At 43.8% G+C, this 278,121-nt stretch overlaps 3 protein-coding genes across 5 annotated transcripts; 1 reads left to right on the top strand and 2 right to left on the bottom strand.

Annotated features, from left to right (window-relative positions):
- Positions 1-21,810: 21,810 nt before the first annotated feature.
- On the bottom strand, positions 21,811-61,722 carry LOC311237553 (synaptic vesicle 2-related protein-like). Of its 3 annotated transcripts, none has more exons than XM_084325499.1 (17): positions 61,632-61,722; positions 59,475-59,620; positions 55,714-55,799; positions 55,305-55,403; positions 53,847-53,918; positions 41,370-41,494; positions 39,910-39,936; positions 39,026-39,089; positions 37,787-37,912; positions 37,362-37,490; positions 36,505-36,578; positions 33,360-33,436; positions 31,214-31,318; positions 30,453-30,564; positions 28,526-28,607; positions 23,051-23,140; positions 21,811-22,348 (listed from the first exon to the last, which is right to left on the bottom strand). In XM_084325499.1, the coding sequence occupies exons 1-17, from the start codon at positions 61,691-61,693 to the stop codon at positions 22,097-22,099; spliced, it is 1,728 nt and encodes a 575-aa protein (XP_084181625.1). In that variant the 5' UTR covers positions 61,694-61,722; the 3' UTR covers positions 21,811-22,096. The 3 variants fall into 3 exon arrangements, with proteins under 3 accessions (XP_084181625.1, XP_084181627.1, XP_084181626.1); XM_084325501.1 differs by having other exon boundaries at positions 28,526-28,602; XM_084325500.1 differs by lacking the exon at positions 39,910-39,936.
- A 34,473-nt stretch (positions 61,723-96,195) lies between these two features.
- LOC311236664 (unconventional myosin-Ih-like) lies at positions 96,196-224,969 on the top strand. The gene is made up of 32 exons (XM_084324374.1): positions 96,196-96,274; positions 165,181-165,342; positions 166,246-166,361; positions 169,158-169,356; positions 169,699-169,779; positions 171,697-171,876; positions 172,610-172,708; positions 173,848-173,961; positions 177,962-178,033; positions 178,833-178,952; positions 180,244-180,311; positions 180,499-180,604; positions 181,422-181,502; positions 182,259-182,350; positions 185,928-186,022; positions 190,342-190,388; positions 202,493-202,573; positions 203,218-203,323; positions 203,809-203,926; positions 204,280-204,393; positions 206,575-206,651; positions 208,514-208,582; positions 209,183-209,267; positions 210,520-210,682; positions 211,340-211,423; positions 211,508-211,601; positions 212,780-212,835; positions 221,162-221,297; positions 222,292-222,362; positions 223,095-223,192; positions 223,285-223,384; positions 224,723-224,969. The coding sequence occupies exons 1-32, from the start codon at positions 96,257-96,259 to the stop codon at positions 224,747-224,749; spliced, it is 3,129 nt and encodes a 1,042-aa protein (XP_084180500.1). The 5' UTR covers positions 96,196-96,256; the 3' UTR covers positions 224,750-224,969.
- A 3,019-nt stretch (positions 224,970-227,988) lies between these two features.
- On the bottom strand, positions 227,989-255,538 carry LOC311237495 (BTB/POZ domain-containing adapter for CUL3-mediated RhoA degradation protein 3-like). Its single transcript, XM_084325416.1, has 7 exons — positions 255,250-255,538; positions 252,984-253,197; positions 251,743-251,912; positions 236,209-236,295; positions 235,664-235,716; positions 233,433-233,628; positions 227,989-232,804 (listed from the first exon to the last, which is right to left on the bottom strand). Exons 1-7 carry the CDS (start codon positions 255,250-255,252, stop codon positions 232,586-232,588), a joined length of 942 nt encoding a protein of 313 aa, XP_084181542.1. The 5' UTR covers positions 255,253-255,538; the 3' UTR covers positions 227,989-232,585.
- Positions 255,539-278,121: the final 22,583 nt, after the last annotated feature.

Here is a 278,121-nt window from a genome sequence, read left to right as displayed (position 1 = left end):
AAGGAGCACTCGAACCACCTTGAGGAGCACTCTGGAACTACCACTCTTCGCGGGTCGATGTAGAGTACGTCAGCTCCCGAGTCGATCGGTGGAGCAGGGTTCCGTTTGTTGCACTCGTGCAGTGCTTCGAGGTGAGTGCCCTTACACTTGCCACACTTCTTCTTAAGGCGGCAGCGGAAGCAGCAGCGGTTGGCTTTAATCCAGACTTACTTCGGCGGTGGTCAGTTTGTTGAATGCGTCGCACTATGACAGCCAGTGTTCGCTGTCGCAGTATTGACATGCGACCTTCCACTTCCCCTTGGAAGGGGTGTGTGACTCTTCTGCCGCAACACACTCGGCTTGGTGCATCACTGTGATGGGCCTGCCTTGGTCTTTAGCCTTCCTCTGTCCCTCTATGAGGTTCGAGCCACCCCGTGCAAAGGTGTCGATCCGTAGGCTGCTAACCTCTCTGGCGAGGAAGTCGGCAAGATCCAGCAGTGACTGCTCTGGGGCATTCGGGTCACGGTGGTCTCGTTGCCGCCAAAACCGTTCTTGGCAGAATGGGGAGAGCTTCTCTAGAATGCGTTCCACGTTTGAGTTGGCGTACAGCTTATACATCCCCTTCTCCCGTTGGGACCCGAACATCCCCACTAGGGACTGTACTTTGACTGATAGGTCATCCAGGGCCCGGTTGTCTTTAGCCGGGGGGAGATGTTCGATCTTGCGTATCTCCTGGATGACATAATCCCACGTACGTCCATAACGTCCGTCAAGGGCAGCTAGGGCGTCAGAGTAGGGAGTGGGTGAATTGGAGTATGCCAGCACAATGTTGTGCGCTCTAGTTACCTTGAGATGTTTAAGAAGGATGGCGTACTTGTATCTCTCGTCCTGTACTCCCGACATGATTGTCTCTAGGCACATACGCAAATCGGTATATTGTGCTGGGTCTTCTCTGATGAAGTCCAGAAACCTGGAGGCGTTCCCTTTCAGCCATGGCGGCTATCGTGGCGATTAGGGCTTCCGCTAGCATCCTGTCGGACCCGCTTGGGGATGACGCTGATGACCTTGTTCCGGGGCTGCCCGGGCTGGGCGGCGACCTGGTCTTCTTACGTGCCCCAAGATCCTCGTCGGGGGCACGGTACTCTGTGGGTCTAGTCAAGTCATGCCTCGCTTGTCCTCCCCTGTAAGCTAGAGTCGGTAGATCTACAGCGTAGCCCTCCAGGTACGGAGGCTGACTCTGGCGCATAGGGCGTTCTAATGGGGAGATCTGGTTGGGAGTGTCCGCCGCTAGCCATATTATCACTGATATTATCCGGCTCGAAGGACCAATTGTAGCTAAGGGGCTACACAACCCTGACTGTATTTAAATAATGAGATTGACAAATACTTAATGATTAATTAACCAATTCTAAATGTACACAAAATGGCGGACACTATTAAATGGGAGGGGACAGGGGTACAAATCAAATTACAAACTCAGCAAGACCGAAGGCTTCTCAGTTACAGTGGGTGACAATATTGTCACAAGGAAAGATGAAATTACATACCTGGGTTCCATCCTAGAGGCAAATCTTTCATGTGACAAAATGGCATCCAGTGTAATAAAAAAAGTCAACCAACGAACTAGATTCTTGTACTGGATGTTAGGCTTGGGCGGTATAATTTTTTTCATACCGTCATACCTTGCTGACATAATACCCCGGTATACGACAGTATGACTTTAATTTTCATCAGTGGGGGGGGGGGGGGGGGGGGGGGGGGGGGGGGGGGGCGGCTAACAATATACTCGTTATCTCCATACATAACGCTCGCTTATATTGAAACACGTTGAGATTAAGGCCATTCTTTCAACCTGAAAGTGCACTTTCTTCAACCTCGAAGTAAACAAATCACAGAACGGTAGCCACTGCCGGCACCATCCAGGTATCAACATGAACTAACGGTAGCTAGTTAGCCACCATCCAGGTATCAACGTGAGCTAACGGTAGCTAGTTAGCCACCATCCAGGTATCAACGTGAGCTAGCGGTAGCTAGTTAGCCACCATCCAGGTATCAACGTGAGCTAACGGTAGCTAGTTAGCCACCATCCAGGTATCAACGTGAGCTAACGGCAGTTAGTTAGCCACCATCCAGGTATCAACGTGAGTTAACCCCCTGAGGTCTAGAGTTTCTAGCTCCACCTTCTCAGAATATTCTCTTTTTTTTTGTTACATAATGTAAAATTACAGATTCATACCTTCAAAATAAGCCATCAATTGTCAAATTTGAGACGATAGTTTTCAATCAATGTCCTATCAAACATTCTGGTACAGTCATTACCAATTTGCAGCAGGAGCCTCTGAAGAGAATTCAGTGAATTCAGCTAATGATAAGGGAACTACACTCCTTCCCAGAATGCAATGTGATGTCAATGTCAATGACTACTTCACACCATGAAACAAAGGCCCATCAGGGAACAATTACGGCTGAATGGGGGTATAGTGTGACTGATCAATACAGGCAACACACACTTTGATTTGATGCCATGCATACACACACTAGATAGACAGAGGTTTAGATAGATATATAATAGTAATATAATAGAAAGAGAGAGAAAGAAAGAAAGAAAGAAAGAAAGAAAGAAAGAAAGAAAGAAAGAAAGAAAGAAAGAAAGAAAGAAAGAAAGAAAGAAAGAAAGAAAGAAAGAAAGAAAGAAAGAAACAGAGAGAGACATTTATAATAATAATTATTATTATTAAATTAAGGATGTCCCGATCCGATCACGTGATCGGCGTCGATCACGTGCTTTTCAGAGGCTCGGGGATCAGGAAAAAATAATAATAAAAATCGGCAGTCAAAAAAAGAAAAATTTTATTCAACAAACATGACCATGTCCACGTCTTAAACTCATACGGAGGCCTTAGTTTTGGTTTTAAATTACATATAATATATCATCATTCATGTATTTATTGTCACACAGAGCAGAATAATTGTCCACAACAAACACATTCCCCTTTAATTTACACCGCTGCAACAAACACACTCCCTTTAATTTAGACTGGCTACACGCTCCACATCACAACAACAGACTCAAGGAAGCATGCCACGAGCTAACGCTAACACTAACGCTAACGCTACTCTCTGCTATGTTGTGGAGACTCAGGGAAGCATGCCACGAGCTAACGCTAACGCTACTCTCTGCTATGTTGTGGAGACTCAGTGAAGCATGCCGCGAGCTAACACTAACACTAACGCTAACGCTACTCTCTGCTATGTTGTGGAGACTCAGTGAAGCATGCCGCGAGCTAACACGGTTAATATCCACTGACTTGAGCAGCTAGACTTAATGTCAGAGGTTTGGAACTAAGCATTTTAAAATAGAAAGTCAAGCCAGTTGCAATGTTTGCAAGGAGGACAGGCTGGAGGCGAAGTTTTCAGACTAACTTTTCACCTGGAGGATAACGTGACTGAGGATTATCGTCTGCGTTTCAGACCAGAATGGACCATTACGTAAGTCGAACACTGAATGTATACTAATGTGCAAACATATATTGAAACTTTTAATATTTCTCATATGAAGCAGAAGCACATTTCTCAGGGTGAATGTAATAACAAAAGCCCCAGGCTTGCAAACCGAAAGTCACGAAAGGGGCTACAGAGGGGCTTGTCTCGCTCCGCCAGTTTCTGACAAAAATGCGTCAAAATTGATTACTAATGTGAAAGATCGGATCGGAAACGATCGGATCGATAGATATTTAAAATCACATGATCGGGATCGGATCGGAAGCAAAAAAAGGCGATTGGGACATCCCTATATTAAATAGAATCATTTTCTATAGGCTTGCCGTGGTAGTCAGTGATACTGAGAGAGAGAGAGAGAGAGAGAGAGAGAGAGAGAGAGAGAGAGAGAGAGAGAGAGAGAGAGAGAGAGAGAGAGAGAGAGAGAGAGAGAGAGAGAGAGAGAGAGAGAGAAAGAAAGAAAGAAAGAAAGAAAGAAAGAAAGAAAGAAAGAAAGAAAGAAAGAAAGAAAGAAAGAAAGAAAGAAAGAAAGAAAGAAAGAAAGAAAGAAAGAAAGAAGAGATAGAGGGAGAGGGAGAGGGGGGGAGAGAGGGATATAGAGGAAGAGAAAGAAAGAGGGAGATACAGAGGAGAGATGGAGGGAGAGAGAGGGAGATATAGGTATGTAATTTCATCTTCCCTTGTGACAATATTGTCACCCACTGTACAAGACTGTACAAGAAATTCCTTCTGTAATGCACTGATTTCTTTTGATTTCTCTGTTTGAGAGAGAGAGAGAGAGAGTGTGTGTGTGTGTGTGTGTGTGCAGGGGAGTAGCTGGGGGGGGGTTAGGATGATTCCAAGGGCCCAGCAAATGCCCCACATTTTTTTTATAGATTGGGGGCCCCACATTTTTTAATAGATTGGGGGCCCACAAATTGATTCTTTCATGGGGCCCAGAATCTCCAGCTACGCCCCTGTGAGCGCACCTTTCTACTCTAGAGAGCTGTCATCACCGTGATGCGCGCTTGAATGAACTGCGAGATAACTCATAACTCGTACACACACGCACTCTGTCTCTGCCATACAGTAGTTTGTTGTTTAGCGCGACGTGGGTATATACACGGGCGAGGATGAAAAGCATAAGACTACTTTTAATACATAAATTAACGTTCCGTCGGGTCCCGTGTATTCTCGAGAATGATAATAATAATAATAATAATAATGCAGGACCTCTTCAGATTATATTATCAACGACAGACAGTGAGAAACACAACCCCCCCCCCCCCTCTCGCGCTGAAGAATATGCATATTAGATCACTCAGTGATTAACACCTATGCGCTGTTTGTGTGTGCGCACGTCCATGTATGTGCGTTTCGTGACGCGATGTAGTTCTTATCGCAAATGGAGATTATTACAAGCATACCATCTAGCAAGAATTAAACGTATTTACAAGTCGTATTAGGTTTAGCAAGTTGGGGGACGTATACCTTACATGTCAAAGCACTAGAAATGGCCATTTTTCTATTTTTATCGATTTCTGAAAAGATGTCCTTTATTGAGCATTTAAGAGGGATTCTAATTCTTTTGTCGTCCGCCGACGGGTTCAAAGCTCCAGCGTGACCCCTAAGGGTTAACGGTAGCTAGTTAGCCACCATCCAGGTATCATCATGAGCTAACGGTAGCTAGTTAGCCACCATCCAGGTATCAACGTGAGCCAGTTGCATTAGGATTAAAAAATGTCAACACTCACTCACCCCGTTTTATATTACATTCCCAAAGAAGTGCCTCCGTCTCTCGTCTCGTTGTGCTGGATGAAGTTACATACAGTATACAGGTTAGTGTGACGCTAAGACCTCTGTGTTCTCCTCACGTGACTCACAATAGCCAATCAATCATTAGGAAACTGCCCTCTGCTGGCCGTGCTGTGTGTGTGCACTACAACCAATGCAGTCCCCGTCGAAACTCTGTTTCAGTGTAAATAGAAACTGAAACCAAACTGTGATTTTGACGGTATTGATTTTCCATACCGTCTGTATTTCTAAATACCGTGGTATACCGTAATACCGTCATACCACCCAAGCCTAGTCAGCCTATACGATGTATAACTGTTGAATGCAACTACAGTTCAATAGATTAAATTAGTTTAAGATATTGAACTGTAGTTACATTAAACAGGTCGTTATTCAATAGATTAAATTAGTTTAAGAATAAAAGAAAATCTAAAAAAAGAATTTATAAATAAGAGAATCTCAAATACATTATTTTATTTAAGTGTATAGTTAAAAAAATTTTTTTTTACAGTTTTTGTATTTTTCTGACATGGGAGCTCAACAATAAATGACAATCAGAAATGTCAAGTTGCATGTTGTTATTCCCAACCAGCTTAGTTCTGTTGCATTTCCAATTTATTTATTTAAATTATAAATTTATCAGGGATCGATAAAGGAATCGATAAAGAATCGGATCGATAAGCAGAATCAATAATGGAATCGTATCAATTCCCATCCCTACACCACCCTAATGCATGCATGCCCCACCCTAATGGACACACCACTCTATAGGGTTGTCACAATACAAACATTTTTTGTTTCGATACTATACCAATATGAATTTCGATACTTTGATACTTTTCCTCAAAATCAGGGAAACACTCTCAGATGTCATTATTGTTCTTTATTTTAAAACACAACAATGAACAATGACAAGAATAAATAAATTAAATTAAAAGCAATGGCATTCAAAATGCTGGGGAACTTTTTTTGCACTCAAAACAGTTGCTGTACAAGGTTTCTGAACCCAGCTTTCTCAACTGTATATATATTGGAACTTGGTCCATACAGATGAACTCTGTGACTGCCCTGTTGATCCTTTTATCATCTTTGGACTAATTTGTGAACTTAATATGCTGCTAAAAAAAACGGAGGTTAGGTTGCTTCTGAGTGGGGGGAGTCACTCTGAGCCAAATGCAGCAGACTTCTGTAGTTAAAAAAGATTCAAGGGGTAGAAAAAGTATGGTTGTATTATTACGTTAATCAATAAAGATCCTCACTGCGATTGCCAATGGTTATGATAACTAACTAATCGCAGTGAGGATCTTTATTGATTAACGTTAGCTAGCTAGCACATTTTGCATAGAATAAACTCGGCTAACGTTAGCTTATATAGCTAGCGAACTAAAATTATAGTTAAAGCTAGCTAGCTAACGTTAATCAATAAAGATCCTCACTGCGATTGCCGATGGTTGTGATAACTAACGTTACGTGCTACAGTAGCTCCTATCAGTACTGTAGTCATGCCATTGATGCCAACATTCGTTGGACGAGCTATGCTAGCTCTCGTGACTAGTTTGTTGTTCTTCATTCCAGAAGGTTGCTTCCGGTAAACTAGCACAACGTCACCACTGACAGCAGCGCTGTGCTCCAATAGGAAGGCATTCGCATGCATAAATGAATAAATTAAAAAATACAGTTTTTTTCCAAACGCAGTATAGTATCATTTCGTACACTCTAGTACCGCGGTACTATACTAATACCGGTATACCGTGCAACCCTACACGAGTGTGACATTACCATCCTTAACACTTTCCGTGCCAGCAGGGGGTGTCCTAGATACCCTGTTGAGTGCCAACGCTCTATTCAATGACAGAGCGATCACATTTGTGAACGCATAAACTATATCTTAAATTATGGCTATGTGTCTAATACGCCCATCGCTTATCAATGACTTGTTTGCAGTTAACATTGTCGAAACGGATATATTTTTTCTGTTCATTTCCGTTTTATACCATTTTGAAAAACGCTCGTTTTTTTTAACTTTCAGAACAACAAAAGATTCTGCAGGAATCACGCTTTACTGTAATACACAAAACACATTGTCATTTTCCGGCTATTTATGAATCGTTTTCAAATAAACGCTAGATTATCGATAGTATATGTGTACTTATGCACACTATAGAAGCGGGCTGAAAAATCGATTATCTTATTTCCTGATCAGCACACACACACTCACAGCCACACACACACATATGGGACACGTTGATATATAGGTGAAAACAGCTCTGATTATCCCAAGACTGGTCAAATAGATTCCTTACCTCAGATCAGATGTTCTCCAAAAAGATTATTCCAATTCCTGATCGCCATTCCAAATATCGATCGCGTTTATTGATCCAACGCTGGGTACTGGAAATACCGATTCCACACTGTTCTGAGGGTCGGCAATGACTGCAGTAGGCTCGGATTACATGCCTGACAAGTAAAATGTGGAATCCGGACTCTTTTTTCCCCATCCATTTCATTCAGTCCAATCCAATGGGGTGCAATACCATCCAGAGAGATGATAGGGGGCGGTATTTTCCCTGTTCGAGCTCAGACAGATCCCCACTGGTAACGTGAGGTAGGGGTGGACGGTATAAACGGTATACGGTATAAACGGTATGAATTTGCTCTACGGTATGGATTTTGACTATACCGTGTAACCGGTAGGGCAGCTCTAAAATAGCAATGGCGTCATGTAACCACAGCGCGACTATTTCACTCGCATTTGCCCCTAAAAATAGATAGAATTAGTATAATAGATATGTGCGAACTGGAAAAAGTTATTTAGGAGGCTTCGCGCAGAGGGCGTGCCAGCCCCTACCGCACGCATGTAAACACGGGTCTAGTAGTCTAGTGGGATGCGACACGGGAGGACGGCGGCGTCTCCCTGAACTAACGTTAGCTTAGCTACCGTTACAAAATGACCCAGTCAACTATTCACTTTTAGTTTATTAATACATGATGAGGCATTGTCTAACCGAACGGTATCTAGTCGGCCAGCTACCGATAGCTCCTGACATCAACAAACGCTCCACAAAGTCTAGTAGACTAGAGACGTGTATGCTACCTGTTAGCTCACGTTAGCGCAAGTTAGTTCACCGTTCAAAACGAAATGTCCCATTGAACTAAATAATTCACTGAGGCGTTGTATTAACGTTATATATCCGGCTAGCAGTAGCTACAGATCTGCTCCTGATATCAATGTCTTATAACACTGATTCGATGCGTATTCGAGCTGAGGGCTTGCTGAGCACACCAATAGGGTCCAGGTGCAGCGCCGGAGAATCCTGGCCGTAGCTCTGCTCGAGGCTACTCGAGTATAGGTCCAGGTGCAGCTCCGGAGAATCCTGGCCGTAGCTGGAGGCTACTAGAGTACACACAGACAGTGGAGCTTGTTGCGTGGTGGCGATGTCTCGCAGATAATACAAGTACAAGTCTAATTATATAATATATATATTTTATAAAAAAAAAGGAAATTATATAAAATTAAATAAATTTTTTTTTTATCAAAATGATGATACCGTGATATATACCGTTACCGTCTATGCTTCAAATTATACCGTGATATACATTTTAGACCATACCGTCCACCCCTAACGTGAGGCTAGATTGATGAAAAATGAATGGAAATCGATAATTAAAAAAATAACGATAAAAAATTTGATTTCTCGTCGGTTGGCACTCAGCGGTTGGCATGAACTAACGAGATTTCTCGTCGTTGGCACTGAAAGTGTTAAGAGTCCCTTGTGGCCTAACACTTCAAAATTGGTGTTCCCCAGAGCCGAGGTTGGTACTTGGTCAGTATTGGTTGATTGATTGATTGATTGATTGAAAACTTTATTAACAGATTGCAGAATGGGTACTGTAACTGAGGGGTACAATTCCCTGACTGTATTACTAGATATGATACTTACTACCACTACCTTTGTACTTAATATTCGGCCACCCAGTACTCGGCATAAATATATTATGATGAACACTGTCACGTAGATGAAACGGATCCAACACAAATGTACGAATTAGAAATAGGTCTTTATTTCTACACAGCGATGGTGTGTAGAGCAAGCACTTAATCAAATCAATCACATTTATGAATGGGAATTAGTATGCACTTTTATGGCAAGAGTATTCGTCGGTATATCAATAGAGAATGTCCAATCTCTGAAGGCGCAGGTGGTACATATACGACCTGGAATAGTTTAAGGAATAACAGCAATGATACTTTAATGATTATAGACTGGATACACTAGGGGGGGGTTAATCCGGTCGCTTGTAAGCCGACAGGAGTAGGAAGGGGGGGGGTAGAATCCGGCTGCCTCATCCGGCCAAGGGTATCCCAGGTGAACCCACTGTAGTGCCGTTCAATGCGCCGGCGATCCTTGGACCACAGATGAAAGCAGGTGGACTCTTTGTGGGCCGGCGTCCTCCGGTCCACGGAGGAGAGACGTGAAGCGACCTCGTCTTGCAGAGCGTCTCCTCACCTTGCGTCCTCTCCAGGGGGGGGGGGTTCCAACACACGGCAGTGTCGGGGGTCTTTATCCATGGAATAATCAACGTATACAAAGCATAATCCGTGCCGGGGAAGGCGGGCTGTCGTCGGTAGAATAATCCGGTATACAGGTCCACTCGCTCGTCGGCTCTGGGGCTCCTCGGGTGCAGCTTCACGTGGGGTCAACCACCCTGGATAAGCAGCCAGTTCTCTGCCCGAAACGATGGGGTGCTGACTACGGTAGTATTCTCACCGCACGAAGCACTATATTAACAGACTATTATTAGCTTAATAGACTACGTCCAACTCGACGATATAGTGCCAAATATGACTATTCAAATATTAATATACACGATGTCTCAATACCGATGGTAAGCCGAACTTGGCCTTACTCCCACACGTGGCGTCGCGGGGAGGCTTTACGTCTGTGACTCTATTGGAGGGTAAGAAACTGGACTGAAAAGGAAGTCCTACTTTAGTAGCGCAGTATATATACGCACTATGAACAAATAGTCCCATTAGTGGTGCGGTAGCCAGATTCCTACGCGGAACTAGGACTTGTTCGTACATGTTGAGCGGTACGTTTGAACTGGGTCTGAGGGGTATGGCAGCCTGGCACCAAGGTCTCGACCAATAGTAGAATGGAGACTATTATAGGATGTTCAGTAGGCTAGAATGGATATTCAATGCATATTGTACAAGGAATATACAAGGGATATCAGGGAATATTAGAGAATATACAAATACAATTAAATATATATATATAAATAAATATATATATTCGGTTTAATCTGGCCCTTCACAACAGGTACAATACAGTACAGCTCAATACACACAATTGTTAAGGGGATGCAGACCAGAGAAAGACTTTCGTCTTGTTTACATCAGGGTCCCCCATCCCCCACCCAAGGCAGGGGTTTGTACTTGGTAACTGCCATCCTGCTCCCATACTGAGTGCATGAAGCAGTAGCCTCCAATAATTCAGTGCAGCATAGGGGCCTATAAACTTAATAATCAATTATTGATCAGATAGGGCTGAGGGATATGGAAGAAAAAAAATCACAATATTCATAACTTGTTTTTGTATATATACATTTTATCTGATACATGCGCCTTAGGTATGATAAATTATATGTTAGGTAGCCTAATCCAATCCATGTTCATATTAGACTGCAGGGTAACAGTGCGATAAAACTAAACTGAAACAGTAACTTGCTTTTAATTTAGACAACAGAATTGTGCATCATTCACCAGACACAATATCAAGAAAAAAACACGATACGTAAACACAGACAGGTGTGGAATGAAGAGACAGTTCGCATCCAGCCTGCTTATTGACAGGCATCCAGGATGACCCTGAGGACCAGAGGACAGTGGTAGTGAATATTAATGAGGGTTAGTTACTGTACTTGTATGTCTCTAGGGAGAGGAACACAAGCAGCCACACCAGTGTTGTTCAGAGAATGGAATGAGACCCAAGATGGGTCCAAAGATTATTCTGAATAAAACAAACCGTTAATGATATGGGGCGACAGCATTCACTCTAATGCTTCTAGCTATGTAATAGCAGGCCCAAGTAAAATGCTCAAATAAGTTGTACGTTTTGTTAGTTCATTTGATCTCTTAACAAAATCAGGGCTAGGCTATTGTCAGTCAATTTGATTAGGCTATGATTCTTGGGGTCACATTCTGATTTAAAAATCACGATTCATCACAATTATCTGGGCAATTTGAGATATAAGATTAGATTGTTATTAACCTTTGTGTTACAAGGCTTGTATTGTGTAATCTTGGCGAATCTGTAGGATTTAGCGAGAGGAGTATTTATAGTTTTATGGTGACCATATAACAAAATGAAAACTGGAGAAAATAAATATTGTATTTTCTAATCTTAGAAGACAGAATCTTGATTTTCATTCCCTACCCAGTTTAAATTGTATCATACTATGGTATTATTTAAGTACAAAAGTAGTATCATGGCGATACATGACTTGCACCATGGCAGTACTATGGTAAATTACTTATTATACAATGGCTGGTACTGTGGTAAAAAACTTAAATTAATCCTCTTTTCTATTTGGTGGTCATTCTGATCTGTGAAGTTACATAGCCAATCAAGTTCTAAAAGAAAAGGGCACGTTATTACAGTATCTATGACCAGGTAGTGAATGATGTAACCTGTGGGGCTACCATGCTTCATGAACATGTTCCAATAGTATGACATCATTGCTGTAGTACTGTAGCAGTCTGCTGTTTTGGGCGCCTGCCTGTGTTTGCATCGGTGTGTTTGTGTGCCAGAGAGTCAGAGAGAGCTATAGAGAGAGAGCGAGAGGGTGGGAGGATTTACCAACCGCCTGTCTCCCCTTCGCCTCATATTTTATAATCCAAGGATGAATTAAGATAATGCATGAAGGTCTTATTGTGGACACACAGAGCTAGAGGGAGGTGTTGGTTGTATAAACATGCTCAGTGTGCCGGTGGCGCTCTCTGCTGGACATCTCTGTTCAGTAGTGATGATCTCATCTGTTATGAAGGGCTGCTGCTGCCTGACACGGTGTAGAAACTTGAATCATTACAACACCTGCAGCTCAGCTAATTCAGCACATCACCACCAACATCACCGTTCTGCCTCCAGCAACTACATCACGCACCGCCTCCTCAGCTCCTTTCAAGCTCGCAGGCTAAAGAAAAATCATCCACGCGTTCCTTCATTTATGAGTAGAAAAGGCACAGCGGCGACAGGGAGACAAATAAACTTCTCAAACTCAGCATTATCCTTTCTTTCCGCCCAAGGCACTCCATTAAAGGAACATGCCAACATTATGGGAAATGCTCTTATCTTCTTCTCCAGAGTCAGTCAAGAAGATATACCAATTTCCTCTCTGTGCATAGTAGAAAGCTAGCCGGCTGCAAGCTAGCCTATAGCTTAGCACAAATGAATGGAAGCGGATACGGACCACTAGCGTAGCTGTTGGCCAAATACACATCTTCTGGAGTTTTAAGGTAGGCTAGTGGTCCGTATCTGCTTCCTTTCATTTGTGCTAAGCTAGGCTAGCTAACAGAGAGGAGATTGGTATCTATCTTCCTATCTAACTCTGGAGAAGGCGGTAAACAACACATTCCCCATAATGTTGGCATGTTCCTGCAGATGATACATACTTTGAAGCTTGAATTATATAAAAAAATTAAAAAAAATACAGCCGGCCCGATGCACAGCACAGAAGTGTTTTGTTACTGCAGATGAACACTTTGTTCTACTACTGGCTCTAATCCCACCGCCTGGGGTTTTGTTTACAAGCTCAGCTGATATGAGACCAACGAAAACCCACTGCACAGATTTATTGATTGATTGATTGAAAACTTTATTAACAGATTGCAGAATGGGTACAATACAGTACGGCTCAATACACACAATTGTTAAGGGGATGCAGACCAGAGAAAGACTTTCGTCTTGTTTACATCAGGGTACCCCATTTTCAATTAATCAGGTCTTACAGCTATTCTAATAACTCTGTTTCTACTATTCCTGGCTTGAGAATATAATACACGTGATCTGATCAATGACACTGACAAAATGTAAATTGAGGCGTAATAGTGAACCTTTTGGCTTTCCACAGACATCTGCCTGTCAAGCGTCCTCCTGTAGTCTAAACAGCAGCCAGGCCTGGTTGGATATTATGGGACACACTACGGCACTCAGGCGCATCCTCGGCGTTTCCTTCCGCGACGGTGCCTACAGTACACACCCCAGCCTGGATGTACACTTACCTCCCCCGCGGTGTTGGTGTTGGTGCTGGCCGATGATGCTGCACTGGGGGTGGGGGAGCGCTGCAGGGTGACCAGGGCCATGGCGGAGAGCAGTATCTATCTCCGGGAGAAGCTGCGCCGAGATTGTCCCCCTGTCACCGGGGAGAAAACAGCCACAGTCAGGTAGGAGAAGCGCATTAAACAGCACCTGACTCCTCCGGCATCCTCATGTTCGGTTCCGCTTCGTTCCCCGAAAATGTCAAGAGTAAAGAAGTTAGGTTTGAAATTTCCTCCATATTGTAATTTGCCATGGTATCGCGCGCAGCAGACAAACAGAACCCCGGTGCAGGTTGCATGCGGGGCACAGGATGACAGCGGCTCAGACTGCGAGCTCTGATTGGCTGGCCCAGTTTCCGTGTGCGCTATCATTGGGCCAATGTCGTCAAGGTGACTGTGGCTAGACTTGGCATCCCCCCATACAATGCAATACTATACTAATATTGATCAAATAATAATCAGTGGTGTAGTGGACCTAGTGGTAATGACTACTGTTTAAGGCAGGTAGGATTCTGTGATCTACATCCAACAACCACTATGTATTTCAATGGTATTCATCTGATAGGTGGTCTAAATGCCCCAGAAAACGATATGCCATAGGCCTACCTGTGTTAGTGTATATCCTTGAATACACCAGTGATAATACTCTTTTTAATTTAATTATTCAACACAATAATATGACATTAAAGGGGCACTTCACACAAAAAAACATGCCGATTTATTTTGCACACAATCTTACACACATCCCAAAACAGTTTTGCACACATTCATTTAGTTATAGAGGGTCAATTAATCTGAATATGGCCATCAGTGATGTCATCGGGGGCACGAGCTGTAATTACACAAGGATCCAATGTCCCCGATGACATCACTGCTGGCCATATTCAAACTAATTTACGCTCAATAACTGTCAAACTAAATGCATGTGTGCAAAACTTTTTAAAGTTTTTGGATGTGGGTGAGATTATGTGCAAAAATAAATCAGCATTATTTTTGGTGAGGTGCCCCTATATAATAAAATTTGCACTTGGCACTAATGGTAATGCACCCAGGACAATTACAAAATTAAGTTTCACTATGCTATTACCTTTATCCTATCAATGTATATGGCATACATACACACAGTATCATTTACAGGTAATTATTCTAGGCCTATACATTTGATTTAAATTATGTTTACTGCTCTCCGTCTCTTGAAGGGGGAACTTCCTGCATCTCACTCTTCTCATTGTGTGTCAGGGGGCATCTTCTACTTAGTGCATCTTTTTTATCTTTCCTCGAGGCCTAGGAAGGAGAACATGAGAGGCCATGTCATCACAGAAGACTGCCTGTATACCAACTTGGAAGTGGGAAGTTTGTACTATAGGGAATTTCTCTTTGGCTAGATGTAGATGTTTGGTTTCCCATGCAGCGCGGCGGACCAGAGTTCTGATCCAGGTGGGTTACAGTGGTGCTGTGACTTGGATGAGTTTCCCTGCAGTGGGAGGTCAAATGGGGTGAGAGTAGCTCTGCCTGAAATGTACTGCAGTAAGTCTGATATCTCCCTTGGCCAGAGGGAATTCCCCTAACCGGCTAACCGGTAGGTAGATGTTTGGGGGAGGCAGGTTTGAATCCAGGTGAGTTACACCAGTTAATGCTCTGGTTCATCCTCATCCTCTAAATACCTGTCTGATGATGACACCATCATCATTATCATCATCATCATCTAATACCTTTCTGATTATGACGCCATCATCGACATCCTCCAATACCGGTCTGGTGATGACACCACCATCCTCATCCTCTAATACCTGTCTGATGATATCATCATCATCCTCTAATATCTGTCTGATTATGACACCATCATCCTCATCCTCTAATATCTGTCTGATTATGACACCATCATCCTCATCCTCCAATACCTGGCTGGTGATGACACCAGCATCCTCTTACCTGTCTGGTGATGACACCATCATCCTCTAATACCTGTCTGGTTTTAACTTTGGCCGATGCTGATAACCTAATTCATGCATTTGTCTCATCACGTTTAGATTACTGTAATGTGCTTTTTTCAGGCCTACCTAACTCAAGCGTAAAAAATCTTCAACTTGTGCAAAATGCGGCTGCACGGATACTAACTAAAACTAGAAAATGTTATCATATCACACCAATTTTGTCCTCCCTACACTGGCTTCCCACGCAGGACAGATCTGACTTTAAAGTGCTGCTCCTCACATATAATATATCCGATCTCATTCTATGATACTCGCCCGCTCGTGCTCTTTGTTCACAATATGCGGGGCTCCTATTGATTCCTAGGGTAAAAAATAAATCCGCTGGTCAGAGCCCATGCTCCCTACCTGTGGAATAAATTACCTGCTGTTGTCAGGGGCGCCTGCTCTGTCGAAGTTTTTAAATCTTCGCTTTAGACCCATCTTTTCTCTCTCTCTTTCAGCCTACCCTGATCTCAACTGGTCGGGGATAGACCCTTAGTCTAATCTGGTTAGTTCAGTTAGGATGTCTGTTTATTGCTCTCATGTCTGCCTATTTCAGACATGGGAGATTTTCTAACTGTCTCTCTGAGTGTTAGTGTGTCAATATACAGATTGCAGTGACTGTTCTACCTCATAGTGGATATGAGCACCACTGGTGCATGTCGTCAGCTTGTGACTGCAACTTGTTCCTGTTTGCGGACGACTCAGCCCTGCTGGTCTCTGACAAGAACAAGTTACAGGTTGAAAAAGCCCTCTGCTCGGAACTAGGCAAAATCTGCACATGGCTCGCCGACAACAAACTATCATTACACATGGGCAAAACAGAGTCCATACTCTTCGGTTCAAATAACAAACTCAGCAAGACCGACGGCTTCTCGGTTACAGTGGATGACAATATTGTCACAAGGAAAGATGAAATTACCTACCTAGGTTCCATCCTAGAGGCTAATCTTTCCTGTGACAAAATGGCATCCAATGTAATAAAAAAAGTCAACCAACCAACTCGATTCTTGTACCGGATCTCCTCTCTGGTAAACAAGAATACCCTGAAGCCTCTGGCAGGAGCACTCATTCAAGGGTACTACGACTATGCTTGCACCTCATGGTACCAAAGCACCTCAAAGGCACTAAAAAACAAATTACAAACATCTCAAAACAAGCTAGTCAGACTACTGCTTGACCTGACTCCTAGAACCCACCTCACCCCGGCCCACTTTGACAACCTAGAATGGCTTAGAGTAGACGACAGAGTACAGCAACTTGCAATGGGCCTGGTCTACAAGACCAAGGTACCCATGTACATGTCAAAATACTTCCCAAAGGTCAGTGAATACCACGATCACAACACCAGAGGGAGCTCCACAAATCATGTTAAACCCAGATTCGGCTCAAACAAGGGACTAAACACGTTTCGCAATTATGCCACATCAATGTGGAACGCCCTACCCAAAGCTGTAAAGGAATGTGAATCACTACCCACTTTCAAAAACACTCTCAAAGAACACCTACGGGAGACTGCAATTCGAAACTGGCCCCTACAAATGTCTTAACCCAGTTGTACAGTAAATTACCAAGTATGGCTTTGTCAGTATTCCAATGTACAGTGTCGTCCCCCCCCTACCCCAACCCCCCCTCCAATGTACAGCCCCCACCCACCCAACCCCACCCCACCAACCTCCTCCAATGTACAGTTTCTACGTCAAATGTATATACACTCTTTTTCTGGACACTTTTTGTATCACAAACAGTACTGTATTTGCAAATCTGATATGTCATAAATGTATAGATGTAGCAGTACTGTCTATCTGTCATGTATGTCATATATGTTATGATGAATTGAAAATGGGGGACCCTGATGTAAACAAGACGAAAGTCTTTCTCTGGTCTGCATCCCCTTAACAATTGTATGTATTGAGCTGTACTGTACTGTACCCATTCTGCAATCTGTTAATAAACTTTTCAATCAATCAATCAATCAATCAATCAATGGTGCCATGGATCCTCTTCATGCTGTCTTCTGTCCAACCTACAACGTCTAACCATGCCCGTGGTTCTCCTGCCCCCTTCCCTGTGCTGTCCTTGATGTGGCTAACAGCGCAGACTGCAGTGGCTAGTCATCCTCAAACCGGTTCTGACTACCACAGGTGCGATGAATCCACCCTACGTCACCCTTAAAGGAACACGCCAACTTTTTGGGAAATTTCCTGGAGTTAGACAAGCAGATACATACCCTTTTCTTCTCTGTGCATGCATTAGGCTTAGGGAACAGCCGCACCGTGAGCCTAGCTTAGCGTCATTCACTGGAAGTAGGTGTGCCAGTGTAGCCTAGTTTCCAACAGTCACGAAATACACTCAAACGTTCCTGTAAACATGTTGTGACTTGTGTATTTACCACGTGGAGAAAATAACATTTAAATAAAAACACCCCTAGTGCCGACCTTATTGAAGGATTGTCTTTTACTTTATTTGGCAGGACTAGTTTAAAAGCTTATAAAATGATTTGTGCATAATCAAAAACAGATTCTGGTTTAATTATATTTAGAAGTAATTGCATCCAGGCAGCACCCACACACAGTGCTGTTACGTCCCACAGCCGCAACATTTAAGATAAGATATTCCTTTATCGATTCCCTTGGGGAAATTCAGGCATCATAGCAGCATGGGGGAGGGGAGGTACAGATAGTAAAAACAAGCAGTGTAAACAATATAACAAATCAATATAATTAACTAACTGAAATATACAGTATTCACATAAGGTAGTATTATTGTCCTTTTAGGTTCCTAGTAGTTGTAGTTGTAGTTGGATGTTTGGCAGCAGTCCCTGCCCACTGTTGTGGAGCCTGATGGCCGCTGGTATGAAGGACTGGCCGTGGCGGTTAGTTGAGTGTCAGGGGGTATGAGTCTGTGACTGAACGTGCTTCTCATCTTGACTAGCTCGTCGTAGATGGGGTGAGAGGGATTCTCCAGGATAGCAGCCAGCTTCCTTCTCATCCCCCTCCCCTCTCTGCCACCACCTCTAGTCTGACCAGCTCGACTCCCACCACGGAGCTAGCCTTCCTCACCAGCTTGTTCAGTTTGTTGGTGTCCCTCGAGTTGATGTAGCCCCCCCGCGTCTATGCTTTTACCAACGCGTTTGTGTTTCCGGGTTCCCGTTTTGCGCTCTGATTGGCCACTGACCTACGCTAGTACTCCCTCCTCGCTATGAGCGTAGCAGACGCAGGACGCTGAAATGCAAATGCGTATCACAGTACTGCCTCCAGGAACAGCTGTTTCCGCGTGACTTTATGTGCGCTAAAGTTCTGGTAAGTTTAAAGTGCTTAGAAATGCCGGTAAATGCCGGTTCATTCATGCTTTGAGGCACGCTTCCTGACAATTTATAATATTGTATTTTATAGGGATGTCCGATATTATCGGCCGACCGATATTATCGGCCGATATCGGCAGTAAAATGTGATATCGGAAAATATCGGTATCGGTTTAAAAAAAGAAAAAAACAATAACAATATTTGTTATATATATATCCAGTGAAATTATTAGTTACCTGAAATTATTCCGTTTTTTGGGGTGGGAAACCCTGCATATATCGGTATCGGTTGATATCGGTATCGGAAATTAAGAGTTGGACAATATCGGAATATCGGTATTGGTAAAAAAGCCAATATCGAGCATCCCTAGTATTTTATAATAAACATTTATGACAGCTTGTATAGCTCAACTGGTTAGTCCCCTGCCTGTGGACCATATGGTCCCCGGTTTGAATCTCTTGGATACTTATTTCTTTTCTGTAACGTTAATTAATTTATCCACTCTGGTTGATAAGATAAGATATTCCTTTATTGATCCCCTTGGGGTAATTCAGGCATCATAGCAGCATGGGGGGGTACACAGGTAGTGAAAACACAAGCAGTGTAAACAAATAAGTCAATAGAATTGACTATCTAACCAACTGAAATATACAGTATTCACAGTATCACAGTATTCACATAAGGTGCAGTATGCATAAGGTGGTGTTATTGTCCTTTTTGGGACACCAGAGTGGATAGATTATTTAACGTTACGAAAAAAAAAGTAAGCAAGAGATTTGAACCGGGGAAAATATTGTCCACAGGCAGGGAACTAACCAGTTGAGCTATACAAGCTGTCATGAATTCTAACTGACTAATCCATCATTTACACTTTTCAAGTGCCAATTGCGGTCGTCGGCCATTATTTGGCATTAATAAATCAGATATCATGCATGTGTGCTTTTGTGTGTGCGCTCTCGCGCTGACTCGTTAAGCCTTTCCCTACGCATATTCATTTCTGGAGCATTTCTTTATCCACTCTGGCGTGATGGTGTATTGTACTCGCAAATCGCTTCCTGTTGAATGAATCGGTTGAGTGCAGCGCCGACTCTCTACTTACGAGGGGGGCGTACTAGCGTAGGTCAGTGGCCAATCAGAGCGCAAACCGGGAACCCGGAAACACGAACGCGTTGGTAAAAGCATAGACGCAGCCCCCCCAGCATGCCACAGCATAGAAGAGGACACTGGCCACTACAGACTGGTAGAATGACTGCAGCAGTCTATTGCAAACATTGAAGGACCAGAGTCTCCTCAGGAAGAACAGCCTGCTCTGTGTTGTCCGACCAGTCCAGTTTATTGTTCAGGTGTACCCCAAGGAACTTATATGACTCGACCACCTCCACCTCCTCCCCTCGGATGGTGATGGGAATCGGGGTGGAAAAAGATTAAAATGTTGCAAGATGAGTACTGTCCACGGTGCTGAAGATAATGTCCCGGTGTTGCACACTGCTGCTGTTTGATGTGTAGTACTGTCCACGGTGCTGAAGATAATGTTGTGTTGCATACTGCTGCTGTTTTATGTGTAGTACTGTCCATAGTGCTGAAGATAATGTCCCCGGTGTTGCATACTGCTGCTGTTTGATGTGTAGTACTGTCCATGGTGCTGATGCAACTGTCATGATGTCACTGTTTTAGTGACTTTGTTTTGCACTAATAACTGACTTATGCCTCTGTTTGTGTATGAATTGTAAGGCGAATCCGTTGTTGCATTAAAATGTCCTTAAAAAATTACTTTGATTGTTGCCAATAAAAACCAAATGCCCTGCCAGTTACATTCCTCTGGTGCCGGGTCTGAGGAAAAGCCTAATTTAAAAGGCGAGGCGTTCTGAAGCAGGGATCAAACTCTTTTCATCACCATCCCAAAACGATCAACTAAAATATTTGAATCGTCCCGATGTACATGACCAAAATATACATGCATTTATTTTTACATTATCAAGACTTAATTTTTTTTTTTATATAAATACCATCTGTAATCATAATTCCGATACTCAATACAGATAAAGAGAAAAAAAACAGACCAATGCATTAGGCCCAATGGGAGAAAAAATAAGTGTATAACCCATGCCTTCCAAAATAGCAAAGTTTAAATATCCAAATAGTTTGGGCCAGTCCTACTGTAAGTTAGTTCGACTGTGTGCTTGTTGACCAAATTTCCAATAGTGTTGGAGCCAAGAGTGTTTGTTGACAGACTCAGTTACCAGCTAAACAGCCTATAAGTGATCAAACACAATAACAATGTTGCTTGTCCATCTCCATCACAGGACTCTCTCTCGCTTTCATCCAGAGTGCAGATGAGCGCTCCCCCCGCCGCACTGATTCACTCTCAAAAACTCAGCTACAAGGACTGTATGCTTAAACGTTCATAATACCAATACTTTGTTTTCAAGTGTTGTGTGTGAAAGGACAACGTAAGTAAACTTGATGCATACTGTGGGAGCTTACCTGCATTGCATAGCCTGCTCTTATGATCGACCAGTAAAGTGACAAAATGTGTGATAAAGCAGAGATTCAGATCCACCAACATTATCTCTATCTTAGCTTGATGGATCGAAGCACAGACATACACATACAAATGCAGCAACATTATGTTACTAACATTGTTAGAAGCCCATATGAATAATTAATGGCTGTTCCCTGTTGGTAAAATTATTGCTACATTAGCTTTCAGAATCCTGAAATCTATTATCAGGCTATCTACACCATTAGCAAATGCAACTCTTATAACTATCAAATCAATCGCTTACAGTAGCAGATTCAGATCGTCATCAGCTGCCTCACCTCTCACTGCTGTTGTCCACAGGTCCACGGTTCAACATTGATCTACTGCTGGCAAACTTGAACTGATATCATGTATATGAGCATCAGAGATAAAGAAAAGTGAGCAAATAACTTAAATTTAAATATCAGTTTTTAATGCAGTATGACCACCTTGTTAAGTTGTGCTGAACATCAGCAGACCACAGGCTCAGCAACAATACAAGGCTCTTATTGTCCCTGAAGGGTCCCGAATCTGAGTTCCAAAGTCAATGTCTTACAGCCCTGGGCCGATGGAACTCATTTCTTGCCCTGTTGAAATCCTCTCCATTCAGGTTGAGAAGGTGAAAAGTCTTATTTAAAAAAAGGTGAGGAGTTCTGAAGTCCTCTCCATTCAGGTTGAGAAGGTTCCTGTTAAACTGTAATCCATTACTCCCCAACGCTTTGTCCAATCATGTACCTGGAGACCCAGCTTCTTGGTCTCCATGGTTACTGGATCCATAGTTGGTGGGTGAAGAAGGTACAGTCCCGTTAAACTTCTGGCTGGTCGTCCTGGTCGCCTCCTGCTGTCCCGTCATGTGGTTAGACTCCTGCAGGCCTCTGCCTGCCGTCTCGATGGGCAGAGCCAGGGCAGCCACGGCCGCCAACAGGCAGCAGCCAATGTACACAGACAGAGTCAGGTAGACTGACTTCCTGAGCAGCACCTAGAGCCATGACATCACAATGTGAAGATATTTTCCTGTGTGAGTATTAGGGCTATCCCCTTATAGTCGATTAATCGGTCATTTGGTCTTAGTCAACCAAGATTTTGTTAGTTGATTAGTAGGGGTGTAACGATCGATTTGAATATGATAGAATCGATTATAATCTAAATTAATCAGGGGAATTTTTTATTTTTTTTGTGTGTGTATTGTTTTTGTTGACCTATAGTCCATTCATGCTGAGTGAATCAGTTCCCCCAGCCACATTTGTGTATTCAAATTATTTGGGGAATTAACTGATCGAAAATGTATCGAAAATGTATCGAATTGAATCGAAGTCAAATGAAGAGATTTCATGATGCATTGAATCGTTGCCTGAATAATCGTAATCGAATCGAATCGTTGTGAGGTTGAATCGTTACACCCCTATTGATTAGTCAATTGAGTTATTTCCTGAAAATTGATGAGCACATCTCTGGTAAGCACTATATTTAAAATGATCAGCACATTTCTGGTAAGTGCTATATTTAAAATGATCAGCACATTTCTGGTAAGTGCTAGATTTTAAATGATAAGCACATCTCTGGTAAACACTGGATTTAAAATGATCAGTACATTTCTGGTAAGTGCTAAATTTAACATGATAAGCACATAGCTGGTAAGCACTAGATTTTAAATGACGAACTAGCTTTTCCTCCAGCCTACCTGTGCCACGAAGGGGGTCAGCAGAGCTCCCACTCTGGCCATCCCACTGCTGGTCCCCATGCCCAGGGCTCTGGTCTCTGTAGGAAAGACCTAGACAATGAAAGAACACAGCATGTTTAGTTGTTGTTGTTTGTTTAGGGATATCTTTGGATGACACCCACTCACTCACTCACCATTACTAACTGACTGTTAACCACTCTGCCCCTAGTGGCAGCTCACAGGCATAGTACTTTGCCTCAGACCAGTTCAATCTATGGTATGGAAGAATGCTTCAAATCAATGATACTACGTGTCCTTGTTTAGGGCAGCAGTTCTCAACCTAGGGGACGGGACCCACAAAATTATTTTTAGGTGGGTCACAGAAAAATGGACAGTCCTCCTATTTGTTCCTTTTATTAAAAAGGGGCACTTCATCGAAAAACAATGCTGATATATATTTAGCATACAATCTTACACAAAAAATACAATTTAATTTGACAGTTAATGAGTTTAAATCTGTGTGTCGAGTACAATTACATTTAAATGAAATGTAGATAAAAACAAAATACAGAAAGGAGGGACTGCTCATTTTTTCTTTTTTTTATGTGTGTTTTTCTTTGGTGAGATACTACTTTAATTAAAGGGTGAGTTCAGAATGTTGGACACCTAGCCCTATGTCCTACTTATCAAGGATGTTTACGATGATGGAGTCCTTTCTGAGCACATGCTGTTCCTCGTACTGGACACCCGCAGCTCTGGTTAGTTAGCCACACAGTAATGCAAAGTCAATGGGGCCAACTGCAAGCCTTGAAATAAACACTGAAATCTAGGGGTGGGAATCACCAGTTTCATCATGATACGATATCGATATCGATTCTTTGGACAACGATACGATATTTGCCTATATCACAAAGTCTGCCACGATACGATTAGATTCAGGTGCCTGCGATCGATATGAGACGATATTATATGCCAATTTAACACAATCAGTAACATTTAGATCAACTCAAAAAAGGCAATGGAAATATCATTTGACATTTACATTTTTGAGCTCTTCCAGACATTTAAATGAAAAACAATCTATTGTTTTTAATACAAATAGACCTCCTGTTCACTGTAAAGTGCCACGGTTTGATATATTGAGCTTTAAACTTTAAGTAAACAATTTTGGAACTCACAACATGCAACCTAAAACCCCTTCCTCTCCCAAACCGTTCCTACAATTGTTTTATGTTGCATGATGATCATGAATACATTTATGATGTATTGTATTCTTTATATTTAAATATCAACATTATCTGTCCATCCTCAGTACATTTACTATCAATATAATATACTCCTGACTTCATCTGGTCTTTCCAAATGCACACACACAGAAAGGGAGAATGCCCCTTCCCCAGTCCCCACTAATGGACCTCTGCTGTTCTCTCTATGGCTCTGATCAGGGTTAGCTTAGTAACGTACCGTTAATTTCGGTTTTTAACGCGACGTGGGCATAAAGGAATGGCGAGAATGCAAAGCATGTTAGATGCATTTGACCCGTTGCGGGAAAAAACAGCATTGACTTATTTCGGGTCGCAAAATAGGCACACTCTGTAGTCCTGCTCTGCTGTAATGTCTACATGGCATTTCACAGTATCGCAATATGAACCGATCTTTTTACGTTGCATCGATCCTATTGATCATTGATAATAGATCGATATATCGATCTGGATCGATGTATCACCCCACCCCTACGAAATCTACCCCACAATGCACCCAAAGTAGGTTTCAGCATTAATTTAGGGCCTGTAGGCTACAGACTGGGCCGACGGGCCGTGGTCCCATTGACCTTGCATTACATAGCGAAGGTACGACCATTTTTAAATCAAAATGATGCTGAGAAGCTAATTCGTGCCTTTATATCTAGCCGGCTAGACTACTGTAATGCACTCTTCACTGGTCCCAAGAAAACCACTGAAAGACTCCAGCTCATTCAAAACTCTGCAGCTAGAATGTTAACCAAAACCAAAAGAAGAGAACACATTAGTCCTGTCCTAGCTACTCTACACTGGCTTCCTGTAACTTTCAGAATTGACTTCAAGGTCCTCCTCCTCACATACAAAGCTCTAAATGGACAGGGACCCAGCTACATTGCTAACTCTTGCATGAACTACACACCAGCCAGAACACTGCGATCATTAGATGCAGGTCCATTCGGTCACTAGAAACAGTCATAAGAAGATCAGTGATGCAGCCTGTCAATTAAGCCCCAAAATTGTGGAACACATTACCCATAAATATCAGTGAAGCCAACATGCTAGACATTCTTAAAAGGCAGCTTTATTAAACCAGTTTTTATCAAAGCATTTGATTAATCTTATGCCTTTATCACTGCACTTAAATTACTTGCACTACAAATTTATCTTGCAGTATTTTATACTGCGTATACTATGTTTATTATTTAATACATTTTTATTTGATGTTATTTTAATTTATCCCTGCACCCCACTAGCTGAGGCTGGCCAATTACGGATTCCCACAGACGGGCGGGAAGTCCGGGACCGTGAGCAGGGGGGTGTGAAAGATTTTACAGACCAAGTTTTAGAAAGAGAGGGCACAGAAAGGTCCTTATTGCTGTTTAGGGAACAGGAATTTCAGAACAGCACAGGCCCCAAAATGTTGTGTTATTAACTCATTCAGCGCCGGAGCTTAATCCACGAGATGTAAGTCAATGGGAGGACTGCGAGATTTGCGAGTGCTTAAAATATATCTTAAATTATAGCTATGGGTCTAATACACCCGTCGATTATCAGTGAGTTGCTTTTAGTCAACATGTACAAAACAGATTGTTTTTTCATCTGTACATTTCAGTTTTATACCGTTTTGAATATGAATATAGTCTGGGTGCTTTTGAGTAATTCCAGAGAAAGACGCGATAATAGCGTTTTAGTGGAATACACTAAACACGTTCTAATTCTTCGCCTGATTATCAAATCTTCCTGAAATCAACGCTAGATCATCATTATTATCCTTCCTCGTGCAAGCATGCAATGTGGTTTAGACCGGCGCCCCCCTGCTGCCACCAACCAGCCACACATACACACACAGAGACAGCGTCGATCGGGGTAGAAATAAATATCAGATCAACGATCAAATTTATATATAGTGTTCTTACCTTGTATCTGATGTAATGCAAAAGAAATAATCCAATTATCTGATCGCCATTCCAAATACTGCTCGTGGAGGTCTGTACCACATTACCGACCGTTTCACAATGACGGGCGGGCGGGGTTACTGTTCCAATGCATCGTTGTTAAGGCATACCTCGCCTGAGTATTTAAACCCCGCCCGCACGGCTCGGATCATCCCAGAAAAGAAACTACACCATTCCCAGTGGAGTGCAATACCCGCTGGAAGGCGTAGGCGGCGGTATTTGCCCTTTTGCGAGCTCAGACCCATTCCCAATGATAACATCAGGCTGGATGGATGAAAATTAGGGATGCTCGATATTGGCTTTTTTACCGATACCGATATACCGATATTGTCCAACTCTTAATTTCCGATACCGATATCAACCGATACCGATATATGCAGGGTTTCCCCCCCAAAAAAATTGAATAATTGCAGGTAATTAACATTACTTATTACATGGCATTTTTAACATTAGCCGAAATGCTTGATTGTGATTGGTCAATAGCGCTCGTCAGAGGTCCGTTATTACTCGATAACGGACCTCTGCCGAGCAATAATGACCGCTGTGCGCAGCTGGACCAATCAAGCCCACTACACACACTGTATCAGTGCTGCTCAGCATATGCACAGCTGCACTCAGTCATCAGTGCAATCAGACCACAGACCTGCCGGCTGCCGATAATAATAATCACTTTATTTGGGCTGACAGAGCCACAGAACAACTGCGTCTGCATTTGATCTCGTCTTGTCGATGGTGTAAAATGAATTAGGTATATTGTTAGTAAGTTAGCCATGTAATAAGCGGGATAATGTATAGCCTATACTCGTCATTGTCGCAAAATAATTGACCTTCACTGACGTTCGGCTGCGCCTCGGTGTTCTAAACTCTGTGTCGGTCAATTATTTTGCGACAATGACCTCGTAGCTATACATTATCCCTTACATATCTCTTGTTGTGGAATTAACACAACATTATGCATACTTTTGACAATAAATAAAATCAGAATTTGTTCTTACTTGCTTGCCTGGGTAAATAAAGGTTATAGAAATGTAAAAAATTAAATAAAATAAAAATAAAATAGAAAACCGATACAGATATTTTCCGATATCACATTTTAATGCCGATATCGGCCGATAATATCGGTAGGCCGATAATATCGGACATCCCTAATGAAAATGAATGGATATCGCTAATAAAAATAAATAACGATTAAAACCCGACTATACTCGTGATTGGCGCTCAAGCGATGGCGGGTTAACCCGACTATCATCGTGACTGGCGCTGAATGAGTTGAAGTTGTCAACATCACTATTGACAACAATACAACTGACAGTTATTAAAATGTTATTTTATTGTTCATGATTCTGTAACGAGATTACAATAATTCAAGAAGCCTATTGGAACGTTAGGTTCTGATATGATGTAGTTTTTTTTGTTTCATGCTGCTATTTTTATTTGTGCTATGCATTGCTCTTGCTGCTTGTTTTATTATGTTATTATTGTGTAAAGCACTTTGAACTGCAATCCTTGTCTGAAAGGTGCTATAGTTTTCAAGTTTCAAGTTTGTTTATTATGTCACAACAAAATACAGAATACTTTATATGAAATGCTTATTTCTGAAAGAGCCCCTGAGAGTGCTACATACAGTAAAAAAGAAAGTAAGTAAAAAAATTTGTTATTAAGAAGTAAGTAAAAGTATGTAAAGTCAATATACATATATACAATATACAACACAAGAGTAAAATTAGCAACAGTGAGGTACAATGCAGAAATGAGATGTGGTACAAAACTTAGGGTAGGGTGCAAATGAGGTATGGATGTAGTGCAAATCTTTTTAATAATAGATAAATATAAAGTGTGTTAAAGTGTCTAAACTAAAGTGAGTAAAGTGAGTGGTAGGTGAGTGTTTGTTTAAAGTGAGATTGTACATGTGGATGTGTGTGCAGTGTGTGTAGATGGCGCCATCTTGTGTAGATGATGGGTTGTTACAGTATAGTGTCATTGTCATTGAGCATCCTGCCGGGATAGAAGCTCCTTTCGGAGTCTCTCTGTACTGGCCATGAGACTCCGGTAATGCTTGCCTGACCCATTTATTATTATTATTATCGTTATTATTAGTTTTATGGCTAACTAGCAACATCATTGGTAAGTAGGTAATAGGGCAATGGCTTAAAAATCCTGAATTTGCACTTTAGGAGAGAGACAAGAGTAACATGAAGGTTCTGATGGACCAGTAAGGGCCTCGACTCTACAGACCCTTTTACCTGAGAAGATTGGACCATGGCTGATCTAAGCAGATAGTTTTAATGTGCAACCCATACCTCTGGTGTGTAAACGAACACAACCTGGTACCCTCCTGAGATGAAGGCTCTGGCGATGAAGATGAAGACTGTAAGAGCTATCCTGTACACAGAGAGAGAAAGAAAAAAGTGAGTCAAACAACAATATACAGAAGCATTTTTATATTGTGTAAAGTCAAGTGTTATATAACTTAGGGAAGCCACTAAGACCCTGGAGCGTTTGTATATTGTGTAAAGTGTTGTATAAGCAGTGGTGCAGTGGTGGTCCCACGCGGTACCACGCCGTCCCAGCAGTTTTCTGAGCAGAAGTACGTGCACGGATGTGCACGCGCGCGCACACAAAAATGCGTTCACAACTTTCACTCGACTCGCCACGCCGTGCGCCAAGTACCGGCACTTATCTATCACCTAGACTTTGCATAATAATAGGATACCAATAACATAACAAAGAACGAGAAGTGCAAAACCAAAATACAAGCCCTGTGGGGGTTTGCTTGATCTGTGGAGCTCTCACTATGTGACAAATGGTCCCGACTGGAAGAATGAGGCATTAAGTTGTGCTTCAGAAGGAAACTGTCCTTCTGTAAACTAAGTTACATTGTTAATTTAGTTTGTATTTACTTTTCTAGTTTAAGTTAATTCAATTAAAGAAATTGTAACTACAATTACACTTAAAACATTGTTTGTTTTTCAACCATATCTGTTGACAATATAATTTCTTTATATATTGAAGGCTACATCCTGCTACCTTTTTCAGCTTCTCTATTTCAAGGCAATATTTACAAAAACTAAACTAAAACTAGTAATTTCCTATACAAACATGTTTCCTACTATTTATGCATAATAATCATCTGTTCTGTGCACACGCAAGGGAACATGTATGCGCGTGCGCGGGAGCGCGCGTGCACGTGGCATCCAGGCAGTTCTGATATTACGACTGAACCCCTGTGTATAAGGGAAGCCACTAAAGCACCACTAAGACCCTGGAGGGTTTTTATATTGTGTAAAGTGTTATTTAAGGTTAGCCACTAAAACACCACTAAGACCCTGGAGGGTTTTTATATTGTGTAAAGTGTTGTTTAAGGTTAGCCACTAAAACACCACTAAGGCACCGAAACCCTGGAGGGTTTTTCAGGACTTTTCCTGATTTTGGTTTATTTTATTTGATGTATTTTTCTGATTTGTATTCATAAATGTAAAAACAAATCACCTATGCGGTCTTTTCATACTATATATTCTTGTTGCTCTAAAGCAGTGGTTCTCAACGTGGGTTCGGGGGACCCCCAGGGGTCCCTAGAATGGGGGCATTCAATAGAAGTTAGTATAAAGAGAGTGACTATTTTGATCCATTTCTTTCTTTCTTACTTTCTCCACTGTTACATCATGTATAACCTCAGCTACAGTACAATTCTGGACATAATCATATCTAACAAACACTCGAAGAACATACTCAGTAGAGTGCAGACCACCACCAAGGCCTAACAATCTCCTCACTTTGTTGTTACTGTAAAAAGAGCTGCTGATATTGCCATATGATGGCTCTAGTCTAGAGGCTGTGTGTGTGTGATCCCTCTACAGGTCATGAATATTCACAGCATATTTTGTGACTGTACAAGTAACAGGTCAGGAGACACGCTTTACAACTTATGCCTCTCATTCACCCATTCACTCACATGCCAATGGCGGAAGCAACCATGCAAGGCGCCAACCTGCTCATCAGGAGCAGTTATGGGTTAAGTGTCTTGCTCAAGGACACTTTGACACGCTTCCGGAAGGATCCGTAATCGAACCGGGAACCTTCTGATTACACAGACGACCACTCCACCTACTGAGCCACTGTCGCCCCCAAATGTGCAATGTCATGAATGTGCACCAAATGAAGAAGGTTGTGAACCACTGCTCCACATCTTTCCAGTGAGGGATAATAGACGAATAGACGGGTCCTTACCTGCCGATACATGCATACAGAGGCAGAAGACTGAGCGAGAACATGAAGAAGCACAACGCCATGGTCTGCTTTCTGCCGAGACGATCGATCACCCAGAGGGTTATAAAGAGTCCTACAGTTATAGGAGAGGGAGAAAACACACACCAATACAACAGGGTAAAATTTACAGAATAACACAGGCTTCCATTCTGATAGAGGGAGTGTTATCTGACCCTACATCAACAGGGAAGTCTCCCAACTAATACTGGTATCAGATATCATCAGCATGATGCAACACAAACGTACACATAATTCAATACCAAAATACAAAGCCCAGGGGCAATGTTCAATAATTTTTTGTCTTTTTCACAGATGGAATGTTGTTTGATCTTAAAATGGAGGAAAATGGATTTAGTCTAAATCATACTGACCACAAACTTCTGGCACGGTATAAGCCAGGGACACCCAAACCTTTTGACACGAGGGCCAAGGGTTGACATGTTGGCTGTGAGCCAAATAATGTGACTTGATCTTTTTATAAATGTAACATGTAAATAACTATCTCAGGTCTAATGTCAGCATGGTTGTACCTTGTTCAGTAAAAGTACTGGATCAGATCAGGACAGGTTGGTATGTAGAGTTAGTACTCAGAATTGTACATCAATTAGAAAGTGGCACTGGCACATTTCTTGATGATAAATACACTGTGCTGTATACTGGCATTGAGTTTCTGCTGGTTGTCGCCAGCTGGCTTGAAGAAATACAATCAGGCAGCTTTTCACCTGGGAATTCAGCCAGCGTGGTCCACAGTAGATCTTTGTAGTCAGCTAACGTCAAGTATTTACACTCCAGACTACAGCTTGGCTCAATCTTGGCACCTTGGGTCACTATAAGGAACAGACAAGGTCACAGTTAGCCCAAAGACACAAGTATTCTTACAGAGAGGATGGAGAACTGTTTGGCATACATGGCACAGATTCCATCTCCTATTCTAACCCTCAAGTGGTGAAGTTCCTCTTGTGATTGATTGATTGATTGATTGATTGATTGAAAAGTTTATTAACAGATTGCAGAATGGGTACAGTACAGTACAGCTCAATACATACAATTGTTAAGAGGATGCAGACCTGAGAAAGACTTTCGTCTTGTTTCCATCAGGGTCCCCCATTTTCAATTCATCATATGACACACATGACATACAGATAGACAGTACTGCTACATCTATACATTTATGACATACCAGATTTTCAAATACAGTACTGTTTGTGATACTAAAAAAATCCAGAAGAAGAGTATATACATTTGACATAGACACTGTGCATTGGGGGAGGTTGGGTAGGTGGGGTGGGGCTGTACATTGGAGGTGCGGGGGGGGGGGGGGGGGGGGGGTTGGGTAGGGGGGGGACACACACACTGTACATTGGAATACTGACATACATTTGACATGGAAACTGTACATTGGAGGAGGTTGGGTAGGTGGGGTGGGGTTGGGTGCGGCTGTACGTTGGAATACTGACAAAGCCATGCTTTGTCTTTATTGTACAACTGGGTTAGGACATTTGTAGGGGCCAGTTTTGAATTGCAGTCTCCCGTAGGTGTTCTTTGAGAGTGTTTTTGAAGGTGGGTAGTGATTTACATTCCTTTACAGCTTTGGGTAGGGCGTTCCACATTGTTGTGGCATAATTGCGAAACGTGTTTAGTCCCTTGTTTGAGCCGAATCTGGGTTTTACATGATTTGTGGAGCTCCCTCTGGTGTTGTGATCGTGGTATTCACTGACCTTTGGGAAGTATTTTGACATGTACATGGGTACCTTGGTCGTGTAGTGTATCTTGTAGACCAGGCCCATTGCAAGTTGCTGTACTCTGTTGTCTACTCTAAGCCATCCTAGGTTGGCAAAGTGTGCAGGGGTGAGGTGGGTTCTAGGAGTCAGGTCAAGTAGTAGTCTGACTAGTTTGTTTTGAGATGTTTGTAATTTGGTTTTTAGTGCCTTTGAGGTGCTTTGGTACCATGAGGTGCAAGCATAGTCGTAGTACCCTTGAATGAGTGCTCCTGCCAGAGTCTTCAGGGTATTCTTGTTTACCAGGGAGGAGATCCGGTACAAGAATCGAGTTCGTTGATTGACTTTTTTTATTACATTGGATGCCATTTTGTCACAGGAAAGATTAGCCTCTAGGATGGAACCCAGGTAGGTAATTTGATCTTTCCTTGTGACAATATTGTCACCCACTGTAACTGAGAAGCCGTCTGTTTTGCTGAGTTTGTTATTTGAACCGAAGAGAATGGACTCTGTTTTGCCCATGTGTAATGATAGTTTGTTGTCGGCGAGCCATATGCAGATTTTGCCTAGTTCCGAGCTGAGGGCTTTTTCAACCTGTAACTTGTTCTTGTCAGAGACCAGCAGGGCTGAGTCGTCCGCAAACAGGAACAAGTTGCAGTCACAAGCTGACGACATGTCATTTGCATTGTGATGGCGAGTGTCCTTGTAAATCGAAGTCAAAGTAAAGGTATACCTTGAACTTTTTATTTTAGGTGCATATCTTTCTCCAGACACACTCAAGATATATTTCCTTCTGGTGCCATTAAATGACATGTTAGCATAATTCTTCTTCTTCATTGAAACCCAGGGGCAAAGCTAGCCACAAATAATCAACAAAAACTCAAAATGCCAAAGTATTCCCTTACAAGTATCCAACTTCTCACACCATGTTATGACTAATTAATTAATATGAAAAACACCACCAGGTACAGACACAGATGTCTGTCTACACACAGATATGTACTTTTATTCCTCACACTATGCACATCATTACATTGTACAGCAGGGTCAAGCTTGCTGTTCTGGTTCAAGTGTGTCTCACAATAAAGGTCCTGCCTATAGCAGTATCAAACATCACAGTTAAATACAATCAGAAGGAGCTCTAACTCACCGCCGCAGGCATCTCCAGCCTGGAACAGCTCAGTGGTCAGCAGCACCAGGCCATAGTAGGTGAAGGCATTGGCGAACCTGGTGATAATTAGGGATGTTATTATTCATTTGCACCACTAGGTGTCAGTATGGTAGGTTCTGATAACTAGAGCAAGAACAAGTAAGAACGACCATCTTGGATGTGTCTCTACTTTTCGTAGCTCCATTTCTGCAGACCCCTCTCTGATTGGTTGAGCCCATTTCTGCAGACCCCTCTCTGATTGGCCGAGCGCGCGCATGCGCATGAGCCGCGACAAGCTCCTCTAGCCAGGAGTCGAAACTCCGTTAAGCTCCAGAGAGAGAGGCTGAAAACCCACAGTTCTTGCCCGACGGATGGGAGCCGAATCCCGGATCCGAGTTTTCTGATGAATATCCCCAAAACATGGAGGTCGCAAACGCAATTTATACGCATGGAAGTATTGATTACGCCATAACGAATCATTTAAAAAATATACCGTTAACTGGAATATGTTGTGTGTGCCTTTACACATATGTTGGATTATGTAATTGGTTTGTCATTAAAAACCAATAATAATCGCTCGCGGCTCGCATCGCCGGCTTCACTGACCAGAGCTCTCTCATTCAAAGTTTTAATTGCAGCCTGGAACATACATGTTTCGGAACCAATGTGTAACTAGACAGTTACAATATAACATTTATATTAATTAACCCAGTTAATGCCTTAAGAGAAAGAGTCTGGTGGTCAATTGCTACGGAAATGTTGTGTCTTACTAATAATAACTAATTCCTTGGTCAATAGAAGTCTCTGTGATACTTTCTGAATATGATTTGGGAACATCAAATGGGCAGGCCGCGAAATAACATAACGTTACAATGTACAGTTTCTGACAGCTGGCTGTGTTGTGAAATGTGCATAACGTTATGAATAAACCGTGAAGTCACGCGAAATAACGTTATACGCGAATCTGGTAGCGTGTAGCTTTATGCCAAGCAAGCAGTGCAAAAATTTACCGTAGTGGGATGCAGTAATGCGCCTTTCATTTTCGCGGAAATAGGCTGTCTATTGCCATTCTCTTTGACAAACTCTAACCTTAACCAGCTCCTTAACAACGCCTAAACTTAACCGTTCTAACCTTAACCAACTCCGAAACAATGCCTAACCTTAACCTTAACCTTAACCATGCCTAACCTTAACCATAGAAATTATATTGCCATTCTCTTTGACAAACTCTAACCTTAACCAGCTCCTTAACAGCGCCTAAACTTAACCGTTCTAACCTTAACCAACTCCGAAACAATGCCTAACCTTAATCGGCGAAAGAATACACGTTAAAAAAAAATCACGTTAAAAAATATTTTCGATGGGATTCGAACTCGCCAGCAAACAAGCCATAGGATCCACAGCCATGTGTCCTTGCCAATTGAGCTATTTGTTGGATACTGAATAAGGGGCGGTGACTTATATATATTGAGCTCCGCTCGTGTCGCATGCGCGGGCACCTCGCGCGAGCACGCCGGCGCACGCACGCACCTGAGCGAGCACGCCGCCGCCGGTGCACGCACGGTAGCATTTGTCTGAAAAGAAGGGCGCTTTACCGCACTAGCGTGCGGTGACGAATGCGGAAGCATTTTTGCACTGCTTGCTTGGCATTAACGTACAGGCAATCTGGTAGTACATTTCTTTTTATCTTCTGTTCTTGATATGATAACATTACATCCGCCTTTTACCGCGTGACGAGCTAAACCAATCAGAGAGGGGCTTCGCTCAACCAATCAGAGAGGGGTCTGCAGAAATGGAGCTCAACCAATCAGAGAGGGGTCTGCAGAAATGGAGCTACGAAAAGTAGAGACGCATCTTGCGTTACCTGCATGAATGCGTGTATACCAAACCAAGCCGCATTTCTCGGAGACGCTCTCTGATTGGCACTGACTGACGCTCTCTGATTGGCCACTGACGCGTTTGCCCAATCCGTGACGAGCTGTGTCTTTGCCTATTTCCATGCTAAAACGGCCTGCAAACTACCTGGCGTTCTATCGCCATGCTCTAAGTCTTAGACAAACTCTAACCATAACCAACTTCGAAAAAAAGAGCGCCTAAGCTTAACCGTCGAAAGAACTTGCCGTCACGCTCTAAGACAAACTCTAACCTTAACCAACTTCGAAGAGTGCCTAAGCTTAACCAGTGTAGAAACAGGCGTCGGCCAATCAGAGAGCGTCTCCGAGAAATGCGGCTTGGTTTGGTATTCACGCTGCATGAATAGCGTCTATACTTTCCGTAGCCGCATTTCTGGCAGACGTTTCTGGTCATGTGACATGTGCGCCCAATAGCGTGACGAGCTGTGTCTTTGCCCATTTCCACGTCAAACAGCCTGCAAACTACCTGGCGTTCTATCGCCATGCTCTAAGACAAACTCTAACCTTAACCAACTTCGAAAGAGTGCCTAAGCTTAACCGTCGAAAGAACTTGCCTAACCTTAACCAACTTCGAAGATTGCCTAAGCTTAACCAGTGTAGAAACTGGCGTCGGCCAATCAGAGAACGTCTGCCAGAAATGCAGCTACGGAAAGTATACAGGCGCATGAATAACATGTAACCTGATCTTCTGTATAAAATAAATGTTCTAGTGTTCATGATAAATGTACTAGTGTTCAAGGACTCAACTCATCATTGAACCACCGAACAAAACAGTAATGACATACAACACACAGCTGTAAAAAAAATACCTAGTGATCATAAGATCTGTATGATACAGAACCACAGCTGTAGACCTTTTAGAACCCTACAACATAAACATTCTAAATTGGCCCACGTTGACTTACTGTTGCGGCGTTTGCTAATACAACAGCTGACAGGAAATACACTAGGGCCCAAGCTGTTCCCCCGGCAACAGCATTATTCTGGTCTAAAGACGTTACCTGCATTGACTTTATCGCCATCATGTTGTTATTTTCGCTTTTCTTTGTATTTATTTTAATATCGTAATAATGTGTTAAGATGTTTAACCCAATTCCCACGAGGGAAGTATTAGAAATAATCACTGGCTACATATAGTACACATGCATAACTCAGATGCAGTAATTATTATGGTACTTTTTCAAATCAATCAATCAATAAATCAAAGCAAAGCCGAATGTATAGCAGCTAACCATATGAACCAGAGCAGCAAAGTGGTCCTGCGGTACTGAGCGGTGAACAGATCACTGATCCTTCCACGGTCCACCTGAACAAATACATCACAACAATACTGTTATTCACATCAAATATCATTATATAACATCTTCCTGAACAAATACATCACAACAATACTGTTATTCACATCAAATATCATTATATAACATATTCCTGAACAAATACATCACAACAATACTGTTATTCACATCAAACATCACTATATAACATCCTCCTGAACAACAACAATGTTATTCACACCAAACTACTGACAACATCACTATTGACAACAATACAACTGACAACATCCCTATGTTGAAGTCACCCTTTAATCATGCACTCACACCCTCAGCGGCTGAACACACAGCCCTCATACATTACAGACTCATATGTTTGTTCACACAGCCCTCATACAGACTCACCTGTTTGTTCACACAGCCCTCATACAGACTCACCTGTTTGTTCACACATCCCTCATACAGACTCACCTGTTTGTTCACACAGCCCTCATACAGACTCACCTGTTTGTTCACACAGCCCTCATACAGACTCACCTGTTTGTTGACACAGCCCTCATACAGACTCACCTGTTTGTTCACACATCCCTCATACAGACTCACCTGTTTGTTCACACAGCCCTCATACATACTCACCTGTTTGTTCACACATCCCTCATACAGACTCACCTGTTTGTTCACACAGCCCTCATACAGACTCACCTGTTTGTTCACACAGCCCTCATACAGACTCACCCGTTTGTTCACACAGCCCTCACACAGCCCTCATACAGACTCACCTGTTTATTCACACAGTCATTCCTCTCATACAGCCTCACCTGTTTCTGGGCTATCAGGGTTCCCTGGGGCAATGGCTTTCCATTGTCCGCAGCAATGCGGTTTAATGTTGCCAAAGCTCTGTCCCTGTTTCCTATCAGCACGTCAAAGCGAGCACTCTCAGGCAGCCACTGGGTTAGAATGAAGTAATACACATGGATATATCATCAGTTACTGTCAAGACTTTTATTTGCCATTTTCTTTTATATATGTATATATACAAATGATTTATTGTAACAGCTGACAGTCTCTCACAGGTACAAAATGTTTTGTGGCCCTTGGAATCATCCCAGACCATCAACAGCCATTTATAATTTATTATATTAGATTCATGTTACATTTATAAAATGTAAATGGGTGTCAATGGGATGGGATAAAAGCTAGTATTAGGATTAGTCTAAACTCATTTGATCAGGAATTTACTTACAAAACATAAGCACAGGAAGACCACCAGCGGTATGGTGGACAGGCCCAACAGCCAGCGCCAGCCCAGGGTGGGCATGACCCACATGGCCAAGAGGACCTCAGCAACCGTACCAATTGCCCAGAAGATCTGACAACACACACACCCCCCAGACCAAGTTTAGTCTTCAACACATCAAAGAAATACATGAAATGATTTCCATTTTGAACTCATTCTGGAGTCCTAATGCAAGGAAACAGACCATTGGCACTTATTCCAAAATCACATGCAAAGTATACGAAAATATTCAGGGCATTAAAGGAACACGCCAACATTATGGTAAATGTGCGTACCATCTTCTCCAGAGTCAGACAAGAAGATAGATACCAATTGTCTCTCTGTGCATTCAGTAGAAAGCTATCTGGCTGCAAGCTAGCTTAGCATAAATGAATGGAAGAGCATACGGACCACTAGCCTAGCTTAAAGCTAGCTGGTCTATATCCAGTTCCATTCCTTTGTGCTAGGCTAGGCTAGCTTGCAGCTGGATAGCTTTCTACGGAACACACAGAGAGGAAATTGATATCCATCTTTTTATCTGACTGCAGAAGACAGTAAGTGCATTTCCCATAATGTTGGCGTGTTCCTATAAGTAAAACTCATGGCATATACTAGAGTCAGTGTGGTTAGTAGGGATGCATTTGATGCTCCTGTTACACAGAGATTGAGATTGCAATCATGAAGATGGCCTTGGGAAAAACTAGTATCTAATTATTTTCTAAGTGTTTTAAAGAGCAGCTTTCTCCATACTGCTTCCATGCATCCCCCTCTCTATGTGCAGGGTCATTGTCTTATCTTATCTCTTTAGAGGCTGAAATCAACTGCAATTTTGAAATATTGAATAATCACTATGAGCTCAGATCGATAAATGTCAGAATGTCAATTATCTCATTCTGTGGAGACAAAGTATATTGTAATGAAACTTGAATTGCTTTAACAGAACATTGAGCATAGAACTACTGTACATACTGTACAGCATAGAACAACATACAAATAGAACCACATACAGCATAGAACCACATACAGCATAGAACCACATACAGCATAGAACCACATACTGCATACAACCACATCCAGCATAGAACCATGAAGACATGTGTTAGGCAGGGACTACAGATGAAAACTAGCTCATTAGCTAATTCTGGCACATTTACATTGATGTGGAAACTGAAGATATTGATTAATAGAAGCATAGAAGCACAGTACCTCAATCAGCATAATACAGGTGCCCCTGGTCTTAATGGGGAGGAATTCTGAGTACAGCGTCACCCTGAAACACAAGGAATGCTTGTCTTTACTCTGTTCTGGGGGAAATAGGTTATATAGATTGATTGATTTATTTTTATTTTTGTATCATGCAGACAAAGTGCCCAGCCCAAAAAGAAATACTGTTGCAGTGTTCCATTATTTCATTCATTAATACAATCTGCTACAACTCAAGTTTTTCATATCCATCCCGCTCACAAAAATCAACATAAATGAAGGACATTTTACTAAAAAAGTACATCCCTTACTTCCTTGTAGACAGGACAGTAAAACAAAAGATTTACCTCATTTTCATTTCATCCATTCATTTAATTTAGCCTACAGTACTGTAGCTCACACACCAAACAGAGTCTGTCCTCCTCTGGGGTGGCATTAAACCTGCTGGTCTCTAGGGCTAGTGGTAATGTTCCTGACCGTATCTGTGCACATAGGGATCTTTGTCTTTTGTTTAAATTATACTTCACATAAGGGTCTGCACTGTAACTATTCTTTATGAGACAATAAGTTCATCATCTTTGATTATACCATAAATCAACAGATACATCTCTTGTATTTTTCTTTATACATGAGAAACATTTGACTCCTAATCTCCTGAATATCACACAATAACCGGTTCTAGAAAATGAATGCTAAATCATTCACATAATATAAGAATTATTAGTAAATCCCTAAACATCAGACATCTTCACAAGTCTATTCCAAAGCCGAAGCATTTTACATTTATGTTTGGAGGTTCCCATCCCATATCTCCACTAATGGTCAAAACTGAAGTAAGATTTTTGAACTTCCAAAAAGGATTGAATGTGTGATGTACATTGTTTTACCTTAAATATTCAAGGAAACCCCAAATCCTAGAAGCATAGTCAGACACAGGACACACACATGAGCTGTGTATAAGTATGGTATCCCAGATGACCACATTGTTTAACTTGTGATATATTATGTGATGAGTTCTACTGTATCGGAAGGACCTGAGATATAGGCGATATATAAAATCAGAAAAAAAGCAGGGAAGGTTTTCATTGGAACTGAATGGGAGTTGTGTGGTGCCAAAGAAAATGTCAAGTGAAACGTAGGATTGTGGAAGCAGTTCTAGCAGTCTAGCCTAAAAATACACTTGCTTTCTTCAGAATTGGACCAGGGCTGTTGCTAAGCTGTCTTCACAGATTGAATTGTCCCCAGAGAAGACGTACTGTGTGCTACAATAACAGAATAAAGCCTCTTGAGGTCAGATGTAGGCTTACCAAACTGTTATGCCGAGGCTATATGTGGCATTAAATGGTAAACTGGTAAAGGTGACAGTAGCTGTGCTTACATGGACCCTAAAATTCCACTAACAATCCTAATAATAGCCTGATGAGAATAAACATGCCTCATGTAACCACCTCAATCAGAAGAGACTGGCCCGATCGTAAGGGATATTCAATCAGGATGAGCAGGTTTGACAGCAGGCTTGAAACAACAAGTTGTTGAAATGATGCACAGAACTATGAAAATGAACCCACGTGTTTGAGTTTCTGTGCTTCTGTCTTAACAAGCAGCAGAATAGGTGGAGAGTGCAGGAGGAGCCAAGTGTAGACATTTGAAATGTCCAATTTGAATGATTCGATTGGGTTGAGGAACTGAGACCACTACTATAGAATAAAGCTAATTTTGGTATAAAGACTCAAACAAACTCCCATTCATTGTCTTTGGAGCAGCTCCAGACTTTATACTTGATGACATCACTAGTTTGATACTTATTTATCTGGTTTCTGGCTTAGCCCATGTTCACCAATATTAACTGAACTTTCTTAGGCCATGAAAATAACATATTGGAATCTGGAGGCCTAATACAAGGAAACAGACCATTGGAACTTATTCAGAAATCACATGCAAAGTATACAAAATATGCAGGGCATTAAAGGAACACGCCAACATTATAGGAAATGCACTTACCATCTTCTCCAGAGTCAGAAAAGAAGATTGATATATATCTTCCTCTGTGTGTGTTCAGTAGAAAGCTATCTGACTGCAAGCTAGCTTAGCACTAATGATTGGAAGTGGCTACAGACCGCTAGCCTAGCTCAAAACTGTTTTTGGCCAACAGCTTGGCTAGTGGTCCTTATCCGCTTTCATTCATTTGATAACTAGCTTTCTACTGAACGCACAGAGAGGAAGTTGGTATATCTTCTTGTCTGACGAGAAGACAGTGAACACAGTTCCCACCATGTTGGTGTGTTCCTTTAAGATTCCATATCAGGGCAGTACAGTGTAGCAACAGTGGAAGAGGCGGAGAGCTTACGACTGAGGGACCCCTCCGATGCCAAAGCCAACCAGGCCTCGCAAGACCAGAATCCAGCCGTAGCCCGGAGCGAGGGCACTGAGCAGCCCGTAGTACAGAGTCCACAACATGCACACAGTCAGGCCCTGTTAATCACAACAACAACACACGTTAAACACTGAGGGAATGCTGTATGTATCATTGTATCTTAAAGGAATAGTTACTGCACATCTTAAAGCCCCAATCCCCCATACAGTTTGATCTGTTGTCTAGTGATTCATACTCCTATGTACCTGTTGTCTAGTGATTAAAACCTCTTATTACATGGCTTTTAACATTAGCCAAAATGCTTGATTGTGATTAGTCAATAGCGCTCCGTTGCCCCTAGCAGTGGTAAATTATTTCTCGATAATTCACCGCTGCTAGGGGCAATGCGCAATAATGACCGTTGCTAGGGGCAACAGAGCGCTATTGACCAATCACAATCAAGCATTTTGATCGCAGTCACGAAAGCTAAGCTTTACCATATGCACAGCTGCACTACATCAGGTGCAATCAAGTCCACACACCTGCCGATGACAGAGGAGCAACAGAACAACTGCATCTGCATTTGATCTCGTCTTGTCGATGGTGTAAAATTAATTACGTATATTGTTAGTAAGTTAGCCCTGTAATAAGCGGGATAATGTATAGCTATACTCGGTCATTGTCCCAAATAATTGACCATAATAAAGCATTACATCACACGCAGGATTGGGTTATGAGAATTAGACCATGCCTAGGGGTGGTTGTTAGATGTGGAAGCAGCTCGGAAGTGCATCCAACTGTTCTCAGTAAGACATCCAACAAACTAACACATCCAACTGTCTCTCAACTAAGACATCCAACAAACTAACACATCCAACTGTCTTTAACTAAGACATCCAACAAACTAACACATCCAACTGTCTTTCAACTAAGACATCCAACAAACTAACACATCCAACTTTTCTTTTTAACCTACTTTCTATAGAACTTCATTCTTAGATGCTTCTATAGAAAGTAGGTAAAACAAAAACAAAAAAAGTTTTCTTTGCCCAATAGGGGGAAAAAGAAGTTCTGTATCATGCTAGCTTCCGCTCAGCGTCATATTACATATATCTCCCTTCAGTGTATATGCACTTAATAAATTTCAAAATGCACCTTTACATACCAACATCCGTCTGACCACACCCCCATCTGCTACCTATATAAGCAGGGGTTGGGCCACACACTCATCTCCTTCTCAAATTTCACCACAAGGAAGTGCCTGTTATATACCTCACTTGACGTGGGAAAGAAAGTATTTATCTGAAGAAAGGAAAACAGAAGACAAGGAGATACGTTGACATTATATCTTTATTTTCTCTCTCACTATTTTCGAGAAAATACAGCGATATTGTCTTCGTCACTGGAGTGTCTGGAAGATGATGATCATTCTGACCTCCACCGGCTTTTTCGTATTAGGTGCTCGCGCCGCTGATATACTCCCCACCTGCAGTCCTCCTTGCTGCGGCTGGATAGGTATTGAACCTCCGGTCATACAGCTGGACTGTGGGAGGCACCGGCTGTTGTGAGAAGCTGTTTTGCTTGCAAGCACTAGTTGTCTGTTAGTGCTATGGGGGCTAGCTGACAATTTTACGAACGCCGGCCCCAGATTGGAGTCCTCTGCTCGGCTTCTTAAGCGGCGGACGGAGGATCTTGGTCTGACGCCCATGATGGTCAAACTAGTGGGCCGCGACCGAGACCTGGTTGAACCCGGGATTCTCTGGACAAGCGGATGCTTCTCTGTCCCGTGCAGGCCCCATCTTTCACGTGAGTGAGAGTACACCCTAACAAGGAAATGTGGGCATGGATCTTCGTTATCGGGAGATCCATGCTCAAGTCGGCTGCAGCCCGGATGGGAATTGTGCCGGCTCCGCTGTATGGTAAATCACTGTTGAAAACTGTGTTTGACATTTCTTTTTCTCTTCTCTCTTAAGGATGAGGAGGGTTTCAGACAGCGGCCTGTCTGAAGTGTGGCTTGTTATGTCGTTGTGTACAGTTCAGGTGATAGCTGCTTAGCTTGCATGCTAGTTTGTGGCCTACTGTTGTTAGCCAGTCAGCTGTTAGCTGTGGCGCTAGCTCGTTGTGTTCACTAGGCTAGGAAACGTTAGCTTGCTGCTATCAGTCGAGAGCAGCTGTTAGCTTAATGCTACACTGTTGAACGTTACTGTGACTATAACATGCCTTAAACACTCTGACTACGACGTCATCTTTGACAGAGGATGTTAGTCGACCCTACACCCGGGTGCCATGCCAGCGAGGACTTCGTCAACATGGAGAACGGCGGCTGGGTGGCGTAGCGGACATACCCTCGTCACCAACGCAGGAGATGCTGGGTTCGACTCTGTGTCCCGTTGACCAGTGTTGCAGTCCTCTCGGCCTGCGCTCAGGGTGAAGGTAGGAGTCCTGACCGGACTTTAAACACTTCTTCTTTTATTCCCTTCTAAATGTTTTGTAATAACGATGTTTCCAAAACATGTGTTGCTGCAATACATTGAGGATACGACGCGTGTAGTGTGTGAATTGTCACTGGTATAGCTTCTCTCTCCATAGAAAATCGGCGTTGTTTTTTACATGTGTAAAAATGAACTGGTTAGTTGTGATGAGAACATGTGTGTTCATGTAACGTTTGTAACGTGGGTGAACTCACAACTAAGAGGGTTAGTTAACCTGTGAAGCTATGCTTAGTGACATGTGATTGAGGAATGAATCTTTTTCTCAGCCTGTGATGACAATGAACAGCATGTTCACATATTAACAGGAGTACCTGTTCAACCTGGTCGTATCAAGGGTAAGGTAGGAGGGGTGACCCCCCCGGTTTCCCTGGGGCTTCCCCCCCTCCTCTCAGACATGTTTGTTTACAATATATTGTGTCACTGTGTTTGTGGGGATACGATGTAACCCTCAGCTTAAATTGCTGGGGTTATGCTTCCGCTTGAGAAACTATTCTTTTCCTGAAGAAAAGGTTGTTTGGTCACTTATCATGTGTGCTTAGCAAGGCCTGTGGCCAATACGTAATCAAGGACTTATGTCTCTATCGTAAAAACGGTGTTCCTCTGTAGTAAGAGTGTACTTTGCCATTTTTTGTTGTGATGAAGGGTTGTGTGTGTCAGTGTGATCTACAACTGGGTTAGGTTTGGCCCACAGAAGCACAGAAGAGTTTCCTGGTCCCACGCCCTGAAAAATTGGGCGTGTGCACCGCGAAAATTCCCCCGCCATAGAGTACGTCACTGAGCGAGTTGTTCAGGTTCCATGTTATGGATCTGTTTCAGGGAGTTGTCAGAGCTCCTCCTCACGAAGCTCCTCCTCAGGGAGAAGTGCCTTCTGTGAGTTCGGACTCTCCTTCCCAGTGAGGGAGCCTCCTCAGATTTTCAGAGCCTCCTCCTCAGATTGTCAAGGTGAGTAGAACTTCAAAAAGGAGTTCTGCTCTATTGTATGTGTATTCGATTCAATTCGATTATTGAGTGTGTATTGGTTCAGTGCCTCCTCCTCGGAGAGCCCTAACCTAAGTGTTACATAGCTCAATATTGCAATATTTCTTTTCAATCTATACAGCTCGCGTGGGAAGTCTCTCTGGGGATTCCCGTCTCCTCCCTGTGGCGAGGGTGGCGTGATGTAAAAATGAAAAAAAATTTACCCTCAGCCGCGTCACGTGGGATTCATGTCAGTCTGTGTTTCTTTCTTTTTTAATAAAAAGAGGAAAGAACATGAAGCATGACGGCTCCTTGTCGTTCTCCCAGGCGACTTGGAGGAACAATGTCTGGTGTCTTGTTAGACTATCCATTGATGTGTTTGGGTCTCGACGCGTACATAGTGCTGGCTCTGGGTGTTTCTGATAAGAATCACGCATGAGGCTGGTACGCCTTGGTTGCTCATTATTAAAACGGCGTTTTTATATGGCAACTGGGATGGAGGTTTTCTCTTCCGATCGCCCGTTACTAGGTCTCGACGAATTCTCGTTCATATCTGGGGGATGTTAACGGAATAGATCAAAACATAGGTAGAGGGGTCTCACGCCCTTGGGGTGGGCCACTGAGCGCGGTACGAATGGGACCGTCTGGGTGGCGCCCTCTTTTCATGTTTTAGATCGACACGCGTACCTACCCCCTCTCTTGGAGTGGGGATGTCGGCGTGGTTAGGGCACGGGACTGGTTCTGGTCACGCTGGTCCAGGTCAGTTAACCCGTTGTCCGCCGGGGACGCAGATCTGCTGTTCTGGTACCCTGAGGGACTTGTGCTTTTTTCGGGGGGAAAAATGCCGGGTCGGCCCGGGTGTCACAGGGTTGGGCGTTATGGAGACCCTTTGTTGGGTACATGTTGTACCCTGCGTTATCATAAAGGGGCGGGTTTTCCATTCCTTTCGCTCCTCTCTTACGCATGGCGAAGAGGGGGCTGTTGAGGTGGTCTTATGGACCTCCTCTGGCATCCCTGTGTGCTTCCCGGGCCGCTGGGCCCGGTCCGAAGTTGTGTTTCGTCGACTCGTAGGCCTGGAATAACCCCTTTTTGAAAACTGAAACACTTGTACTGCGGTATAGCCAGTGTATACCCGCAGGTGTGTTTGAGTTTTTTCTTGAGGGGTTATAGGAACAACCACCGCATGTGGTACCAAGAGGGTGGTTGATTCCCTGGTGTGTTGGAGCAGAGTCAACTCCCGGGTTACCCGGTTGAGTGTGCCCCTGCACGTTCATGACGTCTGCCAATCGTGGCAGCCTTCTCTGCCTCGGCCCCTCTGGGTCGGGGTTTTTTGGTGGAGGCTTTTGTCATGGTGCGCAACAATGCCAGCATACGCCCCTTCCGCCTTCAGTTGACCCCTTTTTGGCGCCTGTCTTGTCCACAGTGCTCCAGGTTCGGGTCAAATGCCTGCTGCCTGGATTGAGAGACCGACCCCTTCTGGTGGTCGTCTCCCCGGTGCGCTGCCTGCTCCCGCTGTAGTGTAGCCTCTTGAGTGCTTCGAGTTACAGCCATGCTGACTGCCTGAGTGTGCCAGGGTCAGTGTGCCAGGCGGCGTGCTAGTGGGGGGAAGGGCCCGCTCTTGGAGGGGCCTTGTCCGAATACGCTGGCGATGTGGGGGGCGGTGTCACTAGTGACCGCCTGGTGAGGTCTTGATGCTGTGGCGTCGTTGACCTCTCCGGGCCCCCTTTTTCCGGGGGATCCAGTCCCTTCAGTGGGTCTGGGTCTTCCTTCGCGCTCCGCTGCTACGGCCTTGCCACGGGGTTGAGTTTGCTCTTGACCCCGTGATTTTGGGGGCAGTAACGAGGTTTGTTCCTTCCGTTCGTTCCCTGGTGGCATGCGGGTTGTGCGTGTGCGTAGTCGTGGGGTCAAGCCACAGTCTGCTCACCCTCTGCGTTGAGTTGCTCGAGTTTCTCTTCGCACGGTCGGATCCGTCTCCCTCCCGTCCTCCAATAGGGAGGGTATCCTCCATTAGGGAGGGTCGGGGGGCTCGGTCCTCTCCGGTCTGATGGTTGTGGGGGGCCTCAGCGGGGTACATTTGTCGAGCTTTTAGCTCCCGCTCAGCTCCTGTTATGAAATATGACGCTGAGCGGAAGCTAGCATGATACAGAACGTAAGGTTATGAATATAACCAAGTTCTGTGAATGCTAGTGACGCTCAGCGTCTAGACACCACTGCGGCCCTTGATTTTTCATTGTGGTGAAATTTTTTGGGAAGGAGATGAGTGTGTGGCCCCACCCCTGCTTATATAGGTAGCAGATGGGGGTGTGGTCAGACGGATGTTGGTATGTAAAGGTGCATTTTGAAATGTATTCAGTGCATATACACTGAAGCAAGATATATGCAATATGACGCTGAGCGTCACTAGCATTCACAGAACTTGGTTATATTCATAACCTTACGTTTTCTTTGCCCTATAAGAGGGAATCTTTTTTTATAATTTTTTTTTTTTTAAACCTACTTTCTATAGAAGCAGCTGGGAGGTGCACTGTTTTAAGTGTTTTAAATTGATTGATTGCTAATTTTATTACTGTCCACCTTGTTTCCAACTGGTTAAGCTTGGCGACTCTTTCGAAGTCGCTCTCTTTCAAAGTTGGTTAAGGTTAGAGTTTGGAATCAGGGCTGGTGGTCTATCGCCCTGCTCTAAAGACAAACTCTAACCATAACCAACTTCGAAAGAGAGCGACTTCGAAAGAGTCGCCAAGCTTAACCAGTTGGAAACAAGGCGGACAGTAATAAAATTTGCAATTAATCAATCAATCAATTCAATAATCCACGCTTGCTCACTTAAAACAGCGCCCCTCCCAGCTGCTTCTATAGAAAGTAGTGAGAAAGTTTTCTTTGCCCTATAGGGGGAAAAAAACAAGTTTTCTTTGCCCTATAAGAGGGAATATATATATTTTTTAAACCTACTTTCTATAGAAATTATAGAAAATTCCTTTTGGAATCCAACCGGCCACAGGTAAGAGCGATTTGACGTCAATTTCAATCTGATCGGGCCTTGTTCTCATAGCCATCCACCCGCTCAGCGTATGATGTTGCAATAGCGAATGCTGTTATTGGTAATCAATAATCAGAAACGACTCCCCCCCCCCCTTTCATGCATTCATGGTGGACCATGATACCGATCATATGCATTTAGATTTTTAACTCTAGCTTGTGTAGGGCCGAAACGCCAATCGATTTAACGTTATTAGCTTAGCGCCCTATAACTTTGCAGGAATTACCCCAGAACATTACGGTATATAGTTCATATTCACGACGCTATAAAATGGGAACGTATTGATAAAAAAAAAAAATCTTTATGGCATATTGAAGGGAAGGTTTATACTGTCAATTGACAATGACAATGGACACATAGCAATAATATAAAATATAGATTTAGCTCTACAAACAACCTCACGCACAGTGAAAACTTGTAATGAAAAGCTGGCCTCATAGAGTGGGATTAGACGGCCCCAATGGCCCTGAATGTGTTAACTTGTTTTCAGTAACCCAATTAGAAACCAGCATTAACTCTTCTTGGAGCAACGTATTAACCAAGTTATCTTTGTCTGCAGAGACATACATTGTCGTGCCATCCGCATACATTTCCATGCATGCATTATTCAATACATAAGGTAAATCATTAACAAAAATTTAATAGAGCAAAGGACCAAGGCAACTTCCTTGGGGGACGCCACATTGAAGGGTAGAACCTCATATGTACTTGTTTAGAGATAAAAACTAATATGTACCTGTTGTCTAGTGATTACAAACTCATATGTACCTGTTGTCTAGTGATTAAAAACGAATATGTACCTGTTGTCTAGTGATTAAAACTCAGTATGTACCTGTTGTCTAGTGATTAAAAACTCATTATGTACCTGTTGTCTAGTGATAGAACCTCATATGTACTTGTTTAGAGATAAAAACTAATATGTACCTGTTGTCTAGTGATTAAAACTCATGCATCTGTTGTCTAGTGATTAAAACTCATATGTACCTGTTGTCTAGTGATACAAACTCATACTGTATGTACCTGTTGTCTAGATACAAACTCATTATGTACTGTACCTGTTGTCTAGTGAGAAAAACTCATTATGTACCCGTTAGCGATAGTCCTTGTATCAAGAGTTCAGTCAATCAACTAGAGAATGAAAACATGTCTCCATTATTATTTCTTAGTTTTGAAGTTTGGATCGTTGATTATTGGCCTTTAAAGAGTGAGATCTTTACAGAAAATGATTACTGTACAACTGCATTCAGTAGGTTGTATGCCACTCATCTCATCTATGTTTTAGTGTAAGTTGATCGGTCTCCCAAAAATGTAAGAAAATAAAATAAAATAAAAAAGGTCTCACCATAGTACAATGACAGATCACAACACTATTACACTGATCAGCAGATGGTGGCACTATAATAAAAAGGTCAAAATGTACAACTTTGAAAACCAATAACTTCTATACTGCAAGTCCAATCGACATGAGACTTCTTACACATACATATGATGTATCCTTATTCTACAACTTTGCCACTGAGACCCCACCCCCATATTAGATCTTCCACCATTGTGGGATTCTTTTTAACTTTTCCCTACATATCTAGGCTGTTTGTTCAATTCTCACAATATTTGCTGTGTGACATCTAGGGATCAAGTGCATATCAAGCTGTTGGAATGGAGGGTTTCCTGTAGCCAGATGGGCCAGGAAACATTCATTGGTCATCACCCAGACTAGAATGGAGGGTTTCCTGTAGCCAGATGTGTCAGGAAACCCTCATTGGTCATCACCCATACTAGAATGGAGGGTTTCCTGTAGCCAGATGGGCCAGGAAACCCTCATTGGTCACCCAGTCTGGTTAGCACAAATGATGTGGTTGTTTATACTAGTATGTGTTAGATCAGTGGTTCCCAAAGTGGGGGGTCGCCAGATGATAAAAAAATCTAAAAAAATCTAAAAAAGAAAAATTGTGTGCAGTCAGGCCACTGAACTTAGCAGCAGGCCAGGCCAGTGTTTCTAGTTGCAGCGGTGTGATAGTTAGATAACCTAGGTAGGGAACAACCAGGAGATCACTGCAACTCACACAAATTGGAGAACTATCTCTCTCTCTCTTGCTCACACACACACACACAAAGGGAGCCGCATGTGATTGGTGGAGGCGGGACCCTTACAAAAAACAAAAAATCCATCAAAATCAGTGTTGTTGCTAATCATTGGCACATGCTAGCCTGTAATAATCCCCCCCAGAAAAATCTACTTTGCATTTGATATATTGCAAATATATGCCATCACACACACACTGGTATTTAAAGGGTTAGAATTATTAAATGAATATGTGGTGTTATGATCAGGGCTGAAGTTGAATAAAAGATTTATGAAAGAAAAAGTGGTATTTCAACATATAGTAATATTTGTATGGCGTTTTTGAAGAGGACAATTTAGTCCCTTATGGTAAGAGTGAGTATTTTTTTCAATCTGACATTACAAAAAAACTGAAAATCCATCAAAATCAGTGTTGGGTAGCACTTTATAATAACACCCTGTTATAATACATTTATAAGGTATTTGTAGATAATGAACTAATCATGAACAAACCATTTATATACATTCATAAATGATTATTAAATCATTTATAACTATATTTGTATACCATTTACAAAGTATTTATAACGCATTAGTGGATAATGAACTAATCATGAACAAACCATTTATATACATTCATAAATGATTATTAAATCATTTATAACTATATTTGTATAACATTTACAGATTAGTTCTACATTATTTATAACTCATTATCAACATTGTTTTTACTTGATTTGTTCATCATTAAATAATGTTGTTTAATGTGTAGTAACACATTTGTAGATGCTTTGAAAATAGATATGAAAAAACGACTAGTGTATCTCCATTTATTTTTCATGTTCAACAAATGATTTGTTAAGACATTCATAAAACATCTATAAATCATTTGCAGATGCTATCGTGGGGGCCAATCTAAAGTGAAGCCTATTCATCATTAACAAGTGTCTAATACAGTTAATTATTTGTTTACTTTTTCATCACATGTTACAAATGTTGTAGGCAGCTTTCGGATACACCCTTCTTTGTGACATCAAACAGTGACAGAATTAGGACTAAAGATAAATGCAATTTTAACATGTGCATGACATCGGGGGGCACTAGGACCCAGGAGTACCCTGGCCAGGTAGAGTATCTAGAGAGGAAGTCTCACGTGAGCGAGACTTGACGTCACGTGTGTTGCCGTCTGTTTGAATGGAAGCACAAGTTATCCGTGCTGCGTCTATACTTTCGCTTTTAATAAGGTATGGGCAGGTTAAACACCTTTTTTGTTGGTAAATCTATTCCATCATTTCCGACCTACAAACAACTCTTATGTTGTGTAGACGTTCATGTAGATGTGGTGGCCGCTAACGTTACATGTGTTCCTAATGTGTGCTCAGTGATGATGACACGACACAAATAATTATTTCTCTTGTGTGTCGTGTCGAACAAATGTAACGTTAGCGGCCACCACATCTACACGAACGTCTACACAACATAGTAGGTCGGAAATGATGGAATAGATTTACCAACAAAAAAAGGTGTTTAACCTGCCCATACCTTATTAAAAGCGAAAGTATAGACGCAGCACGGATAACTTGTGCTAAGTGCTTCCATTCAAACAGACGGCAACAGTGCAACACACGTGACGTCAAGTCTCGCTCGCGTGAGACTTCCTCTCTAGATACTCTACCTGGCCAGGGTACTACTAGTGCCCCCCGATGTTGCACTATATGTCATGCACATGTATTTTATATGTTAATAAAATTGCATTTATCTTTAGTCCTAATTCTGTCACTGTTTGATGTCACAAAGAAGGGTGTATCCGAAAGCTGCCTACAACATTTGTAACGTGATGAAAAAGTAAACAAATAATTAACTGTATTAGACACTTGTTAATGATGAATAGGCTTCACTTTAGATTGGCCCCCACGATAGCATCTGCAAATGATTTATAAATGTTTTATGAATGTCTTAACAAATCATTTGTTGAACATGTAAAATAAATGGAGATACACTATAGTCGTTTTTTCATATCCATTTTTCAAAGCATCTACAAATGTGTTACTACACATTAAACAACATTATTTAATGATGAACAAATCAAGTACAAACAATGTTGATACTGAGTTATAAATAATGTAGAACTAATCTGTAAATGTTATACAAATATAGTTATAAATGATTTAATAATCATTTATGAATGTATATAAATGGTTTGTTCATGATTAGTTCATTATCCACTAATGCGTTATAAATACTTTGTAAATGGTATACAAATATAGTTATAAATGATTTAATAATCATTTATGAATGTATATAAATGGTTTGTTCATGATTAGTTCATTATCTACAAATACCTTATAAATGTATTATAACAGGGTGTTATTATAAAGTGCTACCCAGTGTGGTTGCTAATCATACATATGCTAGCCTGTTTTTTAACAATAATTTGTGATGCCATCACAAACACTGGCATTTAAAGGGTACAAATAAAATAATTCCTACACCAGAATGCAGGAAATGAAGTCTTTGTAACAAAAAAAATCCTGGTTACTGGTACAGATTCTCTCAATTCCTTGTAAGAATCATATTATGTGGATTTACTGCCATATGTTTTACTTTTTTGGGTAGACCATGTAAACATCTAGTACAATTTATATATCTCTTTTCCATAAGGGAATATTTCTCATTCTGAATTATTAGACAGTCAATATTTCTCCTCACCAGGCCCCCGTCACAGTGTGAAAAAGGTTTCTGTATTGGTACCTCAGTTAACTGAAAAATGCCATGTTAACATAACACGTTAGTATTTCCAATGAAGAATGCTAACAAGTTTGACTATACAGATTGTTATTTATGGTTAGCTCCTCTTGGAGGCATGACTTTGACTATACAGATTGTTATTTATGGTTAACTCCTCTTGGAGGCATGACTTTGACTATTGTGGCAAGTGGCAACCCCAAGCCACCACTGGGCTTGGTGATTGAAGGACGCTACGTAACGGCCCAATGGCTAGGCGCTGCCCATATTTGGGTGTCCGCTTCCAGACGCACCTGTCACTAGAAGACCATCAAGACCAACTAGCTAATCACGACGCGATGCGCATGTTGAGGAGGGTGAACAAAATAGGGCCCAAGGACACCCTCTCACTCTCTCATATCAGGGGCGAGGAGACAGACCGGTAAGTGGAAAAGCCGCCCGGCAGACAGTCTAAGTGGAAGTCAGAGAGAGAGTGAGGAGACCCATGAAATGTTTGTTTGATTAGAAAATAAAAGGAGAAGTATTATTTTGGGAAACACAACTCGTCTGTCTGTTTTATTCTGCCACCCCTACACCTAGAATTGCCACACTATACAGATTGTTATTTATGGTTAACTCCTCTTGGAGGCATGACTTTGACTATACAGATTGTTATTTATGGTTAACTCCTCTTGGAGGCATGACTTTGACTATACAGATTGTTATTTGTGACTTTGACCATAATGATTGTTATTTATGCAGAAACTTGTCACCAGGGCGCCTCTCTCCCCTGGAGAGAGAGAGCTTCTCTGTACTTCCCTGAAGTCTGAGTTGTATGTGTGATGTCACTAATAGGTTTAACCTATCATGGTCCAATATGTGGTAACTTGACACCTTTGGCTTCAGCTACACAGAAAGCTGAGTAGTTATTGACATGAATATAGAATATAAGCTGCCGATTTGAATTCCTTGTAAATACCAATGGGTGCTTATTGACAATTTGCATATTCATAAATCCTTAAAGAGGGTAAAGGTGTAGAGATGCTGCTAAGATATTTTCAGTCGTTTACTGAACAATGGAAATGGTGGGAAAACCATAATCATACACATTGTTATTCAACATAGAAAGATACATCTGGAGGAGATCTAATGTCAAGGCATTCCCTCAGATATAGTATCATGTGAAATACAAGACTGACCAGTTTTCTGCCGTACTTGTCGGAGACGCTCCCCCACATATAGGAGCTGCACATCATGCCTATAAACACCACCTGAGAGACAAAACCACAGAAGAATACTTAACGTTTCACATCTGACATAGAAACAACGTTGGATCCATGTTGAAGTGTCAATGTAACGTTAAATAACATTGAATCAATGATGAAATGTAGTCAGTAATGATTTGATTACTTTTCCAACATAAAAAGGCCATCAGTTGTCAACATTAATTCAATGTTGATTCAAAATAGAATTTTCAACTTCAACCAAAACGATTATTCTGATGAAATGTCAACGTTTAATCAATGTCACTTTGCTATGTGGGATGATACTGTACATTACTGGAACACATTATCCACAAACTGAAATATGATTAGGGGGACGACACAGAAAAGCAGGAATTAATCTGGAAAAGTATGAAAACAGGGATCTCTATTTAGAAATGTTAGAAGTTAACAGGTATCTCTATTTAGAAATTAACAGGGATCTCTATTTTGAAATGTTAGAAGTTAACAGGGATCTCCATTTAGAAATGTTGGAAGTTAACAGGGATCTCCATTTAAACATTTAGGAAGTTAACAGGGATCTCCATTTAGAAATGGATTTTATCTTGGGATTTTTGTTGATAACTCATTAACCTGGAACACCCATGTAGACAGCCTGTGTAGCAGACTACAACAACGACTACACTTTCTACGCCACCTTAGAGTTCATGGTGTAGATCAAAAATGTATGTTACTTTTTTACCAGTCTATTAGAGAGTCTCAAAGTAACCTGTCTGTACAACTAAAGTCCAAACTGGTCCGTCTGATGCAGACTGCATGGAAGATCATAGGAGTGAAAGGTCACCCATAGAATTGTCTCGGACCCCTCCCATGTTTTACATGCCGAGTATGAGCTACTGCCCTCTGGGAGGAGGTTTAGAGTTCCACACTCTAGACTAAACAGGTTTAAAAATTCCTTTATTCCGTTTTCAGTAAAACTTTTAAATAGTGCCAGATAAATGGCCAGCAATTATCGAATAATTGATATTTGGACGTAATATTATCGATATTCGATAATCGATATTTTGTCATACTATATATGTGGTGTTGCCAGACATCCTGCTGTGCAGGTACTTTTTTGTATATTTTATATTGTTTATCTTCTTTGTTTGGAGTCAGTTGCATCATGTCTGTATGTATGTGTTTGTGGCTGCAGTGTGGGTGTAAGCCCAAGACACATTTCCCAGCTGATGGGACAATAAAGTGACTCTTGACTTGAAATGTTGGAAGTTAACAGGGATTTCCATTTTTAAATAGTGTTGTTTGTGAGCCACAACCTGTGAAAGAGAATTGTGATAGAATATCGTATGACAAATAATGTGTGCATTTAATAGCAAACTGACATAATTGAATACCAAACTGTGATTTTATGTCTGCATGAACAGAGTGACTGACCGATGTGATGAGGGCCACTTGGTAGCTAGGAAGCCTCCACTCACAGTGTAGCTGAGGAGCCAGGACACTGAGAATCATCATCTCCATTGCATCCGCCATCTAGAGAGACACACAGATAGACATACAGGTAAGCAGGCAGGCAGACAGATTGATAGACAGACAGACAGACAGACAGACAGACAGACAGACAGACAGACAGACAGACAGACAGACAGACAGACAGACAGACAGACAGACAGACAGACAGACAGACAGACAGACAGACAGACAGACAGACAGACAGACAGACAGACAGACAGACATGCAGGCAAGCAGGCAGGCAGGGGGAGGGGCAGACAGACAGAGAAACAGACAGACTTAATTGGTCACATGATCAATTTACCAGAAGCACCTGAATGCACCATCTTACCCAGGCCAGCCCAGTGAGCATAGATAACTTCCACTGGAACCTTCCAAACCCAATGGCCTCCATAGCGTCCTCCACCGTATAGAAGTCTAGAGAGAAAGTCACATGTTGATAAGAAAAAACATCCAAACATGTCTAATTGATGCAAAAGATTTATTGATTTATTAATTGTATTAATTCTCGTCCTATTAGATCTAAGCGCAGCGTTTGACACGTTCGACCATGATATCCTAATAAATAGTCTAGAAAAGTTAGTTGGTCTTTCTGACTATGTATTAAACTGGTTCAGAACATAATCAAATCAAAGGGAGAAAATATTACGTCAGGCTTGGAGATCATTCTTCTGAGAAACATGACACCTACTTCGGAGTTCCACAGGGGAGCTGCCTTGGTCCATTATTATTCACACTATACATGCTGCCACTCAGAGACATCATTAGAAAACACAATATATGTGTTCATAGTTATGCAGATGACACACAATTGTACATCTCCGCTGAACCAAATTATCACACAGCTATTAACTCCATTTCCGCCTGTCTCTTAGTAATAAACAAATGGATGACGAACAACTACCTAAAATTAAATGAGGGCAAAACTGAAATCCTACTAGTCGGTCCTATAACAAAAAGAGAAATGTTACAGAGCAATATGGGGCAACTTACTCCTTGGATCAAACCAGAAGTTACAAGTCTTGGTGTTATAATAGACTCAGACCTAAGCTTTAAATCACACATCAACAAGGTGACAAAAAAATGTCCACCTTAGAAACATAGCTAAGGTACAGCCGTTTATAAATCAAAAAGACGCTGAAAAACTGATCCAAACCACAGAACGACTCCAACTCATTCAAAACTCGGCAGCTAGGCTACTAACTAGAACCAGGAGGAGAGACCACATCAGTCCAGTATTAGCTAACCTATACTGGCTTCCGGTAACATTTAGAATCGATTTCAAGGTCCTCCTCCTTATACAAGGCACTAAATGGAACAGGACCAAGCTACATTGCAAATTCTCTAGTCAACTATGTGCCTTCTATAGAACAGTGCGATCATCTACTACTGGTCTTTTGAAGGTTCCAAACCACAGCCTAAAGAGAATCGGGGATGCAGCCTTTGCAAACTATGCACCAAAGTTATAGAACACACTACCTATGGACATTAGGGAAGATAGATCTCTTAATATTTTAAAAAATAAGCTAAAAACGTACCTCTTCACGATAGCCTTCTAATACACTCTGCTGTTGATTGTACTGTAGCACTATTTTACTCTGTCCATTCTATTGCATACTTTTACTATCTATTCTATTCTACTATTTTATTGCACTGTATTATTTTACTCTGTCTATTACAGGTTCAAAACTGTCAGGTATTAAACTGTGTGGGTATCAAACAAGAGACTGTCAGGCTTTAAAACTGTGTAGGACCCAGGCCTAGAACTGCACCATGAGAGAGGGAACTGTGCCCTGAGAGGGAGGTTTGCCCTGGGTGGGAGGTTCAAAGTGTCAAAGTGGGTATAAAACAGGTGGGAAGACTGTCAAGTTTTAAACTGTGGATACCAAACAGAGAAGGCAAAGACGACTTTGAACTGTTGAACAGTAATCCAGAACTATTTTATTGCACTGTAAAAATTATTTTTTTATCTATTCTATTCTACTATTTTATTGCACTGCACTATTGCACTATTTTACTCTCTCTATTTTATTTTACTCTTTTTATTATTGTCTATTTAAAACTGAATCAAACCATAAACAAGGTGGCCTGTTGGGATGTTAGATCCTAATGTGAAAAACTGTGATTTTATATGTCTGCACTTTATGTTCTCATTTTATGCCTGTCTTTTTTCTGTTGTGAAGCACTTTGAGCTGCAGTTTCTGTATGAAAGGTGCTATACAAATAAAGTGTATTATTATTATTATTGAAAATGTATTCAAATAATGTGCTGCAAGCGATCGAAAACTGCAAAACAGAAAAGTGCAGCAAAGGGAACCGCTCCCGCCTACCTCCGGTCAATGGTCTCTAACTACACACCCTCAAGACCCCTACTCTCTGCATCTTCTGGCCGCCTCAGACCTACTCCTATCCAAGCTCCGGGAGGGTCATCAAAGAGAAGTCGCCTATTCTCAGTCCTTGCCCCACAATGGTGGAATGAACTACCCACCCCAGTTAGGACAGCCAAAACCCGTCCAATCTTTCGCCGTCGACTAAAGACGCACTTCTTCAACCATTATCTGAATTAAAAAGAAAAAAGAAAAAAATATCTAACCCTAACTAACCTTACTGTCATGCACTTCTCCTAATAAACTAACCTACACTGTAGCACTCAACACTTTGATAAACATTGTTACTCAGCTGATAGAGGTGCCCTTCCTGATGACTTGTCGTACAGAACTTGTAAGTCGCTTTGGATAAAAGCGTCAGCTAAATGACTAAATGTAAATGAGTAGGAAAATGGCCCTTTGACCAGCATCAGTTCCAAAACCTTTGACCAGCATCAGTTCCAAAACCTTTGACCAGCATCAGTTCCGAAACCTTTAAAAAATATATATATATATTCTATTTCTTTTTGGGCTTTCTGTATTTTTCACCCATCCTAATTTAGTCGTTATACCAATTCCCTTCCTGGTCGTTGTGTGCATTGCCCCACTGTCGGCTTGGGAAGGGTGTAGAACTACCTCCGATACATGTGGAGTCGCCAACCACTTCTTTTCACCTGACAGCGAGGCGTTTTACTCGGGGAACGTAACACGTGCGGAGGTTCCCGCTATTTCCCCCAGATCCCATCCCTGCTGAACAGGCGCCCAACCAGTAGGAGTCGCAGTTTACAACGACCAGGACACACAGAGTATATGTGGTGGTAGGCAAGTGCTCCGAAACCTTTGACCAGCATCAGTTCCAAAACTTGTTGACACATTAAGAAGTTGCAACAACAGTATAGGTACACAGTCTATACACTATTATCACAGTCAGACAGTAGGTACACAGTCTATACTCTATAATCACAGTCAGACAGTAGATACAGTCTACACTATTATCACAGTCAGACAGTAGATACAGTCTACACACTATTATCACAGTCAGACAGTAGATACAGTCTACACTATTATCACAGTCAGACAGTAGGTACACAGTCTACACACTATTATCACAGTCAGACAGTAGATACACAGTATATACTATATAATCATAGTCAGACAGTAGATACAGTCTAGACTCTATAATCACAGTCAGACAGTAGATACACAGTATATACTCTATAATCACAGTCAGACAGTAGGTGTGCTCCCCCACTTCCTTAGGGTCTTAGGGCCCATTCTAGGGATGTTCCGACACCGATACCAGTAGCGGTATCGGGTCCAATATTGTGCTTATGTACTCGTACTTGTAGAACTGCTCCTACCATTTAAATTTTGATTTTGAAATAACATTATCAATGTCCATCCATTCTTTGTTCCAGGGCCCAGTGCCCACCCTTGGCCCTCCTCGTCAAAAAGCTTGCGTGTACTAGAGCCTCGATATCAAGGTAGAAATGTAGAGAAACAGGGATACTCCCAGAATCAGGATTAGATACAATAACTGAAAAATTATTATAATTAAACAGGATTCTTAACGTTTTGAATAATCTGTCAAATGCTTTTGGTCCTTATGGATTTTCTTGTAGCCATACTAACTACCATAACTGAACAACTCTCATTACCAGCACTGAAGTTATTTCATATTAGCTTTCTCCAAATTCCCTGCAAAACTTGCTAACGATCCACAAACCTTGGGTCCTGTTAGCCTGTGGCGTGGGTGGGATGACGAGGTCAGGGGTCGTCCCGGGTGCTGTAGTGCAGATCTCATAGTCGGTCGCTTGGTCCTCATCGGCGAAGCCCAGAATGTCCCCTCCATCCCCTCTGAAGGTCACCACGCTGAGAACAATGCGTTATTATTATCATCAATCTGGTTTTACTGGGATCAATAGCAACTAGATGCACCAACATCTACTTTATCGTTGGCATTACTGAGTATTAAAGACAGAATTTCAAACTACACTCCTGCCGTTTCCCTTGACCAACTGATACCGGCATGCAGTGATGGGGAGTGGTTTCATTAAATGTCAATTAAACTAGTAGTTTACCTATATTTTGCAGTAGCTTGCTGGTAGGTCAACTACATTTTAAGATGTTAGTAGTGAAAGGAACAACCGAATGCAAACATGTAAACTTGGATTTTATGCTTTAATGTTAATTTAAACTATTCTTGTCTGACTCGCTTACTCTGACGGTAAGCACATTTCCCATGATGTTGGCGTGTTCCTTTAATAACATTTTGAGGTGGAGTTAACTACTAGAACTTACTCCTCTTGAGTGAAACCCCTCTGACCAACCCCACCCTCTCCCTGTCATTCAAGAGATGCACAGCTCCACTGTGATGCTAATGTATGGTTTAAAGAAAAAGTAGCAGTTCAAGTTTGAATTTAACATCTGCATAAAATCCAGTTTTACAAGTTTACATGTTTGCATTTTCTTCTGTCAATATTTTACCCCTGATATGGTTATTTGGTGTTGGTTCATGTCTGACTGGCAGACAGCTGTTAAAGTGAGGATTACACACACAGTGTGCACTTAGTTTTCTTGAGTGATATTTTTTTGCAATCGTGTCGCTTAATTTAGTGTTATTCTGTATGTTAAAATGTTGTATTACATTGCAGATATTATTATAAAGTAGTTTGAACTACTTTTACCTAAGTAGCTTTAGTTAACCAAACTATATTTCTCTTGGGAGTAGCTTTTCTGTAGTTCAGTGTGAAGTAATTGGTAGCTTGGAAAACTATGCCTTTCATTTCAGAGTAGCTTCCCCATCACCGATGACATTACAACTGGGTGCCCAGGGCACCTGTCTGCGGCAGCCCACTGCTCCTAAGTCGTTATGGTGGGTCAAATGCAGATTAATAACTTCCCCATGGGGATTGACAAAGTGTTGTATATCAGGGAAGTTCTCCTACACTGACACCCTGTTTTATCCTGATATAGGTCAGTTATCCGACACCATAGCCTATCTGTGCAAGGCAAATACACGGGACATACATTTTCAAAGCTTGTGATAAGATGAACCTGAGGGGAAATAAAAGGTAAAGTCAGGTAACTGGGTAAACCCCCAGTGTTGCAGAGTAGTTACCTACATGTAGCCTAGTTCAATTAGTAGTTTAATACACACCCTCAAGCTGGGTTTGCCTACCCTGGTAAATAAATCAAACACACACACACCCTTTACTCATTGTCACTTCAGTTGTACCTCTGTGTAAGATTCCAGACTCAGATAATGATAATAAAGTACTGTAGTTTTAGTTTAGTTGTAGTTTTAGGGTAGGCAAGATTTAGTTGAACTTATTTTCATTGTGAAGTAGCTAGTAGTTTAGTAAACTACAGTTTCAGAGTAGTTTCCACTAACACTGCAACCCACTGCAACAGGGGGACCCTGATGTAAACAAGAAGAAAGTCTTTCTCTGGTCTGCATCCCCTTAACAATTGTGTGTATTGAGCTGTACTGTATTGTACCCATTCTGCAATCTGTTAATAAAGTTTTCAATCAATCAATCAATCAATCAATCAATCAATCAATCAATCCTTTCACTCTTTTTGATAATAAAAAAATTCTTTGGCTGCTTAGAAATTAGCTGGTGAGATCCTGATGTTTAAACTCAAACAGCTCAATTACACAAATTACCAAAGAGACACATCCAGTCGCCCGGAATGGTCTCCATCTATTACCGTACGTCTGTCAACAGGTATCCCCTCCGTTACAAACAAATAGGTTACCGGTCAATCAATCAATCAATCCTCTTGAGCAACCAAACACCAAACAACACCAAATCCAGCCCACAGACAAACACATACAACCGTGACAGCTATCCAGATGAATAAGATGTATGTCCAGTACCTGATTGCAGGGTCTCTCCACTGCTTATAACCGACTGTGGTGTTTTTCCCCCAGTTATGCATGTCAGACTGAGTGAGGTCAGTCCTGGGGATTCAGAGTTGTAGGTTTGCCGAGTGGTTGAACCTGCTATGGTTGATTCCATCTCACATTACAGCCAGACACCCAATCAGAACAATAGCAGGGCGTATTAGGTGAGTACGTGGACAGGTAAACAAACACGACCAAAGAAGTAGCTACAGGGAGGCGTCGCACAAGCAGGATGCACCCAATAGAAATGATTTGACTTGAACTCAAGCAAACGAATCACGTGTGTTTACATTTTTGTTTCCTCCCCCGTGACGTGAGAGTACGGAGCCGCGGATTAATAGAGAGAAACGTAAATTCGTTCTCACGATTTAATTGTATAATGATGGCAGTGCACACTGCACAGGGCCCAGTCACTCATTCCAGTCACCACCTGTCCAGGTACTTGCCCTTGGTTGTAGATTGATTGATTGATTGATTGAAAAGTTTATTAACAGATTGCAGAATGGGTACAGTACAGTACAGCTCAATACATACAATTGTTAAGAGGATGCAGACCTGAGAAAGACTTTCGTCTTGTTTCCATCAGGGTCCCCCATTTTCAATTCATCATATGACACACATGACATACAGATAGACAGTACTGCTACATCTATCTCTAGCAGGAGCACTCATTCAAGGGTACTACGACTATGCTTGCACCTCATGGTACCAAAGCACCTCAAAGGCACTAAAAAACAAATTACAAACATCTCAAAACAAGCTAGTCAGACTACTACTTGACCTGACTCCTAGAACCCACCTCACCCCTGCCCACTTTGACAACCTAGGATGGCTTAGAGTAGACGACAGAGTACAGCAACTTGCAATGGGCCTGGTCTACAAGATACACTACGCGACCAAGGTACCCATGTACATGTCAAAATACTTCCCAAAGGTCAGTGAATACCACGATCACAACACCAGAGGGAGCTCCACAAATCATGTAAAACCCAGATTCGGCTCAAACAAGGGACTAAACACGTTTCGCAATTATGCCACATCAATGTGGAACGCCCTGCCTAAAGCTGTAAAGGAATGTGAATCACTACCCACCTTCAAAAACACTCTCAAAAAACACCTACGTGAGACTGCAATTCGAAACTGGCCCCTACAAATGTCCTAACCTAGTTGTACAGTAAATGACCAAGTAAGGCTTTGTCAACATTCCAATGTACAGTGTAAAATGTGTATGTGTCCCCTACCCAACCCCCCCCCCCCCCCCCCCCCACCTCCAATGTACAGCCCTCACCCAACCCACCCAACCCCACCCCACCAACCTCCTCCAATGTACAGTTTCTACGCCAAATGTATATACACTCCTTTTCTGGACACTTTTGTATCACAAACAGTACTGTATTTGCAAATCTGATATGTCATAAATGTATAGATGTAGCAGTACTGTCTATCTGTATGTCATGTATGTCATATATGTTATGATGAATTGAAAATGGGGGACCCTGGTGGAAACAAGACGAAAGTCTTTCTCTGGTCTGCATCCCCTTAACAATTGTATGTATTGAGATGTACTGTACTGTACCCATTCTGCAATCTGTTAATAAACTTTTCAATCAATCAATCAATACATTTATGACATACCAGATTTTAAAATACAGTACTGTTTGTGATACTAAAAAAATCCAGAGGAAGAGTATATACATTTGACATAGAAACTGTGCATTGGGGGAGGTTGGGTAGGTGGGGTGGGGCTGTACATTGGAGGTGGGGGGGGGGGACACTGTACATAGGAATACTGACATACATTTGACATGGAAACTGTACATTGGAGGAGGTTGTGTAGGTGGGGTGGGGTTGGGTGGGGCTGTACATTGGAATACTGACAAAGCCATGCTTGGTCTTTATTGTACAACTGGGTTAGGACATTTGTAGGGGCCAGTTTTGAATTGCAGTCTCCCGTAGGTGTTCTTTGAGAGTGTTTTTGAAGGTGGGTAGTGATTTACATTCCTTTACAGCTTTGGGTAGGGCGTTCCACATTGTTGTGGCATAATTGCGAAACGTGTTTAGTCCCTTGTTTGAGCCGAATCTGGGTTTTACATGATTTGTGGAGCTCCCTCTGGTGTTGTGATCGTGGTATTCACTGACCTTTGGGAAGTATTTTGTTTACATCAGGGTCCCCCATTTTCAATTCATCAGGACATATATGACATACATGACATACAGATAGTCAGTACTGCTACATCTATACATTTATGACATACCAGATTTGCAAATACAGTACTGTTTGTGATACAGAAGGAGTCAAGAACAGGGAGTATATACATTTGACGTAGAAACTGTACATTGGAGGAGGTTGGGTGGGGGGGGTTGGGTACATTGGGATATTGACAACCATACTGGGTAATTTACATTGGAGGTGGTTGGGGGGGGGCACACTGTATAAACAAGCAAAACTGTACATTGAGGGGGGGGGGGAGGAGACACTGTACAAACAAACAAAATTGTACATTGGACTATTGACAAAACCATACTAGGTAAATTACTGTACATTGGAGGGGGTTGGGTTAGGATATTTACAGGGGCCAGTGTTGAATTGCAGTCTCCCGTAGGTGTCCCTTGAGAGAGGTTTTGAAAGTGGGTAGTGATCCACATTCCTTTACAGCTTTGGGTAGGGCGTTCCACATTGATGTGGCATAATTGCGAAACGTGTTTAGTCCCTTATTTGAGCCGAATCTGGGTTTAACATGATTTGTGGAGCTCCCTCTGGTGTTGTGATCGTGGTATTCACTGACCTTTGGGAAGTATTTTGACATGTACATGGGTACCTTGGTCGCGTAGTGTATCTTGTAGACCAGGCCCATTGCAAGTTGCTGTACTCTGTCGATATATGTGGATATTGAGAGCTTTGGTGAACATTGGTGTTTTTAGAAGTTTCAAATGTTTCTTATAGATCTAATTTATTAAATCATCCTGCAAGAGGGAGGGGGGATTAACTGTCATTATTTCAGGAACTATATAGTACCACTTTACTATGGTTATATTCTTACTGCGCAAAAACAAAACAATAGTGATCAACGACGAATGTATGTCACTATCATTGCATCTCAATTAATAAATGATGGTTAGTTTACCTATTTATGATATCAGTCACCATGTGTTCTATATAGTAGAGGTTTATTAAAGAGATAATTGGCTTCATGGGGTTACATCATGGTACATTATTTTATTTTATAGAGGCACATTTTGCGCACCCACATATTCCACCCTATCCAGTCCACCGTGTGTGAAGATGCACACAACTCATTCAACAACACCATCCCATAAATTAAGAAGAGCTATGCGCCAGATGTACTAAGCTAATTCATGCATTAACCTGGGACATTTAATTACTCTGATATAATTAGCATTGTTTTAACTAGCCCTAATATGCCTTAATAACATGGAGTCAGGGCAGACGGTTTTGATTGAATTGATTGAAAACTTTATTAACAGATTGCAGAATGGGTACAATACAGTACAGCTCAATACACACAATTGTTAAGGGGATGCAGACCAGAGAAAGACTTTCGTCTTGTTTACATCAGGGTCCCCCATTTTCAATTCATCAGGACATATATGACATACATGACATACAGATAGTCAGTACTGCTACATCTATACATTTATGACATACCAGATTTGCAAATACAGTACTGTTTGTGATACAGAAGGAGTCAAGAAAAGGGAGTATATACATTTGACGTAGAAACTGTACATTGGAGGAGGTTGGGTGGGGGGGGTTGGGTACATTGGGATATTGACAACCATACTGGGTAATTTACATTGGAGGTGGTTGGGGGGGGGGGGGGCACACTGTATAAACAAGCAAAACTGTACATTGAGGGGGGGGGGGGGAGGAGACACTGTACAAACAAACAAAGTTGTACATTGGACTATTGACAAAACCATACTAGGTAAATTACTGTACATTGGAGGGGGTTGGGTTAGGATATTTACAGGGGCCAGTGTTGAATTGCAGTCTCCCGTAGGTGTCCCTTGAGAGAGGTTTTGAAAGTGGGTAGTGATCCACATTCCTTTACAGCTTTGGGTAGGGCGTTCCACATTGATGTGGCATAATTGCGAAACGTGTTTAGTCCCTTATTTGAGCCGAATCTGGGTTTAACATGATTTGTGGAGCTCCCTCTGGTGTTGTGATCGTGGTATTCACTGACCTTTGGGAAGTATTTTGACATGTACATGGGTACCTTGGTCGTGTAGTGTATCTTGTAGACCAGGCCCATTGCAAGTTGCTGTACTCTGTCGTCTACTCTAAGCCATCCTAGGTTGTCAAAGTGGGCAGGGGTGAGGTGGGTTCTAGGAGTAAGGTCAAGCAGTAGTCTGACCAGTTTGTTTTGAGATGTTTGTAATTTTGTTTTTAGCGCCTTTGAGGTGCTTTGGTACCATGAGGTGCAAGCATAGTCGTAGTACCCCTGAATGAGTGCTCCTGCCAGAGTCTTCAGGGTATTCTTGTTTACCAGAGAGGAGATCCGGTACAAGAATTGAGTTCGTTGGTTGACTTTTTTTTATTACATTGAATGCCATTTTGTCACAGGAGAGATTAGCCTCTAGGATGGAACCCAGGTAGGTAATTTCATCTTTCCTTGTGACAATATTGTCACCCACTGTAACTGAGAAGCCGTCGGTCTTGCTGAGTTTGTTATTTGAACCGAAGAGAATGGACTCTGTTTTGCCCATGTGTAATGATAGTTTGTTATCAGCGAGCCATATGCAGATTCTGCCTAGTTCCGAGCTGAGGGTTTTTTCAACCTGTAACTTGTTCTTGTCAGAGACCAGCAGGGCTGAGTCGTCCGCAAACAGGAACAAGTTGCAGTCACAAGCTGACGACATGTCATTTGCATAAATTAGGAACAGTAGCGGTCCTAGTATGCTTCCTTGTGGAACACCACAGCTCACTGTGAGGGGGGGGGATAGGGTACCGTTTACCTCCACCATCTGTTCCCTCCCCTCAAGGTAGGATTGCATCCAGCTCACTGATAGACTATCAAAACCAATTGCTTTTAGCTTGTCAATCAGAATGGAGTGATTGACCGTGTCAAAGGCCTTTTGTAGGTCCAGCATGACCATGCCGCAGTATTTGCCTGCGTCCACCTCTTGTTTGATGTGGTCATTCAAATAGAGAAGGCATGTGTCAGTGGAGTGGGATGTTCTGAAGCCAGATTGGAATTCGTAGATTAGATCTTTTTCCGCTAGGTACTTTTCGACCTGTTCGTAGACTATTTTTTCCATGACTTTCGAGATGGAGGTGAGAATAGAAACAGGGCGGTAGTTGCCTGGGTCTAATTTGCTGCCCTTTTTGTGCAGAGGGGTCACCCTCGCAATTTTGAAGTCCTTGGGGACGTGTCCCTGTTTTATGGAGAGGTTTATTATGTGTGTGATGATTGGGGTGATGGCGGCTGCTGAGTCTCTGAGGAATTTGGAGGGGATGTTGTCATGGCCAGTGGCCTTGTTAGGTTGGAGGGCGCTCAGTTTATTGAGTACCTCATCTGTTGTTACCATTTCCAGCTTGAAGTCGTCCTTGCGGACGCCTAGGTTTTTGTAGTAAGCTACTATGTGTTCTACCCCATAAAGCCCTGAGTGGGAGGGTAGTTTGTTTACCAGTGTTGTGGCTATGTTTGTGAAGAAAATGTTTAAGTAATTGGCTACATCCAGCTTGTCTGTGATGAGCGTGTTGTCCGTTTTTATGTTTATGTTTGAGAATCTGGTTTTAAGTTTTTTACTGCATCCTAGTTGATTATTGAGTAATTTCCAAAGTTCACGTGGTTTGTTTTTGTTTTCCTCAGTTTTGTCATTGATGAAATTCTTTTTTGCAGTTTTGATCATGGAGTTTACGTCGTTTCTTAGTCTGTTTCTTTCTAGTTTGAGTTCAGTCACGTGGGCTTGGGGTTCACTGCTCGTGCTTTTAGTAAGCTTTGACTGACTTTTACGAAACTCCGAGCATTTTTTGTCTCTGGTTTTCATAGCGGCCAGTATTTCGGAGTGCATCCACGGCTCAGCGCGATTTTTTACCCTGGTGGTTCTTAGGGGGGCCATGTCGTTTAGTATTGTTGAGAATTTGGTTTTGAAACCAAGCCATGTTTCTTCAACCAGTGTACCATTGAGTTCATCTGACCAGTCCAGACTCTCCAGTTCAAGGTTGAAGGCCTCGCTAGAGTAGGTTTTGAGGTCTCTAGATGTGACTGTTTTGTGGCAGCCAGCCTTTTGTTTTAGTTTTTTGCGGGTACAGAATATCATATAATGATCACTTAACCCGCATGCTATAACCCCTTTATTGGAGATCTTGGACTTGTCGGAGGTCAGAATGAGGTCAATGGTAGTCTGAGTTGATTCACATACACGTGTGGGTTGGGTGATTAGCTGGCTGAGGCCGTGCAGATCACAAAACCTACTGAATGACTTGAAGACGGGTGCATCTTTTCGTTGCATATCCGTGTTCCAGTCTCCAATAAGAATTTAGTCTACATCCTCAACTCCAGCTAAACACCCATCCAGTGTATCATAAAAGCCACTATGATCTGGCGGCCTGTAGACTGTGCCAACCAGTAGGGATTTCGCCCTTTCGAATAGGATTTCCACCCATACAGTTTCAATTGATTTATGATTCAGGTCATTTCTGTTGATGAATTTGGTGTCTTTGTGTATGTACATACAGACACCACCTCCATGTTTGTTCCTATCATTCCTGATTATTGAGTAGTTCTCAATCTCTATCTCTGGATCTTTTACAGAATCGTCAAGCTTAGTTTCTGAGAAGCACAGTATGTTTGCCTTACCATTTATGAATAATTGTTTGATTTCATCCAATTTGTTTTTTAAGCTGTTAATGTTAATGTGAAAAATGTTCAGTCCATTGGCGTTGGTTATTTCATTGATGTTGGCAGGTTCGAAGTATTGTTCGTTTGTGATCTGTTCCTCTGTGTGGGGCTGGGGGGCTTTGTTGTTGTGGGTGGGAAGGGGGGAGGGGGGGGAGGGTCCCGCGCCGTGCTGGAACAACAAAGAAGGGGGGAGGGGGGGGTCGGGTCCCGCGCCGTGCTGGAACAACAAAGGACTCGTTCCTGGATGTTTTCGTTGTTAGCTCTGCTAGCTAGCCGGCTATCGGGCGTCGAGATGTTTAAATCCCGCGTCGAGTTGGTCGTCATGGTTTCGACCCTCGGTTCACCTCCTCTCGTCTCTGCCTCACGTGTGCTCGTCTGCTGCAGCGTCATTGGGGGAGCGTCGCCGCCCGCGCTGTGGATGTAGCCACAGGTTGCGTTGTCGATGCTGTTGGTCGCGATTGGAACCTCCATCGCTTCTTGCGTTGCCAGACCAAGTCTTCTAGCCTGAGTTCTGGTCAAAACCGGGCCTGGGTTTAAATGAATGTCTCCCGAAAGTAGCAGAACCAGGATGATCATGGTCCTACGGTCCAATCTGCCAGTCGGGGGTACGTTTTTCCGTACCGGGCTCGCTGTTAGTAGCGTGTGTATAGCCGCTGTTCCGACGTCTATGTGTTTCTTTTCCGAGCCATTGAGAAGGTAGAAGTCACTGTGGGTCTCGTTAAATCCGTTTTCACTTCTCTCCACTTCTGTTTGATGTTGCTTCATTGATGAATTGAGGTATAAGTCCGTAATCCATATTAGCAGGAGTAGAAAATGTCCACAAAACCTTGTTGATTTGGTTGTTTGGAGAGAGCTCTCAGTAATGCGACTGCTCATGACTGCGCCGGACGGGTCATACGGGTTAGTACAAACTATGACTGTTGGTAACTTGGTATAAACTATTAAGTTGATCAGACTGAGGTTTTTCGACAAACTGTGTGCCACGTGACGTTACGCATGGTGGGCAGACTGTGTTCAATGTATGTTCAATTTGGTGAAGAATTTATGTCAGTTCGATTTTATAGGTTAGTCTTACAGTGAATGCAATTAGAAGCTAATTTCCATCAATGCATAAAATAATGTGGATGGATGCATGTGTCTGTCAAAGACTCCGGTATTCATAATAGACATTGGAATACGTTTCATAAGACTTTCAGACAATTTCCCTTAGGAGGACGGACACTAGGGGGTGCTGCGAGACAGTTAGACTGGTGGTCCGAAGAAAGACGGCAGGTGTACTGAAACACACGAAGAAGCGAGGTGCACGCCCCTTCCTGCGACGGCCGTGAACGGGATGAGGCGCGTGTGAAGGGGCTCTCCCGAGTGAGAAGCTAAAGGCTAACAACGTGGCCGAACAATAGTAGAATATTTGCGAGTTAGAACACCAGTATAGGCATCGAGGCGTCGGGTTAGAGGAACGACGGTCGCCAACCTACGGGAGAAGACTGCTGGAGTTGACGTATTATAAGTATAGGTCGGTAGCCGCACCGGCTACTAGTTAACACCAAGTATTGTGAGTTAGCCTTTGTAGCTTAGCTCGTCAAGTCCCGCAGGCTACAGCAAAGAGAAGGACATTTCGCCGGGGCGCTACTGGACGTCGCCTGCAGCTACGGAGACCACCAACTGACTGTCTGCAACACCTCTGGCGGGGGTGTACCAGGTGACGGTCGCTAGAGGCCATTTTGAATTCACCGTCAAATAAGCACAGACTTTATGAACCCGCGTGCTGGAGCCAGACACGGCTAGACTATTCATTGGGACTTGTGACATTGTATAAGTGCGACTTCAGTGCCGTGTCTGTGAACTGAAGTAATAACGTGCTGGTTAAAGGTACACCCCGCGCCGTTCCTCCCTGTTGGATTACAAAACCCTTTTATTTGTTCATGCTCGAGAGAGTGAAGGGGTCATACCGTTTGCGGCCACTACGTTCCCAAGCCACGACAGGGCGCTTCAACGTGGGGTTTTGTTATTTTGGTACAGCCGGCTTAGGTATAGTGACTTTTCCTTTTAAAGTGTGTGGGCCCCACTTAAGTTTGGTTTATTTCAATTGTGTTATGGTACCAGTGTTGTCAGAATGGAAAGTGTGTAGGGCGGCTAGGTGGTGTAGTGGGCAAGGCACTTGCCACCAACGCAGGAGACGCTGGGTTCGAGCCCAGCTCTCGGTGTTGCTACCAGCTTGGCTGGTCGTTCATACTAACACAATTGGCAGTGTTAGGGGTGGGAAAGCTGTTGGGGTGGGTCCTGGTCGTTGTAAACAGCGACTCCTACAGTTCGGTCGGGGCGCCTGCTCAGCGAGGAAAGGATCTAAGGGGGGTAGTGTGATCCTTCCACACGTTACACCCTCTCAGTGAGAGTCCGCGCTGCCAGGTGAAAAGAAGCGGTTGATTGGCTACACATGTGGTCTCGGTTGACTGAGTACGTTCTTCAGGATATCCATGATATATCCCACAGCCTCCACTCTCCCAGACCGACTGTAGGGGGTAGGTGCGCAGCGACCAGGAAGGGGATTGGGAATTGGCATAACGACTAACATTGGGATGGGAGAAAAATGGAGGATAAAGGAGGGGGGGGGGGGGGGGGGAAAGATAAAAAAATAAAAATAATGGAAAGTGTGTGCTGCGAGTGTTCACCCGTTCAGTAGCACAGTTGGGCAGAGTATTATTAGGGTGCCACCACAGGGCGAAGGTATATCAAGGACATACATTGCTACGCGTGCCACTACTGACGGGGCGCCTTTAAAGGGAACGTTCACCGTATATGCATTTTGAGTAACGTAGTGCTTTCTTTGCCTAAGTGACAGAGACGTTGTGTATGGAGAGAGCAGTACTGGGGACCATATGTTTCTGTGACTGTTGAGCATTGAGATTTAATTACAGTAAAGCTCTGCTGAGAACTGTATACCTGGTTTGCTGTGTCTATATTTATTTACAGAGAATTACTTGTCGCCCTTATTGCCAGTTGTCAATGTGTATGAAGGGGTTCCATGCTAACCTAATTTCTCAACAGCGGAGCAATAAGGTAACGGGTTGGGGAGACTATTGATCCCTACTTTCACCGGGTGTGAGGGGGTACGCCGCTTGTTAGACTGGACGCAGTTGTTCAGGGTTACAGGGTACTAATGAGTATTTGTTATTATAACATCCTGCATGACTAACGTACCTGTTCCTAGGTTAGTAAATCCTAAGGCCCTGCCTACTGCATTCCTACCCCTTACGTCTAACAGCGCGGCCACCACAGTTGGGGGTTCGGTGGGACTTAGCTCCTCGTGTCCCTGCTATCCGGTGTTCGTATAATCTCACCCTCACGAAGCGGAGGTTATCCACCCGAGTTCGGTGGGGAAAAGAGAGGGGAGAGCTGTCGGTTGAGGATTGGATCAGTGCGATGAAGTCTCACTTCCGGACTAGCAAAGTGCCAGCCGAAGACCAAGTGGAGGTCTTAAAACTACACCTGAAGGGCGAGGCCAAGCAGACGGTGAGGCTCATGTTTGAAGAGGCTCACCCGCAACCGGAAGCCATGTTCCAAGTACTAGAAGCGACCTATGGAGACAAAGCCCCAGTCATCGTCCGTCTGGGGGAGTTTTATGACCGCAAACAAGCAGCCGGTGAGACCGTTAGGCAACACGCTTACGACCTACAAGAGATGCTTTGGCGTCTGAAAAGGCGGGCGCCCGACCGGGTCCCGGACACCGCCACCTTACTGCAGGAGCAGTTTGTCCTAGGCTTAAGAGATGATTTGTTGCGACGAGAGATGAAACGATACTCGAGGGAGAAGGGGACGCAGACGTTTATCGAGCTGATGCTGGCCGCAATTGACTGGTCTGAGGAGGAAGAGGCCCTGTCCACCGCTAAGAGTTCTGCCAGGGGCGCGGTGTACGCCGCAGCAGCGGAGGACCACGGACCCTCCATTAGTGTACCAGCACTACAGGAATCCATTCGACAGCTGGTCGCTGGCCAGGAGCAGTTATTCCGGGCCTTGCAGCAAGAGAGGGGCTCGCCACAAGGAGGCTCCGCCGGACGCGGATGGCGAGGAGACTTGCCCCCTAGACCGCGTAGACTACCCCGCCGGAGCGAGGATGGGAGACTGATCTGTTACGCCTGTCAACAGCCGGGACATATTAGTCAGGAATGTCCACTCCAGACCAGCGGACCACGCCCAGCCCCTGCCATCGCGCCTGAACCACCGGGTCTACAGGGCCCGTCCACTCGAACATGAGGCGTGGTCGGCGCTGTAGTAGGCGGAGCAGCCAACCAGGCCACGGCGGGCCTAGAGCCCGAAGATATATATGGGGGTTGCTACACCCTAGATGTTCAAATAGACGGCGTCAAGACGTGCTGCCTCCTGGACACCGGGTCCGAAGTGACCACCATGACGGAAACACACTTCAAGCAGCAGTTTAAGAGAGAGAGACTGTCCTCCGCCACTTGGGTCACCCTGACGGCCGCTAACGGCCTAGAGATACCAGTGGTTGGTTGCCTCTTCGCAGACGTGGAATGTCTGGGGATGAAGTTCCCCGGAAAGTGTGTTCGTAGTGAGGGACGACCCCAACAGCAGCTCGGCGGGAAACACAGTCCCTGGCCTTCTGGGGATGAATATACTCAGTGGAGTATACGCCCTCTTCGCCGGAGTAGATGGGATACGCCAGACGGGCCACCACCGTTCCGACACCGGAAGCGCCGCCCTGCGCCGCGTCGTCGCTGCAGTCGCCCAAGAGGAGCAGGGTTGCAACGCCCTGGGAAAAATGGGATACGTGAAGCTGGCCGGCAGAGACCTGGTAGTCATTCCCCCACACAGTGAGGTGATCGTCCAAGGTCGCTGTGGGACATCGGCGAGGATACAACGCCCAGTGATGCTGGAGGGAACTCTGAGTGCCAACCTACCGCTCGGCCTACTGGTGGCCAATGTAGTGACCCACGCCATGAATGGGAGGGTACCCGTGCGGCTGTTAAACCCTACCGATACAGCTATCGTGCTCCTGCCCCAGTCCAGACTGGCGGAACTATACCGTCCTCGTCAAGTGCTACCTAAGGAGAGGGTGGTCGTGGAGGAAGTCGCCGGAGGATTGAGGGTGACGGCGATTGGCGCCGGAGACAACACGGGCCCCGAGACCTCAGACGGGAAGACCAGACGATTATCGGTACCCGTACAAGCGAACCTCCAGGACCTCAACCAGGGGCAAGTGAACCGACTGAACCAGGTATTGGAGAAACACAAGGCTGTGTTCTCCGTAGACAACGGAGATTATTGTTACACTACCACGATCACCCACTACATCCCCACTGGAGACACACCCCCCATCAAACAGAGGCACCGTAGGATACCTCCCCACATCTTCCAAGAGGTGAAACAACACGTGCAAGATCTGGTGGCTCAGGGCGTTCTGGTGGAGAGCTGTAGCCCATGGGCGTCACCGGCAGTGATAGTGATCAAGAAGGACGGCTCCGTGCGGTTCTGTTGCGACTACTGTCGACTGAACAATGCGATGCACCGAGATGCTTACCCTCTACCCCGAATAGAGGAGTCCCTAGACGCCCTCGGACAGGCTAAGGTCTTCTCGGTGCTCGACCTCACGGCCAGCTACTTCCAAGTGGTGGTGAAGGAGGAAGATCAGGAAAAGACTGCCGTCACTACGCCCTTCGGCCTTTACCAGTGGACCCGCATGCTATTCGGGCTGTGTAATGCGCCGGCGACGTTCCAGCGGTTGATGACCGCGGTTCTAGGAGACCTGGCCTTCGACGTTCTGTTGGTCTATCTGGATGACGTGTTGGTGTTCTCTAGCGACTTCAAAAGCCACTGCCAGAAGCTAGACCTGGTGTTCGGCCGCCTCCGCGAACCCGCCCTCAAGCTCAAGCCCCGAAAATGTTTCCTCCTCAAGACGGAGGTAAAGTTTCTGGGACACATTGTTTTTGCGGCCGGGGGTTCAAGTCGACACCGACAAAGTAAGGGCCCTGGAAGACTGGCACCACGTTCGGCGAAAGAGTTGAGACAAGTGATCGGATTCATGTCCTACTACCGGCCGTTTGTACCCCAGTTCACCCAGGTAGCACAACCACTACATGCCCATGCCCGAGCCCTTCCAGTGGACTCCGGGTTGCCAGGAGGCCTTCGACCGATTGCGGGGGTGTCTTATGGCGCCACCCGTGTTAGCGTACCCGGATCTCTGACTCCCCTTCGTGGTAACCACAGACGGAAGCTACCTGGGGTTGGGGGCCATGCTGAGTCAGAAACAGGAGGGCGTGGAGCGTGTCATCGCCTTCGCGAGTCGGGCCTACGAGGGTCTGAAAGGAATGACCGAAACTACAGCGCGCTCAAGCTGGAGCTTCTCGCCCTGAAGTGGGCAATCACTCCTGCTCTACTCCCAATTCACTGTGGTCACCGACCACAACCCTTTGCGGTACCTGGACACAGCCAAGCTGGGGGCGGTGAAGCAGCGCTGGGTCGCGCAGTTAGCCGAATATGACTTTGTAGTACATTACAAACCCGGCCGACTCAACCAAAATGCCGTTGCCTTGTCACGCATTCCGATGAGACAAGAACCAGAAGTAGTGGACATGGAAAACGACTTCCTAGCGATCACAGCGGAAGAAGTCCGTACTCGGCTGGGCCCAGAGGAACGGACCGATTCGCCGGAGGTCCCAGCGATCGTCGCAAGACAGACGGACGTGGTGGGCCCGAATGAGGGCTTCCTAGTGATCCCGGCGGAAGAAGTCCGTGCTCGCCTGGGCCCCGAGGAGCGGACCGATCCGTCTGGGGTTCCAGCGGTTGTCGCAAGGCAAATAGTGGCCCAGAAGGGAAACAGCGGATATAGCTGGGACGAGTTACGGCAACTCCAAGTAGAAGATCCCGAACTGGGACCAGTACGGCGGGCAGTGACAAGCGGGACCCCACTGACCAAAGCACTGTTGCAAGAAGTAAACCCATGCCTATGCAAGTTATATGGACAGTGGGAGCGTTTCCGTTTGCGCAACGAGGTACTGTTTCGGCGCGTTAGTGACCCCTGAGACGGGGAGGAGGTGCTGCAACTGGTGGTGCCGACGACACTGCGGCGACACATATACGAGACCCAACATGATCATGGGGGACACTTTGGCAAACGTGGGACCATAGACCTGATGAGGCGAAATTACAGGCCCCTATGACCTGCACCAACGTGACCGCGCCCATGGAAGTCCTAGCTATGGACTTTACTGTCCTGGAGATGTCGACGGGCGGCTACGAGAATGTCCTGGTGCTGACGGACATTTTCACCCGATTCACTATCGCCGTCCAGACCAAAGATCAGACCGCCAAGACCACCGCCGCCACGCTCATCCGACATTGGTTTGTGTACTATGGCTGTCCCGCTCGACTTCATGCCGACCAGGGTCGGAACTTTAAATCTAGTGTCATCAAAGAACTCTGTAGAATTTACGGGATTTCCAAGAGCCGTACCACTCCTTACCACCCCCAGGGGAACAGCCAATGCGAGCGATTTAACCGGACCATGCATGATATGTTACGTAGTTTACCCGCGGACAAGAAGAGGAACTGGAAGGAACACCTGCCCGAACTTGTACTTACGTACAACTGTCATGTTCATTCCTCGACGGGGTACGCCCCCTTCTACCTGCTCTTTGGGAGGGATGCAAGGATGCCCAGGGACGTACTGGGTAGCAAGGACGCCGTGGACGGAGATGTGGAGAATTTGGACAAGTGGGTCCAGGGACACCACAAGCGGCTGAAGGCCGCTGCAGAAGCCGCGGGAGCCACGGCTAAACATGCGTCTCACAGACACAAACGGATCTACGACAGAAAGTCCAGAGGCGCGCTTGTAAGGGCCGGAGACCGGGTTATGTTGAGGAACCATCGACCCAGAGGTCGGAATAAGAACCTACCCCTTATCTGGTGGTTGCACAGAACCAAGAAGGGATGCCTGTCTTCACAGTCCGGCCAGAGGGGGGGGGGTCCGGAGAAGACTGTCCATCGGGACCAACTCAAGCCTTGTACCTTTCCCAGTTCCGACAGGGAAGGGCGTGCCGGGTCCCCCGGAGGACTTATGAACATTCACAGAGCTCTTCCGAGTGTGACGAGGCACCCGTCATTTATCTCCCTCGGGAACCGTTCCCCCGAGTACGCACTCCACCTAGGTCCCCTCGTGTTGTTACTGGGGTCATGCCCAATGCTGGGGAAGGGGTGGGTTCGGACTCACGGGGTGAAGACGGAGTAGACAGGGGAGGGGAGGCCGATCCAGACGAATGGCCTGTAGTCCCAGAGGACGAGCCTGCTGCCGACGACCTGTCGGTGGGTACGGACGATTCAGACACAGGGTCTGAAGGGGGGGGGGGTCGGACCACTCTGGCCACAGAGGAGCACTAGGGGTTGTTTGCCCGCCAGGTATCCTCACGACTATGTACTAAAAAGTGTTCTGTGAACAGTGTTTGCATGCCTTAGCCAAGCGAGTGTCCGGCTCCGAGTAAGGTTGGAGTCGGAGTTAAATGTGTAAACAGGTGTTGACTGTAAGTGTATGTGATGTCTGATCGGATAACTCTGCTTTACGGGGGGTTGTGCGGCTTGCCTTGGGACTTGGCAAGTTTAAAGTGGGGGGAAATGTAGACACATGAATGTGTCTGTCAAAGACTCCGGTATTCATAATAGACATTGGAATACGTTTCATAAGACTTTCAGACAATTTCCCTTAGGAGGACGGACACTAGGGGGTGCTGCGAGACAGTCAGACTGGTGATCCGAAGAAAGACGGCAGGTGTACTAAAACACACAAAGAAGCGAGGTGCACGCCCCTTCCTGCGACGACCGTGAACGGGATGAGGCTTATGTGAAGGGGTGAGAAGCTAAAGGCTAACAACGTGGCCGAACAATAGTATATAGCGCAGAATATTTGCGAGTTAGAACACCAGTATAGGCATCGAGGCGTCGGGTTAGAGGAACGACAGTCGGCGACCTACGGGAGAAGACTGCTGGAGTTGACGTATTATAAGTATAGGTGGGGTGAACGTGCTTTTTAAACAAGGGCGGCCGCCTAGCCCCGGTTTTTGGTGGTTAGCTCGTTAGCTGGTGTGGTTTGAGTGTTTTCAAGATGATAAGGCGTGCAAAGCACGCTCATATGTATCTGTTCATTGTAAACAGCGCACGGCTAGCGGCGCAGCTTTCTGTCGCCTCATATATGCCTTCGTTTTACGTGAGGCTGGCTGGGGGGTGAGGATAATCCTCCCCTGGGGATGTTTTGTATCCCGGATAACACAGAGGGGGGCGATGCGGCTCAAAACGGGCGCGTCTTTCTTCATTTGGGATTCCTCCATTAGCGTCACGCTGGTACGTGGGAGTCTACTCCGTCGTTAGGGCAGCTATTTGGCTACATGTCGGTGTGGATGGACGGAACATTGAGATCGGGGCTTGTGTGGCAATTTGCACGCCCTCGCCCTTCAATCTCTGTTGGCAAGGCAGAAAAAGGGGGGATTCCCCATTCCCACACCGACCTTAGTGGGTGGGACTGGGGGTTCCCGGCCATTGAAAACGTCACAGGCTTTCGCGTTTTCTTATTGGCCCAAGAGATGTATCCGTGAGTTTGAGGTCTGCATGGCAGGCCGCTATGAACTTGAAAATGGGGGAACCTGATACAGTCAAGACTAACGTCTTTTCTGATCTGCATCCTCTTGACGGTTGTGTGTATTGGGCTGTGCTAGTCCATACTATGTTGTACCCTTCTGCAAAACTGTTAAGTGGGTTTTGTCCTTTCTCCGTTCATTTCACCCCTCCCTCCCCGCTCGACCGGGGGATGGGAGGGGGCCGTCGGCGGGGCTGCTTAATATCAGTCAGCTCCTCTACGCACCCCTGTGTAGTTCCCGGTCCTCCAGGCACAGGTCGGGCCTTGCCCTCGTTACCTGTTGACCTGTGTTAACCCTTTTTTAAGCCTGAAACGCCTTAAACTGCATTGTATAGCCTGTGTATACGCGCAGTTGTGTTTCCCGGTTTTTTAATGGGTTAAGGGAGCAACCCTTTTCTGTTGGGATGGTTGTCTCCCTGGTATGCCGGTAGCGGAGTCAACTCTCTGGTAGAGCCCGGGTTTGACCCCGGCTCCCCGAGGGTATGCCCCCGCATGTTGTGTCGAACTCTTTCTCTGAACCCCGACCCTGCGGGATTAATAAATTGGCGGGATCAAGGTTTGTGGCGAGGTCAGTTTACTGGCGGAGTCGGGGTCCTTGACCCTGATTCCGCGAGGTTCGTGGCCCCACGAGATTGTGACATTGTGCACGGCATGCCGAACCCCCTCCCCTCCCCCCTCACTTGGCGGGTGGGCCGCCGAGGTACTGTTTTTACAGTCAGACACTTTTAGGCGTGCCTGTGTAGTTCGTAGTCCTCCGGGCGCATGTCGAGCTCTGCTCTTGTTACCTGTCGGCCGGGATTTTCAGAGCCTCTTCGTCGGGGGGTCTTTGCGGCGTGCCAGGCGGAGAAGGGCCTTCACCTGTTGTAGGCCCTGTCCGATATGCTGGCGGTGTAGAGGGTGGCGTCACCAGTGAACGCCTGGAGAGCTCTAGATGCCACGGCATCGTTGACCTCACCAGGCCCCTTTTCTGGGGGTCCTGGCCCCTGGACTCGGTGGTAAGCCCGCCTTGTGTGGCCTGGGGCTGGGACCTCCTTTGCGCCCCGCTGCTACAGCTTCACCCGCGGGGTCGGGTTTTTTGAATCCCGACCCCTCGGAATACCTTGCGGGTAGCGTCGGGGTCTAACAACCCTGACCCCGCGAGGTGTGGGAGCAGTGACGCAGGCTTTTGTTTTCACGTACATTCTCTGATAGCGTGCAGGGTGCGCGGTCGGGTAGTCGCGGGCCCTTCTGTCCCGCGGTCTGCTCACCCTGTGCGTTTGTTGGGTGCTGTCCCCTCTTTCGCACAGTCTGTGTCCTGTCCCCCCCCCCCCCACCCCTCACACTTTTCTTTTAACAGGAAATGTCAAGTGGCCGACTGTCAGTGCGCGCATATATTGCTGTCAAATGGTGAATGTCTCGTGCTGACTAAATTGACAGAGTTCACTGAAGTCTAAACGTAGCGTGATTTGCCAAATCCAATGACTATCTCCGCCTCCCAATGCAGCCATACGCTAATCCAGCATCAAGCTCCTACCCACCTCATCAGCCAGTCGCGTTGCAGCAGCGGCACACCCCAAATGAATCTCGCATCGAAAAAGAAAAACGTGTTAACAGGTGAGGGAAATCTCTCTTACCTAGGCTTTCTCCACTGGTATTTAACCCTGGTTGACACAGTGAATGACAGCTGGTAATTGACATACGAGACCACTGTACAAGAACCGCAAAAAGATCAGAATGTTATATTTTTTTTACGCGCTATACTGTGGCATCCTCTCAGTGAAGAGATCACCGCAAACATGCTGCGCTATTTGAAGAGGATAAACACAGACTCAAAATTACCAACAGGGAACTGCATCCAGCAATACTACCCCTGAGTCTAAGGTAAGGACACATTTAAATCACAGAAGTGTAATGTTAGTCTATTGGAACTGTATACAGTTATCGACGCGTTCTAGTTATAGCTGCTTATTACATGGCGTTTTCACATTCGCCGAAATGCTTGCTTGTGATTGGTCAATAGCGCGCGTCAGAGGTCCGATATTACCTGATAACAGACCTCTGTGGAACAATAATGACCGCTGTGCGCAGCTGTTCGCAATCAAGCCCACTGACATCAGTGCAATCAGACACTGCCGGCTGCTGGGGAAGCTGCCAGCGATGACAGGGCGGAGCAACGAGCGGAGCCAGAACCAGTGTTGCGAGTCGATGTAAAATGAATTAGGTATATTGTTAGTAAGTTAGCCATGTAATAAGCGGGATAATGTATAGCTATACTCGATCATTGTCGCAAAATAATTGACCTTCACTGACGTTTTAAAACACCTCGCCGAGGCGGCTCGGTATTTTAAACTCTGTGTCGGTCAATTATTTTGCGACAATGACCTCGTACATTATACATTATCCCTTACTTATTGCTAGCTAACATTACTGACTAACGTATCAGACTGCCACTGATTAATCCATAGTTCACACTATTTTATTCTTATTTTTAATATTATTATATTGTTATTCCTATTTTAGTCCTATTGACCTAAATGTTTATTGTTGTTCAATGTGAGCGATACATAGTCTGCTCTGTAGTGCCGAATTTCCCTCAGGATTATTAAAGGATTTCTATTCGATTCTATACTAACACGTAATGTTACTACCATTGCGAGTTAATTGGCATAACGTTACATTTATCAAAACGAATGCGGAGAAATAGATGACAGGCTATAGGCAAACTTCACTTCAGCTACACAATGAATCCATATTCAGTGAGGAGGGCCCGCTGGAATTTAGCAGCAGTTATCAATATCGACCAGGAGGACAGCACGATCTAAGGGACATGTTTCATTACTAGTCAAGTGTCATTACTTTAGTTATCAAAGGTGGAATCTCTGGACGCAATGACATTATATAGTTTAAAGCTAAACTACGTTTTTCTTTCTTATTAGAAGAGGGATAACTTATTCAGTTAGATTTGATTTGATCTTTATTTATGTCTAACATTTTCAACCATAAACACACACATTTGTAATAACAAAAAAAACTAAAACGAAATAAAATACAAATACATTTAAATATATTTTCCTATGGAAGGAATAATCAACATGGCTCCAATTGGTTGACTATAACAGCACCGTGACCAAATATCCCTATACTAGCACCTTGTTAAACACTTTTTTTTTTATATATATATATATTTATTTTTAATCATAATTATTCTTGTGAAATCTTTCCACCTGGGAGTCTTTTGACTAAATCAATTTATTCTCCCCTTCTCTGAATGGTGTTCTATTTCATTCTGGCTTCCGCTCAGCGTCATTCTGCACTAACCTCACTTCGTGCCTAGCACTGAATAAAAAACTCCACAATGTACCTTTACATACCGACATCCGTCTGGCCACACCCCTATCCGCTTACCTTCATAAGCAGGTGTGTGGTCACCTACTCGCCTCCTTCTTCACTTTCACCACAAGGAAGTGCCTGTATACCAATCACTTGACGAGGTTGTTTAGTTGAAGAAAGTTGGAAAACAAAAGAACGGGAAGATACGTTGACATTATATCTTTATTTTCTCTCTCACTATTTTCGAGAAAATACAGCGATATTGTCTTCGTCACTGGAGTGTCTGGAAGATGATGATCATTCTGACCTCCACCGGCTTTTTCGTATTAGGGGCTCGCGTCGCTGATATACTCCCCAACTGCAGTCCTCCTGGCTGTGGCTGGATGGGTATTGGCCCTCCGGTCATACAGCTGGACTGTGGGAGGCACCAGCTGTTGTGAGAAATCGGTTGCTTCCGGGTGGGGTGAGTACTGTTTTGCTTGCAAGCGCTGGTTGTTTATGCTATGGGGGTTAGCTGACAATTTTACGAACGCCGACCCCGGACTGGGGTCCTCTGCTCGGCTTCTTAAGCGGCGGACGGAGGATCTTGGTCTGACGCCCATGATGGTCAACCTAGTAGGCCGCGACCGAGACCTGGTTAAAACCCGGGATTCTCTGGACGAGCGGATGCTTCTCTGTCCCGTGCAGGCCCCATCTTTCACATAAATGTGAAAGTACACCCTAACGAGGAAATGTGGGCATAGGATCTTCATTATCGGGAGTTCCATGCTCAAGTCGGCTGCAGCCCGGATGGGAAATTGTGCCGGCTCCGCTGTATGTCTGGTAAATCACTGTTGAAAACTGTGTTTGACATTTCTTTTTCGCTTCCCTCTTAGGATGGGGAGGGACTTGGACAGCGGCCTGTCTGAAGTGTGGCTTGTTATGTCGTTGTGTACAGTTCAGGTGATAGCTGCTTAGCTGGCGTGCTAGTTGTGGCCTACTGTGTTAGCCAGTCAGCTGTTAGCTGCGGCGCTAGCTCGTTGTGTTTACTAGGCTTACGTTAGCTTGTTGCTATCAGTCGGACGGCTGTTAGCTTAATGCTACACTGTTGAAACGTTACTGTGACTATAACATGCCTTAAACACTCTGACTACGACGTCATCTTTGACAGAGGATGTTAGTCGACCCTACACCCGGGTGCCAGTGCCAGCGAGGACTTCGTCAACATGGAGAACGGCGGCTGGGTGGCATAGCGGACATACCCTCGTCACCAATGCAGGAGATGCTGGGTTCGACTCAGTGTCCCGTTAACCAGTGTGGCAGTTCTCTCGGCCGGCGCTCAGGGTGAAGGTAGGAGTCCTGACCGGACTTTAAACACTTCTTCTTTTCTTCCCTTCTAAATGTTTTGTAATAACGATGTTTCCAAAACATGTGTTGCTGCAATACATTGAGGATACGACGCGTGTTGTGTGTGAATTGTCTTGTCACTGGTATAGCTTTTCTCTCTGTAGTAAATCGGCGTTGTTTTTTACATGTGTAAAAATGAACTGGTTTGGTTGTGATGAGAACATGTGTGTTCATGTAATGTTGTACCGTGGGTGGACTCACAACTAAGAGGGTTGGTTAACCTGTGAAGCTATGCTTAGTGACATGTGATTGAGGTATGAATCTTTTTCTCAAGGGTAAGATAGGAGGGGTGACCCCCCGGTTTCCCTGGGGCTTCCCCCCCCTCCTCTCAGACATGTTTGGTTACAATTAGTGCTGTCAGGCGATTAAAAAAATTAATCTAATTAATTACAGGATTTGTAATTAATTAATCTAATTAATCGCATTTTAATCGCATAACCATTTTATGCCTGATATTCTATATTCTATAATCATATTTCAAATTGCATGTGTCCGGATGGCAGAATTCAGTACTGTATCTACAAAATCATCGTCCATCTATTAATTTGCTTAGATTTTTCAGGTCTGGTCAATTTGAGCATGGTGTTATTCACAGTCAAAGATAAAAAAAAAAAAATTATTGATATTCTCATTTGGTTCATTACAATTTACTCAAAATAAAATTTTCATTCAATCAATCACCGCGCAGATTGATTGATTGAATGAAAATGTTATTAACAGATTGCAGAATGGGTACAATACAGTACGGCACACAATTGTTAAGGTGTGCAGACCAGAGAAAGACTTTCGTCTTGTTTACATCAGGGTCCCCCATTTTTTATTCATAATGAATTGTAAGTAAGGGTGCCACTTGCTCCGTGCAATCCATTCTTTGTGGATCTAGCCCACAGTATTTCTGACACTGGGAATACATTCCCTGAGATTCATAGATGTCACTAGAATCAGATACCAAGAACATGCAAATGGACCATATTAAAAAAAAAAAAAACGTCTGTAAATGTGTATTCTACATTCTTATGGAATGAATGATAAAAAAAAAAAAAAAAAAAAAAAAATTGTAATTAATTTTGAGTTAATTTTCATAACGCGATAATTTGCTGTGTAATTAATTAATCTAATTAACGCGATAAATTGACAGCCCTAGTTACAATATATTGTGTCACTGTGTTTGTGGGGATACGATGTAACCCTCAGCTTAAGTTGCTGGGGTTGTGCTTTCCGCTTGAGAAACAATTATTTTCCTAAAGAAAAGGTTGTTTGGTCACTTATCATGTGTGCTTAGCAAGGTCTGTGGCCATTACATAATCGAGGACTTCTGTCTTCTCTCGTTATGAAAAACGGCGTTCCTCTGTAGTAAGAGTACTTTTGCCATTTTTTATTGTGATGAAGGGTTGTGTGTGTCGTTGTGATCTACAACTGGGTTAGGTTTGGCCCACAGAAGCACGTGTGTAAGTCTGGACCGGGGCTCTTAAAGGGGCCCTCTCTGTGCTGTGTTTTTTCCTTAGTAAAACTCAGATAGCAGGTTAGCACATGAGCTATGTGAAGCTGTTAGATGCTTCATGTAGCATGCTATGACTGTGTCATGCTCTACTTTGTCATTACATCGTATCAGGGGTGAGGGGTCGTAAAGGGGTGAACTGGTAATCCTTTCCTCCCCTTTTCTGATTGGTCAGGGGTTAAAACCCCCTGTCCTTCAAGGTTCCTGTCACGTTGCTGTTCGGCACGTTACAGGGTGGGGGGGGGGGGTTTCCTGGTCCCACGCCCTGAAATATTGGGCGTGTGCATCGCGGAAATCTCCCCGCCATAGAGTACGGCACTGAGCGCGTCTCTATTGGTAAGACTTCCGTGGGTTGTTCAGGTCCATGTTATGGATCTGTTTCAGGGAGTTGTCAGAGCTCCTCCTCACGAAGCTCCTCCTCAGGGAGAAGTGCTTTTTGTGAGTTCGGACTCTTCTTCCCAGTGAGGGAGCCTCCTCAGAGTTTCAGAGCCTCCACCTCAGATTGTCAAGGTGAGTAGAACTTCAAAAAAGGAGTTCTGCTCTATTGTGTGTGTATTCGATTTAATTTGATTATTGAGTGTGTATTGGTTCAGTGCCTCCTCCTCGGAGAGCCCTAACCCAAGTGTTACATAGCTCAATGTTGCAATATTTCTTTTCAATCTATACAGCTTGCGTGGGAAGTCTCTCTGGGGATTCCCGTCTCCCTGTGGCGAGGGTGGCGGGATGTAAAAATGAAAAAAAAAAGTACCCTCAGCTGCGTCACGTGGGATTCATGTCAGTCTGTGTTTCTTTCTTTTTTAAATAAAAATAGGAAAGAACATGAAGCACGACGGCTCCTTGTCGTTCTCCCATGCGACTTGGAGGAACAATGTCTGGTGTCTTGTTAGACTATCCATTGATGTGTTTGGGTCTCGACGTGTACATAGTGCTGCCTCGGGGTGTTTCTGATAAGAATCACGCAGGAGGCTAGTACACCTTGGTTGCTCGTTATTAAAACAGCGTTTTTATAGGGCAACTGGGATGGAGTTGTCTCTTCCGAGCGCCAGTTTACTAGGTTGTCTCGACGAATTCTCGTTCATATCTGGGGGATGTTAACGGAATAGATCAGAACATAGGTAGAGGGGTCTCACGCCCTTGGGGTGGGCCACTGAGCACGGTACAAATGGGACCATCTGGGTGGCGCCCTCTTTTCATGTTTTAGATCGACACGCATACCTACCCCCTCTCCTGGAGTGGGCATGTCAGCGTGGTTAGGGCACGGGACTGGTTCTGGTCACGCTGGTCCAGGTCAGTTAACCCGTTGTCCGCCGGGGACGCAGATCTGCTGTTCTGGTACCCTGAGGGACTTGTGCTTTTTTCGGGGGGGAAAATGCCGGGTCGGCCCGGGTGTCACAGGGTTAGGCGTTATGGAGACCCTTTGTTGGGTACACGTTGTACCTGACACTATCATAAAGGGGCTGGTTCTCCTTTCTTCGCTCCTCTCTCACGCATGGCGAAGAGGGGGCTGTTGGGGTGGTCTTCTGGACCTCCTCTGGTAACCCTGTGTGCTTCCCGAGCCGCCGGGCCCGGTCCGAAGTAATGTTTCGTTGAAACCGTAGGCCTGGGATAACCCTTTTTGGAAACTGAAACACTTGTACTGCGGTATAGCTGGTGTATACCCGCAGGTGTGTTTTGGAGTTTTTTCTTGAGGGGTTATAGGAACAACCACCGTATGTGGTACCAAGAGGGTGGTTGATTCCCTGGTGTGTTGGAGCAGAGTCAACTCCCGGGTTACCCGGTTGAGTGTGCCCCTGCACGTTCATGACGTCTGCCAATCGTGTCAGCCTTCTCTGCCTCGACCCCTCTGGGTGGTTTTTTTTTTATGGAGGCTTTGTCATGGTGCGCAACAATGCCAGCATACGCACCTTCCGCCGGGGTGCTGTTTTCAGTTGACCCCTTTGGCGCCTGTCTCGTCCGCAGTTCTCCAGGCTCGGGTCTACAGCCTGCTGCCTGGTTTCCCCGGTGCGCTGCCTGCTTCCGTTATGGTTAACCTTTTGAGTGCTTCAAAGTTACGGCCATGCTGACTGCCTGTGTTGCAGGGTCAGTGTGCCAGGCGGCGTACTAATGGGGGGAAGGGCCCGCTCTTGGAGGGGCCCTGTCCGAATACGCTGGCGATGTGGGGGGCGGTGTCACTAAGTGACCGCCTGGTGAGGTCTTGATGCTTTCCAGGGGATCCAGTCCCTTCAGGGGGTCTGGGTCTTCCTTCGCGCTCCGCTGCTACGGCCTTGCCACGGGGTTGAGTTTGCTCTTGACTCCGTGATTTTTGGGGGCAGTAACGAGGGTTGTTCCTTCCGTTCGTTCCCTGGTGGCATGCGGGTTGTGCGTGTGCGTAGTCGTGGGGTCAAGCCACGGTCTGCTCACCCTATGCGTTGAGTTGCTTGAGTTCCTCTTCGCACAGTCGGATCCGTCTCCCTCCCGTCCTCCAATAGGGAGGGTATCCCTCCATTAGGGAGGGTCGGGGGGGCTCGGTCCTCTCCGGTCTGATGGTTGTGGGGGGCCTCAGCAGGGTACATTTGTCGAGCTTCTGGCTTCCGCTCAGCTCCTCTTGTGCAGAATGACGCTGAGCGGAAGCCAGAATGAAATAGAACGTAAGGTTATGTATATAACCAAGTTCTATGAATACTGGTGACGCTCAGCGTCAGGATGCCACTGCGGCCCTTGACCTCGCCTTGTGGTGAAAGTTTGGGAAGGAGGCGAGTAGGTGACCACACACCTGCTTATGAAGGTAAGCGGATAGGGGTGTGGCCAGACGGATGTCGGTATGTAAAGGTACATTGTGGAGTTTTTTATTCAGTGCTAGGCACGAAGTGAGGTTAGTGCAGAATGACGCTGAGCGTCACCAGTATTCATAGAACTTGGTTATATATATAACCTTACGTTTCTTATGGCAATAACAACTATAGACGACAAAACCAAAGTAAAGAAACGACATTTGATTTTTGGGACGGTTACATTCACTTTGGGACGGTTAAAATTGTATTTCGGGGCGGTTCTGGGACGGTGGTGAAAAAAGTTAGTCTGGAGCCCTGGGATGTGGGTGTGGCCGGACAGATGTAGGTGCATTGTTGCTGAAAGTTTTCAAATTCACAGTATGTGATGGGGAATATTTCCAATAGTAAGCAGAGCGCTCACCATTACTCATATAACTAGGGTTATCATTTTCAATTTAAATGAAAGTATACTGTGTCACGTTTTCCACGTATCCTTCTATTTTGTTCATCCTGTGAGGTGGGTCATGAAAAATATATATAAAAGAAAAAATGTGAGGACCAAGCAACAACCTCAGGTTCTCCCCTGAGAACAAGACCACAAATGTTGCACCCCTGTGCATGTCCTGATTGACTCTCATACCTACATTCACCATTGTCCGATATATACCATAATTTACATTGCAATCCCTATCACAATCCCACTTGCTCCATTATGAAGCAGGTGCACTGCACTTCGTGCTTCGTGGAGAAAGACTGGTCTGTGTGCTGGTGCTCTGTATATATGCACTTATCTCGTGCCAAAACATGGGAACGAACTGTATCTAGTGCGTACAAATTAATCAAAACGTGGTAACGGATTGTATCTCGTGTAGTAACCCAAAAAAAATATTATTATCAAAAGCATAATATATCTAAATACTATACATCTTGAGTACAACTTTTAACACACTAAGATGTAACTGATTTGAAAAAGATGTCATTTAATTCAATATCTTACTGTTTAAAGCATTCATTATATATTTTCATGCAATAATATGGCAACATTATAATATTGTAATCTTTCATTTTGTAGTGTGTCCTTGATGTAGTGGTCACTGCTGAACGGTAATGTCCTAAAGCTGTCAGTAGGTGGGGATCTTATTCCACAGCAGCTTACATTAGCATTAGGGTATTTCCACTGCAGACCCTTGTATTTCCAAACATTCAACCCTTCAAGAATAAAGGACCACACCAGTCTTTTCATAATGTGGGTTCCAAGTTGCCTCTTATTTTTTATCATAATCCTTTTTCTTCATAAACACCACATCAACTTATGAAGTCACTAGTAGGGGGGGGGGGACTAAAGCTTTTCAGGGAAATAAATGCACCTCAGATGTTAGCATGGTATGTTAGTCAGATGTCTTGACTTTCGTGGGTTTGTGTGGTGTTTACTTTCAAAAATTAGATTTAGGTTTGAGATCAAGGCAACAATGATTTGGAACCCAATGTCTAAAAGACTGGTATGGTCCTTTCAGACTTTAAACCCCTGCTTAATTTAATTTCCCCTTAAAGGGGCACTTAACCAAAAAAAGGTACACAAAACTAACAAACATATGTTTCCCCTTACCCAGAGTGCTATCTATCTATCCAAATAGTTTCAGTGTCATTTGCCTAGTTTTGGAGATACTTTGGAGTTTTTGTTTTTCTGTTTTTCTCTGTTTCCCTGCCTTATGTCAGTGACTTCGGGTTCCTGAGAAACGCTTCACAAATTAAATCATGACTCCGTAAAATAATCCACAGACCTTAATAATAAATAATAATAAATTGTATTTGTATTGCACTTTTCGTTCACTAGGATCCCAAAGTGCTACAGGGTTAAAACATTTAAATAATTATTAATAATAATAGAATAAAATACAGAATAAAAAAAATACATAGAACATAGTTAAAAACATAGTATAACAACAAAGACAACAGCACAAGAAAAAAATTAAATCACAAGAAAAAAAAGAAGAAAGCTAGCAATCAAAGGCCTTTTGAAATAGATAGGTTTTCAGGCCTGCGTTAAAAGAGGCAGGCTCTGTGGTGCCCTCAGCTGGATGGGGAGGCTGTTCCACAGGTGTGGTGCAGCCGAGCAGAAGGCTCGGTCACCCATGGTGCAGAGCCAGGTACTGGGGACCCGAAGGAGCAGGCTACCTGCAGATCTGAGGGTACGGGTGGAGGATTGTGGAGTGATGAGTTCCTGTAGGTAGAGGGGTGCGGGTCCGTTTATGCAGTTATGGTTGAGCAGCAGGATTTTGTAGTTGATCTGGGATGAGACGGGGAGCCAATGTAGTGAGTGGAGGATGGGGGTTATGTGCTCATGTTTACGGACTCTCATCAGCTTGCAGCTTTTGGATGCTCTTGCCAGGAATCCAGATGAAGAGTCCGTTACAGTAGTCCAGTCATGAGAAGACAAAGGCATGGACAAGCTTCTCTGCGTCTGACAGGGTTAAAGTGGGACGGAGTTTGGATATATTTTTTAGGTGATAGAATGAGGTCTTGCAGAGGTGTTTTATGTGGATGTTGAAGGTCAGGTGGGGGTCAAATCGAACCCCCAGATTTGTGACTGAGGGGGAGAGGGGGATTACCTGGCCGTCAAAGGTGAGATGGGATATGGGTGAAGACTGAACCTGGTGTGGGGAGCCAATGAGAAGTGCCTATGTGTTTTTGCTGTTTAGTTGGAGGACGTTGCTGTTCATCCATGCCTTTATCTCCTCAAGACAGGTGGTGAGGCATGACAGAGCTGCAGAGGGGTTTGGGGCCGTTTTTATGTAGAGTTGTGTGTCATCAGCATAACGGTGGAGCCTAAGCAAACTGAACCTAAGCAAAACAGAATTGCTTCACCTCCCGGTCAAATCCTCCCACCTGACCGACCTTTCCATCGCAGTCGAGAATTCAACTGTGACCGCGTCCCCCTCATTCAGAACGCAGCGGCCCGCCTGATCTCAAACCTACCGAAGTCAGCCCATGTCACCCCACTTCTCAGGGACCTGCACTGTCTCCCCATGGCCGCACAAATCTGCTTCAAGGCCCTCGACCTGGCATATCGTGCGGCGAAGGGAACGGCTCCCGCCTACCTCCGGTCAATGGTCTCTAACTACACACCCTCAAGACCCCTAGGCTCTGCATCTTCAGGCCGCCTCAGACCTACTCCTATCCGAGCTCCGGGAGGGTCATCAAAGAGAAGTCGCCTATTCTCGGTCCTTGCCCCACAATGGTGGAACGAACTTCCCACCACAGTTAGGACAGCCGAAACCCGTCCAATCTTTCGCCGTCGACTAAAGACGCACTTCTTCAATCATTATCTGAAATGAAAATTTAATAAAAAATAAATAAAAATACTCGTCTGACAGGGTTAAAGTGGGAAGGAGTTTGGATATATTTTTTTGGTGATAGAATGAGGTCTTGCAGAGGTATTTTATGTGGATGTTGAAGGTCAGGTGGGGGTCAAATCGAACCCCCAGATTTGTGACTGAGGGGGAGAGGGGGATTACCTGGCCATCAAAGGTGAGATGGGATATGGGTGAAGACTGAACCTGGTGTGGGGTGCCAATGAGAAGTGCCTCTGTGTTTTTGCTGTTTAGTTGGAGGAAGTTGCTGTTCATCCATGCCTTTATCTCAAGACAGGTGGTGAGGCATGACAGAGCTGCAGAGGGGTTTGGGGCCGTTTTTATGTAGAGTTGTGTGTCATCAGCATAACGGTGGAGCCTAAGCAAACTGAACCTAAGCAAAACAGAATTGCTTCACCTGCCGGCCAAATCCTCCCCCCTGACCGACCTTTCCATCACAGTCGAGAATTCAACTGTGACCGCGTCCCCCTCATTCAGAACGCAGCGGCCCGCCTGATCTCAAACCTACCCAAGTCAGCCCATGTCACCCCAATTCTCAGGGACCTGCACTGGCTCCCCATGGCCGCACAAATCTGCTTCAAGGCCCTCGACCTGGCATATCGTTCGGCAAAGGGAACGGCTCCCGCCTACCTCCGGTCAATGGTCTCTAACTACACACCTTCAAGACCCCTAGGCTCTGCAACTTCAGGCCACCTCAGACCTATTCCTATCCGAGCTCCGGGAGGGTCATCAAAGAGAAGTCGCCTATTCTCGGTCCTTGCCCCACAATGGTGGAACAAACTTCCCACCACAGTTAGGACAGCCGAAACCCGTCCAATCTTTCGCCGTTGACTAAAGACGCACTTCTTCAATCATTATCTGAAATGAAAATAAAATAAAAAATAAATAAAATACTCTAACCCTAACTAACCTTACTGTCATGCACTTGTCCTAATATACTAACCTACACTATAGCACTCAACACTTTGATGAACATTGTTACTCAGCTGATAGAGTTGTACCCTTCCTGCTGTCTTGTTGTACAAAACTTGTAAGTCGCTTTGGATAAAAGTGTCAGCTAAATGACAAAATGTAAATGTAGAGTCCTCTCTCGGCACAAGCCATGCTGTTCTTCAAAGGTTGTAAAACAAATACTTAAAAGGATGAGAACTTTGCTTTGGAAATTTTTTCCAGTAACGTTAATTCATTCTTTTCACCTGACAATGAGGAGTTTCACTGGGAGAGTGTAACACACACGGAGGTTCATGCTATCTCCCCTAGATCCCCTCCCTGCTGAACAGGTGCCCCAACCAAGTTCAAGTTTCAAGTTTCTTTATTAGTTGTCATACAGAAGTACAGAATACTTTTATACAAAATGCTTCTTTCTGTTACGCTCCAGACTGTGCTAGACAAAAATAGATAAGTATAAAATAAAATAAGTATAGCAAGTATAAAATAGAAGTCACGTACGTAGGCACAAGTGTTCAGTATGTACAATGTTCAATGCAGAGTAGAAGTAACTGAGTTACCATACAATATACTATACAATATACTAATATACAATATACTATATAGCAGAAATGGGGTGAGGTACAATTTAGGTACAATTTACAGTAAGGTGTAATGAGGTATGGGTTGTAGTGCAAATTCTTTACCAATCAATATAAAGTGTGTTTAGGTGTTGTAAAGTGGGTGCTGCAGTGAGTTGTTTGTTTAAAGTGAGTGTGTGCGTGTGGATGTGTGTGATGTGAGTGCATTTGATGGTTGTTACATAGTGTTATTGTTTGTTGAGCATCCTGATGGCCTGGGGATAGAAGCTTCTTCTGAGTCTTTCTGTGCTTGCCATGAGACTCCGGTATCGCTTGCCTGACCGCAGCAGTTCAAAGAGGCAGTTGTTTGGGTGGCTGGAGTCTTTGATAATTCTCTTAGCCTTACCCATGCACCGCTTGTTGTAAATGTTCTGGAGAGTGGGAAGCCCCCCTCCAATTGTGCATTCGGCTGAACGGGCCACTCTCTGTAGTCTGCTACGGTCTTGTGCAGTGCTATTACCAAACCAGGAGGTGATATTGCCAGTCAGGATGCTCTCTATTGTACATGAGTAGAAGTTCTTAAGGATCTTCTGACTGACTTGGAACTTCCTTAGGCGCCTGAGGAAGTAGAGGCGTTGTCGTGCCTTCTTCACAACACTGTCAATGTGTGTGGTCCATGTCAAGTCCTCGGATATGTGGACTCCGAGGTACTTAAAACTGTTCACTCTCTCAACCGGTGCCCCGTTGATGCTGAGGGGGCTGTAGTCCCTGACCCCCGACCTCCTAAAGTCCACAATCATCTCCTTTGTTTTGCTGACGTTCAGGGAGAGGCTGTTCTCTTGACACCATCCCGCTAGGACCTTGACCTCTTCCAGGTAGGCCCTCTCGTCGTTTTCAGAGATCAGGCCCACCACTACTGTGTCGTCAGCAAATTTGATGATTGTGTTGTTGTTCCGCTGTGCCACACAGTCATGTGTGTACAGGGAGTAGAGGAGGGGACTCAGAACACAGCCCTGGGGGGCCCTTATGTTGAGAGTGATGGATGAGGAGGTGCAGTTGCCTGCTCTCACCACCTGGGGTCTGCCCGTCAGGAAGTCCAAGACCCACTGGCAGAGGTCATAGTTCAAGCCCAGGTCCCTGAGCTTGGCTATGAGTTTGGAGCGGACTATGGTATTGAATGCTGAGCTGTAGTCGATGAACAGCATTCTCACATAGTTCCCCTGCCTCTTGTCCAGGTGTGATGCTGCTGTGTGCAGCACATGGGCTATGGCGTCCTCCGTGGACCTGTTGGGGCGGTATGCAAATTGCAGGGGGTCCAGGTTGATGGGGAGGAAGGAGCAGATGTAGCCCTTCACTAGCTTCTCAAAGCACTTCATGGCTATGGAGGTGAGAGCTACAGGGCGGTAGTCGTTGAGGCAAGCAGGCTTGGATTTTTTGGGTACAGGGATAATAGTGGACTTCTTCAGACAGGTGGGGATGACAGCCTGTTCCAAGGACAGGTTAAATATGTCAGTGAATACCGGGGCCAGTTGGTCGGCACAGACTTTTAGGACGCGGTCGGGGATGCCGTCCGGTCCTGCTGCCTTCCTGATATTCACTTTCTTAAAGGTCCTCCTCAGATCAGAAGTAGTCACTGTTGCAATGACCAGGACTCATACCCCATTGGCACACTGCCAATTGTGTTCGTAGGGAATTTAACCCCAGGTCTCTGCGGTGGAAGACAAGTGCTTAGACCTCTACACTACCCAGCCGCACCATTCGGCCACAACTCTCACTCATGCATGTTTCAACAATGGAGAGTCAGTCAGTCAATCATTTAGGGATAATTGTAAATATTGTAGGAGACGAGCAAGATCCCAGCAGAACCTTTAACAAACAAAAAACCCTCATTTTCTAATGAGAGAGAGAGAGAGAGAGAGAGAGAGAGAGAGAGAGAGAGAGAGAGAGAGAGAGAGAGAGAGAGAGAGAGAGAGAGAGAGAGAGAGAGAGAGAGAGAGAGAGAGAGAGAGAGAGAGAGAGAGAGAGAGAGAGAGAGAGAGAGAGAGAGAGAGAGAGAGGGGTTCAAATTCTAAAACACATTCAACTCCAACATATACAAAGCACAATCAGATAATGAAGTTCAAAAATACCGGTACAGTAGTAAATTATAAATAGACATAAATAATAAAAAAACCACACCACATTCTAGAACATATACTGTATGTGTGTGTTTGTGTACGTGTGTGTGTGTGTGTGTGTATATGTATGTGTGTATGTGTGTGTGTGCGCGTGTAGTAAGATGTATTTCCCTGAACCACGCCTACAGTGAGCAGATAAGAATATAACAAAGTGCAATGTTCTCACCCAATTTGTATTCTCTAATGAATAAGCCCCAAAAACTGTGCTGTATGCAATCAAATGAGGACCACGGTCTCAGAGGAAACAAACTTATTGAAGACAAGAAACATTTTGAAGGTCACAGACAGAAATCATCTCCAGCTCAATCATCAAGACTGATATGTGGAGACATGCAACACAGCCTCATCAGAAAACCTAAATAAAGTACTAATCAACCACAGGAAAAAAGGTACATAATGTACATTATGGTATAGCCATAAGTAATATATTTACATATTGTATCAGCAAAGGTCAACAAACGCTGCAACCAGGAGTTGGACCAACAATCATTGCAGTCGTGGGCGAGTGCTTTCACCACTCTTGATTATGATTGATGATTATAGTTAGAGAGTTAGTTTTAACATTTGCTTAACAGTTATGGTTAAGACATTAAGTTAGGTGTTGTAAACCACATGTGTTTCCACTGCTGTCACAGTGAAAGAGTGCGTTCATGAGGAAAAAAACCACTCACTCATTCTTACTATTGGTTAAGGTTAGGGTTCGATTCCCAGCAGGGGAACTTAAACGTTTTCTAAAAAAGGTAAACGTTTTGAATGTAATACGTACACATGTTACATTTTACAATACAATATATTACTTATAGACAATGATGAGTGGAGATCACAAGTTCATGTCCATGGGCCTGCAGGTGCCTTGTTCTAACATCTTGTCAGTCACCTACATGTAAATTGCATCACTTCCAAAGTGGACATTCATATGCATATAATTGAATGTCTTTGCATCAGGTGAGATGTCCTCATGTTCTGTTAGAACCACTGACCTACCGGTATATCTTGGTTAGATTGTTGTATGTTCTTGCACTGATAACCAACACAAATTCTGGTGTATCCCCACATTGGAGAATAAAGATATCCTGATTATGATAGGTATCATATGTAGGTCCTCAACGCCCCATCCCCTCTAAAATATCCTTCATCTAAAAATATCTTATGTATAGGACTAATATGTCTCTAGACAACTTGTTGTATGACCTAGAAAGAAGTAATGGGTCCATTTCACACCAGTCCAATAGTGCTGACTGTTTGTGTGGTGAATAGGATCTCACATCAGGGAATGGTCTGTTGCTGCTGGGCTGCAGGCAGCAGGGAATGAGGCTAACCTAAAAAACAGGAGAAACCAGGACACAGGACTGTGTGCAGAGGCTTTGCATCATGGAGCTGTTATACAGTATAAGGAACTGTCCTGTAATGTGGAGTCTCTCTCTCTCTCTCTCTCTCTCTCTCTCTCTCTCTCTCTCTCTCTCTCTCTCTCTCTCTCTCTCTCTCTCTCTCTCTCTCTCTCTCTCTCTCTCTCGATTATACAGTGTAAAGCAGCAGTGCATGTAGTAAGTGTGCTTGTGTGGTGTGATGTGATGTGTTTTGTATATGTTGGAGTTATAACAATAGCAATGTTTTAGCCCTGATCAGGAATCCCAGTCCTGTTCTCCTCTTATATTCTCTCTCTCTCTCTCTCTCTCTCTCTCTCTCTCTCTCTCTCTCTCTCTCTCTCTCTCTCTCTCTCTCTCTCTCTCTCTCTCTCTCTCTCTCTCTCTCTCTCTCTCTCTCTCTCTCTCTCAGCCCTGACCAATAATCCCAGTTCTGTTCTCTGCTGTCTTCTCATCACATCATCAGCCAGCTGGACCAGACTTGGACCGAACAGAACCGAACACAGCAGAACAGAACACAGCAGAACAAAACAGAACTCAGCCGAACCAAACAGAACGGAACTCAGCGGAACCGAACAGAACTCAGCAGAACAGAACTCAGCAGAACTGAACAGAACACAGCAGAACAGAACAGGACTCAGCAGAACCTAACACAGCAGAACGGAGGAACAGAGCAGAGTGGAACAAGACAGATCTGAATCACAGCAGCTCTATGCACACAGAATAACAAACATGTACAGAAACTCAAAGGTAGGTTCTATTATCTGTTATTTCAAATTTGAATACTAAAAACTCCAGTATATATATTTTTACAACTGAAGGTACTAGTCTGTGATCACAGCCAGTGTACGGGGACCACCATCCAATAGTAATTTGTAGGGATGCTCGATATTGGCTTTTTTTACCTATACCGATATTGTCCAACTCTTAATTTCCGATACCGATATCAACCGATATCACATTTGAATGCCGATATTGGCCGATAATATCGGTAGGCCGATAATATCGGACATCATTTATATAGAAATGTAAAAAAATAATAATAATAATTTTTTTTAAACCGATACCGATATTTTCCGATATCACATTTTAATGCCGATATCTGCCGATAATATCGGTAGGCCGATAATATCGGACATCCCTAGTAATTTGTCTTTAATGACTTGCCAGGTCAAATAAAGGTCAAATAAAAATAAACCATTAGAGATCAATGCATGACCAAATATGCACAGAAATACAAGAGCTTCATATAGAACACATGACTACATAGTACTGTAATTAGGAATTAATAGCAAATATGTTTATTTGTGTAGAATATTGAAAGGAGGATGTTTACCTTCACCAGAATACCATTTTATGAAGGAGATTCTGCTTTTACTTAAGTAAAGGAATTGTATTCAGGTGTATGGTGTAGTGTTTCTTAAATCTCAGTGGCAGTCAGAATGTTACTAAGCGGTCCCTGATCAAATTCATCTGGTGTAGAAATAGTGTAGAAGAGTGTAATATTGTTGCTTGCCGGTCTCCAGGACAAAAAGACAAACATTTGCCAGTCTGAAAGGGCAACAACACTGGTAGAGTACAACCACTGTGCGTCTGTGTTTTAGACTCTGGCTCTGTCTAAAAGCATTTATTTGCTCACATGAATTAAGTATCAGTGAAAGTTTAGTTGTTTTGGACGAACAGAAACTGTTCATTGTTATTTGGCATCAGTGGTCTGCCTCATTCTGTACCCCTCAGAGACAAGACTGTAACACCGGTCACATCATTTACCTCTTAACAGAGAAGGGGACACCAGCAACAGTGTTTTGGTTTTTGAGATATTGGTAGCAGATATGATTAGCATTTGTTAGAAATGCAAGTGGAGGTCAATGGGGTCTGAAGTATATCTCTGAATTTACTTTACTTTAACATGGCTAAGAAGTGTTGATAAATTGTACTTCCAATATCTCTAATAATAATAATAATAATAATAATAATAATAATAATAATAATAATAATAATAATAATAATAATAATAATAATAATGATAATAATATATAACCAGTATAAGTGCTTTTTACATTGACTGAAATTACTCTCAGGATGTAATGATGAGAAATGGCATTCTGTTAGTACAAGGTAGTAGGCTACATTTACATTTAAATTTAGCTGACGATTTTATCCAAAGTGACTTGCAAATTGTGTACAACAAGTTAGCAGGAGGGGTACACCTCTGGCGGCTAAGGGAAAGTGTAGTTGTTCGTCTAACAAGTGCATAGTAGTATTAGCATAGTAGGTAGTAGTATAGGCATAGATGCATAGTACATAGTAGATAGTAGTATAGACCTAGTAGCATAGTACATAATAGTAAAAGACAGTAAGAAGGTTATTATCTTTATTCTATTATTATTTTGTGTGTTTTTAGTGCAAGTGTAATGCACATACATTATACCTTTTTATATGATCAACTCTAGATAACTATTATTTCTTATTATAACTCTGGATAACAGTGTCAGCGTAATGTCTTCATTGTAGCCTAAATGATAAAGTGGACAGACAGAAAGGTGCATGGTGCCGTGGCAGGACTCTGTCTGATCATCACTTTATACAGACTCAGCAGGAACCATAAATGGGAGAATCATAGCCCTGACACTGTAATGGGCTTTTACTATGTAATGGTGACACTGGTGTAATGGGATTTTACAACGAGTAAATCAGAGAGCTGTGGGAGCAACTAGACTCACCGTGGCCCAAGCAAGGTGAACAGACTCACCGTGGCCCAAGCAAAGTGAACAGGCATGTTTGTGTAGATGGTACTGTGCATGTTTTAAGTGGCTGTAGATATTATTCCATCTTGTAAGAAAGCTGTAAAAATCGCAACCTCTCATTGGAATTACAACACACCTTGACTAGTGCACAGTAAATTTCGCAGAGTAAATTTTACTCAAACTGAGTAAAATTTGACTCAGTTTGAGTAAAATTGACTCAGTTTGAGTAAAATTTACTCTGCGAAATTTACTGTGCACTAGTCTGTGGACATGTCCTAAATATAACCATGACTAGTCTGTGGACATGTCCTAAATATAACCATGACTAGTCTGTGGACATGTCCTAAATATAACCATGACTAGAGTACATTTTACTCATTTTGAGTAACATTTTACTCAGTTTGAGTAAAATTTACTCTGCGAAATTTACTGTGTGGTGGTTGTATTTAGGACATGTCCACAGACTAGTCATGGTTATATTTAGGACATGTCCACAGACTAGTGGTGGTTGTATTTAGGAGTAGGACATGTCCATAGGCCAGTGGTGGTTATATTTGGTAGAATAAGGCTGCAAAGCCAAAACAACTTCATATTCACTGCTGCCTAGTTAGAATACCTACCTGTGGTCAGACGTCTATTAATCCTTTCCTGTTTTTTTGGGGGAATGTTTTCTCCGAATTCTATCTCGGCATTCTAGAACTCTCACACATATCATTAGAATGTTCAGTTCTCAATAGGTCTAATTTCACATGAACAACTGAAAGGCTTATTAGCAGACTATCAAATAAGAAAGCTGTGGGATCCCCATTCATTCTGCAGTGTCTCAGTTGTTATTGGTTTCTGGAAGGCAGCCACTGTCTTCAAGGTAGCTAACTGCTGTTCCACCCCATTCTGAGCTCTGCCAATCACAAGCAATGAAGTATGAGTAGATAGCTTCAGGCCCGGACTGGCCATCGGGACGTTCGGGACGAATCCCGATAGGCCGGAAGTAAAGTGGGCTGGTCCAAAAAAAAGTTAAAAATAATTATTTTAATTATTTTTGATAGGGGGGTTCGACTGGCCCATTTAGTCCACTCTGATCGGCCCACTTTGGTAGGGTAGGGCTGAAAAAGTTAGATGTAAAAATGAAAATTGCCACAGAAAGATGCTTAAAAATAGCCTACTAGCTCTTGCAGTGATTTCAGTCATCTCCCAGGCTACATGGTCTGTACGGCGGGCCGGTGTGGGCCAGTGTGAGTCGGTGTGTGGGCCACTAATGTGGGCCGGTATGTGGGCCGGTGTGTGGGCCAGTGTGTGGGCCGGTGTGTGGGCCACTAATGTGGGCCGGTGTGTGGGCCAGTGTGTGGGCCGGTGTGTGGGCCAGTGTGTAGGCCAGTGTGTAGGCCAGTGTGTGGGCCGGTGTGTGGGCCAGTGTGTGGGCCGGTGTGTGGGCCAGTGTGTGGGCCAGTGTGTGGGCCAGTGTGTGGGCCGGTGTGTGTGGGCCGGTGTGTGGGCCGGTGTGTGGGCCGGCAGTGGCACCGGCAGGATTAAATTCCATAGTACGCATGCTCGCTCACACAGAAACAGTCGACTGTCCGTCCAGATGATGTAGCCTACACAGCGCTCTACTACAGATTAGGGCTGTCCCCGACTAAGGATTTGGATGGTCGACTATGATTGGCCAAAATTTGCCAGTGTGTGGGCCGGTGTGTGGGCCGGTGTGTGGGCCGGTGTGTGGGCCGGTGTGTGGGCCGGTGTGTGGGCCGGTGTGTGGGCCGGTGTGTGGGCCAGTGTGTGGGCCGGTGTGTGGGCCAGTGTGTGGGCCGGTGTGTGGGCCAGTGTGTGGGCCGGTGTGTGTGGGCCGGTGTGTGGGCCGGTGTGTGGGCCGGCAGTGACGCCGGCAGGATTAAATTCCATAGTACGCATGCTCGCTCGCACAGAAACAGTCGACTGTCCGTCCAGATGATGTAGCCTACACAGCGCTCTACTACAGATTAGGGCTGTCCCCGACTAAGGATTTGGATGGTCGACTATGATTGGCCAAAATTTGCCGTTAGTCGACTATTGGTCGACAAAAAAAAATATATATATATATATATAATATATTTTTTTTCCTCATTCCATTTGGGCTGTGGGGGGTGCTTAATGTCTGAAAGAGTCGACTGAAGGCTTCTAGACCTATCTCAAACCCTGCCCCTTTTCTTGATCCTCCAATCACAGCTGTCGCTTACCTCGGACAAACTTTGTTTGTACGAGGAAGTCCGAGGTAAGCGACAGCTGTGATTGGAGGATCAAGAAAAGAGGGCAGGGTTTGAGATAGGTACATCTTGAACATTGAGCATTGAACAATGAACATTGAGTACCACAGAACACTGAACTATCCACACATAAGCACACATGAGCACACACACGACACGCACGCTGTGCACGCTCACACACTAGCAGCCACTTTAACACTTTAACATGAGCGGGCACACACTCATGCCGCACACACCCACACTTATTGCCAAAAGGAAAGGCCACTTTAAATTAGTATTAGCAACAGTAACAGTGTATTGCACTACCAAAGCTACCTAGCATGTCCTATATGCTCTGTAAATAACTATGTACAAATACCGAGATGTCACACCATGTTACCTGTTACCTGTTATTGCACAATGTTTTTTGTATTGGATTCTATTATATGTTGTACCACTGTATTGCACATCGTTGCGGGCAAGACCACCCGCATTTCATTGTATACTCGTATGCCGTGACAAATAAAACTCTTGACTTGACTTGACTTGATATTTGTCTAGTCTAGTGTGTTCATTAGATGGGTGTAAAACTCTTGACTTGACTTGACTTGACTTGATATTTGTCTAGTCTAGTGTGTTCATTAGATGGGTGAAATCCTCTTTCAGTGCCTCTGTGCCTGTTTTCTTAGGCAGTTAGCCTCTGGTATGCATGCCATTAGCGTTAGCCACGCTTCTAGGCCTCTTTTCTTTTTGGAAAGAATGATAAAAAAAAATAATAATAAAAAAGTATAAATATTATTATCATTATATATTTTTTTTATTCGACTAAGAGGTTGGCCAGTCGACTACGGCTCCTTTCGACCGATTAGTCAACTAATCGACTAATAGGGGTCAGCCCTACTACAGATACACTACCCAGAGCGCAACGACACACATACCGGTCGGTAGGTAACAAAAGTGTGTGTGTGCCCGCGGGCCGGAGCGACTCTGAACATCTCAGGCTGAATTTGTGTCCCCTAGCCTATCCGTGACATAGAACGAGAGAAACTCAATGCCATTTGGAGCATACCGTAGCGTAGCCTAATTCTCCTAATTCTCTGACACCATAGCCTATTCTCTGACAATATAAGCCTTCAGAGACGTTTTTTGTTGTCCTTTTAATGAAGGAATACTCTCCAAATCAGATAACACGGACGGTTGCTTCTGATTGATTGATTGATTGAAAACTTTATTAACAGATTGCAGAATGGGTACAATACAGTACAGCTCAATACACACAATTGTTAAGGGGATGCAGACCAGAGAAAGACTTTCGTCTTGTTTACATCAGGGTCCCCCATTTTCAATTCATCTGGACATATATGACATACATGACATACAGATAGTCAGTACTGCTACATCTATACATTTATGACATACCAGATTTGCAAATACAGTACTGTTTGTGATACAGAAGGAGTCAGGAAAAGGGAGTATATACATTTGACGTAGAAACTGTACATTGGAGGAGGTTGGGTGGGGGGGGGTTGGGTACACTGGGATATTGACAACCATACTGGGTAATCTACCTTGGAGGTGGTTGGGGGGGGGGGGGGGCACACTGTATATACAAGCAAAACTGTACATTGAGGGGGGGGGGGAGACACTGTACAAACAAACAAAATTGTACATTGGACTATTGACAAAACCATACTAGGTAAATGACTGTACATTGGAGGGGGTTGGGTTAGGATATTTACAGGGGCCAGTTTTGAATTGCAGTCTCCCGTAGGTGTCCCTTGAGAGAGGTTTTGAAAGTGGGTAGTGATCCACATTCCTTTACAGCTTTGGGTAGGGCGTTCCACATTGATGTGGCATAATTGCGAAACGTGTTTAGTCCCTTATTTGAGCCGAATCTGGGTTTAACATGATTTGTGGAGCTCCCTCTGGTGTTGTGATCGTGGTATTCACTGACCTTTGGGAAGTATTTTGACATGTACATGGGTACCTTCTACTGTGCGAGCTGCCTGCCATTGCTGTTTGAATGAAGATTTGCTTCTGTGTCGTCAAATGTTGTGCTTAGTGAACAACGTGAGGCTGCCTGGAGATATAGCTCTAAGGTGGAAGAGCTGATCAGCAGAGGGAAGCAGTAATCTAACAACTGTGAGCATTTCAATAGGCTATTTTTCCTTCTTTCAGATTTTTGATACACTGTTTCTCCATCAAGAAAGCTTTTTCATAATTCGGATGGCATTTTACTAACTTCAGTGTCAACCAAGAATGATATGCAATTCGAAATTGGCCCCTGTAAAAAAAAGAAATGGTGGAGCTGAAAAAGCTAGAATTAAAAAACTAAAATTGCTAGTAAAAGATGCAGAACAATATTTGAAAATTACAGACCTGTTTAGTAGAGGAAGGAACAAGTGACTTGCTGCGAAACATGCTGGTGATGTAGAGTAGGACAGTTTAATTGGGGGAGAGACAGAGAGAGTGACAGACAGACAGACAGACAGACAGACAGACAGACAGACAGACAGACAGACAGACAGACAGACAGACAGACAGACAGACAGACAGACAGACAGACAGACAGACAGACAGACAGACAGACAGACAGACACAGAGACAAAGACAGAAAGACACACACACAGAGAAAGAGAGAGAGAGCATGAGAGAGAGACACACAGAGAAAGAGAGAGAGACACACAGAGAGAGAGACACACACACACACACAGAGAGAGAGAGAGACACACACACACACACACACACACACACACACAGAGACACACATACACAGAGAGAGACATGCAGAGAGAGAGATACACAGAGAGAGAAAGACACACACAGAGAGAGACACACACACAGAGAGAGAGACACACACAGAGAGAGAGACACGCACAAAGAGAGGGAGAGAGACAGACACAGAGAGAGAGACACACACAGAGAGAGAGAGACAGAGAGAGAGACACACACACAGAGAGAGAGAGAGAGAGAGAGAGAGAGAGAGACCTGGAAAGCGAACAGGCTCTTGTAATGGGTGTCTGGGAGGAAGTGGGGTCTTTCGATGTTGATTAAACGGCAAGCAACTAATGTCATGAGTGCAAAATTAAAGGACAATAAATCTAATCTAACTGAAATTGTGTAGCACAGACCTTTCTATGGATCAAAACCTCAATATTATTATCGTGTAGTTAATACTTCATGTATCCTTAATCCCTAGGCTAATGAGGCACTAAGATGTTAGTAAAAAAAAGAAAACGTATGCCAATGACAGGAAGTAACGGTATATTATGTGTGTGTGTGTGTGTGTGTGTGTGTGTGTGTGTGTGTGTGTGTGTGTGTGTGTGTGTGTGTGTGTGTGTGTGTGTGTGTGTGTGTGTGTGTGTGTGTGTGTGTGTGTGTGTGTGTGTGTGTGTGTGTGTATGTGCACTGTGCACAAGTGCACATCTAGGGGCAGGGTGTAGATTTGGTCTCCCTGATGTTGACTCCTTAGCCACAGCCTTGGGTTGTTTAATACTGGACGAGTGTTTCATAACAGCCGCTGTGTGGGCCAGTTTCGGGGCTGGTGCGTGGGCTGGTGTGTCTGAATGTCCCGGGCTGAATTTGTGTCCCAGTCCGCCCCTGGATAGCTTCCAGACAGCCTAAATGCTGGGTAATGTGTGCCTCCTTCAGGGCAGTGAACCAGTACAGAGCAGTCTGCTAGGCAGTAAAATGATGCTGCAAGCCTCCTAAATAATACAGATAGCTTAATACAGAATCTGACAGTAACTATAATTGTTTGAAGCGATCTCTTTTATTTGGCTGCCTGGGAGGGTTGCAGTGTCATTCTGCTACCTGGCAGACCACCCTGTACTGGTTTACTGCCTGGAAGAAAGCACACATTGTTCAACTTTCTTTAGGCTGCCTGGAAGCTAATCACTAATTAATGAATCTCTAATACATAATTGTCTAGTGAACGTTGATCGTGGTTGGCTGAGCACGGAATGGGGCGGAACCACAGTTGGCTGGCTTGGAGTAATCAGTGTGACTTTCGGCTACCTTCCAGTCCAGTGTACACATGATTAATAATATGACGCAGAGGCACCACTGTACAAGATGAACTCGTTATATTAGGTACATGACTCTGAAATTGGACTCATTAAACAGAAACTGTTTAATTACACAAATAAAACGTTATGAATAGAATAGAATACAGTAGAATAGAAGTACTTCATTGATCCCAAAGGAAATTCAGCACTACAGATTGCTCACAATAAACATTTAGGTAGTCAAAAATCTAAAATCACAAAATAAGAATAAAGATACATTCAGGGATATACATTCGAAAATATGGATATACGTTCAAAAATATACAGCCAAAAATATACAGTAATAAACTGTCAAATGTACAGTAATAAATGTAAAAGTAAAAAGTCATAAGTCAAAAAGTCCAGGAAGATTACCAGAGTTTGTACTGTCACTCTGTGCTCAGTGAGGCACAGTGATGCATTGTATAGTCTGATGGCTGTCTACACTAATGCACACAATACAATACATGCAGTTGTGCTCAGAAGAAGCTCAGAGCGTTTTCCTGAGTCTCGCGACTGCCGCGGCTCCGCCACTTCCTCGATGTTGATTGGTCGGTCGAAAAGAGTTACCTTGATGAGCGGCGCTCCTCTCCAAAAGTTTAACTAGTTTCAACTTTAGGCACTGGGAGCGCATAAACGAGAGGCGCGGAGCGGAGCTGGGAAAAGGAGCGCGCGCGCCTGTCGCGTCTCTAGCATAGAAATGAATGACAACTCATAAAACGTCCCCGGTCGACACAGGCCATAGGCTATAGGTATGAGTATTACAGAACCACACATAGTCCACACCACACAGGTGTCTAAATACACATGCTCAGATTAACCCCTTTGATCTAACACTGAAATTCACACACAACAGTCCTATTTACACATAAACACACGGATGAACCAATAACGAACAACAAGTCCACGACCAAACACATCGAGTCTAACATTATTATAGTAGGCAAAAAAATTCAACATTATCGCCACCCACCTGATGGTCAAGATCTGCCCAATTTTCAAAATCTGCTTCGCCTTCTTTGTATTTCGTTTAACTTTCGACATGATCCTGGATACCTGTATTTTTTTTTAAACGGCGGGTGAAGTTGATTTGTGCCTGCAGACTGCAGTGCAGCGCCGCCGCGCTCCAAATGGTAAACGCAAGAATACCATGCATGTTCTTATTATTACGAGTAGGGTATATCTGCAGTGCCGCAACCCCATAGATTTATGCTATTGTCTATTACGGTGAATTAGTGCGCAAATCATTAATCATACATCAAAATAGCCTAGTTTTATTATTATACACGATGATGACGATACAGAAAATTACAGAAAAATGAGAAATGCATGGCAAAAATAGAATTTATTGTCAGTATTTTAGAGACCCCCCAAAAATTCACAAATCATGTTTTCAGGGGGGCTGATGTCTCATCTAGGGGAGCCATGGCTCACCCAGCTCCCCCATGATTCGCACCCAGTCTGTTGGGATCAGTTCTCCCATGGGTTCGAGCAGTTCAGTGTCTTTGGCAGAAATCTCTGGGTCTCCACCAGGAATTGGATGGAGATTCACTTTGATTCTGACAGGAAAGGTTAATGGTGGTTTAACCAGGTACAGATTTTAATCCACAGCGACATTATGACCCTGCTGTTCGTCTCTCTAGACTCACGCCTATTTACAATGTCTTGGCCGGGCTGGTAGGGATATAGAGCAATAAGACTCCCACTGCTGCAGCAGTGTTCAGCTGATGTCAATGGACTCCTTTGTCCTTTAGTGAGTGTTGTGAAGGGCCAGATTAAACCGAATATATATATTTATTTATATATATATATTTAATTGTATTTGTATATTCTCTAATATTCCCTGATATCCCTTGTATATTCCTTGTACAATATGCATTGAATATCCATTCTAGCCTACTGAACATCCCATAATAGTCTCCATTCTACTATTGGTCGAGACCTTGGTGCCAGGCTGCCATGCCCCTCAGACCCAGTTCAAACGTACCGCTCGACATGTACGAACAAGTCCTAGTTCCGCGTAGGAATTTGGCTACCGCACCACTAATGGGACTATTTGTTCATAGTGCGTATATATACTGCGCTACTAAAGTAGGACTTTCTTTTCAGTCCAGTTTCTTACCCTCCAATAGAGTCACAGACGTAAAGCCTCCCCGCGATGCCACGTGTGGGAGTAAGGCCAAGTTCGCCTACCATCGGTATTGAGACATCGTGTATATTAATATTTGAATAGTCATATTTGGCACTATATCGTCGAGTTGGACGTAGTCTATTAAGCTAATAATAGTCTGTTAATATATAGTGCTTCGTGCGGTGAGAATACTACCGTAGTCAGTACCCCATCGTTTCGGGCAGAGAACTGGCTGCTTACCCAGGGTGGTTGACCCTATGTGAAGCTGCACCCGAGGAGCCCCAGAGCCGACGAGCGAGTGGACCTGTATACCGGATTATTCTACCGACGACAGCCCGCCTTCCCAGGCACGGATTATGCTTTGGATACTTTGATTATTCTATGGATAAAGACCCCCGACACTACCGTGTGTTGGAACCCCCCCCCCTGGAGAGGAAGCAAGGTGAGGAGACGCTCTGCAAGACGAGGTCTCTCCACATCTCTCCCCCGTGGACCGGAGAGAGCCGGCCCACAAAGAGTCCACCTGCTTTCATCTGTGGTCCAAGGATCGCCGGCGCATTGAACGGCACTACAGTGGGTTCTCCTGGGATACCCTTGGCCGGACGAGGCAGCTGGATTCTACCCCCCCCCCCCTCCTACTCCTGTCGGCTTACAAGCGACCGGATTAACCCCCTCTAGTGTATCTAGCCTATAGTCATTAAAGTATCATTGCTGTTATTCCTTAACTATTCCAGGTCGTATATTTACCACCTGCGCCTTCAGAGATTGGACATTATCTATTGATATACCGACGAATACTCCTTGCCATAAAAGTGCATACTATTTCAATTCATAAATGTAATTAAGTGATTAAGTGTTTAGTCTACACACCATCGCTGTGTAGGCAATAAAGACTTGTTTCTAATTCGTACATTTGTGTTGGATCCGTTTCATCTACGTGAGAGTGTTCATGATAATATATTTATGCCGTGTACTGGGTGGCCGAATATTAAGTACAAAGGTAGTGGTAGTAAGTATCATATCTAGTAATACAGTCAGGGAATTGTACCCCTCAGTTACAATTGGTCCTTCGAGCCGGAGGGTAATTAGTGTAATATTAATATAGTGTTATTAATATTGAAATGGCCTATGATGAACACTCCACGAAACGATCCTCCTAACCAACGCCCGCAGCGCGAACGACGGCTCCCTCAGTACTTAGAGGCTTACGCTGTCAGTCAACAACCTAGTCTTCTACTAACAGTAAACGAGGTAAAACTAGAAAGTAAAAGTATGTCTAACCCCAACGCCCAGACTACCCCGACCATAGAGGCCCCTACGGGCTCTAATGTAACTGACCAAGTTCACGGTGGTGACCAGTGGGAACCAGACATGACTTCACACCCCGCCAGTACTGAAGAAGTAGTCCCCGATGAGTCCCGGGAGGAATACAACGCTACCGAGAGAGAACTCGGCACGGAAGAAGACGGGGAGAGCACCGTGGAGATAGAGCTCCAAGGCTCCGCAAGGAGTACCCCGAGGGAAGGCTCCCCTATACAACCGCCTTCTCCCAGCGAGGCAGAGAGGACCCTACAGCAGGCATTCCTCGTCAGCCTGAAAGCCTCTACTGAACGCGATAGACTCCAGGGTGAACGCGATCGATTGCAGATACAGCAACGGAGCGAAGAAGAGCACATACGCCTGGAAATAAGACGCATTCAGATGGAAGAGAATGTGGCCCGAGAACGAGCCGGTGCTCAACGGGACGCAGCGCGCGACAGACAGCAGTCGCAACTAATAGAACAGCTGATCAGACGGACAACACCCTCTCCCTCCGCCAGAGGCTCCAGGAACTCGTCTAGACACACCTCCAGGGCGGCATCCCCTAGCCGAGTAAACAACCCTGAACTTGACCAACAGACGAGGTCTATACCCCCCACAGACCACCTCCCCCCACCGGTCCAAGCGAGACCTAGCAACCGGGAAGGAGCAGCATATCCTGTGGAGAGGCTAAACCAGAGACTACAAGCACTGGATGACCTAACTGAAGACGAAGAGGAAGAGGAGGAGAACCGCGCCCGAAGACAGCACAGTACTCTACCGGACCAGGAGGTCCGGTACAGCCCAGGCTATACTCCCGCGGAGCTGCGCTACAGACCCCCGACTCTATACACGGGTGAGCACGACGCACGACCCGCACCGAGGAACAGCACCTGGACAAGCGGGCCATGGTACACTGCCGGTACCAGCCCATACCAAGGAGCGGGAGGAGACTCGCCTAGGAGGCCTCTCCCCCAACGCTCGCCGATGTATCCACAGTCAGCGTCATACATTGGCACGCCTATGGTACCCGACTTCACCCAAGAGAACCGGGCCCAGTATACAGAACTCCGCATGTGTCTGGAGACCATGTTGGTGGATGTATTGGATGAACGACACAAATACGCCATCCTACTGCAGCACTTAAAGGTGCCCCGCGCACATAATATAGCGCTCGCCTACGCGACTTCCACCACCCCATACACAGCAGCGCTGGTAGCATTGGACCAGAGGTATGGGCGCATATGGGATTACGTGATCCAGGAGATCCGACACATCGACCGCTTACCCCCAGCAATAGACAATCGAGCACTGGACGACCTGTCCATCAGAGTGCAGTCCCTGGTAGGGATGTTGGGAGCGCAAAGAGAGAAGGGGAAGTATGAACTTTACGCCAACTCAAATGTGGAAAGGATCCTGGAGAAGCTGCCGCCCGCTTGTCAGGAGCGCTTTAGGCGGCAGAGGGACCACAGAGACCCGAATGGCCCCGAACCGAACCTCCTCGATCTAGCAGACTTCCTGGCGAGAGAAGTCAGCAGCCTACGGCTAGATACATTCGGACGGAGCACCCCTGGCTCCAGAGAAGGAACCAGACGACTAAATGATGGAAGAAGATCGGTGACTGTGATGCACCAATCGGAGTCAGTACCGAGCAGCAGGAGCCACAGTACCCCCTCCAGAACGGAGAAGTGGAAGATAGTGTGCCCCTACTGTGAGAAAGAACACTGGCTAGCGCAATGTGACTCCTTCCCCAAGCTGAACGCGGAGGAAGCAGGTCAATGGATAAAGTCCAACAAGCGCTGTTTTCGCTGTGCGCGCTCACACATGGCAGCCGAATGCCGCTTAAAGAAAAGGTGCACCAAGTGCGATGGAGCCCATCTGGACATACTTCACGACAGTAACAGACGGCGCCCTTCACCTGCACCATCCAGCCGCAAAGCGAGCATCATGTACATCGATCCCGCCAGCAGCAGTGGAGCCCGAGTACTCCTAAAAGTAGTGCGTGTGACACTAAGCTACCAGAATAAAGTCCTGGACACTTACGCCGTCCTCGATGACGGGTCAGAGAAGACCCTGCTGCTCGCATCCGCTGCGGCCCAGCTAGGGCTGCGGGGAAGCGAAACCCAAATGACAATTCGGACAATGAGACGAGATTTGAAGACGATAAAGGGCGAGAATGTCTCATTCTCTATCGCAGCAAGCGGCCAGCCTGAGCGACGGTACCAGATTGCAGACGCTTTCACCAGCCAAGAAATAGGTACACATACCCCGTCGCCAAGCTGATGGAGAAATATGCACATCTGCGCAAGTTACCGATCCCGCTCATAGACAATGCTATGCCGACCCTGTTGATAGGCTCCGACCATGCAGACCTCATTGTCCCGATAGACCGGGTTCATACCGGACCCCGAGGCTGTCCTGCAGCAGTCGAGACCCGTTTGGGATGGACTCTCCAAGGCCCGCTCGCCAAATCTCTCAACCGAAGTACAGCCACTAGATGTCTCCACTCCCGAGTCACAGAGGGAGAAACCGCACTCCTGCAACACGTAGAGCGGCTATGGAGCTTGGAACAAATGCCCTTTAAGAATGGAAAGAAAGACATTCGCTCTAAAGATGACATTTACGCCATTCACCTCCTCGAGACAGGGACCAAGAGAGTCCCGGTCAACGGCGTGTTGAGATACGCCACGCCACTCCTGCGGCGAGAAGGAATGCCTACTTTCCACGCCAAGACAGACGCCATAGAACGGTACCTGCTGAACACGGAGCGGCGCTTAGCCAAGAACCCCGCCCAAGAGAGTGTATACCGCGCTGAGATTGAGAAGCTCATCACAGCGGGACACGTCACAAAGATGGACATTAAAGAGGCTGACCAGACCACTGAATCGTGGTACGTGCCCCACCACAAGGTCCATCACAACGGTAAAGACCGCATAGTATTTAACTGCAGCTACCAGATCGGATCCCAAAATCTGAATAAAGAGTTACTGCCCGGTCCCACACTCGGCCCCTCCCTACTCGGCGTTCTACTCCGCTTCCGCCAGGAAAAGGTGGCCATCAGCGGGGACATTAAAGGAATGTTCCTGCAGGTGAGATTAGTAGAGGCGGACAAGCCCCTGTTACGGTTCCTATGGAGAGAGAAGCCAGGAGATGAGCACCCAGCCATCTACCAATGGGAAGTCCTCCCCTTCGGAACGACGTGCAGCCCCTGCTGTGCGACATTTGCACTACAGAAACATGTAGCAGAGGACCCAGCAGCGGACGAAGAGGTCCGACACAGCGTAAAGAACAGCTTCTACGTAGACAACTGTCTACAAAGCCTTTCAACCCAGGAAGAAGCCGAGGCTCTCCTGATTAAACTCCGCGCCTCATTGATCAAAGGCGGCTTTGATCTCAGGCAGTGGGCCAGCAGCGATCCGCAAGTACTGCGCAGCCTCTCCTCCGAGGACAAGGCAGCCAGCAGCGAGACCTGGATGGTTACAATCCCGGGAGAAGCCCAGGAGATGACCCTGGGATTGGTGTGGCGATTCAAAACAGATTCGCTTCACTACAGACACAAGCCCCTGACTACGGAGCAGGGAAGGCCGGCGGCGGCGCCGACCACCAGACGGAGTGTGTACACAACACTCGCCCGACAATATGACCCGCTAGGATGTATTCTACCGTACACCACCAGGGCAAAAATGATTGTACGAGCATTGTGGGACAAGGACCAGGGCTGGGACGACCCCATTCCCGCACACCTTGCATCCACCTGGAGAGAGTGGGAGATGGAGCTCCACTCACTCCCAGGCGTTAATATGCGCCGAAGCTACTTCCCACCCACGGTGAGGCCAGAGACATGTAAAATGGACTTACACGTCTTCAGTGACGCCTCAGAGGTCGCATACGGATCAGTAGCCTACTTGCGGGCCCAAGACCAAGGGGGAGAGATCTACACAGCATTTGTCCTCGCCCGCTCGAGAGTAGCCCCACGCAAGCAACAATCTATCCCACGTCTAGAGCTCTGCGCAGCCCTAGCCGGAGCGCACCTAGCCACGCTCATCCAACGTGAGCTCACCATACCGGTGTCTAGAACAATCCTGTGGTCAGATTCCACGACGGTACTCGCCTGGATCAAATCGGACTCATGCAAGTACAAAGTCTTCGTGGGAGTCAGAGTCACCGAGATTCAAGACTTAACCGAAGAGTTAACCGGAGAAACAGAGTGGCGCTACGTTGATACAAAACAGAACCCAGCTGACGTCATCACCCGGGGGATGCCCCTGGATGACCTCACCCGTCGCAATGTCTACAGTGACGGCCCCGCATTCCTAAGACTCCCGGAAGGACAGTGGCCCAAGCCTATCCCGAGGGAAGCAAGTCCAGAGGAGGTGGAAATTAAGAAGTCTGTGTTCTGTGGATTGAGCACCGTAGCCTCCACCGACCCTAACATAAACGATTGCACGTCCATAGAGAGTGCACAACAAAGAACATTCCTGCGGTACCACCCGGAGTGCAAGTCCCCCGCTGATATGTCAGCAGCTAACTACGAGGAAGCAGAATTGCTTCTACTGCAGCGAGCCCAGAGAGACTCGTTCCCCGATGAATTGGCCTGTCTACAGGGAGGAAAGCCCGTCCCATCCGACAGCAGATTAATTCACCTGGCCCCCGAGAGCGACGCTCACACCCTCATCAGAGTGGGTGGTCGCCTACGCAGAGCCCCCAATCTACCGGATGACATTAAATACCCGATCGTATTGAACAGCCGACACAAGGTTACAGAGCTGATTATAAAGAAATACGATGAGGATGTACATCACGCAGGAGCAGAAAGAGTCTTCGCGGAAATCAGACGTCGTTACTGGATCCTACAAGGAAGAGAGGCGGTACGACGCTTCCAACGAACATGTCTAGACTGCCGCAAGTGGCGCGCGCAGCCCAGCATACCAAGGATGGCTGACCTTCCTCCATGTCGCCTCCGAATCGGTGACAAGCCATTCCACTCAACGGGTATGGACTGCTTTGGCCCGCTGCACATAAAGAAAGGAAGAGGAACCGAGAAGCGGTGGGGTATTGTATTCAAATGCATGACCACCAGAGCGATACACATCGAGCTTCTCCCGACCATGAGCACAGACTCATTCCTTATGGCCTTCCGTAGATTCACATCACGGAAAGGAAGACCGTCTACCCTATTGTCCGATCATGGGACAAACTTCAAAGGCGGCGAAAGAGAGCTGAGAGAGAGCTTCCAAGCTATGGGCCCAGAACTTAAGACCCACCTCGCTCCAGCACAGGTTGATTTCCAATTCAACCCCCCAAACGCACCCCACTTCGGTGGCACTTGGGAACGAGAAGTGCGCTCCATAAAGACAGCCCTGTACGCAGTACTTGGGGCCCAGACTGTGGCGGAAGAAGTCCTAATGACAGTCCTCACGGAGATTGAGGGAGTACTTAACTCGAAGCCCCTCGGATATGTCTCCAGTGATGTGGCGGATATCGACCCAGTTACCCCCAACACACTCCTGATGGGGCGGCTAGATCCCACATTACCCCAGACAATGTACCGGCCTGAAGAAGCGAACGGCCGACGAATGTGGAGGTACAGCCAAGTATTAGCCGACAAGTTTTGGAACAGTTTCCTACTGCACTACCTACCGTCTCTACAGACCCGCCAGAAGTGGGTAAAGGAGAGAGACAATTTGACAGAAGGAACAGTCGTCATGATTATTGATCAATCACTGCCCAGAGCTATGTGGCCGGCCGGCCGCGTAAGCAAAGTGATCACCGGTGCCGACGGCAAGGTCCGAGCAGCTGAAGTGCTCGTCCAGGGTCGCACTTACACCCGTCCCGTGGCAAGGCTCATAGAACTGCCTCGACTCCCAGACACAATCGATGATGACCATGACCCTACAACCCTATGACTTTGTGAAGTTGACTGACCCCTACAGCAAACCCTTATGTGTAAATAGACAACGCGATTAATCTGTCTCCGTTTAACTGATTAGGTCTGGGACCTATTCAGGGGGTGGCTGTTGTGAAGGGCCAGATTAAACCGAATATATATATATTTATTTATATATATATATTTAATTGTATTTGTATATTCTCTAATATTCCCTGATATCCCTTGTATATTCCTTGTACAATATGCATTGAATATCCATTCTAGCCTACTGAACATCCCATAATAGTCTCCATTCTACTATTGGTCGAGACCTTGGTGCCAGGCTGCCATGCCCCTCAGACCCAGTTCAAACGTACCGCTCGACATGTACGAACAAGTCCTAGTTCCGCGTAGGAATTTGGCTACCGCACCACTAATGGGACTATTTGTTCATAGTGCGTATATATACTGCGCTACTAAAGTAGGACTTTCTTTTCAGTCCAGTTTCTTACCCTCCAATAGAGTCACAGACGTAAAGCCTCCCCGCGATGCCACGTGTGGGAGTAAGGCCAAGTTCGCCTACCATCGGTATTGAGACATCGTGTATATTAATATTTGAATAGTCATATTTGGCACTATATCGTCGAGTTGGACGTAGTCTATTAAGCTAATAATAGTCTGTTAATATATAGTGCTTCGTGCGGTGAGAATACTACCGTAGTCAGTACCCCATCGTTTCGGGCAGAGAACTGGCTGCTTACCCAGGGTGGTTGACCCTATGTGAAGCTGCACCCGAGGAGCCCCAGAGCCGACGAGCGAGTGGACCTGTATACCGGATTATTCTACCGACGACAGCCCGCCTTCCCAGGCACGGATTATGCTTTGGATACTTTGATTATTCTATGGATAAAGACCCCCGACACTACCGTGTGTTGGAACCCCCCCCCCTGGAGAGGAAGCAAGGTGAGGAGACGCTCTGCAAGACGAGGTCTCTCCACATCTCTCCCCCGTGGACCGGAGAGAGCCGGCCCACAAAGAGTCCACCTGCTTTCATCTGTGGTCCAAGGATCGCCGGCGCATTGAACGGCACTACAGTGGGTTCTCCTGGGATACCCTTGGCCGGACGAGGCAGCTGGATTCTACCCCCCCCCCCTCCTACTCCTGTCGGCTTACAAGCGACCGGATTAACCCCCTCTAGTGTATCCAGCCTATAGTCATTAAAGTATCATTGCTGTTATTCCTTAACTATTCCAGGTCGTATATTTACCACCTGCGCCTTCAGAGATTGGACATTATCTATTGATATACCGACGAATACTCCTTGCCATAAAAGTGCATACTATTTCAATTCATAAATGTAATTAAGTGATTAAGTGTTTAGTCTACACACCATCGCTGTGTAGGCAATAAAGACTTGTTTCTAATTCGTACATTTGTGTTGGATCCGTTTCATCTACGTGAGAGTGTTCATGATAATATATTTATGCCGTGTACTGGGTGGCCGAATATTAAGTACAAAGGTAGTGGTAGTAAGTATCATATCTAGTAATACAGTCAGGGAATTGTACCCCTCAGTTACAGTGAGCAAACACACAGTTAGTCGTTCTCTAGAAGTGTTGAAATCAAGGGTTCTATTGAAGTCTGTAATTCACAAGGAGTGTCCTCAATTTTCTGCAGCACATGATTTTTCAAAACTCATTAACGTTCAAAAAACTTCAAAACATTATTTTGAAGAGGCTGATTTTAATCAGGAGTCGACGAACCAATAAGGCATGCAGCCTCCTGAAAATCTGTAGATTTCTTAGTGTCAAGAGCGTGGAACTTTATTAGAATCTTGAATACGGTTGTGTACCACTGAACCTTTGTAATACTCTGCAACCCCCCTCACCCCTTATTTTGTTTTGTGTTGGTCTTGTCATGTTTGTATTGTCTTGTTTATTGTGAAAAATAAAAAACTTTAATTCCAAAAGATAAAATGCAGCCCGGAGCCGGCAGATGAGGGCAAAATGCTGCGACGTGCGCGCGAGTGCGTGGCGGCCCACATGCGGTCCCCTGAACGTTAAGGGGTTTTAATTAATTCTATATAAATTCCATCATTTATTAACGATGCAGCAGGTGGCTTGGTGTGTTTGTGTGTATGTTCAGATGTGCTCCAAGACATTTACATTTTCATGCAAATATTTGAAGCATTTTTGAGTTTGGTAAATAACCTCTCAAGCACTCATTGGACCTCATTCACTAACATTCTCGTAAGTTTCCTCGTAAATAATTGATATACAGAAACGCCCCGCTAGCTCATTATAATGGCCCGTGGGGATGGAAGCTGCATTCCAAAGGGGGAGGAGAGTTCAAACCTATAGGGATGGCTAGGGTGACGTCATTTAGTTCCCGCCGGTGATTTCCGTGTCCTGCTGCTTCGAGACGGGATATCAAAGGGCATTACAATGGTGCAGTGCTGTGTTCCGTGTTGCAATAATAGGAACGATGTCAACAAAACGGTATCTTATTACCGCTTTCCTCCCGACAACAAAGAGAAGAGAAGGTGGCTGAAGTTGATACGGTAAGTTTGATCTCAATGATAAACAATAACAGTTAACAGGTAGGCTAAACAGGCTAGTGCCAGGCTAGGCTAACGTCAGGCTAGGCTAACATTAGGTACTAGTTATGTAATGTTAGCTAGTGCTAAACGTAACGTTAGTTTACAAAACATTACCTCTCTATATAACGTTGAGGCAAAAATTCTAAAGTGTGTGTGTGTGTGTGCGTGTGTGTTTTGGTGGACATTGGACCTGCCCTTCTTTGCCAAACCGAATTGATCACTCTCGTTTCCAGAGCTGATAACGTTATTGTTAAGTCGCTATCTTGTGATAGTAACATGGTCGTGGTGTGAATTACCTCTAAATTAAAGTATTTTTGGATGACACAACAGTAATAAGAAGAAGGATGGCAAGTGTATGATGGCATGTACAATAATGCTGTATATACCCTATGTATATTTATTCTTAACACATTGAGCGCCAGATGGCGCTGTGGGCGTATGGCCGTTTGTGCCAGTGCTGTAATGCAATGGGGGTAGATGCCGGTGTTTGTAGTGCTAAAACTATATTAAATATTATAGCTGGATCTAATAACAACGTCGATTGTCAGTGACTTTCTTCCGGTCAACATGCAAAAAACGGATAATTTTTTCATCCATACATTTCCGTTTTATACCGTGGTGAATATGAGTATAGTTTTAGAGTGATCCTGTGTAATCCCAGGAAACTCCGTCAAACAGCGCTTTACTGCATTTCATTATAAATCGTGACATTTCTCGCCTGATTATTGAATCAATCTGAAATCAACGCTAGATTATTGGTATTATGTTTCATCATGCATGCACGAAAGCCGGCCCTCCGTGCTTTGATCGCAGCCAACGGGAAACGGCCCACACACACACCACAGACACATGCTGCCTGCGATCGTGGGAAAAATCGGATTAACGCAAGATTGATAATATATAGTCCTTACCTTGTCTATGATGTTCTGCAAAAAGAATAATCCAATTATCTGATCGCCATTCCAAATACTGGTTGCGGTCGTGTGTCCAACGTTATCCACCAAAGAAAATGAACGGGGGGCGGGGACACTCGTCGATGCATCTGTTGTAACCGCTTGTCTTGCTGGAGTGTTTAGACCCCGCCTGCATGCTGCAGCTCGGCCAGGAAAACAAACCACATAGTTTCAAATGGAGTGCAATAGCGGCCGCAAGGCATTAGATGGCGATATTGGACCGTTGCAGTCTCAGACAGAGTGCCACACAGTCCTACATTACAGCAGGATGAATTATGAATGGAAATAGCGAATAAAATAAATAACGATCATAATAACGAGTATACTCGTTGTTGGCATCCAACGATTGGCAGGCTATAACGAGTTAACTCATCATTGGCAATTAATGTGTTAATGTACTGTATATATATATATATATCCACATGTGTCTGTACATACCTGCATATAATCCTTTTACATATCTGTAGATTCTATATCTGTACATATCCCTTACCTACTCTTACTAGTTACGCTGCTGACCAGTATGACTACTACCATAGTGTCTTTATACCTGTATCACTGTACATAATAATACTACAACTCTGTACATACATCTGATTAGCATTATTACTCAGTAGTACTGATTTATATATTTTAAACAATATAATGAATTAAAGTTTAAAGCCTCCTGAGATTGTGCTTCATGCAGTTTACAATACATTTTCTTTTTGCAGGCATGATGACTTCTGATCTGTACAGTCATTACAAAGGACTCAGTACAGTCATTACAAAGGACTCACCACACTTACGGCTCTGATCGGTGTGGCTCCCAATACAGGGGAAGTACCTCAGACAAGGTGATCACAGCTCCCTGTTGTGTGTGTGTTTACAGGTTTCATTCCCCTTCATATAATAAATATCATTTACTTTTGGAAAACGTTGTGTTTATTCCTGCCGGGACCTGTGCTTAAAGCACTGACTGGACGGGTATTTGTGTTATTATAGACCTGTTTATGACAGTCTGCCACAACATTTTAAAGTGTGTGAAGAAACTGAAGTTGTGATTCAAGTGTATTGAATATCAGGTGGAAGAGCCTAGAGTTGTGAATGTCTTAAGATGCCATGTTTATCATATTGTGTTCCACTGCACATGGCAGGACTTCAGAAGACATACGTTTATGAATTGGCAGACTGTTTTGCTCGTACTGTCACAATAGCTTCATCAATTTTACATTTAGGGAGGAAGGAAATAAACAGAAGCCACAGGCTTCAACCGTAAAACAGCTCCCCCAAAATGGAACATAAATCTAAACATTCAGAATTAAATCCTGCACAGGTCATGAATGCAAGTTCAAGTTTGTTTATTAGTTCAGAGAGTGGAATGATGAGAGATTGGTTGGTTTTCCTATCATTTTAGATTTGTATCACAATGATGTGATGTAGAAAACATGCAAAGAGACTGTCTGAATAATGGAAAATACAATAAAAAAGTAGAAATTAGGGCTGTCAGTTTATCGCGTTAATTAGATTAATTAATTACACAGCAAATTATCGCGTTATGAAAATTAACTCAAAATGAATTACATTTTTTTTTTGTATATATTTTTTTTATTATAATTTTTTTTTGTATCTCATTCATTCCATGAGAATGTAGAATACACATTTACAGACTTTTTTTTAATATGGTCCATTTGCATGTTCTTGGTATCTGATTCTAGGGACATCTATGAATCTCAGGGAATGTATTCCCAGTGTCAGAAATACTGTGGGCTAGATCCACAAAGAATGGATTGCACGGTGCAAGTTGCACCCTTACTTACAATTGAAAATGGGGGACCCTGATGTAAACAAGACGAAAGTCTTTCTCTGGTCTGCATGCCCTTAACAATTGTGTGTATTGAGCCGTACTGTATGGTACCCATTCTGCAATCTGTTAATAACATTTTCATTCAATCAATCAATCTGCACTGTGATTGATTGAATGAAAATCTTATTTTGAGTCAATTGTAATGAACCAAATGAGAATATCAATAATTTTTTTTTGTATCTTTGACTGTGAATAACACCATGCTCAAATTGACCAGACCTGAAAAATCTAAGCAAATTAATAGATGGAAGATGATTAAACAGAAGGTTTTGTAGATACAGTACTGAATTCTGCCATCTGGACACATGCAATTTGAAATATGATTATAGAATATAGAATATCAGGCATAAAATGGTTATGCGATTAAAATGCGATTAATTAGATTAATTAATTACAAATCCTGTAATTAATTAGATACATTTTTTTAATCGCCTGACAGCACTAGTAGAAATCATAAAAAAATAAATCATGAGCTCCTTGTTTTTGAGGTCGTATTGGCCAAGCAGGATTTTGAACAAGGAAGGAGGGTAAGAGTTCCGCTTCACTGCTTTCAACACCAAACCAAAGTTGCGATCGCGGGACGGTGGTGTAGTGGTTAACACTGTCGCCTCACAGCAAGAAGGTCCAGGGTTCGATTCCCGCTTGGGGACCAGGTTTCCGCGTTGCCAGGTACCCAGGTGGGGGATCTCCCAGGCCTTTCTGTGTGGAGTTTGCATGTTCTCCCCGTGCTCGCAAGGGTTTCCCCCCCTATAAGATAAACCCAATGGAAAAACATGCACACAACAGATCGCTGACACTGTCGCATCCTTTATGAAGACGGGCAGGAGCACGTGGATTGGTCCCCGGCCCCCGGTACCTCGCCGACGCCCTGTCTACTCCCGGCTGCCCTTGGGGAGAAGGACGACGGGATAGGTTAAGTGCAGAGCTCAATCGCATCGGCGACTGAGAAAAAAGACAATGCATGTGTGTGTGTGTATTCCAGTGTGTGTGCCGCTCCCATTGCATGTTCCAGCTCGTTGCATGTCCTGCATTATTAAAAAATATATGCCGTCCTGTTATAAAGATGTTATGTTTGAAGTCTCACGGTGTTCCATTAAAGATACCAATTGAGGGGAGCTCCAGTAGCTCACCGCGTACCTCGAGCGCTATTTCGGCGCCGGGGACAACCGTGCTCGTCACGGATCTGGGGTTAGCAAGTTCGATTCCCGGACTGTAGCCGTATCTTTCTCAGAGTGTCTTCCCCCCATCTGTACCCCCATTCAAACCTGTTTCTGTCGGTCATTCTTGACCAGAGAAAATGCGATAAACGCAAAAAAGAGCCAGCGGAATGGCCAAAGTTTAAAAAAAAAAAAAAAAAAAAAAAAGATACCAATTGAACACCACAGATACCACAAATTCTTCTATGAAAGAGAGACATCGAGAGGTTTTGTTTCAGATTTTTATCATCAATTACTAACGTCCTCGTATGAAACCCTCCACCTAGACTCCGTCTGGAGGAGGGATATACCAGACCTGGAAAGTGATTTTGATTGGCAAGAAGCCTGGGCAAATGTTCGACTCACATCAAGGAACCCAGACCATCAACAAATAAATCTTAACTATATTCACAGGACATACTTGACTCCTATAAGACTGAAAAAAATGGGTCTTAAACAAGACTCCAAATGCTCCTTATGTACAAATGGGGACGAGGGGACATTTATGCACATGTACTGGGACTGCCCACCAGTTAAGATATTCTGGAAAGAGGTGACCCAGCAATTATCAAATCTCTTAACTCTGGATATACCTGTACACCCCTCTGTATTACTACTGAATGATGTTTTTGAGTGTGCAGTACCTCCACAGCTAAAGAGATTGGTTTTATCGGGTATCACAGTGGCTAAAAAGCTGATAGCATCACAATGGTTCCAACCGGAAAAATTTTGCCGAAAGGTCTGGATTATTACATATCTCGATGTGATTTATCAAGAAATATCTACAGCAAGAATTTTGGGTCTCAATGAATCCAAAATGACATTGTGGTTAGAAGTGGTGGAGAAAATAAAAGCTAGCATATAATGGTAATGTCTGGTTAGGAGCGAGGGATAATGGATGGATTATCCAATGGGGGGTCCGGGAGGGGGGGGTACGAGCTAGAGCATATGTGTGTAGGGTATTAGATAGCAGGTATTGGGGGTATATCCTGTATAAGACATTTAACTATATGGTGATTTTATTGGATGTGCACTGTTAATAATGCTTGTATATCTTATCGAGTGTTGTCATGTTTGTTTATTATGTTTGTTTAAAAAATAATAAAAAAATTAAATACAAAAAAAAGAAACCCATAAAGGTTAATCTCATTCTTGAAACACAGGTGCAATCAGTGTGTAGTGTACTAGTCAGTGTGTAGTGTACTAGTCTGTATGTAGTGTACTAGTCTGTATGTAGTGTACTAGTCCGTGTGTAGTGTACTAGTCTGTATGTAGTGTACTAGTCTGTATGTAGTGTACTAGTCCGTGTGTAGTGTACTAGTCTGTATGTAGTGTACTAGTCTGTATGTAGTGTACTAGTCCGTGTGTAGTGTACTAGTTAGTGTGTAGTGTACTAGTCTGTATGTAGTGTACTAGTCAGTGTGTAGTGTACTAGTCTGTATGTAGTGTACTAGTCTGTATGTAGTATACTAGTCAGTGTGTAGTGTACTAGTCAGTGTGTAGTGTAGTGTCCGAGGTACTGCCCCTGTATAGGTCACTGGTGAAGGTTATAACTCCCAAACTCCCATTGGGAGCCACACCGATCAGAGCCGTAAGTGTGGTGCATCCGTTGTAATGACTGTACAGATGGGGTGAAGTCATCATGCCTGCAAAAAAGAAAATAAATTGTAAACTGTATGAAGCACAATCTCAGGAGGATCATACAGAACCAAGTGTTTCACTGTAATGTACATGTACCTTATATGTGACAAATAAAACTTTAATTCATTATATTGTATACAATATATAAATCAGTACTACTGAGTAATAATGCTAATCAGATGTATGTACAGAGTTGTAGTATTATTATGTACAGTGATACAGGTATAAATACACTATGGTAGTAGTCATACTGGCCAGCAGCGTAACTAGTAAGAGTAGGTAAGGGATATGTACAGATATAGATATAGTATCTACATATATGTAAAAATATATATATATATACAGTACATTAAGAATAAATATACAGCATACAGCACACCATACAGGGTATACAGCATTATTGTACATGCCATCATACACTTGCCATCCTTCTTATTACTGTTGTGTCATCCAAAAAGACTTTAATTTAGAGTTAATTCACACCACAACCATGTTACTATCACAAGATAGCGACTTAACAATAACGTTATCAGCTCTGGAAACGAGAGTGATCAATTCGGTTTGGCAAAGAAGGGCAGGTCCAATGTCCACCAAAACACACACACACACACTTTATAATTTTTGCCTCAACGTTATATAGACAGACAATGTTTTGTAAACTAACGTTACGTTTAGCACTAGCTAACGTAACTAGTAGTACCTAATGTTAGCCTAGCCTGACGTTAGCCTAGCCTGGCACTAGCCTGTTTAGCCTACCTGTTAACTGTTATTGTTTATCATTGAGATCAAACTTACCGTATTAACTTCAGCCACCTTCTTTTCTCTTTGTCGTCGGGAGGAAAGCGGTAATAAGATACCGTTTTGTTGACATCGTTCACCTTGGCAGTCAGGTGTGAACAATAGCTCTTGTGTCCACCCCTAACCCCTGTACTAAGTTGCACATCAAGCTAATCAGCTGGGGGGGGGGGGGGGGGGGAGAGAGAGACAGACAGAGACAGAGAGAGAGAGAAAATAAACAAACAGACAGACAGACAGATAGATAGATAGATAGAAAGACAGGTAGGCAGACTAGAGAGAGAGAGAGGGAGAGAGAGAGAGAGAGAGAGAGAGAGACTGACTGACTCCACATTACAGGGCAAGATAGGTGATAATGGACATGTCTCGCTGGAGTTTTGCTCAGCACTGACTCGATTGCAAATGCTGAAAGGAAAAACAAAACGATAGGTTATGTAGATAACCTAGTTATATTAGTATTGGCTAAGCGTCCCGCTCTGAGCCTTACGAGATACTCCTATCTCCTGTGATACCTAATGTATCTCCCACGAACAAAAACACATGCACCCCACCTGTATGGGGCCCCGCCCCTTATGGTGGCACCGCCCATATAACCATGACCCTGGTCATGAAACACCCTTCCTCGCCAAAACCCGTCCCAGGAAAAGATCCCTCAAGAGGGAACTCAGGGCGCGCAGAGCGGGACGCTTAGCCAATACTAATATAACTAGGTTATCTACATAACCTATCGTTATATTTCGTATTGCATCGCGTCCCGCTCTGAGCCTTACGAGATAATGGGGAAGAGCGGGCGCGAGACCCGACAGATGTACCCCCTGAGGACCCGTAAGCCCACATCAAGGGGTGCGGGGAGCCCTGTCACCCCATCCTTCCTAACGAAGGGGGGGCGCAGTCAACTCCACCTGAATGCGAACAAGAGGGAGCCAGAACCCCTTGAACACACCGTACAGGCGGAACCACGTGTGACTCAACACACTGCGGCCCATACCCATACACTCCTGCTACCCGACCAAAGGACGGGAAGCAGGAAAGGCCACAGACCCCAGAACCGCCTGGGAGACAGAACCCCCGGTCATGTCCATGAGGAAAAACCTTACAAAGGAGCCCGGGGAGGACCATGAAGCTGCAGCACAGATGGCCTCCACCGAGGCCCCACCCAGGAGAGCGGCAGAGGCAGCCACCCCACGAGTGGAGTGCGCCCTGACGCCCCCAGGGGGATCCTGCCCAGCCAGCGTGTAGCAGAGGGTAACACCCTCGCACAACCAATGGGACAGGCGCTGCTCCGACAGTGCCTTACCAGCACGAGCCCCACCGTAACAGACAAAAAGCTGGTCGGTAACCCTGAAATCCTGAGTACGGCTGAGGTAAATCCCCAAGCACGGACTGGACATGACAGGTGAAGGCCCGCATCTAACTCACCAGTGTGAGGAGGAGGACGAAACGCCTGAACCACAATATCCCGGGAGCGGAAGGAACTCCGGATATTCTTAGGCACGAAAGCAGGATTAGGTCGCAGAGTGACACCGCAATCGGTCCGAAAAGACAGGCACTCTGGATGTACCGAGAGAGCACAGAGCTCACCTACGCGTTTAGCGGAAGTGACAGCCAGAAGGAACGCGGTCCTGAAGGACAGCTGTCCCAACGGCGCCCGCTCGAGCGGCTCAAACGGGGCCAAGGACAACCGACCGAGGACCAATTGAAGATCCCAAGTCGGAGCCAAGGAGCGTTGCACCGGCTTAACGCGTCGAGCGCCAAGCAGGAAACGCTTCACAAGAGGGTTGCTGAACAAGACATCCCCTCAAACCCCTCATGATAGGAGGATATAGCTGCTGCATATACCCTCACCGTCGAAGCCGACAGTCTATCAAGGAGAGACTGGAGGTAACTAAGGACAGCAACCAGGGGGCAGGAGACTGAGTCCTGGCCCCCCGCCTTACACCACACTTGGAACATACGTCATCTGCCCGCGTAAGCGCGACAGTGGAGGGAGCATGCGCATTCCAGATGGTAACACCATCAGGATCAAGAACCTGCGCCCCTCAACGTACCCGTCCCAACAACTGACCTAACAGATGTATGGGGAAGAATCCCTGGCGGCACGGCATCGGTCTCAGACCTGCCTGGCCTTGTCCAGACGCAATCCTCACCCGTCAGGATGAGGGCCGCCCCGCGACAGTACACCTGCACCCACATTCTCCCTGCCGGGGATGTGGGGAGCCCTTAGGCCGCGCAGATGGAGGACGCCCATAGCCAGCCGCCCGCCGCCTGGTGCAGACAGGGGGAGCGTACTCCTCCCTGTCTGTCGATACACGACACTGACGTCGTATCGTCCGTCCTGATCAACACCATTTGTGGACCAGAAGGACCGCTTTCAACACCAACACATTGAACGTAGCGCAGACCGGGCAGCATGGTTTGCCAGCTGCCCCCTACTGCGTTGGCCCGACGCATCACCAGCGAGGGAGGCGTCGGTGAAAACGCGACGTGAGACAGCGCCGTAACCGTCCTAGGACGGAACCTCCCGAGCGTGTTGACAACACGCTCTGAGATGGATGCCCATAGCCCTCCAACCGTTGACTGGGAAGAGGAATACTCTACATCCAGTCTACAGCAACCCCAGGCTGGTAGAGACCTGCCTGGTACGAGACCTGACGATCCACCTTGACCGCGAAGGACCAGAACGTCATCAGGGCAGAACACTCCGTAACCCCGGATGACGCAGAGGCCCCAGTGCGGCCTCCACGCACTTGGTGAAGATGCGGGGAGCCAGAGAAAACCGAACGGCAGCCTCTGGTACTCATACGCTAACCCTGCAAAGGAAGCGTAGGTAAGCCCTAGGATGGAAGATCGGGGATGCGCATACGCATCCTACAGGTCTATGGAGGAGAACCAGACCCCCACCTGACAGTGTTCAACAGGTAGGAGACGATCCAAAAAATGCTGAACCTTCCCATGGGACAGGTCCAGCCTGGGTCTTACACCCCTCCCTCCCGACTTCTCGGGCAGAGAACACCGGGAGGAGAACGCCACGACGATGGCTTGCTTCGTCCACAGAGATTGGATCTCGTCGACCAGAGCTGTCCCTGCTGGAGACCCCGACAACAGGGTCTGTACCAAACCTGAAAACGGGTGGGGTTGTGTAAACACAAGTCCCCGCCTCACCATTCTCTCCATCTACCTCGACATATGGTACTGCCGTAGTCATATGTGACGACACTCCCAACGCACCCGCCGTCACGTGGCGCAGGTCCGCCAGGAACTGTAGATAGTTGGCCCGGTCCCCCCCGCTGTGCGAAGACAACCCTGGAATCGTGCGAGGAGCGCGCTCCGTGTCGGAACACCTGACCCTGACACCACCCACGAGGCAATCGCACCCAAGGGGGAACCCCGACAGAAAAGGGCCTGTCTGATACGGGGGGCTTCCGATCAAAAAAGCCCCCCCACTGAACACCCCTCCAGAACATGCTGAAGGAGTTGTTCTGCAGCCGGACATGCAAGGTGTAAGGCCCCCATGGGTTCCTACACACCGTAGCCCTGCAGTGATATCACTACCACCCCAAACCATGTGAGCTGCGACCACTTGCCAATATTCCAGGAGTGGGAGCACCAACATGATACCTGGCCTGGCGAAGGCGAGGCCGGGGAAGCCCGCACTGTGTGCCTCAAAAGGTTTCGAGCCCCCCTGCTGACAACACTTAAGTTGACAGACGTAACACCAGGCTCAACCAACACAGTTCAAGGTGTGGGAGCCGCTTGACAGCACAACATTCTCACGGACAGACCCAGGCTCAGCCATCAACTGGGTGTCAGCCCCTGTCTCCATGAGAAGCGAAGAATGGGGCCGCATACGCTTCAAGAAGGTTTGCGGCCCGCAGCCAAAGGAACACACCCAGAGCCCCGCTTCTGAGGGTAACAGAAAGCGGACTGAGCGGGGAGCGGGCTGCTCGCGGCAAAATGACGACGGAGTGGTTTACCAACACCGAAATCACCCAAAATGGCCGATCCCTCGGCCGCCAAGACTGTCGGCCTCGCGATACCCTGTCGATTCTCCAACCAGGGCACCACTGGCGGGGGAAACATGGCCGCCTGTCGAGGGCCCCGTCATCGCCGCTGACGAGGCCGTGCTCTCTCTTCTTCTGGCTGCGCGGTGTGAGGCGGTGTAGGGCCTAGGACAATACCGCCCGCGCTCCAGCAGAAGACCAAAATCCCCTGCGGAGAGGGGAACCCTGAGAGGTTATAGCTTGCGGCTGGGTCAAAGCTAATAACGTCAACAACCTTGCGTGATGTGTCGACGTCGGCCGGCCCTCAAGGCCCCTCCACCAGACACCATTTCTTTAATAGAAAAAACACCAATTCGAACACAGTTCTAATCGTTGCCAATTCCATACCGTGGCGGTACAAGCCTTAACAGCCCACCAGCCACTCGCCAGGCCGACCCATGGTGTCGGCCGGGCGGGGCATTGTTTCAATATATCAAAAACAAAGGACTGACGTTAACATGGAGCACCAGTGGTGATTGCAAACAGCACCCTCCACTGTGGTGTGGACCATGAAAAGGTTAAATGAATAAAAGAGCTAAACCACAAAAACTGTAGAATGAGCAAACCCATACACACAAAGTTTAAGGGGAGACGGACCAGACCCGTCTTCATTCAAAATATTCACAACAGAACACCAGCCCTAGTTTAGCCCATTTACCAAAAAAGGTAAACAAAGCCCCCCCCCCGCACTACTCCCCCAGTATACCGATTGACCGTCAGTATGAATGGTTTGAGAGGAGAGAAAGCTGTAGCAAGACAGACCTTCTCATAGCAGAGTGACAAAATGAAACAATAGCCCCCTACACAGGGCCGCCCCAGGAGATGGGGGGCCTCGCGTCTAAAAACGCACAGGGCCTCACATTTCTCCCAAGCGGCCCTGCCCTTATACTACTGCAGCCTAACGCCAGGCAATGTGGAACCCAAGACAACAATTGCCTGTGCACAGACACGCAACATGTTTACCATGTCGGCTGGACCCATAGCCCCACTACCCGACGCCAACCCAGATGGGAACACCGTTCAACAAACCCCGCCGGAACACAAGGTAATACCTGGCTAGAACCTAGCCACGACCTACCCCGTTGTCAACCCATTTACCCGAAAAAGGTAAATAGAACTCAAAACCCCACAACAGCTACCGACTGACCTTCATTGATGAACCGGGCAAGAGGCGGGAGAGTGACAACATCTCACGGCGGAGACATTAAAACAGCATAGCAATTAGCAGTAGTGATAGCATGCGGCAGTAGCGATAGCATGTTAGCATAGCTTTAGATGTTTTAGCAGCACGCCCAAGACAGCTTGGAAACCGTTCCCTGCAGAGAACGTTCACCAAACCATCTTGCCCCTGGCGCCAACACACAACAAGGTTGTGTTAACAACACAAACCAGCATTACTAAAACTAATACCCATGCCTGAAGACACAGGGCCTACCTGAGTACAAGCTGGCCCGACAGCCAGCCTTGTACAGCTGAACCTCGATGTGCAGTCATCAAACGAGGAACATCACAGGCCCGTCGTGTCGCCGAAAACATGCGTCGAAGATGCCAGGGGCCCTGGTAAATGTCCAAACCCCCCCCCCGATGTACAGTTTCCTCCCCCTCAAATGTATATATTCTCTTTTAGAAACGCTGTCTGTAAATAAACAGTACTGTATATTTGTATATCTTGTATGTCATAAATGTCTGGATGTAACAGTACTGTAGATCTGTATGTCGTGTATGTCATAAATGTTATCATGAATTGAAAATGGGGGACCCTGATGTAAACAAGACAGAAGTCTTTCTCTGGTCTGCATCCCCTTAACAATTATTGAGCCGTACTGTATTGTACCCATTCTGCAATCTGTTAATACAATTTTCAATAAATCAATCAAGCCCATATTTGGTCCCCCTAATGCTAATCCTAACCCTAATACTAACTCTAACCCTAACCCTAGCAAAATAAAAATGTATGAAACTTTGGAGGGAGGCCAGGTGTCATTTAACTTCCCATCCCACTTAATTAGTTATATTAGTTATAACCTTCTTTTTGGGCTGGCCTTGGTCTTTAAGATATCAGACATTACTTAACACATAATCAAACAGGCTCAAACTCTTTTTCTGGTTATAAAGTTTGTTCAGAGCATCAGAAGTTAAAAACGTTTGTGGCACATGTTCTGTCATTATATATATATATATTTTGTAAATGTTTTTATTTTCACTTTTTCAAAACATACATAGAACAAGACATCACAATACAATAGATGTACGGTAATAATAATAGAGACACTAACAACAATAACACTAACAATAATAACAACAGAAATGATAGTAAATATAATAAAGACATAATATAAACTATAAAAGTACATTATCAGACATGACAAAAGACAAACAACAAAGACATGGCTCAAATATTCACATGTTGTAATATACAGCAGAAGTGGCGGTTAGGGAGTCAACTCCTGGTCCACGATAGCACCCAGTGTACTGATAAACTGTGTTGGGACCATTAGACAAAGATAGACTGTGTGTGTGGGGACGCATTGGGATCCATTTTACTCTTAAGGGCAGGGGTAATATGAAAGCGGTGTAAGATTCTAACTTGGATAGACTTGGTGCGGTTGCAAACAGAGATTTTTTTTGCGTAGGTCCATGCATCCTGCCAGTCCTCGTCCGTGATCTCTATATGTCCAAGTCTTTTTCCCAGGACTGTTTAGTGACAAGGGAAGATAAAGATGAATTAAGGTTTAGAGTACTATAGAAGATAGATATACGTTTTTTTAGGAATCTGCAAGGAGAGGGCTTTCTCCACCTGCGAGGTGGAACTGTTAATTAACAGTGAGGTGTCCTTGGTGATAAACTGCCTACTTTGTAAGTATTTAAATAATTCCGTTTTCAATAAATCAAATCAAATCAAATCAAATTTATTTATAGGGCCCGACAACACACGTTAATGTCCCCATGGGCCGTACAGGTCTTCTTTAAACAAGTCAAGAAGACAACATAACAATAAGTCAAGAACAGAACAAGAACACCATAGGGTCCAAACATTTTTTAGATGAATGCAAATAAATGAAAGAATGCAAGCACTCCCAGACATACCCCACGCGAAGGTAAGGAAAAACTCACTAAAACCTAACAATAGGGGAAAAAAGCTCCACAGGCAATGTGGAGGAGAGAAACCTTAGAAGGGCCGTTCAAGGGGGGATCTCCCTTCTTAGATGTCGGTGATAGTAGTGTTGCAGACGGACAGTTGGTAAGCATGCACTCATGTGTGTGGTGAAACACAGATGAGTGCATGCAATAGCAACTGTACATTTTGAAAAATTAAAGATAGAGCTAATAGCGATAGCAACTGAACATTTTGAAAGATTAAAGATAGTTGATAGCGGATCTATTTGAGGCACAGGGGCGGCGCAAGAGGGTCACGTCCTCCCCGTCTTAGTCACGGGACATTCAACACTCCGGTCGTTGCTCAGGGACAGCCGGAGACAGGGGGAAGGGGGGTGGCGCAGAGAGGATCGCGAACTCCCCGACATCATCGCGGGACATCCGGCACTCCGGTCACCACTACGAGACCTCCGAAGACAGGGGGGCACGCAGAGGGGGTCGCAATCTCCCGGCCTTCGTCACGGGACGTCCAACACTCCGGTCAACACTCCAGGACAGCAAGTCATAGGAAGACAGGGAGACGGGACAGGCGTTAGACAGCTCATGAGATTGTAGTAGGCGGACATAGCAATAGATACAAGTGGTAGGCATATATGTGAATGGAGTAGATATATGAAGTAAGCGTATTATGTGAATAGAATAGAAGTACTTAACCCAGCAATGAAACCGCGTTGACTGTTAATCTGTTAACAGTCTGTTAATCAGTTGACAGGACCACGGACAGACGGCGGTGAATAACTGATCCAATGCCTCGGAGGTGCATGTAGAGCAGTCACTACAAGCTTGGCCAAGACCCCGAGGCATCCATCACCTTGGTCAGCGCCAGGAGACGGGTACTCAGAGAGAAGGGGGAGGGAGGGGGGGGGGGGGGGGGGGAGAGGGGGGGGGGGAAGAGTTAGAGAGTTCCCATGTTTGTGGTGCTGCAAAGGAGCAGACATGTAGTACCCTGTAGTGCCATGTAGTACCCCGTAGTGCCATGTAGTACCCCATAGTGCCATGTAGTACCCCGTAGTATCCTGTAGTACCCTGTAGTGCCATGTAGTACCCTGTGGTGCCTTGTAGTTCCATGTAGTGCCATGTAGAGCTATGTAAGCCGTGTAGTACCCTGTAATGCCATGCAGTACCAAGTAGTACTCTGTGGTACCATGTAGTACCCTGTACCCTAACTAAACTACCCTATAGTAAACTACCCAGTGGTACCATGTAGTACCCTGTACCATAACTAAACTACACAGATTAATCTAAAGGTCAGTCCCCGACCAGGTGAGATCAAGGTAGGTTGAAGGAGAGAGAGAAAAGATGAGTCTTAAGCAGGGATTTAAAAGCTTCGACAGAGCAGGCGCCCCTGATGACGGCAGGTAATTTGTTCCACAGGTAGGGAGCGCGGTAGACAAAGGCTCTGTGGCCGGCGGATTTCTTTTTAACCCTAGGGGTCGATAGAAGCCCCGCATTTTGTGAGCGCAGAGCACGAGCGGGCGAGTATCGGGAGATGAGATCAGATAGATAGAGCGGTGCAAGCCCATTTAAAATTTTGTAGGTGAGGAGTAGCACTTTAAAGTCAGAGCGGGCTTGGATAGGAAGCCAATGTAGGGCGGACAAAACTGGTGTGATGTGATCAAATTTTCTAGTTCTAGTTAGTATCCGTGCAGCCGCATTTTGCACGAGTTGAAGATTTTTGATGCTTGAATTAGGTAAGCCTGAAAAAAGTGCATTACAGTAGTCCAGACGTGATGAGACAAAAGCATGAATCAGGGTTTCAGCATCAGCCAGAGTTAAAATGGGGCGTATTTTTGCGATATTGCGAAGATGGAAGAATGCAATTTTGGTGACATTTTTTATATGTGCATTAAATGAGAGGGAGGAATCAAAAATGACTCCGAGGTTTTTTATGGTGGAGCTCTGGGATACATGACAGGTATCAAAGTTGAGGGAGATGTCCTGAAACAGGCCTCTGTGGTTTGGGGGGCCAACAATTAACATCTCAGTTTTATCTGCATTAAGGAGTAGAAAGTTTTGCGACATCCATTTTTTGACGGCAAGCAAGCAGGCCTCAAGGTTTTGTAGTTGGGAGGAATCATTTGGCTTAATAGGTATATATAATTGGGTGTCATCAGCGTAAAAATGAAAGTTTATGCCAAATTTGCGTATGATATCGCCGAGGGGTAGCATGTAAATCGAAAATAGCAAAGGGCCCAGGACAGAGCCTTGTGGGACACCACATTGCACTGGGAGGGTCTCAGATGTTAAATCATTATAGACCACGCAGTGTGTTCTATCAGTTAAATAGGATTTAAACCAAGCTAGTGCGAGACCCCGAATGCCAACATGGTTCTCAAGCCGACCTAGAAGAATCGAGTGATCGATAGTGTCAAAGGCTGCACTGAGATCAAGCAATAAGAGCACAGAGGTGAGGTTTGAGTCAAGAGAGAGCAGTAAGTCATTTGTGACTTTGGTAACCGCCGTTTCGGTGGAGTGTAAGGCTCTAAAGCCAGATTGAAATGATTCATTAAGATTATTGTTTGATAAATGGTCAGTAAGTTGCGTTGCGACGATCCGTTCTAACACTTTGGATAGGAATGGGAGATTGGAGATAGGTCTGTAATTTTTCAAGATTAGAGGGTCGAGGTTCGGTTTTTTAAGTAATGGTTTAATGACGGCTGATTTAAAGGCCAGGGGCACCACGCCAGTAGACAAAGAGGTGTTGAAGATATTGAGTAGGGCAGGGCCTAGAGTTGGGAAGAGTTTTTTGATGAGAGTTGCTGGGAGAGGGTCAAACAGACAGGTTGAAGGTTTAGCCGCGCCAACCAGTTTAGAGAGGGCACTAAGTGAGACGTTTTCAAGGCAGCGTAGCGTATGACTGGAATCAAAGTCAGGGGGAATGCCCGTCAAAGGTTGGGAGGGACTCTGATTGTTGAGTAAAGCAACAATTTCATCTCTAATGAGGTCAATTTTCTTGGTAAAAAATGTCATGAATTCGTTAGCCGAGAACGCATGGTTTAGGGCACTTGGTTGTTTCTGCGTAAGTTTTGCAACTGTGTCAAACAGAAACTTTGAGTTGTTTTTGTTTTCATTTATGAGCCTGGAAAAATAAGAGGTTTTGGCAAGTGAGAGTGCCTTTTTGTAGTTACGTAAACTATCATTCCAGGCGAGGCGGAATACTTCGAGTTTGGTCGAACGCCATTTATGTTCAAGTTTGCGACAAGCCTTTTTAAAGGAGCGCGTTTCCTCCGTAAACCAGGGAGTTAGTTTTTGCGGAGCACGTTTAATTTTAGGTTTAAGGGGAGCGACAATGTCGAGGGTGCTACGAAGGGCGGCATTAAGTTTGTCTGTAAAGAGATCAAGGGGGCCAGAGTAAGAGAGGAAGGGAGAGAGGGTGTCTGGTAGGCAGTTAACTAGAATTGGGACAGTTGAGGCGTTAATACGACGGCTCATGTAGGATTCTACACTGTCTGGGCGAGAAACCGTCAGATCAATTTGAAATTTGATGAGGTAGTGGTCTGAGAGAGCAGGAACATAGGGGGAGACGGTCAAATTTGACACAGTGAGACCGCGGGCTAGGACTAGGTCAAGGGTGTTCCCACCACTGTGAGTGGGTTGGTCAACGATTTGAATGAGACCGACAGAGTCAATGATGTCGGTAAAAGCCTTATTTAGGGGATCTAGAGTTTTATTGGAGTGAATGTTAAAATCACCAACAATTAAAATGTTATCTGAGCGCATAACAAGCTCAGAGATGAAAGTTGAAAATTCATCTAGGAAGAGGGTGTAAGGGCCTGGGGGGCGGTATAGGACAGCCATTACAAAGGATGCAGTGGAGGTAGGAATCAGACCGCCACACTTTCTGTTGGGTGGAGAGGGATGCAACAGGAGCACCTCAAACGAGGAAAACTTACAGTTTGCGTCGGATGTAAAGTTGTGCTTAGAGTCATAAATTAGAGCAACTCCGCCTCCTTTCTTGGAGGTGCGTGCGATGTGGGAGCTACTAAAATTAGGGGGTGAGGCCTCGTTTAAGGGCAGAAAATCATTAGGTTTAAGCCATGTCTCAGTGAGGCCAAATAGGTCGAGACTATGGTCTGTTATCAGTTCATTTACCAAAAGAGCTTTGGTTGGCAGAGAGCGGATGTTGATAAGGCCAACCTTCACACTCTCTGTATACTTAGCAGCGCGGTTTTCAGCCATGTGGGTAGGTTTAATCGCAATTAAGTTGGCATGGTTTATCGCACAAGGACGAGCTGGGTAAAGCGGAGCGTAACGGGATATTCTAGTTTTGATTGGGTATACAGGTTTAGGGGTAGAGATAGAAAGAGAGGAGTGGGGAGCCTGGTGGAGGAGGGACCGATTCAAGTTCTACTAAGCTAAGAATAAAGCAAATCATAAAAAGTTGAATATTCCTATAACATAACCTCTCAATGATTCCAAAAGCATATGAAAACACAACAATACATGTGACATAACATTTAAGGATCTTTTTTTTATCAAGGTTTTTTTTATTTGAGATTTTGTTTTTACAGGTGGTCCCACATGGGCCAAAAGAAAAGAAAAAGAAAATAAGGCCCTCCCTCCCTCCCTCCCCCACCCCTATACCAGACAAAATCATTCTACAATATCTTAGATCGTTTGTTAATCATTGTTTTTCCTTTTAGCTTTCAAATCACCCGACAGCAGTCACATATCCCTTGTATTCTGCAGATAGAGAAGAGGAAAAGTAAGCACATAATAGAAAAAAATAAACCGTAACAAGCTGAGAGACCACGGAAGCCGTCACATTATCCGTTTCCATACCCTCAAAGAGAGTCAGGAAAGGATCCCAAATATTGTGGAATTTTTTGGTACAGCCTCTGATAGTATACCTGATCTTCTCCAATTTAATATGATACATGACCTCTCTCATCCAGTGGCCGAAGACAGGCGGTCCCGGGTCCTTCCATTTGAATAGTACCAGCCTTCTGGCCAAAAGTGAGCAGAAGGCCAACATTCTAGATTCCCACCATCTAAAGTGGATGTCCGCTGGGGCCACTCCGAACAATGCAATATGGTGATGGCTCCACTTCCTTTCCAAATATCTTAGAGAAGGTGTCAAAGATGGTCTGCCAGTAGGTGTGCAATTTTGGGCACGTCCAGAACATGTGGTGCAGAGTGGCTGGAGCCTGTCTACAGCGGTCGCATAGAGGGTCTATGTCGGGATATATCTTAGAGAGCCTGTCTTTAGACCGGTGTACTATTTTAAATTGGATAACCGCATGTTTAAGGCAAATGGAAGAGGAGAAAATCCCCTGTATTATCTTGTCCCATGTGACCTCTGTGATTGGTTCACCTAAGTCAGCCTCCCGTCTGCCCCTGAGGAGGTCTAAAGGTGTCGAGTTGCTTCTATTAAGTAGTTCATAAATTCTGCTTATAGCCTGTTTCTGGATCAGTTTACAGTTCAAGATTGAGTCTAAAAGGGAGGCCGGAGGGCACACTGGGTAGCAGTCCGAGTTCGAAGTTACGAAGCTCCGGAGTTGCAAGTATCTATAGAAGTGTGATCTAGGGATCTTGTATTTCTGTACTAGCTGATCAAAGGAGGCAAAGTTGCCATCTATATAGAGGTCAGACAGCGTAATCACTCCACTCCCAACCCAACTGTCAAAGGCCTTATCCATCGTTGATGGGACAAACATGTGATTTCTTGTGATCGGAGCAGCCAGTGATAGTTCCCTGAGGGAGAAGGTTCTTCTAAATTGGTTCCACACTTTTATCGAGTGGATGACAACTGGGTTCGAGGTAAAGCTAGATATGGGCTGTGTGAACGGGAGCTTAGCACATAACAAGGCAGATAGGGAGGTGGATTTAACGGACGCACTCTCCAGTACTATCCACCAGGGGGCTGTGTCCTCCCCCTTTACCCAGTATAATAACGATCTTATGTTTGCTGCCCAGTAGTAGTAAATAAAGTTTGGAAGCGCCATCCCACCCATTACGTGGGGTCTCTGCAGCATAGATCTTTTGATCCGGGGCGTTTTTTTGTTCCAGATAAAGGAAGATATCTGGTTGTTTATCTTGGAGAAGAATGTTTTGGTCAGAAAGACTGGAAGACTCTGAAATACATATAGAAATTTCGGCAATACATTCATCTTTATTGTGTTGATTCTCCCACCCAGGGATAGCGACAGGGGGTCCCAACGTTCAATATCTCTCGCCAGGTTGGACAGTAAGGGTTGATAGTTAGCCATATATAGGTCCTTATGTTCATGCGTGATCCATATCCCGAGGTACTTGGAACTTTTTAGGGCTAATTTTAACCGGGAATGTGCTCAGAGGTATCCAATCCGCCGAGGTGCCAACGGGCATCAGTTCGCTTTTTTTAATGTTGATTTTGTATCCGGATATTTTGCCGAAGTCCGCAAGTAGGGTCATCAACCGAGGAAGACTCATTTGGGGTTGTGATATGTACAGCAACATGTCGTCCGCGTAGAGCGAGACTTTATGCTCCGAGCCCGCGCGCATGATCCCTTTGATATCGGTATTCTGCCTCAGAGCCAGCGCAAGGGGCTCCATTGCGATTGCGAAAAGGAGTGGAGATAAAGGACATCCCTGTCTCGTACCCCTATGGAGTTCAAAGTAGGTGGATAGATTGTTGTTGGTGCGAACGGCAGCCATCGGAGACGTATATAGAATTTTAATCCAAGCTATGAGCTTAGGGCCAAACCCAAACCTCTCCAGAGCGTGGAAAAGATAGTCCCACTCCACCCGATCAAACGCTTTTTCCGCATCGAGGGAGAGGACCACCTCAGGTGTTCCGGGTGGAGAGGGGCTATACAGGATATTTAGGAGGCGTCTGATATTAAAGAAAGACTACCGATTCTTGATGAAGCCTGTTTGGTCCGGCGAGATAATCGAGGGGAGAACCCCCTCTAGACGACGGGCCAGAACCTTAGCGAGAGCCTTGATATCGGCGTTAAGGAGGGAAATTGGACGGAATGAGCCGCATTCCAGGGGGTTCTTTCTTAAGGATTAAGGAGATAACCGCTTGGCGCATGGTCGGAGGAAGAGAATTTGTCGAAAACGATTCATCAAATACGGCTAGCAGCAGTGGGGACAGCTGGGTTGAGAATTTTTTGTAGAAGTCTGTAGGGTAACCGTCTGGCCCCGGGGACTTGCCACTCTGCATAGATCTAATCTAATCATAGGTTGATGGCAAGTGGCAATGTAGTCTATCTAGCTCCAAAATCTCGTCCGTCAGTTGCTTAAGGCGTGCCGTGTTTATCTTCTTTTGGTTGGCGCAATATGAAATCACCTGTCCCCTTAAGTACGCCTTCAGTGATTCCCAAATGGTTAAAGAAGACATTCCCGGAGTCTTATTAATGTCGAGAAATAATGTAATTTCCGAGGTGATGAAGCTTGTGAAGGCTTCCTCCGAGAGAAGCAACAGGTTGAGTCTCCACTGGCGGTGGCCGAGCCGTGTATTCGGGATACTCATTTTCATAACTAAGAGACCATGGTCCGAGATAACTATCGCTCCGTATTCGCATTTGGTTACAAGGGGAAGGAGTCTCTTATCCAGGAGAAAGCTGTCTATGCGCGAGAAGGTATTATGGACCGGGGGGAAAAAGGAGTATCCTCTAGATGTAGGATTACGAAACCGCCACACGTCAGCTACCCCATATGATTTAAGAAAGCGCCGGATTGCACGGGACGAGCTAGACTGGGGGGCCTTCCTGGGCGAGCTATGGTCCAGCACCGGGGAGAGTGCACAATTCATGTCGCCGCTAAGGATGAGATGGTGCGAGGTCATATCGGGTAGGCGGGAAAAAAGGCTGGTGAAGAACGTAGGGTTGTCCTAGTTTGGTGCGTAGATATTAGCCAAAATGACCGGAAATGAATGCAGTTTCCCCACCAGCCCCATGGTATCACCCGTGTCGATCATAGTAGATGAGAGAGGCCATGCATCTGGAACCTATAGAGAGCTCAGCACAACTGCAGGTGAAAAGCAAAACAGACGTCTGATCAGTTAAGCATGTTGAATGTACAAGTCCGGTAACCCCCCCCCCCCCCCCTGACACCTATAAAAAACAAGGTGCTCAAAATACCCTTCAGAAACGAATCCACACATAATGTGCTTATGTTGGAGGTGTTCTACCTATGGAGCCAGCCGCTCAGGCCCCCGTCGAGCCCCTTAGGTAAAAGAAAATAATAAAGAGAAAGAAAAGAAAAATAAGAGTTAAAAAACAAAAAAAAAACTTACTCAGATCTTGGTATTATATAAGGTCTTCAGCTGTCCATTGGGATACACCCAACCAAGTAGGGTAATATAGGTGGCAGCGGTGAACGGTAAGTATAACAATAATACATTAACATTAACAACCTTACATCAAGCAGGCTCTGAAATAAGGCAAAACATCTTACTCCCGAGCAAGGGCAACCAACATGCCCCGTTAAACACAAAAAAGGGTGCCTGATTGGGTGATATAGAATAAAATAAATTGAATTGGAAGAGGTGTGGGAGTGTGCGTGTGTCCGTGCGTCTACAAATGGGTGTGTACCTGGGCATATGCCCTTCAGTGTTCGTGCATTTGCGTGCACGTGATCCTATGTGTGTGTGTATATGGATGTATCGAACACAGCCAAGGTGTAAACGTATGGGTGTGTATGCGTGAGTGTGTGGGTCCGTGCCGCCGTGTCTGTATAATGTGTGTCTGTGCATGCGCGTAGTGCGCGCCCACGTGTGTGTAGTACGCCTAGAATCTCTAGCATCCATTAGGTATGCGGGCGTGTGCGCCATCTTAGGTGTGAGCATGCGTGTGTACATATTATATGTCTGTATGTGTATACACACATTGTCCTATTGGGGACAAAATGATACACTGTTCACATCGTCTGTACATCATAAGTATAGGACAACGAGTTTGCTGGAGGTTGGTGAGTCACTTAGCTCGGTAAATAGTGTCCAGTGGTGTCCTCTCAATGCTAGGCAGATGATGCTACACATAAATGATCACACAGTAGACATTACAGTAGCCTCTATATACATATTGTCCTGTTGTAGTTAATATGATACATTGTTCACATCGCCTGCATATCATAAGCAGCACGTACACACCGACACATCTCTCTTTCTATGTGGTCTCACCCGCCGCTGCGCGCACAATGTTCTTTCTGACGTAGCTCATTGCCTCCTCTGCATCGGTGAACTTTTTCTCTTTTCCCCCGTGCGTGATGCGAAGTCGGGCTGGAAAAAGAATGCCGTATCGGATGTCTTCACAGCCGTGTAATAGCTTCCTCACCTCCGTAAACGCAGCCCTGGCCTTCGCAACGCCCGTGGCATAGTCTGGGAAGATTGCAATAGACTTTCCGTTGACCTGCAATGGAGCCTCAGTGCGCGCCCGTCTCAACACCTCGACACAATCCTGGTAATAGTGGAGTTTAGCCACGATAGCACAGGGCTTCCCGTCTGGCCTCTTCGGCCCCAGTGCTCTATGCGAACGATCCACCAGCACTTCAGCGTCCATTTGCAGCACGTCTTTCAGCAGCTTTGAGACCGATGCAGTAGAGCTTGAGCCGTCCGTCTCAGCTACTCCAAGTATCCTCACGTTACATCTCCTCATCCTTCCTTCCATATCGTCACACTTTCCCCTGAGACCAGTCATCTCCGTCTTTAGGTCGTCGACTGTGACTTGTAGCGTTGCCACCTCGTCCGACCACCTTGAGAGACCACCCTCCACGTCCTTAACCACAACCTCCATTTTGTTCATGTCCACACGCAGCGTCGCTACACAGGTTTGCATTTCCTCCTTTATCGATTTCAAATCATTTCTGATAAGGTTGAACTCCTTGGAAAGTGCACCTTTCAATTCCGATTGTATTATCACTGCGATTTCGGATTTCAGCGCGAGGAGAATCTCCGTCTTTAAGGCTGTGGTATCCACGTCGGCCATCTTTGACGGTGTGGTCGGTGGTGGCCCAGAGGCGGAACCCGAGGCTTTCTCAGGCCTACTTGTAGTCGGGACATATCCAAATTTGCGAAGGTTTGATGCCATCTGTCCATGTAAAAAATTACCAACGGTTTGAACAAATGTACCCTGAGTAAGATTCACTAAGTTATGTAAATCCGTAAGCTTATTAAATTAAGATAAAACAACAAAAAGTAGAGATTCGACGGGAGCGAGAACAGAAAAGCGTAGTACTCCATTGCTCGCCTAGCCACGCCCCCACATTTAAGGATATTTTTACATAATTTCAGGGAGTGTTTACTAAAACATGACACAGCATCTTCTCTGGTTCTCTCTCGGCTTTCTGTGTGATCAACCCGATCTCGCTTAAAATATGTAAATAAATATCGACCACAGGAAAAAGGTACATGTTGTATGTTATGTTATAGATATAAGTCATATATTGATATAATTACGAAAAAGTACAATGTGTACATATTACAAATACATAATATATTGATGTATTAACCGATAACACATTAACTACCGAGACACACCTTTCTGATCACACCTCACCTAAACCCTAACCCTAACCTTAACCATAACCATAACCATAACCCTAACCATAACCCTAACCTTAACCATAACCCTAACCTTGATCACTATCACTGTTGGTTTGACTTTTGCAGATACAAAACGTAATACATTACTTATACAAAGTATAATTATTTCAATACAAAGGTCCTCAAGTCAAAGTATATTGTTAACTAAAAAGTATAGTACAATTTAAATGCAGAGAATATAGAGGTTTTTATCTTTATTCAGATAAGACCTTTTATACTGATACATTTTTTCCAGGAGTAAGTAGGCTAATCGAGCCTTACTCAGTACTATGGCTGTTTATTACTACCAGGAGTAAGTAGGCTAATCCAGCCTTACTCAGGACTATGATCAAATCAAATCAAATGTATTTGTAGCACACGTTAATGTCCCCAGGGGCCGGACACGTCTTCTTTAAACAAGTCAAGAAGAAACATCACAATAAATCAAGAACAAAGCAAAAACACCATGAAGTCCAAAAAATGTAAAATAAATGAATGCAACACTCCAGACATACCCCACACGAAGGTAAGGAAAAACTCACTAAAACCTAGCAATAGAAAAAAATGCACCACAGGCAATGTGGAGGAGAGAAACCTTAGAAGGGCCGTTCAAGGGGGGATCTCCCTTCTTAGATGTCGGTGATAGTAGTGTTGCAATAAAACAGGCGAAACTGTTGGTAAGCATGCACACATACATGTAATGAAACACAAATAAGTGCATGCAATAGCAACTGAACATTTTGAAAGATTGAAAATAGAGCTGATGGCGAATCCATTTGAGGTGGGGGCGGCGTAGAGAGGGTCGCATCCTCCCGGTCATTATCACAGGCATCATCACGGGCCTATTACTACTGTACCAGGAGTAAGTAGGCTAATCCAGCCTTACTCAGCACTATGGAGGCCTATTACTACCAGTTTGTATTTGAAGTCTACTTAACCTAGTTAAACTAAATTGCTAATGCATTTTTTCTATATTCTTTGCTCTAATAATAGGACGTGTTGTGGGTTTATTACAGTGTGTGTGTGTTTGTGCATGCATGTGTTTGTGTGTACACACATGGGTTTGATTGATTGATTGATTGATTGATTTTTATTGTGGAGTAAAAGACAGCATCCAAGGGATAAAAACATGAGAAAGTGCAAGCACTTATTTCCATCATGGTCCCTGATTTTGGACATGGACAGACATCATAAAACATAGAGCATCATAATAAAACATACTAAAACAGAGCATCATAATAAAACATAGAGCATCATAATAAAACATAGAGCATCATAATAAAACATAGAGCATCATAATAAAAAACAGAATAAAACATAATAGCAACCCCATACAAAAAACACTCCCTACCCTCTCCTTCCTATGGCTATTCTATACTTCACTGGCTAGCCATTTCTTTGTGGCACGTCTAAAACTTCCCCCCTCTTCGATGTTTTTCAGGGCCACTGGAAGCTTGTTCCACTCCAGTGCTGCAGAATATAAAAAAGTATTTGTGCCCATTAGGGAGTTAAATTTTGGCAGAATAAAATCCGTACTGCTCCTTCTAGTGGAGTATGAATGATTGTCACGGAATCGATTAAAATAATTAGATAGATATTTCGGACCTGTATTTTGAACTATCTTGTTTGTGAGACCTAATTTGATGTGAATTACCCTTTTATTGACCGGAAGCCAGTTTAGTTGCCTAAAGAAAGTTGGCCCTAGGTGAGTGCGTGGAGGTAGTTTAAGGACTACTCTCATTAATTTGTTTTGAGCTGTCTGAAGTTTGTTTTTCAGGACCTGTGTGTGCATGCATGTGTTTGTGTATGCTTGTGCATGTGTCTGTGTGCACAGGGCTGTGTGTGATTGAGAATAGTATAGTATCTGTCTGTTTAAAGATTCAGTGGTGCTCAGAGAAATGAAGAAATCCATCTATTTGCATAATGAAGTGCATTATGTTAATGACTCTGGTAGTGTCCACACGTCTCTATCTGGTTCTCCAGGCTGTAAGCTAAGATGTCTTTGTTGATGCTCCCAGGACACTCAGGTTCATAAAAGACGGAAGAGAGGACAACATTTGTGTCAGACTGTGGTTGTACTGGGCAGCTCCTAGTGGCCAACAGTGTCTGACTATGGTTGTACTGGGCAGCTCCTAGTGGTCAACAGTATCAGACAGTGTGGTTGTATTGGGCAGCTCCTAGTGGTCAACAGTGTCAGACTGTGGTTGTACTGGGCAGCTCCTAGTGGTCAACAGTGTCTGACTATGGTTGTACTGGGCAGCTCCTAGTGGTCAACAGTATCAGACAGTGTGGTTGTGCTAGGCAGCTCCTAGTGGTCAACAGTGTCAGACTGTGGTTGTACTGGGCAGCTCCCAGATGTGTGTGGAACTGTGCGAGTGTGAAGCAGGGCGTTGCTGAAAAAGACCATCCATGCTCACCCATTTACCGTGGGTCAATACAGGTTAAAAAACTAAAAACCCACCCTCCCTTTACCAACTCTACAGTATGCTCTGCCTCCTCCTGGCGCCTGAGACTCACACCCAGGGGGACATGAACCTGAAGCAGGTTATTCTCTGTCCTGTCTCTGTGGTGCTGGAATTAACTTCCCACCACAGTCAGGACAGCTGAGACTCATTCATTAATCAGCCACAGTATAAACATACTTATTCAGACAATAAATAAATAATAATATACAGTATATAATACAGTATACACGTGCACTAGACCAGTGCTCTGCATTAGACCAGACTGACTGGCTAGACGATTTACCACTTGTTGTTGACCGCAGGGAGAGTATCCCTTTGCTGACTAAATGATGGCTAAATTACTAAATGTAATGGAAGCCCATTAACAAATCATTTTATTATCACCTCTATCAATCTAAATATTAATGGCTTTCTGAATATGTGAACAGTGAATGAGATGTATCATGAACTAATGAATAAGACTGAATTTCAATAGTTGGAAAACAAGCAGGCTCAATCCTTCAGCTTGGTTGTAATGAGAACTTGGTAATTAGATGGACATGTGTCTGTCTAATCAAAGATCAGTAACAGAACACCTGGACTGTAATTTTGTAGTGAGGAGGGGGGGGGGGGGGGGGGGGGGGGGAGGAGGAGGGGTATAGGAGGATAAAGTTACTACTTTCTTGTGTTACATATGCACTCACACATGCGTGCCAAGACAGACACACACCCACAAGCATGCAGACATACACAAACAAATGGACACATGCACGTACATACACATACATTCACAGACATGTGCACATATACTGTACATGTATGCATGCACACACACACACACACACACGCACGCACGCACACACACACACACACACACACACACACACACACACACACACACACACACACACACACACACACACACTTACACTTACACTTACACACCCATATGGAAAATACATGTCAACTATAATGTTATAATACAGTATATGTGAATATAAACAAGACTAGACAAGTCTAGCTAAGCTATATGAGGCCAAGTCACTCAACAATGGAGTCAGTCAGTCACTTAAGGACATTTGCTATTGTAGGTTGGCCCTCTGGGTCCGGCAACCGACACCTTTAAATATACTTATATATACAAACGTATATACTGGCAAACGTTTCATGGCATGTTATATTGAACATTCAAAATCTATAAAACACACAAAGAAAAACATAAAATGATGTATACTGGTACTGAAATATGTTACGTTACATGAAAGAATACATTCACAGACGGTTTCAACTTGACAACATAAACATTCTAAATAGACTAGGGTTGCACGGTATACCGGTATTAGTATAGTACTGCGGTACTAGAGTGTTCAAAACGCTACTATACTGCATTTGGAAAAAAACTGTATTTTTTTATTTATTCATTTATGCCCGTGAATGCCTTCCTATTGGAGCACAGCGCTGCTGTCAGTGGCGACGTTGCACTAGTTTACCGGAATCAACCTTCTGGAATGAAGAACAACAACATAGAAAACGAGGCAGAGAGAGCTCTGATGGAGAGAGATTGATAGCGGATCACCATTCCGGTTTTAAGAGAAGAGATGGCAGCCACAGCAGCTTCAGAAAACCTGCAACTAGTTGATAAAGTGGGAGCCCGAAGTGCCATATGGAAGTATTTCGGCTTCAAATCCGATGAAAAAGGCGAACCAGTTAACACTAAAGCACTGCAAGCAGTGCTATAAAGTCTATCTCGCCAAGAGAGGCAACACGTCAAACTTGGCGAAACATTTGAAGGACAAACATTCCGACATATTATAACCATCGGCAATCGCAGTTTTTTATTGGATTTTATTGATTAACGTTAGCTAGCTAGCTTTAACTAGAATTACATAGTTCGCTAGCTATATAAGCTAACGTTAGCCGAGTTTATTCTAATAATAAGCTATACATAGCCTAAACTGCTGTGCTGAAAGCTAGTAAACACAGCATCCCCTGTTGCCTACCCACAACTAGGCTGGTAAAGCTATGCCTCCTAAAGTGTGCAAACGGAAGTACAGGAAGTACCGGCTACAGGCTTTCCGGTTCCGGTCAGCCCAGATCTGTTTATAGTCCCCAGCGAAACAAACAATGAAGCAGACGCTCGTAAATCTCGAAAACAAGAACGCGGAGTTATCAGCGGACATTTTCAACAAAACAATTATAGAAACGTGTGAAGTGCACAATATTTCCTCGTTTAAGCCACTGCAACGGCTTTGCCTGAAGAATTTGCTACATGACCGGGATGTTCTCGCTTGTCATGTCTGAATCTTACAGGATTAATAAATGAAAATGAAATAATTATTCAAGTTAATTAACGTTCACTTTCAACGAGTGTGTCTAAAGGGACAGTCTCCTAAATCTACCAGCCTTTTGTACATGTATCATGAGGCTGGACGAGGTGGCGATAATGAGGTTGTTTCTGGGGGGAATGCATTTTCATGAACACCGTGTCGTGATTGGTCCGTTCGGAGGCAGCTTCCAGGCACACTTTCGGCCGTAGTGCTTTACCAGTCTTTATCTCACGGATGAGATAAAACTGGGAACGAGGTTAACCCACAACAGAAATGAATTGATGCACATGTGTATCTCTATAGCTTAATCACAAACGTGATTTATACAGAGACATTTGACAATTGCCCATATAATGGTTCATACATACTGTATAAAGACAATGGAAATCTATATATTTTTTTTTAACAGCCTACAATATGACATAACCTAGTTCTAGATTATGATAGGCTATATCTAATCAGTCTCACTCATCAAAATGTTTTTTAGGTTATGGTCAATGTTCCCCCTAAGGTGCGCCCGTGCGCGCGCGCACATGGCAAAACGCTCCCGCGCACATCTGAAATCGGCCATGCAAAAAAAAAAAAAATCTGAATATTTTTTTTTTACTTTTCTTTTTTTTATTCAACAAACATGACCATGTTCACGTCTTAAACTCATACTGAGGCTTTAGTTTTGGTTTTAAATTGCATATCATCATTCATTTATTTATTGTCACACAGAGCAGAAGAATTTTGCCAAAACAAACCAATAGTATCCAGCATCAGAACGGCAGACCAGCCACACTCTCAGACCCAAACGCATTTCCTTTGATTTAATTATACATCAAATGATTTATGTCAAGGATTGCAATGCCTCGCTTGAATGAAGTTAACTTTTCACCTGGATAATGTCAACATTCAGGGTGAATGTAATGTGAGAAATTGGGATAAAAAAAAATATAATTTAGATTTTTTTTTGATCGGATTGGGAAAGATCGGTATCGGTAGATACTCAAAATCACATGATCGGGATCGGATCGGGAGCAAAAAAAATTATCGGGACATCCCTAACCATCCCTAACCCTGTTGCGTGTGACGTTACCAAGAGAAGCCCCGCTTTCAGTGCTTTGTGGGCAGCGCTACTGCACGCTCACACAGACACACACTACAGATGAGGAAGTGGACAGATCCGACCAGCATTGCTGGCTCCTCACAATGCAAACGCGAAAATGTACATTACAGATGAACTGCAGAGAAAACTTCCAATTTATCATCCCGGTCGAGACTAATTGGAAGCGGAGTGCAACGCGTGCAAAGCTTGACCATATGTTTATGTGTCTAATAAAGGTGCTGGCGATCTCAAAGCTCACATGGACACAGCAAAACATTACAAACAAAGCAGTGCGAGGCGAGAGTTTGATGGCAAAGTTGACCAAATTGATTGAAGAATGCAGCTATACAGAGAGAGAAAGAAAATAATTTAAAACTATTTTGATGCCTCAAAATTATGTTTTGGTTTGATAAGATGCTTATGATACAATCATTCTAAGGATTATGTGTGTAATAAATTAGTGCAACAAATCTAAAACTGCATAGTGCACTTTTAAATTAGTATCTTTGTGAGGTTACTGTTTTATAATTTACATTACATTGAAAAGATAAAGATATATTTTTTAAAGCTGGATTTTCTAATACAGAAGAGGTATTATTTAGAACATTACATCATATTTTTCTTGTTATTTATTTTGTCCAGTAAGACTTGAAAATATATATTATTTTGTCATAGGTTGATTTAGTTATTTTCTTGCAATTTGTCAGATAGATTACTTTAGGCATAATACAGCATGTTGAGTAACTTTGGTTATAGAGAGATATTATTTTGTTATATAAAATAATATAAACAATAATTGTATATCCATACAGAGGAGGTATACTTTAAATATATTATAATGATAAGGCATCTTTGAGTAAACTTTTATTAAGTATCTTGAGGCTGAAGGCAGAGTGTCACAATATGGTCACCCTTGAAGTCGCATTATAATTCACTTAATAAAATAATGACGAGTCAGCCTCCTAAAAAGACAAAAGTTAGTGACACGACTCACACCGCCGCCGCCAAAGTAAGGACTATGCTCTGTATCGTCAATCAATGGTCAAATAAATATTTGATTAAGGAATATAATATGCCTTTTTGTATTATTTCTCTGTGTATCAGCAAAATGTATATATTTTTATGTTAGACATTAAGGGAAATTAAGATTCTCAGATTTTTTACAAACCGCCGCATATCAACTAACCGGTTAATCGGCAGGTGGCGTATGTTGCTCAGTAGTTGCTGATGTCTGCTCAGGAGGTTTGAGTGTTTGCTCAGACCAAAAAATAATTAGAGGGAACATTGGTTATGGTATCAAACTAATTAGGCCCTCTGCTATGACAAATGTATAATAATAATAATAATAATAATAATAATAATAATAATAATAATAATAATAATAATAATAATAATAATAATAATAATAATACAACCATACTTCTACCCCTTGAATTTTGTTAACTACAGAAGTCTGCTGCTGTTCATCTGTATGGACCAAGTTCCAATATATATACAGTTGAGAAAGCTGGGTTCAGAAACCTTGTACAGCAACTGTTTTGAGTGCAAAAACATTTCTCCAGCATTTTGAATGCCATTGCTTTTTATTTAATTTATTTATTCTTGTCATTGTTCATTGTTGTGTTTCAAAATAAAGAACAATAATGACATCTGAGAGTGTTTCCCTGATTTTGAGGAAAAGTATCGAAATTCATATTGGTATAGTATCGAAACAAAAATGTTGGTATCGTGACAACCCTAAAATAGACTATATTTAAATGTACTACAACCCCCCCCCCTCACACACACACACACACACACGCACACACACACACACACACACACACACACACACACGCACACGCACACACACACGCACGCACGCACGCACGCACGCACGCACGCACGCACGCACGCACGCACGCACGCACGCACACACACATCCTGAAACGCACCTTGTGGCAGAGGACACTCAGCCTGGACTAGTGGACCTCATGAATGTTTTACCAGTTCAGAGCTCCTAGAGCCAACTACCTCGTTACAGACAACGTAGGGACAGCTGTCCTCTTCTCCACCCCTCCTCCCTGGGCCACAGAACGTGGCCTGTCCTGAGACAAGAGAGACCGGGGCAGCACTAAGCACCAGAGGTAGTGAGAGGTAGTGAGAGGCAGTGAGCGGTAGCCTGGTCTGAGGTGAAGAGGTCGTGGGATGGCAGAGTTGCTTGACTACTAAAGCAGCGGCGTCTGTCTGTCCGTCTGTCTGTCCGTCTGTCCGCCTGCACTGTGTACCTGGGAGCCGCAGTTGAAAATAGTTTGGATTTACCCAATTTGGTAGACGTGATGGAATCCACTGTGATGGCCCACATGCCTTTGGAGATATCAGAGGTAATGGTGTTGGTGGTGTGCACGTGTGTGTGTGTGTGTGTGTGTGTGTGTGTGTGTGTGTGTGTGTGTGTGTGTGTGTGTGTGTGTGTGTGGTGGTATTGGTGGTGCTTTTATTTTAAAATACAGTAATATTAAAATGTAAATAATGTCTGCTCCCTTGGGGGGAAGGACAACATGATGGGTCAAGTGCAGAGAGACATTTCATCGGCGACTCAATACATGTGTGTGTGTTCCTGTGTGTCGCCCATCTCGCATGTGTGTGTTAATCTGCATGACAAATAAAGACTTCTTCTTCTTAAACATTTTACCATACTGTAATATTTTGTTACAACTAAAACCGGGACCGACAGCCAGCAACACTCAAGTCAATCACCTGGCATGTAGGGGCTGACCAGTAAGTGAAAGGTTGCTGGTTCCACCCTCAGCATTGATAGGAGAGTGTATTCCATCTGTGAGCTGTCTGCCCACCATCCACTTGAGGGTTGTTGACACCAACAAGGTTGAGAACCACTGTTCTAGGTTACTGTAGTGTACTGTACTGAGCTGTACTGTAGGTTACTGTACTGTACTGTAAGTTACTGTACTGAACTGTACTGTAGGTTACTGTACTGAACTGTAGGTTACTGTACTGTAGGTTACTGTACTGTACTGTTTGTTACTGTATTGTACTGTACTGAACTGAGCTGTACTGTAGGTTTCTGTACTGTACTGTACTGTAGGTTACTGTATTGTACTGAACTGAGCTGTACTGTAGGTTCCTGTACTGAACTTTACTATAGGTTACTGTACTGTACTGTAGGTTCCTGTACTGTACTGAACTTTACTGTAGGTTACTGTACTGTACTGACCTGTATAGGTTACTGTATTGTACTGAACTGAGCTGTACTGTAGGTTCCTGTACTGAACTTTACTGTAGGTTACTGTACTGTACTGTAGGTTACTGTACTGTACTGAACTGTATAGGTGACTGTATTGACCTGTGCTGTCCTGTACCTCAGGTGTCTCTACTACAACACTGCAGCCCTCTGTGTGTGTGTTGCTGTGGGTGATGTGTTTACCGTCAGCTCTAAACGTGTGTTGCCCGGGGCGATGCGTGGCGTCGTGACAGCCGACAGACCCGGGGAGAGCTATCTGTTTCAGGCGGCTAACGGCCACTTTGTGCCTGCTAACAGGGTAACAGGATCCTGGGCCATAGTGGAGACAGGGACACAATGGGGGCGGCTCTCGGGTGATTGACTCTTGGTCAGATAGACTTTCCTGTTCCGCCAGACCCCGCCATCACGCTTTGGTGTCCACAGTAGTTGCTCATTCTTCTGATTTTGTGGGTGTCTTCACCCCTCTCTCTCTCTCTCTCTCTCTCTCTCTCTCTCTCTCTCTCTCTCTCTCTCTCTCTCTCTCTCTCTCTCTCTCTCTCTCTCTCTCTCTCTCTCTCTCTGTCTCTCTCCATCCTCTGGCTGTCTTCAGTGAGAGTTGTCACCAGGGCCGTAGCCAGGGTTTAGAAATTAGGGAGGTCCATTTCTTTTTTTGGCCCAGACCGGCCCACCATAATCGGTCGGACATCACCCACCAGTACACCATCCTTGCGGGTCCTTAAATATGCGTACTTACTGTACTATTCCCCCAACCCACTACAAAGCTGGGTAGTAAGTGCCATGGACAAGTGGACCAGTGCAAGTGGACCAGTGTACTCACTCACTCTTGGCTGAATCTTGTTTTGGGTGGTGATGTAAAAACATCTGCATCATAGCAGGCTCAGGATGGGCAAAGTAGTCTATAGCCTGTTCATCGCTGTATCTCTCCTCCACAACCTGGCTTGACTAGACATAAGGAGAGAGAGAGAGAGAGAGATGATTACAATTAACTGGTACATTCAGGTCCAGAATTGTTGGAATTCCCTGACAAAGATGCTGCAAAAAGCTGTACAATTTAAACAATACCATACTGGTAATGAGCTAATCGTTTTTTATTCAATTAATGCATGGAGCTGTTCCATCTTATTTAATCTGATACTAACTAACTACTCAGTTCATACAGATTTCAAGTATCCAAATATCAATGATGAATATTGCATAAGGTTTACACAGTTAATAGATCACCTTTTTGTAGGGCTGTACCGAATGTCATTTTTTAACATTCGAAGCTTCGATTATAGTATTCGAACGAAGCTTCGAATGTCTATACATTTTTTTTTACTTCACATTCTTCAATGTAAATCCTCAATTTTAATAAAGTGATTCATCTGATTAAATTAGTCTTTTTCTTTTATTAAATCAACTTTCTTTAATGAATATAACTCATCAGTTTCATCAACAATCCAAGGGCACGGTTGGCATGAAAGTGATGGTGACGTCTTATGTATAATATTATAATATTAGTGTAGCCTAACCCCCATTGGTTTAAACAGATAACAAACAGAGAACAAACTGTAGTTGTACTACATGCAGTACAGATAGAAGGACAAGACCAGGAAGTAGAGATGTAGTACAGCTAGAAGGACAAGACCAGGAAGTAGAGATGTAGTACAGATAGAAGGACAAGACCAGGAAGCGTGTATGCTTTCTACAAGGCAGTTGGGTTTCCGGGTTCCTCTGATTGGCCACTAAGCCCACGTGACCCTACGCTATTACGCCCCCCTTATCGCCGCCAGTTATCGCCATGCATGCGCATGAGCCGCAAAAAGCCCCTCAGCCAACCAGCAATACTAAGCTCCAGTTAACCTAATTTATACCGTAACGAATCATTAAAAAAATATACCGTTAACTGGAATATGTTGTTTCTTTACACATATGTTGGATTATGTAATTGGTTTGTCATGACAAACCAATAAAAAATCGCTACTTTACATCAGGGTGAACGCTGTTGCGTGCCACCACCCACTTCAATGACAGAGCTCTCATATTTGCAAATGCATAAACTATATCTTAAATTATGGCTGTGTCTAATATGGCCGTCGCTTATCAATGACTTGTTTGCAGTCAACATTTCCAGAAAAAAATGCACGAACAGCTGTTTCCGCATGCTACACGCGTACAGTACAGTACAGCTCAATACATATTGTTAAGGGGATGCAGACCAGAGAAAGACTTTCGTCTTGTTTACATCAGGGTCCCCCATTTGTCATCTTATGCAGCATCACTTTTCACATCAAAACAAAAGTAGAACTGTAATGTGGAGTGGACTTAAACATATTTACAATTAGCATTTTATAAAGTAGAACTGTAATGTTTACTTTCTCAGTCAGCGCTAAGTGCAGCATCCCTTTTCACATCAGTTTATGCATTCGCAAATATGAGAGCTCTGTCATTGAAGTGGGTGGTGGCACGCAACAGCGCTCACCCTGATGTAAACAAAACAAGTCATTGATAAGCGACGGCCATATTAGACACATAGCCATAATTTAAGATATAGTTTATGTATTCGCAAATATGAGAGCTCTGTCATTGAAGTGGGTGGTGGCACGCAACAGCGTTCACCCTGATGTAAAGTAGCGATTTTTTATTGGTTTGTCATGACAAACCAATTACATAATCCAACATATGTGTAAAGAAACAACATATTCCAGTTAACGGTTATATTTTTTTGCGGCTCATGCGCATGCGCGGGCGTAAGCGATAACTGGCGGCGATAAGGGGGGCGTAATAGCGTAGGGTCACGTGGGCTTAGTGGCCAATCAGAGGGACCCGGAAACCCAACTGCGTTGTAGAAAGCATACACGCATCCTGGTCTTATCCTTCTATCTGTATTCTATCTATGTCTACTTCCTGGTCTTATCCTTCTATCTGTACTCTATCTCTACTTCCTGGTCTTATCCTTCTATCTTTATTCTAGCTATGTCTACTTCCTGGTCTTATCCTTCTATCTGTATTCTATCTATGTCTACTTCCTAGGCTTGTCCTTCTATCTGTACTAGTATATCCATGTCTACTTCCTAGTCTTATCCTTCTATCTGTACTACATCTCTACTTCCTGGTTGTATCCTTCTATCTGATTCTGTACTATATCTATGTCTACTTCCTGGTCCCTTCTTTCTATCTGTAATACATCACTACATGCTACTGTATCCTCTAGTAATATCCTTCCATCTGTTTCTCCTTCATATTGTGTCCCCTGCTCTTATCCTTCTATCTGTAGTCCATTTCTCCTTCCTACTGTATCTCACCGTGTGCTTCAGCCAAACAATCCATCTCATTGAGGCTTATCTTAGAGTGTTATTATCTCATCCGAGCTCAGATTCCCTTTGAAAGGCTGCTAATCTGGGCTGTGTGCTCAGCTCCATGCCAGCTGTGTGTGTGTGTGTGTGTGTGTGTGTGTGTGTGTGTGTGTGTGTGTGTGTGTGTGTGTGTGTGTGTGTGTGTGTGTGTGTGTGTATTTGTTCACTGTCTTCACCCTTGGGAGAGGTTGTGAGGAGAGCTGAGAGTAACAATAAAGGCGATGATGAATCACCTGACATGTTGCTGTCCTTGGCCTGGAAACCTTCCTGTGGTGGGGCTTTTAAATAGCCTAATTTCCCCTGAAAGATATACGTTAGTTAGTAAGTTACAGCCCTAAGAGTCATGTAAAACCTAATATATGGCTGGACTGTGTGGACAGTGTTCCAAATTGTGGCCAATTGCACTTCCACATTTACCAGTGACGTTGGCCGGTCACCTGATCCAGTGGCCCAATGGTGTAACTTCATCTCAGCAACAGATATTCTCATTAGTGAGCAGCTGCTACAGCTGTGAGTGAGGTAGTGACCAGTCATAGATGTATTTTACATCTGAATACTAGGATACATTATAGCTGATTTACTAATGGTCTGGGATTGATACCTTTGGACTTTTCAGTTTTGGCAGATTGTCTGATGAGATTTAATTATTATTTATTTTCGAGTATTTTAGTATTTCATTTTTTACAGGCGTGACATACATAAAATGACATACATAAATGATGTGAACAGGTAATGACCCACAACAATCGATCAATATGTTAAGATAAGTAATGGCAATAATACATATTTAAATATCTAAAATATATGTGCTCCTCAGTGTAACAGGATCAACTTCCTCTGTATCATTGATTTGTATTTTATTTTTTTATTATTTTTTAAACAAACATATAAACAAACATGACAACACACGATAAGATATACAAGCATTAATTGTCAGGGCACATCCAATGAGATCACCTTTTAGTTAGTTGTTTTATATAAGATATACCCATAATACCTGTTATCTAAAAAAAAAACCTACACACATATGCTCAGCTCGAACCCCCCCCTCCCGGACCCCACCTTGAGAAGTACCTCCACTATCCCTCGCACCTAACCAGACACTACCATTATAAGCTAGCTTTTATTCTCTCCACCACTTCTAACCACATTGACATTTTGGATTCATTGAGACCCAGAATTCTTGCTGTAGATATTTCATGGTAAATTACATCGAGATATGTAAGAAACCAAACTTTACGGCACATTTTTTCCGGTTGAAACCAGCGTGATGCGATCAGCTTTTTGGCTACTGTGATACCCGATAAAACCAATCTCTTTAGCTGTGGATTCACTGTATCATTGTATATCATTCTGTATCATTGATTTAAATATTTTCTTTTTTAATTGTTCATCTTATTTTAATCTTAAAGTCTTCCATTTGTAACAAGGAGTTATTTAATTCCCAAAGAGTATGGCCCACATCCAGGCCGGGGGTTCAGTTTCATAGTTATCAGAGCATGATCGGACAGTGTCATTCGATTTATGTTACATTCTATCACCCTTGAAACATGATTCTTAACACATTTTATCTCATTTATTGTTTTGACGAGATTTAATTAACTATGACCATAGAGCGATTAGGCTATTGTAGACAACGACAGCCAACAGACTGCCTCGCCAAACCTAGTCCACACTGTGTAACAGTGGATGAAAACAGTGTACTGTGTACTTCTTCCACACACCACTGCCTAGTACATACACACACGCACGCACGCGCACACACGCACGCACGCACGCACGCACGCACGCACGCACGCACGCACGCACGCACGCACGCACGCACGCACGCACGCACGCACGCACGCACGCACGCACACACACACACACACACACACACACACACACACACACACACACACACACACACACACACACACACACACACACACACACACACACACACACACACACACACACACACACACACACACACACACACACACACACACACACACACACACACACACACACACACACACACACACACGCAATATGGTTGACCAGTTAGAGGACTAATGTTTGGCCAGTTAGAGGACTAATGTTTGACCAGTTAGAGGACTAATGTTTGACCAGTTAGAGGACTAATGTTTGACCAGTTACAGGACTAATGTGTGGCCAGTTACAGGACTAATGTGTGACCAGTTAGAGGACTAATGTTAAAAAAGATTAATAATAATAATATTATTATATATATTTTTGGACTTTTTCTGTATTTTCACCCATCCCAATTTAGTCGTTATGCCAATTCCCTTCCTGGTCGTTGCGCGCATTGCCCCACTGTCGGCCTGGGGAGGGTGTAGAACTACCACATGCCTCCTCCGATACATGTGGAGTCGCCAGCCGCATCTTTTCACATGACAGCGAGGAGTTTCACTGGGGGAACGTAACGCGTGGGAGGTTCACAATATCTCCCCCAGATCCCCTCCCTGCTGAACAGGCGCCCAGACCGACCAGTAGGAGTCACAGTTTTACAACGACCAGGACTCAAATACCCCACCGGCTTCCCACCCGCTAACACTGCCAATTCTGTTAGTAGGGACGACTGACCAAGCCGGAGGTACCGCTAACAGCTGGATTCGATCCCAGAGTCTCTGCGGTGGTAGGCGAGTGCTTAGTCCACTGTGCTACCCAGCCGCCCAGAGGACTAATGTTTGACCAGTTACAGGACTAATGTTTGACCAGTTACAGGACCAATGTTTGACCAGTTATAGGACTAATGTTTAACCAGTTACAGGACTATAATGTTTGACCAGTTACAGGACTAATGTTTGGCCAGTTACAGGACTAATGTTTGGCCAGTTGAGGACTCAAGTGAACAGGGGCAGTGGCTCAGGAGGTAGAGTGAGTCCTCACATCTCTTTCATCCACGCACGCACTTTCCCGGGGTTAAGGCAGTGAGATCCCACCCCCATTGCTATGTAAACCTGGATACAGATTCACAGGCCAGTGAGATCCCACTGCTGTCACTAATGTAACCGTGTGGATTTGAACCTGGGACCATAGGATCCACACAGGTGTTGATAGTGGCTCTGGAGGTAGAGCAGTCGTCTGCTAATCAGAAGGTTCCTAGCTTGATTCCAGCTCCTCCTGGCAGCATGTTGAAGATACTTTAACCCCTAACTGCTCCCGATGAGCAGGTCGGCACCTTGCATTGTGGCCTCCACTGTGAATGTGTGACTGTGAGGCATAAGTTGTAGAGCCCTTTGGATAAAAGTGCTAAATATATATGTACAGTACATGCAGTCCATTTAAACCAGCTGAGCTAAAGGGTCAGACTCCTGAGGGGATCATCCCTATGTTCCCCGGGTCCTATGTTCCCCGATTGATTGATTAATTGATTGAAAAATGTATTAATTTGTATTATTTTATTAATTATTAATGTCCGCCTTGTTTCGAACTGGTTAAGCTTAGGCCCTCTTTCGAAGTTGGTTAAGGTTAGAGTTTGGAATCAGGGCTGGTGGTCTAAAATGTTCAATCAATCAATCAATCAATCAATCAATCAATCAATCAATCGGGGAACATAGGACCCGGGGAACATAGACATGCTTCCCTCCTGAGTATAAAAGCAAGGCACTCCACAGCGCACGCGCACTGCAGAGGTTGGCGGTGTGTTTAGGCAGCCAGTCCTTTTCATCAGAGGCTTAGCTAATACATAATAAGAGTGAATCTTTTGTTTTCTTTTATCCAATACTACGGTAAGTCAACTACAGCGTTTTAACAGAGGCTCGTTTTCACTCTAATCACCCTGTGACCCCGACTGACATGAGAATGACTCATGGAAATGGTAGGACGGCCCACTCAGTGATCAATCAGTGACCTGATCTGAATCATTTGGATCATATCATGTTTCAGTACCAGCCTCTTTCCACATACAGTACACAACCATAGAAGTAAACAAACACACGCACGCACGCACGCACGCACGCACGCACGCACGCACGCACGCACGCACGCACGCACGCACGCACGCACGCACGCACGCACGCACGCACGCACGCACGCACGCACGCACGCACGCACGCACGCACGCACACACACACACACACACACACACACACACACACACACACACACACACACACACACACACACACACACACACACACACACACACACACACACACACACACACACACACACACACACACACACACACACACACACACACACACACACACACACACACACACACACACACACACACACACACACACACACACACACACACACACACACACACACACACACACACACACAAATGCTCAATTATTATCAAACATGCTTCCTTTGCCACCCACACTGGTTTCCTATTGGAGGAAAAGCAGCGATGATAAGTGTGTGTTTCCTGACATTCTGTCCCTTTCCCTCCAATAAAACCAGGAATCAAGACAAACACACACACATACTGGCATCAAGGTAGGAAACTGACATTTACTACTACAATACTACAGGTACACACACTACATGAAACAGCAGAAAATACTGTGTATATGTAACATAGGAAGCAATGTGTTCATGTGTGAATATGTATGGTTGTTGCAATATTATTTATATACATTTTTGTTTGTTTTTGACAAAAATGTCTACCTTTAGTCACAATTCAGACATTATCTTTGTTATTATATATACATAATTATTATTTTCACTGAATTATTTGTACAGTATGGTCTAATGCTTTTCATATATTAGTTGCATCCCTTCACTCAGGGTGTAGTGAACCATTACGATTTATTTGTGTCATTGCCAAGTCAAAACTGCTTGTTGAACTTTAATATGAATTAAAGAAGAACCATCTTTAGATAATAAAGTATACTCAACTTCTACTGTCTTTAACTATGAATGAACACAACACTAACTTACCATCTTTAGATAATAAAGTAATCAACCTCTACTGTCTTTAACTATGAAAGAACACAACACTCTAACTTACCATCTTTAGATACTAAAGTACTCAACCTCTACTGTCTTTAACTATGAATGAACACAGCACTCTAAATTACCATATTTAGATACTAAAGTACTCAACCTAATAATAATAATAATAATAATAATAATAATAATAATTATTATTATTATTATTATTATTATTATTATTAATAATAATAATAATAATAATAATGGATTCGATTTATATAGCGCTCTTCGTGACACCCCAGTGACCCCAGAGCGCTTCTAACCTCTACTATATTTAACTATGAAAGAACACTTTAACTTAAATAATAAAGTTGGAAAACATTGTTCCTCTGAAAACTTAAAATGGACTTATATGGTTTTTATGGCGATACTGAGAGTAACCCTGCGGTATAGTGATATTGTAGTTATTGTTTTGGAAATCTATTTGTGGTGGGCCTTTCTAGCATTGTGGTGGGCCACCATGAATCTATGTAAGAGAGTCACTGCATTTCTATGATGATCATATGACTTCCAGCGTGTTACTGGCGAGATTGTTGTGTTAATTACAGCACCCTGAAATGATAAGGTAGCAGTCCCTATAAGACAAGGTATTGCTATTGTTTCATCTACATAATTTAACGGTGCTGTACTTAACACAACAATCTCGCAGTAACACGCTGGAAGTCATATGATCATAGAAATGCAGTGACTCTCTTGAATGGTCTGGCCCCTCAATACCTAGTTGAACTTCTCCATGTTCACACCCCAGTTAGAGCACTGAGGTCATAAAATGAGGTACTTTTAGATGTCCCAAGGTCTAGGCTAAAGACTAAAGCTGACCAAGCTTTTGCGGTGGCTGCCCCCAAGCTGTGGAATAGTCTGCCACTACAAATACAGTGATTTTTAAGTCGCAGCTGAAAACTAATTTGTTTTCATTGGCTTTTTGAGGCTTCTTAAGCCATACATTTCTAGTCCTGTTGTGACTATTTAGTGTATTTATTGTATTGTATTCTATTTTGACCAAACACTATATCAGTGACGGCTGTCGGAATGTAGAGCTACTTAACACATATTTTAAAGGGGACATGCATTGCTATTCCTAGCACTATTTGGGCAACTTTACACAATTCCTGTGAGTCTATGGAACACCTCTGTAAGGTTTTATAAAAAAAAAATCATTGTTTAATATTTCTAATCAAGTACTCAAAAGCATCATTTTTCTCACTTTGGATTTCAGGCTGTGTTGGCCTGGCTCCGCCCATAAGCACTTTGAGTGAGTCATAGTCATCCACACAGTCTGCGACTGGCAGACAGAGATAGAGAGAGACTGAGGGGGATACTAATTAATTTCGTCATGGGGGGGTGTAATCCCACGGGACAATGCATTGGTAACTTGTTTCAAATGACAATATATACCTCTGTGATAGGGGTGTAACGGTACGTGTATTCGTCCCGCGAATTTACGGTACGGCCGTCAAGGTGCGGTACCCGCAGCCATACGACGAAACGGCCCACAGCGCAAACACACGAGTCCCACATGCAGGCACTCGCGAGATTCCGTGCGAGAACAGCGCGCGGCACACTTCAGTTCAGAGCGGGCAAAAGTGCACGGAGAAAGGCACATTTACATTGGAACAGCTGCAGGGTCATTACAATTGACAGTTTTCTTTCGTTTTCTTGTTCGCCCAATAACGTTAACCAAATGAAACCAATGGAAAGAAACACACACGCGTCGCCAACAAACACATCAACATTCTCCCCCGCCGGACTCACTGGCACAATCAAATAAAAAGAAGAAACATACTTTTCCGGACAGATCATCTGAGCTCCACTGTGTTTAAATCCAAATAATCCTCTGCCATTGTTGTAATATGTCATCTGTTCTCTATTATTCAGTCTCGTCGTGAAGTTAAATTCTCTTTAGAAGTTAAACTGAAACTTAGCAAGGATAAGTTTAAAGGGGCAGTAGGCAAGTGGATGCCTGAACACAGAATGACACCAGTATCACTGACTACCACGGCAAGCCTATAGAAAATGATTCTATTTAATAATAATAATTATAATAATTGTCATAAATATAATATATAAATATATTTTTTTTTAAAGATTAACATAAATAATAATAATTATAAATATTCTTTTTCTGTTGTACCGAACTCGTACCGAACCGTGACCCCAATACCGAGGTACGTACCGAACCGTGGCTTCTGTGTACCGTTACACCCCTACTCTGTGATTATTATTGGACGGATCTGAATACGGGCGTGCACGTGGGAGCATGCGCAAAGATATTACAGTGCTATATACAGTGCTGAGAGAGAGAGAGAGAGAGAGAGAGAGAGAGAGAGAGAGAGAGAAAGACAGAGAGAGAGAGAGACAGATAGATAGAGAGAGGGAGAGAGAGAGGCTCATACGTCGCTCTCTCTCCTCTGTCTCTCTCTCGCTCCCTCTCTATCTCTCTCTCCCTCTCCCTCTCTCTCTCTCGCTCTCTCTCTCTCTCTCTCTCTCTCTCTCTCTCTCTCTCTCTCCCTCCCTCTGCCTCTCCCGTTTGAGGAAGTGTCGGGTTTCACTGTGCGCTATAGAGGGGGTGTTAGTTATGCAAATCAGTGCTATGTTAACGTCACAGAAACCTTACGTCACGGAAACCGTCAAATCAGAAAAGCTTAGTTGAGTGAGGGAGGATCTCGTGAACTCGAGACTAGACTGATGAGTCAATATGGTAATTAGAGACACAGACCCATTGATACTAACTCCTATTACTATAAAAACATGCTAAACACAGAAAAAGCCATTTATAATGCTGTCCCCTTTAACAGAAAATACCACTTACAGCACCTTTAATACAAAGTAATTTGAAAATGCAATACTTTTACATTTTGAAAGGAGTCTTGTACCGTGGTATTTCTGTTACAGTCCTTTCCTTTCATCATTGTGCTTGGAGCTGCTTGTCTCTGGGCTTCGTGGGGTGTGTCAGTCCCTGTGGTGAGGGATCGTGGGGTGTGTCAGTCCCTGTGGTGAGGGATCGTGGGGTGTGTCAGTCCCTGTGGTGAGGGATCGTGGGGCGTGTCAGTCCCTGTGGTGAGGGATCGTGGGGCGTGTCAGTCCCTGTGGTGAGGGATCGTGGGGCGTGTCAGTCCCTGTGGTGAGGGATCGTGGGGTGTGTCAGTCCCTGTGGTGAGGGATCGTGGGGCGTGTCAGTCCCTCTGGTGAGGGATCGTGGGGTGTGTCAGTCCCTGTGGTGAGGGATCGTGGGGTGTGTCAGTCCCTGTGGTGAAGGATCGTGGGGCGTGTCAGTCCCTGTGGTGAGGGATCGTGGGGTGTGTCAGTCCCTGTGGTGAAGGATCGTGGGGCGTGTCAGTCCCTGTGGTGAGGGATCGTGGGGTGTGTCAGTCCCTGTGGTGAGGGATCGTGGGGTGTGTCAGTGTCAGTCCCTGTGGTGAGGGATCGTGGGGCGTGTCAGTCCCTGTGGTGAGGGATCGTGGGGCGTGTCAGTCCCTGTGGTGAGGGATCGTGGGGCGTGTCAGTGTCAGTCCCTGTGGTGAGGGATCGTGGGGCGTGTCAGTCCCTGTGGTGAGGGATCGTGGGGCGTGTCAGTCCCTGTGGTGAGGGATCGTGGGGCGTGTCAGTCCCTGTGGTGAAGGATCGTGGGGCGTGTCAGTCCCTGTGGTGAGGGATCGTGGGGTGTGTCGGTCCCTGTGGTGAGGGATCGTGGGGCGTGTCAGTCCCTGTGGTGAGGGATCGTGGGGCGTGTCAGTCCCTCTGGTGAGGGATCGTGGGGCGTGTCAGTCCCTGTGGTGAGGGATCGTGGGGCGTGTCAGTCCCTCTGGTGAGGGATCGTGGGGCGTGTCAGTCCCTCTGGTGAGGGATCGTGGGGCGTGTCAGTCCCTGTGGTGAAGGATCGTGGGGCGTGTCAGTCCCTGTGGTGAGGGATCGTGGGGCGTGTCAGTCCCTGTGGTGAAGGATCGTGGGGTGTGTCAGTCCCTCTGGTGAGGGATCGTGGGGTGTGTCAGTCCCTGTGGTGAGGGATCGTGGGGCGTGTCAGTCCCTCTGGTGAGGGATCGTGGGGCGTGTCAGTCCCTCTGGTGAGGGATCGTGGGGCGTGTCAGTCCCTGTGGTGAAGGATCGTGGGGCGTGTCAGTCCCTGTGGTGAGGGATCGTGGGGTGTGTCGGTCCCTGTGGTGAGGGATCGTGGGGCGTGTCAGTCCCTGTGGTGAGGGATCGTGGGGCGTGTCAGTCCCTGTGGTGAGGGATCGTGGGGCGTGTCAGTCCCTGTGGTGAGGGATCGTAGGGTGTGTCAGTCCCTGTGGTGAGGGATCGTGGCTGGAGCTCAACTTGGCAGCGCAGAGAGCCAGACTGTTGGAGCATAATATTGACTGACACTTTCATAGCACTGTAATTAAAGGGCATCAGCGTCCGTTGGCTGATCATTCTACCAGCCTCATATTCAAGCAGTAGGGTTTTTACACCGTCCAGTGATTAGGTGCAACATGGTAAGGTCAGGGGCGAGAGCAAGTGTTTGTCAAACTGATTTGAGGGCTTTGGGTTGATGTGTTGGGTTGGAGCCTGCGGCCTCATGCCTGCCCCCAAAAAAGTATATTTTCTGAAATTATACTTTTTATGTATTCAGAAAGTATACAAAATATGTGTTAAATTGAAACTCCTTTAGTGTGTACTTGCAACTTGCAAGTGTGTTAAAAGTTGTACTTAAAGGTGCTATAGATAACATTCAGCCACTCAACGTCACACTAGAGCACCAGCATGTCATTTATCCAATCAGGTGCATTCCATGTGGGGAATGGGAAGTAGGGAGGGGATACATGCCTGCAACATGTAAACAACAACATTCATTTTGGACCCGCACATTTTCTTTTAAATTATACATTCATTAATCAATAATTATTTGGGGGGGGGGGGGAATCAATACTTTTATTCCTAACCTTTCTAAAGGCTCTGTAGAGTTATTTTTTTACCCTACATTACCCTACATAAAAAGCACCTTTAAGGTGTGCTTAAATATATTTAAATTATGCTTTTGCTGAACAAATTAGTCACACTTATAATACATTATGTTTGGGGGAAAGTTTCTGTTTCAGTCTGCAGTGTAATTGTCATAAAGTTATTCTGGGGAAGGGAAATAAGGTGTGGTGTCAATATTAGAATCTTAAAAAACAGCCTAGTTGTTTGTGTCGGAGCAGGAAGTAGATTAGTTATCATGTTTAGAGGATGTTGTCAAGGCCAGCAGAGTCCCAGAGAGATGTAGATAGACAGGGACGGAATGACAGGTCCACTAGGAGACAATGTGCTTTAGGGTGTTGGTGGTTGGTGTGTGTGAGAAAGAGTGTGTGTGTGTGTGTGTGTGCGTGAGAGTGAGAGAGACAGATGGTGGGTGTGTATTTGTACATGTGCGTGTGTGGTGCTTCCTGTTTGTGCATACTTGTGTTAGTCATAATTTTGTGTAGTATGGGTGTGTGTATATGGAAGAGAGAGAGTGTGTGGGTGTGTACAGTGTGTGTACATTTGTGTGTGTGTGCGTGTGTGTTAGTCACTGTACAATATTTGTGTGTGTGAGTGTGCAGGAGATAAACAGGACACTGAGAGACAGGACAGGTCACTCAGACACTGACCCTGCCCTGATGGATGGAGTCCAAGGCTACAGAGCTGCCCACGTCCAAAGTTTTACTCCAGACTGAAAAAAAATAATTGTATGCTCTTTTTCTCCGCCTGATTTAAAAAAAAAACTCCCCATCCCAATTTTAGTCGTTATGCCAATTCCCCCCCTCCCCTACCTGGTTGTTGTGCGCATGTTCCTCCTACTGGTCAGTGGTCGGTACAAGGGAACCCTGAAGTCTACCACACGCTTCCTCCGACACATGTGGAGACAGCCAGTCGCTCTTTTTTCACCTGGCAGCGAGGACTCTCATTGGTGAAGCGTAACGCGTGGGAGGTCACGCTGCCTTCACCATTTCCTGCCTTTCGCTGAGCAGGCGCCCAGACCTGACCTGTAGGCGTCGCTGTCCACAACGCCAGATTACCAGTGCCACCCACGACTTCCCTCCCCCTAACTCAGCCAAACGAGTTAGTATGACGACCGGCGCAAGCCGCAGGGCAATGCTGACTCCGGGAGTCGAGACCGCAGCCTCTTGCATTGGTGACGAGCGCAATCTCCGCTACGCCACCCGACCGCTTGAAATTACATTTTTAAAATGTGTTAAAAGTATATTCTCTACCCATGTGTGCCTTTCTGAGAGTATTTTGGTACATCTTATGTGCTTTCATGCACTAATTCAAATGTTTACCAAACTTAAAATTGTATTCTTTTGGTAAGCAAAATTAACCAGAAATACTTTTTGAAAGTATATGTATTTATTTGTCATCAGATTAACACACACACACACACACACATGCGATGGGCGACCCACAGGAACACACACACACATGCACTGAGTCGCTGACGAAATGTTCTCTGCACCTCCCATCCCGTCGTCCTTCCCCCCAAGGGCAGCCGGGAGCAGACAAGGGTTGTGGCGAGCGCTGCGCCCGGGGACCAATCCAAGTGCTCCTGTCCATCTTCGGCAGGGACGCGACAGCGGTAGCGATCTGTTGTGCATGTTTTTCCATTGGGTTTATCTTATCAGGATGGGAAACCCTTGCGAGCACGGGGAGAACATGCAAACTCCTAATTTCATTTAAGTACATTTTAAGTACAACTTTTAACAGACTAAGTACAATTGGTTTCAAATTAACACAACTTAGGTATACTTTCTGAATACTTGTAGAATACTGAATACATTATGTATATTTGTATTTTTACTTGGGCACGTCTGATGAAATATGTGTGTGTGTGAGGGCATTACAGTGTGTATGTACATCTAGGTGGGATATGTGGAAGGAACATATGAAATTGCTTTGTGTCCACTGGCGAATAAGCAATCATATCTTTTAAAGGGATATTTCAGTTTTTTGAAACCCTAGCCCTATTTCTTACTTACCAATGATGATGTCGATTCAGCACAATCCATGCTGTTCCTCAAACTAGCTCTGAATAGTTAGCCACAGCCAATATAAAGTCAATGGGGTCAAGCTCCTGTCTCTACAAGCTGACTGAAGACAACAGAGGTATATCTATATTAGGCTACATTACTATCCTATTAGGGGAAACAACATGTTGTATCACACTGCATACGTTAGTTCTGACATGTCTCCTGGATGTCTGCCTGAGGATTCGTGTGTCTGGTTTGTTCCCCAGAGTCTGGAGGAGCGCTGTAACCGGATCCTGAGGAACATGGACGGCTCCCTGCATGCCCGCGACCGCGTGGGCATCCAGGACTTCGTTCTGCTCGATGCTTACACCAGCGAGACGGCCTTCCTGGACAACCTGAGGAAGCGCTTCCATGAAAAGCTCATCTATGTGAGTCGTGTGGTGTAATATAACCCCCAACTCTCTCCGTCTCTAATCAAACATCACCTGACTTCACTCTACAAGCAGCCGACACCGTGATACTGACCGCGGGCGAGACGCTGCTGAAATAGCAGCCAGAGAGTTCCTCTCATCAGCAGAATGAGTTATTTTGTGTACTCTTTAAGGTCAAGTGCAGTGTTTCCTTTACAGGTCCTAATGTTGTTGTGGCACAGTGAGACACCGAAACAGGCCAGGGATGGTAATTTATGCAAAGGAGAAGCCCCTTACATTAGTCTGACACACAAAAATAAGTAGAAGTATCTGACTTATCATGGTAGTGTGTGTTGGGGTCTTGTCCCTGATGCTGCAATGAATTCCTGGTGTTGTAATTACTATAACATGGGAAAAGCAAGCCCATACTACTGTGATTTTGGTATTTTGTCACTATCCAAAGAGTCAGTTTATAATGGTAGGACAATCTTGTGTAGTCTTCCACACATAGATGTGTCAGGCTATGTTAATATGTCGTCGTTAAATTAGTTTGGGTAATCTAATTGTGGTGGGTTTGTCTGATATTGTGGTGGGCAAGCATGTATGGTAAACACTGATGTGATTAATTCCACCGTTCAAATCGATTTGGCTTGTTAGCCGATTGATGGATGGGTTATTTGGTCTAAGTCGACCAAGACTTTGTTAGTCGATCAGGTCGTGTTGGTTTTTCATGCCCCCCCCCCCCCCCCCCCCGCCCCCATTCTGAATGAGTATTTTCCTGAAAAATGATAAGCACCTCTCTGGCACTAGATTTAATTAAATAAAAATGGAATGAAAACTGGTTTGTTGGAGTTACAGAACTTTGTATTGACAGCAATGATAAGAGAATGACTTTGATCGTGGCTTCTTCTCTTCCTGCAGACCTACATCGGTACTCTGCTGGTGTCGGTCAACCCGTACAAAGAGCTGGACATCTTCAGCAAGAAACAGATGGATGTTTATCTGGGTGTCAATTTCTTCGAACTCCCACCTCATATGTAAGACTGTAGACATAATGTAATCTGTATGTCCATCTATCTATCTATCTATCTATCTATCTATCTATCTATCTATCTATCTATCTATCTATCTATCTATCTATCTATCTATCTATCTATCTATCTATCTATCTATCTATCTATCTATCTATCTGTGACCTTGTGTAACATTAAGTTACACTGCTATCTAACGTTAGCAAGCTAAGCATGCGTAGTGTGATCTGTGTAACGTTACAGTAAGTAACTTGTGTTCCATGGGGAAAGAATGCTCATCACTGCATACAACTTGGTTTAATCCAAACATCCATTCAGAAACGTTGTATTATGAAATAAGACATTCGGGATGTCCGACTATTTCCCTATGCCTTGGTGTGAGTTCAGCTGACACTGTTGACATGCCCACTATGCAAAGCGTATGCTCTCTGACAACACACACACACACACACACACACACACACACACACACACACACACACACACACACACACACACACACACACACACACACACACACACACACACACACACACACACACACACACACACACACACACACACACACACACACACACACACACACAGCTGCTGTCATGCATCCACTCAACTCATGGAAAATAGAGCATCAGGCTATTGTTCTAAAAGTATTGATACTAATACAATTGAGTATTGAACCATTTTTAACAGCTGGGTATTGGGTGGGACATTCTGATTTAAGTTCTGAGTTAATTAATTTATCTGACCAGGGCTCTATGCTAACTTTTTTCCCAAGGAGCACAAAGACATTTAGGAGCACAGTGAAACATTTTCAAGTAACACAGAGTTTATTAACAAACTATTTATTACATGCATATACTGTGTGTGCGTGTGCATACTAAGGGACAAACATCTGTGTAATAGCACATACCACCAAAATCACACATTGGCCCAGGCTTACTAGACACAAAGGATATCAGTTGTCCAGCTGCTTTTGTATGTTGTAGTGTTGTCAGTGTCACAATACCAATATTTTGACTTTGATACCGATAGGAAAGGTAATGGAATATATTATTAGATGACAGAACATGGACAATTCTTTATACAATTATTTAATTAATTATAATTCTTATTCATATTTGACACTGGGGGTGGCTACGTGGCGTAGTGGGCAAGGCGCTCGCCACAAAATCTGGAGACGCTGGGCTTGCCTGTTCGAGCCCAGCACTCCACATTTGCTTTCAGTTTAGCTGGTCGTCCGTACTAATACACATTGGCCGTATTAGGGGGTGGGAAACTGATGGGTGGGGATCGGGCGTTGTGGACAGCGACTCCTACAGGTCGGTTGGTGCGCCTGCGCAGTAGAATCAGGAAGTGTCGGGGGCAGCGTGAGCCTCCCACGCGTTACTCCTCGCCACTGAGAGATCGAGCTGCGCAGGTGAAAAGATGCGACTGCTGTTACCTCAAGTACCGGAGGGGACTTGTGCTATGTATGACTTAGTCCACATTGCAGCCGGCTTGTGGGAGGCAAGAAACAGCGTTCGTGACAGGGGAGGGTTGAATTGGATGATACGAAATTGGGATGGGAGAAAATATAGAGAAATGGGAGAAAAAGCGGATACAAAAAAAAATCATATTTGACACTGTTGAAACGGAAATAATCAGAAATAATAAAATTATTCTGTTACAGCTGCTAAGCTAATGTCCATCAATATCTTCCTTTTGAATGAAAGAGAGAGAGAGAGTGTTAGCAGGTTAGCTTAGTTAGCGTTAGCAGCTAACATTAGTTAAGGTTTTTATCACGACATGAGAGAAACGGGAATGGTGTGAAGATGCAAAGCATGTTAGGCCATTGGACCAGTTGCTCGCGAAAGGAGAAACTTGCTAGAGTTTTCATTAGAAACTGAACTGGCACTGAACATTGAACTGCACTGGTACTGTTTGCAGATGTACTGTTATTAAAGTTAGTTAAAAACAAAATGTTGTATAGTTTTCTTTTGTTAAAAACAAAGGAAAAAATATTTTATCCAAAAACAGGAAATTTCAAATCAGAGAAATCCGAAAACAGGAAAATTCATATCCAGGAAAAGATTCAAACGGATTTCATAGGGCCCAACAAGTGTAACACATTTGTTGTTCAGCTTGGAAAGACCGTTCAGCAAAGCAAAATATACCTGCAACATACAGGTTCTGTTCATATAGATAGAACAATGTGACAATGCTACATTTAGATGCACATTTACATTATAATTTTCTTATCTGACCATTTCTGAGATTCTGGTTTAACATGTACACAACAACATTGGTCTATCTACTAAACACTTACATCAGTTCAGTGAACCCTTTTTCCTTTTCCCTCACATGGCTGCATGTTAATGAAGTTAGGCTAACAGGATTGTTTTACTAGGAAAACAAGGAACTGAACTCACTGGAGAACATTCATAAAGAAATACAAATTATCCTCCCAGGTCATCTGGTAGAATGCAGTGACTTATAAGACTATTTTACTCAAGGTCTGTAAGTCTAATCACTACCAATTGTCACCAACTATTTCACCACTTTCAATTAATTCAGTGTTCATTTTATATTGGCTATATCAGCATTACCAGCATGTTTTCTGCCTTTGCTACCGGCCAAAACACGTTGGTGATATTAACATAGTTCAATAAAAAGCCCAATAGAGACGTGTCTTCATATTCTTTCTTCAAATAAGGACATAAAAAGCCCAATAGAGACGTGTCTTCATATAATTTTTTCAAATAAGGACATAAAAAGCCCAATAGAGAAGTGTCTGAACTCTGTGATTCTGTGTCCCTGCTACAGCTATGCCCTGGCTGACAATGTGTTCCGTACCATGCGGTCGGAGTCCAACAACCATTTTATCCTGATCTCTGGGGAGAGCGGTGCCGGAAAGACCGAAGCCTCCAAGAAGATCCTCCAATTCTACGCTGTCATCTGTCCCAGTACCAAACACCTCAACAACGTCAGAGACAGACTGGTTCTGTCGAACCCAGTGCTTGAGGTCAGCGGCATTGTCTAGAGGAGTTGCACACTGTGTACATGTACATAGTGAGGTTGGAATCAGTTTACTGTCAATTCAATCAATTTACAGAGATGTTCATTGTTGTCATTATATAAGATAGGGGCAAGTACATATTGTATAATCATTAGCTAAAACAACGTAAATAAACAGCAACACTGAATTATTTAAAAAGGTTTTAAACATGAAGTGCCTTCGACTCGTTAGCGGAGGTTAATGTAGTTTATATTTGAGTGGTGATTACACCAGAGAACCAAATTCAGGCTAAAGAACCATCTACAGATGGGAGAAAAACATGAATAATTTATTTGTATCCTTTGACAGGCTTTTGGAAATGCCAAAACCCTGAAGAACGACAACTCCAGCCGCTTTGGAAAGTACATGGACATCCAATTTGACCACCAGGTGCCCTGAAATCACTTCATCACTGTTTACATTATCACCATTGAAATACAATTCAACTACAATGCAATACAATTCAATACAATATGGTAGGAATTTTGTTCTTTGGCTTTACCTCAAACACAATAGTATTCCCCATACATATATGTAACGGATGGTACCGCGAAGCGCAGTCACGATGGACTTCAGATGTTGTGAAGTGACTGGGGCGAGTAGCGGTACTATGGGTTAAACTCACTCTCACCCTTAAAAGACACATAGACATGTTGCAAAGCAGTGAATTCAGCTCTTGGTATAGTGGTCTGTGCTGTCGACCGTGGTGCGGCAGACTACGGGTTCGAAACTCCCTCGGGGCATCGAAGTTTAAGGTGACGATTTGACAACTGTTACACATATAGGGGAGACAGACACATACACAGTTTACATTTAGTAATTTAGCTGACGCTTTTATCAAAAGTGACTTACTTGTGTACAACAAGTAACACCTCCGGCGGTATTGTTCATCTAGCAGTGCAGAGTGCTTCACAAAGAATAGCCTCCTTCATTTCAATGATTCCCCAGAAGCCTGAATAGGAGAGTGTAGAGGTCTTGAGGGTGTGTAGTTAAGAGTCCGGAGGTGGGAGGGAGCCATTCCCCTTGTTGCAAGAAATTCCAGGTCAAGAACCTTGAAGCGGATTCGTGCAGCAATTGGAAGCCAGTGCAGCTCTCTGAGAAGTGAATGTGGGCTGACTTTGGTAGGTTGGAGATCAGGCGGGCCGCTGCGTTCTGTATGAGTTGAAGAGCCTTGGTGGCCCAAGCCAGTAGACCGGCTAGCAGAGCATTGCAATAATTGAGATGTGACATGACTTTTGGAGTTGGGTTATTTTGTCAGGAAAGGGTGAATCCTTGTCACATTTCTCAGGAAGAATCTGCAGGTTCAGGTTGTTGAGGCAATCTGAGCAGAGAAGAGGAGCCACAGCTATATTCTCCACAGTGATTGAAAGGTCAGTTAGTGGGGAGGATTCAGCTGGTAAGTGAAGTAGCTCCGTTTTGGTCAGGTTTATTTGAGGTGGTTGGTCGTCATCCAGGCAGATGTTGGACATGCAGGCCGAGATCCATTCAGAGACTTGAGTATCTGAGGGAGGAAAGGAGAAGTTGAGTGTCATCAGCATAGCAGTGGTATGAGAAGGCACAAGAAGTGATAATGTTACCCAGAGATTTGGTGTAGGGGACACCCTTCTGTAGGGGTTGCAGGTCCGATAGGGTGCCTCTCCATGATACTTGATAGGAGCAGTCATCAAGGTAGACATCCATGCCATGCCAGCACAGAACCTGCAACTCCCATTCCTGCAAGGGATGTGAGGAGGATCTGATGGTTGACTGTCTCAAAGGCTGCTGACAGATCCAGGACAGAGCCTTTGTGACTGCTATGAGGGCCATCTTTGTGGAGTGACCAATCTTGAAGCCTGACTGATTTGGGTCCAGGAGGTCATTATGTAATAGATTAACAGAGAGCTGGTTGGATACAGCATGTTCAAGTGATTTAGAGAGAAAAGAGAGAAGAGAGACAGAGTGATAGTTATCTATGACCGGGTTGGTTTTTTGAGTTTTGTGTTTTAGTGATGTGAACCACCCCAGAATTGAGGGGGGAGTTTATGGTTGCAGTCAGAACTTCAGCGCTGTAAGGGGAGAGAAAGATGACAAAGTGAAGGTTGATGTTCCTGTTCTGCCCCTTGGAGTGGGTGGGGGTTGGGAGAAGCAACTGTGGATGTTCTCTACCAGTTTCTAACATACAATTCAGATCCAATACAGTATGACAGTGGCATTCATTATACTAGTCAGGTTTAGTATCATTTCTCTTTCTTCACCTATGTCAAGAAGATACATTCCTGTACATTTATTATTGTACTTGATATTAAAGTGTTAGTGATTGTGGTTCAGGGTGGTGCTGTTGGTGGCCACATCCTGAGCTACCTGCTGGAAAAGTCCCGTGTGGTTCATCAAAACCATGGAGAGAGGAACTTCCACATCTTCTACCAGCTGGTGGAGGGAGGAGAGGAGGACCTTCTCCGCTGGCTGGGCCTCGAGAGAACCCCCCAGAAATACAAATACCTGGTCCAGGTGATACTACTACTACTACTACTACTACTACTACTACTACTACTACTACTACTACTACTACTACTACTACTACTACTACTACTACTACTACTACTACTACTACTACTACTACTACTACTACTACTACTACTACTACTACTACTACTACTACTACTACTACAGTAATACTACTACAGTAATACTACTACTACTACTACTCCTACTAACCTTGAGAGAAACCCCCAGAAATACAAATACCTGGTTATGGACTACTACTACTACTACTACTACTACTACTACTACTACTACTACTACTACTACTACTACTACTACTACTACTACTACTACTACTACTAACCTTGAGAGGAACCCCCATAAATATATTCATATTAATACCTGGTCCAGGTAATAATACTACTACTAATACTACACTGCTACAGCACTACTACTAGAGAGTAACCCTCAGAAATATAAATATCTTCTTTGTTTGTTCATAAGGTTTATACAGTAAATGATGGTTAATAAACAGTTTGTTAACATATAGTTACTTGTTAGTTCCTAGGTACCGTACTTATTCATCACGTATGCCCTCTAAATAAGCCTACACTTGACATCAATACAAAATACATAGACTATACATGAAATAAATGCATAAATAATGAATGTAACATGCAAAATAATACATTTTGTTGCAACAACTAAAGATCAGTTAAAATGTGTTCATTGCTCCTATACGATGTGCCTATCTCTACAGGGGGATTGTGCCAAAGTGAGCTCCATCAACGACAAGAGCGATTGGAAGACTGTCCGAAATGCCCTGTCTGTCATAGACTTCAGCGAGAACGACATAGAGGTGAGATCTCACATCTATAGTAGATTGGGACAGAGGAAGCTTAAAGGTTTGTTTTTACTATCTATAGTAGATTGGAACAGACAGAGGAAGCCTAATGGTTTACTATCTATAGTAGATTGGGACAGAGGAAGCCTAATGGTTTATTTTTACTATCTATAGTAAATTTGGACAGAGGAAGCCTAAAGGTTTGTTTTTACTATAGTAGATTGGAACAGAGGAAGCCTAATGGTTTACTATCTATAGTACATTGGGACAGAGGAAGCCTAATGGTTCATTTTTACTATCTATAGTACATTGGGACAGAGGAAGCCTAAAGGTTTGTTTTTACTATCTATAGTAGATTGGGACAGAAGAAGCCTAAATGTTTGTATTTACTATCTATAATAGATTGGGACAGAGGAAGCCTAAAGGTTTGACAATCAGACTTCTTATTGGAGTGATAGTCAGTTGTCTTTTTTCTCAGTAGATAGAGAGGACAATGTACACATTTTAATTCAAATAAGAAAACACGAAAGTGTAGACAGTGCCTATATTTGGTTTATCGTTTGAAATACAAGGAAGTGGGGTTGTGGCACCCACCCCAATACATCCTCGACCCTACCCTCTCATTCCTCCCCCATATAAACCAGATCACAAAAAAACAACCTTAGGAACATTGCCGACCATCCCTATCATTCTCTGTGAAAAGTGATATATAAATCAAATGTATTATTCATATTAACAACAGTGACAGATTTTGCAGGTTATTCACAATGTATTTATCTGTGTATACTGCAAGTCATTCACAATCTATTTCTCTCTGTGTATACTGCAGGTCATTCACAATGTATTTCTCTCTACTGCAGGTCATTCACAATCTATTTCTCTCTGTGTATACTGCAGGCCATTCACAATGTATTTCTCTCTGTGTATACTGCAGGCCATTCACAATGTATTTCTCTCTGTGTATACTGCAGGTCATTCACAATGTATTTCTCTCTGTGTATACTGCAGGTCATTCACAATGTATTTCTCTCTGTGTATACTGCAGGTCATTCACAATGTATTTCTCTCTGTGTATACTGCAGGTCATTCACAATGTATTTCTCTCTGTGTATACTGCAGGTCATTCACAATGTATTTCTCTCTGTGTACTGCAGCACCTGTTTGCCATCATTGCCAGTGTGCTGCATCTGGGAAACATTACGTTTGTTGCAGATTACCGGGGATATGCCACACTAAACAACAATCCCGAGATGCACTGGCTGTCTAAGGTCAGACACAAACTAAACTATTGAGTCTTTTGATGTACTACTACTACTGCTACTACTACTACGACTACTACGACTACTACGACTACTACTACTACTACTACTACTATTATTATTATTATTATATTATAGGGGCGACAGTGGCTTAGGAGGTAGATCAGTCGTCTGGTAATCCGGAGGTTCCCGGTTCGATTCCCGCTTCTCCCGGGCAGCGTGTCAAAGTGTCCTTGAGCAAGACACTTAACCCCTAATTGCTCCCGATGTGCAGGTTGGCACCTTGCATGGTTGCCTCTGCCATCGGTGTGTGTGAATGTGTGAGTGAATAGGTCAAATGTGAGGAACAAATTGTAAAGTGATTTGGATAAAAGCGCTATATAAATGCAGCCATTTACCTGTTGCTGCTACTACTACTACTACTACTACTACTACTACTACTACTACTACTACTACTACTACTACTACTACTCCTCCTCCTCCTCCTCCTCCTCCTCCTCCTCCTCCTCCTCCTACCACCACCACTACAACTGCTGCTGCTGCTACTACTACTGTCTAATACTAATACTGTCACCAGTGCCGTCTGGGAGAAATGCGAGGCCCTGTGCGAGATTTAAACGCAAAAATTTTTAAAAATTAAAATGTAATATAATAATAAAATTGTATTTAATTTTTTTGCATACAGTCAACGTATTCTTAAATAATAGCGCTGCCCGAGGCTGGGCATACAGTCAACGTATTCTTAAATAATAGCGCTGCCCGAGGCTTAGTGGCAATGCACCTGTACAGTCGTACACCAGGCAGTAACAGGGAAAATGCATAAAACACCCCTGGAACCTGATAAACAAGCTTAAAGCCAGGTACATTTTTCAAGCATGACATGCAGATTTGCAGTTTTGCCTTATTTTAATCGAACTCTATAAGCTTAGTACACACGTCACAAACTGCACGAGCACAGTGTGAAAAGTTCCCAGAGAGCAACTTGTAAAACTGGAGTGATCATGCTGAGCAGTATTGTCCAGGCAGCAGAACAGTGCATAGCATTACTGCACATTCAATATTGATACCGGAGCAGACCCTGTTGCATGATGCAACACACCGAGTGAGAGAGAGAGAGACAGAGAGAGACAGAGAGAGCGCGCGAGAGAGAGAGAGCGCGAGCGAGTGAGAGAGAGAGAGCAAGAGAGAGAGAGCAAGAGAGAGAGAGCAAGAGAGAGAGCAAGAGAGAGAGAGAGAGAGAGAGAGAGAGAGAGATCCACGGCGGGAACAGAATATATTGCATTAAAAACTCACCCTAACGCAGAATCAGGTCCAAGAGGAAGGAGACGACCGTGGAGATGACAAAGTTCACCAGTCCCATGATATTGTCCCCCCCATTGGGAGTCTGTTCCTAGTTTATCTGCCACACGTTAGCACTCGATAACGTAGCTAACGCTAGTTAGCTGTCCCTGCCTTTAGCTAAGCTACTAGCCGACATGGCTAGCCCGACTGAACCACACGTTAGCACTCGATAACGTAGCTAAAGCTAACTAGCTAGCTAGGTTAGCTAACGCTAGTTAGCTGTCCCTGCCTTTAGCTAAGCTACTAGCCGACATGGCTAGCCTGACTGAACGTTCTAACACGCAACAACTTTCATCTTCAGTCCATCTGCCGAACGTCCTCTTCGTCTTGGCATAACCTAATCGCGTCTATACTTTCTACAACGGAGCTCGGTTTCCGGGTTCCTCCGATTGGCCACGACGCCCACGTGACCTCTGCTAGCACATCAGGCTGAACGCTGTTATGCTGCCACCACCCACTTCAATGACAGAGCTCGGCGCATTACATCAGGCTGAATGCTGTTATGCTGCCACCACCCACTTCAATGACAGAGCTCGGCGCGGCAGGAGCTTGGCGCTGAGGAAGCTGGCGAGCGCGGCGCGCGGCAGGAAGGGGGCGTGCTAGCGGAGGTCACGTGGGCGTCGTGGCCAATCGGAGGAACCCGGAAACCGAGCTCCGTTGTAGAAAGTATAGACGCAACCTAATCACTATACTTGGTATTGATAAGCTTACGGTACGCAGCGTTATTTCTTCTGCTCTGATGCTGCACATTTGGTCTTCAAAAGTAGGATGCTCTTGGCCAAGACATCCACTCGCTGCTGTGGATAGCGCCGAATAGATCCCGTACCTGTACCCCCTCCCCTCGTGGATAATACCGGTCTTCTTCGCATCTCTCTACCGACTACCAGACCGACGCCAACCAGCTCCCCCTAGTGTTAGTTCTCCCACGATGCTTTGCACAAAAGTAAACGGGTCATTGAATGAAACCAATAGTATATCTGCAGAGCCTCAGAGCCCGGAACACTATTCTACAAACGTGTCTAATGTGAAATATATAAGCATGTAAGCAAAACTAGATTTTAGGTCTGTGATGGAAAGTGATTGTTAACATTCTATTTATAAAAAAATTTATTAAATTTTTTTTCTTTTTTTCCCCCTTCTCGCGAGGCCCTGTGCGACCGCACTGCTCACACGCCCCTAGCGGCGGCCCTGACTGTCACATTCCAGGTCACATTACTGTCACAACTGACCCAGACAGGGGGCGGTAATCTTTAATCATCTGAAAATGGGTGCAAACAATGTTATTACAAATGTTATTACAATTTTGTGAACAACAGATAAATGTACAACAAAATTGTGGAAATGTTCCTTTTAGCTGTGGGGAGAGGCAGGTGTCTGGGGCCACTCTAGCAGACGGTGGCAGTAGTACAGGGGAAATGCAACCCTTGCTTACCTACGTGTCGCGCTCACTAGTAACATGAGCTAGTAACTAATGTTAGTATTGACATAACGATGTTATGTCAGCCACTTGCCACAGGCGGAAAACACAAAAAGATACGACTACACTACTGGCACGCCCACACACAGTAGCCCGCACTGGTACAAAGTAATGCTTGTAGTGAGCTAAGCTAATGCTGATCAGCGAGCTAGGCTTGTGACACACTTTGTTACTCCGTATGTTCACTGTACAAACATGCAAAAGTAAGTATACTTTTAAAGGAAGTATCAATAAAGGAATATCTTATCTTATCTTATCTTATACACGTTTAGTAGGCTGCCTGGGGTTAGGGGGAGATACTGCCACAGCCACGAGGACTCCACCCTAACCCTACCACTAGTGGTGCACCTTGGGCATCCACACACAGAAGAGGAAAAGGAAACACACACAGGGAATGCTAAAAATACTAATGTAATCTTACCTGACCTAAATAACAACAAAGCTAGGGGAATGGGAAGGCACAACAAACACAGAGGAGACAGCCACTAAGGACGGGGGAAGGGTATAAAACATCACTGATCCTGGGTCAGAAAACAACAGTCCGAAGGCGAATTTAGCCACAGCTAGCCCATTTACTTCCATGTTTAAACTTTGTTATCAAAATAGCCAAAACGACAGGCAGAATACACAATCGGGGCATCTGGATAGAGTAGAGGTAAAAGCACTCGCCTATCTACCACTGCAGAGACCCAGGTTCAATTCCTGGTAGGGAGTGTTTGCAGGTGGGAAGCCAGTGGGGTATAATTCCTGGTCTGCATTAACGATTCCTACTGGCCAGTCAGGGAGATAGTGTGAACCTCCGCTCACGTTACCCTCTCCCAGTGAAACTAGCTGTCAGGTGAAAAGAAGTGGCTGGTGACTCCACATGTATCGGAGGCATGTGGTAGTCTACACCCTCCCCAGACCGACAGAGGATAGAGCAATGACCAGGACTGTGACACACGTTGGCATTGGGGAGAAAAGGGGGGAAAAAAGAATACACAATCAGAATTACAAACTAATAATTAACCTTATAAAACGAATGATTGATTGTTTTTCAATTTTCACCACTGTAGTTTTTGTGTTTTTAAATACATGGAAGTGGATTAGTCATCTTCTCATTGAAATGCATAGTGATCTACAAAAATAAAGATGGCGGCGAAGTGAATGAGGTGAATCTGGTGTTGTGTGGGTTGTGTTTCTCCTGTACAGTTGCTGGGCATCCCACCAAAGGTGTTCCAACAGGGCCTGACCCACAGGAAGATAGAGGCCAAAGCAGAAGAGGTGAGAGTTTGATTGATTGAAAACTTTATTAACAGATTGCAGAATGGGCTGATGCTAACCTTGTTCTACCAAAATGTCAACTTTTCCCATTAAGACCAAAGGATTTAAAACATGTACAGTGTGGTTCCATTCCATTAGGTCTGAGAACATGAAACAAAGCATAAGGATTTTTTTTTAATATAGATATATTTAAATATAGAATCTGTCAAAAAGCTACCACAAAAAAGGTATTTTGTTTAGTTGTCAAAGTTAATGATTTAACTTACTTTGGAGATTAATTTAAATTATCCAAAGCTATGGAGTGAAAAATCTTCAACGCTCCGAACCTTCAGCAGTATATTAGCTTGTTCCTTTTTTGCATCAACTCATGCACCCCTTTGAAAATCATCTGACATGAAGATGTATTGCATTTTATTTACCTTTTTTCTTTTAGTCTGATATGTTGGGTGGAGTTTAGAAACGTATTATAATGTGAATTTCTCCAGACCTGTCTTGGAAGAGCCTGAAGTGTGGCCAGCAATAGCAACCCATCCCTTATCCCCACTCAACTCCAACACACATGTCAGATTAAGACAAAATAGTTGACAAAGTCCAATACCAAGCGTGGCTCCTTTGCCTAGAGATCACTGTTTGATGGCATTACAAATTCTACCTTTAAGTAAAGGGGAAAAAAAATTACATGACTTCAAGTGACAATCAAGTACCTACAGTGGGAACTAATTAATAACCAACATTTTAGTTAGAATGTTTTCATATGACTACAACATATTGTTTTTAAAAAGTCTATTGTGCTGTGTAGGTGTTCAGTCCCTTCACGGTGGACCATGCGGTCTATGCCAGAGATGCACTAGCCAAAGCCATCTATGGCAGGACCTTCAACTGGCTGGTCACCAAGCTCAACGAGTCCCTAGCCAATCAGGTGGGTGGACTGCACTGAGGTGCTACGCCAGGGGGTTCCTTGCCGGTTCCCAGCTGTATGTATCGCTACGCTTTGCTCACTTCACATCACAGCCGGGCAAATGAGCATGGACTGAAATTAACTTTCGATCTCCTGGTACGCCATGTCATTTTATTTGACTTACTCAGAAGAATTGTATATTACCTAAACATCAAATCCGGCCCACTTATTTGTCAAACATACATTTCAATGGAGAGTCTGTCTGTTTACTGGGGGCTGACATCTTGAAATTCTTTATTTTCACTCCAAGTCGCAGAAAATGTTTGACCTATAAGTGGCCCAGATTTTATGTTTAGGTCATTTAAAATGCTTCTGAGTAAGTAACACAAAATTACAGTACACGACATACCGCCACCCAGGAAATCAAAAGTTAGTTTAAGTCTATGTTCATTTGCCCAGCTGTGATATGAAGCAAGCAAAGCGTAGCAGTAGCTACATATACAACCAGGAACCAGCAAGGGGTTCCAACCCTTCTGGTCTGTCTGATTCACAGGATGTTGACTGCATGTATAAGCCTTCCATTGGTCGACTATTTCATTTAATTTTCTTTTTACCATTTTCAAAATCTCCATCTTTAATAACAACAACAAGCCTTCAAGCTAACAAGCTACTCTCTTGATGGAAAACTTTGATGAAGAAACACCCCTACAACTGCCCTAGACGATTAGTTTGAGAAATAAAAACAACTGGGGCGCCCCAGTGGCGCACCATGTATATACGCTTGTAGCGTAATCGCAACGTCCTGGGTTCGAATCCGGCCCAGGACATGTGTTGCATGTCCTCCCCATCTTTCTCTCTCTCTCCCAATTTCCAAACTGTCCTGTCAATAAAATGCACTTAAAAAATGCCCTAAAAAATATCAAAAGATAAATAAATAATAAATACAAACAAGTTAGAATGTTTTCTTCCCCTTGTGTGCAGTGATAATAGGTTTCCGCCAGTCGTTTCTCCTGCTCAACACAAAACGTAGTGTGGAGAGAGGTCTGGCCATGCGAGACTAGATCTCACAGACAAATAATGGTGTTTCCAACTTAAAGGACCAGTTAGACTCGGAATATTACTGGTTTATGATAAAACTAATAACAGAGGATAGAGGATCAGTTTGAGAAACACTGCACAATTAAAGCAATGTGTCCATAGTCCTCTGTGTCACACAGAATGAATATGGAAGGAAGCCTGATATCTAACACATTAGCATGAATAAAGTATGGTATAGTATTATATTGTAATATTATGTTTGCTCTGTGTGTAGGACTCCTCCAGGAAGACTGTGATTGGTCTGCTGGATATCTATGGGTTTGAGGTCTTTCATATCAACAGGTGAGGACAGTGGCTCATCTTTGTGCAGTTAATTAACGGGTGCGTTTACATGCACATTAATAGTCTGATATCAATCAGGATACTTGAATGTGACAGGGTAACATTCCTTTTCCTAACAATGCTGTTAGGCGTTAAAGTTTCACCCTTAACGTTTCCACAAAATTACGTGTGTTTATTTTTTGTCCAGCTTTGAGCAGTTTTGCATCAATTACTGCAACGAGAAGCTACAGCAGCTGTTCATCCAGCTGACCCTGAAGTCTGAGCAAGAAGAGTATGAGATGGAGGGGATCGAGGTAAAATCCCTGTTTATACTTCACTGTTTATAAATCACTATCTACCTCACTATATACTGATTTAGAAATCACTATCTACCTCACCATATATACTGATTTTTAAATCACTATCTACCTCACTATATATACTGATTTAGAAATCACTATCTACCTCACTATATACATTGATTTATAAATCACTGTCTACCTCACTATATACTGATTTAGAAATTACTATCTAACTCACTATATACCGATTTAGAAATCACTATCTACTTCACTATATACTAGGGATGTCCGATATTATCGGCCTACCGATATTATCGGCCGATATCGGCATTAAAATGTGATATCGGAAAATATCGGTATCGGTTTTCAATTTTTATTTATTTTTTAACATTTCTATATAAATGATGTCCGATATTATCGGCCTACCAATATTATCGGCCGATATCGGCATTAAAATGTGATATCGGTTGATATCGGTATCGGAAATTAAGAGTTGGACAATATCGGTATATCGGTATCGGTAAAAAAGCCAATATCGAGCATCCCTACTATATACGGATTTAGAAATCACTATCTCCCTCACTATATACCGATGTAGAAATCACTATCTACCTCACTATATACGGATTTAGAAATCACTATCTATCTGACTATATTGATCAGTCTTTACTCACAGCTGCTGACAGTCATTCAAAATGTTATTAAGATGGAAACAGAGACTGCAGTCAAACAGTCAAAAAAGGCTCAGTCTCCATGTTCCCCCCTGTGCTTCAGTGTAATCCATAATATGTTGATGTACCTGTAACTTTGTTCCTGTTGTCATGCTCAGTGGGAACCAGTGCCATATTTCAACAACAAGATAATCTGCGACATGGTGGAGGAGAAACACAGAGGCATCATCTCCGTACTGGTACACAAACATGTCACATCACACACATCATGTCATACCTTACTGTATCTACCTCATCATCTCCATCATGGTAAACAAACACCTCACATCACACACCTCATGTCATACCTTACTGTATCTACCTCATCATCTCCATCATGATAAACAAACACCCCACACACCTCATGTCATACCTTACTGTATCTACCTCATCATCTCCGTACTGGTAAACAAACACCTCACATCACACACATCATGTCATACCTTACTGTATCTACCTCATCATCTCCATCATGGTAAACAAACACCTCACATCACACACCTCATGTCATACCTTACTGTATCCTCATCATCTCCGTACTGGTAAACAAACACCTCACATCACACACCTCATGTCATACCTTACTGTATCTACCTCATCATCTCCACCATGGTAAACAAACACCTCACACACCTCATGTCATACCTTACTGTATCTACCTCATCATCTCCATCATGGTAAACAAACACCCCACACACATCATGTCATACCTTACTGTATCTACCTCATCATCTCCATCATGATAAACAAACATGTCACATCACATACATTATGTCATACCTTACTGTATCTACCTCATCATCTCCATCATGGTAAACACATGTCACATCACATACATTATGTCATACCTTACTGTATCTACCTAATCATCTCCATCATGGTAAACAAACACCTCACATCACACACCTCATGTCATACCTTACTGTATCTACCTCATCATCTCCGTACTTCAACAGGATGAGGAGTGTGTACGTCCCGGAGACGCCACAGATATGACCTTCCTGGAACAACTGGAGGAGAAGATGGGGGGTCACCCACATTTTGTCACGTGAGTTCAAACCCACCTCACTGTCCATACATCATCATCACCTGTCCACAGGCCTCCCCATATGCAATAAATGTATTTAAATCTTACTGGAATTGTATATGGTCTACCAAAATGTTTTAACACTATGGTCGCCGAAAATGCCTTTGGACGTCTTTCCTAGCCATGCTCATTCTGCCGAAGACGCCGTAACTCGTCTTTGATATCAATATTTGAAAAATCTGTGATCGAAATCATATTTCTCCTCCGGGGACCTGAGATGTACAGCTGAGCTCCACTCAACTCTCTAGCGGTTCAAGAGCGCCATCTGGTGGCCGATCGGCAGATCGCCAACAGGAAGTGACTCGTCAAACAGGAAGTGCTCATCCATATTTCGTCCGGCACTCGCGATCATTAGCAGGACTCTATCTCAACACACTGGATAATCAATCGCTCGCCCTAACTCAATAAACAACGTTATTTGGACGTATATAGTATTATACAACCTGGAAATGGTTCATCAGGATCAACATCCCATAATCGAAAACTGTCTACTCCACGCTGATCGCCCAACGGCCCGAGGAGACTGGGGTGAGTTTTAGCGTGTATTATTACCGTGTTCGATATAAACTGCTATGATGATCATATGACCCACACTAGATGAATCATCTAACGCTGCCCACGGAATTATAAACGACCCCCCGCCCATCCGGTCAATATCAGATGATACGTAGTAACTTCTAGAAGTACCTCCAGTTGAAATTTTTCATCTGGCACCGATCGCTACCAAACTGTATTTGATCATCAATATAATGCATTTGGGGCTATAAATCAAGTTCTGGAGAAAGCTGCAGAAAACAATAAAAACATACTTATACTTTAGACCATATTTTAGTATGAATATGTGAATGAAAAAGTTTAACGTTGCTACACCCTGAACAATGGATATAGGACATTGAATGGGCCATAATAATGTCAATTTAGCAATAGAATTTAAAAAGTTATAGCCCTGCAAAGAAGGGGAACTTCTCCATAGACAAATAGAGCTGGCTAGGGATGGTAAATTATGAATTTAACCATGGCGATCAAAGTGTTAAGTAAAACATATAATAATAATAATAATAATAATAATAATAATAATAATAATAATAATAATAATAATAATAATAATAATAATAATAATAATAATAATAATAATAATAATAATAATAGAGACGGTTTACTTGTACTGAATGTTGTTAGTCAACTATTAACAAATACTTAACCTCTTCCACCGTGCGGTCCATCGGCGGATCGCAAATGACATCACGTCATAAATCAATCTGTCTAGTGCTTTCGATGAGCGTTGGAATTTTTCCGAACGACACTTCCCAAAGGCCTCGGGAAGATATTATGGGGAGATATTTTTTTAATATCTCTTATTACTTGGGATAATAAACCACAAAACGTAACGTTATTGGCATATATGGGAGCGCAGTTAGTTTGTCTCCCCTATTTCTAGCATGTAGCAACAATCAGATTTGAAATTAGTTTCAAAATGGTGGCACCCTGGCAAAAAAAAAGCTACTGTACATACAGTAGATTTCACTATCTTATGCACGCCTGGTGATACTAAATCCAAATTGAACTCGGCCATTTGAGAGATAAGATTTGGCACAATCCATAAATGTGTGAATTGGCTATAATAAGGTAATTTATACGCCTGCTATTCTATAATAATATTTCAAATTGCATTGGTCCGGATGGGAGAATTCAGTACTGTATGTACAAAACCTTCTGTTTAATCATCTTCCCTTTATTCATTTCCATCCTTAGATCTTTTTGTACACATGATCTCAAGAAGGTACTGAACGAGATCAGTGGCAGTTTTTCATGTCTGGTCATTTTTAGCATGGTGTTATTTACTGTCAAAGATGCAAAGAAAAATCATAATTCATATTCTCCTTTGTTTCATCACAATTTAAGCAAGCCTAGTAATAGACAATATTTCTGACACTGGGAATACATTCACTGAGGTCCATAGATGTCCCTAGATACCAAGAATATGCAAATGATCCTTGTAGAAGTGGAGCAATATTCCATTTACTAGGTATGTATTTTAGGCGGATTTTCAGAAAATAGGGCTCCGGGCTTAAGAGGCAAGTCATTAGTTACTAGTAGTTTACTAATAGCTTCTTCATGTTCTATTAACTATTTATAAAGCATCATTTTAAAATGATTAACCAACTATTAACAAACATTGAACAAGTATTTAATAACTCATTAACTAACTTTGTGAATGATCTATTAACACTTTGAGCGCCACGCCGGGTTTTCCTTTTTACCCCCTGAATGCCACCATCGGCGCCAATGTTAACGTTAATATCGCCTAATCTATGTTTTAAATTATGGCTATGTGTCTAATCTGCCCATCGCATTATCAAAGACTATTTTCCAGTCAGTGCTGTCAAGGCAGATTGTTTTTTTATCGCGTCATTTCCGTTTCAGAGCATTTAGAAGAGCACCCGTTTTGAGATAAAAACAGCCCATTCTGGACCATTCTATGAAAATCGTCTTTTACTGGAATATTCCACAACGTTGATATTCGTCTGCCTTTTTATGAATCGTTTTCAAATAAACGCTAGATGATCAATATTATACGTGCACGCAAGCACATTCGGGGCGCGCACGGATAATCGCCGCGTTGATTTCCTCTCAGACTTTTACAGTGAAACCGAAAGAGGACATTTCACAAAACAGCTTATAACTTCATCAAAATTAGTCTGATTATCCTAACACTGATAACATAGAGTCCTTACCTGACATCAGATGGTATCCAACTGGTATATTCCAATTCCTGATCACCATTCGAAAAAATCGATAAGTGTATAGATCCAACGCGATACAGTAGAACTCCATGATCAGCGGGGCTCAGAGTCTCCAGAATGAACTGTGGTAACCCCGGCTGGATCAGTGGACTGGAAAATGTGGAGTACCGGATTTTTTTCCCCATCCATTTTCATTGAGTCCATTCCAAAATCCCTTATGTCATCTGAAAGACGATAGGGGGCGCTTTTTTCCACATACGATCTCCGGCGGAGCTCGTGTATACTCGGGTAGGCTCGCGTGATGCAATATGATTTCAGATCACAAAAAAAAAAAAAAAAAAATCAGAGAAATCTCGTGAGTGGCTTTCAACCACATAAAAATAAACCCGAGATATCTCGTGTGTGGCAGTTAAAGTGTTAACTATTCATAAGGGATGGTTATTCTACATTTCTTATAAGCATTTCTATGTATGGGTTTACAGTACCATGTACAAAACTATTCACACACCCTGAACTAAAAAGAGAATTTGGTCAATACAATATAATTTATTTTTAACAGATACTTGTATGTGTTGACCTCACCAACAGTAAGAGAGGGTGGGGCATGAATCATGATCTGTCTCTGTCACACCATAGCAGGGGTGGAACTACATTCTAAAGAATGTATCCTTTTTACTCCATTACTTGTATCTAATACCTGCAGCTATATCACTTGAAAGAGAAAGGTCTGCACAAAACATGATGTACTGTATGTGCCAATTTGTGCTCTTTTCTTTTTTTTGTACTCCCTGTAGACATAAATTGGCAGACCAGAAAACCAGGAAGACACTGGAGAGAGGAGACTTCAGACTGTTACATTATGCTGGGGAGGTTACATACTGTGTGGTTGGTGAGTTAGAGCTGTTACATTATGCTACATTATGCTGGGGAGGTTACCTACTGTGTGGTCGGTGAGTTAGAGATGCTACATTATGCTACATTATGCTGGGGAGGTTACCTACTGTGTGGTTGGTGAGTTAGAGCTGCTACATTATGCTACATTATGCTGGGGAGGTTACCTACTGTGTGGTTGGTGAGTTAGAGCTGCTACATTATGTTACTGTACATTAGTCTGGGGTGGTTACATACTGCTACATCGTATTGGATAGGTTACATACTGTTACATTATGCTGGGGAAGTGACCTACAGTACTGTTACATTATGCTACATTATGCTAGGGAGGTTACATACAGTACTGTTACATTGTGCTGGCAAGGTTACATACCGTGTAGTTGGTGAAAGAGCTTCCTAAAGTTCTGCTAGAGGATAATAAAAATGGCAGTTTGGAACCAGCCACTGTATAAATAATGTACCATGATACTGCCGTGGGAAGTCATTACATAATACACATTGTATAATCCAATTTAGACCATGATTACAGAGGGTAATATCATAGTATTCTCATCATGGTAGTGACCAGAAAATTATGGATATACCATGCTGACAGTCTACTCATAACTCTCTTCATCAATACCCTTTCACAGAATGTTGACAGCGGCTGCTATGTGTTGATATATGATAAATTGTATTACTGGATCTTGTAAACAAGTCATAGTGGAACAGTAATGGTTTTCCAGTGTTTTACCTACTCGACCACTGCACAGAAATCAGCATTTCCTTTTGAAAGTGGTTACCAATGGTTACAGGCAGCCATGCTGGAAGAAAGAGGACCACATAAACATTCTGTGCAACAAGGACTCTATTGTTCAATCTATTCTCCATTCATAACTCTATTGTTCAATCTATTCTCCATTCATAACTATATTGTTCAATCTATTCTCCATTCATAACTCTATTGTTCAATCTATTCTCCATTCATAACTATATTGTTCAATCTATTCTCCATTCATAACTATATTTTTCAATCTATTCACCATTCATAACTTTATTGTTCAATCTATTCTCCATTCATAACACTATTGTTCAATATATTCTACATTCATAACTCTATTGTTCAATATATTCTACATTCATAACTCTATTGTTCAATATATTCTACATTAACTCATTGGGCGCCATGCCCGAGTAAAGTCGGGTTATCTCGCCAGCAGTTGAGCGCCATACCCGAGTATAGTCAAGTTTTGTCAATTTTTTTTTTTATTCGATTTCTTTATTCATTACAGGCTCACAGACGTCGGTGTTACCATAGGAAATCATTCTGAGATCCCGAGAGTGCAATACCGGCCGCATCCTGCTAGGTGGCAGTATCGCCCACCCTTTGAAACCTTATTTCACACTGTGTGTCACATCTAATGTCGTCCGGGCCGCGTGAATATTAAAGGCAACCAACTTGTGTTCAGCTTTTCGTTCAGCGTTTCTCTGATTGGCCACACGGCCACGTGACCGCCCTAGCACACGCCCTTATCCGCTGAGAGACGCGGCAGACGCGCTGGTCGAACCAACGCGCTGGTCGAACCAGTTCAGACAGAGGTGTTTATTTATATTAATAAACATATCTACTAGAAACACTGGTGTTCTGTTGTGTGACTGTACTAAACTCTTCCACCACATGACCGACATTTGACATACAGTACACCTCCTATCTATGTTGGGATTATGTTTGGTCATGACAAAACAATAAAAATCGCTACTGTTAGTAACGCTGCCACCACCCACTTCAATGACAGAGCTCTCATATTTGCGAATGCATAAACTATATCTTAAATTATGGCGATGTGTCTAATATGGCTGTCGCGAAGTCATTGATAAGCGACAGCCATATTAGACACATAGCCATAATTTAAGATATAGTTTATGCATTCGCAAAATATGAGAGCGCTGTCATTGAAGGGCTTCCTACAACGGAGCACGGCCGCTGCTGCTGCTGGAGCTGCCGCGGGCGGCGCACGGAAGCCGGGGACAAACCACCGCGTCGCCCCGCTGGCGCTTCAGCAGCCTCCACGGGCGAAATAACATATAACGTTACAGCGTACAGTTCCACACTGATGTACAGTGAGTGTCTAATATGGCTGTCGCGAAGTCATTGATAAGCGACAGCCATATTAGACACATAGCCATAATTTAAGATATAGTTTATGCATTCGCAAAATATGAGAGCGCTGTCATTGAAGGGCTTCCTACAACGGAGCACGGCCGCTGCTGCTGCTGGAGCTGCCGCGGGCGGCGCACGGAAGCCGGGGACAAACCACCGCGTCGCCCCGCTGGCGCTTCAGCAGCCTCCACGGGCGAAATAACATATAACGTTACAGCGTACAGTTCCACACTGATGTACAGTGAGTGTCTAATATGGCTGTCGCGAAGTCATTGATAAGCGACAGCCATATTAGACACATAGCCATAATTTAAGATATAGTTTATGCATTCGCAAAATATGAGAGCGCTGTCATTGAAGGGCTTCCTACAACGGAGCACGGCCGCTACTGCTGCTGGAGCTGCCGCGGGCGGCGCACGGAAGCCGGGGACAAACCACCGCGTCGCCCCGCTGGCGCTTCAGCAGCCTCCACGGGCGAAATAACATATAACGTTACAGCGTACAGTTCCACACTGATGTACAGTGAGTGTCTAATATGGCTGTCGCGAAGTCATTGATAAGCGACAGCCATATTAGACACATAGCCATAATTTAAGATATAGTTTATGCATTCGCAAAATATGAGAGCGCTGTCATTAAAGGGCTTCTACAACGGATATGTGGTTTATGACGTTAATTAATAATAAACACTGTTAGGACTATCTGACTCTTACTAATAAACACTGTTAGGACTATAAACACTGTGCGGACTATCTGACTCTTAATAATAAACACTGTTAGGACTATCGATTCACGCGTCACTACTGTAACTAGAAACTCTGCTGGGTGTCACTGTACATCAGTGTGGAACTGTACGCTGTAACGTTATATGTTATTTCGCCCGTGGAGGCTGCTGAAGCGCCAGCGGGGCGACGCGGTGGTTTGTCCCCGGCTTCCGTGCGCCGCTGCTGCGTCAAGCCACACAATTATGTCTGTATTTGATTATGGTGAAATTATGTACATGCATGCCTCTCCCTCTGAAAGCCCATCCACGCTGTGTATCATAGAGACATAGAGCACTGGGTTTTATCACTGGAGATATATTTCTCACTCACCATTGTATTTTGCGCCATCTGACAATATCATAATGATGTGTTTTCTATATTATATCCACAATCATTCATCTAAAAAATTGTATGGGCTTTGTTTATACTTCAGAAGTGATGTACAGTGACGAGTGAATCTGGTAGTTGGTTGTTTAAAAACGCGAAACATAATTTATTTTTATTTTTATTTTATTTTATTTTATAATAACGTTACGCTTTCTAGTTCAGCGCATTTCATAACTGTGCCGCAGCTGAACACAAGTTGGTTGGTACACAAGTTGGTTGCCCGCGCTGCCGCTTGCTCCTTGGATTTCATTTGGGACGTGGGACGGCTGCCGCTTGGCTGCCGGCTAGCGGCAAAAGGGGGCGGGGGGTCGCGGCCAATCAGAGAAAAGCTGAACACAAGTTGGTTGCCTTTAATATTCACGCGTCCAGGCGAGCAACGCAACCGCTTTTAGCAAAATTCACATATCGCAGTTACCAGGAATTTGCCAGGATCACTCTGAAACTATACAATATTCACCACGGTATAACACGCGAACGTATACATGAACATTTTATTCTTTTTCATATGTTGGACAAGGGATAGTTACTGTCAAATGAGCCATAGTATTGTCTCCATAGCTATAATATAGAATATAGATATAGCCCTGCAAACACCGCAACACAGTAAAAATCCCTATCTTTTAAAGCGGTGGCCCATTGAATACAAGGATGGATAGAATGGCTGGCGCTGAAAGTGTTAATAACTCTATTGTTCAATATATTCTACATTCATAACGCTATTGTTCAATCTATTCTACATTCATAACTCCATTGTTCAATCTATTCTACATGAATAACTCTATTGTTCAATCTATTCTACATTCACAACTCTATTGTTCAATCTATTCTACATTAATAACTATTGTTCAATTTATTCTACCTTCATAACTCTATTGTTCAATCTATTATACATTAATAACTCTATTGTTCAATATATTATACACATTCATAACGCTATTGTTCAATATATTATACATTCATAACTCTATTGTTCAATATATTATACATTACATCAACATAATTGCACTCATATCTTTGTTCCCCCAGGATTCATTGACAAAAACAACGACCTGCTGTACAGGAACATTAAAGAGGTGGGTTTCTCCTGGTGGTCCATTAAGATAAGATAAGACAAGATACCTGTAAGATAGGATAAGATAAGATAAGATACCTGTAAGATAATATAAGACAATATACCTGTAAGGTAAGATAAGTCAAGATACCTGTAAGATAAGATAAGATAAGATAAGATACCTGTAAGATAATATAAGACAAGATACCTGTAAGATAAGATAAGATAAGATACCTGTAAGATAATATAAGACAAGATACCTGTAAGATAAGATAAGATATGATACCTGTAAGATAATATAAGACAAGATACCTGTAAGATAATATAAGATATGATACCTGTTTCTGTACTTGCATATATTATAACCACCTTTACTGAAAGTTTCATTATGCATTGTGTGTTGAGTACTGACTTTTAATAACTTTTTGTTCTGCAATAATAAAAAAAAATATAAAAAAAAAAAAGATAATATAAGACAATATACATGTAAGATAAGATAAGATAATATAAGACAAGATTCTTGTAAGATAAGATATGATACGATACGATTAGGGATGTCCGATATTATCGGCCTACCGATATTATCGGCCGATATTGGCATTAAAATGTAATATCGGAAATTATCGGTATCGATTTAAAAATAATTACCTTTATTTACCCAGGCAAGCAAGTAAGAACAAATTCTTATTTTATGTATTGTCAAAAGTATGCATAATGTTGTGTTAATTCCATGACAAGAGATATGTAATATTAATTACCTGAATTTATTCCGTTTCTTTGGGGGGGAAACCCAGCATATATCGGTATCGGTTGATATCGGTATCGGAAATTAAGAGTTGGACAATATCGGTATATCGGATATCGGTAAAAAAGCCAATATCGAACATCCCTAGATACGATAAGATGAGACAAGATACCTGTGAGATAAGATAAGATAAGACAAGATACCTGTGAGATAAGATAAGACAAGATACCTGTGAGATACAGTAAGATAAGATAAGACAAGATACATGTTAGATAAGATAAGATAAGACAAGATACATGTGACATAAGATAAGATAAGATACAATAAAATAAGGTACCTGTAAAATAAGATAGGATACCTGTAAAATAAGATAGGATACCTGTAATATGAGATAGGATACCTGTAAGATAAGATAGGATACCTGTAAAATAAGATAGGATACCTGTAATATAAGATAGGATACCTGTAATATGAGATAGGATACCTGTAAGATAAGATGAAATAAGATAAGATACCTGTAAGATAATATAAGACAAGATACCTGTAAGATACAATAAGATAAGATAAGATACCTGTAAGATACAATAAGATAAGATAAGATACCTGTAAGATAATATAAGACAAGATACCTGTAAGATACAATAAGATAAGATACCTGTAAGATAATATAAGACAAGATACCTGTAAGATACAATAAGATAAGATAATATACCTGTAATATAAGATAAGATAAGATACCTGTAAGATAAGATAATATAAGTTAAGATAACATAACATAACATAATATAAGATACCTGTAAGATGATGTAGGCAGGGTTTCTCCAGATGGTCCATAATGATCAGATAAGATACCTGTAATATAAGATAAAATACCTGTAAGATAAAGAAACAAATATATATATCTCCTGATGGTCCATAATGATAAGATCAGATCAGATAAGACATATTATATTGTCCAATAACGTACAGTGGTTTCACTATAAAAGCAGCATCCGACATATAACATAAATCACATATCAACATTTAGAAATAAATAAAAGGCTTCAAGAAATCATCTAAGACGCCTTAAAGGGATAGTTCAAAATGTTCACCCCCTAGCCCTATTTCCTGTGGTGGATCACAGTCTATGTGGGTTTGGTTTTAGTTTATTCCTGTGTGCTTTAGATGTATTTTGGGTTCTATTTCATTCTGGCCTCCGCTCAGCGTCAGTCTGCACTGACTTCACTTCGTGCACGTGCACTGAATAAAAAATTCCACAATGTACCTTTACATACCAACATTCGTCTGGCCACACCCCTATCCGCTTACCTTCATAAGCAGGTGTGTGGTCACCTACTCGCCTCCTTCTTCACTTTCACCACAAGGAAGTGCCTTCGGTAGATACCCACACTTGACAAGGTTGTTTAGTTGAAGAAAGTTGGAAAACAAAAGAACGGGAAGATACGTTGACATCATATCTTTATTTTCTCTCTCACTATTTTCGAGAAAATACGGCGATATTGTCTTCGTCACTGGAGTGTCTGGAAGATGATGATCATTCTGACCTCCACCGGCTTTTTCGTATTAGGGGCTCGCGCCGCTGACATACTCCCCGACTGCAGTCCTCCTTGCTGCGGCTGGATGGGTATTGCCGGTCATACAGCTGGACTGTGGGAAGCACCGGCTGTTGTGAGAAATCGGTTGCTTCCGGGTGGGGTAAGTACTGTTTTGCTTGCGAGCACTGGTTGTCTGTTTATGCTATGGGGGTTAGCTGACAATTTTACGAACGCCGACCCCGGACTGGGGTCCTCTGCTCGGCTTCTTAAGCGGCGGACGGAGGATCTTGGTCTGACGCCCATGATGGTCAACCTAGTGGGCCGCGACCGGGACCTGGTGAACCCAGGATTCTCTGGACAAGCGGATGCTTCTCTGTCCCGTGCAGGCCCCATCTTTCACATAAATGTGGAAGTACACCCTAACGAGGAAATGTGGGCATAGGATCTTCATTATCGGGAGTTCCATGCTCAAGTCGGCTGCAGCCCGGATGAGAATTTGTGTCGGCTCCGCTGTATGTCTGGTAAATCACCGTTGAAAACTGTGTTTGACATTTCTTTTTCTCTTCCCTCTAGATGGGGAGGGACTTGGACAGCGGCCTGTCTGAAGTGTGGCTTGTTATGTCGTTGTGTACAGTTCAGGTGATAGCTGCTTAGCTGGCGTGCTAGTTGTGGCCTACTGTTGTTAGCCAGTCAGCTGTTAGCTGCGGCGCTAACTCGTTGTGTTCACTAGGCTAGTAAACGTTGGCTTGTTGCTATCAGTCGGACGGCTGTTAGCTTAATGCTACACTGTTGAAACGTTACTGTGACTATAACATGCCTTTAACACTCTGACTACGACGTCATCTTTGACAGAGGATGTTAGTCGACCCTACACCCTGGTGCCAGTGCCGGCGAGGACTTCGTCAACATGGAGAACGGCGGCTGGGTGGCGTAGCGGACATACCCTCGTCACCAACGCAGGAGATGCTGGGTTCAACTCGGTGTCCCGTTAACCAGTGTTGCTGTTCTCTCTGCCTGCGTTCAGGGTGAAGGTAGGAGTCCTGACTCCTGACCGGACTTTAAACACTTCTTCTTTTCTTCCCTTCTAAATGTTTTGTAATAACGATGTTTCCAAAACATGTGTTGCTGCAATACATTGAGGATACGACGCGTGTTGTGTGTGAATTGTCTTGTCACTGGTATAGCTTTTCTCTCTGTAGTAAATCAGCGTTGTTTTTTACATGTGTAAAAATGAACTGGTTTGGTTGTGATGAGAACATGTGTGTTCATGTAACGTTGTACCGTGGGTGAACTCACAACTAAGAGGGTTATTTAACCTGTAAAGCTATGCTTAGTGACATGTGATTGAGGAATGAATCTTTTTTCTCAGCCTGTGATGACAATGAACAGCATGTTCACACATTAACAGAGGTGCCTGTTCGCCTTGGTCGTATCAAGGGTAAGATAGGAGGGGTGACCCCCCGGTTTCCCTGGGGCTTCCCCCCCCTCCTCTCAGACATGTTTGGTTACAATATATTGTGTCACTGTGTTTGTGGGGATACGATGTAACCCTCAGCTTAATTGCTGGGGTTGTGCTTTCCGCTTGAGAAACTATTTTTTCCTAAAGAAAAGGTTGTTTGGTCACTTATCATGTGTGCTTAGCAAGATCTGTGGCCATTACATAATCGAGGACTTCTGTCTTCTCTCGTTATGAAAAACGGCGTTCCTCTGTAGTAAGAGTGTACTTTTGCCATTTTTTGTTGTGATGAAGGGTTGTGTGTGTCTTGTGATCTACAACTGGGTTAGGGTTGGCCCACAGAAGCACAAGTCTGGACCGGGGCTCTTAAAGGGGCCCTCTCTGTTCTGTGTTTTTCCTTAGTAAAACTCAGGTAGCAGGTTAGCGCATGAGCTATGTGAGGCTGTTAGATGCTTCATGTAGCATGCTATGACTGTGTCATGCTCTACTTGTCATTATATCGTATCATGGGTGAGGGGTCGTAAAGGGGTGAACTGGTAATCCTTTCCTCCCCTTTTCTGCTTGGTCAGGGGTTAAAACCACCTGTCCTTCAAGGTTCCTGTCACGTTGCTGTTCGGCACGTTACAGGGTAGGGGGGGGGGGGGGGGGGGGAGTTTCCTGGTCCCACGCCCAGGAAGATTGGGGGCGTGTGCACCGCGGAAATTCCCCCGCCATAGAGTACGTCACTGAGCGCGTCTCTATTGGTAAGACTTCCGTGGGTTGTTCAGGTCCATGTTATCGATCTGTTTCAGGGAGTTGTCAGAGCTCCTCCTCACAAAGCTCCTCCTCAGGGAGAAGTGCCTTCTGTGAGTTCGGACTCTCCTTCCCAGTGAGGGAGCCTCCTCAGAGTTCAGAGCCTCCTCCTCAGATTGTCAAGGTGAATAGAACTTCAAAAAAAGGAGTTCTGCTCTATTGTGTGTGTATTCGATTCAATTCGATTATTGAGTGTGTATTGGTTCAGTGCCTCCTCCTCGGAGAGCTCTAACCCAAGTGTTACATAGCTCAATGTTGCAATATATTCTTTTCAATCTATACAGCTTGCGTGGGAAGTCTCTCTGGGGATTTCCGTCTCCTCCCTGTGGCGAGGGTGGCGGGATGTAAAAATGTTAAAAAAAATTACCCTCAGCTGCGTCACGTGGGATTCATGTCAGTCTGTGTTTCTTTCTTTTTTAAATAAAAAGAGGAAAGAACATGAAGCACGACGGCTCCGTGTTGTTCTCCCAGGCGACTTGGAGGAACAATATCTGGTGTCTTGCTAGACTATCCATTGATGTGTTTGGGTCTCGATGCATACATAGTGCTGGATCTGGGTGTTTCTGTTAAGAATCACGCAGGGGGCTAAGTATGCCTTGGTTGCTCGTTATTAAAACAGCGTTTTTATAGGGCAACTGGGATGGAGTTTTGTCTCTTCCGAGCGCCAGTTTACTAGGTTGTCTCGATGAATTCTCGTTCATATCTGGGGGATGTTAACGGAATAGATCAGAACATAGGTAGAGGGGTCTCACGCCCTTGGGGTGGGCCACTGAGCGCGGTACAAATGGGACCGTCTGGGTGGCGCCCTCTTTTCATGTTTTAGATCGACACGCATACCTACCCCCTCTCCTGGAGTGGGCATGTCGGCGTGGTTAGGGCACGGGACTGGTTCTGGTCGCGCTGGTCCAGGTCAGTTAACCCGTTGTCCGCCGGGGACGCAGATCTGCTGTTCTGGTACCCTGAGGGACTTGTGCTTTTTTCAGGGGGAAAAATGTCGGGTCGGCCCGGGTGTCACAGGGTTAGGCGTTATGGAGACCCTTTGTTGGGTACAGGTTGTACCTAACACTATCATAAGGGGCTGGTTCTCCTTTCTTTCACTCCTCTCTCACGCATGGCGAAGAGGGGGCTGTTGGGGTGGTCTTCTGGACCTCCTCTGGTAACCCTGTGTGCTTCCCGAGCCGCCGGGCCCGGTCCGAAGTAATGTTTCGTTGAAACCGTAGGCCTGGGATAACCCTTTTATGGAAACTGAAACACTTGTACTGCGGTATAGCTGGTGTATACCCGCAGGTGTGTTTTGGAGTTTTTCTTGAGGGGTTATAGGAACAACCACCGTATGTGGTACCAAGAGGGTGCTTGATTCCCTGGTGTGTTGGAGCAGAGTCGACTCCCGGGTTACCCGGTTGAGTGTGCCCCTGCACGTTCATGACGTCTGCCAATCGTGTCAGCCTTCTCTGCCTCGACCCCTCTGGTTGGTTTTTTTTTGATGGAGGCTTTGTCATGGTGCGCAACAATGCCAGCATACGCCCCTTCCGCCGGGGGGCTGTTTTCAGTTGACCCCTTTGGCGCCTGTCTCGTCCGCAGTGCTCCAGGCTCGGGTCTACAGCCTGCTGCCTGGTTTCCCCGGTGCGCTGCCTGCTTCTGTTGGTTAACCTTTTGAATGCTTTACGGCCATGCTGACTGCCTGTGTTTCAGGGTCAGTGTGCCAGGTGGCGTACTAATGGGGGGAAAGGGCCCACTCTTGGAGGGGCCCTGTCCGAATACGCTGGCGATGTGGGGGGCGGTGTCACTAAGTGACCGCCTGGTGGGGTCTTGATGCCTGGTGTCATTGACCTCTCCGGGCCCCCTTTTTCCAGGGGATCCAGTCCCTTCAGTTGGTCTGGGTCTTCCTTCGCGCTCTGCTGCTACGGCCTTGCCACAGGGTTGAGTTTGTTCTTGACCCCGTGATTTTGGGGGCAGTAACGAGGGTTGTTCCTTCCGTTTGTTCCCTGGTGGCATGCAGGTTGTGTGTGTGCGTAGTCGTGGGGTCAAGCCACGGTCTGCTCACCCTGTGCGTTGAGTTGCTCGAGTTCCTCTTCGCAAGGTCGGATCCGTCTCCCTCCCGTCCTCCAATAGGGAGGGTATCCCTCCATTAGGGAGGGTCGGGGGGCTCGGTCCTCCCCGGTCTGATGGTTGTGGGGGGCCTCAGCGGGGTACATTTGTCGAGCTTCTGGCTTCTGCTCAGCTCCTCTTGTGCAGACTGACGCTCAGCGGAGGCCAGAATGAAATAGAACGTAAGGTTATGTATATAACCAAGTTCTATGAATTCTGGTGACGCTCAGCGTCAGGACGCAGCTGCGGCCCTTGATCTCGCCTTGTGGTGAAAGTTTGGGAAGGAGGCGAGTAGGTGACCACACACCTGCTTATGAAGGTAAGCGGATAGGGGTGTGGCCAGACGAATGTTGGTATGTAAAGGTACATGTGGAATTTTTTATTCAGTGCACGTGCACGAAGTGAAGTCAGTGCAGACTGACGCTGAGCGTCACCAGAATTAATAGAACTTGGTTATATACATAACCTTACGTTTTCTCTGGTGAGCTGTCAATCATCAGACACCAGTTAATTGCCATGCAGCATGACAGGTGTGTGGGCTTGATTGCCACCTGATTGGTGTCAGGTGTGCAGTGCCTTTAAGTAGGCTTGGTTTCCTGTGTTCGGATGCTTGTTCATTTTATGTTTTCCCTCAGTAGTAGAGGAGTGTCTCGAGTACCTGTTTCTAGGGTTTTCTCTGTCTGTAGTGCCTTGTTTGTTTTCAACTGCTAGGCAGTGGTGGTTATTTTTTGGGGTCTTTCAACATTTCTTTTATCCTGGTGTTCTTGTGTTTTCCCTCATGTTATCTCATCGCTCTGCGATTCCAGTGGTTACCCACTATACTGTAACTTTAACCTCTTCCACCCGTGGAATATTTTCTGAAAATCCGCCTAAAATATATACCTAGGTAAATGGAATATTGCTCCACTTCTACAAGGACCATTTGCATATTCTTGGTATCTAGGGACATCTATGGACCTCAGGGAATGTATTCACAGTGTCAGAAATATTGTGTCTATTACTAGGCTCTTGATTTGATTTTTATTTGTCTCGAACATAGAAACATAAAACAAGTTTAAAAAACAAAAAGGTAAATAGTCAAAGACTATTTCCATACAATAAGTGTTCGAGAAGGAACAGGGGGAGGTAAAACAACTTATCAAGCCCTGCCCCTTCCTTACAATATTTGACATTATAATTTAATAAAAATTAAAATAATATAACAAATAATAAAAAATTAAATAAAAGTACAGTTTTTTATATATCCAAATATCCAAATGAGAAAAAATAATAGGGTCACATTACTGCTCAAGCTCCTCTCTCTTATATGTGTCCATAAGTGCTTGTTTATAGCTACCTTTAAATGTATTGATATTTTTGCTTAATTTTATATTCGCATCCAGACCATTCCAGAGTGATACCCCACAAACTGCAATGCACATACTTTTAAGAGTTGTACATACCGTAGGTTGCTTTAAAGCTAATGTCCCTCTAAAATTATAAACACTCTCTATAGCCGTGACATTTTTTTTAATGTTGCTTGGTAATTTGTTTTTTATTGCCAGAAACATAATTCGTGCAGATTTGAATTTGATTAAGTCCATGAATTTGAATGTTTGACTGCTTACAAACAGACTATTTGTGTGATCTAAATATCTACCGTAATGTACTATCCGTATGGCTCTTTCAGTACCTTCTTGAGATCATGTGTACAAACAATCTAAGGTAATTAATAAAGGGAAGATGATTAAACAGAAGGTTCTGTAGATACAGTACTGAATTCTCCCATCCGGACCAATGCAATTTGAAATATTATAGAATATAGAATAGGAGGCTTATAAATTACCTTATTATAGCCAATTCGCACATTTATATATATATTAGTGCTGTCAGGCAATTAAAAAAATTTATCTAATTAATTACAGGATTTGTAATTAATTAATCTAATTAATCGCATTTTAATCGCATAACCATTGTATGCCTGATATTCTATATTCTATAATCATATTTCAAATTGCATGTGTCCGGATGGCAGAATTCAGTACTGTATCTACAAAACCTTCTGTTTAATCATCTTCCATCTATTAAATTGCTTAGATTTTTCAGGTCTGGTGAATTTGAGCATGGTGTTATTCACAGTCAAAGATAAAAATATTTTTATTGATATTCTCATTTGGTTCATTACAATTTACTCAAAATAAAATGTTCATTCAATCAATCACTGTGTAGATTGATTGATTGAATGAGAAATGTTATTAACAGATTGCAGAATGGGTACAATACAGTACCGCTCAATACACACAATTGTTAAGGGGATGCAGACCAGAGAAAGACTTTCGTCTTGTTTACATCAGGGTCCCCCATTTTCAATTCATAATGAATTGTAAGTAAGGGTGCAACTTGCACCGTGCAATCCATTCTTTGTGGATCTAGCCCACAGTATTTCTGACACTGGGAATACATTCCCTGAGATCCATAGATGTCCCTAGAATCAGATACCAAGAACATGCAAATGGACCATATTAAAAAAAAATGCTGTAAATGTGTATTCTACATTCTTATGGAATGAATGAGATAAAAAAAGAAAATTATAATTTTTTTTCTTTTTTTTTGTAATTAATTTTGAGTTAATTTTCATAACGCGATAATTTGCTGTGTAATTAATTAATCTAATTAACGCGATAAACTGACAGCCCTAATATATATACATATATTATCTTTCAAATGCCCGAGTTCAATTTGGATTTAGTATCACCAGGCGTGCATAAGAACAGATAATGAAACCTACTGTAATCTACTGTACTTTTTTATTTTCCCCACAGTGCAACCGTTTTGAAACTAATTTTAGATTGTTCCTACATGTTAACAATAGGGAAGATAAACTTGAAAGCATTTCAATATTTGTCAAAAACTTTACCTTTTGTGGCTTATTATCCCGAATAATAACAGTTATTGAAATAATTCATACAGAACTCTGAACCTTGAACCCCATAGAATCTTCCAGGAAGTGTGTTCAACGCAGAACCAGACCTGTGGAAGTCTGCTACAAAATGGCAGCAAAAAGACTACAATTCCCATGGTTCAAAATATCCAAAATGGTCGCCCTCGCGAAATAGACTTGACCAAATCGAAAAGTTAAATCTATCTAATGACACTTTTAACCTATTGCTAAACTAACGTATTGATGATGATATACATTCTACATGCTGTTGTGACATGTTTATGATGTTAATACTTGAATACGTTTGAAATTGAAATCGCTACTTTTATACAACAGTCTGAAAAATATTGATTTATGACGAGATGTCATTTTGGGACCGGTACCGGTCCCGTCGGGTGGAAGAGGTAAAGATTCCCCCCCCCCAATTCTGACAATTCCCTTCTTGCCAATGATGTTGTCGATATAGAGTTATTTCGCAGCACAATCCATGCTGTTCTTCATACTGGACAGTGGACACCCACAGCTCTGGCTAGTTAGCTACACACTAATGTAAATTCAATGGGGACAAGCTCCTGTCTGTAATGCCTAACACTAATTCATATTATCCGTTATCTGGTCAGGGAGAAAAACACTTAAACTACATCCACACACGCACTTTAAAAAGTTGCTGCTTCAGTAGCAGAGATTAGTACTTGATTGACAGCAATCACGATACAGTGCACTGTGTGAGCTAAAAACTAAACTAATGCTGTGTTAATGCAGATTTAGGTAAACCAATAGGTTAAAGGGATAGTTCAGATTTGTCCTATTACTTAAAAATAATTATGTGTCTCATTGGCAGAATCCTTTCTCAGCACAATCCAAGCTGCTCTTCATACTGGCTCTGGATAGTTAGCCATAAGCCAATGCAAACTCAATGGGGTCAAGCTCCTATCTGTACAAGCTGAATAGACAGTAAAGATTGACTGATCAGTCAGCTTCTATAGACAGTAGCTTGACCCCATTGACTTTGCATTGGTTTGTGGCTAACTATCTGGAGCTAGTATGAGGAACAGCCTGGATTGTGCTGAGAAAGGACTCTTACCAATCAACATCATCATTGGTAAGAAAGAAACAAGGCTAGGGTTTTAAAAATCAGAACTATCCCTTTAATGTGGACTCGGGTAAAGCAAGAGGTTGCCCTAGGCATAGGGAACCTAGTACCCTGTGGCTTTTCCTGGCATCACAGACACACATCTCCCTGCCTGGCGGATGTATTATTCATGGTTAAGTACACCAGTGAATTATAGAGCAGCTGATTGTTGAGCATGGCTTTAGTATGGACTGAAAAGGCTCTTGTAAGGGGGATTAAGTGTCCCAGAGTTCATTCCCCATCTCTTATCTGGCTCTTTCCATTCAAGATGTGTATTGATTTTCATTGGGTTTTGATTTAACCACATTATCTTAGATTAGATTAGATTAGATTAAAATGTGTTCTCAATATACAGCACAAGTACAGTACAACAAAAATACATTTGGCATCCAACTAGAGTGCAAATATAACAGTAAAGTGCAATAGTGATATACAATGTACAGGTGATTAAACTGGGTATACAATGTATAAATTACTAGTACTACTGGCCTGGGTGTAGTGCTAATCAGATGTATGTACACAGAGTTGTAATATTAATATGTACAGTGATACAGGTATAAGGACAGTATGGTAGTAGCCATACTGGCCAGCAGCATTACTAGTAGTAAGAGTAGGTAAGGGATATGTACAGATATAGATATAGTATCGACAAAATTATGTAAAATGATTATGTGCAGGTATGTACAGACAGATGTGGATATATACTGTGTATATATATATACACGGTAAGAATAAATATATATACAGTATATACAGCATTATTGTACATGCTATCATACAGACTTATATGGGTTATATAAATGTATAAGTAGGTATATAGAAGGATTATATGCAGGTACATTCAGACAGATATGGATAATTATATATATATATATATATGCTGTAAATATTAAAATATAAATGTATATATGCAGTATATACAGCACTGTTGTGCATGCTATCATACAGAGTATATGGGTAGGCTATAGTATGAGGTTGGTATAAAGATTATTATGATTACAGTGTAGGGCAGGTGTAGACAGTGAAAGCAGTAGGTAGGTATAAATGAGATGTTACTGAAAGGATAGATGTTACTGAGGGGATAGATGTTACTGAAAGTGAGTGAGTGATAATAAAATGGTAACTAATCCATTACAAATTAAGATTTGGTTTGTACAAATACCTCTAATACTTCTAATACTTTTAAACATCTCAAAATAATGGTTTATACTGGAGGGTGGTGATGATGATGATGAAGACGATAATGCTGCTCAAATAACAAAGTAAATTGTTTATTTAACCTTATATTTTACATATTTTGGAGAAAAATAAATCTAAAAGTTGATTAGATGATTACTAGGTGATTGCATACCAAATTACTTAGTATGTGTATTCCAGTAGATGATGTTTCTAATAACAAGCAATCGGTAATTTTTAACAGATTATATGTACCTTCCCAAATCATCTTGTGCTTCTTAGGTCATGCGTCAGTCGACGAACAGCATCATCAAACACTGTTTCCCCCCCACTGAGCCCGACAGCAAGAAGAGGCCTGAGACAGTAAGACATCTGATGTGAATGTGCCTTCAAAATGAATGATATTTAGCCCACCGATTGTATAATTACATCATGGTATGGCTACATCCATCATGTTGTGAAATTACCACTTGCCACTAGCTAAATATTGGCTGTAGCTGGCACAGTAGGTCTGTCAGTTCTTCATACTGCTTTTGCTTTTGTTTAATCTAAATTTAGCTGCTAAGAAATGTACTTGGTTGGTGAAATTCTGAATCCACTACTTGCTGTGACTGGTTAATAAAATGCTGAACCACATTTCCTGCTAGTGTAGCCCTGCCTGAAGCCTAGTAAGCCTAATGTCTTTCTTGGCCTGAAGCCTAGTAAACCTAATATCTTTCTTGGACTGAAGCCTAGTAAGTCTAATATCTCCCTTGGCCTGAAGCCTAGTAAGACTAATATCTCCCTTAGCCTGAAGCCTAGCAACTCTAATATTTCCCATGGCCTGAAGCCTAGTAAGCCTAATATATCTCTTGGCCTGAAGCTTAGCAACTCTAATATCTTCCTTGGCCTGAAGCCTAGTAAGCCTAATATATCTCTTGGCCTGAAGCCTAGTAAGTCTAATATCTCTGTTGGGTAGATGTTGGGTTTGAATCCAGGTGTGTAACAGGGTTACCGTTCCTCTCCAGGTAGTGACTCAGTTTAAGAGCAGCCTGGCAGGGCTGACTGACATCCTCATGTCCAAAGAACCCTCGTATGTCCGCTGCATCAAACCCAACGAAGGCAAGCAGCCAGGTGAGGCCTTTAGTCACAACACCCTATCTCTCTCTCTCTCTCTCTCACATGTGCACGCACGCACGCACGCACGCACGCACGCACGCACGCACGCACGCACACACACACACACACACACACACACACACACACACACACACACACACACACACACACACACACACACACACACACACACACACACACACACACACACACACACACACACACACACACGGGACATTGTATTGATGTACAATACATTCCCTAGCCCCTAACCTTAACCATAACAACCCTAACTCCATGTTGTTACTGTACATGTTTTATCAGCAACATGTTCAGTCAGTGACGTTCCCCAACAACACCAGACAGATCCAAAACACATGTCCTGTAGGTTGTAGTCTGGACTGAGTCTTTAGGATTCATTACTGTGGCAGCCTGACCCTAATTTAACCTCATGCATATCTCTGTGACACCTCTCCCCCCCCCCCCCCCCCCTATCGCAGGAAAGTTTGACGACGTGTTAGTCCGCCACCAGGTGAAGTACTTGGGGTTGATGGAGCACCTGAGGGTCCGGCGGGCTGGCTTCGCTTACCGCCGGAGATACGAGATCTTCCTCCAGAGGTAGCAAAGGCTTATCTCACTGCTCTGGAACTAAGAATATATTCAGGAAATATTACGTTGTCCTTGGAGTTGCCTAGCGTAGAGAGAGTACGTGAGCTGTCAGGGGTGAGCCTGGCCGGCAGTGTGGTGGAAATGTATGTGGATGTCCTCAAAAGAACCTTAATTATCTGTTAATTATCTGAATCCTATATATATATATATATATATATATATATATATATATATATATATATATATATATATATATATATATATATATATATATATATATATATATATATATATATATATATATATATATGTGTGTGTGATGCATAATCTGTGGGTTGTGTATGTTGTGCCTGTATTGTCAGGTATAAGCCTCTGTGTCCGGACACCTGGCCCAACTGGAAAGGCACGGCAAAGGAGGGTGTCCAGCTCCTGGTCAAACACCTGGGATATAAACCTAATGAGTACAAGATGGGGCGGTGAGCAGCTGTTAGCGGATGGTTTGGGGCAGGGGCGTACCAAGACATTCTGGGCCCTGTGCATGTGATGTGTCTCTGGGCCCCCCTCACCTCCCCAACCGCACCCCATAGACTTTATAAAAAAATAAATGTTGTAAATATTTGTGTCCATGACTCTTTGAAGGTCCAGCCCCTGCTTGGAGCCTTGGGTACTATTCCACTATTCCCCTCACTTTTACGGCCCTGGTTTGGGGTTAACACAGTCCTGCTTAGCCAGATCTTCCTCCACACTGTTTGATTTTGTTTGAGTATTGTACCCATAGATAGGAACAGACAGTGGAACTATTTTCAGGGAAGGGGTGCTGGATTTTTTGTGATTCAGGATCAGACAACTTGGCCAGATTTTGTCCCAGTATTTCAAAGCAATTCAGGATAGGATCACCCTGATCCAGATCCAGACTTTTCAAAATGACTAGATCCTGAATATCAGTGTTTTAATCCCAATCTCCATCTAGTGGATATGAAAACGAATACAAGGAAGACAAGAGACCACATTGCAGAGACATCTATACTGTCTAATTATATTTTTAAATACATAAAGGACATAAAATCACAATGGAAAAAATACCCCCACTAGGGTAACAAAAAAAACATTAATTCAAAGGCAGCTGGATCATCCAGGCATGCTTTGAGGAGCTGAATTCTAAGTGAGGTTTCAGTTTGCTGAAGGTGACGACAGATGATGGACTTGGACTGGAAGATATTTTTTCTGTAATCTAAATTACATTTGTGATTGACAATCTTTGTTGTGATACTTTTATGAGCATATACATTTATGTCATCAACATTTGGTTGAAAACAAAATAGGCCACAACAAACGCAAAAAAAAATAAAAAAATAAAATAGATTTACCATGAAGGCTAAAAAGTGTCTATTATTAACAAACTTTGCCATCTTATTTATATTGAAATATATTTTTTAATAAATTGTATAGTACATTTAGGTGGGATCAAGATAATCCAGTTTTTTGGGATCAAACTGATCCCAATCCTGTGTTGTCGGTTTGAACTACCCATTTTGAAGATTTGATCCTTAAAGCTTGGATTGATTTTCTGATTTGATCGGATATCAAAGTGATCCTAATCCTGTGTTTTGGTTTTAAACTACCCAAAATCCGAATCTGGTCCGATCAGATAGGGATTAAACGTTTTGAACTACTGGGCCCAGAGGACTGTTAGGTGAAGGAATGGTAACACCAGAGGACTGTTAGGTGAAGGAATGGTGACACCAGAGTTGTCTGACAGGTAGGAAGTACAAAGCGTTGTTCACACAGGAAACGTACACTAAAGGCTGACAGCATTGGTTCTCACCAGGACTGTCCTGTCACTGGCATCAGATGTCAGGTCAGTTCCAGGCCAGAGGAGGATATCGATTTCTGTGTCCAGGTAAAGCATAGCCACTTTCTGCCTTAATCAGTGATGTCCAGTGACCCCTACTACTGTATATGGAGAGACATGTTTAATGTAAATCCACAATAAAGTAATCTTCTTCTTATGTGCTGTAAAATAAAAGTAATAGGTCAGATTGGTACCCAGTATCAGACCGGACTGACAGCAGTGAAACATTGCTATCTGAAACCAGGGGCATACTGGGGCATCTGAAAGTGGGGGGAATAGTGGAGCTGATGTCTCAGGGCCCCACTCTGGGGGAGGGCCCTCAGAGGGTCTGGACTAAAAGGTTTGTTTTAAATGTTCAGAAAGGCTATTGAGACTTAAGCAAAAGTGTCCTTTTATGACATAATAATTTCCACTATGGATGTGCAGTATAATATAATATGTATACTATAAGTCAATTGATTTGTTATATTGTTTGGAGGTGCATACATATGAGTCACAGATGGGGAGGGGGGTCTGGATTGTTTCTTGTACACAGGGCCTGTCATGTCTTGCTATGCCCCTGCCTGAAACTCATGATTAAGACAAGTAATCAACAGATGAAGACTCATCCAGTCTTCCATTTCGTTAACTGTTTTCTTTATTTTCAAAAACACCCGTATTCTGTATTTCATTACATTATGTTCTCTATCCCATAACCACCTGTCCCGTTAAAAAAGGGACATTCCACTATGTTCGCATGAACATCAGAAGTACATCTTAGTTGCCACTGTTTTTATCCCCCCCCCCCCACCCCCCCCTTCAAAAGGACCAAGATCTTTATCCGTCACCCCAGGACCCTGTTTGCCACAGAAGATGCGTTTGAGGTCTGCAAACATGAACTAGGTGAGACGATTAATTGAATGGTATACGTTTAAATGTAAAGTTTAGGCCTATCCTATTGATCAGAGCCTTTTATTACCATCATGTCCTAAAAGGGAGTTTGATTAGTGATCAATCGACCTGAACCTTCTCTTTTAAAGAGGCATTTTGTCGATTTCTAACCTGTGATAATTGGACATAAAGCTTACCGATGTGTAATGCTCTGCATGCCGCTGGAGCTCACCCCCTCGCCACAAACGTGGGATTAGGGAGCCCCCGTGGCGTATGGAGGAGGTTGTGACGGTGACCGCTAGCGTTTCCCAGGCGGTGGTGATGCCATTTTGACAAAAAAATTGCAACATAAGAACCTAAACTAAAATACACTAACTATCACTGCTGATGTGTGCCTGTAGCAAAAACACTTCCGTTGTGAAAGATTAGGGAAGAGCGGAAGTACGGTCACACCCCTCGCTTAAGTGCATGGGTGAGAGTGGGCGTGGCCGGACAGGTGCAGGTGCATTGTAGCTCAATTCTTTCAGGTTGCCCTAAGCAACAAGGGATCTCCCATAGAGCAGAGCGCTCACTAGTACTCGTATAACTAGGGTTATAGGATAATCTTCGTTTCTCGAGGCCCCGATGCAGCAGAGCTCTGGAGACACAGAACATGTTGTTTCTCGAGGCCCCGATGCAGCAGAGCTCTGGAGACACAGAACATGTTGTTTCTCGAGGCCCCGATACAGCAGAGCTCTGGAGATACAGAACATGTTGTTTCTCGAGGCCCCGATACAGCAGAGCTCTGGAGACACAGAACATGTTGTTTCTCGAGGCCCCGATGCAGCAGAGCTCTGGAGACACAGAACATGTTGTTTCTCGAGGCCCCGATACAGCAGAGCTCTGGAGACACAGAACATGTTGTTTCTCGAGGCCCCGATGCAGCAGAGCTCTGGAGACACAGAACATGTTGTTTCTCGAGGCCCCGATGCAGCAGAGCTCTGGAGACACAGAACATGTTGTTTCTCGAGGCCCCGATACAGCAGAGCTCTGGAGACACAGAACATGTTGTTTCTCGAGGCCCCGATGCAGCAGAGCTCTGGAGACACAGAACATGTTGTTTCTCGAGGCCCCGATGCAGCAGAGCTCTGGAGACACAGAACATGTTGTTTCTCGAGGCCCCGATACAGCAGAGCTCTGGAGATACAGAACATGTTGTTTCTCGAGGCCCCGATACAGCAGAGCTCTGGAGACACAGAACATGTTGTTTCTCGAGGCCCCGATGCAGCAGAGCTCTGGAGACACAGAACATGTTGTTTCTCGAGGCCCCGATACAGCAGAGCTCTGGAGACAGAGCATGTTGGAATGTTGGCTGCCCCTGGGGGTGACAGTGGCTCAGGAGGTACAGCGGTAGTCTGTTAATCAGAAAGTTCCTGGTTTGATTCTGGCTCCTGCTGGCAGGGTGTCAACGTGTCCTTGAGCAAGACACTTAACCCCCGATGAGCAGGTTGGCGCATTCACGGTTTGTGAATGGGTGAATGTGAGGCATAAGTTGTAGAGCACTTTGGATAAAAGCACTATATAAATGCAGTCCATTTTTTGTAAATAAATATATATTTATTGGACTATGTTAGTATCACCATGTGCCGGCCCCTGCCTTCATCACTCATCAGGGTGTGATGTCCTAGGAATGTTCTGTCAGTATTTGTGAACATAACACTGGTATAAAGTTTGGAGCTTTACCATCTCTCCCAATTCATTGTCTATGGAGCAGCTTCAGACTTTATACCAATGTTTTAGCACTCTGGTTTTTGGATTTGGGAGGGAGTTGGTAATTTTGTATGAATTATTAAATGGGGTGTTGTTCCTTTTTAACTTTGGACTATCTGTTGCAGCAACTAGGATCCAGGCGAAGTACAAAGGCTACAAGGTGAAGGGAGATTACCACAGACAGAGAGAGGCCGGTGGGTAGAAACACAACTGGCAGGAACACCTGGAATTTCTAAAACGTTTTAAGAAAGACATTTTTACATGAAGCATTATCAAAACGAATATGTTTAGAATGGGTATAATGTGGGATTGATAATAATGATGAAACTTAATTGGCACATACTGTAAGAAAAGAGAGAGAGAGAGAGATTACCCAACACGATAATGTTACTATTCACTAAAATAGAGAAATGCCTGGATTACTGACCGGGCATACCAGGTAGATGCCCTGGGCCCCGGACCATTAGGGATTCAGAGCTCCCTCTACACAGAGATTCTTGTGTATATAATTAAATGCATAATTTCACTCATTTCAATTAGAATATGTGCCCATGCAAGCATTTTTCTTTATATATTTATTTATTTATATATTATATTTATTATACCCCCTAGTTATGTCTGTCCCCTGAGAGACAGGGGGCCCGTTACCACTGTCTTGTCCAGGGGCCCCCTAGTGGCCAGATAGAGACCTACCTAACATGATAATGTTATTATTTATTACGTTGTCTGATTAACCACTAAGATAAAGACCTATGCGACATGATACTATTATTTATTACATTGTCTCTGATTAGCCACTAAGATAGAGACCTGCTGGAGAGGGCTGATGGCGAGGAAAGAACGAAAGAAGAGAGCCTGGGCTGTGAAGGTCATTAAGAGGTCAGTCTCACAGATTACGGACATGAAGTAGGGTTCAAACCTGTTATGTCACGTGACAGACTAATAACAATGGGTCTCATTACGACAAAAAGGGCTTTCTCTTAGGGCCATTTGAGACCTTTTCGGGCCGATTTTGGGATTCACCAACCGTCCCAATAAAACACATATTGTGGTGACTCATTTATCACGCACAATTGGTGCAGCCATTCACTGGACTTTAGGAGCGGAGTGAGGGCTCCTTTAACACTGGGGATTCTGGGAACGGGGTGTGTATTTGGTAACTTACCATTATGTCAGCTGTCAGCTGGCTGATGTCACTAGTACGAGGAGTAACGTTAAACGTCTCTGCACTCTGTTGGATGTATGTAATTTATGTTGGGAAGTAAAAGGAAAGACTCGACTACAGTCTCCCGTTTCATCCTTTCTTGTGCTCCCACAATATAATGGTAAATGGTAAATGGCTGCTTTTTTATATAGCACTTTTATCCAAAGCACTTTACAATTTGTTACTCACATTTTACCCATTCACTCACACATTCACACACCGACGGCGGAGGCAACCATGCAAGGTGCCAACCTGCTCATCGGGAGCAATTAGGGGTTAAGTGTCTTGTTCAAGGACACCTCGTCACGCTGCCCGGGAGGAGCGGGAATCGAACCGGGAACCTCCGGATTGCCAGACGACTGCTCTACCTCCTGAGCCACTGTCGCCTCCGACAATGGCTCCGACAATTAATAATATATTGTCTATATTCATGTCTTGCCCGAAAAGGTCTCAAATGGCCCTAAGAGAAAGCCCTTTTTGTCGTAAGTCCGTTGGAGAATGAGACCCAATGTTCTTTATGTGCTTTGTTTTTGTTGTGTTTGCTTGCTTGCATTATTATTAATAGTAGTATTATTTAGTTGCAGCAGTAATAGTAGTAATTGTTGTAATAGTAGGGGCGACAGTGGCTCGGGAGGTAGAGCAGCCATCTGATAATCTGGAGGTTCCCGGTTCGATTCCCGCACCTGTCCTTGAGCAAGACACTTAACTAACTGCTCCCGATGAGCAGGTTGGCATCTTGCATGGTTGCCTCTGCCGTCGGTGTGTGAATGTGTGAGTGAATGTGTAAAATGTGAGGAACTGTAAAAAGTGCTTTGGATAAAAGCGCTATATAAATGCACCTATTCTATTTATTTATTTATTAGAAGAGTCACTAAACAATGAAATTAAGCCTGTGTATGAAGTAATATTTCTTTTGGCGTGTTGTAGGTTCATTAAAGGCTTCATGACCAGGAATCAGCCGGCTTGTGTTGACAACAGCGAGTATCTGGCATTCGTTAGACAGAGCTACCTCTTACGACTCAAAGAGAACCTCCCAGGGACCGTCCTAGAGAAGAACACCTGGCTAACCCCTCCACCCATCATGCAGCAGGTGAAAGGCTCTTTATTATAGTTTAACCCGCCGTTAAAGACCCAATCCTTAATTCAAATGTAAACAAAAAAAGGAATGGAGACATACATTCATTCTCAAGTTAATTGAACATGATGATTGGGAAATATGATAGAATATCATATTTCACAAGTGGTAATAGGCTTGAATATGATGCGTGGGAAATATTATGAGCGGTAAATATGATAGAATATCATGAGTGGTAAATATAATTGAATATGATGAGTGGTAAAATGTTATGAGTGGTAAATATGATAGAATATCATATTTCATGCGTGGTAAATAGGCTTGAATATGATGAGTGGTAAATATTGTAAATATGATAGAATATCATGAGTGGTAAATAGGTTTGAATATGATGAGTATATGTAAAAATAAAGTTTATTAAAATAAACAAGTTTATTTTTATTAGGTTTATTTTGTAGCTGTATATTAGTAGTATCAACAGGAAACAATCATTAGGCAATGAACTGTGCTTTGTAACACCCATTTATTGACTTGTATTGCAGTCAAATCTTTCCAAAATCATGAGAAATGGATGAACCAGTGATGCATTTTCAGTTCACCTCATATAAACATTCGACTGGCCGTTTGATAGTCAAATAAAATGAAATAAATAAAATAAATGTGTTCCGACAGGCTTCTGAAATACTGAAGAAGTTCCACCTTCGTTACCTGGTACGAAAGTATGTCCGAGGCGTCACACCGCAGAGAAAAGCACAGGTATGACAGTTTAACACACAACACCGCAACGGTGGTGTTTAAAATGACACATCATTTATAATAGTGGTGTCTCCCTGCTTGTAGCTTCAGCTGAAAGGTCTGACCAGCTCCATGTTCAGAGGAAGGAAGGAGAACTACCCTTTCAGCGTGTGTCTCCCCTTCCTGGAGACCCGGATCAGTAAGACCAGACACACTTTATATGTTAAGAAGAGGCTTTTCATGCACACAGCGTTCTGGATAACACCTTATGTCATACGTCTTAACCAAAAGACACTCATGCTGGGTACATACTCCTGCAATTGCCCTTGAGCAAGGCATTACAACTGGAGTTGGTTCCCCCGGATGCCTGTCTGTGGCTGCCCATTGCACCTAGCTGGTTATGATGGGTCAAATGTAGTGGAATAATACCTCCATGGTGATTAATAATTAAGTTTAGTGTAGAGGTAAAAGCACTCACCTACCACCGCTATCGGGTGAAAAGAAGCAGTCTACACCCTCCCCAGACCAAGAGGATAGCACAGCGACCAGGACTGTGACACACATACGCGGGGAAGAGGCATAATGACTCAATTGGGGAGAAAATGGTAGAAAAATGAAGAAAAAAAGAAAAGGTGCAGAATAAAAGTAATGCTTTCTTTCTTCCAAAAAATATTGATTCATTTCTCATTTTTTAAATATTGGCGGGTCCAAAGTGAATGCTATTGTTTACATGTATCCCCTCCCTATTTCCCATTTCCCCACGTGGAATGCACCTGATTGGATTATTACATGATGGTGCTCTAGTGCGACATCTAGTGGCTGAATGTTATCTATAGCAGCTTTAATACATACCAGAATATCGTGTGCATATAAATACAGTCAGTATTATGTTATACAGTAGAGGTATGAGAGTGATTACAATAGTATCCTGCATCTAGTCAAATGATCTCTCTTTGGCAGTGAAAGCACTATTCATCAGACCGGCAATGTGTCATCCAAACTGACTTTTGATCGCCACGCCTCTATTTTGGTCGTGCCACAACTACTTTTAGGGAAAACAACTCAGGGAATAAACAGGGATTAGATGTTGTTTGTTCATAAACTACAACTTTAGGACAAAACACAGGAATAGATATCATGCTGAAGACTATCAAGGCCCAGAAATAGTTATTACCTATTACCGCTTAAACAAGGTAAGCGTTCTGTCAATGGTTTTTATACCAGGCTAAATACAATGGTGGTCAGTAAGAACAGCGTTTCCCCCCAAAAGTAGATGTGGCAAAAAAAATAAGCCAGTACACGGATGTGCTGGTGTGATTAATGTATGCTATTGTTCTACGTTGACATGTTCTGAGGGGCTACTGTTATGTTGTGCAGGTGAGGAGGACATCAACATCAAAATCCTTCAGGTGATTCGGCACGAACGTATCAAGGTAAACTAACGACTAACACAAGTTGAAAACAGACACATCTTGTTGCTGGGAGTCCGTTCACAGTGTATCACTACTGTAAGAATAAGTGCAGTGCAGAGGAGGGTGGATCTGCGCTGTGTTGCCAGCAGGTGTACTGTAGAGGTAGCTTTGGGATGCCAGAATTAAAGGGAAACACCACCCAAATTCAAAATTCCAATAAGACTGAAACTTGTGATGTCATGGGTATATAAAGTCTAGAGATGCCCTATGGACAATGAATGGGAGAGTGATTTTGTGGATCCACAGAATTCCCAATTACTCAAATGATTATTATTCTATAGTAGCGTTCTCAGTTATGAAACTGAAAATGTACCTGTATTATACTCAGAACATTATCCTGCGTGCTCTCAGTGTCACCTATACCCTGTGGGTTAAAGACCCTGTGATCATAAAATCACTAATGATAATATGTGCATAATGCTTCATGTTTTGATTTGTGAATACTGTCTTTAATGTCTATTCTTTTACTTTCTATTCTATTTCACTCTTATATGTGTCGTTAGCCTTGTCCTAGCGAGACCACGGGTCCAAACCACCGAGCAGAAGGGTGAGAGTTTTGGGATACCTAAACCACACCCAAGCTTGCGGTGACATACTGTACCAGCGACGGCGGGGGGATACATCATATTGACAGTGTGGGCTCCAGGAGTCTCTTGGTGTCAAAATAGTACATATAATTTCATTTTGCAATAACAAGTGGGTTAAAGGCCCTGTTACTGTGGGTTAAAGGCCCTGTGGTAATAAAATCACTAAAGATAATATTATGGGTTAAAGCAAATTGTGCATAATATTTTTGATTTATGACTACTGTCCTTAATGGGAATGTGGGTGGTTTGAGCTACAGATGTATATCGGTGATAATCGAACCGTAAACAGGCAGGCCTATTGGGATGTTGGATCCTAGTGTGAAGAACTGTATGATTTGATGTTCTGTGCCTTGCCTTGCCCTGACTTGACTTTGTCTGTTTTGCTGCTGTCTATTTTATGCTTATTTTATGTCTGCATTTTTTTGTAAATGTTGTGCTCATTTTATGCCAATTTTGTATGTCTGTCTTTTTTGCTACTGTGAGCTGCAATTCTTGTATGAAAGGTGCTATACAAATAAAGTTGATTATTATTATTACCAATGAATTGTCTATGGAGCAGCTTCAGACTTTATACCTGATGACATCACCTTTGAGTTGTAGCACTGTAGTTTTTGGACTGTTCATGTTCATTTTGGATGTTAAACCATAGGAGTAACATGTATGAATTCTGAAAATGAGCGAAGTTCCCCTTTAACTGTCCTTGTAGCCCATATGAATTTGAACCTGGGTCTCCCACATATAGGGCTGACCTGAATCCTATAAAAAGCGTTGGAGCTTCGATTGTTGTCATGGTGATTACCCCATAGCTCTCATTTACCTGTGCTGGCTCTACTGTGCACGCAGTAAGAATGAAGCTTTCATTATTCACGGATAATTACTACTGAAGCCTGAAAATGACCAACCCTTCTATTCACTAACCCTGATCAACCCTCCTACTAACTAACCCTGACTGACCTTCCTACTAATTAACCCTGACCAACCCTCATACTAATTAACCCTGACCAACCATCCTAACTAACCCTGACAAACTCTCTTACTAACTAACCCTGACCAACCCTCTTACTAACTAACCCTGACCAACCATCCTAACTAACCATGACAAACTCTCCTACTAACTAACCCTGACCAACCCTCCTACTAATTAACCCTGACCAACCATCCTACTAACTAACCCTGACCAACCCTCCTACTAACTAACCCTGACCAACCATCCTACTAACTAACCCTGACCAACCCTCCTACTAATTAATCCTGACCAACCCTCATACTAACGAACCCTGACAAACTCTCCTACTAACTAACCCTGACCAACCCTCCTACTAATTAACCCTGACCAACCATCCTACTAACTAACCCTGACCAACCGTCCTACTAATTAACCCTGACAAACTCTCATACTAACTAACCCTGACCAACCCTCCTACTAATTAACCCTGACCAACCATCCTACTAACTAACCCTGACCAACCCTCCTACTAATTAACCCTGACCAACCCTCATACTAACGAACCCTGACCAACCCTCATACTAACTAACCCTGACCAACCATCCTACTAACTAACCCTGACCAACCCTCCTACTAATTAACCCTGACCAACCCTCATACTAACTAACCCTGGCCAACCCTCTTAATAACTAACCTTAACCAACCCCCCTACTAACTAACCCTCCTACTAAATAACCCTTCCTACTAACTAACCCTGACCAACCCTCCTCCTAACTAACCCTTCCTACTAAATAACCCTGACCAACCCTCTTAATAACTAACCTTGACCAACCCTCCTACTAACTAACCATCCTACTAACTAACTAACCCTTCCTACTAACTAACACTGACTAACCCTCTTAATAACTAACATTCACCAACCCTCCTACTAACTAACCCTTCCTACTAACTAACTAACCCTGACCAACCCTCCTACTAACTAACCCTTCCTGCTAACTAACCCTGACCAACCCTCTTAATAACTAACCTCGACCAACCCTCCTACTAACCCTTCCTACTAACTAACTAACTAACTAACTAACTAACTAACTAACTAACTAACTAACTAACTAACTAACTAACTAACTAACTAACTAACTAACTAACTAACTAACCAACCCTCTTAATAACTAACCTTGACCAACCATCCTACTAACCCTTCCTACTAACTAACTAACTAACCAACCCTCTTAATAACTAACCTTGACCAACCCCCTACTAACTAAACCATCCTACTAACTAACCCTAAGAAACCATCTTAATAACTAACTTTGACCAACGCTCCTACTAACTAACCCTCCTAACTAACCCTTCCTACTAACTAACCCTGACCAACCGTCTTGACCAACCTTCGTACTAACTAACCCTTCCTACTAACTAACCCTGACCAACCCTCTTGACCAACCCTCCTACTAACTAACCCTCCTACTAACTAACCCTGACCAACCCTCTTAATAACTAACCTTGACCAACCCTCCTACTAACTAACCCTTCCTACTAAATAACCCTGACCAACCCTCCTACTAACGACCCCTTCCTACTAACTAACTAACTAACTAACGTTAGGTTATGTATATAACCAAGTTATGTGAATGCTAGTGACGCTCAGCGTCATATTGCATAAATCTCGCTTCAGTGGATTTACACTGAATACATTTCAAAATGTACCTTTACATGCCAGCATTCATCTGGCCACACCCCCATCCGCTTACCTACATAAGCGGGGGTGGGGCCACACACTCATCTCCTTCCCAACAAATTTCACCACAATGAAAAATCAAGGGCCGCAGCGGCGTCTAGACGCTGAGCGTCACTAGCATTCACAGAACTTGGTTATATACATAACCTAACGTTCTGTTTCATGCTAGCTGCCGCTCAGCGTCATATTGCATAGCAGGAGCTGAGCGGGAGCTAGAAGCTCGACAAATGAACCCCGCTGAGGCCCCCCACAACCATCAGACCGGGGAGGACCGAGCCCCCCCGACCCTCCCTAATGGAGGATACCCCCCCTATTGGAGGTTCACGGGAGGGCGACGGATCCAACTGTGCGAAGAGGCACTCAAGCAACTCAACGCACAGGGTGAGCAGACCGTGGCTTGACCCCACGACTACACACACGCACAACCCGCATGCCACCCGGGAACGAACGGAAGGAACAACCTCGTTACTGCCCCCAGAAATCACGGGGTCAGGAGCAAACCCAACCCCGTGGCAAGGCCGTAGCAGTGGAGCGCGAAGGAAGACCCAGACCCACTGAAGGGACTGGATCCCCTGGAAAACAGGGGCCCGGAGAGGTCAATGACGCCAGGCATCAAGACCCCACCAGGTGGTCACTTAGTGACACCGCCCCCCACATCGCCAGCGTATTCGGATAAGGCCCCTCCAAGAGCGGGCCCTTTCCCCCCAATAGCACACCGCCTGGCACACTGACCCTGCAGAACAGGCAGTCAGCATGGCTGTAAGCACACAAAAAAGGTTAACCAACGGAAGCAGGCAGCGCACCGGGGAAACCAGGCAACAGGCTGTAACCTGAGCCTGGAGCACTGCGGACGAGACAGGCGCCAAAGGAGTCCGCTGAAAACAGCCCCCCCGGCGGAAGGGGCGTATGCTGGCGTTGTTGCATGACAAAGCCTCCATTAAAAAAAACCCACCCAGAGGGGTCGAGGCAGAGAAGGCTGACATGATTGGCAGACGTCATGAACGTGCAGGGGCACACTCAACCGGGTAACCCGGGAGTTGACTCTGCTCCAACACACCAGGGAACCAACCACCCTGTCGTTACCAGATGCGGTTGTTGTTCCTATAACCCCTCAAGAAAAAACTCCAAAACACACCTGCGGGCATACACTGGCTATACCGCAGTACAAAAAAGGGTTATCCCAGGCCTACGGTATCAACGAAACTTTACTTCGGACTGGGCCCGGCGGCACGGGAAGCACAGGGTTACCAGAGGAGGTCCAAGACCACCCCAACAGCCCCCTCTTCGCCATGCGTGAGAGAGGGGCGAAGAAAAGAGAACCAGCCCTAAGCACACCGCACTTGGTATTCCCAGGCCGTCTCCCAACCAAGTACTAACCAGGACCGAACCTGCGTAGCGGCCAAGATGAACGAGATCGGGCGTGTACAGGTTGGCATGGCCGTAAGCCATTACGATAGTGCAGAGTACAATATGCACCCAACAAAGGGTCTCCATAGCGCCTAACCCTGTGACACCCGGACCGACCTGGCATTTTCCCCCCCGAAAAAAGCACAAGTCCCTCAGGGTACCAGAACAGCAGATCTGCATCCCCGGCGGACAACGGGTTAACTGACCTGGACCAGCGTGACCAGACCAGTCCCGTGTCCTAACCACGCCGACATGCCCACTCCAGGAGAGGGGGTAGGTATGCGTGTCGATCTAAAACATGAAAAGAGGGCGCCACCCAGACGGTCCCCATTTAGACCGTGCTCAGTGGCCCACCCCAAGGGCGTGAGACCCCTCTACCTATGTTCAGATCTATTCCGTTAACATCCCCCAGATATGAACGAGAATTCATCGAGACAACCTAGTAAACTGGCGCTCGGAAGAGACAAAACTCCATCCCAGTTGCCCTATAAAAACGCTGTTTTAACAAGCAACCAAGGCGCACTTAGCCCCTGTGTGATTCTGTCACAGAAACACACCTGAGCCAGCACTATGTATGCGTCAAGACCCAAACACATCAATGGATAGTCTAGCAAGACACCAAACATTGTTCCTCCAAGTCGCCTGGGAGAATGACACGGAGCCGTCGTGCTTCATGTACCTTCCTCTTTTTATTCAAAAAAGAAAGAACACAGACTGACATGAATCCCTCGTGACGCCGCTGGGGGTAAAAATTGTTTACATTTTTACATCCCACCACCCTCCCATAGGGAGGAGACGGAAATCCCCAGAGAGACTTCCCACGCGAGCTTTATAGATAGAAAAGAATATATTGCATCATTGAGCCATGTAAAATTGTGGGTTAGGGCTCTCCAAGGAGGAGGCACTGAACCAATACACACTCAATAATCGAATTGAATCGAATACACACACAATAGAGCAGGACTCCTTTTTGAAGTTCTACTCACCTTGACAATCTGAGGAGGAGGCTCTGAACTCTGAGGAGGCTCCCTCACAGGGAAGGAGAGTCCTAACTCACAGAGCGAGTAGGAGCTTTGTGAGGAGGAGCCCTGACCACTCCCTGAAACAGATCCATCATATGGACCTGAACAGCTCACGGAAGTCTTACCAACAGAGACGCGCACAGTGACGTACTCTATGGCGGGGGGATTTCTGCGGTGCACACGCCCAATATTCCAGGGCGTGGGACCAGGAAACTCCCCCCCCCCCCTCTTACCCTGTAACGTGCCGAACAGCAACGTGACAGGAACCTTGAAGGACAGGAGGTTGTAACCCCATCAAAAGGGGAGGAAAGGATTACCAGTTCACCCCTTTACGACCCCACACCCATGATACGATGTAATGACAATTAAAAAGAGCATGACACAGTCACAGTCAGCTACATGAAGTGTCTAACAGCTTCACACAGCTCATGTGCTAACCTGCTATCTGATTTTTACTAAGGAAAAAACACAGAATAGAGAGGGCCCCCTTAAGAGCCCCGGTACCAGACTTACACATGTGCTTCTGTGGCCAACCTAACCCAGTTGTAGATCACAAGACACACACAACCCTTTATCACCACAAAAAATGGCAAATACACTCTACAGAGGAACGCCGTTTTTCATAATGAGAGAATACACAATTCTGGATTAGTATCGGCCACAGGCCTTGCTAAGCACACACGAAAAGTGACCAAACAATCTTTTCTTTAGGAAAATATAGTTTCTCAAGCGGTTTTAGCACAACCCCAGCAACCAAGCTAAGGGTTACATCGTATCCCACAACACAGTGACACAATATATTGTAAACAACATGTCTGAGAGGAGGGTGGGGAAGTCCCCAGAGAACCGGGGGGAACACCCCTTCTACCTTACCCTTAATACGGCCAGTTGAACAGGTAAACCTGTTAATATGTGAACACACTGTTCATTGTCATTACAGGCTGAGAAAATAATTCATTCTTCACTCATATGTCACTAAGCATAGCTTTATAGGTTAATTTAACCCCCTTAGTTGTGAGTACACGGTACATGAACACACATGATGTTTCTCAACACAACAAACCAGATCATTTTTACATATGTAACAAAAAACCCGATTTGCATGGAGAAGCTAATACCAGTGACAAGACAATTCACACACAACTCGCGTCGTATCCTAAATGTATTGCAGCAACACCCGTTTTGGAAAACATCGTTATTACAAAACATTAGAAGGGAAGGAAGAAGACGCGTTTTAAGGTCTGGTCAGGACCTTTCCTACCGTGTGCGTAGACCAAGCGAACTGCAGTCTCTTGTTGACGCAGTCCTCGCCGGCCGGGCTCCCGGTAGGTTCGACTAACATCCTCTGTCAAAGATGACGTCGTAGTCAGAGTGTTTAAAGCATGTTATAGTCTCAGAACGTTCAACAGTGTAGCATTAAGCTAACAGCCGATCGGCTGATAGCCACAAGCTAACGTATACCAGCCTGGTAAACACAGCGAGCTAACGCCGCAGCTAACAGCTGCGCGGCTAACAGGTAGGCCACAACTAGCACGCAAGCTAAGCAGCTATCACCTGAAATTGTACACAACGATATAACAAGCCACACTTCCGACAGGCCGCCGTCTGAAACCCTCCTCACCTTTAAGAGAGAAGAGAAAAAGAGATGTCAACACAGTTTACAACGGTGATTTTATCAGACATCCGGCGGAGCCAGCACAAGTCCCATCTGGGTTGCAGCCGACTTGAACATGGATCTTCCGATAACGAACATCCATGCCCACATTTCCTCGTTAGGGTATACTCTCATTTGTATATGAAAAATGGGGCCTACACGGTGACAGAGAAGCATCCACTCGTCCAGAGAATCCTGGGATCACCAGTTCCTGGTCGTGGCCCACTAGTTGACTATAATGAACTTCAAACCAAGATCCTCCGCCGTCGCCTAAGAGGCTGAACAGAGGACCCTAATCTGGGGCCGGTTTTCGTAAACATTGTCAGCTAGCCCCCATAGCACTAACAGACAAGTGGTGCTCGCAAGCAAACATTACTCACCCAGGCTTGAAAAACCAAAAGTCCCTCACAACAGACTTCCACAGTCCAGCTGCATAGCAGGAGGGTCGAACCCATCCAGGCGCAGCAAAGGAGGACTGCAGTTTGGGGAGTATATTAGCGACGCGAGCCCCTAATACGAAAAACCGGTGGAGGTTTTAGAATGATCATCATCTTCCAGACACTCCAGTCACGAAGACAATATCGCCGTATTTTCTCGAAAAAATAGTGAGAGAGAAAATAAAGATATAATGTCAACGTATCTCCTTGTTCTTCTGTTTTCCTTTCTCCAGCTAATACTTTCTTCCTCGCCAAGTGGTGGTATACAGGCACTATCTTGTGGATGAAATTTGAGAAGGAGATGAGTGTGTGGTCCCACCCCCGCTTATGTAGGTAAGCGGATGGGGGTGTGGCCAGATGAATGCTGGCATGTAAAGGTACATTTTGAAATTTATTCAGTGTAAATCCACTGAAGCGAGATTTATGCAATATGATGCTGAGCGGCAGCTAGCATGAAACAGAACTAACTAACCCTGACCAACCCTCCCTCCCACAGTACAGCGTGCCAGTGGTGAAGTATGACAGGAACGGCTTCAGGCCTCGTTTTAGACAGCTCATCTTCTCCCAGACAGCAGCCTACCTGGTGGAGGAGACCAAGGTCAAACAGAGGATAGAATACAAGGCTCTGAAAGGTACTGCCACACACCTTGACCCTGCTTATTACAGGGAGTATATTCATCCTCAATTATTTGTTAATAGGTTTGATAAAACTTCTCATGTGTTGTTTTTATTTGTTTATTAAAATTTTAGATCAATGGCTGTCCACTGTTGACCTGTAGTTGTTTAGCTTGATTCTGTTCTATTGTATGATGCTGCTACTACTGTATGTTCCTTCTGCTGTATACGTTTTAATTTTATTTATTTATTAGTTTATTAGTATTTATATTTATCATTTGTGTATGTGTTTGGATTTGTTGATGCCATCATGTAAACTCAGCGTAATTGAAAATGAGGGTCCCCTTAAATTGAGTAAAAAAAAATAAAAAAATCTAAACAAACCCTTAATTTCCCCCAAAACAAATGCCTCGTCTTGTTTCACCAAAATTATCATTTTAAATACACAATCTTGTAACTAAGAGATTTGCTGACAAAAATCATTGTTTTCATGCATGGATTACTAGATTTCAACTAGAAAGGTGTGCTGAGTAGAGCACAAATCTCCACCAGGCAGCAGCCACACATATCTTCTCTCACCAAGCAAACAAACATATACCTATAATATCTTACAAATGCAAAGACCATCTATTACCATTAATTAAAATGACCAATATCCAAACACACTCACACAACATACACATAGATCATCCACTGTCTGTGGGAAAGAAAAAAAGTCCAACTGTGTTGACAAGTCACTAGCCTACTGTACCAAGGACCAGCTGACAGTAGCCTACACATTAGGCAGGACAGCAAACCTGTGTTATCACTCCCTCTGGTGTTCAAAACTCTACCCCTGTACCGTACCTTTACATGATACTATGACTTGGTACCTTTACTTAGTACCTTTCTCTCTTGCTGTATGTTTCATCCTGAAATAACATCCCTCTTGCTGTTCAGACTAAGCTAATCAGTGTTTTTATCATGCTGTATACTGATGATGTCCATTCTAACATCTGTCTGTTGTCCTAGGTGTGTCGGTTAGCAACCTGAGTGACAACTTCCTGATTGTCCATGTGACCTGTGATGACAACAAGCAGAAGGTAGGGGGTCGAGGGTAGTGAGTGTAATGTGCTACTACATCAAGTATGGCCAACCCGAATGCTTCAGACATTCTAAGCTTCAATCCTGCCATAGTAATTGATGTCAAAATAAAGATTAAAATGATTCGTTTTTCCACCATTACAAGAAATGTGTCTACATCAGCATAAGAAATAATTTTTAAAATAATAATCCAACATTCATTTTGAAAATCAGTTCTTCTCAGACAAGGACATTTATTCATGAAAACCTTTAGAAAATCCATATACCCCATGGCTCTGCTAGCTAGCTCCACTTTGTGCGCAGTAAGAATGAAGCTTCAATTATTCACAGATAACACTGATACTACTGAAGCTTTGAAGCCCAAAAATGGTAATCGGGACAGACCTAATTTCAAGGTTCTGGACATGAAAAGCTTTAGTTAACCTCTGTTGTGCTGCTCAACAAGCTGGTAATACATCAGGTCAAAAACACCTCGTGAATGGTGTCATTCAAGGCTGAGGTGAAGGGCTTAGGCACAAGCAGGATGGAAAAGAAAATGTGCACGTACTTCCACAAGAAAAATGTGGAAGAATGAATACTGTATAATAAACTGTTCCAATAGAATTAAAGGGGAGAAAGAAAGAGAAGGTTTTTAAAGTATTGTCCCTCCAGGGGGACCTGGTTCTGCAGTGTGACTACCTGTTTGAGGCCTTGACCAAGCTGAGTGTGATCACAAAGTGTTTGCCCTCCAGGGGGACCTGGTTCTGCAGTGTGACTACCTGTTTGAGGCCTTGACCAAGCTGAGTGTGATCACAAACTCGCACAGCTCCATCAACGTGGTGCAGGGCAGGTACAACAGCTGCTGATTTAATTCACACTTTCAATTGCTGCTAAAATGTTTTCCTGCCGTTGACTTGTTGGTAAGTCTGTGGTTATTTTCAGTGTTCGGTTCGACATCCAGCCTGGCAGAGAAGGGTTTGTGGACTTCAAGAGCGGTCAGGAGTCCATGATCTACCGCGCCAAGAACGGACATCTGACGGTGGTGAGGACTGGTCCCTTACAAAAAACGATCACAGTAGTTAGAGGGTCATTTCAGTTTTAACATGGTAACAGCGATTGTATAATCTGCCATGGTAAAATGTATCGCCATGGTACCACTTTTGTACATAATACCATGGTATAATCCAATTACCAACCATGATACCTATGGTAATATCAAGGTATTTCCATGGCAATTACCAAAAAGGTATGGAAATACCATACCTTTATGTAAAGGAGAGTTCAAGACCTATATACCGGAATGCTATATCTCCATTTTGTAGGGGAAGGGGATGTTATCTGAGATAAATTATTCAAACAGATTCCAGATCATTCTGTTCCCAAACGTAGAACTATTAAACAAAAGTCAAGATTCATAAATTATGCTCTACCTTTAATAGTATTCTGTTTTCCTTCATATTGATAATTCTGTAACAGCATGTGTCAGTTTTTTAGATAGTGATTATGAATAGAAAATTAAACTCAAGGAACAACATTATGGGCCAGTCAGACAAGAAGATAGATATCAATTCCCTCTGTGCGTTCAGTAGAAAGCTATCCAGCTTTCACAAATGAATGGAAGTAGAGACGGACCACTAGTCTAGCTTAAAACTCTGGGAGAGGTGTTTTTGGCCAACCGCTAGGCTAACTGATCCGTATTCGCTTCGATTCATGTGCTAATTAGGGGTGGGGGGAAAATCGATACGTAGTAGTATCGCAATACTTTGCGTGGTGATACTGTATCGATACAGGGACGCCAAGTATCGATATTTAATTATTCATAATTTTTTTTTAAATAACAATTGTATAAGGAAGTTGCATTGTTCATTTCAATACCTGTAACAGTAGTCCACACACACATGTGCATTCAGTTAAGTTGGAATATGACTGTAATACAAACAGTTCAGTTTGTCAGGTACATGCAACACAGATTACAGTGTTTACATCTGTCTGCTTGAGAAAATACCATGTTCTGCAATAGAAATTATCAAAGTGAGATGAACAGACTGAACTTTATTTTATTAGATAAAACATGTTGACAAAGTTTTACTTTGCAGTTGAAAAAAGGTAATAAATGGCAATATTAATATCGCAATACTCAGCATATCGCAATATATTTAGTATCGCAATACTATCGTATCGTGACTCAAGTATCGTGATAGTATCGTGAGGCCTCTGGTGATTCCCACCCCTAGTGCTAATCTAGGCTATTTTGCAGCCGGATAGCTTTCTACTGAACGAACAAGAGGAAATTGGTATCTATCTTCTTGTCTGCATTTCCCATAATGTTGGCGTGTTCCTTGAATTTTTTGCTCAAGACTTGTATTTTCTAATTCCTCAGGAATCAACCAAAGCCAAGTCCAGATGATGACCTCCCCGAGGCCGTCTCGCTCCCAGAGACACTGCAGATATTTTAGTGGTGGTCATGTTTGCTCCGCAGCCCTGCTCTCTGTGGCTGTTAGTAACTTGTGGTTCTTCAGTTTGCCAGCTGATCTTTAGAATGTTGGCCATCTCATCACGGCAGTGTTCCAGAGGGCATTGATACATATGTACAGCCAATACTTTAGGCCTAGAGAGGTGGCAGCAACGTGGCATCCATAGTCCCACCGTCAACCAGACAGCATTAGATTAATCTCATTCAATGCTTCTCGTCAACTCGTAAAGTTGATATTTTTTGTTTGACCACCCGGGAAATTGCACTCGGAACAGCCGACCAAGTGGTAAATATCTGTGGTAAACTCTTGAGTTTTTAAGTATTTAATTTCCATGATACTTTTTTTACGAGTTGTGACATATCAATGACCATACTTAGAAACTTACAAACATACTTTATTATGAACATAAATACATCAGAAATATGATGCTGACATGCCTGAGGATTCATAAGAATCCATCTAATCACCTGCAACATGAAAGAAAAGTTGAATAATCTGATTGGTCCTGACTTTATGACCCAACGCTATCACGTCGTGTATTATATATATATATACACAACATGGTCACATGATAAATTTACGACTTTACGGAACCGACTGAACACACCAGAATCCTGCCTGCTGACGCTACATCACAAACACTGTTCTTCTGTGCAACTTGAACATGATGCTGGTGTTATGTGAACCTTTTATCTTTTTTACTTGATTCGAAAGTTTACATGGTTTCATGGTGGTGACGAGCACGTTCCATGACCCCTGCTCAAATCACATTGTATAATTTCATGTAATAATCAGAACAGAAGTCTAGTGGGAATCTAATGGGAAACCATCATCCAAACTGATGTTATCTAATGGGAAACAATTATCCAAACTGATGTTATCTAATGGGAAACAATTATCCAAACTGATGTTATCTAATGGGAAACAATTATCCAAAACCGATGTTATCTAATGGGAAACAATTATCCAAACTGATGTTATCTAAAGGGAAACAATTATCCAAACGCATGTTATCTAATTGGAAACAATTATCCAAAATGATGTTATCTAATGGGAAACAATTATCCAAACTGATGTTATCTAATGGGGAAACAATTATCCAAGCTCATGTTATCTAATGGGAAAGGATCATCCAAACTCATGTTATCTAATGGTAAACCATCATCCATCGCTGAACAGTAAATAGCAAGCTATAAATAAAAGGATAGATTTTATTTCCCCCTCACCAAGTTTACCTAGTCTCTTTTTATAGACGTTATGAATAAAGAACCATTAACATGTGGGTGTGAAGCCATACGTGTCATAACTTTTATAATTTCTCAGTTACCTTATTTACATGAAAGCAAGAGATATTGTACTGATAAAAAAAAACTTTATTTGTTTTTGTAGAAAACGAGTTAAATACAGTGCAAACAGACACCAGCTCATGTTGAAATGATTGAGTTGTAACAGATTGTACTTCATGAAATAAAGGTATTTTTGACACAACAGCATTCCGTGTCTGTAATAAGTAACTTAACCTTCTGAAGAGATATCAGCTTGACAAGATAAGAAAACCTGATTTTATGCATCAATCTGAATCTTACATTCTTTAGGATGGAGGTGGTCAGTCCTTGCTACTGCATACAATGAGAGTATTGACATCTGAGGCAGTTTTGGAGGCTGTAAAGTTAGCACTTCCAACATAGAAAATATTAAATATGAAGGGATTTATGGAAATGTACCAAATATACTGTAGGGTCTATGTTGAACACTTCCCATTTCCCCATGTGGAACGCACCTGATTGGATAAATAACACGCTGGTGCTCTAGTGCAACATTAATTGGCTGAATTGTTATCTATAGCACCTTTAAGGGTAACCTAACTAAAGGCTTTCTGAGTTGGGGGGGGGGGGGTCCAGCAAAGACCTTATATTTGGTCCCATTCATATTTCCGATAGGGATGCAAGATCGATCGCTCCCCAAATGGTGGAAATACTTATTTCAGACACAACTTCAGCACAGAATCACTTCTCACAGTTAAACAAACACTGCAGTGAGGGGCGTACCCAGACCAATACCGTTAGCGGATACTGGACCCGTACTGCACTAAAACACCAATATCTGAGAACTTCTTCAAGTACTACAATCCGATAACACAGATGGATAATAAAGTCTAATGATATGTTCAATTATAGATCAGGGTCTTGATAGAGCTGTGTCTAACCGCTACCTTTTCCACACATAGAGGCAGGTTAGATATCTAATGGATTATATCTTACGGTGACATATTAAGTATATTTTCAACAATTGTATACAACTTGTCTAAATCTAACTATTTATTTTACAGCACCTATTTCTTCCCATGTATTGAATATACCATGTGTCATGGGTAGAGCACACATTACATTTTAAATTAATTATTTCCTTCCCCGTCTGGCTACCCCACAACCAAGAGTAAAATACTTTCACAAACTTGGCAGTTTTAGGCAGTGATTTTCCCATAATATGTCACCTTTCATCTTTTTAGCGAAGCAACCCGAAAACCAATGGTCCTGTTAAGCTGTAGCCCTATTTTCAGAAATGTCGACTAAAGGTACATGCCTAAGTAAATGGAAGATTGCTCCACTTCTACAAGGTCAATTTGCATGTTCTAGGAACATCTAGGGACCTGGGGGTATGTATTCCCAGTGTCAGAAATATTGTGTCGGTTACTAGGCTTGAGTAAATTGTAATGAAAAAAAGGAGAATATAAATGATGATATTGTTTTGCATCTGTGCCGGTGAATAACACTGTTACAATTGTGAGCAAACCGAGCTTGCTCACTGAGCTCATTCACCACCTTATTGAGATCAAGTGTAAATAAAATAAAAAATCTAAGCAAATGAATAAAGGGAAGATGATTAAACAGAAGGATTTGTAGATACAGTAATAAATTATAATCGATTTTAATTATAAATTCATATTTGACCTTGACCTTATTATGGCCAAATCATACATCTATGGATAGGGAAAAGGCTCCTCTTTCCAATGGCAGGGTTAAATCTGGATTTAGTCATTTCCTCACGGTTTTACGATAAAAGAGATATAATTCCAATTTTTTCGATAAATTGTTATTTTCGGTAAATCTTACAAAACATCGGTAAAAATGAAAATATACACTTTGAATGCCGTTTTGATAGGGTTATGGTCTTTACTCTTGGCTTTTTTTTTTTTTTTTTATTAAAACATTACCTCTTAACACTTTGAATGCCCAAAACGTCATATCACGTTTTATCAGTGTTGAATGCCCACAACGTTTATTGTTTTATTTTTTTATTAGCGATCTGAATTCATATTTCATCAACCGAGTCTCCCGTTGGTATGCAGCCCCTGTAGGAGCTCAGATGTGAAAAAACGCCCCCTATCGTCTCCCAGATGGTAATGCACCCTTTTGGAATGGACTCAATGAAAATGGATGAGAAAAGAAACATCCGGAATCCACATTTTACTTCTCAGGCATGTAACCCGAGTCGATCGGATTCATTGTGGAGCCTCAGAACAGCGTGGAATACATATGTACAGTATGTAGCGTTGGATCAATAAAATCGATCGATTTTTGGAATGGCGATCAGGAATTGGAATGATCTTTTTAGAGAACATCTGATCTGAGGTAAGGAATCTATTTTACAAGTCTTGGGATAATCAGAGTTGTATTCGCTGAGATCTCAGCGTTCGCCCTATGTGTGTGTGTGGGCGATCGCTTTGAGGAAATCAGAGAATCTCGATTTTTCAGATTGCCTATATAGCGTGCATACGTACACATATACTATCGATAATCTAGCGTTTATTTGAAAACGATTCATAAATAGGCAGAAAAATTACGTTTTTGTGTATTCTAGAATATTCTAGTAAAGGGCGATTATCATGGAATATTTATATTTTCCTTGAAAACGAGGGCTTTTCAAAATGCTATAAAACGAAAATGAACCGATAAAAAAAACAATGCTTCGACAATGTTGACTGGAAAACGAGTCCTTGATAAACTCGTTTTTGGGATCAATATTTCATTTTTTCGCCATGGCATTCATAATTCATCCAGCCTCCCTCCGGGGATGCATCTGGACCCTGTCTGATATTGCAACGCCTCAATACCGCCGCCTGGTGGATTTCGGGCGAGTTACACTCCAAGCCAAACCGGAAGTGGTGCTCGGTGCATCTGGGAGAATCCTCCGGCAGTAATATCTTGTAGCGTGGATCTAGATACACACTTGAGTGCATTGGGATCGCTTTCGAAATGCAATAATCAATATGATTCCGGCGTTTATTGCGTCATACAAACGGGAAATGGATCTAGCAGATCGACGTCAAATAATTGGAATATTTTTCCTCCAGTCTCATCGGCGAACGGTATGAGGAATCTAACGTTATTTTCAGCCCGATTATTTATTTCACCGCAATCCATCTGATCAACGTATCAACCCATAGTAAAAAAAGATGCTACTGACTTATCAAGGAATTATAAACGACCCCCCCTTTCCTTCACACATGATGAAGCATAATGTATACCGATCATATACATTTGAATTCTTTTATATAGCGTGTATAGGAAAGAAACACCAATCGATAATCTATCATATGCGTCAGGGCCTATAACTCGCGTTTTAGGAATTACTGCAGAAAACCTTAAAAACACTTATATTCACGACGGTATTAACACGACAATGTATGAATGAAAAAATATAACGTTCCCACATCCGGAACGATTGATACCCGATGTTGAATGGGCCATAGTAATGTCGATATAACTATAATATTTAAAAAGGTATAGCCCTGCAAAGAAGGTAAACATCTCCATAGGGTTACAGCATCTCCATAGGGTTACAGCACTGGCAGACTGGGCCCAAGGATGGGTACAATGCATGGCGGACAATGTGTTTTAACATCCAAGGGCCCACATGAGGACGATTTGCAACGCGCCACTTTGCTGACCTCTAGCAGCTCGGTGTGCATTTCTTTTAATACATATATAGATAGAATTATAGAGCTATTGTTGCCTGTCAATTGCCCTTTCAGGTGACAAAATCCATTCAGCGGTTCTCGAGTTACATGCAGATATGTGAGGCGTGTGCCAACGTACACATTACCACCCCCGACCTCCGGGGGCTCTAGCTCCATCAATCATTTGGCGATCTCGAAAATGTTTGGACAGGGTTGTAGCCAATGAGTGTGGCTTTCCAATGATACCCCATGATATGATCATTGGGGATCTAATAGGGTCTCTATTGATCGATTTATGATAAAGAAAAGCAGGGTCTACAGGCTTAACAGGTTAAGTCTATGTTCAGTACTCTGTATAAGGCGTAGTACTTGGAATCGGTATCAGCAGCAGAGAAAGTGGTGGGGGGGGGGGGGGGGGGGGGGAGTACGTCCCTACTTGCAGTTTAATCCAACTTGGGGAGTGTTGGGTTGTCCTTGTGTGTAACACCGCCCTCTGCTGGACAAAACAGGACATTGAACAAAAGCACCCTGGCACATGGTTACACGGTTAACTAGATCAGGGGTTCCCAAACTTTTCAGGCCGGGACCCAGAAAATAAGGTGTCAGAGAGCCAATGCACATCGTCAGGCTTTTTTTTTTTTTTTTGCCAGGCGACCGATTTTTTTTAGCCAAATATCACTTCAATCCTATTAAGTTAGTTCAAGTTAGTTAGTTCAAGTTAGTTATTAATTTATATGTGCTATTTATGAGAGGGCTAACTTGTTGCAAAATAATAATGATAATAATAATAGCCTCATTAAAATACTATTGTTGCTTCGGTTGTTTTTAGTTATTTAGTTTGAAATGTTCGTTGAAATAAGTAGATTTTTCGTTTTTGTTTATTTATTAAGTTAATATAAAACCATATAGTCACATTTTAGAATACAATAGAATATAATTTTAGATTTTTTTATAATTTCTTTTTGGAAATCATCTCGCGGCCCTCCCGTGGCTGCTCGCGGCCCACCTTTGGGTCGCGACCCCGACTTTGGGAACCACTGAACTAGATCATGGTAGCACTCGTTCATACGGATTACATATATGTGTTCATATAAAAACAATATTAAATATTTGGTGTGTTTAGGTGAAAACAGCTGTCACAATATAATTTATGTAAGAACTGGCATGGATTTGGCCCGACAGTAAAATATCCAAGCGCTTCAAAAGCACTGTTGTGGTAACACAATAAAGACATAAAATTGTAAGCAACAGCACTTACAACCACATAATGTATAAGGCACTATTTTACATACATAACACCAACAACACTTTGACGAGGCCAAAAGAGGGGTTTCTTAAACCACGACTAAGGTCTACAGAAAATACAAACACAGCTACAGCGCAACAGACTATATCACAGTAAAACAGAGATACAGCTGTGGTCACTCTGGTTGTAGAAATTCTTTGTCTGGTAAGGAGTGAGCAGCAGGGCTGAATCGCTGTCCCATCACTATTCGAATGCTTTGTTTTTGGTTGTGTTTTTACCCCTCTATTAGCCAAATGTCCAGTATTAATTTTGAGAATCAGTTCTTCTCAGTCCTGTCACAGCTCTCATTTACCCTCCGCATTGAAACTCTTGTGAGAGAAGAAATTAAGCCTCAATTATTCAATAATCACTACTGGTAATCGAGACAGACCTGGTGAGCAGGTATCAACTTCTTTGTTAACTGAAATACAAAGGTTGCTGATGAACTCATACTAGGGAACGGCGGTATTGTAGCCTACAGGTTATGGAGTCGCGTCACGCTAGGGAACGGAGGTACTATAGCCTATAGAAGTGCGTTACGCTAGGGAGCGGAGGCACTATAGCCTATAGAAGTGTGTTACACTAGGGAGCGGAGGCACTATAGCCTATATAATTCGTTACACTAGGGAGCGGAGGCACTATAGCCTATAGAAGTGTGTTACACTAGGGAGCGGAGGCACTATAGCCTATATAATTGCGTTACACTAGGGAGCGGAGGCACTATAGCCTATAGAAGTGCGTTACACTAGGGAGCGGAGGCACTATAGCATATAGGTTATAGAAGTGCGTTACGCTATGGAGCGGAGGCACTATAGCCTAAAGGTCATAGAGGTGTGTTATGCTAGGGAACGGAGGTACTGCAGCCTACAAGTTATGGAGTTGCATCACGCTAGGGAACGAATGTACTGCAGCCTACAGGTTATGGAGTCGCATCACGCTAGGGAACGAATGTACTGCAGCCTACAGGTTATGGAGTCGCATCACGCTAGGGAACGGAGGTACTGCAGCCTACAGGTTATGGAGTTGCATCACGCTAGGGAACGGAGGTACTGCAGCCTACAGGTTATGGAGTTGCATCACGCTAGGGAACGGAGGTACTGCAGCCTACAGGTTATGGAGTTGCATCACGCTAGGGAACGGAGGTACTGCAGCCTACAGGTTATGGAGTTGCATCACGCTAGGGAACGGAGGTACTGCAGCCTACAGGTTATGGAGTTGCATCACGCTAGGGAACGGAGGCAGCCTAGCGATTAGAGAAGGCTTGTGGTCAGAATAGTCACAGGTTTGAATCCCAGCTGGGGAAAATGGGACGGGGGGACGGGGGGGGGAGTGAATGAGTAAGACTCCCTCCCTCAACAACTAATGTCCTTGAGCAAGGCACTTAGTCCCCACCCCCAAATTGCCCCAGTGGAGCTGCTCAGTGGGCAGCAGTATAATACTGGTTTTACTGGGCATCTCCCTGGTGGTGGAGGCCACAGCAGAAACATGTAGACTGGTTACTGGTGGTGGAGGCTCAGCATTTGGTTACTGGTGGTGGTGTGTGCGATCGTCGGGGCGCTTGATGTGAATACGGCGCACTCTCTCGATGCGTTCACGCTCCTCGTCTTCATCCAGGTGGTGCGAGCGTCCCGCGGCGCCCCCTGTGGCCTCCAGCAGGGCGTTGTCCGGACCCCTCCCGTCCTGAGACTCATACAGCAGGATATTAAGAGTCTCCTCGTAGATACGGGCCTCTGGGAACTCAACCTGCAGGAAGAGATGTGACCAGAGACAACGCTCAAGAGTTAAAACATCTGCCATCTATTGGAGGCTTTTGTCCAAAACGCTTTTACAGTACCATGAGTAAACTGATTTTCTGTTGTGCCTCAGTGGGTATGGAACCCCTAACCCTGGCAGTATTAGTGCCATGCTCCAACTACGGCTGGGCCATAGAAAATAAATGTAATCACAGTAATAATCTGGGATCTTTCCATTATCAATATGTAGCACAATATCTGAACACTATGCAAAATCCCAACAGACATGATACAATTGCCGTTAATCACATTGAACTATATAATGTAAAGTGTGACATAAAATCACAACCGTGTTAATTTCAAATAACATTCCTTAAAATATTGAAGAGCTCATTTTGAGAGACATTTTTGTGCAGTTTCCATCATTCATTTAGATGACAGAATTGTAACAATGTATTTTGTTATGAAAAGGTATGTAAATTATAATAATAATAAAAAGAATCAACCAACAAAGAAAGTAACCCAATTAAAACGGAATGAAATGTGTAATAATTAGTCTAAAAGATGACTTGATATAGTTCCAGCTTTAGGAAACTTGACCTCATGGTGTTCAACTTTGGGAAGCAAGGCGTACGTACCTTGGTTTGTTTCTTCTCAGTGGCGTAGACGATGGAGGTGCAGCAGACCTCAGCGATCTTCCTGCCCTGTCCATAGAAGGACCAGCAGCAGATCTCATCTCCGATCACGTCCTTGATGAACAGCACTCTGCCATTAAATCGCAGGGACAGCTTGTCAAACAGCTCGATGTTCTTCAGCATGTTGTCGTCAGAGTTGCTGGAGGAGACAGGTATTCATTCAAACCTTTATCAAAATCTTGATAAGATCATTGAGGTTGCCCTCAATTACAATGACATCAAGTTAAGTCGAAAAAATTAACTAGAGAAAACACAAGATGAAAATAAATAAAGAACGAGTTACAAGAGCCGTACACTGAAAGAGTGTTTAGTAATCATAGTGTTGAACTGTTTATAGGTTATGAGAGTATCCATCTTTAGGGTGCGTTTGAAGCTGACTTTGACACTTACCTGGTGTAGGAGTACTTATTGTTGCTTCTGTTATATTACAGCTATTTACCTGGTGTATGTAAAACTGTCAAGAAGATCTACAGGACATGATGAATAAGCTGAATGTCGAATGTAAAAACTATGGAGTGTCGCTAAACACAAAGAAAACAAAAGTAATGATCATTGAAAAAACACCAGGAACTGTTTGTAAAATACCGATACCGATCACCGATCATCTATGAGTCATATCGGCCGATACACTGCCGATACCGATCGTTTTTGGTTTTCTTATAGCAGCTGGCAGTATTATACTGTAGGTCTAACACAGGCATTTTCAAAGTCCTGTCTAAATTATCTAATCTAATCTTAAAAATTAAGTAAAGTGAATAGTACTGGGTGTTGAGCATAACAGTATCTAAGTTAATTTACTTCTGACCATTATAGTCAAAGTATTTTCTTTGCACTGAAACTTATAAGATGTTCTCAGTGTTAAGTTACAGCTATGAAACACGATAGCTAATTAGCCAACAGCTGCAAAAATGAATGATGTTATAAGACATTGATATCAGGAGCTATCTGTAGCTACTGCTAGCCAGCTAGATAACGTTAGACAATGCCTCATGTAAACTAAAGTGAATAGTTGACTGCGTTAGCTCACGGAACAACGATAGCTAGTTAGCCAACACTAGCCAACTACTGTGAAAACGATTGCCAAAATGATGATATCAGACGTTGATATCAGGAGCTATCAGTAGCTAGCCAGCTAGATAACGTTAGACAATGCCTCATGTATTAAACTAAAGTGAATAGTTGACTGGGTCATTTTGTTTAAACAGTAACGTTAGCTAGGTAGCTAATGTTAGCTCACGGAACAACGATAGCTAGTTAGCCAACACTAGCCAACTACTGCGAAAACTATTGCCAAAATGATGATATCACTAGATGTTGATATCAGGAGCTATCAGTAGCTAGCCAGCTAGATAACGTTAGACAATGCCTCATTGTAAACTAAAGTGAATAGTTGACTAGGTAATTTTGTTTAAACAGTAACATTAGCTAGTATCACTCGAGGTGCACTCGACTCTGCCGGAGCATTTGTTGACATGGGTCTGGGAGGGGGAAGGGGGAGGGGCAAGGCGTGCAGCAGCAGTGAGCAAGAGAGACAGCGAGTGAGAACTCCGCTGAGAATTGGATCATGTTTTCCGCGCGTGTCATCAATCCGTTTTCACGATCTGCGAAAATAAAGCATTATCGGAATTCACCGATCTCATATTTATACTGAATATCGGCCAATACCGATCGCTGGTCGATCGATCGGGGCATCCCTAGTTATGTCAGTCTTTTCATACGGAGCAGAAGCATGGACGCTGAATGAAGAGGCAAAGAGGATGATACTCTTTTGAAATGTGGACACTAAGGAAGTTGCTGAAGATAACATGGAAGGATAAGATCAAGAATGAGGAGGTACTGAGAAGAGCGGGTATGCAAGGAGGACAGCTGCTGGAGAGGTTGAAAAAGAGAAAGATGGAGTTGTGCTGGCATGTTCTGAGAGGATCCAGCAGAGAGATGTTCAAGAAGGTGGTGATGGGGAAGGTGGATGGAAAGAGAGGAAGTGGAAGACCAAGAAGAGGCTGGGTAGACGACGTCTGTGATTGGAGCGGAGTGAGGCGGAGTCACAGAGTTGGAGAGAAGAAGTGGGGACAGAATGGGTTGGAGAGTGATAGGCACTTATTTTTGCTTCTGTTATATTATAGCAGTTTACCTGGTGTAGGAGTACCTATTGTTGCTATATTACAGCAGTTTACCTGGTGTAGGAGTACTTATTGTTGCTTCTGTTATACAGCAGCTTCACTGTTGGCTGAAATGACAGATAAAAACATTGTGAGAAATAAAATATATGTTTGTAACAAACCACAAAATCATGACATGATCCCAACCAGGGAAACCATGACAACAGGACATGATCCCAACCAGGGAAACCACAAAATCATGACATGGTCCCAACTAGGGAAACCACCATAACATGACATGGTACGAACCAGAGAAACCACCATAACATGGTCCCAACTAGGGAAACCACCATAACATGACATGGTCCCAACCAGAGAAACCACCATAACATGGTCCCAACTAGGGAAACCACCATAACATGACATGGTCCCAACCAGAGAAACCACCATAACATGACATGGTCCCAACCAGAGAAACCACCATAACATGGTCCCAACTAGGGAAACCACCATAAATAACATGGTTCCAACTAGGGAAACCACCATAACATGACATGGTCCCGACTCCCAACTAGGGAAACCACGATAACAGGACATGGTCCCAACTAGCGATCCGTTACCTTGTTGGAGGTACTGATGAGTCTCTGCTCTTCCTTTGATGATGTCACCAGTGGGACCTTACAGAATGGCTCATAGGTGTCCTTGTTCTAAAATAAATAAAAAAGGAAACAAGGAGTTATGAACACAGAGGTCAGGTGATCAGCTCTGATACAGTAACAAATAACGCATACCATTTTTTTAGCTTGATTTGCAGGATCAATAAAGAAAAATATCCTACTGCACACTAGGGCTGTTGGGTCCAATTTCAATTACATTACAGCGTTTCCCCTAGAATTTTTTTCAGGGGGGTGGTAGGCCCCCCGAAACTACTAGTGTTGTCGCGGCGCACGCGTGTCACGGATACGTGGTGTCAACAGTGTCGTCATAGAGGCTGTTAGTATCGTTGCATTTCTCTACACTGAGCTGAAATTAAATGATTGCACATAAATTAGGTAAATAAATATTAAAAACACATAAATTATTTATTTACAGTGCAGTTCAATGTTCAGTGCCAGTTCAGTTATGAGGTTTATTTTTTTTCAATTCAGTTCAATGCAGTTCAACTGCCAGTGCAGTGCAATAACTAAATAATAATTAAATAATACAAAATAATTTGTTTAAAATAAATCAGAAAAAAACTTGTCAAATGTTATTTCTTTCAAATAGATGTTTAAAGGTTCATGGTTCTCCCCATCTCTGGCTGACATAACCATTGTGATACATGATGCAGTGTTTCCCATTAATTACCTAGACTGTGGCGTCCCGTCTAATTAGTCCCGCCACAGTTTTATAATGAACCAAAAAGTTATAAAAAATATTTACATATTTTTTAAAATATATATATAAATATATTGGAAGTAGTAGTAGTCGTAATAGTAATCCAGTATATTTTATTTTCTAAAAAATAAACCAGTTCAACACAGGTAACCACTTTTGCTTCATTTCTTTGATGGCTCAAATGTATGCTCTAGTCCAGTGGTTCCCAAACCTCTCCTCGAGACACCCCAGCCGTTCCATGTATTTGTTAAATTCCACCACCAGCACACCTGATTCAACTAATAAAGAGCTTGTTAAGTTGAATCGGGTGTGCTGGTGGTGGAATTTAACAAAAACATTGAACGGCTGGGGTGCTTCGAGGAGAGGATTGGGAAGCACTGCTCTAGTCGATTTTGTGTTTTGAGCACAAAGTTTATCATAGATCTAGCCTTTTTATTTTGCTCTCAAAGTGCACCAGATTGATGCATTTAACTTTAAATGGGGGGGGGCCGAGGTTCACCCACCACAGTCTCACAAAATCCTGTGGGAAACACTGATGATGGTTAGGCCTTTTGTGTTTCTCAGTGAGGGATTCTCTTTTGTCGGTCAGCAGCGTTTTGTACTTGCTGAAGCTTCTCTCTTTTTAAGTTTAAATATCAACATTATCTGGCCATCCTCAGTAAATACTATCAAACTCTTCTGACCTCATCTGGTCTTTCCAAAGACCAGAGTTGGGACGGGCGCACACACACAGAAAGGGAGAATGGCTTATGTGTGTGTGTGTGTGTGCCCATTAAGCAGACTTAATGATTAATGATTTTAGAATATCATTAAGTCAACTATCCAGTTCGTTTTTATAGTGTAACATTTGGCTACTTGAAGGAGCATTAGCATTAGCACGCGTGATGCTAATCAGTCTTGGAATTGTCTCCGAGTTGTCTCGGGCCGCCATGCCAAGGCAATGGTAGGGGAAACACTGCATTAATATGAATTCTACAACAAAATCACCAGTCAAATGTATGGATCTCTTGTGTGGGATACATTTATTTTCTAAAGACCTTGTCAGGGCATGGAATTAACTGAAATTAGAGGCTAGTAGATTCAGGTTTTCACCTGTCCATTTAATTATATATATATACACACATGTCCATATATAAACCCAGACAAACTCTTCCCGAAGGTATGGATTCTCACCTATCTTGATGTGATCTATCTGGAGATATCCACTGCACGTGTTATAGGGGTTAATGAATCTAATATCGCAATTTGGTTGGCTGCTGTGGCAAAGTTAAAAGAACGCATATAAGTTTGGACATTTTGATTTTGATTACTGAATATTAATGTATTGTGTGTGACTCACGTTGAGGGCCTGGGGTGAGCGGGTGGGCGAGCGAGTGTCCATGTATATAGTTTTTTTTGTGTTTTTTGCATAATTGATTATGTGTATGTTCTGGGCCCCCTTTGGCTTTGGGTCAGATGGTCGCGGGCTCTGGGTGGGGGAGGGGCCCTGGTTCGGGGCCTCGGCGGGTCATGGTGTTAAAGAGACATGATGCTTTGACTCGCTGGGGCGCCGGACTCGGGGTCCTCGAGGGTTGGGGATCGTGGCTGCTGTGTATGGAGATGGAGGGGGCTTGGGATGATCACTCAATTATTGTCTTGTCATGTTGTGTTAAGTTATTGTCCTGGGATGTCTTTTTATTGTATTGTGATACGTTTTGTTTCATGTTGGGGGGAAAAAAATTAATAAAAACAACACATGTCCATATATATTTGGACATCAATTAATGTTTTCACTCTACACCACCACAGTGGGGGTTTGAACTGAAACAATCAAGATGTGCAGACTTTCTGCTTTAATTCGTGGATATTTACAATCACAAGCAGGTGAACGGTGTAGGAATTACTATTTCTATATGTGCCTCCTCCTTTTTAAGGGACCAGATGTAATTGGACAATTGGCTACTCAGCTGTTCTATGGCTAGTAGGTGTGTGTTATTCCCTAATTATTTACAAGGATTTAAAAGGTCTAGTTAAATTCAAGTGTGGTATTTGCATTTTTGGAATCTGTTGATGTCACCATCAGTGAAGCAAGCAATCATTAGGCTAAAAATCCAAAACAAACCCATCAGAGAGATAGCAAAAACATTAGGTGTGGTCAAATCAACTGTTTGGTACATTCTTAAAAAGTACACCAAAAGACCCGGAAGACCACGGAAAACAACTGGTGTTTGACAGAAGAATTATTTCCCTAGTGAAGAAAGACTCCTTCACAACAGTTGGCCAGATAAAGAATACTCTCCAGGAGGTAGGCGTATCTATGTCAAAGTCAACAGTCAAGAGAAGACTTTGCCAGAGTGAATAGATGGTTCACCACAGGATTTAAACCATTGGTGAGCCTAAAAAAAACAGGAACCAGATTAGAAAAGACACTTAAAAAAAGACTGTACAGTTCTGGAGCAACATCCTATTGACAGATGAGACAAAGATAAACTTGTACCAGAATGATGGGAAGAGACAAGTATAGAGCAAAGCACACCACCTCATCAGTGAAGCATGGTGGATGGTGTGGGCATGTATGGCTGCCAATGGAACTGGTTCCCTTGTATTTATTGATGATGAGACTGCTGGCAAGAGCAGCAGGATGAATTCTGAAGTGTTTTGGGCAATATTATCTGCTCATATTCAGCCAAATGCTTCAGAAGTAATTGGAATGTGCTTCACAGTGCAGCTGGACAATGACCCGAAGCATACTGTGAAAGCAACCAAAGACTTTAAGGCAAAGAAGTGAAATGTTATGCAATGACCAAGTCAAAGCATGCATTTCACTCACTGAAGACAAAACTGAAGGGAAAATGCCCCAAGAAAAAAGCAGGAACTGAAGACAGTTGTAGTAGAGGCCTGGCAGAGCATCACCAGGGATGTAACCCAGTGTCTGGTGATGTCTATGGGTTCTAGACTTCAGAGAGTCATCGACTGCAAAGGATTTGCAACCAAGTATTAAAAAGGGACTGTTTTTATTTATGAATTGTTCATTTGTCCCATTTACTTTTGGTCCCTTAAAAAGGTGGGTGCACATGTAGAAACTGTTGTAATTCCTACACTGTTCACCTGATAGAATACCGTACTTTTCGCACTATAAGCCGCACCTGACTATAAGCCGCAGCAGCTAAATTGAATGATGTGTACATATATAAGCCGCACTGGACTATAAGCCGCAGGTGTTTTAATGTTTAATTACCATATGTAATTAGCATTGGGACACAATACTGTCGGACAAATAACAAGCATTAACTCATTTACAAGTTGTATTAAGTTTAGCAAATAAGGGAACAGATAAATAACATTTCAATGCAGTCAAAAAAGCAATATTTAGATGTTTACATTTTCGAGTTTGGTCACGTCGAGTCACATATAATAAGCCGCACCGTTATATAAGCCGCAGGGTCGAAAAATGGGGAAAAAAGCCGCGGCTTATAGTCCGAAAAGTACGGTATATAGTTTAAGTTTCAAGTCGTTTTATTCGTCACATATAAGGTACATGTACATTACAGTGAAATGCTTGGTTCTGTATGAGCCTCCTGACATTGTGCTTCATACAGTAAAGTAAAAAGAATAAAGATCAAGCACTATACAAAACTAAATTACAAAATGCTAAAATACTGTGTGCGCATATATAATATATATTAGTGCTGTCAGGCGATAAAAAAAAGTAATCTAATTAATTACAGGATTTGTAATTAATTAATCTAATTAATCGCATTTTAATCGCATAACCATTTTATGCCTGATATTCTATATTCTATAATCATTATTTCAAATTGCATGTGTCCGGATGGCAGAATTCAGTACTGTATCTATAAAACCTTCTGTTTAATCATCTTCCATCTATTAATTTGCTTAGATTTTTCAGGTCTGGTAAATTTGAGCATGGTGTTATTCACAGTCAAAGATAAAAAAAAAACTGTATGTATTGATACTCATTTGGTTCATTACAATTTACTCAAAATAAAATGTTCATTCAATCAATCACCGCGCAGATTAATTAATTGAATGAATCAATCAATATTTGGTTCATTACAATTTACTCAAAATAAAATGTTCATTCAATCAATCACCGCACAGATTGATTGATTGAATGAAAAAGTTATCAACAGATTGCAGAATGGGTACAATACAGTACGGCTCAGACCAGAGAAAGACTTTCGTCTTGTTTACATCAGGGTCCCCCATTTTCAATTCATAATGAATTGTAAGTAAGGGTGCAACTTGCACCGTGCAATCCATTCTTTGTGGATCTAGCCCACAGTATTTCTGACACTGGGAATACATTCCCTGAGATTCATAGATGTCTAGGGATGGGTACCTTTCACATTTGAACCGATACCGGTACCTGTGAATCGATACCGGTACCCAACGGTACCTTTTTTCGGTACTTTAGTCTCAAGAAATTTAATTTACCTACCTCAGTCGTAAAAAAAAAATACAAACTTCAAATAACTACAATTTCGACAGTTTTCGGCTTGTCATTGCTCCGACTGCTTTGTTGTTGAATCAAGTCAAATCCTAGGTAAGCATATATTGTGCGTGTGAACGTTGACATGAAAAGAAAAAAGTTAAAAAAATAAATAAAAATGACGTAATTTTTTTTTTTTTTTTTTGTTTCTCACTTGATTCGATACTCGGTAGTACCGACGTGTTTCGGTTCGGTACCTCAAAAGTACCGAATTCGGTACCCATCCCTATAGATGTCCCTAGAATCAGATACCAAGAACATGCAAATGGACCATATTAAAAAAAAAGTCTGTAAATGTGTATTCTACATTCTTATGGAATGAATGATAAAAAAAAAAGTATAAAAAAAAGATTAAAATGTTTTTTTTTTGTAATACATTTTGATTGATTTTGATCTAATTAACGCGATAAACTGACAGCCCTAATATATATATATATTGTAAATAACCCCAAGAATGGTTTATTATTTTTTGAGTAATTACCTGTGTAATATTTGTGTTTAGGAATATTTACATTTATATATAATATGAATATCCAGGACTTTTTTGTTATTAGAATTGATAGAAGCCTGTGTGTGTGTGACTTTAATTTATGTAAATCCATGTCGCGAGGCAGTGTTTTCCGGTCGCTGTCACTGGCTTTTGTTGACAGTTTGACAGTGCATTGCGAGAGAAGGAATAGGCAACAAGTTTTAATGGACCCGTATGAGGCCATATCTCTTACGGTGAGAATGTTATTGTTTTAAAAGGAAATGTAATACGATGTAAAAGGATAAATAAAACAGTGATTATACCATCAGTACGTTTATAAGCCACTCAATATACGGGGATCCGTTACAGTAAGAGATTCACCTCTCCAACCGGCAATCAACTGTCTGCTCTCTAACGGAGATTACAACTAACCGTCTACTCTTTAACGGAGATTACAACGAAAAGGACGACTTCCATGAATAAAAGTACATTACGGACAGATGGACAGGACTACTTTTATGGACAAAAGGGATCTGAGCAGCGTTGAGTTGAAGCGGTTGTGATAAAGGGAGCAACGGAAAAAGTCAAGGAATGGATGGATCTGGTGCTTTTTTGCGCAACAAGGAAACAGAAACAGAACAAGCTGTCAGACAAGAAAAAAAAGGGACATTACAAAACAAAACAATGGATGGATCTGGTGCTATTTTGCGCGACAAGGAAACAGAAACAGAACAAGCTGTCAGACAAGAAAAAAAAGGGACATTACAAAACAAAACAATGGATGGATCTGGTGCTATTTTGCGCGACAAGGAAACAGAAACAAGCTGTCAGACAAGAAAAAAAAGGGACATTGCAAAACAAAACAAATCTTGCTGATGATGAGGAAGATAATGATGCAGATTTAGTTAGGCTGTCAGAAAGAGTGCGAATCCCAACGGAAAAAATGCTAGTTTACCGTGAAGATGAACAGAACAAACGGGAAAAGAGACTTTTTAGTCTTTATGAACAGTGGAAAGCCCAAGCACGTGAAACACGGCAAGACCTAAAATCTGACAAAACAGATAATCAATTAGCACACCTTGCAGACAATTTGGAAAAAAGGAAATTTGACATCATGAAATTATATGATGAACTGAGAGTCCACGGCACGCCTGACACTGAGCTAAGGCGCAAAGTTGATGCTTGTGCAGCAGTAACGAGTGACATTGTCAAAATACTGAATGAGAGACTGACTGGTGTAAATGGAGAATACGATGCAGAACATGAAGGACAGCGCTTGCGTGAGCCAGGGTTTCCGTTAGAAAAAATTGTTGCCGGTCTCAGGGTCCGGTAGATTTAAATCTACCGGTCAAATGAGAGAAATTCCGGTCAGAGTTTATTGAGCTTAAAAATAATTGACATCCTCAAGGCATGTAGATTTATAATATTTTAACTTAAAACTAGGCTACTTTTGCGTATACAATCATTATATTCCAAATAAAATAAGTCCAGAGACTCCGTGCTGCTGCCGACTTTAAATCAAATAGGTGTCTGTGGGCAGTCGCCCGACATTATTAAACAGCAGTCTGTTATAATCACATTTTTATGAGCTAACGAATTCCGTTATATTGGACATTTGTATTAATTATATCAAGCGAAGAACTGAGAAATTTGGCAGAGAGAGACGGCAACATTATCGTGGGTTTGCGTGATGACTCTCTCCACCTCGCAACGACTTATTTGCAAAGAGTATGGCGCTGCAGAGCAGCAGATTCAGCTGTTTTTTGGCTCTATCTGGGGACCGCTCAACAGCGCCCCCCACCCAACAGCTGAATTGCCAATGGCTGAATTGGAGTACTGCACTGTGCCGCTGCTGCTCCGGCTCTGCAGCTACACATGCACTCGCAAAACCCAGCACTAAGCTCTCGCTGACAACATTATTATACCTGCTTGGTGAAGCAACGATGAAACAAATGTAATGATCGTTTCGTTCATCGCATAGGCTATTTAATTTTAGCCTATTTTAATACAATTCAAATAATCAAATTGTGCTTAGAGGGCATTATTTTCACCGGACATTAAGACCGGAGAGATTAAATATGTCGGACTTCAACAGATTTTGCCGGTCAAATACCGGTAATTACCGGCTAACGGAAACGCTGGCGTGAGCTAAGTAAGCCTCACTATGCCCGGTCCATTTTTTGTTCCTCTGCTTCAGAACTGTCTTGGCAGTCATTATTCCATGCACTCAAATGTTACAGTCAAGCAAGCAGAAGCAGCGGCAGAGTTAGCTGCAAAGGAGGCTGAATATAAGATGCTATTGGAGGAAAAGAAACAAAGGAAAAAAATCAGAGCTTTAGAGGAAGAACACAGGAAGGAATTGGATGAACACAAGGCCGAATTGGAAAGATTACAAGTTGAAAAAGACTTAAAGGCTGCCCAAGCAAGATTTGAAGTTTACGACAGAGAAGTGAAAGGAGTCTGATGTTCGGTCTGCCCATGTCTCTCTGCCATTCAGCTCCAACCCCACTGCAACAATGCACCCTCGCATAGCTGCCCCTCCATCTCCTCCTGTTGATGTAATTTGCCTAGCACAGGCTATCCAGGACAGCATTGCTATTAACAGACTTCCAATGCCGGAGCCTACCGTGTTTAATGGCAATCCAATTGACTTTGTTGAATGGAAGTCTTCATTTATGTCTCTCATAGATGGTAAAAACATTTCCCCTGCCGACAAGCTGCACTACCTCAAGAGATATGTAGGTGGCGCAGCTAACAAATGCCTAGAAGGGACATTCTATCGCAGCGACAGCGAAGCGTACGGTGACGCTTGGAGCAAGCTCAACCAGAGGTACGGCCAACCTTTCATCATTCAAAGGGCCTTTAGAGAAAAGCTATCCACCTGGCCAAAAATACAGCATAAGGATGCGGAAGGGCTGAGGACCTTCTCAGATTACTTAAATGCCTGTGTGCAGGCCATGCCCCATGTAAAGGGTTTAAATATCCTAAACGACTGAGGAAAATCAAAAGTTAATACGGAAGCTGCCAGAGTGGATGGCCTCAAGTTGGAACCGGCAGGTGACAGCGCGTCTCAGGGAGGGAAAGGATTTTCCCAGCTTTGAAGACTTCGCCAAGTTCATGTCTATGGAGGCTGAAACTGCCTGCAATCCAATCACCTCCTTCTTTGCTCTCCATTCAGCTGAATCCAATCAAGACAGACTGAACACAAGGGTAAGCAAAGGAAACAAAGCTAGCGCTTTCAACACACAAACAGTGGTGGAAAATAATCAACAGACAATAAAAGAAAGGATCAGGGCCCCTTGCATACTATGTCAGGATATCAGTCACCAGCTTTGCAAATGTCCAGACTTCATGAAAATGCAACTGGAACACAGAAGGACGTACGTCAAAGAGAAAAGACTGTGTTATGGATGTCTTAAGCCTGGTCACAGCGCTAAGGAGTGCCGGCATCGCCACACATGTGACTCATGCAAAGGACGACATCCCACCTGTCTTCACAATGACAGCTACAATGAATGAGCAAAAAGGGAGAATTCATCACGACGCAGTGAAATGGAACCAACACCTGCTCTGTCCCTCAAAGTCACCAGTCAAGGTCAGTCAGAAAACAGCTCCATGATCGTGCCGGTGTGGGTGTCTAAAGATGAGAATCCATCCACAGAAAAACTTGTGTACGCTCTGTTAGATACACAAAGCGACACAACATTCATCAAGCAAGATCTATGTAAAGAACTACAGCTGACTACTTGCCCAGTCAAACTGAAACTCACTACCATGATGGGTGAAAATATGGTCTTTAAAAGTGAGCGGACATCTGGCCTGCGTGTGAGAGGATTCAACTCCATTGAGCACATCAATCTGCCTCCTGCTTACACCAAAGACTGCATACCTGTAAATAGAGAACACATACCAACACACGAAACGGCCAAAAGATGGCACCACCTCACAGCGATCGCAGACCAAATACCGCCTCTCCTCAGTTGTGAAGTGGGGCTACTGATAGGCTACAATTGTCCAAGAAGTCTTGTACCCAGGCGGGTCATAACAGGAACAGATGATGAACCCTTTGCCATTCTCACAGACTTAGGGTGGAGTATCGTTGGCTGTTCAACACCACACTCTCCACAACCGTCAACCGGTCACTGTCACAGAGTAACCGTGAAGGAGATGCCTGCAGTGACTCCAATGGATGCAATCAGAATCCTTGAAACGGATTTCAGAGACACTCAGGGAAACGACAAAATGGTCTCTCAAGAGGATTTGATCTTTCTAGACAAATTGAAGGAAAACATAAAGATAAACGAACATGGACATTACGAGATGCCACTCCCCTTCAGAGAGAGGCCATGCTTACCAGATAACAAGCAACTTGCTGCTGTGAGGCTCAGTCACCTGAAAAGGAAGTTCGATGGAAATGAAAGTTACAAGAAGGACTACACCAACTACATGAAGGACATCATCGACAGGGGTGACGTAGAGGAGGTACGTACTGAAGGCACCAATGGAGAAAAATGGTACATACCTCACCATGGTGTATATCACCCCAAAAAGCCTGAGCAGCTGAGAGTAGTGTTCGACTGCTCTGCAAAGTACAAGGGAAGTAGCCTAAATGAACACCTTCTCGCAGGCCCAGACATGATCGACAATCTCACAGGTGTACTGATTCGTTTCAGTCAGCATGGCATTGCACTGATGTGCGACATAGAAAAGATGTTTCATCAGTTTCACGTCTCAGAGAGGGACGTGACTACCTACGCTTCCTTTGGTGGGAGAACGGCAACCTAAGCACCCCACCTCAAGAATACAGGATGAAGGTCCATCTTTTTGGAGCTGTATCTTCACCAGGGTGTGCAAACTACGGATTGAAGCAGCTCGCCAAAGAACACAAGTCACACACACCCATTAGGGTCTCAGTTCATTACCAGAGACTTTTATGTAGACGACGGTGTTGCCAGTGTTGAGTCTGTTGAAAAGGCCATTCAAATGGCAAAAGAGGCACGTGAGCTGTGTGCAGAGAGAGGTTTACGCTAGGGCTGGGCGATATGGAAAAAAAATCATATCGCGATAACGATATGATAATTTTATTTTATTTCTCGATATCGATAATTATCGAATTGTTATAAGTATAATTTTTTTTTTTTTTTAACAACAGATGTATGTTTATTTTGCAGCAATTCTTTGTCATTGCCGCCATCTTTAGTGTTACATCCCCTCACACTCCAGTTCTCAGGCTGCAGCTGGTTTAAAAGCTAAAGTAAACCGGCTTCTCTGCTGGCTGTGGCTCCAGAGGAGTTGAACAGTTCTGGCTCTGCTAGTTTATTTTCGATCTTTTGGTGCTTTTTTGGTGGACAAACCACCACACATGTGCACTGTGACTCGTGACTGGAGTCTAGTTCTGCTAGCACACATAGCCTACTGTGTACAGACGGTTTCAAAATGTATTTTAAATTAGAAAGCAAACAAAATAAATGGACAAGAGAAAAATAAATCTGAATTTGGTCAGTATTGTCATTTGGACAAGCAAAGCCATTACTTTAAGTTGCAGGCAAGAAAGACAACTCTGTCCACTGTCTCTGGTTTTAAAACTGCCCTGTTGCAGGTTATAAAAAAAAAAAAAAAAAAAAAAAAAAACGATTTTTTTTCGATATTCAATATCGATTATTAAAATATATCGTGATATTTATCGTTATCGTTATATCGCCCAGCCCTAGTTTACGCCTCCACAAATTTGTGTCGAACAACTGTGCTGTTCTCCAGAGCATTCCCTCAACAGAACTCGCTACAGACATTAAGGCAAAGAATCTCACATTCAACGACACAGCCCTAGAAAGAGCATTGGGAATAAACTGGAATGTCGAGAGTGACTGTTTCACCTTTAAAGTCACATCAAAGAACCAGCCAGCGACACGGCGTGGCATCCTGTCATCTGTCGCCTCCATATACGACCCGCAGGGCTTCGTAGCTCCCTACGTCCTCAATGGAAAGAAGATTCTCCAGGAAATGTGCCATCAAGGAACAGGATGGGATGACCCGATTCCAGAGCAACTGAAGCCACGGTGGGAGAAATGGAAAGATGACCTTGCTAAGATGGAAAGGATACACGTAGCTCGCTGCTACCAGCCAGCTGGCTTTGGAAAGGTGATCAAAACACAACTACATCATTTCTCAGACGCCAGCACCACAGGCTATGGCCAATGCACTTACATGAGACTGAAGAATGAAAGAGGAAACATTCACTGTGCTCTTCTTATGGGGAAAGCGCGCGTCTCTCCGCTGAAGGTCACAACAATACCCAGGTTAGAACTTACCGCAGCAGTTGTCTCAGTCACCGTGAGCAATATGCTCAAAGAAGAATTAGGATACTGTAATGTAGAAGAGTTCTTTTGGACGGATTCAAAGGTTGTGTTAGGCTACATTAATAATGAAGCTCGCCGCTTTCACACCTTTGTGGCAAACAGGGTGCAGAAAATCTGTCATGACTCAGACCCCAAGCAGTGGTTTCACGTACCTACTGATGAAAACCCAGCAGACTATGCATCCAGGGGGAAAACAGTAGAGGAGCTGCTCTCTTCTGATTGGTTCACTGGCCCTGGCTTTCTATGGAAAAAGGAGATAGAAATGCCAACCGAGGTGCCGTCAGAACTACCCGTCGGTGACCCAGAAGTCAAAAAGGCTCAGACCTTTCAGACAAAGAGCTCAGAACATGTCAGCCTTGTAGACCGACTGAACAAGTTTTCATCCTGGTCTCAGGCCATCAAGGCAGTGGCGCGTCTCCTGCGGCGTGCAAGAAAAGTCAAATCATGTGACCTCTCAACAGTTGATGAAAGACAAAGTTCAGAGAGACTCATCATCAAGGACATACAAAGCCAAGCATACGGAGATGAGATAAAGCTACTAAGCAAAGGACATCGGCTACCAAGACACAGCAAGCTGCACCACCTAGACCCTTTCCTGGACACAGAGGGTGTGCTTAAGGTCGGAGGCAGGCTCAGCCGTTCATCTTTCCAGAGCACATTCAAACACCCAACTGTCATTCCTCAGAGATATCACATGACGAATCTGATCATCGCCCATCATCATGAAAGAGTGAAACATCAGGGTAAAGGCTTCACCATCAATGAAATTAGGTCCAGTGGCTATTGGATCTGTGGACTGAGCAGAGCTGTCGCAACCTACATCCGTCACTGTGTGACGTGTCGAAGGCTGAGAAGGCCTGTTGAAGGCCAACGGATGAGTGACTTGCCTGTTGAACGAACAGAACCCACGGCACCGTTCACATACTGTGGGATGGACTGTTTTGGCCCCTTTTTGACAAAGCAAGGAAGAAAACAAGAGAAAAGGTATGGGTTGCTCTTCACCTGCTTCTGCTCTAGAGCCATTCACATTGAGATGCTGGAAGACTTGTCCACAGACACTTTCATTAATGGACTGAGATGCTTCATTGCATTAAGAGGTGCTGTGCGACAAATTAAATGCGACCAAGGCACAAATTTCATGGGTGCAAAAAACGAACTGAATGCTGCTTTGAAAGAGTTGGACACAGACAGACTGAACACATTTCTCACAGAAAAGCAGTGTGACTTTGTAACGAATGCACCTCATGCCAGCCATGCAGGAGGCGTGTGGGAACGGCAAATAAGAACTGTGAAAAGCATCCTCAGTGCCACTCTGCTGCTCGCCCCTGGCAGGCTCAGTGATGCGTCATTGCGCACCTTCTTTTATGAGACCATGGCTATTGTGAACAGCCGTCCACTCACGGTCGATACTCTAAACAGCCCAAATAGTTTAGAGCCACTTACTCCCAACCACCTGATCACAATTAAATCCACTGCAGCCTTGCCTCCACCTGGCAAATTCGAAAGAGAGGATCTGTATGGACGAAAGAGATGGCGTCAGGTTCAATACTTGACAGAACAATTTTGGAGTAGATGGAAAACGGAGTACATCCACAGCATCATGACAAGACAGTGCTGGCATAACACTAAAAGGAACCTGCAAGTCGGTGATGTAGTCATGGACAATGATGACACCTTGCCACGAAGCCAATGGAGGCTTGGGAGCGTCTCAGAAGTCATTCAAGGCAAGGATGGACTTGTGAGACGGGTCAAGATCTTGCTTGGAGATAAGGGACTGAACCACAAAGGAGAGCGCAACGGCAGGCCCTCCATAGTGGAGCGGCCTGTCCAGAAATTGGTTTTATTGCTAGAAGCTGTTTAAGCACTATGCATTGATGACATGTGATATTGTTTTGAATTGAATTATATGTTTTGAAGGTTTACTTTTAGTAAAAAGAAAAGAAAAAGAAAACATTATAATTTGGTGAGAGTGTAAATAACCCCAAGAATGGTTTATTATTTTTTTGAGTAATTACCTGTGTAATATTTGTGTTTAGGAATATTTACATTTATATATAATATGAATATCCAGGACTTTTTTGTTATTAGAATTGATAGAAGCCTGTGTGTGTGTGACTTTAATTTATGTAAATCCATGTCACGAGGCAGTGTTTTCTGGTCGCTGTCACTGGCTTTTGTTGACAGTTTGACAGTGCATTGCGAGAGAAGGAATAGGCAACAAGTTTTAATGGACCCGTATGAGGCCATATCTCTTACGGTGAGAATGTTATTGTTTTAAAAAGGAAATGTAATACGATGTAAAAGGATAAATAAAACAGTGATTATACCATCAGTACGTTTATAAGCCACTCAATATACGGGGATCCGTTACATATATGCAGTTTATGCACACAGTATTTTTGCATTTTAAATAGAAAACACTGACACAAGACAGCTTGGCTACCTGACAAGTGTGGCTGGTAGAGTTGACAGACGTACTATTTGAGTGGAACTTCTTTCTAACACCACACCCACGAGAGGAAGCTGCGATATCCTGACATGGCGTGCCCAGTTTATAGGATGGATATCAGACAACCTCTGGAAAAAGACTGGTGACAGAATTGCCTCAGCCCACCTACCTACCATTTATGATAGATGGTGCCACCAAGTCTACACCAAAGAATGTCAGATTGTTTATGCCTGTGTCATGGATAATGGAAGACCATCCAATATCCTAATTGGACATATTGAGGTTGAACACGCCCATGCAGAAGGTGTGCGTGTCTCATTTCTGTTTCCATATAATGATCATGAGAAATGCTCTGTAAGTTAATGAGGTCATTGTTGCAAAATAATTGACCGACACAGAGTTTAAAATACCGAGGCGCCTCGCCGAGGTGTTTTAAACGTCAGTGAAGGTCAATTATTTTGCGACAATGACCGAGTATAGCTATACATTATCCCGCTTATTACATGGCTAACTTACTAACAATATACCTAATTCATTTTACACCATCGACAAGACGAGATCAAATGCAGACGCAGTTGTACTGTGGCTCTGTCAGTCCAAATAAAGTGATTATTATTATCGCCGGCAGCCCGGCAGGTGTGTCTGATTGCACTGAAACAGTGTGTGTCAGTGGGCTTGATTACTCCAGCTGCGAAAAACAATAATCACCGGTGGTTATCGAAAAATAATTCACCGCTGTCAGGGGCTATTGACCAATCACAATCAAGCATTTCAGCGAATGTTAAAACGCCATGTAATAAAATAGCAGCCTAATGTATTGTATCAGAGAAACTTAAAGAACAAGAGCAATAATTCAGTAAATGCCAGTTGATGATGGAGACGGGGTGTGCAGCAGAGGATACATTGAGGTACAACATTATTTTCTCCACATCAAAGTAATGGTCTTTATATCACGGATCAAGTACAGTCACAATGCAGTACAGGGATTCGGATTCCGGAACCAGTCCCTACCTTTAGTGCAGCGTGACATTGGTCTGCCAGGCCCTGGACCAGGTAGTACTTGGCCTCAGCCAGCAGCTCCTCCACCTCTCTGCGGATGTCAGGCAGTGGCACCGTCCCGTCCCGCAGGTAGTTCAGGATGGTCCCAAAGTGTTTCCCACACCTGTCAATCAGAATCCAGCCTGCAGGACAAACACACACACTTAATAACATTACCTTTAAGGGAAACGCATTACATGGTTGACCACATTATGGTCAAATGGATCCTTCATTGAATCCAATAGGTAATTGCAGTTAGCTTGCAACTACCAGTACAGACTGTTTTCAATGAGGAATGTGAACAATGCTAAAAAGATGTTTTTCAGGACAGCTAAAAGTAACGGTCACAGTAACTGAATCCCTTAATGTCTGTCTGCCTGCTCCCAACAGCCAACCAGAGCCTGCTGCCTGCTCCATACAGCCAACCAGAGCCTGCTCCATACAGCCAACCACAGCCTGCTCCATACAGCCAACCACAGCCTGCTGCTCCATACAGCCAACCAGAGCCTGCTGCCTGCTCCATACAGCCAACCAGAGCCTGCTCCATACAGCCAACCACAGCCTGCTCCATACAGCCAACCAGAGCCTGCTGCTCCATACAGCCAACCAGAGCCTGCTCCATACAGCCAACCAGAGCCTGCTCCATACAGCCAACCACAGCCTGCTGCTCCATACAGCCAACCAGAGCCTGCTGCTCCATACAGCCAACCAGAGCCTGCTCCATACAGCCAACCAGAGCCTGCTCCATACAGCCAACCACAGCCTGCTCCATACAGCCAACCACAGCCTGCTGCTCCATACAGCCAACCAGAGCCTGCTGCTCCATACAGCCAACCAGAGCCTGCTCCATACAGCCAACCAGAGCGTGCTCCATACAGCCAACCACAGCCTGCTCCATACAGCCAACCACAGCCTGCTGCTCCATACAGCCAACCAGCCTGCTGCCTGCTCCAATGATACAGCCAACCACAGCCTGTTGCCTGCTTCATACAGCCAACCAGAGCCTGCTCCATACAGCCAAACACAGCCTGCTGCTCCATGTTATAGCTCAGTCAGTGTCTCTCACCCTCGCTCTGTGAGAAACATGTTATATAAAAAAATATATATATAATTCTTGCGCTTTTATTACCTGCCATGGTCTGTACAGCACTTAGATCAATGTGGGTAGTTTTTAAATGTGCTTCATAAATACATTTGATATCTCAGTCTCTCACCCTCGCTGTCTGTGAGAACCTCCATCCTGCCGCTGAACATGGCCTTTAGCATGGTGTCCTGCTTGGTCAGGGTCTGCATGGTGGTGTAGTACAAGGCTCCGCCCACGTTCAGCTTCACATACTTGGAGCCAGAGCAGGAGCCCTTGAAGGAGGTGGTGCGAGTTGTAGCCGCCGGTACCGCCGAGCTCACCGCGCTCACTCCCGACATCTCTTCCTGTGGAACACAAGATATCCAATAGAGTTATTTAATTAGATATTGAATCTTCCATTATAGCCAATTGTCATTATTTTAATCATGCTCTTATAACTGCATTTGTCAAGTCAAGTCAAGAGTTTTATTTGTCACAGACAGCATACAAGTATACAGTGAAATGCGGGGGGGTCTTGCCCGCAACGATTGAGCATAGTACAATCGTTGCAATAATAAGAATCCAACAGATGAGAATGCGACATTTGTGCAATAATACAAGTCGTAAGAGTAAAGACATAGGTATATGTAGTGTACATGAGTTTTTCAAAGCATGGTAAGACATGCTAGGTCCTGTGATAGTGCAATACACTGTTAGCTACGGATGGGGCACTGGGTCTTGTACACTACTATACATGCTTTACTATACAATCTACAGTTATACTATGTGTCCTTATGCTAGGTTGCTATCCATCTATTTACTATACAAGAACCACCCCTGTTCTTGTTTTTAAAGTGACCTTTCATTGTGTAACGTGACCATAGTGTGAGCAGCATATGTGTGTGTGTGTTCATGTTAAAGTGACTGCTAGTGTGTGAGCATATACAGTGTGTGTGTTGTGTGTTGTGTGTGTGCTCATGTGTGCTTGTGTGTGGAGAGTTCAGTGTTCAAGACTCTGATGGCCTGGGGGAAGAAGCTGAGCCGAAGTCTCTCTGTCCTAGTTCTGTTGCTGGTGTTCGCAGGCGTTTGCCTGACCGCAGCAGCTTGAACAGGCTGTTGTTGGGGTGGTGAGGGTCTTTCATTATTCTGCAGGCTCTGGATTTGCACCTCTTGTTATATAAGACCTGCAGGGGTGGTAGTGCAATACCCGTAGTACACTCAGCTGAGCGTACCACTCTCTGTAGGGTCTTCTTGTCCTGTGCCGTGCTGTTTCCATACCAGGCAGTGATGTTTTCAGTCAAGATGCTCTCTACAGCTCCGGAGTAGAAGGACTGGAGTATCTTCCCCGATACTCTGAACTTCCTTAACTGTCTCAGGTGGTAGAGGCGCTGCTTCGCCTTCTTTACGACTGAGTCTATGTGTGTTGTCCATGTCAGGTCCTCTGAGATGTGGACCCCCAGGTACTTGAAGCTGCTCACCCTGTCCACGGTAGCCCCGTTTATCCTCAGTGGTGTGTGTGTCCCCTGCTGTGTTCTCCTAAAATCCACAATCAGCTCCTTGGTTTTACCAATGTTCAGGAGCAGGCTGTCATTAGCAGTTATTAAACTGGCGGCTAATGGTGATGAAACAAAGAATATTTGATGTGATAAGATTGAATCTGGGATGTGATCAGACTTCTTTGCAAATAATAAGAAGAGGCATTGCGTTGTGCTCCAGGTAAACTGGAGTCAGATGGGTCTTGTATTTTAGGGGTGGTGTGTGATATCCTGAAAAATTAAGACATTAGTTGCATCACTGGAAAGGAATGTGATGGTATCCCAAGTTAGCTTTTCATCCAGCTAGGGACAACTGAACATCTAACGTTTATTCATTCACACTGGTGATTAGTTAATGTCAATGGTTCTCAAAGTGGGGTCAGGGGCTCATGGAGGGGGTTCCAGGGGGTCCCTATCAAAATGGGGAAGTTTAATTTCACGATTATTTCATTCACTCATTTAATTCATTCAGGTGTTTGCTCAATGAAATAATGTATACAAATTATTATTCTAATCATAGGTTTCATTCTACACTCGTATCTCCCCTCCTACACTAGACACAGTCATGTAATTTAGTCAACCAGCTACAATAATCTTCTCATATAGAGGTCCCAGGAAGAAATGGTGGTTGAACTGTTGACCAGTGTTAAGAAGTTAGCTAACGTTAGGTCGATGCTTTTTAAATGGTCTGCTAACTGTTAGTTAAAGTTAGCTAACAGTTTCCCCTTTGGTTAGTAACTCGGTTAACGCGTCGTTAACTGGCGAATACGTACTTTAGTTTGGATGTAACGCTAGCTAAAGTTAGCCGTCCAAACATATACGTGTGCGTGTTTAGTTATCTGACACAGTTTTAGTCAAATATGTATTGATATGTCATCTTACCATAGAACCAGCAGTAATCAGTCAGCTTGAATATCCGAGTTATAATATCCAATGTATGGCTGCTAATCGTACTACTCTGTACATCTAACGTTACTGCGGGTTGTTGTTCAGCAGGAAATTAGCTCTTCTTCTTCTTCTTCTTCTTCCATGAGTTAATGGCAGATAGCGACCACTGAAGGCGCATACCGCCACATACTGTACAAACCATTAAACCCCATAATACCCAAAACAAAAACCCCTTCCCTAACATCACCACCCTATCCAATCCTAATCTACGAGTCATTCATTGCCTCCTGTGGGCTGACTCTGGCTTTTTCTACACTCACCACCACCTTCCCTAACTCTCTTACTTGATCACTCACAACCACCTTCTTCCCTAACTTCCCTAACTCCTTTGTTACTTGCCCCATTGTCAACCCCTTCATACCCATGTCTAGTACTGCTGCTTCAACTACTAACTTTAACCTCTCTGTCCTACTGCTAACCATCACTATTGTATTCACTACTCTCGTCACAAATGCCACTATCTCCAACTTCTCCCCCCACACCCTCTCTTTCTCCTCCTGTACTTCCTCTACTGACAAATGCCCTTTTCTAAACCCCTGATCCTCACCTTGCTTCCCCTGATCCTCCTGCACTACCCTTACTGCCAAATGCCCTTCTCCTTCCTTACCTTGCTTTCCCTGTCCTACCTTCCTAACTGCCTCTGCATACGAAATCCTATCATCCCTTCTCACCTGCTGGACCACTACCTCTCGCTTCATCGGGAAATTAGCTCAGTTTCCGCCCCGTTTTTCGTGTCAGAATGACGTCTTCTTCTTCTTCTTGTAAGTTTCTGGCGGACTACGCGTCTAGGCGCATTGCCGCCCTCCACAGGACAAAGGGAGCACTGTAGATGTCCAGCCTGCAGAACGTCAGACCGCAGCGCTTACACGCCCCGCGCTTACAAGCCCCGCACATAGCAACCCCTCGCTTCCATTGGCTGATTTTGGTCACGTGATTTGGGTCCCACCCAATGGCTGAGGTCCCCCGCGCTTAGATACCCCTCGCTTCCATTGGCTGATTTGGGTCACGTTGCACTGCGGGATTGATTGATTGATTGATTGATTGATTGAAAACTTTATTAACAGATTGCCGTATGATTTGGGTCACGTTGCACTGCGGGATTGATTGATTGATTGATTGATTGATTGATTCATTGATTCATTGATTTATTGATTGATTGAAAACTTTATTAACAGATTGCCGAATGGGTACACGTGACCACCACAGGCCCTGATTGATTGATTGAAAACTTTATTAACAGATTGTAGAATGGGTACACGTGACCTGACCGATTGATTGATTGATTGATTGATTGATTGATTGATTGAAAACTTTATTAACAGATTGCAGAATGGGTACAGTGACCGATTGATTGATTGATTGATTGATTGATTGAAAACTTTATTAACAGATTGTATAATGGGTACAGTGACCGATTGATTGATTGATTGATTGATTGATTGATTGATTGATTTATTGATTGATTGATTGATTGATTGATTGATTGAAAACTTTATTAACAGATTGCAGAATGCAGTACAGCTCAATACACACAATTGTTAAGGGGATGCAGACCATGCAGTACTGTTACATTTGTGACATACAGTAAATATATACAAGGGGGAGGGAACTGTACATTTATGATGAATTGAAAATGGGGGACCCTGATGTAAACAAGACGGAAGTCTTTCTCTGGTCTGCATCCCCTTAACAATTGTGTGTATTGAGCTGTACTGCAGATATATTTCAATTGCCTTACTTATTTACATAAGTATTATAGGCCTACAACAGTATTGTACAGACAGTCTGTGTGAAGTCTGTGTGGTTATCCAGCTGCACAAAGGCAGAGCAAGAGGCTCTACAGAGGGTGGTGAAGGCGGCAGGCAGGATTGTCGGGACTCCTCTATCAAACATCACCTCCATCTTCACCTCCCGCTGCCTCCACCGCTCCAAGTGTATCATCAAGGACCAGTCTCACCCAGCACATCACCTCTTTCAGCTCCTTCCCCCAGGGAGGAGATACCGGTCCACATGCCAAGAGTTCAAGATTTAAGAACAGCTTTTTCCCCCAAGCAGTCAGACTGTTAAACGCTCATTGACTGTCCCCTCACGTGCACCATGCACTTACCTGGACTTGATAATCACTGTTACCACTCATCATGCACTTTATTTAAAATATTCTGTTATGTACAGTGTTATATGTGTTTCATGTATGTATATATTGTACTACGGTCTGTGGGAGCTCCCCTGAAATTTCACTCACGGTCATATAAGAGTTTTAATGTAGAAGGTTTTATTAATGAAATGTTGGGTATAAACTGGGAGGAGGTATGTTGTGAGGATGACCCAGAGGTTGCACTGGACTTATTTATGTCAGAAACAAATCAGCCCCATGGATAGATAGTAGCTTTTAATGAATTTTAATGAATGAGAGAGACATACTGTAGCCAAAAAAGCATCAGTGTGTTCCAGTTCTGCAGATGACAGACAAAAGTACCGTTCCTTACGTAATCAAGTCACAAAGTTAAATAAGGTGAGAAAAAGGGAATATTTTAAACCATGGTTATATGATGTGAGAAATGATGGTAAAAATCTATGGAATGTTTTAAATCAAATTATGGGTAGAAAATCCAATGTCTGTACACCTTTTGTTGAGTCATATGGAATTGTCCTAACCAAACCATGTGATATTGCCAACCATTTTAATGATTTTTATGCAAGTAAGATATCTCAGCTCAGGCAGGGAATGCACATCTCAAACAATACAAAATCAAATGACATAATTAAGAATATCATAATGAAAGATAAAGGGTGTACATTTGATTTTCAACAGGTTGAGGTTAGTGATATTGAAAGGTTACTCCAGGCTCTACCTGACAGCAAGTTAGCTGGCACAGACAACTTGGATAGTAAATTATTGAGAATTACTGCTACGATCATAGCAAGTCCAGTGTCATATTATTAATAGATGTATACAAGTGGGACTATGTCCAAAGAGATGGAAGGAGGCTAAGGTTACTCCTTTACCCAAAGACTTTGTTGAAAGATGCGCCCATTTTGTTTATAAACTTTATATCTGTTAGTGTTCTTCTTCACTTAGTTTCACGTAATGTTTTGGTTGCACAAATCACGTGACCCAAATCAGCCAATGGAAGCGAGCGGCCGGAGGACCTCAGCCATTGGGTCCCCAAATCACGTGACCCAAATCAGCCAATGGAAGCGAGGGGTATCTAAGCGCGGGGGACCTCAGCCATTGGGTGGGACCCAAATCACGTGACCAAAATCAGCCAATGGAAGCGAGGGGTCGCTATGTGCGGGGCTTGTAAGCGCTGCGGTCTGACGTGCTGCAGCTGGAAGCATCTCCCCGCGGCAAGCAGGAACTGCACAACAGCACTAGACCAGGTTAAGGCCCATTGCAAGTAGCTGTACTCTGTCGTCTACTCTAAGCCATCCTACAGATACAGCACTCAAAACTCAAACCTCTCATGCCTCTCTACCACTCTCTACCACTCCTCTATTGTTCTTGACCGGGCCAGATTTCACACCTCCACTTCCTCCCACAGGCTGGGCAGATTTTCATCTTAAATTTTTATTCGTCCCAAATGTCCCAGCCCCATCAGATTTCTTAGCTTTTTTCACTGTTTACTTATCATGCATTGCAACACTAATATATGGTCAGTACCCCAAGTCAGACTGCCCATATAAAAATTATTTTGGGGGTCTGAGGGCAGTAGCCCCCGACCCCCTCCCTGGGGAAGCACTTAAGTTAACTACCCTCCCTTTGTTCCCCCAGCCAACACCCCCGGAAAATTAACACCTGAGTAGACTTAAGTGGCACACAAGCAGCAACAAGCAGCAGACAAGCAGCAGAATTGGTTTGATTTTTGAGCGCTGCGTCTGTAGGTTGTCAAAGTGGGCAGGGGTGAGGTGGGTTCTAGGAGTCAGGTCAAGCAGTAGTCTGACCAGTTTGTTTTGAGATGTTTGTAATTTTGTTTTTAGTGCTTTTGAGGTGCTTTGGTACCATGAGGTGCAAGCATAGTCGTAGTACCCTTGAATGAGTGCTCCTGCCAGAGTCTTCAGGGTATTCTTGTTTACCAGAGAGGAGATCCGGTACAAGAATCGAGTTCGTTGGTTGACTTTTTTTATTACATTGGATGCCATTTTGTCACAGGAAAGATTAGCCTCTAGGATGGAACCCAGGTAGGTAATTTCATCTTTCCTTGTGACAATATTGTCACCCACTGTAACTGAGAAGCCGTCGGTCTTGCTGAGTTTGTTATTTGAACCGAAGAGAATGGACTCTGTTTTGCCCATGTGTAATGATAGTTTGTTATCGGCGAGCCATATGCAGATTTTGCCTAGTTCCGAGCTGAGGGTTTTTTCAACCTGTAACTTGTTCTTGTCAGAGACCAGCAGGGCTGAGTCGTCCGCAAACAGGAACAAGTTGCAGTCACAAGTGTCCTGTAAGGGTTTGGCCCGTGTTGCTACACGGACACATTTGTATGTTGCACGTTAGTTCCTGACTGACCTAGCATTAAAGAGTCAACGTGATCACATCTCTCCGTCTATTATTATCTGTGAACTAAAGGTACAAGGTTTACACAACATGGTGTCAGAAGTGGGATCACTTAGTAAGAAGACGAACTATACAAAATAAAAATAAAAATAAAAAAGAGAAAGACGACGACGGAATGGGAGATGAAGCAGCCCCGTTGCCGTCGCTGCCACAGTTGGCTCCGCCAGGCAGGTTCGACTTCAATAACATTAATGAATGGCCGAGATGGATGAAGCGGTTTGAACGCTATAGAATAGCGTCTGGTTTGGATAAACAGTCAGAAGAATTCCAGGTAAATGCCTTCATGTATGCGGCGGGAGACGATGCCGAAGACATATTAAGTGTTTTGCCGCTCACAGGGGAACGGAAAAAGAAATACAAAGACGTCACGGATGCGTTCAACGCACATTGCGTCAGTAAGAGGAACGTCATATTTGAAAGAGCATGTTTCAACAGAAGGAACCAAGAACCGGGTGCGAATGTTGAATCCTTTATCACTGCTGTACACACACTGGCTGAACATTGTCAATTTGGAACCCTAAGAGAAGACTTGATAAGGGACAGGATTGTAGTAGGCATAAGAGATGCCAAGCTATCAGAAAACCTGCAAATGGATGCAGATTTAACTCTGGAAAAGGCAATGACTAAAGTGAAGCAGAGTGCAGAAATAAAGAAACAACAGCCTGTCTTAAGAGGCACTGAGCAGCAGGCAGCTGCACAGGTGGAGGCCATACAAAAAAATAGATGGCAGAAAGCACAACAATACAGAACTGACACACAGTTTCCTGGATGTGGCAGATGTGGAAATGTAAAAAGACATATGTGGAAAGAATGCCCTGCCCAGGTGCTCTTGAGAGGTGCTCGTTGGTTAATGCCTCAATGCCTCGTTGTGCCTCGTTGTTGGTTAATGTTGTTGGTTAATGCCGCATCACTTAACGCTGCCATATAACTAACTAATATACTAATACTAATACTAATATAACTAACTAATTCGCGATGGACCCTGCCGCCAACGTGCAAGCTTTTGTGCCAACGTGCAAGCCAGATATTTGAACATCGTCCCCAAAATGAATGGAAGCGAAATAAAGAGAGCTTATTATTAATCAGTCAGCAGCCTCCAACGGGCGAAATAACGTCACAGCAGTATAGTTTGTTTATACTTCAGAATCAGAAGTATGATATTTGAACATCGTCCCCAAAATGAATGGAAGCGAAATAAAGAGAGCTTATTATTAATCAGTCAGCAGCCTCCAACGGGCGAAATAACATTATACACTCTGCTGCCGCGTTCGCTGCGCGCTTCATTCATTTAATTTGGGACCTTGCAGGGACCTCTGCTGCCACGTTCGTCACAGCAGTATAGTTTGTTTATACTTCAGAAGTGATGTACAGTGACGAGTGAATCTGGTAGTTGGTTGTTAAAAACGCGAAATAACATAATAACGTTACAGCGTACAGTTTCTAGTTCAGTCAGCAGCCTCCACTGATGTTATGATGTTACGAAATAACATTATACATTATGCTCCGCGCTTCAATTATACATTATGCTCCGCGCTTCATTAATTCATTTCATAATCAGTCAGCAGCCTGCGTCCTCCACTGATGTTATGACGTTACAAACGCCGCGAAATAACATTATACATTATGCTCCGTGCTTCATTCATTCATTTCATAATCAGTCAGCAGCCTGCGTCCTCCACTGATGCAGCCTCCACTGATGGATTTCATTTGGGACCGCTGCCGCTTCCTCCACTGATGGATTTCATTTGGGGCCGCTGCCGCTTGCCTGCCGGCAAAAGGGGGCGGGGGGTCGTGGCCAATCAGAGAAAAGCTGAACACAAGTTGGTTGCCTTTAATATTCACGCGCCCGAGATGCTGAGTGTAGAGTGTGTCATAAAAAAGGACACTTTGCAAAGACATGCAGAACAGGAAAAGGGGTCCATGACATCACACTGGCACACACAGAGACTTCTCAAGATGAAGAGGAGGACTTTGCGTTCCTGAACGTGGTAAACCTAGAGGAACCTGTGTTATGGTTTGTAAACAACCCCAACAGCACGGCACAGACAGGTAGTTCAGAGTTAGCCAAAAACCAGGGCGTATTTATTTACAAAACAGAAATGAGCGAAAACAACAAAAAGCACAAGGGGAGAAATGTTCTTGGCAGAGTTGTCTGCGGCTCTGCAGCTCGTCTTCAGAGCAGAGACGGCACTGTGGCGTTGCGCCTCTGACTCTGCGGCTCTGCAGCTACTTGACGATCCACTCGGGAAAACAGAGAGAGAGATAATGTCAACAAGACGAGCGAACGGAATACAAGGCAGTCCAGTATTGTTTAGCTGAGTCAGTAACAACAACAACAAGCGGCTCCTCTTCAGTGTTACCCAAACACACAAAAAACAGAAAGGTCCCGAGTCCAGGAAAATGCGAGAAAAACAGAGTATCCAAAAAAAGTACGTTCCAAAACTCACCAAGGCGCAATTGCGCAAAGCGGTCTATGAGGCAGAGATCCAACGGATGGCAGAGAAAAGCAACAGCGGCGACTTCCATAGACGTCCTGGAGAAAAACAGACGAGGTACAACATGGGAGGAAACAAGCAGCAGCCAGTGGTAATCCAAAACGACCCGACACAGAACGTTAGGAACACCAGAGTATATAAGGGCTCCACCGAGCTGATTAGAACTCACTTCAGGTGCGCGAAGGTAATTGGTACCTTGAAGCGTGCAGAATCGGACCAATCCTCACAACCTGAAGATGAATGGCTGGAACTATTAGAGCTGAATGGACAGGAGGCCATAGTCAAGCTGGATACAGGGGCCCAGGTCACAGCGGTGCCGAGCAGCATGCACTCAGTTGAAAAACATGTTGAAAATCTCAGCGGTGGATGAGACACTTGCCATGCTTGAAGGGGCGAAGATATTCACAAAGTTGGATGCTACTGCTGGCTTCTGGCAAATCCCGCTGGCAGAGGAAAGCAAGCTAATCACAACCTTCATCACCCCGTTCAGGCGGTATGCATTCAATCGCCTCCCGTTTGGGATTTCATCGGCCCCAGAGCATTTTCAACGCCGTATGTCACAGATGATAGAAGGCTGCACAGGTGTCCAGTGTCATGCTGATGACATACTGGTGTACGGAAAGGACATACAGGAGCATAATGAGAGATTGCACAGGGTCCTAAAGACACTGCAGGCAGAAGGCCTGACACTGAACAGTGAAAAATGTGAGTTTGCAAAAAACAGCATAATGTTTCTGGGTCACCGCATCACAGCAGACGGGGTGGCCCCGGATCCAGCTAAGGTCAGAGCAATCTTGGAGATGCCTGAGTCTACCGACGTCGAAGGAGTGAAAAGACTGATGGTGATGGCCCAATATATAGGCAAGTTCTTACCTCATCTGGCCTCGTACACTCGCCCAATCAAAGACCTGTTGTGCGAGAAGAATGAATGGGTCTGGGAGGCCCCACAAAAAGAAGCTTTTCAGAGACTGAAAGCGGAGTTAATTTCCCCGCGGGTGTTAGCCCCGTACTCACCTACAGCAGAGATGTGCGTATCGGCCGATGCCTCGTCCTACGGTATCGGAGGCGTTCTGACGCAACAACAGACAGATGGGATATGGAAGCCGGTCGTGTTCATCTCTAGGAGCCTGTCAAGCCCAGAGAAGAATTATGCCCAGATAGAAAAGGAGGCGTTGGCAGCCACATGGGCATGTGAGTGGTTGTCATCCTACCTTCTGGGGGTCCGATTCAGGCTGGAAACTGATCATAAGCCACTAGTGCCATTGCTGAGTAACAAAGCACTAGATGAGCTCCCACCCAGAGTTCTGAGGTTTCGGCTGAGACTGATGAGATTCACATACGATATTGTACATGTGCCCGGTAAGTGCTTGATAACAGCAGACACATTGTCGAGAGCTCCTGTCAAGCACACGCTCACACAAGAAGAAATGGACAGGGAAACAGAAGTCAAAGTGTTCGTGGATGCAGTTGTGCAAAGCCTCCCAGCCACGGAAGCTAGGCTGAGGAGCATACAGGAGAAACAGGGTGTTGACCTTGTCTGTGCAAAGCTCATCAGATACTGTAAGACAGGTTGGCCCAGTAGCGGCTGCTGGTTCTCTCTCCACTAGGGGCGCTATACCAAAACATTTTGCAAACATGTACAGTACCACGCAACCGACTCATGGCAAGACGTGAGCGATTCGACTCACGCTCACGGCAATGAATCGGCTCTTATGAACGAGTCGCTCAGCTGTTACTACAACAACACACAACCAGTGAAATAAAGTATAGTCTAATTCACAACTTGAAACACAATATATAAATAGAAAAGTTAGAAACAAAACTCGCTCCGTCTCCAAACACACGCAGATCTCTCCCTCTCTCTCCTTCTCTCTCTCACACACAGCGCGACATGGAATCGATTCGTTACACAATCAGACCTAGTATATGTAGTATTATATACCAAGAATAACTTCAGTATGAGTACAGGGCTGTACACATATTTTGCATATTGTTAAACGAGCCAAGGCTAGCTATTAAACTATCGATATGAATCGAAAATCTGGGACCCTGATGTAAACAAGACAAATGTCTTTCTCTGGTCTGCATCCCCTTAACAATTGTGTGTATTGAGCCGTACTGTATTGTACCCATTCTGCAATCTGTTAATAAAGTTTTCATTCATTCATTCATTCAAACATAGACTATATTGAACAAGCCATAATCCACGTATTTTCAATCCAAAAGAAAGAGAGAGAGAGAGAGAGAGAGAGAGAGAGAGAGAGAGAGAGAGAGAGAGAGAGAGAGAGAGAGAGAGAGAGAGAGAGAGAGAGGAGAGAGAGAGAGAGAGAGAGGAGAGTGAGAGAGAGGAGAGAGAGAGAGAGAGAGAGAGAGAGAGAGAGAGAGAGAGAGAGAGAGAGAGGAGAGAGAGAGAGAGATCGCTAATCTACCTTGTTGTTGGCAGAAGGGCTTGTTGATAAAGTATATCCACTCCATGGTATTGTCCATCCAGCCTGTGTTGATGTCCATCCATTGTCATGCATGTCCCTCCACACTGCATCCATAATATAGCTTGTTAATAGCCAACAAGTACTGTGAGTGCCTTTGTCCATGTCCGCCTCGAACAGCCTGCAAACTACCTGGTGTTCTATCGCCATGCTCTAAGACAAACTCTAACCTTAACCAACTTTGAAAGAGTGCCTAAGCCTAACCGTTGAAAGAACTTGCCATCACGCTCCAAGACAAATATCTGCATCACACAACACAACAACAGCATAAACTCACTTTGTTGAACTCATGTTGCAAACTGCGGTTACGGAAAGTACCGCGTCGGCCAATCAGAGAGCTTTTAGACGCTCGGCTGCTTGCTAGGTCGCTTCAAACCAGCGCCCGAGTTCCATCATAATACATCATATTCAACGCACAGCGCGTGGCTGCGACGGATACAGCGATGAACCAGTGCACGGCGGGCACGCGCACTCCAGGCGCAATTGCGCCTAGCCCAGAGAGAAATACGGCGAGGAGAAATGCCTGCGGCTACGGTAATGAAAAGGTCTATATCAGACAGAATCGTCACTTCCTGTTCAGGAAAACTATTATTAATCTTTGTAAAATTAAGTTATATTGTGCATTGGAAACACAAACATACTTAAAATGAGTAAATATTATTCATTTTAAACATGTTTATATTATTTATAGGGCTATAAAACAAAAAACAAAAAGATAATTTTTCTTGTTCTACTCTCATATAACCAGGGGCCTGAGGGGGGGCGGCGCCCGTGCGCCCCTAGTGGCGAGCCGCCACTGGGTTGGCCTGAGAAGCATGACCTCCCACCGGAGTTGGGGACATACTGGCCAGAAAGAGAGAACCTCACACTGGCTGGTGAGCTACTGCTGCGTGGTCAGAGGATCGTGATTCCCCAATGCATCAGACAGGAGGTGCTTAATGACCTGCACGCTGGACATCAAGGAGTTGTCAAGTGCAGAGCAAGAGCACGCCAGTCAGTCTGGTGGCCCGGACTGTCGGTATACATTAATCAGCTGGTGGAAAAGTGTGACACATGTTCACAACACAGGGCAGAACACAGAGAGCCCTTGGTCCCCACACCAGTGCAAGAACGGCCCTGGCAGCGGGTCGCTACTGACTTGTTTTTCTGGGAGAAGAAGACTTATATGGTGATTGTGGACTTTTTCTCGCGATATATAGAAGTAGCCCATCTTAAGGTAGCTTTGGCGGAGACAGTCGTGGCTGCGCTGAAAGACGTGTTCAGCCGTCACGGGACCCCGCAGACCCTGGTTTCGGACAATGGGCCCCAATACAGTGGGTTACCCTTCCAGAGCTTTGCGGGTGAGTATGGTTTCACCCATGTGACTAGCAGTCCACGGTATCCGCAGGCAAACGGAGAGGCTGAGCGGGCCGTGGCTACAGTGAAGGGGTTGTGGAAAGGAGGAGGCGACAAGGCAAAGGCGCTGTTGGCATACCGCGCCACGCCCCTGGAGAGCGGTTATTCCCCTGCACAGCTCCTCATGGGGAGACAGATTCGCTCCAACATACCACAACTCCCAAAGACTCTACTCCCTCGCTGGCCAAACATCAGAGACTTCAGGAAGTCGGAGATGCAGGCAAAAGAGGATCAACAACGTCGCTACAATCTACGTCACGGAGCCCGTCCCTTACCTACGCTGCAGTGTGGCCAAAATGTGTGGCTCCCCAAAGAGAACAGAGGAGGGACTGTCGTACAGCAGGCGACAACGCCCAGGTCATACATCGTACAGACGGACGAAGGACAGTTGAGAAGAAATCGTGCTCACCTGCGCACTCTTCAGCAACCTGCTCCACAGACAACAACACCTGAGGTACCTGAGCCTACTGTGGAACAAGGTAACTCAGAGACACACCCATACCAGCCAGCTCAAAGTGCCAGTGACATTAGAAATGACAGACATTCTGATAACACCAAAGTGCCCTATGTGACCTCCTCTGGCAGAGTGGCACGTCCTCCAGTTAGATTGGATATGTGAGAGACTGGGGGGGGGGGGGGGGGGGGGGGGGGGATGGAAAAAAAAGGAGAGAGAGGAAAGATGATGTGATTTGCATCTGTTCATAATCTCAGTAAGAGATGCAAGACAAGAGTCTTGTTGAGATTATTGTTTGAAAATGTTATGCAAATATTGGATGCCTATTGTGGTGTAATACTTGAAAATATGATGTTTTGTTATTAAGGGACTGGGAGATGTTTCTTACTAAAAGGGGAAGATGTCCTGTAAGGGTTTGGCCCGTGTTGCTACACGGACACATTTGTATGTTGCACGTTAGTTCCTGACTGACCTAGCATTAAAGAGTCAACGTGATCACATCTCTCTGTCTATTATTATCTGTGAACTAAAGGTACAAGTTACACAACAACTTACACAACAACAAGCTGACGACATGTCATTTGCATAAATTAGGAACAGTAGCGGTCCTAGTATGCTTCCTTGTGGAACACCACAGCTCACTGGGAGGGGGGGGGGGTAGGGTACCGTTTACCTCCACCATCTGTTCTCTCCCCTCCAGGTAGGATTGTATCCAGCTCACTGATAGACTATCATTCAAAACCAATTGCTTTTAGCAATGGTGTGATTGACAGTGTCGAAGGCCTTTTGTAGGTCCAGCATGACCATGCCGCAGTATTTGCCCACGTCCACCTCTTGTTTGATGTGGTCGTTCAAATAGAGAAAGCATGTGTCAGTGGAGTGGGATCATCTGAAGCCAGATTGGAATTCGTAGATTAGATTATTTTCCGCTAGGTACTTTTCGACCTGTTCGTATACTATTTTTTCCATGACTTTCGAGGTGGAGGTAAGGATAGAAACAGGGCGGTAGTTGCCTGGGTCTAATTTGCTGCCCTTTTTGTGCAGGGGTGTTACTCTCGCAATTTTGAAGTCCTTGGGGACGTGTCCCTGTTTTATGGAGAGGTTTATTATGTGTGTGATGACTGGGGTAATGGCGGCTGTTGAGTCTCAGGAATTTGGAGGGGATGTTGTCATGGCCAGTGGCCTTGTTCGGTTGGAGGGCGCTCAGTTTTTTGAGTACCTCATCTGTTGTTACCATTTCCAGTTTGAAGTCGTCTTTGTGGACCCCTAGGTTCTTGTAGTATGCTACTATGTGTTACCCATAATGCCCTGAGTGGGAGGGTAGTTTGTTTACCAGTGTTGTGGCTATGTTTCTGAAGAAAGTGTTTAAGTAATTGGCTACATCCAGCTTGTCTGTGATGAGCGTGTTGTCCGTCTTTATGTTTATGTTTGAGAATCTGGTTTTACGTTTTTTACTGCAGCCTAGTTGATTATTGAGTAATTTCACATGGTTTGTTTTTGTTTTCCTCAGTTTTGTCATTGATGAATTCTTTTTAGCCATTTTGATCATGGAGTTTACGTAATTTCTTAGTCTGTTTCTTTCTACTGTAGTTTGAGTTCAGTCACGTGGGCTTGGAGTTCACTGCTCATGCTTTTGGTAAGCTTTGACTGACTTTTACGAAACTCAGAGCATTTTTTGTCTCTGGCTTTCATAGCGGTCAGTATTTCAGTGTGCATCCACGGCTCAGCGCAATTTTTTACCCTGGTGGTTCTTAGGGGGGCCATTTTGTTTAGTATTGTTGAAAATTTGGTTTTGAAGCCAAGCCATGTTTCTTCAACCAGTGTACCATTGAGCTCATCTGACCAGTCCAGGCTCTCCAGTTCAAGGTTAAAGGCCTTGCTAGAGTAGGTTTTGAGGTCTCTAGATGTGACTGTTTTGTGACAGCCAGCCTTTTGCTTTAGCTTTTTGCGGGTACAGAATATCATATAATGATCACTTAACCTGCATGCTATAACCCCTTTATTGGAGATCTTGGACTTGTCAGAGGTCAGGATGAGGTCAATGGTAGTCTGAGTTGATTCACATACCCTTGTGGGTTGGGTGATTAGCTGACTGAGGCCGTGTAGATCACAAAACCTACTGAAGGCCTTGAAGACGGGTGCTGCTTTACGTAGCATATCCGTGTTCCAGTCCCCAATACGAATTTTTTCTACGCCCTCCACCCCGGCTAAACACCCATCAAGTGTGTCATAGAAGCCACTGTGTTCTGGCGGTCTATAGATTGTGCCTACTAGTACTGATTTTGCCCTTTCAAATAAGATTTCAATCCAAACTGTTTCAATCTCGTCATCGTATCTTTGTGAATATACACACAGGCGCCACCTCCATACTGGTTTCTATCCCTCCTGACTATAGTCGCCGCCGTCGTGTCCGCTGTCGTCATCCTGTCCACAGCCGTTATCTTGTCCGTAGTCGCCATTTTGTCCGTGGCCTCCGTCTCGTTCATGGCCGTCGTCTCGTCCGTAGCCGTCATCTTGGTCATGCGCGTATCGCGTGCTCTGGTTGTGTTTCTTCATGCACGCTCTGTCTGTGTGCCCTGTGGATTTGCAGAAGCTACACCAGACAGTCTTTGTGCATTCGCCTCTCCGATGGCCTTTATCTCCGCATCGCCAACACACCAGTTCCGTCGTGGTCCTGGTTCTCTCTCTTGGCGTCGCTCGTTAGCACCCTCTCCCCCTCCTCCGCGGCGGCTGGGTGGGTGTCTTCTGAGGCCTCGAAGTTCCTTAACTTAGCCTTGCATTCTCCCAACGTAATGTCCGTTGAACCGTGTGTTATCAGGAGTGTGAACGGTTTGTACAGCTCCGGTAGTCCTCTCATTATCATCACCATCATTAGCCCATCGCTTGGTGCTTCTCCGGCACTCATCAGTGGCGTCGTGATTTGCTCCTCTCTGTTGACGTATCGGTCACGGTTTTGGTGGTCCCCTTCCTCAGGCCCGTTAGTGCTGTGTAGAGGGCCACAACTCTGGGTCTTCCTCGCCCGATGAAATGCTCTCTAAATACCGCCAGGCTTTCTCTGCCTCTGTCTTTAGTGTTGCGGAAGATCAGCCCCAGGCTAGTGTCATCGAGCATCGGCGCTAACTCACAGTACGCGCTTGCGTTCCGCTGGTCGTCCAGGGCTTGCTCTTCCGCTGTCAGTTCTCCGGTGGGGGCCCCCAGGATCGTCTCCTTCAGCCCCGCCCGTGCATGCAGCACAGCATGCGCTCTTCCCAGAGCTTGTAGTTCTCTGCTTTTCCATTGAATGTCCGCCATTTGCCTCTTCTCTTGTTTTCCATCCTCTTCGTTAATGGTATGCTTAGCTTCTCAGGCGCCTAAGGAAGTTCCAAGTCAGTCAGAAGATCCTTAAGAACTTCTACTCATGTACAATAGAGAGCATCCTGACTGGCAACATCACCTCCTGGTTTGGGAATAGCACTGCACAAGACCGAAGCAGACTACAAATAGTGACACGTTCAGCGGAACGCACAATTGGAGGGGGGCTTCCCACCCTCCAGAACATTTACAACAAGCGGTGCAGGGGTAAGGCTAAGAGAATCATCAAGGACTCCAGCCACCCGAACAACTGCCTCTTTGAACTGCTGCGGTCAGGCAAGCGATACCGGAGTCTCAAGGCGAGCACAGAAAGACTCAGAAGAAGCTTCTATCCCCAGGCCATCAGGCTGCTCAACGAACAATAAACACTATGCAACAACCATCAAATACAGCACACACATCCACACGCACACACTCACTTTAAACAAACAACACACTGCAGCACCCACTCTCCACACTTTAGATCACCTAAACACACTTTATATTTATTGGTAAAGGATTTGCACTACAACTCGTACACCTTACTGTAAATTGTACCTAAATTGTACCTCATCCCATTTCTGCTTTGCACTATATAGTATTGTATATTAGTATATTGCATAGTATATTGTATATTGTATGGTAACTCAGTTACTTCTAGTCTGCATCGAACATTGTACATATGTCTATACTGAACACTGGGACCTCAGTTTTTACTTCTTTTTACATGCTACTTTATTTTATTTCATACTTATCTTGTCTAGCACAGTCTCTGGAGCGTAACAGTAAGAAGCATTTTGTATAAAAGTATTCTGTACTTCTGTATGACAACTATGAAAGAAACTTGAAACTTGAACTTTTGCTCTTGTTGGCCTAGCGTCTAGCCACGCGGTGCTCCCGGCGCTATCCTAGCCTATACTTCAGCTAAGCTTGCTACAGTACCTCCACTATTTCGCCCCGGCGTTATCTGGGCCCATAACCTGTTAACAGAATTCGGCTATAGGGCGACAATAATGTGGTCAAGAAGAGGCATGGTTTCTATCTTGAGCCTGAACTGGCGTGGTTTCTTTTTATTCACATGGAAAGAGCAGCAGTAACATACTGTACATGTTCTTCTCTCACTGAGAGACATTGGGGGAGAGAACGAAATGGGAGTATACCTTTGCTTTTATACTCTCCACAAGGTGAAGTACCTGGGTGGCTCCGCCTAGAGCGCCCTCAAGTGGGAACAGATATATATGCAACTAGACAGTCACTGGTGGAGACAATTATATATGCAGGTAAACAGTTACTAGTGTAAACAGCCATATGTATACAGTTACTAACAATCCTACACAGAGCCTCTGATCTCAACATGTTTTATAAAAAATGCTGTAAAGCACTCTGTGCACTCGTGCTGAGAAGGACGCTATAGCCTATAACTAAAGTTTTACTTACTTACAATGAATCATTTTGTAGACAACACTTTTAATTAATTTTTTATACCCAAAATGAGCTTCAATAAGTAGCGTTTGCATCAAGGAGACAAAAAGGAACATAATCCTGGTCAGAACAATGGGGCAGCGTCAGGCTTTATATCTGATGAGATCACAAATATCAGTTTGGTTAGGGGTTAGACCAGTCGCGGACTGGGACCATAATTCCTACCGGGAATTTGACTCAGGCAGGCCAGGCCAGGCCCATACCCATGATTGCGCCCCGCTTTTGTCTCATTCTTTCAATTTTAGTCCGACGTTCGTCTTCACCCATATAGAGCTATCCAAAACGTTCATATCTCCCGGGTTTCGGCAGTTGATCTCATCATGAGATTGGCATTACCACTTCAAAGCAGAGAATATTATGTACAAGGCGGAAGAGCCCTTCGGAGCTAAACCCATCAGAGAGGGTCTTCGCTAACTGCGGCTACGAAAAAAAATCACGCATTCCTGCCTGCTTGCCTGAACTTATATATGCGCAAATAGAAACATGTATACCGACCTGGCCTGCTTCGGAGTTCAGTGGCCTGACTGCGGGCAAAAAAAAAAAGAAGAAAAAAGCATTTGCCAGTCTGCCAGGGCAGCCAGGCCGCGTCTATATTAAAGGCGGCCCAAGAGTGCTTCCGCGTTTCTCTGATTGGCCACGACGCCCATGTGACCGCGGCTTATTGCGGCGCGCGGCAGAGCGGAAATAGGCTGCTGCTCCGGCGAAAGAAAGACAGGCATTCTATTGCCATGCTCTAAGACAAACTCTAACCTTAACCAACTCTGAAAGAATGCCTAAACTTAACCGGCGAAAAAAAGACAGGCATTCTATTGCCATGCTCTAAGACAAACTCTAACCTTAACCAACTCCGAAAGAATGCCTAAACTTAACCGGCGAAAGAAAGACAGGCATTCTATTGCCATGCTCTAAGACAAACTCTAACCTTAACCAACTCCGAAAGAATGCCTAAACTTAACCAGCGAAAGAAAGACAGACGCTAGTTACGTTTATATAGAGAGATGATAAATTAATTAAACGTAAAAAGAAATATTAAAATAAATTGAAGTCATTCAAACTTGTCACCAACTGACCGCAGGCTCCACAGCAAGCTGAGGAACGAGTTGAGCTAACCGTCAATGTTAAAACAGGGGGGATTACGAATGCATAATGCCGCGACAACCTATGCGCCGCTGCCGCTCTGCCGCGGGGCGTGCTAGCGCGCTGTCACGTGTGCGTCATGGCCAATCAGAGAAACGCGGAAGCACTCTTGGGCTGCCTTTAATATATAAGGAGCCAGCGTATGCCAGTCTGCCAGGCCACCGGGAAAACTCCCGTGTTCCCGATGACCAGTCCGCTAGTGGGTTAGACAAAGCAAAGTAAAAAGTAGAATATTCCTTTTTAAATGTAATATTGAATAGACAGATATGTTCTCAGTCAACCTGCTTGCATCAACGATGATAAAAGGGGATGGCCGTTTCTTAATAATCTCACAGGGATGGTTTTATCTACAGTACATGTTTTCGAAGGCGTGATACAGCCCAGGAAACAAAAATGGGAAGTTGTCTGTTGTTTCTGAGTACAATTTTGAGAATTTGAGAACTAGACCTGGCTGCCTCTCACACAGAAGGTAAGTCATCTTTGGGTGATTTAGAACTCACTCATATAACCTATACCTACTTACTGCGTTCACTGTCTACAACTGCCTATACACTGTAATCATAGGAATCATAATGATCACAACTACCTACCTCATATTGTATACCAATATAACTATGTATCATATCATGTGCAATAGTTCTGTATACAGTATACATTTATATATTGACTTTATACCTGTCGACATCACAAGTTTGAGTCTTATTTATCTGGTTTCTCATTTTATGAGAAAGCATCTGAAGCTCACAAATATTGATTGAATTTTCCAAGGCCATGGAAACAACATATTGGAATTCTTAAGGTGGTGTTCTGTATTGGTGGATGTTGATCCACAGAAGAATGCGCAACAGTTTAATTTCACTATTTAATGTACTAGAAGTGATCCCAATGATATTCTGATATAATATAATTATAATAATTTAATTTTTAATTTAAATTATTTAAAGCATTAATGTAATCTAGATTAATCTATGGAGTGAAAAATGTTCAACGTTCTGAACTTTCAGTAGTATCTTTGCTTGTTCTTTTTTTGCATTGACTCATGCACCTTTTTGAAAATCATCTGACATGAAGATCGAACACATTTTTGTTGTTAATATGATTTATATTACTGGTAGTTCATACAAGACATTATCGTCCTCTAAACCAATCTGCACTTTAACATAGGCCTGGGTTGTTTTTATTTCTGTTAGCGCCGTGGATATAAGAAAGAGGTCTTTAAAGCTGAGTCAATGTTGATGGTTTTGTTGGGCATTTGTATTTCACAGGAGAGAAACTGTATTCAAAGATCAAAGAAAGCTATTAAAATAATCTTTGAATCTAAATATACTTTCTTTGTGTTGATTCTACATTAATTCCATGATTTTACTCAAGTAAATATCTGTTAAAAGCTTCGGTTTTAAGTGGAAGAATGCGATTTTTAATCTAGATTAATCTAGATTAATTACAGAAAATTGTGAGATTAATTAGTTAATTTTTTTTAATCTATTGACAACACTAAATAGAATAGAATAGAATAGAAGTACTTCATTGATCCCGAGGGAAATTCAGCACTACAGATCACTCACAATAAACATAGGTAGTCAAAATCAGAAATACAAATACAGTCTGGGATATACATTCTAAAATATGTATTAAAAAAATAGAAATCCGAAGGGGAAGAAACTGTACATTAGAGGGGGTTGGGTGGGGTGGGGGAGTGGGCCAGTTTCTAATTGCAGCCACCCGTAGGTGCTCTTTGAGAGTGGTTTTGAAGGAGGGTAGGGATTCACATTCCTTTACGGCTGTGGGGCGGTCCACATTATTGTGGCATAATTGCAAAACGTGTTTAGTCCATTGTTTGAGCCGAATCTGGGTTGAATGTGATTTGTGGAACTCCCTCTGGTGTTGTGGTCGTGGACTTCAAAAGTATTTTGACAGGTACATGGGTATTTTTGTGGTGTAGTGTTGTATCTTGTAGGCCCATTACAAGTTGCTGCACTCATGTTGTCTACTCTAAGCCATCCTAGAGTGTCAAAACGGGCAAGGGGTAAGGTGTGTTTTAGGAGTAAGGCTGACCAGTTTGTTTTGTGATGTTTGGAGCCTTGTTTTTAGGGCATTTGAGGTGTTTTGGTACCATGAGGTGCAAGCATAGTCGTAGAAACCTTGAATGAGTGCTCCTGTTAGAGTCTTTAAGGTATTCTTATTTACTTGAGAGGAGATCCTGTACAAAAATCTTGTTTGTTGGTTGACTTTTTTGATTACATTGGTTGCCATTTTGTCACAGGAAAGATTTGCCTCTAGGATGGAACCCAGGTAGGTAATTTCATCTTTCCTTGTGACAATATTGTCACCCACTGTAACAGAGAAGCCGTTGGCCTTGCTGAGTTTGTTATTTGATCCAAAGAGAATGGATTCCGTTTTATCCAGATGTAATGATAGTTTGTTATCAGCGAGCCTGGTGCAGATTCTACCGAGTTCAGAGCTGAGGGCTTTTTAAACCTGCAACTTGTCCCTGTCAGAGACCAGCAGGGCAGAGTCGTCCTGCTATCTCCTCAACTACTGTAGACAGACAGCTATGGAATACTGGACTGATCATTATCCAAAACCTTCTCAGATGGGGGTTCCTGAGACAAAATGTTATAAGATGGGGGTTCGTGGCCTAATGTGTATAAATGTGGGGGTCTTTGACACAGAAAAAGGCTGAGAACCACAGTTCTGTAGCGTTATGGCTTCGCTCAGCACCTGTCTGCATATATCTCGCTTCAGCGTATATACACTGAATAAAAAATTCCACCATGTACCTTTACATGCCAGCATTCATCTGGCCACACCCCCATCCGCTTACCTACATAAGCAGGGGTGGGGCCACACACTCATCTCCTTCTCAAATTTCAGCCACAAGCTAAGTGCTGCTCACATGCCCACTTGACGTGGAGAAAAATATTTAGTCTGAGGAAAGGAAGAAGAAGGAGATACGTTGACATCATATCTTTATTTTCTCTCTCACTATTTTCGAGAAAATACGGCGATATTGTCTTCATCACTGGAGTGTCTGGAAGATGATGATCATTCTAAACCTCCACCGGTTTTTTCATATTAGGGGCTCGCGTCGCTAATATACTCCCCAAACTGCAGTCCTCCTTTGCTGCGGCTGGATGGGTTTGACCCTCCTGCTATGCAGCTGGACTGTGGAAGTCTGTTGTGAGGAACTGGTTGGTTTTCAAGCCTGGGTGAGTAATGTTTGCTTGCGAGCACCACTTGTCTGTTAGTGCTATGGGGGCTAGCTGACCATTTTTACGAAAGCCGGCCCCAGATTAGGGTCCTCTGTTCAGCCTCTTAGGCGACGGCGGGGGATCTTGGTCTGAAGCCCATTATAGTCAACTAGTGGGCCGCGACCAGGAACTGGTGATCCCAGGATTCTCTGGACAAGCGGATGCTTCTCTGTCCCGTGCAGGCCCCATCTTTCATATACAAATGAGAGTATACCCTAACGAGGAAATGTGGGCATGGATGTTCGTTATCGGAAGATCCATGTTCAAGTTGGCTGCAGCCCAGATGGGACTTGTGCTGGCTCCACCGGATGTCTGGTAAAATCACCGTTGTAAACTGTGTTGACATCTCTTTTTCTCTTCTCTCTTAAAGGATGAGGAGGGTTTCAGACGGCGGCCTGTCTGAAGTGTGGCTGTTATGTAGTTTTATACAGTTCAGGTGATAGCTGCTTAGCTTGCGTACTAGTTGTGGCCTACCTGTTAGCCAGTCAGCTGTTAGCTGCGGCGCTAGCCCGTTGTGTCACTAGGCTAGGAAACGTTAGCTTGGTGCTATCAGTCGAGAGCGGCTGTTAGCTTGATGCTACACTGTTGAACATCGCTATGACTATAACATGCCTTAAAACACTCTGACTAGGGGAGCTCCCGTAGCTCACTGCATATCTCGGCGCTATTTCTGCGTCGGGGAAAACCGTGCTCGTCACGGATCTGGGGTACACAAGTTCGATTCCCGGACCCGCCGTAATTTCTCAGAATGTCTTCCCCTGCTCTACATCCCATTTCAACCTGTTTCTGTCGGTCATGCTTGACCAGAAAAGCGATAAACGCTAAAAAATTAAGTAAAAAAAAAAAAAAACACTCTGACTATGACGTCATCTTTGACAGTGGATGTTAGTCGAACCTACACCGGGAGCCCTGCCAGCGAGGACTGCGTCAACATGGAGAACCGTAGCGGCTGGGTGGCGCAGCGACGCTGCCCTCGTCGTCAACACAGGAATGCTGTGTTCAACGTCGGTGCCCCGTTAGCCAGATTGCAGTTCGCTTGGCCTGCGCTCAGGGTAGGAAAGGTCCCGACCGGACCTTAAACACTTCTTCTTCCTTCCCTTCTAAATGTTTTGTAATAACGATGTTTTCCAAAACGGGTGTTGCTGCAATACATTTAGGATACGACGCGTGTTGTGTGTGAATTGTCTTGTCACTGGTATAGCTTCTCTCTCCATACAAATCGGGTTGTTGTTTTACATGTGTAAAAATGATCTGGTTAGTTGTGTTGAGAACATCATGTGTGTTCAGGTACCGTGAACTCACAACTAAGGGGGTTAATTAACCTATAAAGCTATGCTTAGTGACATATGAGTGAAGAATGAATTATTTTCTCAGCCTGTAATGACAATGAACAGTGTGTTCACATATTAACAGGGTTACCTGTTCAACTTGGCCGTATCAAGGGTAAGGTAGGAGGGGTGATCCCCCCGGTTTCCCTGGGGCTTCCCCACCCTCCTTTCAGACATGTTGTTTACAATATATTGTGTCACTGTGTTTGTGGGGATACGATGTAACCCTCAGCTTAATTGCTGGGGTTGTGCTAACCGCTTGAGAAACTATATTTTCCTAAAGAAAAGATTGTTTGGTCGCTTATCGTGTGTGCTTAGCAAGGCCTGTGGCCGATACATAATCGAGGATTCTGTATTCTCTCGTTATGAAAAACGGCGTTCCTCTGTAGCAAGAGGATTTTTTGTTGTGATAAAGGGTTGTGTGTGTCTTGTGATCTACAACTGGGTTAGGTTTGGCCACAGAAGCACATGTGTAAGTCTGATACCGGGGCTCTTAAGGGGGCCCTCTCTATTCTGTGTTTTTTCCTTAGTAAAAATCAGATAGCAGGTTAGCACATGAGCTGTGTGAAGCTCTTAGACACTTCATGTAGCTGACTGTGACTGTGTCATGCTCTTTTTTGTCATTACATCGTATCATGGGTGTGGGGTCGTAAAGGGGTGCACTGGTAATCCTTTCCTCCCCTTTTTGATGGGCAGGGGTTAAAACCTCCTGTCCTTCAAGGTTCCTGTCACGTTGCTGTTCAGCACGTTACAGGGTAAGAAGGGGGGGGGGAGGGGGGGAGGGAGTTTCCTGGTCCCACGCCCTGGAAGATTGGGCGTGTGCACCGCAGAAATTCCCCCGCCATAGAGTACGTCACTGTGCGCGTCTCTGTTGGTAAGACTTCCGTGAGTTG

The sequence above is a fragment of the Notolepis coatsorum genome (assembly GCF_963971535.1).
Source record: "Notolepis coatsorum genome assembly, chromosome: 11".
Taxonomy (NCBI): Eukaryota; Metazoa; Chordata; class Actinopteri; order Aulopiformes; family Paralepididae; genus Notolepis; species Notolepis coatsorum.
Note: the sequence above shows the minus strand (reverse complement) of the source record. Positions and strands in the feature narration are given on the sequence as shown.

Coding starts and splice junctions, on each gene's coding strand:
- LOC311237553 (XM_084325499.1), bottom strand. CDS start 61,693: ATGCATAACTGGGGGAAAAACACCACAGTCGGTTATAAGCAGTGGAGA. Junction 55,404..55,713: donor TGCTCACTGGGCTGGCCTGG/GTAAGATGGTGC, acceptor GTGTCTCTCTAG/ATGGCGGATGCAATGGAGAT. Junction 41,495..53,846: donor ACAAGTACGGCAGAAAACTG/GTCAGTCTTGTA, acceptor TGTGATTAACAG/GGCCTGACTGTGTGCATGTT.
- LOC311237495 (XM_084325416.1), bottom strand. Junction 235,717..236,208: donor TCATCAGTACCTCCAACAAG/GTAACGGATCGC, acceptor CTGTCATTTCAG/CCAACAGTGAAGCTGCTGTA. Junction 232,805..233,432: donor CTGAGAAGAAACAAACCAAG/GTACGTACGCCT, acceptor CTCTTCCTGCAG/GTTGAGTTCCCAGAGGCCCG.
- LOC311236664 (XM_084324374.1), top strand. Junction 166,362..169,157: donor TTCGAACTCCCACCTCATAT/GTAAGACTGTAG, acceptor TCCCTGCTACAG/CTATGCCCTGGCTGACAATG. Junction 206,652..208,513: donor GGTCTGCAAACATGAACTAG/GTGAGACGATTA, acceptor TATCTGTTGCAG/CAACTAGGATCCAGGCGAAG.